This window comes from Cervus canadensis, chromosome 15 (genome assembly GCF_019320065.1).
Source record: "Cervus canadensis isolate Bull #8, Minnesota chromosome 15, ASM1932006v1, whole genome shotgun sequence".
In the NCBI taxonomy this organism is placed as follows: domain Eukaryota; kingdom Metazoa; phylum Chordata; class Mammalia; order Artiodactyla; family Cervidae; genus Cervus; species Cervus canadensis.
Genome location: NC_057400.1, coordinates 56,355,829 through 56,610,781, shown reverse-complemented (window position 1 = coordinate 56,610,781; position 254,953 = coordinate 56,355,829). Strand labels below are relative to the sequence as shown.

The 254,953-nt window shown below is 37.9% G+C and overlaps 2 protein-coding genes, 1 long non-coding RNA gene and 1 pseudogene across 3 annotated transcripts; 1 reads left to right on the top strand and 3 right to left on the bottom strand.

Annotated features, from left to right (window-relative positions):
- Positions 1–58,853: 58,853 nt before the first annotated feature.
- On the top strand, positions 58,854–61,545 carry LOC122453723 (tetratricopeptide repeat protein 30B). The gene has a single exon (XM_043487863.1). The coding sequence runs from the start codon at positions 58,928–58,930 to the stop codon at positions 60,917–60,919; it is 1,992 nt and encodes a 663-aa protein (XP_043343798.1). The 5' UTR covers positions 58,854–58,927; the 3' UTR covers positions 60,920–61,545.
- A 7,065-nt stretch (positions 61,546–68,610) lies between these two features.
- On the bottom strand, positions 68,611–199,953 carry AGPS (alkylglycerone phosphate synthase). The gene is made up of 20 exons (XM_043487640.1): positions 199,508–199,953; positions 161,724–161,813; positions 153,044–153,134; positions 149,671–149,791; positions 149,500–149,574; positions 148,025–148,096; positions 146,551–146,630; positions 145,305–145,385; positions 135,855–135,980; positions 133,262–133,370; positions 124,537–124,664; positions 112,849–112,900; positions 107,863–107,939; positions 105,913–106,025; positions 99,979–100,048; positions 99,075–99,136; positions 95,533–95,622; positions 92,170–92,269; positions 89,751–89,808; positions 68,611–74,190 (listed from the first exon to the last, which is right to left on the bottom strand). Exons 1-20 carry the CDS (start codon positions 199,843–199,845, stop codon positions 74,069–74,071), a joined length of 2,055 nt encoding a protein of 684 aa, XP_043343575.1. The 5' UTR covers positions 199,846–199,953; the 3' UTR covers positions 68,611–74,068.
- Positions 149,834–152,073, bottom strand: LOC122454006 (annotated as a pseudogene).
- A 1,484-nt stretch (positions 199,954–201,437) lies between the features above and the next one.
- Positions 201,438–225,943, bottom strand: LOC122453605. Its single transcript, XR_006273118.1, has 3 exons — positions 225,850–225,943; positions 224,668–224,694; positions 201,438–201,456 (listed from the first exon to the last, which is right to left on the bottom strand). It is a non-coding gene; the product is annotated as an uncharacterized LOC122453605 (long non-coding RNA).
- Between the last annotated feature and the right edge of the window lie 29,010 nt (positions 225,944–254,953).

Genomic DNA, 254,953 nt, shown 5'->3' with positions numbered 1-254,953 from the left:
TTGGGAAAGGAGTACGTCAAGGCTGTATATTGTCACCCTGCTTATTTAACTTATATACAGAGTACATCATGTGAAATGATGGACTGGATGAAGCGCAAGCTGGAATCAAGACTGCTTGGAGAAATATCAATAATCTCAGATATGCAGATGACACCATACTTATGGCAGAAAGTGAAGAGGAACTAAAGGGCCTCTTGATAAAGGTGAAAGAGGAGAGAGAAGAAGCTGGCTTAAAACTCAACATTCAAATACTAAGTCAAATACTAAGATCATGGCGTCTGGTCCCATCACTTCATGGCAAATAGATGGGGAAACAATGGAAACAATGATAGACTATATTTTCTTGGGCTCCAAAATCACTGCAGGTGGTGACTGCAACCATGAAATTAAAAGACGCTTGCTCCTTGGAAGAAAAGCTATAACAAACCGGAACATTGTATTAAACAGCAGAGACATTTACTTTGTCAACAAGGGTCCATATAGTCAAAGCTATGGTTTTTCCAGTAGTCATGTACGGATGTGAGAGTTGGACCATAAAGAAGGCTGAGTGCTGAAGAATTGATGCTTTTGCACTGTGGTGTTGGAGAAGAATCTAAGAGTCCCTTGGACTTTAAGGAGATCAAACCAGTCAATCCTAAAGGAAGTCATTCCTAAATATTCACTGGAAGGACTGATGCTGAAGCTAAAACTTCAATACTTTGGCCATCTGACTCATTGGAAAAGACCCTGATTCTGGAAACGATTGAAGGCAGGAGGAGAAGGGGATGACAGAGGATGAGATGGTTGGATGGCATCACGAACCTGATGGACATGATTTTGAGCAAGCTCCGGGAATTGGTGAAGGACAGGGAAGTCTGGTGTACTGCAGTCCATGGGGTCCCAAAGAGTCAGATACGACTGAGTAACTGAACTGAACTGAACATACTAGTAAGAATCATTCACATCTGTGATTCTAAGTGTACAAAGTTCAAATATAACGACTGCAAAGTTGTTGGGAAAGATTGAAGGCAGAAGTGGGAACGACAGGACGAGATGGTTGGATGGCATTACCAACTCCCTGGACATGTTTGAGCAAGCTCCGGGAGTTGGTGAAGGACAGGGAAGCCTGGCATGCTGCAGTCCATGGGGTCAGAAAGAGTCGGACATGACTGAGCAACTGAACAACAACAACAACGTGAGATTATAGGTTGGATTGTGTAGTAATGCCTGATAATGGCTTCTATTTAATTCTTCATTAGCCCCATTTCACAAATTTTTTAAATCTATATTTATCCTTGACAACTTTTTTGCTGTTCACTCAGTCGTGTCCAACCCCATGGACTGCAGCAGGCCAGGCTTCCCTGTCCTTCACCAACTCCCAGAGCTTGCTCAGACTCAAGTGCATTGAGTCGGTAATGCCATCCAACCATCTCTTCCTCTGCTGTTCCCTTCTTCTCCTGCCTTCAATCTTTCCCAACAACTTTGCAGTTGTTATATTTGAACTTGGTACACTTAGAATTATAATAACAAATATTATTTGATGGACTTTTCCATCTTATTAAGAGTAGGGAGGACTTCCCTGGTGTTACAGTGGATAAGAATCCACCTGCCAATGCAGAGGATATGAGTTCAATCCCTGGTTCAGGAAGCTTCCACATGCTGTGGAGTAATGAAGCCTGTGTGCCACAACTACTGAACCTGTGTGCCTAGAGCCATCCTCTGCAACAAGAGAAGCCACCATAAGGAGAAGCCCACACACCGCAACTGGAGAGTAGCCCCTGCTCACTACAACTACAAAAAGCCTGCATGCAACAATGAAGATCCAGCACAACAAAATTAATTTTTTTAAAAAAGGGAACATGCAGTATAAGCTAAATCACTTTTGCATTCTCTCTGCCAATAATAGTCACCAGGTATTGGCCTCAAGCAACAGTTGCTAGAGTGACATCTTTGTATAAGCAAGTAACCATAAAGAGCAATTTCTTTTCTACTTTAGGCTATAGAAAGGGCTGTGGCATGAGCCAAAGAACTGTTAACAGTGGGTGTGTTTGCTGTGACCAGTATATAATGGTCCATGGCTGGACCATTTCTTTTGGCAGTGCAATGTGGCATGCAGGACCTTAGCTCCCCAGCCCAGGGATCAAACCCAAGCCCCCTGCAGTGGAAGTGCAGAATCTTAACCACTAGACCACCAGGGAAGTCCCTGGACAATTTCTTAATCAGCAAATAAATATAGGTTCATTGTGCTATCTCAGGATAGACTGTGCTGTCCAATAAGACCAATTCTTATTAAAACTTAATGCCTTCACTCTATTTTTTTAGTCCTTCAACTTTGTGGATCTCAGCAATGTTGAGTTTGGACCCTGGGCTAAGTTCTTTGAGAAGTACAAGTACTAAATGAATAAGAACTGTTTTTTTCAGGTATGAAGTTTGGTTCATGACTTCATTTTTCTTCCATAATTTGGTTGCTTGATTGGTCTTAAGTTTTATAATCAAAATTCCCCTTCACATTCCATTTTTTATTTTTTAGAATCGATTGTGCCTCCTTGTGAATACTAACAAATATCAAGTAGAGACTATAATGAGTTCAAGGTAGGAGGAAATGAGCACTAAGTGATAATGAAAAGACTAAGGTATTGAGTTTCAGACTTTCCCCAGTCAAGTTGTAGGCCTTAAGAAACTCACTTACCCCTTGAGGTCCCAGTCATTTGAACTACTAGATGCTCTTCACAGTTACTTGTGGCTACAACATCTGCTTCTGTATAAGTCATACAGAAGAAAGCTGCCTCCTTTTATGACCTGAATATATAGTAATAAACAAGTCACTCAGGAAACACAGTATATATTTGTATTAACAAATGTTTTCTGGTATTTTTACTTATGACAGTAAACATTAACCCCTCAGGTAAATGTTGTTGTTATCTCATTGGATGCATTAACATTTTGACAACTACTAAGAAATTTGGATTTTTATCTTTTGTTCACTTGGAGATTTGCTTATAGCTCTAGCTATGAAAATGTATTATAAGGCAATCCTCGTTCTCTGCCATGGTTGTGCGTAAATTAAGAATTTTGTAAATATTTATAAATTACTTCTCAATTTCTCTATTTATCTACTGATGTCTATTTATTGGAGAAGGGGATATGTGCTTTTAATTATTCCCTAAGATGATATACCAAAAATGGTATATACTTCTGGAGTTTTATTAACACGTTATTATAGTATGTATTTTTAAAATCAGTTATTCTTGAAATAATTAGAGTCTCTCATGCCCCTGAAGTGAGGCCTCCAGCTGCCAGTCTGCCAGAAATTTGGAAAGAAAGGAACATTGAAGTGAAGACGAAACAGAGCTTTAGCTATGTGATTTACTTTATGGCCCACCTTGGATCCCCTTCATGTCCAAATCTCGGTAGTTAATCAAATGTCTGCTGCCATTAACGGAACAGCAGTAATGGATAACAGAGTGGAAGTAACAGATGCCAGAGCTACTTCTGTAACTAACTCACTCAGTCATCAGTCCTCACACCCTTGTGTTAATACAAGGAGGAGAGGTCATGCAGACTTTCAAAAGGACAAAGCCACAATGAACAGGAAGAGAATTTCCAGTTTATAAAGCTTTCTTTTGGAGCCGTTTCTTTTTTTGCATTCAAAGGGTCTATTTAGGAGGTAGTAGTGTTTATTGCTATAAAATGTACCACAAGACAAGAAATGAAAAATATCTCTCCCTTACCACACACCCCCATTTCTTTTTCTTTTATATCCTTTATTTTCTGCCTTTTGTCAATTATAAAAGGGAGTAATTTTCTGATGGCTGGTGGTTGAAACCATAAGCAGGTATTAAACATGCATACCAACGTTTTAGCAATGTGTCAGGTAACCTAGCACTATGATTATCACGATGACTTTAGAACAATTTAACCATGCATTTTTGCAAATTGAAATAACACATCAATAAAAAGTGATTCTTAAATTAGTAAAGCCAGTGGAAAATTTTTAAAGGAATCACTAAAAACACTGGCTCTGTATAATTTGTAGAATAGTGAGCTTTGTTTGTATACTTGCAGGAACTCCTATACGTTTTTTAAAAACTTTCTTTGATCTCAATAGAATAACAGTGACTGATGAAGATGTACAATACTGTTATTACTTAAAATGTTCCATGACATTGGGGATTAATTTGACTCTTGAGTCTAGAGCATACTTGCTTTGCTGTATCATAATCATTTTATATTGAAAAACAGAGCTGGGGATTAGCCATAAGGTAATTAATTCATTAGTTATAGTGCAGTCTTTTTAAAAATTTTGTTTTGTATTAGGCATAATGTCTTCTTTTAAAATATTATCTTGGCTGGAGACTGTATGGGGGCAGTTTGAGGTGATTACTTTGTACTCGAATCCCCCTATTAATTGAGGTTCTTTTGGGTGTTTAAATCAACTCTCTTGGATTTGGGCCAGGTTTGATCTATCACATACTGGACTCTTGTCTACAGCAAAATATGTACATATTACAAAATGAATTGCCTTCATAGAGAAAAACTATTAGAAAGTAGAATTCTATGCATATTTCTAGTATGAAAAATGAGCATTTGTTAAAGTAGGGTCAGTCAATAACTTGACTGTGAATGTTATTCGGTGAACATGTACATTAAGTCCAAGTCCTAGCTCAAAAGTGCAATTTGCACATATTTGTGAAATTAAACATCATTTATCAATGACTGGGTACCCCAACTAGTAACTGGCTAAAAACTAGAAAATGGCTAAACTATAAAATGGCTAAAACTGTACTGTGCTATCAGGACCCAAGCAATCTGTGTGAGCAAGCATTTGTTGTTATTATTTTATTTCCAATTATTTTAGTACAAGAGGCAAATGCCTGAGATAAAAGACATATGATGAAAGGTTTCACCAGCACTCATGGCAGTTGCTCTAAAAAGTTTGTCCACAGAGTATCCAAAGACTCTTGAGGATCCTGTAAACTCTCCAGGAAATTACTGGCTGGTCAGTATTTCTGTCTCTGCTATACATGGTGAGAGCCTATTCTGTGAAGAGTCAACCTCTTGGTCTCAGCTATTCCAAATTTGCCAAAATCATCTCCTATAATTTATGTAGTTCATATACCAGAAAGAAGAATATACACTTTGGAGACTAGAAGACTTTTAAATTCATCTTTAAGTCAGGAAGTACAATATATATATCACAAGAGATGGTTACATCCTAATATTATAAAGTAAAATTGGGACTTCCTGGTGGTCCAGTGGCTAAGACACTGAGCTCCCAATGCAGGGGGCCCAGGTTTGATCCCTGGTCAAGGAACTAGATCCCACATTCTGCAACTATGAGTTTGCATGCTACTACTAAGGATTCTGCATGCTGCAACTAAAAGAGATCCACATGCTGCAACTAAGACCTGGTGCAGACAAGTAAATAGTTTGTTTTTAAAGTTTCAAGAATCAAATCATAACAGGAACAAGTGGGAACTAATCAAAGATAGATGTGTTTCTATAGTAAAGGAAACCATAAACAAATGAAAAGACAACCAATGAAATGGGAGAAAATATTTGCAAATGACGTGACCTATAAGGGCTTAATTTCCAAAATATGCAAACAGCTCATACAACAACAAAAAAAACAGACAACCCAATCAAAACATGGGCAGAAGAAATAAGTAGACATTTCTCCAAAGAAGACAACATACAGACAGCCAGGAGGCACATGAAAAAATGCTCAACATCATTAATTATTATGGGAATGCAGATCAAACTAAAATATCTGAGGCTCACAGATATTACTAGGACTTGTCCAAGAACAAATAGAGGCCATACCAGGATCAGAATACAGAGCTTCTGGCTCAACTCCTGCCCTCTTTCCACTCGACCTCATTCCATTTCTTAGGTATTATTTTTCCCCAAAATTATTCTTACTCTATCAATGTTAAGCATTCCTTTTTCCACAGCCATGACTTTTACTACATCCCTTGTTGCTGATTATTTAATATGATATTTACTATTTATAATATCTTATAAATGGTTTTGATTGGCTTTTAGTTGAGTTCAGTTCAGTCGCTCAGTTGATTCTGACTCTTTGCGACCCCATGAACTACAGCACGCCAGGCCTCCCTGTCCATCACCAACTCCCGGAGTTTACCCAAACTCACGTCCATTGAGTTGGTGATGCCATCCAACCGTCTCATTCCTCTGTCATCCCCTTCTTCTCCCGCCTTCAATCTTTCCCAGCATCAGGGTCCTTTCAAATGAGTCAGCTCTTCACATCAGGTGGCCAAAGTATTGGAGCTTCAGCTTCAACATCAGTCCTTCCAAGGAACACTCAGGATTGATCTCCTTTAGGATGGACTGGTTGGATCTCCTTGCAGTCCAAGGGACTCTCAAGAGTCTTCTCCAACACCACAGTTCAAAAGCATCAATTCTTCAGCGCTCAGCTTCCTTTATAGTCCAACTCTCACATCTATACATGACTACTGGAAAAACCATAGCCTTGACTAGACGGATCTTTGTAAGTAATGTCTCTGCTTTTTAATATGCTGTCTAGGTTGGTCATAACTTTCCTTCCAAGGAGTAAGCATCTTTTCATTTCATGGCTGCAATCACCATCTGCAGTGATTTTGGAGCCCCCCAAAATAAAGTCAGCCACTGTTTCCACTGTTTCCCCATCTATTTGCCATGAAGTGAAGGGCCCGGATGCCATGATCTTAGTTTTCTGAATGTTGAGCTTTAAGCCAACTTTTTCACTCTCCTCTTTCACTTTCATCAAGAGGCTCTTTAGTTCTTCTTCACTTTCTGCCATAAGGGTGGTGTCATCTGCATATCTGAGATTATTGATATTTCTCCCGGCAATCTTGATTCCAGCTTGTGCTTCATCCAGCCCAGCGTTTCTCATGATGTATACTGCATATAAGTTAAATAAGCAGGGTGACAATATACAGCCTTGACATACTCCTTTTCCTATTTGGAACCAGTCTGTTGTTCCATGTCCAGTTCTAACTGTTGCTTCCTGACCTGCATACAGGTTTCTCAAGAGGCAGGTCAGGTGGTCTGGCATTCCCATCTCTTTCAGAATTTTCCACAGTTTATTCTGATCCACACAGTCAAAGGCTTTGGTGTAGTCAATAAAGCAGAAATAGATGTTTTTCTGGAACCCTCTTGCTTTTTTGATGATCCAATGGATGTTGGCAATTTGTTCTCTTGTTCCTCTGCTTTTTCTAAAACCAGCTTGAACATCTGCAAGTTCACGGTTCACATATTGCTGAAGCCTGGCTTGGAGAATTTTGAGCATTACTTTACTAGCATGTGAGATGAGTGCAATTGTGCGGTGGTTAAAGCATTCTTTGGTGTTGCTTTTCTTTGGGATTGGAATGAAAACGGACCTTTTCCAGTCCTATGGCCACTGCTGAGTTTTCTAAATTTGCTGACATATTGAGGGCAGCACTTTCACAGCATCATCTTTTAGGATTTGAAATAGCTCAAGTGGAATTCCATCACCTCTACTAGCTTTGTTCGTAGTGATGCTTCCTAAGGCCCACTTGACTTCACATTTCAGGATGTCTGGCTTTAGGTGAGTGATCACACCATCGTGATTATCTGGGTCATGAAGATCTTTTTTGTATAGTTCTTCTGTGTATTCTTGCCACCTCTTCTTAATATCTTCTGCTTCTGTTGGCTTTGGATGCATCTAATTTGTTCTCCTAGTATGGACCACATTCATCTGGTCTTGCTATAAATATGAATTCCTCCAAACTTGACTCAAATCTCATGTGTGCATTTATATATTAACATTCACCTTTTAAAATTCACATTGCAATAAATAAATAAAAAAAATAAAATTCACATTGCAAATGCAACAATATTTAATGACTACAGTGGTTTATAATTCAGTGTCCATTCCCTACTATTCTGTCCCCACTTCCAGAAGTTTGGTCTAAATTTATGATTCTCAAATGCTTAGCTACAAATTAGAATCACCCACAGAGCTTTTAAAACTCTCAGCGCCCCACACTGCATCCTAGGATCTCTGAGGATAGAACACAGGTATCAGTATTTTTCTCAACTTTCAAAATGCAGTTGAGAACCACTCATCTAAGCCCACTGTTGAAATACCCCTTTTCGTGACTAATTTAGAAAAACCCGTGTGAACGAATATTTTCCAAGGCATGGGAAGGGCTGCTGAGAAAGTTTTCTTCATCTCTTAAAAAAAAAAAAAAAAGGATGTAAGAAGGACTCTTTCTCTGTGTATTATAGATCTGAATCTGCGGCCACCATTGTATGACCATCACAGAAACCAATCTAAAGGGTAAAGGTGACTTTGAAGATATCAAAGAAAAAGAAAGAAACTCGAGTCTTTGATGATATCTTTGAGCCACTGTAACAGCTGTTCTAGAGCCTGACTTACTACTGGGTCTCCTATACAATGGAAAATATAACTGATTAAATTTATTTGAGCCAAATTTCTCTGTTACTTGTGTCTAAAAGCATCCAGACCACATTCACCATATTTAGGTCATACATTTTGAGTGTTGTCCAGGAGGTGATGAATTTTTATCCATATTCCCAACACATTAGTCATCCAGTCGTCCTTGAGATCCAGCACCATTCCTTAGGCACCAGTGATTCAGTTGGCCTTTGTAAAGACATTGCCTGCAACCTTGACTTCATTAGTATTAACTGCTCATCCAGACATTTGAAATTGCAGTGGCTACTTATAAGATTTGGTGTGACTTCGTAATCCTGGGTGAGTGTTCACTTATGTAGAAGTAAATGAGAATTGTTTTGCCCTACCCAAATGAACTGCTGTTAAGTCTAAGCCTTGCTCACGGTTTCTTGGCAGAACCACAAAATAAATATCAATGTGTATAGTGACTCATGTGGAAAATAAATTCCTCAATTTTAGAATTTCCTCCACATTTATATAAGACTGTTTCAGTAAAAGCACAGTTATAACAGAAGAGTAAGGATGAAAATGAAAACAACAGTAGTATTTACTCATAAACAGTAAACCTAAGCATTAAAGAGAGGCAACCTCATCTTTTCTCCAGTGAGAAATGCTAACCTATGTACTGCACGATTTCAGCTTTGGCCCTTTCCAGTCATAAATCTAGTTACAGGGAAAACTTCATAAAAAATAAATACTTTAGTTCTTGATAATCCTCCCAGTACTGCATTCCACCTATCTGTCCCACTTGTTCTGAATTGTTGGCTTATGTCAGTTCTCTACAAGCAAGACAAAAGAAATTCAAATTCAAACTGGATGGTCCATATCACATAGGGGGATTGGGACAGTTGATTTACTAATATAATCTCTTTAAACATCTACTGGGAGAGGTTCTAAGACAGAATTTATTGCCTCCTTCTGCCATCTTTGGGCCTACAAAAAGCAAAGTAAAATCCTTCTATGAAATCTGAAACTCCAGTCACTGATTTCCTGGCTGATGTCATTTCAAAGGCGTAGTATATCCCTGTGATGGCTACAGCAGAAATCTGCCTCTCTATGGGGTCTCCATCTGTTTGCCATCAGAAAGACTCTCTTCAGGGAGCCATGGTACATGCAGAGCACCCACTCCTTGCAGGGGTCCTGGAGTCTTGCACTAGTGTTTTTAAAATCAATTGTTGTTAGGATTGAAGATGCTTAAATTTCCCCTTGAATAAGAAAGTATATAGAATCATATTGCTGTAACTTTAGTTTCAATTTATGTTTGGGCTTATCATAGGCTATTTTGTAAAAATTTTCCACATGTGAAACTACTATGTAAATATTACCAAAAGAAAAATTCAGTCACTGACATGCTTTCCTTTGGGAGAAGAGTTTTCTCTGCACTTCTTATTATAAAATGGCTTCAATTTGGAACAACTGTTTCTGAGCTTAAAAATATAAACATTTCTGTCAAAAGGTTATTTATTCACTTTTCATTAAGGGTCAACAGAGATGAAACAATAGGTTAAACAAAGAAAATAGATGATAATGACAAGAGATTTCAAAACCGATCTTTTTCAGATCAGCTTCAATATAGATAATCCACTGTAAATAATGGGGGTTCATCCTGGCACCAAGTTATAACTAACTGGCAACTGAGTATATTCACCCAGCAATAAATGCATAATGAAGCCCTTTATTGCAGAAGAAACAAAGCTTGGATTAATTCCACAGGAATGTTTAATAAAGGAAAAGATTTCATGAAGATCAAACTTTTTCTCATCTCCATTCTCCCCTATAGGTATTACAGCTTTCACAGTGCCTGAACAAAAACAGACTCTCCAGTATATTCTTCAAGGAATCATTTATTAAATGTGTTTTTATACATTGGACTTTCTGTGTTTATGTGCCATTTCCTCAGAGGAGGCTGACTATAAGGATGAAATAGAAATAACATCACTTTTCAATATTCCTCAAGCCTCAATTCCTAGAAAAAGACAAGAATACAAAGGTCTTTTTATTCATTCTGTCAAATCCCAGTTTGTTTCCATACAGTTTCCTGGAGTTCGATATCAAATGAGGCACAGTCCCCAGTGGGCCATAGAGAGGGAAAGTTTCCCTCACCTCACTGGGGAAAAGGAAATGTGAATACTGAACCAAAAGACTGAAAGAATGGAAACGGGATGAAGGAAGACTTCAAGACAGGGGGTAGGGCAGGAGGGAGAGACCAGGTGAAGAGAAGCAATAAACAACTTGCCGTTAATGGAAAAATGAAATTATGGCCACTATATTTACATGATTTAAACGAGATAAATTTACCTCAGTGTTTTGTAAAGCACTTTATATATGAGAGAGTTAAGAGATGAATTTAATTGGCACACAAAAGGAACATTGTTGGGCTTCCTGGTGGCTTAGCGGTAAAGAACCTGCCTGCCAATGCAGGAGACCTGAGTTCAATCCCTGATCCAGGAAGATCCCACATACCTTGGAGTGATTAATCCCATGTGCCACAACAATTAAGCCTGTGTTCTAGAGCTGGGGAGCGGAGCTGCACCCACGTGCCACGATTACTGAAGGCTGAGCGCCCCGAGCCTGTGCTCCGCAACAAGAGCAGCAGGGCAATGAGAAGCCCGCGCACGGCAACCAGAGAGCGGCCCAGCCCCCAGGAGCTAGAGAGAAGCCCGCACAGCAACAAAGACCCACACAGCCAAGATTTAAATTAATAAAAAATGATTTTTTATAAAAAAAATGGTTTACATCAAAAAATCTTTTAAAAAGAACATTGTTTCACAGATACACACACACAACACAGTGAACTTGAAATTTCATGGATTCTATTGCACAGGAAGAGGCTGAAATTTAAAAATGACGTGATTGAAAGAAAAACATTAAGACAGAGTACTTGGCTACGGCAAAAAGCAGGTCAGTGACTTGAATGACTACAGTTTAGAAAACCTTGGTTTAGCAAATGGAGTACAGAATTTCATGTGAGGGTGAGAGAACCGTACTTCCCTGAGCATAAATGGGGTTTGTATCCATTTTTGAGGGGCTTCCCTGATGGCTCAGCAGTAAAGAATCCACCTGTAATGTAGGAGATACAGGCGTGATCCCTAGGTGGGGAAGATTCCCCTGGAGGAAGAAATGGCTACCCACTCCAGTATTCTTGCCTGAAAAAATCCCATGGACAGAGGAGCCTGGCGGGCCACAGTACAGAGTCACAAAGAGTCAGACACGACTGAACACACAACATTTATTTTTGACTCGGTGAGGACTTGTCAAGAGGCTTCTATTTTCAGAAAGCTAACTTCACATTTTAACAGAGATTTTTGCCACCTATATGAACATTTCCTCAGAAGAATGTTGCTAACAATTTTATGAGCAAAGTTTTAAACTTTCTAGATCCATGTTTCCTTCTCTGAAAAGTTGAGATTCTTAAACTAGCCATTTCTTCGTATTTCTTTGCAATTCTAATCTGTTCTGATCCTATGATGTCTTTTCCTCCCATTTCTCACAAACCTAACAAGTTGATTTTTTCGTGGACGGTAGATCCTACCAGTAGAGGGCACCTTATTCTACTTGAGAAGCATTCTGAAAAGTTGAAGGGATGGTTTACTCCACTAGAAAGAGGAAGGCCCATCCACTTGCGTGCTTAACACCCTCTCACTTTTCTCTGAGTTAGTCATTTTAAAACAAGCCCACTAACTTACAGATCAGTCTGGCAGTGAATGTGCTCTCAAAAATCCAGTTTGAGATCCAGTCTTCAGCTTTCCTAAGGATCTGGTGAGCCAGTGTTCAACGCTGAATGTTCTCATTGCTACCATATTTTTCATTATGTGTGTTCTGGGCTGACTAGGCTGGGGTCAGCTTGTGTCCATTTCAAGTTAGATTCAAATCTATCCCAACGCCCTCAAATCACAAATGAAGGATAGACACTCGAAGATCTGATGTCCCACCAAAAGACACTAGTGTGGAAACAGAACTGCTCAGCTTGTATTTTTAAACAGGCACTTACAGCCTGTTTAATCCTGACTGCCCCCTAGGAGCTGTGTGGCAGGTTATTTAATGTCAGGGCCTCAGTTTCCTTTTCTGCAAAATAAAGGCACAGGACCAGTAACCACTAAGATCACTTCAGCTCCATTTTATTAGACTCTCGGTCTCTAAATGATTATTGCTTCCATTTGCAGGCAATTCTAAGACTTCTTGTTTATTGTTCATTCATCTCCTTTAAGTTTATAAATGTGTTTCACCTTTATGAGTATAGAAGGGATTAAAATTCAACTATACCAAGACAAAAACCTGTAACTCCATTATGAATGCACCAATCAAAAATAAAATCCAGGACAATAACAGAATGTGGAAACAGAGTATTAAGGCTGAAAATGGTATTAAGGCTGAGAATTATAAATTGTCTTCTAAAATAATGTCTAGAATCACTGTGTAATGAACATAATTCAAGAGGATAAAAAAGTCAATCTAAAAGATAAAGTGGAGGTTAACAAGTACCAAACCATGACCAGGTAGAGATCTTAGAAGGGGGAATAAAAGCAATCAACAGACCCACATGCACTCGCCCTCAAGTCCCCCACTCCTGGTATACTTCAGCCTTGCAATAAAGCTTCCCATTTTTCAGGATATTAAATTTGAGTTCAGGGAAAGCCAGACATCATGTAATCACAGTTTGGTATTACAGTGTATATTTAATAAAAGCCACAGAACTTGCAAAAAAAAAAAAAAAAAGTCAGAGTCTTTTAAAGAGCTGTGTGTTTGCTAAGGAGGAAGGTGGGAAAGAAATCATGTGTAAAGGAAGCCTTTTCACAGAACCAGGGGAACTCCAGACCAGGCACAGATACTAGCAGATCATGAAAAATGGGAACACCCACCCCCCAAAAAAAGGAAAGTTCTTCTTTGAAGGAAAGGAAGGAAGAGGAACAGGGAGTCAGTCTCCACTACAGAGTAAAGACTCCTTTGTTCAGAATGGATTCTGGGGAGGCGCACCGCCCATCCTCTTACCCCTCTGATATCACTGCTCTGTCAAGAGGACAAAGTTCTTTCTCTGACTACTAGGTAAGATTTAGGCAGCAACGAGTTTTGATGGTGCATCCTACACATTTGGATTAATTCTGCTGGAGACACAGGGCCAGTGCTATGGATGGCTGTACAGCCACATGAGGCTCTACGCGGAGAAGAGTCCCTGTGCTTGCTTTAACCCTCTGCTGTCACTGTTTTGAAATTCTTAATAATTTATAAACAAGGGACTTCACATCTTCATGTTGCACTGGGCTTCGAAAATGAGGTAGCTGCTTTGGGCTGGGCATTTTTGAGGCCATTCATATTATGGCATGTATTTCTTACCTGGTCGTTCTGTGTTTAGTTAGCCTTTTGAACACACTCAGCTGTGGCTTATGGTGAGTTCAAAAGTCTGTCTTCCTAGAGCTCCAGACAGCAGCCTGGGGGCCTTTTCTGTGAAGATGAGTCATTTCTGGCCTTCTAAACTCTGGATCAGAGCCCATGTCTGTTTACATACCATCCAGAATGCTTTTTGTTTCTGCCCCAGATTCTCTTTATACCGTGGCCACACTAAGGAAGCTCTACCCTCTTAGAACCAACATGAAAAGCAGGTGGGTCCTTTTAAAGCACTGCCTGGGACAAAGGTTAGCGTGCACTCCTGCTGCTGGGGGCTCCACCTTGACCTGAATCAGGCCTGCGTGTGGCAAACAACAAATAGGACCCAGTGTTCTACCGCGTCTGGCTTAAAACTCTGTTAACGCTTAACCTGGTCTTCTGCTGATCAGGGTCTGCTTTAAGGCTGAAAGTGGTTCCTTTTTGAGAGCCTAAAATATAACAATTTAACTATAACTGTTTATTTCTACAGCCAAATCCCACAGGCTAAGGCAAGAACCAGCAACTTTCCCACCCTTTGCTGTGCTTTTCACTCAGTCGCGTCTGACTCTTTGCAACCCCATGGACTGTAGCCCATCAGGCTCCTCTGTCCATGAGATTTTTCAGGCAAGAATCTCAGAGTGGGGTGCCATTGCCTACTCCGGGGGATCTTCCCAATCCAGGGATCGAACCCATGTCTCCTGCATTGGCAGGCAAATTCCTTACCACTAGCACCACCAAAAGATACTGGGCCATTATCATGGTCTAATAGAAAAACCACACTGTTTTTGTTCACCATCCAGAGGAACTCTGTGGAAGCAACATTTTGCATCAAATTGCCATCTAGTTTCTAAAACACAGATGACCAAGATAGCCTTAACATTTCCCTCAGTTTGATTAAATTCTGGATAGGTTTCTTCCTGATTCTGGTCCCTGACTTCCCTTTTCCTAATGCATTTTCTTTATAAAACTTTTAAGTTCTTTTTCTACCCCTTCAAGGTATATGTAAATCTTTTTTTCAAATTCCCTTGACAGTTTGACAACCCAGGAATATACTTCTCAAGGACCTGGGAGCTTAAAATATAATCATTAAAGTAGACAGCACCACCATCTTTCAGTTCTGATGGGATAGTTAACAGCCCAATGTCGGTGGGCACCTCACCTCAAGACACAAGACTACCTCTCATTGTAAAGATATGATCATGGCCCAGGATCTTTCTTTCACCCTCAATGTTTTTTGTTTCAGTGGAGCTAATTTCAGACTGAGTTCTGGCATAGCATCACAATATCCTTGAATAGTCTTCCTCGAATGTTTAACTTTATCCAGGGCAATTTTTGCTTTGACGCCAACAATGTAAATACAGTCAAACAAAATGTGTCATGTTCCCATAGACCGCAATTGCTTTACAGACTGAAAAGATCAGGGGCCAAATTGTGTGAAGCAAAGTGCCTCCTGGTTTGTGCATCTCCATCGGCGATTCTGAGAAGGTACATCTGGGTCAAAGCTGACAAGGAAGGACAGATGTCACCTCTCTCCAAAACTGGGACACCATCAGGGAACAAGAAAGGGCTTGCTGGGGTTGGCCTTTTGCTGCCCAATGTACAGCCTCACTGGATATGACAAAGCCTGATAGAACCCTCACTTTGCACCAGGTACTACCCTAAGCACTTTACAAATGATAATCATTTAATTCTTACAATAATCCATGAAGCAGGTTTTATTAACAGAACACCCTCATCTGTTCAGTAAGGCATACCTCTGACACCAGAGAAAGCTTAAGTGAATTTGCTCAAGCTCACATCACTGGGAAGCATACAGCCCTGGCATTTTGGTCCCAGCACCTATGTTTTAACCACTTAATTCTATTGGCAAACTCTACAGCTAGAACCAAAGAGTACAAAATGCCAGGCCCAGTGAGACCTGACCAAGAAACTAGGCACATGTCCGTGAAGTGTCCAAGTGTCTGCCAGAAAGTGAGCCCCTATTTCAGAACTAACGCAACCTATGATGGGCCACCACCACATCCCCATGATGTCTGCTATCCCACAGGGCAGGGCTCCTCTGCATCAGTGTCCCCCCACTTCCTAAGGTCAGAGGGGATTCCTGGATAAAGGCTCTAGTAGATCCTGTCTGTAAATCTGCTTTTGCAATAGGCACAGGAAGGGCCATTCCCGGGGAAAGGCCTGTTGTCCTGCAAAGGGTTGCACAGAGGCGGCAGTGTCTGAGATTAATTGAACGGTATCCAAGTTCTTTCTTCCCTGCAGTTCTGAAGCTCAGAGTGACTCTTGCTGATCTCCGCAGTACATGCTGAAAATGAAACAGCAGCTCTGGCTGCCTTCAAGGGCAAACCAGAGTCCACATTCAGGGCAAGCACAGAGGACCTTTTCTCCTCTCCCCTTGCTCCCTTCCAACCTACATGCCTCCCTTCCTGCTTCAAAATGTTCAGGAGAAGACCTCTGGCAGAAGGAGCTGATGTTTACACAAAGGGAAACAGTACAACTGGCACTTGGACTACACAAAAACCGCATCCCTTCACCGGGTCCCCCTGCATAGCGCCAGGAAGTCTTTGCGCAGCCGGTTCCGGGCGAGGCACCGGCTCACCATTATTCTCTGAACCCTCCTTACTTCAGCGGTGAACAGCGAATCCCAGAATCTGTGCTTTGTTCTCTCCAAGGCCGTTATGAGGCTCAAATGAGATAATGTATGTAAAGCGCTTTGTAAACTGTAAAATGCTCTACAAATGTAAGGGATTATTATAAACCACAATACAGCGATGTTTTATGCTTTTATAAAATTACTGGCTGGAACTGCAGGAAGGGGAATCCCTCTGGTGATTTTTATTTTGCAAACAGGAGGACGTGGGTTTGCCTCTTTGCCAGGAACTGGATTCCTGGCAGCAGCTGTTTATTCCATTTCGCTGGGCGACGCACATATGGCCGCCGCGCGCCTCCCGCGGAGCTGACAATATGTACTACTTTGTTGGAGCACATCAAGGAAAAGCGTCTTTCGCCTCCCCAGCTATTTCTAATTTGCCAAGTCTAACACCTAGGCAATAGAGACTTTCAAGTCGCACTTCACCATGGCAGCATTTGTTTTTTCAGATGAGATTTTTTTTTCCTCCTCCTTAGCAACCAGAAATTTACAGCCAGACACCCCCATAAAAACAGCCTTCCCTGGAGCAGATTAAAAAAAAAAAAAAAACTCGGGATGCTGCTTTTATAAAGCGTTGCCGTAGTTAAAATGAACATGATAGTAATATTTGTCCTGGGACTAAGTCTGGAACAGCTGGAAAGGATTAAGCGACGAACAGGTTCCTTTTTCCGCGTCTCGGCAGCTCAAGGATAGGCGGGGCGCGCCGATGACAAAGCTCAGGTTTTCCGCGACGGTGCTGAGCGGCCTCAGCATCCTGCATCCGTGCCGCAACCTGCGTTGTTTTGAGATCACTGTACGACGAAGAACTACTACTTGCTTGTAAATGTCAAGAGGAATTATGGACATTTGTAGAAAAGCAACTGTTTGACTAATTTCCGGTCCCGTGGAGCAAATACACTACCCTATGTATTCAATATTTAGACCTGTTGCTGACAGCCAGACCGTGGCAAGCTTCAACGTTATAGAATCGTAAATGGAATTAGATAACCCAGAGCGTGGCTCAGACTCCAGAACTTTAAAAAATATTATTAAAACTCCAGGGGGGCAGGAAAAAAAATTGAAGGGAAAGTAAAATATAACAGACTCCCAAAAAGAAAGAAAAGGAATTCTAGACTACATGCTAGAATAAATAAATATTTTAGAACACAAGACATAAAGAAATAGATGGTGATTAATAGCTCAGAAAGATCTTTTTTTCTATTAGATTTGAGCCATGGCAAAAGAAACAACGAAAAGAAAAGAAAAAGATGAACATTTATTGAGAAGATCAGAATAGGCAGTAAGAATTTGCAATTCCAGATAGCAGAAAGCAGTGCATCACCTGGAAGTCTTTGCATTTTAAATTATCTGTTTCTTTTTAATTGACCAGATTAATTATTTCCACCTTGCCACTTGGCAGGTAGGTCATTGTTCGTTTTCACAGCATTAATGAACCCATTCACTTTTTCTCCATGTAATTAAGACTGTGAGTTACAGATCACATTCTTAAATTGACTTAATGTACAGTCAACTCAGTCTTTATTAAGCAAAATATATGACACATCAGGTATTTCTCATTGACAAAATGTTGACTTTCTAGTGAGTTTTCCTCCAATTGTTGTGAGAGTGGTGACTTTATGGTTTTTTGTTTGGGTTTTTTTTTTTTTAATATAAGAAATAAAGACCTATAAAGGTTATAGCATCTAGGGAGGTGTTTCATTCTTAATGTACTTAAAGTCTGGAGACTTAAAAGGCAGTCAATAGATTCAAGTATTTCTATTGCCACCAAAATTCTGACTGAGGTCTTTCACGAGCTATTTGAAAAGAAATAACTTTGTTAAAGTTAGTTAAGTGAAATGTATTGCTCTCTTCTGTTAGTTTTATTTCCAGGCCATTTAGGAAACCCTAGGAACATTAAGAGTTACTCAGTGCATTGAATACAGTAGCAGAACACAGTAGAGAAAGCTTTATTTGTGGTGTCTACAGCCCTCAGGAGACAAGTTTTAATTTAAGCCAACCCAAGCTGTCCCTCCCAAAGCATTCAGTTTCATTCTAGACTTCTGAATCTCAACTTGCTTCCCAGAAAAACTAAATTTAGAACTAAAGGTTAGGCTGTTTTCATCTTTCAGGACTTGAACTGGGATTTGCTCCATAAAAATGAGTCTGGCGGAGCACCTCATCAAAAAGGAAACTGTTGGATAGAGATCTTAATGGTGGTCATCATCCCGCAGGCAAAAGACTAGCAACACAAATTCACCATAGTAATATGAGTTCATTGTTTTTGCATTCTGAAAGCTTATGAGAAATTCTGTTTGCATTGTCTGAATACAATGGGATTGGGATCAAAGATGTAACAACGGACTTTTTTTTCCCAGTTCTTATTCCATTTCTTCATGGAAATGAAATCTTTTAATCACAGGTAATAACCAAGCTCTACTAATCTCCCTGTTAAAAAAAAAAAAAAAAAAAACTACTCAGGTATGTAAGATAACATAATTTCCTAACTTTTTTAATGGAACTTATATTTTGCAATCTTTTGTCTCGCAGTTGTAAAACTTTATGGTTTTCTCCTTTTGTCTACTGAGATTTCAGGTGGTTAACTGCTGTATTTCCTTCCAACCCAAACACAAAAGCAGTAATGATATCCATGTGCTTCAATAAAGGCACGCTGGCCTGTGGTTATGTTTTAAATAAGTGCCTAAATTCACATTCTCACACAGAGTCAGAGTCAGCTGGAATGGCGTTTTATCTTGGTTCCATGTATAGCAGACTGTGGTAGTGACAAAAAACACACAAAGCCAATTGCAGCATGGCTTAGCATAGCTCTGTCTTTGGCACACAAAGGGATGACTTAAATGTGCTTCACCCCTTGTTGGGGTGGCTTGAAACAGCATGCAGTCTTCATATGAACAGGGCATTTCAAATTCATGTCATAGGCATGTGTGGGAATAGAGGTGATGGGAAAAGAAACATATCAATTTCAGGCACTGGAGTCTTTACACTCTCTGTTGGAGTCCTCTTTGGAGCCTGGACCCAAATGATTTTATGCTGGGTAAGGCTGAAGCCTGGGGCCCTGGAAAGCACAATAATTAAAGGGAAACCTGCTTTCCATTTCCAGGATGCTAACCAAACTAGGGGACCACCTCAACACATTACCAGTTCTGGCTGGCCAGTTTCACCATGGGGACAGTGTCATGCTAAATGATAGCAAGTCTCTCTCTCTGCTCTCTCCTTCAGGAATAGGCTGCCATGGAACAAAAACATCTGTTTGGAGGAAATCTTTGGGCATCATAAAAGCTCCCTGCTCCCTTCTTCAACAGGATTTTACTTCTGTGCTGGCACAAGACGGCTGCCAGACATAGCACTTAGGAAAACCTGCATATTGTAACGGCCAGCTCAGCTGCTCTCACTTCTGGCTTGGCTCTCTGGAGTCACATCTTTAGCAACACCTCCCTCCTCACCTCTCTCCTAGCCTGTCTCCCTCCCAATCCCAGAATATGCTGGAGTCTGGATCAGGACTGAAAGCAGAGAAAATGGGAGCCATGACTAGACTAGGTCTTAAGAATATTGCTCTGTGTAAAATACTGTATAGGCCATTTTAAAATAATAATCATGAGGAATCTATCCAGTAACTGCAGTACTGGCTTTCAGTTTTCTGATGTTTCATGTAAGATGCTATTTTATGTTCAGAAACACTGACATTTTTCTTGGTGTAATAACATTATTTTGGTCATCAGTTAACTGGGCTCTCTCTCCAACACCACTTGTCCCCTACCTCTCTCACCCCATTACTGATACCCTCACCACATGTCCTCCTAGCCCCTCCATACCATGCAGCTTTTCAAACTCTACTGTTCACATCTTCCAATCCAAATTGCCAAGGGCTTAACTGGACTTGGTGGGAGGAGCCAGATCTCCCTACTAGGGACAGGGCAGGGTAAATCCCAAGGGGGCTCATCCATCCTGGTCAGCAGGAGAAAAATCATACTTCTGCAACTGAAATTACTGGCCACATTGAAACACAATGCCTGAGAGCTCCAATTCAAGAAAGCCAAACGTGGTGGAAGGATGATGTCCTACTGAGCCAGTGACCCCAAAGGTGGCAGCTCCAAAGGGGAATGCAGGGTGGAGTGGGGATGGGTACTGAAAGGAAACAGTTAAGCCAGGAGCAGATGGTATTTATATTAGAATGGCAGCATATACTTGTCATTTATATTTCTATGAATTAACATTTTTACTTGATATTTTTCAGTAAGTTAAAAAAAATTATACATGAAATATAGTAAATGTTTGCTTTCACTAAATTTAAACATTTTAAAAATGAATTCTGAACACTTTTTAATAAAATACTTTCCAGGAAGCTATTTACACAAAATAAATTCTCCATCCCCAATCCTTGGTGGTGGTGTTTTGCTTCAGAATTGTGATTGTTTTAGGGAAACTTCCCCTTGCCCCGGGACCCAAGACTATCACATCAGATGCAGTGCTCACATAATTGATCTGCATTATTACAATTAAACCACAGAGTCCAACAGGGCACTTTAGAGCCATTTCTCTCCTGTTATCAATTTCTCTTTCTAAAGGTTCCATTTCAACTGACAATGCCCAGAAAGAAAATTGAGAATCTTGGATCCCCTGAAATAAGGAATTGCATTGCTGATTTATCCGAAAATACCTAATCTTGGTATCTTGATATCTTTGTCTCTTGGCTTCCCCAGTGGCTCAGCAGGTGAAGCATCTGCCTGCCATGCAGGAGACATAGGAGACACAGGTTCAATCCCTAGGTTGGAAAGACCCCCTGGGGAAGGAAATGGCAACCCACTCCAGCATTCCCGCCTGAAGAATTTCACGGACGGAGGAGCCGGGCGGGCTACAGTCCATGGTTGCAAAGAGTCAACACGACTGCGAGACGCAGCACAAGCACCCAACCGGGGCGCTCGGACGGTCTCCCTCTCCCCCTACAGTGCAGCACGGGGAGAGGGGCCAGGCGGGCTTGAGGCTGGGTCTGCTTTGCCACTCACCACCTCCATCACCTTGAGTAAGCTATTTGATCTCTTTGGGTAACAAGCATCTCACCTGGAAAATGGTGATGATGTTATACATTTTTCAGGGCTCATGTGAGGACTGTATAAATCCCAGATCTCCATGTGTGGTATTCATTCCCCAAGTAAATGATAGCTTTTGTTATTATTGACCCAGTAAATTCTTCCTGAACTAAGTTGATAGCCCACAGTACCAAGGAAACTATCATAGTTTCATATACAAGTCTTAGAATCACTGAACCTTCAGCCAAGGCACATAGAGTGTTGAGGATTTTGCTTCAAAAAGAAATGAAATGTTTCCAAAATCTACCTGGAAATAGATGGGCCCATTATTAATCAGGATAGGTTAAGTTTTTTTAGCAGGAAAAAAATTCCCTGCACTTCAGTAGCTTATGACAACTGAAGTTTATTTCTTGCTCAGGCGGGGTCAGCTGCGACAATGCCACACTTTGTCTCCACTTCAGGAGCCAGACTGATGGGACAGCCCTTCTACAGAATATTGACAGCCCCCTGAGACAAGGAGACAGTGAATACTGGGAAGCCACACAATGCCTCTGAAAGCTTCTGCTCACAAGTTGCACATGTGACTTCTGGTTACATTTCATTGGCCAAAGAAAGTCGTATGACCAATTCTGACATCAGTAAGAGGAAGAGTATAATTCTGCCCCAGAATGGTGCAGTAAATATTTTGAACACCATTGCTATCTATCACAGGCCAACTAAACAAAAATATGAAGCTAAAAATCTGGATATTAATGAAAACAAAAAAGGTAAGTTACAGGAAATGAAAGACAAGACATTGGTCAAAGTTGAGGAGCTAAAGAAAACTTGAGGTCTGATCATAATAAGGCCATGCAAGAGTCTAGGTCTCATGACTTACTTGGGATATTTTATAAATGACCTGTACAGAATCTGGCAGGACTGGCTGTCTCTAACTAGGTGCTGTAGTGCTTGAGGTACTTCTAGTAATATGGTTACAGAAAGAGAAAAGTTACTACCATTTGTTAATATTGGGGAGGGGAACTCTTGTCATTTCTTAACAAACAAGAAATGGTTCTCTCTACAAAGAAAGACATCTAAGGTCACATGACTGTGCTCAGCAATTTGGTGATGAACAACAGACTGGTTCCAAATAGGAAAAGGAGTATGTCAAGGCTGTATATTGTCACCCTGCTTATTTAACTTATATGCAGAGTACATCATGAGAAACACTGGGCTGGAAGAAGCACAAGCTGGAATCAAGGCTGCTGGGAGAAATATCAGTAACCTCAGATATGCAGATGACACCACCTTTATGGCAGAAAGTGAAGAAGAACTAAAGAGGCTCTTGATGAAAGTGAAAGGGGAGAGTGAAAAAGTTGGCTTAAAGCTCAACATTTAGAAAACTAGGATCATGGCATCCAGCCCCATCACTTCATGGCAGATAGATGGGAAAACAGTGGAAACAATGGCTGACTTTATTTTTGGGGGCTCCAAAATCACTGCAGATGGTGATTGCAGCCATGAAATTAAAAGACGTTTACTCCTTGGAAGAAAAGTTATGAACAACCTAGACAGCATATTAAAAAGCAAAGACAGTACTTTGCCAACAAAGGTCCATCTAGTCAAGGCTATGGTTTTTCCAGTAGTCATGTATGGATGTGAGAGTTGGACTATAAAGAAAACTGAGCACTGAAGAATTGATGCTTTTGAACTGTGGTGTTGGAGAAGACTCTTGAGAGTCCCTTGGACTGCAAGGAGATCCAACCAGTCCATCCTAAAGGAAATCAGTCCTGAATATTCATTGGAAGGACTGATGTTGAAGCTGAAACTGTAATACTTTGGCTACCTGATGTGAAGAACTGACTTATTGGAAAAGACCTGATGGTGGGAGAGATTGAAAGCAGGAGGAGAAGGGGAATGACACAGGATGAGTTGGATGGCATCACTGACTCAATGGACATGAGTTTGGGTAAACTCCGGGAGCTGGTGATGGATAGGGAGGCCTGGCGTGCTGCGGTCCATGGGGTCACAAGGAGTCGAACTCAGCTGAGCGACTGAACTGAACTGATAATATGGCCCAGAAAGGAGCATGCCACCTGGAATGAGGAAGAAACATTACAGTTGTAATGGGGCCAGTCCCAAGGGGTGGAAGCTCTATGAGCTAGGATATCTTTGACCTCCACCTTCTGTTGGTTACATAATATGCATTATTGACCTCCACATCCACTCATCTGGTGGCCTGGAACAGGACTCCCCTTCTGAGATTCCATGGAAAGGGCCGAAAGGTCCCTTGCCATTTGTTTGAGCCTCACTCAGTCAGCTAACAGCTCTGAGCAGGCTGAATCTCCTCTGTCCACCACTCCTGCCCCTCTGGCAGATCATAAGGCAGATGTTTCCATCTCTGCTTCCACCTCTGCCTGGATTATAGCTGTTCAACCCAGGAACCAGCCTGAATTATTTGTGTCTTCCTCTAAGGTTTTGTCCTTGCCTGGATGTGACTCTGCAGTCTGATACAACCCCACTGAGACCCAACTGAAGGCTTCCCCTGGGTCCTGGAAGGCAACCTGAGTGAGTGGCAAAAGGGCACAGTGGCTCTCAGTTATGACGCTTTGGACTCTCATGCCCAGAAACACTTAACTTAGCTGCATGCTCACTCACAAGGGGGTGGAATATGGTTGAAGGGGATGGGATCTGGTTGCTGCTGCTGCTAAGTCGCTTCAGTCATGTCCGACTGTGTGTGACCCCATAGACAGCAGTCCACCAGGCTCCGCCGTCCTTGGGATTCTCCAGGCAAGAACACTGAAGTGGGTTGCCATTTCCTTCTCCAATGCATGAAAGTGAAAAGTAAAAGTGAAGTCGCTCAGTCATGTCCAACTCTTCACGACCCCATGGACTGCAGCCTACCAGGCTCCTCTGTCCATGGGATTTTCCAGGCAAGAGTACCGGAGTGGGGTGCCCTTGCCTTCTCCGGATCTGGTTGCAGCTGCTCACATAACAGCACCTACTGTTAACTAGAAGTCGTGTAGCAGGCCTGTGCTGACAGGCCCTCACTGGCTTTTTGCCCTCTCCCCATCTGAGAGTGAGGATGATTAATTGGAAACATTCTTGTTAGAAACTCACCCTCGTGCAGTGCCTGGCTATTCCTTTGCATGCATTAATCCCACCTCTGTGTATCCTAGGTCCTTTATGTAACTGAGATAACTGGTTTTGAGGAGGAGGTCTAGAACTGCCCCAAGCAAAGATGAAGCTCACTGAGATGGATGAGTGTGAAATAATTGGATCACATACCAGACCAGGTTCGAAGGTGAAAAATGCCTCTAAGACTAAGTTCAGTGACAGATATGCAGCAATGCCAGCCACGCTTATGCAGTGGGAAATCATAGGAATCCACTACTGTTATTTTTTTAAATGCTTTTCTGCTCAGGACCCTTCTTCCAGAACACACTCATTCTTCTGGAAGGCCACGGGAGTGGGAACATGTAACACAGTTTGGTCTAATCATAGTACTTCATACGCTTGTTTCTAATCCAGCTGTGACTGAACAGAATCTTTCTCCGAGATTTTTAAATAACTTGCTTCTTAGATCAGTGAACTAGGTCTCCACTAGAGGAGGCTAATTAAAGGAGTTTCACTTTATGAGGAGAGAGACTTTGTCTATTTGTCACCACTGTATTCCTTGCTCTTTAATCATTTCTTCCCCACAGTGTCAGCTTTCATGTCCAATCATGTCAGCGTACACAGGTTTCAGCTAACCATGGTTCCAACTCAACCTTAGACCAGCTTTATGTTCCTGGACTGCCTCCATCTCTCCATAGTCTCCAAATCAAATTTCCAGGAGCACAGATCAGATTGACATGACCCATAATTTACCACCAGCTAACTGAATGGCTGGTCTAGGTGAGGTGCCCAGCCCAGGTCCAATCACCCAGGCTGCAGGGGCAGGTCACATGGTATTGCGTTGGGCTATCTTGACAGGAGGACTGTGATCATGGTTATTTTCTTAGAGGATGGGCGGTGGGGGGAGGGGGCACGGTGAGTCAGTGAAGCAGGCACTGGACTGATACACCCTATACAGGTCTGAGGACAGAAAGAAAGAAGAAGTAAGGACCACAGTTTATACTTACTAGCATCCCTAATGCCCATACAGTGCTTTCATATATATTCAATGGATGGATGAAAGAACATATGAGAGAATAAATGAAACTAATGAAGCAGAACAAGTGCTACTCGGAAGACAATTACTCTAACACCAGGACAAGAAGGAATCGGGACACCGCACAGCACCCCCTCCTGAACTGGAGCTGTTCTGGCATGCTCTCATGTTCCCAAACTCCAGACTTCCCCCCTTCACAGGCTGCCCTCTCAGAGGGTAAGCCAGGAAAAACCCTGTCTGCCAGGTGTCTTACCCAGAACCTCCCTCTGGCCCTGAAAATTGCCCCCTGCCAACAACAGGAGTTTGACCCAAGAGGCATCTGGAGAGAGGACTTTATCTGCACTCCCTAATCAATCTCAGGTTTGGCAAGAGTGACCAGGAGTGTCAAAAATCTCTAGGCAAACAGATGCTTCTCCTGAGCGCTCACAACTCACAAAGTTGTCAACTGTGTTAAGGAACAAGAAGCCATAATACTACCTGAGTCCAGTACCCTTGTTAGAGACGTGGAAGGGAAAGCCTTGGGTTTGGACCCCAAAATGGGTAAATTTGATTTCGAGTTTGACTTCGAACAAGTTACTTGATCTCTAAGGCACTCACTTTCTTTGGAAAGAAGGATAATTACATCTACTCTCCCCATACCTCATTGGTTAGAGTGAAGAATAATTTAGACAATATTTGTGAAAAGCATTTGCAAATGGGTGAAATGCTGTACAGATGTGAGACGTTTTACTAGCATGAGCACGCAATTAACAAGTCAATGGACTGGTGGTGGCGAAATCCTTAGATAAAAAGCTAAGTTAAGATGCTGCCGCAGGTCACCAGCTACAGGCAATGCTAACTTGAACCCAGGCAGAAGCAGTGGGAATGGAAGAAAGTGGCAGGGACCCTCTCAATTTTCTGGCCTATATGAGGCATCTAAGTTTTTAAATAAATGAATGAAATATCTCGATTTGTTATAAAGAAATCATCTTTTCAAAACATTACCTGTTACAGTAATTTCTGAAATTCTGAATTTTACTCCTATTTTTGTAACACCAGTGAACTTGGCATATATTTTATTATTGCATTTATCATCTCGATTTAATGTATTTGTTAAATTTTTCATCTCCTCTTCTAGATTCAAATCCCTGCAGGGCAAGGGCCATGTTTTATTAATACTGAAATCTCTCCTGGTGCCTAGCATACTGCTTAATGCATAATAACAAGTAATGTGTGATGCATGCGTGAATAATTAGTCATATCACTATGGATTTATTTATTACTGCAAATCTTCACAATAAGCTTGAAAGGCAGGTATTTTAATTCCCATTTTAAAGATGAAGAAACTAAGACCCAGAGAGGTTAAGAAAATGTTACCTAAGGTCCTATAGCTGGGAAAGTCTAGATTCAAGTAGGCTGTCCCAGAGTCCACATTGCCTCTGCCCATTTCCTCAGGGCTCAGCTACTAGTAACAGCCCTGGAGGGCTAGGCCCTTGCCTTTTTACATGATGCAAAAATTGTTGAACTCATATCCAATCTGGGGCTTGTTCTGGTTGGACACACATTTCACTTTAGGAAGAAGTGAAAGAGCCTCTGGGAGTAAAGCAATACTGTGAAGACCACAGGGAGGATTGAGTATGGCAGACCACTCTCTTCTGAGAATGATTAGCTTTTTCTGGGCCAATCCTCTGGGATAATGTATGATAAAGACTTTTAAACAAAACTAAAGGAATTGTACACTGACCTGAACTTGAGGAAACCTGCCATATCCCTCCTTGTCCTACGGATTCCTTATCATTTCAAGACAAGGACAGCATGGGAAGGGGAGGAAAGGACTCTACATCCTTCTAGCTAGGAAGGCAGCTGGCATCAATTGTCCAGGTAGGAGAGGGGGCTTCTGGCACCACTAGTAGTCCAGAATGTGAATGTGTGGGTTTTTTAAGGCTGCATGTCATTGATGAGGACAACCAAACTGCTATTCTATGCTTGCTATGTCCTTATGTTGTGTTACTGTTTTTTCACACTCTTGAGCACATCCAAGCTGCCTGGTCCAGCTAACACACTGATGCTCAAACATGTCCCTCTAACAGAGAAGCCAGAATTCATTGTGCTCTTTGTAGAACACCATTAGAAACTGCTCCATTAAATTTCACTATGCAAATACATGACAACCTTCTTAAAAGACAAGGTAGCAGGTACTAGAGATTTAATGGTATTTAACTAAACTCAAAGAGTAGGGAAAGGTATAAAATATAAATGTACAAAGTGGTACAAAACGTATAAAAAGTAAGTGTCTTCTTCCTCAACCACCACTCATCTTACTCCTTCCCAGAGAGAACCACTGTTGACAGTTGCTTATGTATCCTTCCAGAAATGTTTCCATGTTTATATAAGCATATATAAGACATGTATATCCTTTAGCAGAAAAACAATAAGGAGTTCACAATACAGATACCCTTTTGTACTTTGGCATATCCATAAACAACATACTATACATAATAAAAGAGTTTATTATTAAATGGTTCTGAAAGAAATCATAAATTAATTATGAATCAGTAAATGAATGAGATATACTGTCTGCCTTCCTGGAGAAGGAAATGGCAACCCACTCCAGTACTCTTGCCTGGACAGTTCTATGGATGGGGGAGCCTGGTAGGCTACAGTTCATGGGGTTGCAAAGAGTTGGACACGACTAAGTGACTTCACTTTCTTTCTTTCTATAGTTCCTTTTGGAGAAGGAAATGGCAACCCACTCCAGTGTTCTTGCCTGGAGAATCCCATGGACAAAGGAGTCTGGTTGGGCTGCAGTCTATGGGGTTGCAAGGAGTCGGACAAGGCTAAGCAACTCACACACACACACACACACACACACACACACACACACACACACACACCTGCCTTGAAATGGCCCTGAAATGATCATTTAGCTGTAAACTATCCACAAATCCTGCTCTTACCTCCCAGTAGGTCCCACTTTCTGGTTTCTGAAAGGCACCCTCCTCTCCTCAGTCAAATAGGAATATTTGTGAGTACTGACCTCCACCTTACTTTCTCATCTAGGAACCCCAAAGAAAAGCACCTGGGAAAGACAGGAGAAGCAGGCTGGGTTTTTCTTTGACAACCTAAACATCCACCTCTAAAATCCCACTAATTTGAAATGAGCCTGAGTAATAGGAAAATTCTGTACATAGATTCTCACTGACACTAAAAGCACTTTTTTTCAAATAACATTCAGGCCAAGCCTGCCTTAATTCAAGAAAGAGCAAGATTCATATACTACTTGTTCAATCCTTTGCTAAACAACTACAGATATTCTAAAGCCCTTACATCAGATTCCTATTAAATACCTTAGCAAACACCTTCTGGGCTGCTGGAACCAAGATCAACTTCATTCCAAATCAGTCAGAGAGAAGGAGTGAAATTTGACCAGATTTCTGGCCGAGCTCAGGAGCTCCTAGGACTGGAACCCCGCAGTGGCTGTTCCACTCCCATCCTTCCACACGGGTTCCCTGGGGCTGGAGTGGGAGGGGGCACTGAAGGCTAACCTCACCTAACCAGCACTACTGAGATGCTGACCTGCAGCTGGTCCCTTACAGGGTGCAGAGAGCCAAGGAAGTTTCTAGAATCTCAACCTGCTTCTGGGACCTTGGAGTCAGAAGCCCAAGCAAGGCTGACATCATGGTCCCACACCCTCGCTCTTCCCACAGGTGAGCTCCTGGCTCCTGGCTGGCTCCCGCCACAGCCCCTATGATTGCATCTGGCTGGCCAAGCAGCCGGGCATGCAGATTTGTTCCCAGCAGCAGTGGCCCTCTCTACTGCCCATTCCAGAGACTCCCTCAAGATGCCCACCTCCACCATCCCATGCCACACAATGAAGAAGATTTGAACCAATCCAAAGGCTCTGAGGGGACAGGGGACCTGGTATCTGGAAGGCTCTCCTCACCTCAGCTGAGATCCATGGGAATGATGATTACAGAGCAGCTCACCTTTCCTCCAGGGAGGAATCAGACACACGGGAATTTATATCCCGACTCCTTCACACAGTAGACTCATAGCTGATGAGGTTACTGGACTTCTCTGAACCTCACTTTCACAATCAACCAAATGGGAAGAACAACACCTCCTTTACAGGACTGTTGTGACAATGACACTAAACAGCATAGTAGTTCCCCACGACAGGGAGCAACACTAATATTAGTTTCCTATGTTTGCTTTCATCTTTAAATTGGGACCTCTCACCTAGGTTAACACAATCTCTCCAACTGATGATAATCACTCTTATCATGTGCATTTATTGAGGAAGGAGGAATACATTGCCTGGACTCTAATTGAGGACAACTGTAGTTCTGAGCTGAATTTGAGTCGAGTTTTAGACCTTGAGGTCAGTTACTTATGATATGGTCTTGCTCCTCCACTAGAGGGGCAATCAAGTTCCTCAAGGGCTTCCCCAATGGCCGCTAGCATAGTGCTTGGAACATAGTAGGTGCTCAGTAAATGATAAAGTAAATTCACACACAGGGGACAGATAACAGCTGCTGACTCAGGGCAATTCTAATGTTATTGTTATTGCATTCCTGCTATTTCCTTGTAGACATATAAGGACACAAACATCTGTGTATGAAGGCTCTTTGACAGCTGACTTTTGGAGGAGGGTGGGGAGGGGAAAGGAAGCAGGAAGCCTCTTTGTTTAAAGGAAGCTCAAAGGGGTAGAGAGAGAGACAGGAGTGAGTCCTGATCCAACTAGTGACAGATGTTCTGCAATCACTCCTGGCTTCAGAGACACAGAGAGTTGCAGCTCCCAGGTGGCTGCAGACCTGCATGAATGTGACAAGGAGGCCCATTTGTTGAAGCCCCCACACCATTGCCAGAGGCTGGATTCAGGGTACTGGGCTGGGTCTGCCTCTCCAGGCACACGATCTGGGCCTTGAGGCCAGGAGGGTTACCGTGATGGCCTCAGCGATATGGCAGAAATGAAAAGGCACTGACATCCTGGGCGAGCTGCTATTAGTGACCATGTCTTAGATCTTCCGGCACTTGGAGCCCAGCCTGGCTGGTTTTGCAGATTGCCCTGGCATGGAAACCTAGCATTTCAGAAAATTCTGACAAATTCTGTCAGAAAATTCTGACATGCAGCAGAACCTAAGAAACAGTACCTTTAAAAAAAGGTGGAGAAAGCTATGTCGTGTAGGCAAAGCTCACCTGGGGCCACCTTCATCCGTCGTCCCCGTTCTATACGGCTCTCTATGTCTCCTCACTCTTTAGTGACCAGTGCCTGTGGTGTCCTCGTCACGCCCTTGCTGGGGGGAGGCCTGTGGATGGTCTTTCACTGCCCACTGGTTTATGACTCTCTACTACTCACGGTTTGACAGCTGGGCCAGCCAGCTGAAGCAAGTCCCATATGGATTGTCAGCAAAGACTGGGGTGGGTGAAAATGGTTTAGACATGCAGCAGACACACCTAACTCCTCACCGCAGATGGGCACAGGGGCTTGGGCAGAGAGAGCAGTGGCCGTCATGAGGTAGTGTGAGTGGTCTCAGGTCTCCTTCTGTAGCCCAAGGCAGCCCAAACAGGGCCAGCTGTGGGATACAGGGCCTTTCCTGCTACCCTCTAGGCATTATTAGCTAGGGTTCCCTTGTTGCAAGCAACAGAAACCAAGTAAATTAAGAAAAGAATTTGCTGAAAGGATACAGGGTAGATCACAAAATCAAAAGAAAGGCTGAATAGCTTAGTCGTAGAAAGGGCAGGAAGGAGGGAAGGTCTTGGGACCCAGGTAACAGCAGAAACACACTTATTAATCTCTTTGAACCATTTTTTGTCCCACTATCCAGCTGTTCAAGATTCCTGGCAAATGAGATTGTCTATATTTGATTGACAGACCGACCAAGACTTCACAGAGCACAGGGAAGGCTGGTTCCCAAAGGGAAATCAGGGTTCTACCAAGAGACAGTCGGACAACAGCTGGGTGGCCAAAATGAATAGGTGTCCACCAACTCAAATCACGGAACCCCTTTCTCTTCACTTGCGTGTTTGATCTAACTTGCTATCAACTAGATTTTGCTATGAGATAAGTGGTGGAAAATTTAAGGCAATCAAGAAAAGGAGGGAACTCGGTTCCTGATGCCAACTCTCTGACAATAGACCTTGAGAGGGGAGTCCTGGAGCTGTTTCCACTTCCTTGAAAAACTGAATAGAGAAATAGTATTCATCCGAGTCAGAAAATGGGAGACACCTAGATGCCTCTCTTTTATTTCCTCTTTCTCCCCCAAGTCAAATTGGGTACCAATTTCTTTCACTTTATCCCCTAAACATTTCTCATCTCTACACAACCCTTCAGGCCTCCAATTTTTCACCTGCCCAGGGGCAGAGCTTCCTAACTAGTCTCTTTTCTTCACCACTTTCACCACTCAAAATTTCACATGAAATTAATGCCTGCTATCTATCTGCTTTGAAGAAGTGGGTAAAAGAACTGTCTTCTCCCGCTGTCTCAATACAGGATGCTGGGTACTGGATTATGTCTCTGAAAATTCAATGTGGAAGCCCTAATCTCCCCTGGGACTGCATTTGGAGAAAGGACATATAAGGCCATAGTAAAGCTTAAGTGAGGTCACAAGGGTAAGACCCTAGCACAGTAAGATATTCTAATAAGATGAGTAAGAGAGACCAGAACTCTCTCTGTGTGTCACATGAGGACAGTGAGGAGGCAGCCATCTGCAAGTCAGGACCTCCCACCAGAAATCAGACCTTTATCTGGGACTTCTAGCCTCTAGAATTGTGAGCATGTATACATACACAGGCACAAGCATGTACAGTCCTCTCAGGAAGTCCATTATACACATGTGTGCACACACAGGCACAGAGACACATAGGCCAGGGAGCGCTAGAATAAAGCAGCACAACATAGGTCTCGGCGACACCACGTCCATATCCATGTCCAGATGGTTGCTCTGGCAGAGTGGGACAGACCCTGCTCAGACCACATAGGATGTGCTTAGACTCTCCTCCACAGCACAAGCCACAACCACCAGCACTTCCCAGTGCTTCCAGCCATTCCTACTGCAATCTGCCAACAGGGGAGAAAGGGAAGCGACTCACAGATACCATCATCACTCGGGCAGCAGTGAGGACTCCTGACGGCTCTTGCCCCGGGACAAAATCAAAGAAGAGAAGGATTTAAGAAAAAAAAAGAATCCTCCTAGACGGTAAGACCCACAATGCTCTGGGGCCACACCTAATTACCTTACAGCCTCTGATGTCAACAACTTCCAAGGCTGGCATGGTGTACTTGCAAACACATTCCAGAAGGGTCAACATGATCTGGTGTTGACACAGGCCCACAACTGTCAAAGGCAGTAGTTTTCGATTTATAGATGCTGTAAAGCTTTGGCAATATGATTGCTACAATGTGTGGTGTGTTTTTTGACAAGAATCAGGAGGTGGGTGTTGGGAAGTATTGGCTCCACATTTGGTCATCAACTTGGGCTTCTGAGGGCAAAACTGTAGTGATTTCTCCTATGGCAAGACAACTGCAACAGTAGTTCCAAATGATGAACCCTAGAATGCTATATGGTTCTTTACTAGCAAACTCTAGACTTATACGTCAGAACAAAGGCACATTATTCATTCAGTAAACATTGATTACCATCTATCACATGCCAGGCACATAGTACAGAATCGGCACCACGAGAGCACAAGCAATGGGGGATAAGTTTACCTCCAGGAGACTCAATAAATGTTAGGTTTCATTGCTTCCAAGGACACTCCTGGAAGGACAATGATGGAAGGAAAATAAAAACAAAGGAGAGGGAGGGGTGGTAATCACAGCTACATCAGCCTTTGCTCCTATTATCTCAAGATGTGAGTGTCCACAGACACAGGTGTGGGACTTGTTTGGTGGGCGGCAATAGGAAGAGTGACTTTTCATTGTCTGAAACCCAAAGATAATACTGGGCCTGATTATTAACCAAAATAAAACATCACCAAAACTATTCCTCATTTATTATCACTTACAGAGCAAGACTGGCATTTGGAGGTACTGAGAGTCCGGGGTTCAAAAGTCCTGACAGTATGGTTCTCGACTGTGCAGAAGAGCGCCTGCTGGTTTTTTGTGTGTGTGCACATACACGTGCATGTGTATGCACAGGCCTACGTGCTGGTCTAAATCTCTCCAGATAGATCCCTTATGGTTTTCAAAGCAGAGGTAGCCAGATCATTGACAGCCATGCTGCCAGTAAATATTTGCTAAATACCTCCAAGGTGCAAGCATGCTGCTGACACAGAGAGGCTAAAGGAGACTGTGTGACTCTCAGAAGTTAGCACTCATCTGCTTAAGAACAGAGAGAATATGACATAATTAGATTCAGATTCGCACACTCATTTTTTCAGGCAATTCCAACCAGGAAAGGCTTTTTATCTTTACCAAAAGAGAAAAGGGCGGGGGGGGGAATGGTTATCTCTGCCAACTAGAATGGCTAAAATTCAAAACAATGACAACATCAAGTGCTGACAAGACATGGAGCAGCAGGAACTCTCATACATTGCTGGTAGGAACAAAAATGGAACAGCCACTTTGAAAGACAGGTTGGCAGTTTCTAACAAAACTAAACACTCTTACCATAAGTTTTGGCAATCAAGCTCCTTGGTATTTATCCAAAGGAGTTGTAAGCTTATTCCCCAACCCCAGAAAACCTGCACATCAATGTTTAAGGCAGCTTTATGCATAACTGCTAAAACTTGAAAGTAAAAATAAACTGTGATTCTATCAAACATTTAGAGATGAGCTAATGCCTATCCTTTTGAAACTCTTTCAAAAAACTACAGAGGAAGGAACACTTCCAAGCTCTTTCTATGAGGCCACCATCACCCTGATAACAAAACCAAGGACAGTACACAAAAAAGAAAACTATAGGCCAGTATCACTGATGAACACACATGCAAAGATCCTCAACAAAATTTTAGCAAACAGAATCCAGCAACACATCAAAAAGCTCATACACCATGATCAAGTTGGGTTTATTCCAGGGATGCAAGGATTCTTCAATATACAGAAATCAATCAATGTGATACACCATATTAACAAATTGAAAGATAAAAACTATATGATCATCTCAATAGATGCAGACAAAGCCTTTGTTTGACAAAATTCAGCAGCTATTTATGATGAAAACTCTTCAAAAAATGGGCATAGAAGGAACCTACTTCAACATAGTAAAGGCCATATATGATAAGCCTACAGCAAACATTATCCTCAATGGTGAAATACTGAAAGCATTCCCCCTAAGATCAGGAAGAAGACAAGGGTGTCCACTTTCACCACCATTATGCAACATAGTTCTGGAAGTCCTAGCTACAGCAATCAGAGAAGAAAAAGAAATAAAAGGAATCCAGATTGGAAGAGAAGAAGTAAAGCTCTCACTGTTTGCAGATAACATGATACTGTAGATAGAAAACCCTAAAGATAGTATCATAAAATTACTAGAGCTAATCAGTGAATTTAGCAAAGTTGCAGGATACAAAATCAATACACAGAAATTACTTGCATGTCTATATACTAACAATGAAAAATTGGAAAGAGCAATTAAGGAATCAATCCCATTCACCACTGTAACAAAAAGAATTAAATTTCTAGGAATAAACTTACCTAAGGAGACAAAAGAACTGTACACAGAAAATTATAAGACACTGATGAAAGAAATCAAAGATAACATAAACAGATGGAGAGATATGCCATGTTCCTGGGTAGGAAGAATCGATATTGTGAAAATGACTATACTACCAAATGCAATCTACAGATTTGATGTGATCCCTATCAAATTACCTATGGCATTTTTCACAGAACTAGAACAAAAAATTTCACAATTCATATGGAAATACAAAAGACCCTGAATAGTCAAAGCAGTCTTGAGAAAGAAGAATGGAGCTGGAGGAATCAAGTTGCCTGACTTCAGGTTATACTACAAAGCTACAATCATCAAGACAGTATGGAACTGGCAGAAAAACAGAAATACAGACCAATGGAACAAGATAGAAAGCCCAGAAATAAACCCATGCACCTCTGGGTACCTTATTTTTTACAAAGGAGGCAAGAATATATAATGGGACAAAGATAACCTCTTCAATAAATGATGCTGGGAAAACTGGACAGCTACATGTAGAAGAATGAAATTAGAACACTTACTCGGAGAAGACACTGGCACCCCACTCCAGTACTCTTGCCTGGAAAACCCCATGGACGGAGGAGCCTGGTGGGCTGCAGTCCATGGGGTCGCTAAGATTTGGACGTGACTGAGTGACTTCACTTTCACTTTTCACTTTCATGCATTGGAGAAGGAAATGGCAACCCACTCCAGTGTTCTTGCCTAGAGAATCCCAGGGACCGGGAAGCCTGGTGGGCTGCCGTCTCTGGGGTCGCACAGAGTCAGACACCACTGAAGTGACTTAGCAGCAGCAGTAGCAGCAGCAGAACACTTCCTAACACCATACACAAAGATAAACTTAAAATGGATTAAAGACCTAAATGTAAGACCAGAAACTATAAAACTCTTAAGAGGAAAACACAGGCAGAACACTTGATGACATAAATCAAAGCAAAATCCTCTATGACCCACCTCATAGAGTAACAGAAATAAAAACAAAAGTAAACAAGTGGGACCTGATTAAACTTAAAAGCTTTGGCACAGCAAAGGAAACTATAAGCAAGGTGAAAAGACAACCCTCAGAATGGGAGAAAATAATAGCAACTGAAACAACTGACAAAGGATTAATTTCCAAAATATACAAGCAACTCATACAACTCAATACCAGAAAAACAAACAACCCAATCAAAAAGTGGGGAAAAGACCTAAACAGACATTTCTCCAAAGAAGGCATACAGATGGCTAACACCTGAAAAGATACTCAACATCACTCATTATTAGAGAAATGTAAATCAAAACTATGATGAGATATCACCTCACACCAGTCAGAATGGCCATCATCAAACCATCTACAAACGATAAATGCTGGAAAGGGTGTGGAGAAAAGGGAACGCTCTTGCACTGTTGGTGGGAATGTAAATTGATACAGCCACTATGGAAGATGGTATGGAGATTCCTTTAGAAATTAGGAATAAAACTACCATATGACCCAGCAATCCCACTCCTAGGCATATACCCTGAGGAAACCAAAATTGAAAGAGACACATGTATCCCATTGTTCATTGCAGCACTATTTACAATAGCTAGAACATGGAAGCAACCTAGATGTCCATAGACAGATGAATGGATAAAGAAGTTTTGGTATATACACACAATGGAATATTACTCAGCCATAAATAGGAATGCATCTGAGTCAGTTCTAACAAGGTGGATGAACCTAGAACCTATTATACAGAGTGAAGTGAGTCAGAAAGAGAACGATAAATACCATATTCTAACACATATATACGGAATCTAGAAAAACGGTATTGAAGAATTTATTTATAGGGCAACAATGGAGAAACAGACATAGAGAATAGACTTACAGACCTGGGGAGAGGGGAGAAGAGGGTGAGATGTATGGGAAGAGTAACATGGAAACTTACATTACCGTATGTAAAATAGAGAGCCAACTGGAATTTGCTGTGTGGCTCAGGAAACTCAAACCGGGGCTCTGTATCAACCTAGAGGGGTGGGGTGGGGAGGGAGATGGGAGGGAGGTTCAAAAGGGAGGAGATATATGTATACCTATGGCTGATTCAACCTATGGTTGAGATTTGACAGAAAATAGCAAAATTCTGTAAAGCAATTATCCTTCAGTAAAAAATAAATTAATTTAAAAAATAAAATAAACTGTGAAACATCCAGACAATATGATATTATTCAGCATTAAAAAGAAATGAGCTATCAAGTCATAAATAGACATGGAAGAACCTTAAATTCATATTGCTAAGTGAAAGAAACCAATTTTAAAAGGTACATATTATATGTTCCAATTATATGACATTTTGGAAAAGGCAAAACTATGGAAACAGTAAAAAGATTCATGGTTTCCATGGGTTTAGGGGGAAGGAGGGATGACTATGTGGAGCACAAGAGATATTTAGAGCAGTGAAAATATCCTGTATGGTACTATAGTGTTGGATACTTACACATTTGTCGAAACTCATAGAAGATACAATATTGAATTCAATTGTTAACTGTGGGCTTTGAGTGACATGTCAGTGCTAGTTCATCAGCTGTAACAAATGTACCATTTGTTTGGTACATTCATTTGGCACATTGGGAGGTTGGTGAAGGGGTAGGTGGTATATGAGAACTCTCTATACTTTCTGATCAATTTTTGTGAAACTAACACTGCTCTGGGCTTCCCTGGTGGCTCAGAGGGTAAACTGTCTGCTTGCAATGCAGAAGACCTGGGTTTGACCCCTGAGTCGGGAAGATCCCCTGGAGAAGGAAATGGCAATCCACTCCAGTACTCTTGCCTGGAAAATCCCATGGACAGAGGAGCCTGGTAGGCTACAGTTCATGGGGTCGCAAAGAGTCGGACACAGCTGAGTGACTTCACTTTCACTTTCTAAAACTGCTCTAAAAATAGTCATAAGTAAATAAATAAGGCATTTCGAGCTGTGAACACTTGTAGAGTGGATATCATAGCTAAGTTTCTCATCTGGGGTCCTCAGCAGATTTCTTAGGTTCTTTTTGACATGAAAATACTTTACATTTTTATACTGGAAACTATTCCTTCTGAGAGCATATAGCCATGTTCAGAAGTGGGATAGTGACTCCAATGAGCCTGTACCCAGCCCTAGGAATTAGGTCATTGCTTCCAACCCAGGAGCCAGACAAGGTCTACACAAAGGAGCTGGTGCAGACAGGAGCTCTTAGTGTTTCATGGCCAGAAAGAATTCTATTGAAGAGTGAGAATCCTTGAGCAGGCACAGTAACATGGGCTGTGATATATTAAGTGAAAACAAGTACTTTGCAAAAGAGCCTAAATGGGATGGTCCCAATTCCATTTGATCTTAGACAAAAGACATACCGATTGTTATCACTAACTGTCTCAGGATGACAAGCTAATGTGACTTTTATGCTCTGCTTTGTGCACCCTTACATTCTAAATTTTTTACAACAGATATGTATTATTTTTTAATCAAGGGCAAGAAAGAGAAAATATGAGAGAGAAAGGCCATCCATCAACAGGGTCCACTGAGGGTTTGGGTTTATCAAGATGAAAAATGACCAGCAAGAAACCCCTCATACATCCAGCTTAGAGCTAGCTTCTGAGGGCTGGGATACACTTGTGTTAAAAGGAAAATGGTACACATGAGAACATAAACCCATATGTATCATTTTTAAGCCAGTTACTTGAGCCACAGCAGTAAGGATCTGCCCAGTTCTTGTCCACATGCAGGAGAAAAGAATCAAAAGACCAAAAAGTATTTGAACATGGCAGGTTTCCCCATCAATGCCCAACCTCTTTGTTTGTGGCAGGAAAAGTCTCTCTCTAAAGCTAAGGGCAAGAATGGTGGTGTCTATAATCCCCAAACAGATACAGATTAGACAACCTTAATTATGGATCTGAGGATTTAAATCTTAATAGATTGAGAGTAGGGAGATGAGAGGAGGGGAGGGGAGAGAAATCAAATAAATCTGAACCACAGCCAGGGATCAAAACCTAATACCTTCTCCTTGATGTGATGTCTCTTCCAGGAGACTGTTAACACCTCGTAACTCAACTGACACCCACAAGGAAAACACAACAATAATCCACACACCCAAAAGTGATCACAGCCTCTGGAGCAGAACAGAGAACTCTTTCAGAAAGTCTCATCAGTGAAGAAGTAAGAGAAAAGGGGGATATTTCTTAAATGTCCCTCAATATTTCTGAGTGTGGCTTGTCCTTTCAAATCCTGTTTCCTGAGTGCGCACATTTTTGTATTTTAGTGAAGGGTTCATGTTTGATGTGTGAGGTAGTGGGTTTCCAGATTCTGTCTAGGGGGCTGGATGAAAAGCCGGGGATGGACTGTGAATTCCAACCAAGAGTTGCCACGTCCACAAAGAGGTGCTGCCAACCCTAGTCTTGACATGGTGAGAAACATCCTGGGTCAACGTCACTGCTGAGGTTGGAGCTCTCAGTTGAAGGCCAGATCTGTGAAGCCAAGCAGGTGTCATTCTATCTTGGGCTTACTTCTTAAAAAAAATAACTAGAGGGACTTTTCTGGTGGTCCAGGGGCTAAGACTCTGTGTTCCCAATGCAAGGGCCCAGGTTCGATCCCTGGACAGGGAACTAGATCCCACACTGCTGCAACTAAGAGTTCGCAAGCCGCAACTAAAGATCCTGTGTGCCGCAACTAAGACCCAGTGCAGCCAAATAAACAAACACATTTTAAAAAATAACTAGAGCTTAAGAATTCTCAGAAGTCATGTGAATTGACAAGACATTAGGGGTTGGAGAAGTAGGGTTAGGGTTAACTATGTGTTTAATAATGGTCTTCTAGATTTTTATGATGTATGAATAACACTGATAGTCACATATCCTTTATCCTCCACAATGAAGTTGTATGGGAAGTAACAGTGTCACTTCCATTTTATGTGAAGAAACTAAGCCTCGGGGAAAATGATCTCCTCAAGTTGGTGAGCTAGTAAGTGCCAGAGCTGGGATATGAACCCAGATCTTCTCACACACAATTCTGTCCGCACTGCCTGCCCTAGGGCAGCTGTCAGAGCACTAAGAGTCTAGAGTTACTTCCAAGCAGGAACTCACAAACAGGGCTTGCAACGGGAGCCTGGACAGCCTGGGAGTCTTTTTCAGGACAGGGATCCTGTCCTGTTTTCCTCGGTCTCAGGGGCTGATATATGGAAGACTCGTGATGAATGGTGGGTGGAGGGAAATGGGTCAGGAACACCTGAGGTACCCAGTGGGACTCAGCACCAGCTCACAGACTGAGTTTTGGTGATTCAGCATCATTCCCACCAGGGGCTCCATTAGGAGGAAAGCAATGAAACCTTCCACAGCAGTTGCAGCACCGTGGCTGAAGCTGTGGGCATATGTTATCTACCCTCCTGACCCTTTGAGGACTTTCAGAAACAACCTTGGGCCACCTCAAAGGTCAGGGCTGGGGCAAGTAGAGAGGGGGGAGGGAGACTTGAGCCACTGAAGACTGAAGTGGTGATGTTTAAATTACTTTTGTGTTTAAAGATAGGATCATAGCTGAACTTACCAATCTATAGTGGGCATCTTTCTAAATCAGTGAAAATATACACCTCTAACACCATGGTAGATATCTATATTGTTCTTCACAATATATAAGAATACAATAATTTATTTATCTGCCACCCTTTTGAGGTGTCACCCTTATATCGCTTCCTCTTTCTTCTTAGCATGTTATAACCATGCTACTGTGAACATCCCTTCAAACACAATTTTCAAACTTAGTAGAAAGGATTGGATAATCAGAAGAGAAAAGGTGACTTTCAGCTTGAAGAGGAGCACTGGGGCAGGCTTCATGGCACACAAGAAGTGTGAGCTGGACCTGATGGCTAGGTACAGAGGCTATGAGACAACAATGAGAAACAGGCAATCCAAGCAAATGGCTGAACTAGGGCAAGGGGACAGAGGCAGGAAAGCACGAGGCGCCCACAGAGAGTGAGAACGTTGTGTGATGAGACTGGCACACACAGCGAATGAAGCAGAGGGGCTGGAAATCAGATTCCCAAGTATGTTCGGACAGAAGTGAGGAGGACTTGGACCACCAGCAAAGGGATTTATTACTGTAGACCAACAAGATCATGTTCATCATCTTATAGGTAATTCAAAGTCAATTCATCATCAATAGGTAATTCAAAGTCAATTCTCCTGTTAATAATCACAATGGAAAAAGAATGCCCTTGATTCCAGGCCGGAAGATTTAAAAGAAAACTCAGACCCCAAAGTTCAGTGAGATGTGCATGAAAGAACTTGGCATGGACTTGTCACACAGTTAAGTGTTTAATAAAAGCTAACTCCGTGAAAAATCATAACAAGAGGTTATTTTTAAATTCTGGGATTCTGAACTTAGAAACTTAACCTTTTTCATGTTGACTTTACTCTGCCTGTTTTGTGATTTTAGTTTCCAATAAAGTCACATGGGGAGAAGACAAACTTGCTTCATGAAGGAAAAGCCCCACATATCCAGGCGGCTCCTGAAATTAGTTTTCAGATTATTTATCTCTTTAGTATTCAAACTCTCACCATCTGATCATCAAATTCACTCCAGTCTAAACTGGCCTATGATTTTTTTTCTGTGTTTGGAGTTTATATTAGAAATTAAGATTTACTGCATTTGCAGACCATTTTTAGCCTTTTTATGAAAAAAGTGGAGGCAATAGAGACCCACTTGTCCAATGTGTCATTTTCAACACGGTGGGCAAGTGGAGGGTGGCAGCTTTATTTATCACTGCCCGCTTGCTGGAGTGCTGGTAAATGGAATTGCTTGCTCTGCCAAGCACATGGGGAATAAGCACAGCAGTGAGGCTGGGTTTTTACAGCAGCTCTGTGATCTTGAATTATGAAAGGATTAGACAAGATTTGAGAGAAGGGAGCCTCTGTTGTTTTTCTTCCCTCTTTTGTAAAGATTTGAGGATGAGGAAAAGCCTAGTATAAAGACAATTTAGAAAGTTCACCAGATGATGTTCTTTGGAAAATGGGTTGGGAGATTTCTGATTTATTTCCTCTGGTTAACTGCCAAGTAAGAAATCACGATGCAAATAATGACTTTTCTCTCTAGCGTGAGGAATTCATTAGTGTTTGACCCAAAGTCCTGCTGTGGCCCTGAAGCACTGCTTTCACCGCCAAGCTTAAGGCCCACATGCTATTCTGTTTTCATGCATCTGAGTTGAAGCCCAGGTCTGCTTAACAATGTTATTAGTAAGTAAACTCTATTTTTTGGAGGTGCTTATCATTTCTAAATTTTATCAAATCCAATGGGTCTGCAAGCTGATAGTATTTGGATATCTCTATTAAGGAAGCTTGGATACCACTAATACCATCTTTGGCCAACCCCCTACCTGCCTAACCTTTAGACCATGCCCACAGGTCCCTCTCTGTGCATCCCATTATCCTCTGGTGCCTCTTCAAGGCAGGCCCAACTGAAGCTGACATCCCAACGTCCCAGGAGCCTTATTCAGGGGCTTTAGTGCAATGAGAAGCTCTTCCTAAAGTTCCAGCCTCCCTCTCCATCCTCTGTGGCAGCCACCAAGCTCCTTGAATAAGTCATGCTCTATCTTATTTCTGGGACAGAAATAAAGGCTGGGTCCCTTGGAAAGAAAAACCCATCTGTCTCGGTCAGTAGGAGCTCTCATAACAAAATACTACAGACTGGGTGGCTTAAACAACAGAAATTCAGTTCCCACGGTTCTGGAGGCTAGAAGTCCAAGGTCAGGGTGCCAGCAGGGTTGGATTCTACTGAGGACTCTCTTCTTGACTTGCAGATGGCTGCCTTCCTGCTGTGTCCTCAGGGGGTGAAGAAGAGAGAAATCACTTTTCCTTTTCTTATGAGGACAGTAATCCCATCATGAAGGTCCCACTCTCATGACCTCATCCAATTCCACCTTCCAAAGGCCCTGTCTCCAAATACCACATTGAAGTAACCTTCAGTAGGCTTCAGCTTATGAACTTGGGGGGCGATAGGAACATTGGGTTCATGACCATTGAATATGGTTTGCTTTAGCACTTAACTTAAATGATACTTCTGTAGGGAGAGTTTCCTATAATGCCCAAGATTATGTTCTCTCACACTACCCCATGTTTATCACGGTACTGACCACATCATATTGTAACTGTTGGTATACCTATTACGTCTTCTCCTACTGGACTGAACTCTTTGACGGCAGAAAGTGTGTGTTATTCACAGTTGTGTCCCTTCTACCCAACATAAAATCATGCATATAGTCAGTATTTAAATGCCTGTTGCCTAATGCATTAGTCAGGGTAATGTTAGTTGTTTCAACAAAATTTAAGACAGAGAAGTTTGGACTTGCCTGGCAGTCTGGTGGTTATCTAAGACTCTGAGCTTCCATTGAAGGGGGCATGGGTCTCATTACTGGTCAGGAAACTAAGATCTCACATGCCGAGTGGCATTGCCAAAAAAAAAAAGACACAAATTTGTTTCTCATGCATGTAACAATCCAGTGCAGTTTTTCAGCAGGCAGCCTTCCACAGGGTGGTTGAGGACTCAGATTCCTTCCACCGGGTAGCTCTGCCATCCCCTAGACCTTTAGAGTACTATTTCAGTCAGCAGACGGGAAGAAAGGATGAAAATGATATACCTGCTTCCTGATTATTTCTGCCTGGAAGTGACATGCTTCTTGTTCAATCATATCACATTGGTATGAAATGGCCCAGCTAGATGAAAGGGGTGAAAGGTCAGTGGAGAGCAGGCTGAGAAATACGAACCCTCACGGGCAGCTGTTTCCAAACAACCACCCTTTACTATGGGATGAATGAATGAATGAAAGAATGAAATAAAAGATATGGTATAGTGGAAAGAATGCAGGAATGTGGTGACCAAGAGGGAAAGCACATTAAATCCCCAAACACCTTGATTTTATAAAAGCAAGAGGTCCAAACTAGATAACTTAAATCCTAATTAAATTATCTGACCCTCAATTACAAAACTATTTAGTCAGAGGCATGGTCCCATGGACAGAAGAGCAGGGCAGGCTACAGTCCATGGGGTCACAAAGAGTCAAACATGACTGAGCCACTAATGCATTCAATGCACAGTGATTAAACTCAGGTGGCTTTGGTTCTTGTCCTAGTTTGTTGAATGGAAAAGTCGCTCTTCTCCACATCTCTATGAAACTGTATTATCATCTGTAAAATTAGAGTTTTGTACCAAAGTTTCCTATGATTCAGACCAGTAAAGGAACCACAACCAAGAACTTAAAGGCTCATTCTGAAAATGAAAGAAAGTGAAAGTCACTCAGTGGTGTCCAATTCTTTGTGACCCCATGGACTATAGTCCATGAATTCTCGAGACCGGAATACTGGAGCAGGGAGCCTTTCCCTTCTCCAGGGAATCTTCCCAGCCCAGGGATGGAACCTAGGTCTCCCACATTGCAGGCAGATTCTTTACCAACTGAGCCACACGGGAAGCCCTATTTTGAAAATGGTACAGTTCAAATCCCTGGAATCACACTGACAACCAGTTTAGAAGAGAAAATGCAATCCACGGATCAGCTGCTTTATCTGCACATCCTCTGTGCTGTGCTGTGCTGTGCTTAGTCACTCAGTTGTGTCCGACTCTTTGTGACCCCATGATTGTAGCCCACCAGTTTCCTCTGTCCATGGGGATTCTCCAGGCAAGAGTATTGGAGCGGGTTGCCATGCCCTCCTCCAGGGGATCTTCCCAACCCAGGGCTTGAACCTACATCTCCCACATTGCAGACAGTTCAATGAAATGAACTACGTGTGAAAGTGTTTAGAATCAGGCAGACAGAACACTGTTTATATATCTTTACTCATTCAAAGCGGTCTGGGTTTGCTCTGAGGTCAGTGAGCATGGCCTGAACGCCTGCGTCATTCCTCAGGCAGACCTTAGACCACCGCACAGTGAGAATGACAGCAACGGTTTCTCAGTTATTGGAGATAAGCATTTGACATCTGATGGTCTTCTGATTGTTAATACCAACTCTGTTCTTTCTCTTTAAACAATTCTAACCAAGCAGTTCACGCTATTCAGATGCACTTTAAGTCTCAAATTTTTAAACAACTGGGTAGAAAAGCTAAAAGAGGGCTGAAGAGCATGCTGACTACATTAGAAGCCTGTTTTAGGAAATTATAAAAAAAAAAAAACTTCTATGATAGTTTTCAAACGGAAATGAACTTACTAGTCATTTTTCAGAAGTTACTGAGAAGCTGCAAGTGTTTTTTAGCTCTAAGACTTTAATAACTTTTCAGAATCTTATATAGCTAAATGACTGAGGCATTAGTCCTCAAGGACTTTCCTGGTGGCTCAGCTGGTAAAGAATCCCCATCTGCAATGTGGGAGACCTGGGTTCAATCCCTGGGTTGGGAAGATCCCCAGCTTGGGAAGATCCCCTGGAGAAGGGAATGGCTACTCGCTCCAGTATTTTTGCCTAGAGAATCCCATGAACAGAGGAGCCTGAGTTGGACATGACTGAGTGACTAACACTTTTACTCTTCACTTAGTTGTCAAAGTACAAATCAGTAAGAATGTGTCCTAGAACTCTTATAAGCTTTTATTTTCAATTAGATCACTATATTTCCTCAAGAGAAAATAAAAGGGATCCCTAGTGTTCTGAAGGCTGTACTTTCTTTCCCATGCATATGTCTCAACAAACATAACCACATAAACAAATATAAGTATCTCTTATATGCCCCGCAAACTGTGGGATTATCTCTTATATACCTCACTGTGACATCTTGTTCTGACTTAAGTGTCTTACTTCCTTGTCCTAGCTCTCTTTTTTCCCCCTCTGTATCCCTTGGGAAGAAAGTCTTCGTCCTGAGGATGGTAAAAGGGTGGCAGAGAAATGACGCTACTTTGGAAATGACTGGCAAAGCACTCCCTAGGTTCCACCTGCCAGGGGAGGCCTCCCTGCCCAACACCGCCATTTCACACAATTTACCTTCCACCCCAAATCTGGAGCACCAGTCTATAAAGAACAAAGGGAAAAGCAAGCTGTCCCTTAAAGAATTAAGGACTCTTAATTCTTTTTCATGGTATAAAGCAACATGTTACTGTGACTTTTGACCTCCAGGGGTTGGATTAGATGATTTTCCACATGGTTTATTGTGAAAGGTTTTATTGCGCATTCACCTCACAGATCCCCCAACAATTTAAATGCCATAAAAATGGCTAACATATGTGGCAGGTTTTAAAAATGTCCATCCGCCAAATGGATTTGCTTCTCATGCGGCCACCCGGAGCTGGCAGCGTTTCCTCCACACACCTAGAGAAGGTTCTAAGTGGGAGGGTAGAGTCACTCTGATGAGCTGTAATGAATGTGGCTCCCAGGGTAGAGGTGACAGACTCCCTGCCTCTATGACCCTCAGAGACACATCTTGGTTGGCTTTTTTTTTTTTCTTTTCCCCAATACTGGTGGGAGTTTTATTTGTCTGCTTGCTTTTCTTCTTTGGGAAGTGGGTTTTTCAAAAACATTTCTCTGTGGGTCACAAAAAATCTGTACTCCTAGATTCCACGAAGGTAGAATGAATTAACATGGCCCACAGCCACTGTCTCAGTGGGCTATTTCAATTCTCATGCTCTCCCAAGTGTTCTCATTTGTAAGCTACCAACATTACTCACCTACCTGTTAAAAAACAGGGAGAGAAATTTACTAGGAGCAATGCAGTCTTTTCCTTAGCAGGAAGTCATTGTCTTTATATCCATTAGCGAGCTACAACAATACTAAAAAAAATTATATACATGGATGCACTTCTCTTATAACAGATGTGACTTCTCAAAACAAGACTGCCTGCTGAGAATTCCTTCAAGGTCTAGTTAATTAATGCCTTCTCCGTAGATCCAATGGTCAGGAATGATTCCTGTCTTGACCTCTTTTTTGGCACTCATCATAGTGTCCCCTAGATATCCCTAGGGACCTAAAAGGAAGCCTCATAAGGGTCTGAGAACCAGTCTGTTAACAGTGGTCCCTGTCTTTCTTCAGCACTGGTTCCCCCTCTGTCTGCCTACAACCCAGCCTGAAGAGGACACTACTCGTCAGAGGGGCACTTTTATCTGTCCCTGGGTGCCAGCCAGACATACCCCAGGCACCAGAAGGAAGCTGGAGGTCAAGGAAGGCCTCCTCCTGTCCCCTCAGAGCCTCGCCCTGTCACTTGGCTTGGGCATCTCCACTGAGGACCAATGAAGTTTCACGTGGGCAGCTTTATCAGCTTCTGATCCTCAGCCCTCATCCCACAGTGGCTTTAAATTAATCCAAAGAACCACTGATGGTCCTTCCATTTTTCATCCTCTTGGTTCAACTGGCATTTATGATTCCCATTTCGCTCCCCTTTAATAACAGTAAGGGGGAGGGAAACATTCTCTTTAGAAGTTAGTAGCAGAATTCACCAGGTGGAGATTTGTCTTTTGTTTACCAAAACATTCCAATACACCATTTTGGTTGAAGCAAGATGGTCCTCAGGACATAGGTGGGATGGAAACAAGAAGTTTACAAAGTGAGAATTTTTTAGTTTCTGGAGCAGTGTTGGGAGGAATGGGGTGCTCAGGAAAGAGGAGAAGCTAGGAGAGATGAGAAGGGATGGCCCAGCAACAGAAGGGAATCTCTGATTCAAGGAAAAGAGAAAGTGAGTGAGAAACTCACAGTGAAGGATATGACAGATGGGCTTTTTAGAATAGTAATGGTTAATGTTTTCAATATAAAGTTGTTTATTCTGTTCTGGACATCAGTCTCATATTAAAAGGAGCAGGATTAAATTTGTTCAGTGAAACAAGCTACAGGTTTAAAAATCATGATCATTATTAACAAATGAAGATCATCTTAAATTAGTTCAAAATAGCAAAATATGTTGCACATATTGTTGTTGTTTAGTCACTAAGTCTTGTCCAACTCTGTCCCATGGGATTTCCCAGGCAAAAATACTAGAGTGGGTTGCCATTTCCTTCTGCAGGGGATCTTCCCAACCCTGGAATCAAACCCAAGTTTCCTGTATTTGCAGGTGGCCTTTACCACTGAGCCGCCAGACAAGCCCGTGCCGTACATACAGGCACCCAAACAAGCTCAATTTCTTTTCCGTGCACACCTATACATTGTCTCTAGGATAAGAGACAGAGTTTTACGGCTTCAATTAACACAATTGTTCTCACATATCCCTCTTCAGTGTTTCTCCTACTCAGTACCTTGCTGGGAATGGAATCTGGGAGAGAGTAAGGAAAATGAGCATATTCCATATTTGTATAAGACCATAAACCTAAAGGCTTCCCTCATAGCTCATAGTTGGTAAAGAATCTGCCTGCAATGCAGGAGACCTAGGTTGGGAAGATACCCTGGAGAAGCAAATGGCAACCCACTCCAGTATTCTTGCCTGGAGAATCCCATGGACAGAGGAGGCTGGCAGGCTACAGTCCATGGGGTTGAAAGAGTTGGACACCACTTAGTGACTAAACCACATAAACCTAAAGAGGGGATATGCAACAAGGAGTAATATATAAGAGAAACCAAGAATTCAGTGGAAGTGAAAAATCTGACTACAAAACATTGGGATGGAGTAGGGTCTCCAGATAAAATAAGGAATGCCTAATTAAATCCGAATTTCAGATAAACAAATTACTTTTTATGTCCCAAATATACTTCTCCTTATACTAGATGCCCTTAGTTGTATTTGAGAAAGTTGGAAGACCTAGAGTAGGAGAATTCTGGACTCCGTCAGAAGTAAAAAACATTTAAAATGCATTAAAACAGTATGGCTTGGATACAGTGAACATCTCGGTCAAATAATATTGTGCATTTTCAGAAGTGCTGTCTTTAGAGTCAGGCTCAAAGCCCTTCACAAACTTGTATAAGTTACATGGTTTTTCAGACTATGAAACACATGATGTGAACATTCGCTCTCAACATCAACACTAACCATGAAAACTTCAAGGAGGTCCTAACACCACTCTTACTGTCAAAAAAAAAAAACACCACTGGCTAGTCTGTCTCTAAAGGGAATTCCTATTTAAATCCTTAAACTTATAGCGAAACTAATTTACTAGAGAGGCAAGTGACTATTTCCTCCCTCAGCTCCTTCCCTATAGGGTAAACAGAATGAAACATAGCCCAGGGACCCTTACCTAACAAAACTAGGCCAGCTTAGTTACCATAGAGTCAAGCAGGGCCCTGTCCACTTTCCTACTACCTGATTTTATCAGGCAATAACAATTGTGCTCTTAAAATGTTCAAATTTCCAAAAGATCCAAGCCATTCTCAGTGCCATGTGAAACAATAGGAAATACTTTTCAATTAAAGAAAAAGGTCATTACAAATGTGCTTAATAAAATACAAGGTAAATGTACTTAATAAAGTTACAGCTTCAAGTGAAATGCGGGAAACCTCTTTCATTTTTATTAAAGCTGGATTTACTGCTTTGGTTTATTGGTTTGCATTCTCAGAACTTAATTTAGACTCTAGACGATTTGCTCAAAGAAAAGTAGATGGGTCAGCTGTGTCTGCCTATCTCAGCCAAGCAGTTGTGATAGAGGTACTAAGTGATCATGGCCTGTGCCACAAGTCCTAAACATACAAAACCCATTCAAAGAAATCTTTCCAACTCACACCACGTTTCAGCAGGATGAACTTTCTACAAATACACCAGGTGAGGTTTTTTATCTTTTCACTTTTGCACTGAAATTCTACCTCTCTCTCAGATCTGCCAGCTTGAATCCTACTGAATCTTTAAGGCTTGTCCACAGGGTCACCCCACTTCTCCAGTATGTCAGTTCTCAGTGGGAACTGCACTATGCTAAGGCGGCACTTTGAATATTTGTGGGGATGCTTTTCTGGTGTTAGTGTGATTAAGCACTTATATATATTACACTATATACTATAAGCCATTTTTCATCTATTTCCTCTTTATATTACAGTAGGGATATTATGTTGATTTTTAAAAATTAAGTATGGAAGGAAAAGTAAAAGACCAAGAAGAATCACGACACTTCACTTCTGAAAAAGGAAAGCATGAGGGGTTTTTCCCCAACCACCTGTAGATCTTTAACGAAGCTACGGAAATTAAGATCATGTTATGTTGGTTGAAAACTTGATAAACTGACAGCGGAAAAGAATAAAGAGCCCCAAAACAGGCCTATAGAACTTTGTCTATTATACAGGAAGCATGCCTAATTGATGTGGACTGAGAGACTTCAATAAATGGAACTGAGAAAACAGGGTTATCTATATGGGAAAAGAACCAAACTGAATTTCTTTCTCACATCATATACAAAAATCAACTCCAGATGGACTAAAAATGTAAGTGCAGAAACAAAACTTTAAAAATATATATGTGAAAAAAATATATATGTGTGAATATAATTTAGCCATAGAATAGGGAAAAATTTTTGAAACAAAACATAAAAAGCACTGACTATAAAAGGAAAAGGAATAAATTTGACTACATTAAACTTAAGTTCTTTATCTTAAAGAAAGTGAAACATTACAAACTAGCAGAAGATGTTTGTAATTCACATAACTGATAAAGGATTAGTATCAAAGTACATAAAGAACTCCTAGATATCAATTAAAAAACACACACTAACATGCATTGAAGAATTGATGCTTTTGAACCATGGTGTTGGAGAAGACTCTTGAGAGTCCCTTGGGCTTCAAGGAGATCAAACCAGTCAATCCCAAAGGAAATCAGTCCTGAGTGTTCATTGGAAGGACTGATGCTGAAGCTGAAACTCCAACACTTTGGCCACCTGATGTGAAGAACTGACTCATTGGTAAAGACCCTGATGCTGGGAAAGGTTGAGGGCAGGAGAAGAAGGGGGCAACAGAGGATGAGATGGTTGGATGGCATCACTGACTCAATGGACATGAGTTTGGGTAAACTCTGGGAGTTGGTGAAAGACAGGGAAGCCTGGCGAGCTGCAGTCTAGGGGGTCCCAAAGATTCAGACACAACTGAGTGACTGAACTGGACTGACTGTTGAACTTTGCAGTTTGATATTGGAATACCTTCTTAAATAAATGTGGTTATGTAATACACCATTTTAATGTGCATTTCTCACTTTATGTTTTTCTGCCAATGATTTATTACTTGCTGTTTATTTTATATTTATTTATACTGTAGAAATGATGTTAGACAAGAAGCAAATTCAACCGATTTTCTTATTCGAGTTCAAAATGGGTCACAAAGCAGTTGGACACAACTTGCAACATCAACAATGCATTTGGCCCAGGAATCGCTAATGACCATGCAGCGCAGCAGTGGTTCAAGAAATTTTGCAAAGGAGACAAGAGCCTTGAAGATGAGGTACATAGTAGCCAGCAGTTGGAAGCTGACCACAACCAACTGAGAGCATCATCTATGCCGATCCTCTTATAACTACACAAGAAGTTGCCCAAGAACTCAACATCGACCATTCTGTGGTTGACTGGCATTTGAAGCAAACAGGAAAGGTGAAAAAACTCATGCCTCATGAGCTGACCAAACATGAAAAAAATCATCTTTCTGAAATGTTGTCTTCTCTTATTCTACACAACAACGATGAACCATGTCTCAATCGGACTCTGATGTGCGACAAAAAGGTGGATTTTATACAATAACCAGCAATGACCAGCTTAGCAGTTGGACCAAGAAATTCCAAAGCATGTTCCAAAGCCAAACTTGCACCAAAAGAGGTTATGGTCTCTGTTTGGTGGTCCGCTGCCAGTCTGATCCACTACAACTTTCTGAATCCCAGGTGAAACCATTACAGCTGAGAAGTATGCTTGGCAGATTGATGAGATGCACCAAAAACTGCAATGCCTGCAGCTGGCACTGGTCAACAGAAAGAGCCCAATTCTTCTCCATGACAATACCCGACCCCACTTTGCACAACCAACACTTCAAAAGTTGAACAAATTGGCCTAGGAATTGTTGCCTTATCTTCCATATTTGCTTGGTCTTTTGCTAACAAACTACCATTTCTTCAAATATCCCGACAACCTTTTCCACAACCAGCAGGAGGCAGAAAATACTTTCCAAGAATACCGACTCCCGAAGTATGGAATTCTATGCCACGGGAATAAACACACTTACTTTGTTGGCAAAAATGTGTTGACTGTAATGGCTCCTATTTTGATTAATAAAGATGTATTTGAACCTAGTTGTAATGATTTAAAATTTCCTGTTCAAAATAGCAATTACTTTTATACCAACCTAATATACACTCCTAGTGGAAATTAAATTAGAGCAGCTATTGTGGAAAACAGTTGATTTTACCTACTAAAGTTAAAACATATCAGTACTCTAATGACACAATAATTCCACTTCTAGGTTTATATACAGGAAAACTCCTAGACATACATGCCAAAAGGCGTGTACAAAAATTTCCACAGCAACACTTTCCAAATAATAACTATTGTATTTAGAAAAACTGAAATGCCCACTGACAGAAGAGTGAGTAAATCATGGAATATTCACATGATGTTATACAGCAGAGCAGTTGAAACCACTGAACCACACTGCCACATGCAACAATATGGATGAATGTTAGAATTATAATATTAACTGAAAAGAGAACATGCTATGCAAACTTTTTTCTTAAGGCTGAAACAATTAAAATGAGAATGTTTAACAAATTCATACAGATTCAATGAAGTTATATAAAAAAGGAAGCAAGACATGACCAATATGGAATTCAGGGTAATGGTTACCTAAAACAAGGAGACAAAAAGATAGCAGGGAGGGATCTGCATCTCCAGGGTCAGATGGAGGTTACAGTAAAGGTCCTATCTTTTCTGTTGGGTGGTGTTTCAATGGTGATTATCACATTATTTAAAATACCTAGCTAAACAAACAGCAGACTAGAAGAGGACCACACACAGACCAACAATGGAGAGTGTGTCAATGACCAAGGATTATGATTAGTTACTTCATACACCTACAATTTAAGAGAAATAAGGAAAGAAAAATGAGACAAGAGAGAAAATAAATTATGCATGTACAATGTTACATATTATATATAAACTTCATTTCAAAACAGTAAAGAGGGCCTTGGACAATATTTGTTATAAAAGGGAGGAGGAAGGTATTTGATAGGGTTGCAAATCACTGCTCCAGCCAAATGAGGTTCAATGTTACTATAAACTCTGAACCTCCATGTCATGTCATATCATTCTTGCATGCATGCGTGCTAAGTCACTTCAGTCGTGTCCAACTCTTTGTGACCCTATGGATGGTAGCCTGCCAAGCTCCCCTGTCCATGTGGTTCTCCAGGCAAGAATCCTGGAGTGGGTTGCCATGCCCTCCTCCAGGGGATCTTCCCCACCCAGGAATTGAACCCACATCTGTTTGGCAGATTCTGCATCTGTTGGGCAGATTCTGCATTAGCAGGAGGGTTCTTTACCACTAGTACCATCTGGGTAGCCCTATATCATTCTTAAAGCACTGCATATGTTGCCTGGCTTATGATTTTTTTTTAATGTATTTATAGTATCTCCCCTGGACTATATGTATGCTCCTTGAAGATTCTGGACTCTCCACAATATGCAGTACCTTGGGTAGAGTAAGCACTCATTAATTTGTTGAATGAACAAAATATAATTAATTTGGTGCTTTAATTTATGCCAGATAACAGCCCTTCACATTCTGGAGTTTATCAGAATTCAGGAATACAACATCTGAAGTATCAGTAGAACATCTACTTCTGGATGGCAGATGTTTAACTCAGTAAATTTGTCCCATACTTGTTTAAGCCAAAAATACTCTAATATGACTCCAAAGAAATCTCAATAGCTCCATATATGTAATAATAATAAAGTGCATTAAGTATTTACCATAGGCCAGCGTGTGTGTGTGCTAATTCACTTCAGTCTTGTCCGGCTCTTTGCGACCCTATAGACTATAGCCTGCCAGACTCCCCTGTCCACGGGATTCTCCAAACAAGAATGCTGCAGTGCGTTGCCATGCCCTCCTCCAGGGGCTCTTCCCAAACCAGGGATCAAACCTGTGTCTCTTACATCTCCTGCTTTGGCAGGCAGGTTCTTTACCACTAGTGCCTGGGAAGCCCACTATGGGCCAGACGCTTTGTATTATCTTGAACAAAGAAATGATTTTGGTCTCTTTTACCAATAAGGAAGCCATGATTCAGTGAGGCTAAGAACCTTTTCCATGTCTACATTGTTGGTTTGGCAGAACAGTGATTGGACTTCAGGTGGCTTTATACCAAATTAGCCTCTTTCAAATATGTTATGCCACCTATGGACATCTTCATGTCTTACTCAATTTTTTCTTTATTTCTTTGCTTTTTTGTTATTATAAGTCTTTTGCATATAGAAGGGAAAGTCTCCAGGGTTCCATTTGCCAAGGCCAGAGAAGGACAGAAGTTAAAGGCTTCATGAGGTTCCCACAGGAAAACTCTTAAATAAGAAGGGAGATAAAATGCCTTAAAATCTTTGTAAGAGTTCCAGTAAGAGATGAGGGAAAGCCATATAGGCACGTTGCAAATCTAGAAGAGAGATGGTGGTGGCAGAAACCAGAGCAACGGCAGTAGAAATTGGAGAGAAACATAGAGATATTTCAGGGGCAAAATTGTCAGAACTTGATTCTCTGGACGTGAGGAATGTGGGGGCAGGAGGCTTGAAGGACACACTTGACTTCTGAGTTGGTCTCTTAGTTCACCAGCACAGACCTTGGGCATGTATTCCATAACTCTCCACAGAGAAATCCTTAAAAAGGAGTATACTACTTTTCAACAGGATAGCTGGTTATCAACACCATCATGGATGGCTCTCTGATGGAAAAACATTTTGGAGGCTTCGCATGTCAGAAAATGTGTTCAGAGGCTGATGATATTTTTCTTTTAGGAATATAATCTTTTAACCATATATTCAAAGACCTTTCCCATCAAATTTATTATTTTCATAGCTGTATTACAGAAATGAAAACAAGCATAGATAGGATATATGTGACTATGAAGGGTACCAGTCTTGGAAGAAAGAAATGATACCATGAATCATTGCCTATTGGAACTAAGAGCAGTGAAAAAAATGCTCAAATGAACTGATTTAGGTAGCAGCCCCAGCAGTGCATTCCACAGCACACTCTAACTGCAGGGAATGAATATTTCAATGGCAGTACACAAAGTTGTGTGTTCTCTGCTAATTCCTTTTTGTAAAGTTATTGTGTTCTGCCTAATAAATTAGTTTGGATAATAACATCATAAACCTTAAAATAGAAATCATTTGATCAAAAGCAAAATATACCAAGGAAATACATTACCATCTAAAATATTAATAGAGCTAGAACTATTGGGGAAAAAAAAGATTAAGCTCTCAATGAGGTTCAATTTCTCACCATCTGAGCATAAATATTCTCAAGTGCTGATTCAGCACACAGTCTTTTCCAAAAGTCTTAAAAGATTGAACAGATGCTCCTAAAGGTCAGCAAACTTCATTACAAATTGACACTAATTCTTTCTTTTCTCCCCTGTTTTCGGGGTGGAGGGGTAAGAGGCAAGAGGCGGTGAAAGGACGATCAGTTCTATCATTATCAATGGACACACAGGACCAAAAAAATCAAGCTGGCCTCCAGAGGAAGCCAGGAAATTGAGCCTCTCCATCTTCCACCCAGCATAAAAACGGTCTAAAATAAATGGGAGACAGAAATAACAACTTGGAAAATGATTTTGCTGAATGTCTTCCTTTCTCAAGATGTCTGACCACAGCTATGCTTGAAATACTCATAGATGAACAATATTTGCCCAAAAGATGTGGTTATTTTTACAAGGCAAATAAGAAACAATCATTTCCAATTATTTTTAAAAAGAAATACCAAATAGAATATACATGGGATTTGATCACCTCAATTTTGACAGGCAGAAAGATAAGCATGTTAGGAACCAAACGTCATGCTTTTAGCTCCTATACATTTTGCCCAAATGAAATTCCTATGTGGTAAATATGCCTCCCTTTATGCAGTAAAATCCACCCTGAGTCCAACACCATTTTCCTAAAGTCTAATTCCTTTCAACAAGGCACTAAATCTTTTTATTGCAACCACCAAATGTTTTCTTATTGCTAGAAATGGTACAATACACTAACTTTTTGATACATGCCCCAGCTTTCCAAGGTTCTGTTGGAAAGAAAGTGATCCTTTATGACATTTTGTAATATCCCACCCCATTTATTACTTTCCAGAATTTCTATCATTAATTAAAGGGCCTTCTTTCACCATCCCCTGCCACCACCACCCCCCAAAAAACCTAATCTATTCCCCAATTGCCTATCATAGACTAAATAAAAGTCGGTCTATCACAGCAGCAGGCATGGTCATGCCAATTTCACAGTGTGATTTGTGCACTCATTTCATTTTGAAAATGACCCTGCCCTCCATCTGTCTAAGCCGAATGTCCTGCTTTTTTCAAGCCAGGCCTCAGGAGCAGCAGCACATGAAATAAGGAAGAAGACAGAATGGCCTCCCTCCTGCCCACTTTAGCAGCCACACTCACAGACAGGGGAAGCAGCACAAAGAGGGGAACCTCAACTGATGCCTGTAGGGATGGGAGAAATCCAGGGGAGAGCAGAGGCCTTCTATTTTGGTTCCATTCCCAAGAGGCCATTTGAAGGTGAATGCTTTCATGATGCAATACAACCCTGAAAATTGGACTGATAGACTAAAGATACAAAACACAATTTCCCATTTCCATGTTCTGTCTTGTTACCTTGATTTATAATAGCATCTTACCCAAAGTATCAGGTCATACATAAGTATTTTAAAAGACTGAGCCTTTTGGATAATTTTTTTTCTCCAAGAGCTAAGTATCAATCAAGCAGGCATGAAGGAGAAGGCATCCTATTCCTTTACTACTGAGCAGCACTAGACAGCATCCCTCAAACCATGTACCTCTTTGGGCTGAAGACCGGAAAGGATTTCAGCAGAGATTGGGTTGGAAGAAGTCTCGGAGTCAGGTTACTGAGTTATGACCAAAGAAAGTCTTTCTCAGCAGCTTTCTCTGGGCATCCTGGGTGGCCCACTCAAACCCACTGGAAGGAGTGCAGTGTGTCTCTTACTTGGTATTCACGCAGTGGACAGTACCTTGTCCAGTTTCATGCTTCAGTAGAACACAACTCTGGCAAACTTTGCAGCAAGGGAGAGGAATGGATGAGAATATGAAGTCAATTTCTTGATAGCATATCATTCAGATGTCCTACTGAAGTCTCTTCTTAGCTATAATAGATGATTAGGAAATTCACCACCTCTCACTTATCACCTCCTTAACATCTGCTCACAGCTGCAACTCAGGGAAGAAAGTTCAAAGTCTACCAGCTAAAGTTGCTTGTTTGTTTTAATAGAAAAAATAACAACCAAGAAAGCAAGACACTGTATTCCCTCAAAGCTGGGCCCTTATGTGATACATGTGTGCGTGCTCAGTCGCTTCAGTCTGCCCTACTCATTGCGATCCTATGGACTGTAGTGTGCCAGGCTCCTCTGTCCATGGGACTCTCCAGGCAAGAATACTGGAGTGGGTTACCACTTCCTTCTCCAAGAGATCTTCCCAACCCAGGGATTGAACCTGCATCTCTGATGTTGCCTGCATTGTCAGCTGAGTTCTTTACCATTAGCGCCACTTGGGAAGCCCCATACTGAGCACTATTAAATTCCAAAGAATTTATACACAAATAGACCTTAAGGTAGTAACACAGAATCTAGGGCATCTATTCCAAATACATAAGAAAGGAACAAAAGAAAATCCAGCCACAGATTCAGTAGGTTGGAAAGTTAAAAGAGGTAACGGTGCACAGAAAAGGGAAAACTTGGAATGTGCTTCCTCCTCGCCTCCACCCTTCTTGGAAAACACGAGGTTGTAGATTTCTGCAAGGTTTTTCCACTTCGTGGTGAAATCTGGAGAGTCAAGGCAGACCACAGAGCCAAGTTTAAACGCTAAAATGAACTCGGTAATATTTGTAGTTACGGAAAAACGGGGGGAGCGGGAGGGGTAGTGGGAGCAGGAGCTGAGGCTCTTGAAACTAAAGCCAAACCTAAGTATCACATAAACTCCAAGCACTCTTTCCTGCTATCAACCTCTGAAACGACAAAATAAGAACTCCTGATCGCTGCACTATTTTGTTCTTAGAAAGTGCGCCCACGGGACGACCCAAAGACAGAAAGTCCACTGTAATTCGGGGAGAATACCAAACTGACATTCCTTTTTCCATTCCCGTTTCATTCACCAAAACAATGTGAAACAACACCATGTATATGCACTGCACAGTGTCTAAAGGATCAAAAACGGAAGGGACTTCGAACCGTAAACCTTCCACCTCCGCGCCAGAGACACAACAGGCAGTCAACAATCCTCATTTACCACAGAACGGAGGGTGACCACGACCTCATCTCCCCTCACCCCAGGGTCCGCCCCGAGGGGACTACGCCTCCCAGGATGCAGCGGGGCTACGTCCGCTGGCGGCGCGAACCGGTGCATGCCGGGAAGTAGAGTTTCCGTCTTCGAACGGCCAGGAGGTCTTTCCTCTCGCGTCTAACGCCGCTCACACTCTGGAGTCTTCAGGCACCAGGCCAATAATTGAGATACACACATTAATGACTCTTTCCAATCTCAGGTTGATCGTTCCGCTGCAAAATACTTTAGAAGCAACCCCCCCACCCCCAAAGCCCATTAAAAACACCAACCTTCTTCGCAGCCTTCCGTTTCCGGTTGTCTTGTTGCCCTGGTAACGAGCGTAAGCAACCTCGGAGGCGGTTATGGCGGGCCTGGGAGGTTCGCAGATCCCCGACGGGGAATTCACCGCGGTTGTGTACCGGCTCATCCGGGATGCCCGGTACGCCGAGGCCGTGCAGCTGCTGGGCGGAGAGCTCCAGCGGAGCCCGAGAAGCCGCGCCGGGCTGTCGCTGCTGGGCTACTGCTACTACCGCCTACAGGAGTTCGCGCAGGCGGCCGAATGCTATGAGCAGCTGGGCCAGCTGCACCCGGAGCTGGAGCAGTACCGCCTGTACCAGGCCCAGGCCCTGTACAAGGCCTGCCTCTACCCAGAGGCCACCCGCGTGTCCTTCCTCCTCCTGGACAACCCCGCCTACCACAACCGGGTCCTCCGTCTCCAAGCCGCGATCAAGTACAGCGAGGCAGACCTGCCCGGGGCCAGGAGCCTGGTGGAGCAGCTGCTGAGTGAAGGAGAAGACAGCGGGGGCGAGAACGAGCTGGATGGCCAGGTCAATCTGGGTTGTTTGCTGTACAAGGAGGGACATTATGAAGCCGCGTGTTCCAAGTTCTCTGCGGCCCTGCAGGCTTCGGGCTACCGGCCTGATCTTTCCTACAACCTGGCTTTGGCCTATTACAGCAGCCGGCACTATGCCCCAGCTCTGAAGCATATCGCGGACATTATTGAGCGTGGCATCCGGCAGCACCCAGAGCTGGGTGTGGGCGTGACCACTGAGGGCATTGATGTTCGAAGTGTTGGCAACACCTTAGTCCTTCACCAGACTGCTCTGGTGGAAGCCTTCAACCTCAGGGCCGCCATAGAATACCAACTGAGAAACTATGAGGCGGCCCAGGAAGCCCTCACTGACATGCCACCAAGGGCAGAGGAAGAGTTAGACCCCGTGACCCTGCACAATCAGGCACTAATGAACATGGATGTCAGGCCCACAGAAGGGTTTGAAAAACTACAATTTTTGCTCCAACAGAACCCCTTTCCCCCAGAGACCTTTGGCAACCTGTTGCTGCTCTATTGTGAATATGAGTATTTTGACCTGGCAGCAGATGTCCTGGCAGAGAATGCCCATTTGACTTACAAGTTCCTCACACCCTATCTCTATGACTTCTTGGATGCCATGGTCACTTGCCAGACAGCCCCTGAAGAGGCTTTCCTTAAGCTTGAGGGCCTAGCAGGGATGCTGACTGAACAGCTCCGGAAACTTACCATACAAGTGCAGGAAGCAAGACACAATAAAGATGATGAAGCTGTCAAAAAGGCAGTGAATGAATATGATGACACCCTTGAGAAGTACATTCCTGTGTTGATGGCCCAGGCCAAAATCTACTGGAACCTTGAAAATTACCCAATGGTGGAAAAACTCTTCCGCAAATCTGTGGAATTCTGTAATGACCACCATGTGTGGAAGCTGAATGTGGCTCATGTTCTGTTCATGCAGGAAAACAAATACAAAGAAGCCATAGGTTTTTATGAGCCCATAGTCAAGAAGCATTATGACAACATCCTGAATGTCAGTGCTGTTGTGCTGGCCAACCTGTGTGTTTCATATATTATGACAAGTCAAAATGAAGAAGCTGAGGAGTTGATGAGGAAGATTGGAAAGGAGGAAGATCAGCTCTCCTATGATGATCCAGATAAGAAAATGTACCATCTCTGCATTGTGAATTTGGTGATAGGGACGCTTTACTGTGCCAAAGGAAATTATGACTTTGGTATTTCCCGGGTTATCAAAAGCTTGGAACCTTATAATAAAAAACTAGGAACTGATACGTGGTATTATGCCAAAAGATGCTTCCTGTCATTATTAGAAAACATGTCAAAACACACCATCATGCTTCGTGACAGTGTCATTCAAGAATGTGTTCAGTTTTTAGAACACTGCGAACTTTATGGGAGGGACATACCTGCAGTTATTGAAGAAACCCTGGAAGAAGAAAGAACGCATATTGGAAAGAATACAGTCACATATGAATCCAGAGAGTTAAAAGCTTTGATTTATGATATTATAGGATGGAATATGTAGTAGTGTCTGATAGTGGCCTTATCATAATGGTTTTATATCTGTTTTTCACTCTTGCTTTTTATCTCCAGTTAGCTAGTGGCATATTTACATTTGTTACATGTTGGACTTTGTACAGTTCAAAATTATAATAAAAATAATTAGTATTTTTAAAAAATCTTCACAAAGTGAAATGTAAGAACATCTAGAAACATTTATGAAAATTCAGAACTGCCTGGGGACACTATTTCTATTAGAACTTGTTAGAACCCATGTTCCCTCTCTGTTACCATTTGTGCTTTGTATTTTGAGTGACCTGCATAAAGGTTATATTATCCAGGGACTTGGTACTAGTCCTATCAGGCCCAGAACTCTGTAGTTAATGTATAGGATTTCTAGGCTTTTAATAATCTCAGGGATTGTGTGTTCTAATTCATAGTTTGTAATGAATACATATTATATAGCATTAGGATGTTTTTCAGAGTTTTCAATATAAAATATAATGCTTTATGTAAACAAAATACCTTACATTATAAATGTTTTTTTGTTGCTGTTTTTTTTTTTTTTAATGTGCAAGTCAGTGGGAGACCTTGTGCCCTTAACAAAATTATGGTGCTGTGGTTTAGAGACAATAAACAGTTGTCAAAGAATTTTACATAGTTTTCTTTTGTTCCACTTGTTAGTAATCTGAGTACATAAGCAACATATAGTGTTTTTCGTAACTCTGTTCTCCTTTATCTTTAACAGGAATAGCAGAGGTCCCATGAGAACTGGGTGCTTAACTTCCCACGTTTGTATTTGTAACTTAGGATATGTTAATGCTGGCGTTGTTTGTGTGTAGTAACCTCTCAGGAAAAGAAAAATCTAAGCTATTTCCATGACCCCACCAAACTTCTCTCCCACCTCCATCACAGATGAAAAGGTCAATTCTGAAACCTCCTCTGGTAGATTCATAATGCTGTGTTATGGCCACAACCCTTCCAATGAAAACCCCACTCATTCTGCTTAGGCATTTTTATTTTCTGAACCATACAAGAGCCTTACCTTGTTTCCCCACCCCTTTTCTTTCCATAAATCTGTCAACCCCAACTCTTGACCTGGCTTAGAGAAAAACAAAGTAGCTTGAATTATATGAAATTGCTGGTTTTGGAAGTTTTTAAACTATAAAACTAGCAATTTTTTATGGTCCAACCTAATAGTGTTCTACTGAAAGATAGTGAACCCTGCTGTGATGTTCAGTTCAGTCGCTCAGTCAAGTCCGACTCTTTGTGACCCCATGGATTGCAGCATGTTAAGGTTTCCCTGTCCTTCACCATCTCCCGAGCTTGCTCAAACTCACATCCATTGACTCGATGATGCCCTCCAACCATCTCATCCTCTGTCGTCCTTCTCCTGTCTTCAATCTTTCCTAGCATCAGGGTCTTTTACAATGAGGCAGTTCTTCGCATCTGGTGGCCAAAGTATTGGAGTTTCAGCTTCAGCACCAGTCCTTCCAATGAATATTCAGGATTCATTTCCTTTAGGATGGACTGGTTTGATCTCCTTGCAGTCCAAAGGACTCTCAAGAGTCTTCTCTAACACCACAGTTCAAAAGCATCAATTCTTCGGCACTCAGCTTTCTTTATAGTTCAACACTCACATCCATACTGGAAAAACCATAGTTTGACAGACCTTTGTCAGCAAAGTAATGTCTCTGCTTTTTAATATGCTGTCTAGATTGGTCACAGCTTTTCTTTTAAGGAGCAAGTGTCTTTTAATTTCATGGCTGCAGTCACCATCTGCAGTGATTTTGGAGCCCACCAAAATAAAGTCTCTCATTGTTTCCACCGTTTCCCCATCTATTTGCCATGAAGTGATGGGACTGGATGCCATGATCTTAGTTTTTTGAATGCTGAGTTGAGATGATGATTTTTTTTTTTCCCTTCAAGGAGAAATCACTTAGCCACATAGGTACCCACACAGGGACACACATAGGTTCTCAGCATAAATCCTCTGTAGCATGACCTTCTGGGTGCTCAAATTCTACTAGAGCTATCAGAAAATGGCTTATTATGAAGTCCAACGATTTTGAATTTATAGCAATTTTAATCTTAATTACATAAGCTGATACCATTTACCACTGATGTTTGAACCCACACTGGGAGGACAATCAGTGTTTAATGACCCCTTTAGTGCACCCCTTAGTGCAATTCCATCACTGGGAAATGTTCTTTAACAACCTCTGTGCTAAAAGTGTTGTTGCTTCATTGTGCAGTAGCTCTGTGCCCTCTCAATCTTCATAGCCCCTTAGCATTTGGAAAGTAAATCAATTGAAATCTTATTTTTAACAGCCATGTTTTAAAAAAATAGGGGTTTTTTTTTCATATTTCCTCAACTTTTCTCTTAAAAAAAAAAAAAAAGCAGAAAGTGTAAGTAATGTTAACCACCCAAAGTAAATGTTTTCCAGATTCCCTTTTGCAAATAGCTCAGTCTTTATTCAACCACACTTTATTTACCCAGGTGCTGTGTGTTTCTGGTTTGCATGTATGTGTAATTTAGCCTTTCAGAACATAAAAAGCTTTTCAGAACAGTTTTTAACCCCTTGCCACTAGGCAGTTGGGATTTCCTGGTTAGTAATGCATCAGGAAATCCTGACTGGTCCTACTACTAAGGGAAGGAATAAAGGTCAATTATGGCATTTGTCCCCTTCCTTACACAAGCTCTCCAGAGAGATACCCACCAGAATTGATAGATCCTGTTGCTACCTGGCAACAGCCAAGCCTCCTGAATCAAGCCTACAAAACTGGCCAGCCCTCAGAGCCCTGGAGGAGACTGTGAAGACTAACTCCCCAGGCACTTACTGTCCTCTAGTTTTAGGATATATTTATTTTAAACTCGCCTTCAAAGTACTCACCTCTGTTTATTGATTTCAGTAGGCAAATAACTTTATGATGACTCTATATTGCCATTTGAACAAAGGCATTCATCCCTAAAGCTTTTTTCTATGCTCTTAGAACTTCATGGACTCAGTGCTAAAAGCACTTTTCTCAACCAAAAAAAAAAAAAAAAAATTCCCTTTATTTCTTCAGTGTTTTACTCCTTTAAGATTTTTTCATAATTCCCGCACAGTATATTTTAAAGGACTACATCCATTATTTCATAGTCTCAGTCAACCCACCTCCTCACACATTCAGAATATAAGCATGTTGTACCCTAGTGGTTATTTCCATTTTCTCAGACATGAACAAAACCTTGCTCTGTGCAGAACCACCAGCTAGACTCGTTTGATCAGTGACAACACGCCTACAAAAGGATTCACATTCCTATGACGGCCCCTCTTTGAATTTGGCCTTAGCTGTGGCCAAGATATTCGCATCAGTGTTATTTGTGAAGGTCAGGTGTGTAGTGGCTAACTCTGACCCACTGGTGAGCAGCAGACAACGGGGAACAGGGAAAACTGCCGTGATGTTTGGCAGAGAGCTCCGAGCACCGAGACGGCTGTAGTCACAGACACTCCCCGCCCCCGAGGGGTGACACAGGAACGTATAGGCATGGCCCCCAAGACCTCAGAGGAGCACCTCAGATGGAATCCTAGCAGAACTGTCAGAGGTTTGGCCTGAGGTTATTAGAACAAATTGTGTGTAGAAGGCTATGGGGTAGTTGCCCAGATAAATAAGCTTACAAGGAAAAGTGAGACAAGAAAGGGCAAAAGAAAAAAAAAATTTTTAAGAAAGGGCAAACGGCTTGGAGAAGCTTTATAGGAGTAACTTTTTGAGCCTTCTGCCATATAACTATAGCTCGCACTCATTTCCACACTGGCATTTGGAGGGTTAGCAGTGCTCGAAGTCTAACCTAGGTAAGCGGTGTATGGCTGTCTGCACTACCTGATTTTAAAAAGATAACATCACCAAAAACAAATCTTCCATTTCTAGTGAATAGCAGCATTTTTAAATACAACCTTTTGTCTTAGGTTCTTTTTTTTTTTTGTCTCAGTCTTTTTTTTTTAATGACTACCAGCGATCTGGAAACATCTGGGAGATTGTGCTTTCCTGAAAGTGCCTTCTCCCACACTGAGCAGCTTCCTAGCAATGGTGTAACTTGCAGCTCACTACCCACCATTCACTAACTGCCTCTCATCCCGTGTTGATCTACAGCCAGGACTAATGTGACATTTGGAGCTTTTGTTTTCATTTACTGGGCTATACCCTTAGTATTAGTCAAACAACACATTTTGTAACTCTGGGTTCTTGGTTGTCCAACCACATAATCACCATGGCTATAGCCACCAGATTCTAAATTTATACCTTCCTTCTAACTGTAAAATATATGCAACTTTTTGAGTTCCTTAATGTTGCTCAAATCCTTCAGCAGCAACCTTAATTCTTAAATTAGGAGTTTTAAGGAACTGTGAATTTCCCAAGAACCTAGATTGGTTTTAGATCATAAAAAAACATGTCTTTAATCTTAGTTTTCAATTTCTAGTCTCCCTATAGGAAAATATATAACTTACGGTAACAGGTTATTCTTACATTTTTAAGTACAGCTCAAAGGAATACAATATAAAAATTATAAAAATGCAAATTTATTAAATTCCTCAAACACAGCACTTCCTTTTATGAGTCTCATATTAAACCTATAAAGGCATCATCACAGGACCTTGTGGATTAAACATTTACAGAGCATGACAGCACCTGGGACAAAAGGCTTCCTGGTATTTCTATGGCACGTAGTCATGAAGATAGCAGTCTTTCCTCTCTACTTAGGAGACTCTGTTTCCTTACTTGTGGTCTTCAGTGGAAGGCAATGACTAATAATCTACTTTAAAAGGCGGAAATTCTGTATACATCTGACTTCTGACTGACTACAGGGCACAAACAGCCTCGAGCAGTGAAGAAGCCAGCAGAGGCACTTGATTTTGTCAGACCTGGCTCCATCTTCTGGCAATGCCACTTCCTGGCTACTAACAGTGGGTGTCAGTCATCGTCACTAAACCTCAGTTGGGCTCCTCAGGTGGCACAGTGGTGAAGTATCCACCTGCCAATGCAGGAAATGCAGGTTTGATCCCTTGGAGAAGCAAACGGCAGAACACTCCATTATTCTTGCCTGAAAATTCCATGGACAGAGGAGCCTAACGGGCTAGTCCATGGAGTCGCAAAGAGTCAGACATGACTGAGCGACTGAGCAAACCTCAATTATTTCACTGGTAAAAGGGGGACAATACCACCCACTTTACAGGGCTGTTGTGATTACAATCAGAACTTCTTGTCTAGGGTTAAGTGCCCAGCAGTGTCTGGCTAATAGGGGGAAATTAGAAAGTTATTAATGCAATAATCAATTCTAGGGTAGTGCATCCTAAGTCGCTTTAGTCACGTCTGACTCTTTGTCACTATGGACCATAGTAGTCCATCAGGCTCTCCTGTCCATGGGATTCTCCAGGCAAGAATACTGGAATGGGTTGCCATGCCCTCCGTCAGGGGATCTTCCCGACCCAGGGATTGAACTCATGTCTTTTATGTCTCCTGCACAGATAGGCGGGTTCTTCACCACTAAAGACATCTAGTGTTAGGCAAAAATACAGAGACTCAATTAGAATCTGGAGAAGGCAATGGCACCCCATTGCAGTACTCTTACCTGGAAAATCCCATGGACGGAGGAGCCTGGTAGGCTGCAGTCCATGGGGTCGCGAAGAGTCGGACACGACTGAGCGACTTCACTTTCACTTTTCAGTTTCATGCATTGGAGAAGGAAATGGCAACCCACTGCAGTGTTCTTGCCTGGAGAACCCCAGGGATGGGGGAGCCTGGTGGGCTGCCGTCTTTGGGGGTGCACAGAGTCGGACATGACTGAAGCAACTTAGCAGCAGCAGCAATTAGAATCACTCAGACTCAGTCAGAAGGGACATCAGAGATTTTTATTTTACAAAAGATATTAGGCCCAAATAGGAAAAGTGACTTGTGGTTGGCAGATAAAAATTGAGCATCCACATAATTTCCAGACTAGAACACTTTCCACCGTGTTCTTAAACTTAGAACTCTAACTTCTCCTAAGTTATTTTATAGCTTATAGCGACACATTTCAGTCATTTAAAAAAAATTATCTTTTCAGCTCTAATGTGGGCACAATACGGTACAAAGGATGTAGTAGAACTTAGCAAGAATGGATTTAGAGGTTTCCATCAGGCAATACTACACCCAATCAACAGACATCAGAAAATGCAGCACAAGTTGACTTTACAAGTATATTGAAAAAGAAAGAGGCCCCTGAGGGCAAACACAGGCAAAAGTAAATGTGATAGCAGTTAAGATCCCATTTGTTTTTCTGATAGGGTAGCACAGGAAACTGGAGCAGTATGGTTTATCAAAGGATTTCAGTCTGGCACCTGGTTAAATCAAGTAGATGTAATTGCATGTTTAGTGTCTGTCTGGCGTAAGCGTTGATTCATTGAAAGAAAGCCTATTTGTTGACAAAATGCAAAAATAGAGGTGAACAATAAATAGCATGCTAAGTGGAAATGCTTAGTGCCCTGACCCTTGAATGCTCTTTCCTGGATGTGTTATTGGGCAGGCCCTGGCTGTGAGTTCCAGAGACCTGCCATTACTTGGATAAGAATCCAGAACTGTACATGTCTGGATTCTATTGCTGTCCCAAAGCTGGATGGGGCAAACAATATTCCTTGTAAGAGCCAAGAATCTAAAGTTTTGAAAAATCTGCAACTAAATAGAGTAAGACACAAATTTTAGTAAGAATAAATATAAGTAATGAGGCTTTATATATATATATATATATATATATTTTTTTTTTTTTTTTTTTTTTAATCAGCCTCCATGGAGATGTGGCGAAAATGGAACATGCAGAAAAGACAAACTGTTCAATTCAAGGTCAGTGTGAGGTGCCAGTGCAAGGTCCAGCAAAGATGCATGAGTGACTAAAAAATATTGGAACAAGGAATGAGGAAATCATTGGAACTATTCTGGAACACGTAGGCCCTGACAACTCATTTTAAGAACATCAAGTAGGCATATATGGAGACAGATGAGGATGGTGAAGGGTCTAGAAGTGACAGGAGCAACAGCTGATTGGAAAAATCTAGGGGAACATGAGCTGTCTTTAAATATCTGAAGAGCTGCCCTGCAACAGAGCAACGGCACAGTCTTTATGACTAGATGAGACAGAAGTCACATTAATGGACAGGACACAGATTTTGGTCTAACAGGCAAAAACCTATGAATTCTGGAAGATTTCAGAAACGGGGAAAAGGCTTGCTAGAAAGGCAATAAATTCCCATGTGGTCACAGCAAATGTTCAGGAGGACTAGGTTATCTGTTTGTGGCCTGGGGGGATGGAAAGATTCGGTAGCAATTATATTTGACCAAAAGTAAGATGAGATGATTTCTAAGGTTCATTCAGACTGAGCCTTATATGAGCCAAGTAGAAAACTGCTTTAACTAACTATAACTAACTTATTATATAGGGCTATAATCTTGAAATGTATCGAGTAAGACTGGGTTTAACAGGTTCAATCCCTAGTTATTTCAGAGTCCACACAGCTCCAACCTTCCCTCCAGTGGGGGAACCACAGGCAGGGCCAAATCAGCATCTGCTCACTGGTCATTCACTCCTGGAGAAGACTGCTTACAGGAAGAGACTGTGTCGTTATTCTCTTGAGGATAGCATGAAGCTGTCAACAAAGATTAAATGAAATCAACAAGAACAAAGCAACAATTTCTGTAACAATGCGTGGTTTGGGTATTGTTTTATTATTTTTTCCCCAGCACATCTTAAAAATCACACATGGGCATTTACTTATAGAACAGTACAGTCTAGGAAAAGCAGTAAAAGGAGAATCCAAACATGCACTGGAAGTACAGTACACAGACTGTGTGTTGAGCCCTTTGGAAAACAGTATGGCTCAGTCTGAACTGACAGAGCTACGCTGGAATCCCTAAGCAATTTTCCTTCCCACTACATACCCACTTTGAAGACTATTAGTGTGAAGAACGGTTTGTATGCATTAGTTACAGCAGTATAATGGCTTACACACAAGTGCTCACCCACGTGTAGTTCCCAAAAGGTGACTACAGTCCTGGCAGGAAAGATGCACTGCCTTGGAGGAAGACTCGGGATAAGATATTATTCAAGTCAAGTTGTCTCAGAGCCAAAGTATTTCACAGGCTTAGCAAAAAAAGGACAAAAATGAAGGAACATGACCTACACATATTTCTCATAAGATTTATCATTGTTCAGAAACAGAAATATTTATTACTCTGAAGGCACCATCACACAAAAAACGACTGACGCACAACATAAGGAGTACGAACCCCACCCCCTCCCCGACTCCAGGCTCTGCTCCTCAGGGAGCTGTGTGAGCAAACAGCTAGGATGTGCAGTGGGTGTCTTCATGACACAGTGAGTATGCCACGTCCGCCGAGCCACATCTTAGGGCTACTAAGCTGCGACAGTAGGAGTGAAAATGCAAGAAAGTACATGTAAGTTCCACTGACTGAATAGGTGTACGTAAGAGTACAGGTCTACCACACGATTAGTTCAACAGGCAAGAACACGTGATTGAAACCAACACTGTGGAAGGATCTTCCATGTTTCTACACACAACTACTTAATTCCTGATGTGTTCTCGAAGAGGAATCGCTTTGAACTGCTACACAAGCTCTGTCTTTAAAGACTTATCCTCTCCCACTCATTTTAAATAATGGCTATTTCATGGGAGGGGAAAAAAAAAAATCCCAACAAGGCACTGTATGCTTTGGGGGAATATTCTTTAAATAGCTCAAAAAATAATTATTTATAGAAACTGTATACCAGCACAAGTGTTTCATGTCCTTTTTGATATGTGAACAAGACTGCTTTAGTGGTTAAACAACACGTTTCATCATAGGGTGCTCACAAAAAACACTACCAACAATAAGATGCCTTAAAAACATGTACATATACTACTTAGAAACCCACACTAAAACATTTGTTTCCTTTCTCTCTCTCTCTCTCTCATTTGGAAGTTCAGACTATTTGAAAAATGTTCTTAATGATACTTAATGTATTATCTTGTTCCTTGTGGGGAAGAAAAAGTATAAAGTAAACTCCTTAGGGAAGCAAAACAAAATCTTTTCATGCTCACAGAATTAAAGTTACTTAATTCTGTGATGGTTCTTTGGCTTCAGTGGTCCTTACTCACGTTTCTTAAGGAATTGTTGTGGTTAGAAGAGCACAAAAGTGCTCATTCTTTGAGGATCTTCCAAAGTTCAAATGGGAATGCTTCAGGTTCACAGGAAACTAAACACCTCCTAGGAATATAACATTGATTTAAAATAATTAGAGAGTAATTAAACCTAGCTAACAATATACTCAGCTATAAATCCAAAAAGATTTAGTTATATTTAGGTTGTACTTGATTATGCTTCATTAATAAAATCACAAAAATTTTGTTTTCAAATTAGTGGAAATATGAAGATGAAGAACTAAAATTGAAAGACAAACCCAGATGCAAACAGAAGAACAAACACCTTCATACTCCCCTTGAAGAAAAAAATCTCTTAGACCCAGGTCCATTTTATTAATAATATAAGTTTCTATAATCTGGTGACATTACAGGTAGCTTTTACAGTTAAATTTCATACTAAAGACAAACAGTTGGCTTAGGGAGAAGAAAGCTGAGTAACTTACATACTTTATGTCACACACTGTATTTCAATAGTTTAAAACAACCTTTTACACCTCCTGGATTTCAGCATCAATGTATATGAAATTAGTAAGGATTGAACACATATATTGACAGGTGGCTCATCTGGGAATGTGAAGACTTCAAGCTTCCAGAACTCGTTAAGCCAAAGGTGGTTCTGGATTCTTCAGTCCTAACCTGGCACTTCTTATTTTTGGCTTTTCACACACCATGAGCTAAACCCTAATTAAAATTAAAGTTGCTAAAGATTAGTTATTAAAGCTATCTTTATCTCCTGTCTCAGTGCTTCTTAAAATGTAGATATGCTTTCCACAGAATTCCACCTTGGTTGCTTCAAGCACCTGCATGTGCAGTTTATGCATCGATGCATAATAAATATTTGTGTCCTATGTTTACATAGAATAAATGCTCAACCAAACTCAGCCCATTGGAGCAGCTGAGGTTACAGGCTTCAGCTTGGGACCACAGGGCTTTTCTGATCAACTATAGTTAGGAAGTAGAAAATACAAAAGAATATGACAGCAGAAAAATCACTGGAGCCAACAGGCAAAAGTCATTTTCAAAAATGCAAGCTAGGACTTACTTAGCAGTTACTAAAGGGATATTCTGAAAGAGGTTTGCTTGTAACCACCTGCATCTAGTTTAATACACACACTGATAGAAGCTCATCCTTCACTGCATTTTTGTTTTCCAAAATACATCAACACAGCTATGTATACCAGAAGGCTTCCAGCTTCATAATTAGCTTTTAGGTAAGAGTACTATTTAGGAAGAAAACTCCCAATTCCTCAACATAGGAAAGAATGTAATCCTTCTTTGTGGTAAAATGCTGGGCACAGTAAACATGTGGCTTTTGCAATTCTAACTAAAACTAAAAAAGCTCATGTTACTTAGTATAAGACTAATAAACTCACTTATACATTGTAAAGTGCACCAAACATTAAGGCAACCATTTCTCTAAGGGTCAATAAAGCTTGTTCATACTGAGTCCTTAGTATTCAACGCCATTTCTCACTAGCAGCAATTCCTATTCCCACTAAAATGCCAACTCAAATGTGACATCATCAAATAAAATATAGCTAATTTTAGAAAGACAAATCAATGTTATACAGTCCTGAAAACCAAATAGGCTACATAAATAAACTTATTCAAGCCTCACATAAGCAACATCCCTGGCTTTAACTTTTATGAAGCCATTTTCAGATATTTCAGAAACAGGAGGCAAGGTTTTAAGTGCTTCTGTGGGTATACAAGAAGTCAACTCTCTGCAGACACTAAGTATATGCTCAGGCACCTCTCAGTAGCAGGAGTGTGGAAGCAGGGAAGTGCTTTCTGATTTACTAAATCAGAACGAAACAGTACTGACAAGTGTTCATATGTTTCAAAATCATCCCTGTAGAAATGATTCAAACTGCAAAATGTAGTCGTCACTATAAAATCAAGGTTGGGGAGTCAGGCATGCATCGGAGAAGAAAAACAAAAGCATAAATCACTAATTTCCATAAGGTTCATGTAGAATAATGAACCAACAATTTCAGGTGTTACATTTCCTAATCCTGAGGTTGCTGAAACCTGAACTCCCTGGGAAAGAATGTTATAACAATCACGTGCAAAGGAATGGATCTGCTTATGAATCTATGTTTTATTGTAAAAATATTACTCAGAAACATGTATACACGTCAGTGAGATATTAGTACTGTATTAAATTTTACATTTTGATCACCAATTAGAGAAATTAGTTTCATGAATAGATGCATTTTATAAAGCTGAGATTCTTATAACCCTAGAAGCAAGTGTTAATTTCCTCATCAGGTATCCAACTATTTCAAATATCAAGGGCTTGAAGCAAAGATCTGCTGGAAATTTTCTAATTAAAAATAAATCACCAGTGAAGAGAGGCAGCATCTAATAAATAATTATTTTGTTTTTGTTAAACTAGTATTTCAATTTTATTTGCTTCAGATTTTAAGTTTATTAGTTTGAGGCCAATTTTGTTAAAAATTATTTATCATTTTGAAGTCTTAAAAATATTACTTTGTCAATTTTAGATTTTCACTTTTCTGGTTAAGGCTACATCAGATATAAAAGGTATCAAACTGCCCAAAAATACTTTGGAGCTGTTGCTACATAAACAGACAGTGTGTCCTTTTAAAGGATCGTCTGCATTTTGACTTACATTAGTTGATCAAATATTAATTTTTAAAAAATTATCAAAAGTTAGATATTGCATTAAGAAAAGAATCCATCTCAAAATGTGAATCATGAACCTTGACAGTGATTCAACGTAACTATTTAATATGCAGGTTTGAATGTAAAAATGTTTGCTATGTGTGGTTAATGTTCTATTATTTAAGAAATATGATATTTCAAACTTTTGATTATGGCATGTGTATTAATAACTACTGTTTTAAAAATTTAGGTTAAACCAGTAATTCAAAAAAGGCATTAAACCATTGTTAAAAACTAAATTGAAACTCTACTTTTATATGGAAATTTTTCATGTTGTTTGGGCTAATTTTTTTTACAAAAAGGCTTTTTCTCATTGAAACTATTGAGGTTTTCCCATTTCAGTAGCTGAATGATGACTGCGTTTCTTCAGCCAAGCAATTCTTTGAACTGGAGACATTCAATGTAAGGAGTCTTCCTTCTGGCAGCTTCTCCTGCATCTCAGCAACAAGAATGTGAAATGAGAAACATCGGTACTCTAAATTGAATAAAGGCATTTCTTTCATGGTAAACCTTTTCTTCACATACAATGAAAGAGACATCAGCTTTCCTTATAAAACATATAAAAAATGAATTAGGATATAACCATATGTTATCTCAGTGATACAAATTCAACTCATACCTCAGCAGAAACAGAAATATGGAGAACAAAAGATGTCCCCTGACAGAATAAATCATCCTAATGATTTAAGGTTTCATAACTGGATACTAATTTCAAAGAAAAATGTAGGCCACGCATCTTACAGAACTGGAGGAGTCCTAAGTAAGAGGTTGCCTATACTCTTTCACAGGTATTTTCCCTTAATGGCCTACTCACACTAGTAACGCACTCTTAAAAAAACATACATGTATATAACTCCTCAGTGGAATCCTTCCCCACATAGCTGCTTCTCAGAAACATTCTTTTAAAAAGCGGGCAGGCGAAACAATAGATGACACCAAAATCTGCCTTTGTTCCCCAAGAAGAAACATCAATACAAAACAGCTGGCAGCATCCTCCTCTGAAATAACAACTGGTAGCCAGCCTTGTGCTGCCTGACTGAAATTTGAAATGACAACCAGTTGGCTGTAAACTAATGCACCTACAATGAGAGAGATTTAGGAATACCATCTGTCAATCCATAGATGCAGAAACAAAACAAACTACAGAATGAAACAAACTTATTTTAAACCAACAAACAAATGCAGCTGAAATAAAGTCCATGATATATTTGATTACTGGTATAACCATAGTTAAAGACTTAAAAGTGACATTTTTCTTAGCAATAGTAATGGATTTATAAAAGGTTTCTGTTTCCAAAGATGTTATTGGGGTCCACATATTCCTTGACAGACTTCAGCATCCCAAAGCCGACATCAGAGATACTTTCCTTTAGCCACTGCTTCCGTAACTTGCCCACTGAAAAAACAAAATCAAAAATGCTTCAATATACACTACGATGGTGGAAACCAATCAATCTTGCGACCATGAATGAACAAACACTGTGTGATAAATGCTTTTATTCAAAAATGAGAAATGTTTTGCTTTATTTGATTTATTGAGCCCACCAGACTATCAAGCTCATTAAGCCCAATGTATTCCCAAGGGAAGCCCGTGCTCCACAGTGTCTCCTTTCTCTGCAGACTATAAAATGGAGATGGAGGAAGCTTGGACTGAGATTATGGCCCATTTTACAAATAACAAAATGAGGAAAACATGCATTTCAAAAGAACCCACCTCTGTCTGGTCTTTACCAAAACATGCCAAAGTTTCAGAGAAAATAAAATTAACTAAAGAAAACACACCCAGATGATTTTTTTGGGTATACTAGAGCAAAAATGACAAGATATACATATCCATAAAATAGTCTGAGAAGAACAAAATCTTTTTAAAAATTGAAAAAATCTGAACTTTGGGCTTAAGAAAAAAAATCTGGTTATGAAGCTTTCCATTTACATTTTCTTTCCATGTAACTTTACAATAAATTTGCATGTTCAAATAATGGTTATTTTTCTTCCTATTGTTTTTCCAGAATTAAGAGATTTTTTTAATCACTGAATAAATCAAATACCTAAACCATCTTAAATATAATTATCAGATTTTACATACTATATGTTTCCCTTCTTGTTTTCTAAGTCCTGCTAATTTATTCTGAGAATAACGAATACAATAGTTAGCAGCATAAATTATATTTTAAAAGGCATTCAATGAAAAACATAATCTTTTCTAAGTAGAACTTTTGTAAGAAAGGATATGTACTTAATCCATAAAAGAATTCTGAAACATCAACTTGCTGTGGCATTAAAAGGCAAAGTAAGAAAAAAGAAAAAAAAAGGCAAAGCAAGATACTGACTTATCTGTGGCAAAATGGATAAACCTTATTTATGGCTAGAATTATTTGTGGTCAGTACTTGTCAAATGTATTATTGCAATAATTGAATTCAAATGGTCATTTTCCACAAATGTTCATTAATGATCTAAGTCATCAACAATGATTTAATTGGCCAACTAGAATGGGAAAGCTTCTTTCATTAAAGCATTCAGCCTGTCATTCTAAAATGCACTCCCATTTATCAGGCTGCAGTGATACACCATAGTATCTGCATTTTGGAAATCTTAAATACCATTTTAAGCTCAAATCAAACCATCTTTTCTGTCTAGTTTCCCAGGAAACCATCAATTGTCATTAAAATAATAAATAGCATGACATTTTCAGAAAGCAAAATATTCTGCTTAGCTTCTGGAAATAAAAAAGTACTGCTGGTATTCAGAAGAGGGAAAATGCTCTATAGCAGGAGAAAAAAATCTTAAATTCAAAAGAAAAATTCTGTTTAAAAAAGAGTTTTAAAACCAGAAGCTGAACGTACAAATTCCTATTCATGCAGTCTCTACCACCGAAAGATGTTCTACCAGGCCCTCCTACTATCTCCCTAAGGGACAACTCACCACAAGCCCTCAGCCTGAGTTTTCTCATCTGCAAAGGGATTAGAATCTACAGGATCTTTTCACCTCAAATATCCGATGATTTTAACACTTAAAGTTACAAATCAGTTATTTCCAGATTTGCTCCAGGGTATTAAAAAGAAAACAAACCTACTCTGTGAGTGGTAAAAGTGTCATCATTTTAAGCCACGAACACTGAGGCAACTCAGGAGAGTGGGGTGAAAAGCAGTCAATGCCAGTCTCCACTGTTATCTGTAATATAGTTTCACTGAATGTGTCCTGTGGTTATGGATGTAATTGTCCTGAAAAGACTGCAAACAACTGCTCCAACAAGATGGAGCACATTAGAACCTCAGCAGGATGCCCAACAGCTAGCTTGTCTGCCTGGTTTTACACCTCCAGTAATAATGCAATTCCACAAGGAACTGAACCATCGTCTGAGAAGCCACCCAACAGTCATTGCATATTTAATGAAGTCACTCACCAAGCGCTGGAAAACAGAAGGTGCTTGGAGTGCATCATTAGTTCTGTCAGAAGGATAATTTACACATCTATCTTGTCAAATTTTCTATGGTTTATACTTTTACAATAATCAATCTAACATACATTTGATTAGTGAACTAGAAAGTAAAAAAAAAAAAAAAAAAAGAAAGAAAGGCAGTTCAGGCAGCATAGCTGTGGCCCCTCATAAACATATCTGATAAAAGAATTTAAGCCCCTGATGATTTGATGGCAGAGGTCTGTGTGTTTCTTCTGTTAGTGATAAGAAAATTTAAACTGAAGTTAAAATCACAATTTATGCAATTAACGGAATGAGAAATCTTTTTGGTTTTGCTTAACAATTTAAGTCAACTACACTACAGGATAAATGTACAAACAGAAAATAGAGCTTAAGCAGAAATGCTTAATGAGCATTTATAATGAGAGATTATTAGAAATAGTCTTCATAAAATTCTAGAGAACCTTCTTCTCTGGCTGCCTCAGATGAATTAATAAATTAAAAGACAACAATGAAATATCAAAGGCCCTAATCCCGAAGGGGAGATCACACTTGAAAGTAGAAGACTTTTATTTTTTAGAGCTAAACAACAGCAATAATAATGCCCTTTGTACAGTCTTTATTTTCATTGCTAGGAATTTTAGAAATTAGCTGGTTAGACTGATCTGGACATATGTAACACATTTGTGTGCATTAACTATACAGTAGCTGCTTAAACATTTACAGACTCATTTTCAGAAAAGGTAGAAACAACATTCTGTCCTTTATGCAACATGCCATACTAAAGGGGAGAACAGATGAATGAAAACAGCAAATAACAGATGGTCAAGACTATTGCAACATTTCTTGTATGAATAGCTATCTATGAAAGGGCTTGTGTACATTCATACTGCATGAAGCTTACTCCTCTTTCCAGACCTAGATTATCTGATGTGTGGGGGGTGTTCATGACTACTGATTCAAACACATCCCTCTGACTTCTGATTCTCTAGAAGTATAAACCTAGCTTGAGAGCCAACAGTAGAGCTAGAAAAGCCAAGTCCACCATTTCTCAACATAAGAAAAAGACCCTGTATTCCACAATTCACATTTTTTCTATATATTCAATGTTCAAAATGTTCAAGTCAGGTATTTAAGAGTCTTAAATATATTTTTAAAGATACAAAAATCATAAGCCAGTCAAATAATAAACATTACAGAAAAATAATGGGAGGAAATTCTTTTTCTGCTTAATTAAGAGTGGAGTTCACTTTTTTTTAGAATTTCTCATAAATACAGACAGAATAAAATAAATATTTTGTGTTTTTTCCACAATATACAGTACATATTAAAAATTATACTTTTGGAACAGAGAAAATAGAAGCTTTTGGAACAGAGAAAATAGAAGCTTTTGGAACACAGAAATAGAAGCTTTGAAATCATAGGCTCAACAGTCCTCTCTGGATGTTAACAGCTCCAAGAAAGAACACACTTAGTGTGGAAATCAACAGAAAAGCATGAACTGACCTGCGTACAGGGGGACAGGTAATGGGAGTCATGTATGGAATATGTGGACACAGTGGCCAGTCTAGCCACCAAAAACTATTTGGAAGGGACATAAGAATTAGCAGAAACTACCAAATAATCTCATCTTAAAAGGGACACATCTAGTGTCTGCTAGCCAGAATTCTTTTCAGCTAAATTAAAAACTTTTGAATTATGGAGTTGATTATAAGGTTGAAAAAATCTATTATACATTAAAATTATGAAATGGGCTGGACTTTTAGAAGATTACTGAAGCTAAAGCCTAGAATCAGAATTTAGCCAAAGATAAAAGCACCTGACCATTATTTTAACTGTATTTTGAAAGCTCTAGTTTAAGTATCTTTTTAACACTATTCTATAGGTCATTTAAAAAAGAAACTCTAGATTTAGCTGCTTGTATGAGTGATCTAAGCACTGACTTTGTATAAGATTTCATTAATCCAACCATTCTACCAGTGGATTATGTAAGAAACTAGTGCTAAAGGGACACCGACCCCTTGTCAGATGAGGTTCTGGCCCCAAGAAACTTCCGGCTCTTTGGAGAATCTGGTGATCCAATGATGAGGATATTTCTTTGGGAGGGAGTGATGTGGGGTAGAAAAGAGGAGTTAGTTGTCCATTTGTATGTGTGTGTGTTGGATTTTTGTACATGCTGAAAGTAAGTAACAGACCTCCAACTGAGGGATACTAACACCCAGCTTTTAAAGACACATGAGATGAGACAATGACTATCCACGAGTCTAATTTAATGCTTATGCTCAGTCATGTCTGACTCTGCAACCCCATGGCTGTAGCCTACCAAGTTCCTCTGGACTGTAGCTCACCAGGATCCTCTGTCCATGGGATTTTTCAGGAAGGAAAAATGATGAAATGGGCTCTTCGTTTAGAAATGGGTTACCATTTCCTCCTCCAGGAAGCTTCCCAACCCGAAGACAGAATCTGCATCTCCTGCAATGGCAGGTGGATTCTCTACCACTGAGCCACCTGGGAAGCCCCAATTTAATGTTTAGTGGATACTTAAAGTCATGTTTGATTTCTTTATTAAAGTCATCTGATACTACTAATGACAGTTCTAATATCAAGATGAAAAATTCATAGATACCATGGACTTTTAACAAAGCAATTAAAAAATCTGGTATAAGATTCTTTTCTTATTAAATATTTTTAAATGTCATTTTTCTCTATGCTAAGGTTTTACCTGTGCAGTTTACAGAGCATCTCTAAGATCTTACAGATCCTTGAATAGGTCTTTAGAGATTATGAAACAGGAAGAAAATCTGAATGACCAAGATGATAGCAGAACACACGAGCTGGATTCAATCGGTCTTCAGAACACAATCAAGTGTTAATTCTGCTCTGTGTCCCCAGAAGATGGACTGACAAGCTCAAAATTTAAACTAAGTGGCAGTTAATGCCTATACAACCGAGCTGAAAGCAAGTAAGCAGACCAAATAACATGGTAAGGGCAGAAAAGGATAGAAAACATCACATGCTCCTTGAAGGGTCACGTTTTATTCACTTTTGTAGTCCTGTTCCATAATACAGGGCTTCTCTGGTGGGTGAGACAGTAAACAATCTGCCTGCAATGTGGAAGACCCAGCTTCGATCCCTGGGTCAGAAAGATCCCCTGGAGAAGGGACTCCAGGACTCTTACCTGGAGAATTCCATGGACAGAGGAGCCTGGTGGACTACAGTCCACGGGGCAGCAAAGAGTCGGACACAACTGAAGGAATACCACTTTCACTTTCCACAATTCAGGGTATCGACACAGTAAGAATAAAAAAATGTCAGTTAAACTGTAATGAACCACAGTTATCTATAAGCCACTTTAGATAAAGAGTAGGTATGCAAATATCCAATCTGGGTTTCTTTACTTTCCTTTGGTTTTATCTGCCTTGCATTCTCTATATTCTGACATTATTTCTTAGATATACTCAAGAGTTCTTCTATGTTAGCTAAGACTGGAGAAGGAATGTCACAGAACCTCACTCGCTTCCTTCAAATGTCTAGGAGCCTTTGGACTATATCAACAGTTCTCAATAGAGAAAATTTTGCAACACAAGGGACATTTACCAATGTCGAGAGACATTTTTGGTTGTCATAATTTGGACAACGTTACCAGAATCTGGTGGGTAGAGGCCAGGGATGCTGCTAAACATACTACAATGCGTAGGACAGCCCCACAACAAATTATTTAGCCAAAATGTCAACAGTGCCAAGATCAGGAAATCTTGGACCATATATTTCCAAAGGTCCATCTCCCAGGAGCCCAAATAATTTCCATAAAAGCAAACATATCTTCACTGCTACAATCAACTGAATTAGAAGAAATGGCTCCTGCTATTGTAAAGTGACCTTGTTTTAAATTTGAGGCTACTAACCAAACTGAGGCTACCCACTCCAGTATTCTGGCCTGGAGAATTTCATGGACTTAGTCCATGGGGTCACAAAGAGTCAGACACAACTGAGTGACTTTCACTTTACCAAACTGAAAGAAATTCTGGAAAAAGTGGTAGAGCAGACATAAATTATACCCAGAAAACCTGCCATTAACGACAAATGCTAGTTTATTTTAGAACTTAACTCCTAAAGACCTGAATCTAATTTCTACTGAAAAAAATTTTAAGTCATATTTTTGGGCCATTTTCCCAGCCAATGTGTGAAAATATATAGCTGCTCGATAGAATTTTCTGTGATGACAGAAATGTTCTGCATCCTCAGTGCTTACCTCAGTGGCTCCTAGCCATATGTGGATATTAAGCACTTGAAAGGTGGCTATTGCAAATGAGGAAATAAATTTTTAATTTTATTTCTTTTCAATTTAAATTTAAATAGCCACAAATAAGTGGTTTCTGTGTTGACAACACAGATTATTAAAAATTAAATTTATCTAAAGTCACTTTTAACAGATCTTACACTTGAAAATACCTATCAGGATTCATTCCTAATCACCTGAAAAAATAGCTACGAAAAGTTAATGAGTCTATAACAATATAATAATATAGTAGAGGTATTCTGAGATTAACAAACATTTAATACTTAAAAGAGTGCTGTGTTGTGTGCTGTATTTAGTCGCTCAGTCGTGTCTGACTCTTAGCAACCGCACAGACTGTAGTCCGCCAGGTTCCTCTGTCCATGGGAATTCTCCAGGCAAGAATACTGGAGTGGATTGCCATGCCCTCCTCCAGGAGATCTTCCCAACCCAGGTATCGAACCCAGGTCCCCTGCATTGCAGGCAGATTCTTTACCTTCTGTACCACCAGCGAAGACCACTTAAAAGAGTCTTGGTCATAAAATTGCTAGGGAGAAAGAATTCTCTTTAGAGGTCCAAAGAGAAATGGTTATTATCCAAGCTACCTATTCTTTCCCTAGTGGCTGAGAAAATACATCTAAAGCTGGAAGCTACTACAGGTATATATATAGGACAAGGTAAGAGGTGGCAAACACAATGTTGTCCCTGCCCTCTGTCTGGGACTGTGCCTCTTTAGCTTGCATGGGGAGGAAATGTAAGGATCAATACATTCTTATAATAGATTTTGTCAGCTCTCAAATCTGTCTGTACTGTGACATAGTTGAAATAGTTAAGTGGTTAAACGTTCAACTACATCATGAATTAAATTGTCTTTTACAGTCTGGTCTCAGAATCTCACTATTTACAACACTGCTTCAGTGGAAAAATATTATATTCAACTTTTAAGTTTTGTGAGAAAAAGCCAATCACAAAAAAGAAAGGGCAAAACAAACTTGTGCTATCTTATGGTAATCTGATAAAGATTCGATACTGGAAAGGCTATACTCATCTGATAGCTGTTAAAAGACCAAAATCATAACAAGCATATTGACACTGATATAGTCGAGACCCAAAACATTTCCATCCCTACAAGGAGCCCTGTGTTGCCTATTTATAGTCACCCCTGTCCTAGACCAACTCATGGAAACCACTAATGTGTTCTCTATTTCTCTAATTTCACTATTTCAAAAATGTTATAGAAATACTATCACAGAGTATGCAGTTTTGGAGGACTGGCTTTTTTTCAGTCAGGGTAATTTCCTGGCACTTCATCCAAGTTGTTGCATGTGTTTATGGTTCGTTTTCTCTTACTGCTGAGTAGTATTCCATGGTAGAGATGTACCACAGTCTGATTAGCCATTTAATCACTGAAGGACATCTGAGCTGATTCTAGTTTGGGACTACCATGAGTAAATCTGCTGTAAACGTACACGTACAGGTTTATGTACGAACATAAGTTTTCAATTCCGTGGTATAAGCGTCCAAGAGCGTAACTGTTGGGTTGAATGGTAGTTACAAGTTTGATTTTTACAAGAAACTGCAAACTGTTTTTATGAATGATGGTACTACCCTACATTCCAAACAGTAATGCATGATTTATCTAGTTTCTTTATGTCCTTGCCAGCATTTGACATTGCCACTATTTTCTAATTTTAGCTTTCTAAAATTTCTAATCAGTGTATAGTGGTTTCTCTTGTGGTTTTAATTTGCATTTCCACAATAGTTATTGTTTCCCTGGTGGCTCAGTGGTAAAGAATCCGTCTGCCCATGCAGGAGATGTGGGTTTGGTCCCTGGGTCAGGAAGATTCCCTGAAGAAGGAAATGGCAACCCATTCTAGTATTCTTGCCTGGAAAATTCCACAGAGAGGAGGAGCCTGTCAGGTTTCAGGGAGTTGCAAAGAGTTGAACATGATTTAGCAACTAAACAACAACAATGGTTACTGATGTTGAACATCTATTCATGTAATTATTTGTCATCTGTGCATCCTCTTCAGGGAATTGATTCTTCATATCTTCTGCCCCATTTTCTAATTGAATTGTTTGCATTTTACTATTGAGTTTTGAGAGTTCTTTATATTTTATAGACATAGATCTTTTGTTTGATATGTGGTTTGCACATATGAAAAGCCTAACTTTTCACCCACTTAACAGAGTCCTTCACAGAGCAAACTTTTTTAATTTTGACGAGATCCAATTTGTCAAATTTTCTTTCAATGGACTGTACTATTCGTGAACAGTCTAAGAACTCTTTGCCCAACTTTAGATCTTGAATGGTTTCTCTTGGTTTTTGTTTTTTCTAGAAGTTTTGTTATTTTATGTTTTACATTTAAGTCTATTACCTATTAAGTCAATTTTGGTATAAAGTGTGAGGTTCAGGTCAGGGTTTTTTTTTTAACCTATGAATTTCCATCCAATTGTTCCAGCACTATTTGTTGAAAAAGCTATATACTTCCTCCACTGGTTGCTTTATATGTTTGTCAAAACTGGTCGGACATATTCATGTGGGTCTACTTCTTAGTTCTCTACTTTGTTCTATGGATCAATACTCCTCCAATACCACAGTCTTGATGACTGTATTATTATAAGTCTTGAAATCTGATAAATTGATTCCTATGACTTTGCTGTTCTTTTTTCATCTACTTATTTCCTTTACCTTAACATATAAATTTCAAAATAATCTCTTCCATATCTACTAAAAATATTTCCAAAATTTTGATAGGAATTGGTATTAAATAGGTAGATCACTCTAGGGAGAACTGACATGTTTATACCAGGTCCAGTATTGCACCAGTCCATGAACATCTCTATTTATTTAGGCCTTTAATTTTTTCATCAGCATTCTGTAATTTTCAGAACATAGATCCAGTATATATATTGTTAGATTTATGCATAAGCGTGTACATATTTTATTAGATTTAAATGCCTTCTTTGGAGCAAATGTAAATGATACTACATTCTAAATTGCAGCTTCTATATGCCTATTGTTAATATACAGAAATGTAATTGATCTCGGTGTGTGCTCTTATAAATCTTGTTGATCTTGTTTTTGTGTATTTTTTTTTTGCATTTTCTACAAAGACAATCATGTCATCTATAAATAGTGATAATCACCTTGTCAATCTGCATGTCTTTTATTTCACAGTATAGGTTTTTAACAAAGCTGATCTTTTGCTCATTACTTTGAGTAGTCTCTTTTTACTTTTAAAGTTCCCAACACTACTGGATTATGTCAAGACCACAAAAACAGCTATGAGCAGCTACACCATAATTACTCTCTGAATAATAGGAAATAATTTTGGTTAGGTAAAGACATCAATATTTAAACTAAGACTGGTTATATTTAATCAAGATTTTTTTTGTTTCCTGACAAGGACTTAGGTATAATTTTAGCAAATGAACAACTTAAAAACTTAAGTCATAAATTGAAATTAAATATATGACTGACATAAATGCTGTTGTTTAAACTGACCAGCTCGTCAGTTACAAAAACAAGCACTATGAAGATTAAGTTAAGCAGGCTTTGTATTTCCTATAGCCTCCAGTTCCAGACTACATCTGTTTTCTTTGATACACAAAACCAGAGTTAAAATAGCTCCATTTATCACAGCATGATTGTAGGCAGACAAACCAGCCTGTCTGTTTCCAGATAGTGAAAGCGACTGTTATTAATCACAATTACAGGCCAAACTCTCTAAAAGAAATTGCATCAATATTCTCCCAACCCTCAGCCCTTCTACTCTTGAACTCAAAAATGGTACTGAGAATGTCAAGACACTGCCTGAAGGTCAGTAACTAAAGATGCTACTATGAGGCTGCCTTGAGTTTTAAGTTCAGGATACATATTAAGGAAAACCTTTTCTACACATAAAAAGAAATCTTTCAAGAACTCTATTATTGATTATCTTTAGAAGGATAATTAAACCCACTCTATTTAAAATTTATATGGAAAGATTTCTGCTTGAAATGAAACTAGGAAACTACACTGAATAGCATGGGATATTTGAAATTTACAAATTAGATGACTAACTTTAAGCACAGAAGCATTTATGAAAATAGACATTTTTATAGCAAATTTTGCAGCCAATAGGGTGAAGAAAATTTATTGCTTTCATACAGATGGTAACAGAACCTCCTATAGAGTGAGACTAATCACAGGTTATAGATGAAAATGTTAAAATAACTGTTCAATCTTAGTCCTTGATAAGGGTCTTTTTCATACTGTAACCCTGTTTTCAATGGTTACAGTAGAGGTTTAAGTATACAAACCAGTTTCACTTGGTGCTGTCTACTTCTTTATTGTTTTTAAAAGGCTTATTGATTTTAAGCACCTACTATATATGCAAGACACTTTTGATGTTTACATATATTATCACACTTAAGTCTTACAATAATCCGAGGCAGGTACTATTCCCATTTTGCAGATGAGAAAATTGCAGTTCAGAGAATTAATTTCTCTAAGGTGATATTGCTAGCTAAGGACAGAGCCAAGAGTCAAATATAGATTTGATTCTGAAGTCTTGTGTTCTTTCTCCTCTGTCTGTAAGCCTCTCAAACTTATATTTGCTTTAAGACAAAGCTTAAATGGAATCTTACATACATAATGCATCTAAGAAAGGAAACTAAAATGGCTGGTTGGGGAGTTATAGAGAAATGCATATTATTTTACCCTACTTTTCCACTAAATAACTGACTCTACTAATATACTTTCTCAGAAATAATGTTATGGAATAAACTGAGACTTTCCGTGATTAGGCATGACCCTTTATTCAAATAAGGCCTGCTTATTAAGCATTTGAAGCTAAATTAGCAAGGAGACTAATGGCATTCATGTTAATGAGAAATTCAAGAATCTGCAAAACTGCCCAAAATTCTTTGAGCGCTTAGACACTTAACTAGTCACATAACATATTCATTGATTACGTACTTCTTTTTTTTTGTTTGTTTGTTTTTTATTTTTTTCTTTTCTTTTTTTTTTTTGATTACGTACTTCTATGTAGAATAGTCAGACACTTTTCTAGGGACTGGGGAACACAGTGACAGACAAGATACAGTCAGTAACCCCACTGAACTTACTCAAACGGGAAACACATAAACTATACAAGAGAATAGGGAAGATGCCTCTAAGAAAGTGACATTTTAATCAGAGATCTAAATGATGGGGAAAGTGAACATGCAAATATCTGGGGGAGGGGGCACAAGAGGAAGACCATCAGAAAGAGATGGAACAAACAGCAAAGCACTTTGAAGAGGAAGGGGTTGACAGGTCTGAGAAACAGCAAGAAAGCCACTACTGCTATAGGGGGAAAGGAAGAGATGAAGAGGCAGAGATAAACACATACTGTATACCCTTGAAGAACCTGATACGGACATTGGATTTTATTTTGAACATGAGAAGAAAACCCTGAGTTTTAAAAAGACTACCCGGACAGCAAGAGAAAGAACAGCAGAGCAACAGGCGTGGAGGTAGACAGACTAGCAAAGAGCCTACTGCGGTTGTCCCAGAAAGAAAAAAACAGTGATTTAATGAGGGTGGTTTTGGTGACGCCTTCTGGTACTGGAGTCATCAGCATTAAGGACAGTGTTTTCAGTCCTGGGACTGAAGTAATCACTGAGAGAGTGAGGGGAACGTGGAGGAAGAAACTGGCTCTGGGCTGAACACTGGAGCATGCCCATGTTTAAAAAGTATAAAAAAGGCAAGGTAGCAAAGGGAAAGCAACTTTTTATCAGAACATGTGAGAGACATTTTGTGTTCAGGCTTACTTAGTTTCTTTTTCTAAGCCATGGAGGAATCAAAGTGGTTTAGCATTTGTTTCCACACAGTCATATTTCTGACTGCATGAAAAAAAAAGAGAGAGAGAGAGAAACGTGATAGAAATAAAAGATCCCTTATTTAAATGAAGCAGAACCTATCGATAAATATGCAATCAAACCTTGCTACATTCAAGTTCAAGATAATAATTTCTATAATTAAACTATTTCATTGACCTTTGAGTCTTCAACAAATAAAGGCTTATAAACCTAGAACCTGAAAATGCACATAAATTATACAAGGAGCTTTATTGTAACACGATCTGACCTGCATTTGTTTTATTGCGTGCCACTGACAACATGTTAGAAACCTATAATCAGGAAGTACAAAAACAACCGGAAAGTCAAACTGACTTATGTGCAAGAACTTAGAAAACAATGAAATATTTATGATAAGGAAATTAAAATGTTAATTCATTTCTGTTTTAACATCTAAAGCAGGACAAGCAACTAAACTTAGGGTCAAAATTAAACAGAGCTATTATTTTATTTTAAAAGAGAAACAGTAATGTTTAGTATTTCTTCTCATATACTTTTAAAATCATGTACCTCTTTTCAAAGGTGTTCAATTTAAATTTTTTTTAGCTTTTGACCTATTTTCACTATTTTGGGTTCTTAAGTCAGAGGACAAGGACACTGACATAGGAGGCCCTGAAGTCAAATTCAAATTCTAACAACTATTGCTCATACTTTGGAGTAAGCTACTGTACTCTCAGGGCCTTAATACTTAATTATCTTCATCTGAAAGAAAAGAACAGTATCTTTCCACAGCATTCTGATCAGGATTAAAGGAGACTGTCAAGCAGAGCACCTAGCAAATGCTTTATAAACGTTAATTCCTTTCCCTATTTTATCTCCCTCCTCTTTGATGTTTTAACATCTACAGTATTTACATGTTTATTAAAGTCACCTTCTAAGTGCTTTTCAAAGAAGAGGGGGACTCTTATCTTGGTTTAAATATGATGATATCATAATCCTACCAGTTTTGATCAGCGGCTTTTTGAAATGCTATCATATTTTACTTTATGGAACTGTAAGATCCTTCAAGAGAAGGATTACCACTCTTTGAAATGCTACCGTCTCATGGACAAGTAATATTTATAATGTGGAAAACATATTATACAACAATGTTAAAAAGCATTAGGCATATCTGGTATCAAAAATATCCCAGGAGCTATTATTTATATTTTTTGCTCTGGAATCAAGAATTGAATGATCATGACCTTTTGGTTAGTTAATGTTTACATCTTTCCAACTATTTTTAAATTAATTTCTATTTGTGTTCATTGACTAAATAATGGGTTATCAATAATAAATCAATAATAAATACAATAAACTAATAATAAAATATTGTTAGCCATAGCTTTAGACAAATAATAAAGTCTGTCTCAAATAAATTTGTACTAGAATTACTTAACTCTTTATTATTTTAAATTTGTGTGTATTTTCTTTTTCTGTAATGACACCTTTGCCCATGTTATTTCAAGTATGTTTACACAGGTTCTGTTAAAGCCTACTAAGAAACACTCAGTGTCTAGGGGGTATCTGAGTAAGCACTGATGGCCGTTCGCAGAAACACCAGTGGCTGGACCTGAATACCCTCATAGATCCCAGAGGCATAAAGTGTCATTGGTGAGAGAAAAAAAATATTGGTTGCAGGTCATTTGGTCACTGCTAACTTCTGTAGAATTTATCACACTGTAAAACCTGAGTAAACAGAGACCATCCTCTCACAATTAAGGAAATTAGTTCACCTAACCTGATTATCTAACAATTAAGCCCTGATTTCTTTCTATTCAGTACAAGATCTGGCTATTTTTACCCTCTTGTAGAATTACATGTCCTCTCATATTTACTATCACAAACAAGGATCCTACAGTTTCTTATCTCAAAGGAAAAAGTACACTTGTTGGCTGCTGACATCTACCAAAAGGCAAAATTGTCGGTTCTGGAAAGGAAAAAAATTTTTTTAAGTAAGTAATTATAGCTAAATTATTTTGCTTCCTCCCTCTATCCAATTTAGAATTAAGAACATATTACTTCATGATATACTATGTAAAATTACTATGTAATTTCCTTGCATAGTAGTAATATAGTGGCATCCTAAAAATATAAAAAAAATTTAAGTACTGTATATAGATTTCTGAACATTTTAAAGGAAGGTACAAAAAAATCTAAGCACCTTTATGAAATACCTCATGTTTACATTTCCAAAATTAGGTTTAGACCTTTAGATTAATCAAAAGCTTTTAATGCCATTTAAGAGGTTTCTAATATCCAGTTTCTTCCCGTCTCCATTTCCATCATTCTACCATTCACTAGCATCTCCATCAAAAGGCAACAAATAGGAAGAGAAGGGAAAGGACAATTCATTCCCTGTAATGCTTATCAGTCAGCTAAGTTAGAAATTTATTTGTGAAGAGTAAGAAAAACTAGGGGGAATATAATAGAGTAAATCGATACGGTGATGCTGGGAACTATTTTTCTAATTCATTCATCCATATTAGCAATCTTCTTCAGGCCTGGCTGAATACAGATTCTCCACAGCTCACTATGTTTTCTACAAAAATTCTTTCAATGTTCTTATACACATGTATGGAGAGCTGGCTGGGGCCAATACTATTCTGGTGCTGGGAGAAATGAAACAGAAGTCCCTATTAAGGATCCTACTTTCCAGTAGAAGGAGATAGCTAACTATAATGTTAGATAATGCTAAATGCTACGATGGAAAATCAAATAGGAAAAGAGGGATACGGAGAATCCAGAATAGGAGTTGAATTTTTCAAATCAGTGGTCATTTATCTTCATGCACTTCCCTAAAAAAAACTACACATAGCTATTTTTCTAGGCACCAATTTATATATTAAAACCACTGCTAGTAACATAGATAGATATATGATAATTTTTATTGGTGATATGATCAACTCTCCAGTAACTATAATGATCAAAGAGGAACACTATAACAGCATTAAAATCTTGAAAAAAGATTTTTTTCATATCCTGTCTTGATTAATCTGCTGAATTTTGAGTGGGCAGAGCAGCTCTTCAATATAGGGCACAACTGACTTTCAGCTACATTCCAGTAGTGGCTGAAAAACAGTTATGTAGGTTTCTTCCCCCTTTAAGAGCTTTTACTATAATGGTCAAATACCTCCCAGGTTGGCTGGGCTATCTTGGGTAACATGAAGTTCCCAAGAACTCAGAAGAAAGACCAGGTCCTGTTATACAGACAGGCTTGTCAAATCAAGCTTCAGCTGGTTACTACCACAACACACGTGAACTCAGCGACAGACACAAAAACTTCCAAGATAAGATCTCTAGTGCTATCAAATTCCTCATAGTCCCAGCATTTTATCAAACCAAATATTTTAAACAGTAGGAATATCAGAAATTCTACCCCTCAAAAAAGAATACCTCCATGGTGATGCGACAGGCTCCCTCCATTAGCGAGGATTTCTTCTCTAGCAGCTGTCTGTATTTGGAAACAAAACAACAAACAGATCACTTTGAAGTGAAAGAGTAAGACTCAGCTCTCAAAGGAAGCACAAACTTTCTGGGTTAAATAATAAACGGGAAGTCTAATTTTCTTTTCTGTTAGGTTAACTGTATTTTAAAAAGCAACTAAAATATGCAGCCTAGCTTTATAAGTTTTTTCCTAGTGAACAGTCACAAATTCTACAATTGTTACTTTATGATTCTAGAAAAGAAAAAGAAGGAAAATAATGAATTCAGCAGCTTAACTAAATGATTAAAAACAATTTTAAAAAGTTTTGTAAGGAGTCACGTCCTACTCTGAAGTAAACATCTCACGATACCAACAAACATTTATTGACTGCTTATGGTATGTCCAGAAAAGTAAAAAGTAATTTACCTGCAATAATTCATTTATTTTCACTAAAGCCATATGGAATAATTACTTTTATTCCTATTTCACAGATAAAGAAAACAAAGTTTAGGTGGTTAAATTACTCACCTAACATCATACAGTGTACACAGACTCAAGATTACTTACAAAACTATCAGGGATTAATGATAAAAGAAACTCTGATGGAGAACATTTGTTAGGTCAGTGTGTGCTCAGTGGCTCAGTTGTCTCCGACTCTTTGAGACCCCATGGACTGTAGCCCACCAGGCTACTCTATCCATGGGATTCTCTAGGCAAGAATACTGGAGTGGGCTACCATGTCCTCCTCCAAGGCATCTTCCCAACCCAGGGATTGAACCCACACCTCCTGCGTCTCCTGCACTGGCAGGCAGATTCTTTACCACTAGTACCACCTGGGAAGTCCTTGCTTTGGGATAAATAACTTGTCAGGCTTCTGGATATCTAAATATGTGTGTGTGTTTAGCGGGGTGGAGGGGGGTGGGGGCAGACCCTTGTTTTATCCTCGTAACATGTTAGGCTCTAATTAGTCTCTTTATAAAGCAGGAAGGTTAGAAAGATAAAGAATGGCTGAAGTACAGGGTGAAAAAAGGGTTACATTAACTGGAATTACACTCAATTACTCATGAATGTGTAGCAGATATGAGGTAAAATCCCTACAGTGCCTTGTAACTCTCAGAATTACTTGGATGTGTATAAACCATCAGTTAGGCCACAGTAGAGGAGGCCCTCCCTTCAGGACTGACATCTCATTGCGAAGCAACTTATAAGACCCCTCATCACTTAGTATTTAGGGTTTTTCAAATGAATCATATGTATGCTCACCCTATTCTAAGAGACTGTATCTTCTAACAAATTATTTTAAGTAAAGCAATAATTACTTGAAACCAGGAGCACTTATAGAGAATGACTGTTTGGCTCGTGAAAGAAGGAATACTTTCACTTCTGTAGTATTAATACTGTGGGGAAGGGGCCTCTGAGTAGCCAGAGGGCAATACGAAGACACTAAAAGGCTAAAGGGATAGGAGAGGATTCGATCTTTTCAGGATGACAGATTTGCTCATTATTTTGATTGGGGTGATTTCATAGGTGCATACATATGTCAAAACCCATGAAATTGTACACCTCATAGGCTGTTTACTATATTTCAATTATACCTCAGAAAAACTGGGTTTTGTTTCGGTTTTTAAAAAAGGAGGCCTCAGAGGGAGCCAACCAAACCCTGTCTGTGGTCTGCATCTAAAAGTGTGCCACTGAAAATCATCCTGTGGTACTATCTCTGGCAGGCAGGATACAGAGTTAATATGAGGACACCTGAGGCTTTAACAAACCCAGGCTCCTCCCACTTCCTCCATACTCTAGTCTGTTTCTTCAACTCTAGGCATTCTTGTCATGAGAAACACTGATTATCAAACAGAGGGCTTGATAACAATTAGAAGCTTGAGGTTATTTAAGAAATGTAATAGAAACTACTAGCAAATGAACCTCAAAGCCTGACATATAACTTTAATTTTTTAATTAAAATCAATCAAAATATAAACTGAAATTACAGCAACATCGACAAAGAGTTTTAGAGTTGCTGACCTCTAAAACTGCTCAGTTTTAGAGCAGTCACCATCTAGAGCTGCGTGGGCTGCCACAGTGCCATCAATGATCCCTATAGTCTTTATCATTTAATTTAATCAGGTATTATATAAGTAATAATGAATCACAGGCCACAGAATATTAATTATAGAATATTAATTATAGTATGTGTAGGGAATATACATTTTAGACTTCTAAGTCAGCATTCAATCCAGTGCAAAAATTATGTTTTTCATTTCTGTGGGCTGTCACCAAGGTAAACCACAAGTTATTAAAGAGAGTCAAACTAAAATCTGTAAGTTGACAGTAAAGTTTATTTAAATTAATAAAAGAATATAAGAGCTATATTCATTTATGCAAAATTACCTCAGTTTGTTCAAACACAGCCAGTGGGTCACTGATTCCCCTGTAGTTAAAGGCAAAGTAGAAATAGATACATGCACCTGCATCATAAGTCTGTGTCACCCTAAAAAACAAACAGACAAAAATCCCCCACAAGGCTTTAAGTGAAATCAGATTCAATATCTAGAAACTTAAAGGCAGTATTGTCTGAATGATTTGCTTAATACATAATCTCATTCTCTATCAACCCTCCTACTCCATAGAAGGCAAACAGATTTGCTAGATAAAGGATACCAACAAACTATTTGTATTATTTTCATAACTTTTTTGGTGAGTCTGGACTGTTATCCCAAAAAGTTTTAAAATTTTAAGATGATGTAAATATTTCTCCAATTGGCCTGAAATAAACAAAAATTCCACTTCCTCAGAAAGGAATTTTTTTTTTTTTACAAAGTATATTGCAGTTACAGACAGCTCCAAAACAGACCTCGTGGAACTTGGTGATCCCTTACAAGCCTTCTAAACTTCCTCAAAGTTAAGAGAAATAAATAGGACAACTTAAAACTAAGAAACAAGAAAAATGTTCAAATACCAAAAGTGATTGGGTAAAATACAACATCTTCACCAAGTTCACATGAATAAGCTAGTAATGACTTTGAAAACAAAGTGAAAGACACAAAGCCCTAAGACAGCGTCTCTGAAGGGTTTACGCTCTAGACCCCACATGTGAGGATGCTGTACGTGTGTTTGCAAAAGATATCAAGAAGGTTAGATTAACAAATCATATACATGATATATATTTGGGCTTTGAAAATGCAATTAGGTGAAGCAGTTAAAAGGGAGCTAAGGTAATCACAGTCAGATCTCTGAAAACAATTTACAGAGTTCCCACAAAGAATTTAATTCAACAGAAGGAGCAAATATAGAGGAAATACTCTTTTTTACTACACAATACAAATAGGATCTAATCTAAAATTTTAATGGCCTTTTAGGCCAAATGTTAGGTGCCTGAGAACAGAAGAAATGTACTGTTTAACAATGCTACTGTCAATTTGCCAGCTGTGTGTTTCTCCTAGTGTTAATTCACACCCATAAAAAAGACCCCTTGAATGTTTACATTTTAAGTACCAGATTTACAAACTTTAAGACAAATTGGAGAACTATGTTAACTACAAGGGCACTATCACTACAAATGACCACGTTTAAAGAATATAGAATGAAATGAGTTTACAGCAATTAGAAAATATGTATCACTCACATGAGAATCATCAATATCAATAAACAGAAAATATAATTAATATTAGTAGAACACTGCCACCTTCCCACAAACCCAGGATCTATATTACACAATTCAGTTTTCAATAGAGAGGTAGACTTCTAAAATTACACTAAAGCTTGATTGATCAGTATCTCAAACAAAGTAGAAATAACATTTTTTGAAAAACCTTAATTTGGGACCATTTCAGAAAATGACTTAGAACTAAAACCTATTAACAGCTCAATTCTATCACTTAAGACACTTAAATACCAATGTCTTCCAAAATCATCTGAACAAGAGATAGTGTTGCTGCCAAAGTTGTTATATTATTCTTTAATTTCTAAAAAAACAACAAAAAAGTGCGCTATATACTTTTCGAAGTACTGTACTTATGTTAGACTCACTGGCTAGTAATCTCTTCCCACAAAATTTGTTCAGAAAATTTCGGGTTAGAATTCCAATACACAAAATAATTTTTAAAAGACAGAAATGAAGTAAAATCAGTAAATGCACACTACAGCTGAATTCTTTCCCTTAGAATCTTTGATTTCAATGAAATCTACAACTATTTTAAATTAATTTCAGAATAGCTTTTTAAAAAATGATTTAAAAAGTCCATCTCACACATTCAAATGTTTACACTCAACACAGAATAATCTCGTTAGCCCTTATTAATCAGCCCAAATCAAACTCAACTAAAATTAAACTCTACTTAAATGTTAGTTTAATCAAGTATGTGCTATTAAAACTATATTTAAAATTCCTATTTAGCAAAACACTCAATTAACTTAGACTTTGCACATTCTAAATTTTGGTTTTATAAGATAATCATAGAAGCTAAAGCATTAGGCTTTTATCAGAAAATCCTTAAAAAAAAACAGCCACAGAATAAATTACATATGATCAATTCAGAATATATATATAACAATTCTGTCCACCTGCAGTACAATACATAATGAAGATCCTTAGGCCTTATAAGTACCATTTAAAGAACCTAGATTTAAGTGTTATTACAGAAGATGTCCTAAAGACAGAATATTTTACTTCCCAGTCACTTTCAGTAAGTAGTAGTTTATCACATGTCTCATAATGGAAGGGGAGATCTCAAGAGATGCTGAACAGGGAAGAAGGGTAAAAGAAGGAAGAAAGGATATCTGTTAAGCTGAGGTTTGACATAACAAAAGAATAAAAAATCCTCAACTCGACAAGAATACACCCTTTTATTTTAAATGCTTTAACTTTTACTATTAATAAATGACTTTTGGATTAGTGGGCCTGGTTTGTTCTCAGTTTTATAATACGCGGCCTGACAGACTAGACAGGTAGGCCTCTTATTCTGTGAGTTCACAGAGAAAATTAGTATCAAAAGACTGGACACAAAGTGCCCCTTCTCAAGAAAACATCCTTTGGGTCTGCTGCTATTTAAGAGGACAAGATTATTAGTTAACTGTGATCCAATATGGATCATAACTGTCCCATGTGGAAGACATTAGCCATATGGTCACTGTAAATTTAAATTATTTGAATTAATGAAGTTTAAAATTCAGGTCCACAGTCACACTAGCCACATTGCAAGAGCTCAACAGCCACATGTGGCTTGTGGCTACCATACTGGATAGGACAGATACAGAACATTTCCATCATCACAGAAAGACCTATTAGAGAGCAATGAGTTAATCTTCATTTGGGTCTTCTGGCTCCACTCATTCCTACATTCCATACCCAATGATTTAATCAACAATTGACAAAGTGGTTAAAATGCTTTTTCTCTATCAGAGAAAGAGCTATATTGAATGTGTTTGTAATTTACAGTTTCTTGACTACCTATGAAATGTATAGTTGCAATGAATGAAGAAGTCCAGGAGTTCAGACATTTGACTACCATTGTGCTGTCCGACAGGGCGGAAGGCTCACCTGTGGAAGGGAGTTCTACTTCTGCTGGGCTCAGGACCACTATAAAAATCCTAGTTGCATAGTCCTAATAAGTCACTAACATGGCAAGTGAAGTTTAGGAAAGCCTGCTAAGTGGAACAGACTGAAGCTTTTCCTCGGCTCACAAATTACACTTTTCCATTAATTTTAAAAAGTTTTTTCAGAAGAAGTAGTATAAGAACAACAAAAAAACTCACCTGCATGTAGAAAGAGGAGCAAACTGAACACCTTTCTCTTTGCATTCCCTTGTTATTCTTTCTTTTACATTTCTACAGAGATCTACAACCCTAGAAAACAAGAATGGAATACAATATTAAGTTTTCATGTAAGTTTCAAAAATTCTAATAATTGCTGGTTTATCAGCACATTTCAAGTCAAAAATTCTCTTAAAGTTTTATGTTTATTCCTTCAAGAATGAACAAAAGTCATGATCATTCAAACTGAGCCTTCCATTCAAAAATTCAAGGGAGCAAAGTCCTTCCCCTTTTTGTCACAAGAAAGACAGAAGTCATAAGAGCATACTCAGGTCTCCTGAAGATAAGTTTCCTACTCCAAGGAAAATCCAATTTTGAAATAAATTTAACTGTAAGATTTTAAAAACTTTTTAAAAAGTTCTAGAGAAAATGTTAATGAAAATTCAATTTGGGTTATGGGAATATCCCAGTTGGTGCTAGAGGTAAAAATTCTACCCACCAATGCAGGAGACTCGGGTTTGATCCCTGGGTTGGGAAGAACCCCTGGAGGAGGAAATGTCAACCCACTCCAATATTCTTGCCTGGAAAATTCCATGGAAATAGGAGCCTGATGGGCTACAGTCCATGGGGTCACAAAGAGTCTAACATGACTGACCATGTGCATCCACATGCAAGCACAACCCCCTCGCCCCACATACACACAATCTATTCCCATGTCTAAGAAGTCTTCCTTAATTTAAAGAGAATTTCATTAGTAATCACACTATTATACCAAATGTTCAATAGATTATTTTCAAGCACTAGGCTAAAATCCAGCTCAACAAAGACTTACTGAATACAAACTATGTGTAAAGTTATGCCAGACTATTTAATATTAGAAGTCAATGAAAACAGAAAAGCGAGGCTCAGTTCTTAAAGGGGAGGGAAGACTGGCAATATTTAACAATATTAATCTATTTTTTAATGTGAGTTGTAACATATTTTTATAACCATATATTTTGTTTCATCTGGAAAATAAGACTCAAAGTATACATAAGGCATTTTATCCTCCAATAAATATGGTGGCTACATATTGATGATGATTCTGTGTTTTAAACCTTGGTCTTTAGAACAGAAAAGATGACCAAAAGTTACCTATATTTCCAATAAGAATGAAGAATAAATAATTAAAATATAAATATGAAAAAGGTTGTAGTGTTTTATTAGCATGTCAATTTTATAAATATAGTGTGTAAAAATTCTATAAATTCTGACTTTACAAAACAACACTGAAGTTAAATTCTGCTTTATTTTGTGAGAGCTGAAGGCAGATAAGTAAAATCTGCTTAACCTTAATATCTATAGGAGTTAATGTGCATTACAAATTTATAAAGGTAATAAGTTCTTTATTATGACTCTAGAAAATGGAATTTATGTACTACTTGAATGAGATACTTTCTAGAAATTATTTGTATGGAAGGAGTTCTGAAAGTATCTTCTCACAAAGCTCATGCAGAGGTCAATACAGTCCATCTGGACCAATCACTACTTATGAGGCAAACATAACTGTGTATACTTTTAAATTCTTACCTGACCTTATTAGCTAATTTAACACTACTGACCATTTCTTCCTTGAAAAAAACTTCCCTTGGCTCCTCTCACAGCACTGGTTTTCCTCCAGATCTTCTAGACTGTATTCCTCAATTTCTTTTGTTAACTCTTATTTGGATGACTTAAATGAATCCTTTGTTTGTACCCCTTAAATGTTGGGGTTCCCTGGAGTTCTTTCTCAGGCCTTCTTTTTTCCTTCATTCATTTATCTGAAAATGTATCTGCTCCTTTGGTTTTAATCACAAATCTCAAACTGGTATCTCTAAAGTCTTCTAATCTCCAACTTGGATCTCTTAAGCAGCTATTTTTATAGGCTACATTCTAACACTATACCAGAGTTCATTCACCGGACTTTATACAGAATATACACTGAGCACCTAACAGGTGCAGTCACTGTGCTAAGGCCACAGAGGAACACATAAAAACTAGTAAGACCAATAATCCCTTAAGAGATTTATGCACAAAAAGGCCAAGCAATCTAATAACGTGTGAGGGTTGAAGACTCCAATCCCATGGTTTGATGCTAAATATGGTCTCTACCTAGCTAAAGGTTTAAGAGAAAGAAAGTTACTAAATGGTAACAAGTAAATTTTATGTCAGGAATACAGCTGCTTTCTCTTAGTTTTATTTATTAATACTTTAACTGAAGACATTGTTTTAAATGAAAACTAATCAAGTATGTAGCCCTGTATAAAAGAGATATAGTCAGTGAGTTGAAAAAATATGTCAGAATATACAAGGAAAGGATAAAGAAAAATGAAGAAAGTGCATGATCAGTTTCCACAGTTGGAAGAGTTTAAAGACAAAAGGGAAATCATCAGTTAGCAGGAATTGATGACAAAGAAACTCATAATACTGAAGAAGTAATACTACACTAACCCATTTTCCCCAGTAAGGAAAAGTATTAAAGACTAAAGTGGTCTCTGAGACAACTATGAACAGCTCCCAAACTATATCTGCTGTTCAAAAGTGTCAGATATGGATGAGGTGATGATTCTTTTTATTTATAAGATTTACTCCCCCTATCGAAATTTAGCATCCAAAACTGAATGCTATGAATAACAGACTGATACTCTAAATTTGACTACTATCTTTCAGTGCATGGAGTATTAGCACCAATACACTGAAGTCAAAACTCATAGTAGATGAAGACAATGTAGGAAAGTAAAAAGTTTTCTGGGGGAGGAGAAAAAATGAGGTTAAGGTCGAACAAAGATGTTAAGGTAGGTAACACTTAACAGGTGTGTTCAGTGGGATTTGTTGTATCTTATATGCTTTATTACAGATTTAAAATAATAAATTTTATAAAGAAAAAGTAAAATATACTTAGAATAAAAATGAACTAACAATTTCAAGAATTTCCTATTACTGAATGAGTTAACTCACAGGTCCATTTTTAATAAGACCATTTCACATTTCCCAATCAGCTTTTATTATATTTCCCTAACCAATATTTGTATGTATACATGTATATAATTTTAAAACAGAAATTATACATAGCTTCCTAAAACTGGATTTCTTTCAGAAATCACTTAAATTCAAGCTAAGATCTTGCTTAATAGTACACATACAAATATCAAAAGCTAAATGATATATTATAATAGGAGGTTATATTTTGGGGAGACTTTCTAGAGAACATTTAAGCATATTAACCATTTAAGAATTTAAATCAAAGCTAAGTCAAACCACATCATGACATTTAGTGTTCAATAAAATTCTTTAAAATGTAAATTTTAGTAATACCATCCTTCTATGGGGCAGGACAAATCTAAAATTTTTTAAATGGCTTGCAAATATGATTCTGATGAAGACACTAATTTAAATAAAAGTGACTACCTTCTTTTAATGCTTCTTTACAAAATTTTAGAAATTTACATATTCACACACAAAGATAAATTACTCCAGCAATTTGTATAGCATATCTTAATAATATCAGGCATTTTGTTTCATTTTACCTGTCCCAAGGAGCAGAAGTCTCAAACGATTCTCCTAATACATAGTATTCCAAACCCAAATCCTGTTAAGACATATACACAAAAATCAAGGAATTATAAAAGATGCAGAAGTCCATGATATTAGTAGTATTTCTTGTTCATTGTTAGTACTTCATGTTTCTAATTTAACCTTCTGGACTCTTTACAATCTACCTCAAAAGAGTATGGGTAAGTGGTCCCAAGTCCGAGATACAACGTCCAGGAGGACAGAAACTCTGTCTTGTTTTCCTCTGTGCCCTTGGCACCAGGTGGAGTGCCTGAAACACGGTAGGAATGCAAACGTTTGTCTAGTGAATGCAGCTCTATCCAGGAACTGCCTATGTACACGCAGAGAACACTAGCAGGATAGATTTTAGTGGCCTAAATAAATAGCGAATTGACCAATACCAAAAAGTGATCATTAGGATCAAAGGAGCAGGGAGATAGGGAAGTCATGGGCAGAGGGGACTAGAGAAAGGAAAAGATATCTTCTTCAAATCAACTTTTCTTTAAAAATAAACTCAAGAATAGAGTGTTTCTCTTTGTAGTGACTAAATAGATAAAACACCTGGACCCATCTTGGCTAGGAAAATATGTTTTATAGCATATAAAATATATTGCTTATATAATAAGTAACTTATAATACTAAATTTTTTACCCAGAGTACAATTCTGTTCTAATATCAAAACTGGAAAGAGTCATAAGCCACCACAGAAGTGCAAAGGTATGAAAGAAAACTTCATAAAGTAGAAAAATCATAGACTCATGTCCATGTTAAATTACAACAGGTTAAAATTTAAGAAAATAAAGAAAATTTTATTCACTTAAAATAAGAAAATGTATTGTTTGCAAGATAAATTGACAAGGGAAATATGAGATAACTTACTCGAAGGTATGCAATGACATAGGTCAACAAATAACCTCTCTGTCCATTATCTTCTCCAGCTGCCAATCCCCTGTAGTTAAAAAACAAACTGTCAATATATCTCAGATGAACTATTAAAAATAAATAATACTAACCAAACTGATCAATACCTCAAGATAACTGCTTATAAGATTAACAAAGATTACATTACATCTCATTTTAATTTCAATCTCATTTATCATAAAGTTATAAAGTGTGCTATCAAGAAAATAGGCTTGGACAACAAAGGTATTTTTAATATTCAGTTTAGTAATTAATTTCAAACTTTTATAGCCACCAAACTAGTAAACCTGAGTGATATAAACTCAGCCAATTCTATTCAGACTGTAAAAAGAACAGAGACTTAGCCATGAGAAATAAGCTTAAATAATCTTCACAAGGACAAGATACTTAAAATATTATTTTACTAATATTCTAATCTGTATATTCATGTATTATAGTCTTATTCATATATAAAGATTTGTAATGAATGACTACTATCTTCGAACACCAAGAAGTTTCTTGAATACTTGACATAAAGCATCTGGAATATTAGACATGGTATTTACTTTATGGGACTTATCATTTAAAAGACAGACAAAACATACTTATACAGATATATTAAAATTTAAGAAGCATCATACAGATCCATTTCAACTGGAAAGTAATTTTATACATAGAAGATGTATTTGGTGATCTAGTTAGAATTAATCCCATATAATGTATATTTCAGTCCAAGTATTCTATTTTGTTAAAGTCATTCTAATTTTAAAAGACTAGGAATGACTGATTTCCACTACCTTCAATAGAGAGTCTTTGATTTTGCTTTTTTCCACCACCAGGCAGAAGTTAAAATTTAAGTAGTTTTAGTCAACTAAATAAAACTTACCCCAAACTCTCAAAGCACCCACTAAAAATCCCTCAATAAAAATAAACGGAAAAATATCTTTTCTTGTGGCTTTCTTGGGCCATGATTGAGGGTTAACTTTTATGTCTCTCTTCTCAATACACTAGGAGATTCCCTGATAGCTCAGACGATCAAGAATCCACCTGCAATGCAGGAGACCTGGATTCGATCCCTGGGTTGGGAAGACACCCTGGAGAAGGAATGGCTTTGCCTTGAGAATTCCATGGACAGAGGAGCCTGGAGAGCTATAGTCCATGGGGTCATAAAGAGTCCGACATGACTGAGCGATCAAGCACATATGCCTCCAGGACATCTTCCCGACCTAGGGATCAAACCCACATCTCCTGAGGAAATACTGCAAGGCAACTTTAAGCTAGGATATATTGCCTAGATCAGATACGCCAGTATTATAACTGGATACACATAAATTAGTATCATCCAGAAGGAGTAGTAAAGACTTAATAGGAACACCTCTAGTCTAGAACTACATGGGAACAGGGTATAATGAAATGAAGGGGAGGTGTTTATTAGTAGAATGTTGATGAGCAAGGAAAACAACTTACATCAAGCAGCTGAGATTGAAAAGTAAGGAGAAACAGAAGACTGTTCTGGGTTAGATGTGTATGGATATGAGGTTGGGGTAGGGTGTCAAATAAAGTTCCAAAACAAAAAGGAAATTAGTCAGAAAATTGCTGGGCAAGTGCTTGGAAAAAAACAGATGAACCCAAAGAAGGAAATGGCAACCCACTCCAGTATTCTTGGCTGGAAAACCCCACGGAAAGAGGAGCCGGGCAGGCTACAGTCCATGGAGTTACAAAGAGCTGGACATGATTGAGCAACTAACACTTGAACAGTGTAGCATATGTAACCAGGATCAAAAGAAATACAGAAGTAGATACCAATACATCTGTAAACTTACTACATGATAGTTTCGACAACAAAAATCATTGGCAAAGAGAAAGATTAAGTGCTCCTTGGAAATTCACTCATTGAAATGATAATGATGGTAGCCTTTAAAGAGCAGATTTTTAAGTGATTACTACTTTTTCTCTGCAATTTTCTCTGTTCATTTTTTAAACAATAAGCATATTTAAAATATCATGAAGTTATCAAAATTGTGGGGAAAATAACAGGATAAACAATATTCAAAATGTATATATATTTAATAAAATCATGACAAATTAAATTAAAAAAATAAAATAAAAACAGACGAACCCATACCTCAGGTAGATATGAATTGGAGTCAGACACTGACTCCAGGAGAGGAAAAACCCTATTGACAGAAGAAACAGACACAGTTCACGTAGAGGAGAGTGAAGACTAGGAAAGGGTGTAAGAGACCGTTGCTGGGAATCTTTGAGAAGCTGCATTCTGAGTATGTACTTGGTGAGAAGTAAGAGGTGTAAATAGTTAGCAGACCTGTCTATCATTTTAATATCCGGCCTACTGATGTACAATATAGCATCTATATATATTAGGATGAGAAAGAGTTCAACTTTGCAGTCCCAGGTCAAAGCTATTTTTCTTTAGATTCTCTTCTAAATCTGATAAAGGGAAAAAAGAATCTGCTTCACTTGGAATCTAGTACAACAAACTACAGAAATAGGCATTTTTTTTTGTTAATCTAAAGCAGGAAAAAACTAGATATCCATTCTAAACCCATAAACCCCTGCAAAGAAAAGCTGTTCTGGCTTTGCTTTTCTGAATCACAGGTTTCCCTGCAAATTTAGCTTTTTGGAAGCTCTATTTTTTTTTAAAGGCTTTCAGAATTACTTTAAGGTACTTAAAGTATCTTACCAGCCAGAATTACTTTAAGATACAATATGTAAATCATAGTAGGGCTTAGATTAAATGCCTATAACTTGCAACTTTTGCAGCCATTTCAAGAAACTATACTTAATTTCAACTGCCTTATGTTATCCGTCCCCTATTTCTTACCCTTCTATCACAAATTTTAAATATCAATTAACACGATCTTAAACAAATTTAAAGCTGTTTCATGAAGAAGGACTAGGAAGACTATTGAAAGAGGAGTGAGACAATTTTTTAATATAAAAGAGCCATCTGGTGAACCTAATCACTCACGTTAAATTACGTCAAACAACTTAAGCACTTTAAAAGTAACAATTTAAGTATAACCCCTTAAAAACAGTAATATATTACCTTAAGTTCTATGCTAAATATCAACACATCTGTCACGGTTGGTGACAGGCAATGTTTATTCTGCTTAGTTCTTAGAGAATTTAAAATATGTCACCAGCAAACATAGATAAACAACCAGAGTATGATTATTCAACATTTGCTATTATATTCTGTTGGATCATATGTGTTCAAAGGTATTTAACAGTGTTTGGGTGGGAGTGGAAAGCAAAAAGGTAAACTGCTAAGATAATACACAAGAAAAGTTCTCAACTGTGGTGGAGACAGAAGATAAGACAAAAGAACAGAAAACAAAGTATAGATTAACAAAGCCCTAATTCAAAATAAAATACATAAGCTAAACTAACTTATTAAAACTTCATTAGAAAGAAACTTAGTGATGCTTTCCTTCAACTAATCATGTAGGAGAAATGATTGAGGAATAAGAGTTGCCAGGGTAGCATCTTAAATAAAAATATCCTTGAATCTTCAGTGGCTGAAACAAAGAACTAGTGCCTAGAGAAAACTAGGGAAAAACCAGGACTTCTACTAGAAAACCACATGAAGATATAAATATCAAAAAATCAAAAGAGCCCTAAGTCATCTGCCTAGAGATAGCATGGAGTCGTTCAACACAGACTTCTTCATCTAAATGAAGGGCACCAGATGAAAGTATACTACAAAACTAATTACAAAACATAATTAAGAAGTCACAAATAATAGCAAAGAAAAAACTACACTCCAAGCAGGGTCTAAGTTTTTAATGCTTTACCATTGCTTTAAATAGATATCTCATTTTCTATAATCTATTTTTAATGGATGAATCTGATACAAATTTTTTTTAGTATAAACAAATTGCTGGAATTAAATCAGTAGTCCTGGGTCTCACTATCAGTATCTAAAGAAAGCTGAATCATCTTAAGATTCACTCTTACTTTTAAGTTGTAAGTTGGCTGATGTTATATGAGAAAAACAAAACTGGCATTACATGAAAAGCCAGTTCACCACAGCTGGTAGTTCAAATTAAATAAAACTGACAAAACGGTTTAGATAAATACCTAAAGATTAAAACACACTGTTTTAAAAACAGGGCAACATAGTAATCAGGCATAAATAAAGTAGAATAAAAGATGTCAGGGGAAAATAAAGTATTCTGGTTTCACTAATCCTTTCAGCAAATATTTAATCAAGCATATAGTATATATACCAGGCATCAATGGTGATGCCCCAAGAGACAGGTCATGCCCTATAAAAATTATGTGTGCATTAGGACGAAAAGGTCTTTTGTCACCATCCTATACCCAGTCTAACAGGAAATGTGCCACATAACTAGTAATGATTTGCTGGCTACTCTGAACTGAGATTATAATTATAGATTCTACAAAGTGCAATTTGTGTGTGTCCGCACAGAGGTGGGGGTGGGAAATAGCAAGGTGAATGTAAGCAAATTTAACCTTACAAACAATGATTAAAACATTAAAGCATCCATTTCCCTAAAAATGACTCTGGAAATTTTTTGAAATCCCAAATAAATATTTAAATATATAAAGAAATAAATTTTTAAAGTTTCAATGTCTAATATTTAAGACTAAGTAGATATATAATATTTAATTTATAAATAAAAGGTTTTCATTTGAATCTCCTTAATTGTTTCTCGCTAATATCATGGGTTTAAAGAAAAAAGTTTTCAAATCAAATTGCATATGTACTCCACATAACTTGGAAACTAAAAAAATATGTACACGTACATTTCAAAAAAATTTCAGAGTTAACCTGATGTCCAAGCCAACCAATCATTAAATGAATCTTTATAGTACTCTTAATTAATTTGGTTAAAACATCAATAGTTCCCAAAAAGTACTAAGGAGAAGAAAAAGTGAAAGATTAATGAATTTCAGCTTTTACTAAAAAAAGTATAATTCCACTAGCCAATTTTAGAAGAGGACAAAAATAAAACTGGAAGATTATTTTGTAATAATCAAGCACAACTCAAAGGTAAACTAAAAATTAAGCCCGAGATCTTTTTCTCTCTAAGAATACTACACTTTAATATTAAGTTCAGAAAACCCTAAAGACAAAGGACTGAATATTATACATGAGGAAAGCACATAAAAGCGGAGCATTCTAAGACACATGGCTCCAAATTAAGTGTTCATTTGTTCTCATAAAGAACAGCAAAAAAAAAGGCGGGGGGGGGGGGGAGTAAATATTTACACAGAACCCAGATTAAAGATAATGTATATGATATATTTTAACCTCTGAAATTAGGAAGAAAAAAAAAGACTGGTATCCAGAAAACTGTCAGTTTATTATGTACTTAAAAATGAAAGGAAGAAAATGTAGTCCTGATAAATGGCATTTTCACTATAGTTCTCATCCATCAATCTTATAATCCATCAAACAGACAGACAGAAACCACCCAATCATTATTCAGTTGGTTATAAATGTGAGATGTTTTCTGTTTCTTTATATTAGCACAAAACAGTAAGTGACAGGGGGTGGAGTATAGATAATTTATCAAACAGTTTTGATTAAACACAATTTCCTTTTAAAAACATACCATGTTTTATACATATACTATTACCACTAAATAGCAACATGACTGAGCTTTTTTCTACTTCACTTAGCACAACAAACAATTATAAAATTATTATTAATGAGAAAATACAATAAAAGATTCACTATGTCATGTATATGATTAGAATAGTAAGAGCAAGATACCAATTGAGCTTCCTACAAACCAACACATTTTAAGTTGACTGTCATTTTTGAACACAAATTTAATATTTAAAAGAGTACATTAACAATTGCTTGGAGATACCAGAATTTCAGTTTAACTTTCTCTTGACATTATGAACTTAAAGCCATACCCAAATTTTGCAGCAATGTCATACACTTGTTTTTCATGTTGAAGAACCTTCTCACGATCCCCCTCAAACAGTAATGTAGCGACACTTAGCTGATTTGGATCAAATCCTTTAAACTACAAAAGAATATTATTATTACTGATAAGTTTCAGCCTACAAAACAATAAATCAAAATACATTTTGCTCTTTTTTTCTTCTGATCTCAGCTCAAACATACCAGCTCTTCAAAATTTGAGCTCTGGAATTTTATACATCAATCAAAAAGAAAGCTTAATGTACCTATTTAGGTTATCACAATAGAACAGTACTATGGAAAACCGCTTCATTTCAAAGTATGCCAAGGTGTCAATTACAACGATATATTGGTAAGGAAATATAAGAAATAACTTGCAAGAATTATAACTGTACCAAAGAATCAAATAAAACTACCAAAATGACAGAACATAATAAAGTAGCATTTGTTGAGGATGTTTGGTGGTAGGGAAGTAAAAAACCAACGGCATCCTTAAATACCAGCAACTTCTTTCTAAGTAATATTTTCAAAGAAGATCTTACATCTTCAATTAAAAATACAAAATATCTAAGAATAATCTTAACAGTAAATACATAACTTTGTTAGGAAAACATGTCTAAAAAGGTGAGAGAAACATACATTCCGAAGCACATAAACTAAGTATTATAAATCAGTCAGTTCTTGCTCAAATTAATATACAAACTGCTGCTGCTGCAATTTTAATAAAAATATAAATAAGCTTTCTAAAATAATGAAGAGTTTCTAAAATTTTTCTAGTATTATGAACAGGTAGATAATGGTGATAACAAGGAAAATTCTGAAAAGTAAGAGGGAAAATTAGATCTACAAAATTAAATTCACTTAATTTTTCAAGAACAAAAACTCATTAAAAATAATCTAATACATTAGAATGTCATTTTCTTAGATAAGTATGTAATAAAATGTCTTAGACATGGCAAATCAACATAAGAACAGCAGGGATAGGTTAGTTAATGGTGTTATCACAACTAGTTAACAATCAGGTGAGCAGGAGATGAAGGTTAATTTAGTTATCTCATACCATAAACCTGAAATAAATTTAAACAGTAATAAAGATATTATTTCTTAAAATTCCTAATATAAAAATGTGAGAGAGAGAAGGAAATGGCCTTTATCATAGTTCTGGAGGAAGGCAGGTTTTTTTCTCAGCTTAAGAGTCATTAAACAATCACAGGAAAGATAAAAATTAGAAAATTTTGCACCAAAAAATAAAACGAAACCTTATTGAAAAGAAGTCATCTGACTGGAAAAACTACTTATAACATTTATGAAAAAGGCATCTAATAATTTCATTATTCAAAAGGCACAGAGCAAAGCGTTAAGCCATCCCCACCCCTAAACAAATAAAAACTCCACAAATCTGCTACCTCCGGCAAAATAACCATATTCAACTAATTCACACAAAAAAATTATGTCTAGGAAATACAGGGAAATGGTCAGTTTCAAGAAATGCTGTTTCAAGAAACAGCAACTAAAGTACTATCTTCCCCTTGGATTTACTAAATTTAAAACAAAAGAAAAAATTCCACATGTAACAGCAAGGATGCAACCAAAAAATGGCACATGGGCATTTCCACTGTCAAAAGTTTTAAAAAAACTGCTACTTTTATTTCACTTCTAGATATCTACCATTAAGGAAAAAATTCAAACTATAAAAAATACTGTATGCATAAAATATTCAATGCAATGTTATTTTCAGGAACTTCAAATCTGAGAAAGATTTTATATTTCCTGAAATTGAATGTGTAATTGAGTTGCTTGATTCAATATTTATTACAACATAAAAAATAACAATTATGAAATGCACACAGCAACATGGAGAAGCATAAAAGGTGTACGTAAGGAAGAGAATGCAAGAAACAAAATTAATCAATATCCTAAGCATTAAAAAAAACCCTTACCTTTGTAATATAAAACTTTTTTAATCCATCCAAAAATGATGTAAAAATAGAGGAAACCTGAGGTTTAAGCGCATAACCTAATAAGAAAAAAGTTCATATTTTAAATTAATAGTAAATTAATTTACCTATGTTTTTCATAACTACAAGAGGCTACTTTAACTTAGTATCCTAAAAGAAAGTGAACATTTTCATGACTTTAGGTTTTAAAATTTCACATGATATATATATAACATTGGTATTAAGATCTACATCTTTTATCTTTGTCATTTCTTTCAAAAGTCACAAAGAACTTTTTGTTTACCAAACTCCTTCCTGGGTTTTTTAAAACTCAAATACTACATGTACTTAATACTACACATAGTTTATCTTTCAATGGTATAGTTTATACATAGTAAAATCACTTCATTAATTTTTATTTCATTAGGAACACCCAATAGTGGCTAGTACTACTTTTGGTTTTTTTAATTATGCAGAAACCATTCAGAACTATAACCAAATATGGAGACAATGCCAAGTTTAAGGTTGTTTCCTAATTAATTCTTAATTCATCCAGAATTCTTGCATATAACTAGTAATTGCTTCCTTAATTACACCCAGAGAGCTAAAATTCCCCCCAAAACATAAATGGTGTCTCAGAGTCTGTTAAATTAACATCGTTTGCCTCCGCATTGAGCTTAATGGAGTGAAAGTCTTTTACTGTTTTCTCATTGTTTTCAAAGTAGCAACTTCTTAACTCTGTGACAGTTACATTTAAGAGTCATGCATCTGGCCTTGGTACTACTATGAGCTCAATTCAGAAAAATTTGGCATACCATTCACATAAAATTTTTATAAAGAATTTTAAAGCCTCTAGTAAATCTAAAATTATTTCCAATTAAAAAGCTTACTTTTAAAAAAAGGCTTTAAGATTTTGGGATTTTGTTTATTTTTAAAGTGTGGATACCTTCTTTTAAAATAAGTGTAAACAACAAACTACCTTCTTTGAAGGAAAAAAGAGGGAGAGGTGGAGAAATATTTCTGGAGGAAAAACTATCACTTGCTATCTTTGTTTTCCCATTCATCTATTTTTTTAAAAGTGAGAATCTGAACTTGTAATACTTCTTACATTTTTATACATTATAATAAGAATTTATATTACATAAAAGACCAAGTAACATAAGTCTTAACCAGAAGCTAAGAATTATATATTAATGCTGTAACTGAACAAAGCAAAAAACAAAAAATGAAGGGCAGATTAGATACAGATCAACCTAGCAATCTTTTTGAGATACTGGATCACAAGAGGTTTGTTTGGGGATTTTGTTTTCTTTTATTGTAACCTACCAGAGATATTCTCTAGTATAACCAGCACTTTTAAAAGATACCATTTCTAGCATGTATAAAGTTAAAGATATCAACAAAATGTGTCCCAAGTGAAATTTATCCTACTTTAACAGCAACTGGAAATAAATATGTAAACATAAATGAGTGAGCATGTGTATCTCCTCCTCACAAAAGACTTCTGGTCCACATACCTTTACATAATGTATGAAGATTCCAAACATTACTACTCTGATATAGAATAATCCTTACGGGTATATGCTCATCTTATCACACTGCAACTTAAATGTGTAACTTCTATTCGTTAACACTACTGTGAATTAGTCCCATATATCTCTAACAATGAATTGACATGATAGCTTTGAAGCATAATTATTATAAAAGTGATACTAACTTTTAAGTGGGTCAAGTATTACTATTAATTAAGAGGATATTATCTTTTACTTAAATTAATTTTGCCTATCAAATTAATTATATCCTAAATATATTCCAGCTATTTTATTTTATAGTAAACAAATGAACTAGTTGCTAAATTTACTAGCTGGACAGATTTGATTAATGAATTTTGTTATTGTTACAGTGTTAATTAAATAGTTTTAAAGGATTCAATAAATCCCTGTTTCAAAGAAGTGCTCTGAAACATTAGAAAAAGTCACGGGCTTTGGAGTCAGACAGATTTGGGTTCAACCCCAGGCTCTACCACATGTAACTTGTGGACTATACTCAAAATATTTAGCTTTTGAATTGTTTATAAATTGAAAATACAGCTTTGAGGGATGGTTGTGTGCTACGGATAATGTGCTTAGTTAAAGTGAAAGTGTTAAGTCACTCAGTCATGTGTGACTCTTTATGACCCCATGGACTGTAGCCCTCTGTCCATGGAATTTTCCAGGCAAGAATACTGGAGTAGGTTGCCATTCCCTTCTCTAGGGATCTTCCTGACTCAAGATTGACCCAGGGATCAAACCAGGGGTCGCCTGCATTGCGGGCAGATTCTTTACCCTCTGGGCCACCACAGAAGCCCTCGATAACGGCTTGCGTGTGTGCGTGCTAAGTCACTTCAACCATGTCCGACTCTGTGTGACCCTGTAGACTGCAGCCTGCCAGGCTCCTCTGTCCATGGGATTCTCCAGGCAAGAATATTGGAGTGGGTTGCCATTTCCTCCTCCAGGGGATCTTCCCAACCCAGGGATCGAACCTGCATCTTTACATCTCCTACAATGGCTGGCAGGTCCTTTACCAGCGAGTCACCAGGGAAGCCCCAACAATGTGCTTAGCACTACACTATATGCTAGTTAAGATTTGTTTACCTTCTTTAGCTAATTTGATGATTAAGTCAATCAACATGTAAGTGCCTGTTATGTGATAGATACAGGACACATATAAATGAACAAGAAACAGCTCCTAAATGTGACAAAGGTTAGTTCACAGGGAAAATTTGTAGATCATTTCAGTGTACTCGATGATATGTATCATTTCAATATACTGGAAACATATTATTTCAATATATTAAGAGTCGTGTCAGGAGAAGGGGTGATAATAAAAATGTTAACAATTAATAGTAAGGTTTGTGTTCTGTTAACAACCAATATGGTACAAATATTGACCAGTCAGCCATATGGATGGTATAAGGTCTTGGACACCCCTTGCTGTGCTAAGAGTTTTTCTTTAATTGATTGATCATGAATCCATGGCAAGATATATAGGTGGGAAGGCTTCAGTGAATACTGAGAAATCAGCAAGCTTACAGACAACAAAGACACAGGATCAAATCTGTATTGGTGGCCAAGTAAAGGGCGGCGGGAGAGGAGACACACTGTGGACTAGAGAGGGTAGAGCCAATCTGAGAGCAGGCTCCCAGGTACAGTTAGAGAACGTGCAACAGGGATGGCAGATGGCCAGAAGGGTCTTTTCTTTGAAACTGCTTAAAAATTGTTATAGGTCCCAGTTATAAATAAAATCTGGCCACATAATTAATTTTACTAAGGTCAATGTCCAAGACAGTTTACTACAATGCTAGCATATAAATGGATAATATAGTTTTATCAATCAGACAGATACATGGTTCTCTTAATACCTAGGATTCCAAATGCAAGCCAGACACACAAGTGGCTTAGTTTTCATTTAATTATTATATTAAATTTCATCATTTATAGGACACATTTATCTTAAACTGTTATCAGTAGTACAGTTATTCTGAAAGAAATTTACTTAAAGAAATGAAAGCTGTGACTTAGGAAAAGGGACATACTTATAGCTATGGCTGACTCATGTTGATACATGGCAGAACCAACAAAATATTGTAAAGCAATTATCCTCCAATTTAAAGAAAAAAAAAATGAAAGCTGTGACTTATAATTTTAAAACAAATATTTTATATGTTATCAATCTGAATTCCTTAGTTCAATTTCTATATAATTACAATAATCATTCTTCCCTAAATAAAAATTTAAGCTACCCTTAGACCAAACAAAAGAATGCCTAACAGTCTCTAGTAATTATTATTGAGCAACTGTTATGGGACTATTCTGAGGGTACTTAAATTCTATAAACTTAAATCCCAAACTAAATTTCATAAATAAATACATTTTATAAACTAAATTAGATAAAAATAAATTTCAGCATATAGAAAAACTCAAAAGCAATAAAACTAAAATTGGTAAGATGATAAATTGTGTTAGAAAGTTTAAGACTTCAAGCAAAATAGGAAAAAAGAGAAACATGGTTAACTGTTACTGAATTCTCCACCCAAATATTCCATGGGCACCTTAAACACAACTCATTGTAATGTCTTTTCCCCAAAATCATCATTTCTTCTTCTAGACTATTATTCAATGCATCCAATTAATCAATCAATCAGATACCAGGAGTTGCCCTAAATGCTTCCCTTTATTTAACGTTCCACATCCAGTTGGCAAACTGTTCTTTGGAAAATCTATTCCTTACTCTCCATCTCCATTGCTACTGCCTTAAACAAGGCCCAGACCTCAATATTTACCTCTTTAAACCTTTAAACTCCTCCTCCACACTTGAACCATTCTAATCCATTCTGCATAATGTTAACAGAATGAGCTTTCTAAGATGTAAAGCTGATTTATTCTATTCCCTCTACAAAGATATCCCTCTGTGGACAAGAGAAAACCCAAATCCATCCTGCAAAGCCCTAGTCGACCCATTCAGCTTCATCTCCTGTAACCACGCTCACATTAGCCTCTTTTTGAGTCACACAGAATGATCTGAAGTTCAGCACTGAGGTTTATGATTTCATATTTTTAGTTGACAAGTGAACAAAAATTTGTAAGAAAGAAGAGATGATCTCAGGCAAACTTCTATTCACCTTTTAAGATTTAGTTTAAGCATGACTCCTTCAAGAAGGCTTTCCCCACTCTCTGCCCGAATCTTATGTAAAATCAAGTAGGATCAACCTACTTCATTTGCACCCCAGGGTATTCAGTGCAGTCTTCTTTCATATCATCTCTGATACTCCTGCACTTACTCATTTATATAATTATCTGTCCTCATTAGACTGAGAGCTTCCTGAAGGCTAGGAGCTATGACATTTATTTTTCCAGCTCTGCACTCAGTCTTCTTTCTGGCACATAACTGGTATTTCATAAATTTTTGTGGCTTAGTGAGCAGATTTTATGAGCACCATTCCTTACTTACCAAACTGAAACTGCTGGTTGTCCATTAGGCGAATAGATGCAGGAGCACATCTCTGTTTTAAAAAGAAAAAAATGTGATACAAAGTTAATATGGTAAAGAACCTAAACAGTTAGAAAATGAAGGTCACCTTTTTGTATTTGAGATTAAGAACTTAATTCCTAAGGAAACATGAGGAAAAAATCTTAACTTTTTATATAATTTTATGACAATAAAAAAAACATCAAATGCTTCTATAAAACATGTGGAGAGGAGAAATCTATGTATATAATGCATACATACATACATATGTTGCCAGATCTTGATTTGCAACAACATCTGCTAAATGCTGAGCAAAGACCTGTGGAAATAGCTATACCTAACAGAAGTATTAGGCTTCAGAGTAGATTATTTTAAAACAAAGTAGAAAATTTACAAGACTAAAATCAAGCCTAGAGTATTATGCCATTTATGAACTATAATGTGTCATTAGACTCATATACTCTGTTAAAATGAGGAAGATGGTGGTGTTTATGTGAGGCAAACCACTTTAAAAATTTAACCGTGATGTCTTCATAGATAACTCTAGGATTTGTTTCTATTCATTTTAAATAGAAAAATGATCAATGTCCAGAATTCTTTCAAGGTTACCTGGATGAAAACAGCAACAAAATCTGAAGCATAATATTATGTATCTAAGATAGCTACACTAGTGTTATGTTAATCTAGACACACAGTGAAAGCTGCAGGAAAGAAAAACTACAAAAGGAAATATTCATATTAATTCTGTGATGCTACGCTACCATACAAACACTAACAGGGTTTAAATTAGCTACAGTTTTCCCACAGAATTAAAGTGAGCTTCACTCTAAACATGATTTTTATATTCTATGCAACTTTTTAATATGGTTAAACTTCCACCAAGAAGCTGATTTCAGGGACTTCCCTGGTAGTCCACTGGCTAAGATTCAATGCTCCCAATGCCTGGGGCCTGGGTTCGATCCCTGGTCAGGGAACTAGATCCTGCATGCCACATCTAAGACCCAGTGCAGACAAACAAATAGACACAAGTAAATAAAAATTTTAAAAATGAAGCTGCTTTCAGACCACAAAATTTTGACTGACAATTTAAACATTTATCTCCTGAATAACATTTATCTATAAAATTTGTATTAACACAATGTTAAAATTTATGAGAATCACTCAAAAGAACAAAACTTTTATACCTTAACTGTGTTGTAACACTTTTGCTATTATGTGCTTTTAACTGAACGAATACTTAATTTTATAAAACCATTCATAATATATATTTTATTTTACCCAACAAAATGATAAGATTCTTATTTTGGACATTGAATAATTTATTTGGACTTCCCTGGTGGCTCAGATGGTGAAGAATCCGCCTACCAATGCATGAAACTTCCCCTATGGCTCAAGCAGTAAAGAATTTGCCAGCAATGCAGGAAAAACAGGAGATGCAGGTTCGATCCCCGGGTTGGGAAGATCTCCTGGAGGAAGAAATGGCAACCAACTCCAGTATTCTTGCCTGGAAAATCCAATGGATTGAGGAGCCTGGAAATCTACAGCCCATGGGTCCCAAAGAGTTGGACACGACTGAGCATGCACGCATACATAATTTATTTCCTCATCCTTGACAGTAAAGGGATAATACAATCTATATTTTTAAAAAGTCACTGCCAAATCTAACGAACAATACCAGGTAATTTTATATACTTGCATAACAATAACCTGTTGCCTTACATTTTATAGAATCCTATTGTGTACCAGCCACTTTCATGTCTTTATTTGATATAAGAAACAAAGAAACAACCTTGTCAAAGTAGCAGAACTTGTATTACCCCCATTTTACAGATGAGAACACAAGAACCACAGGGATTAAAGACTTGCCTGAGGTTAGATGATTGTAGAACAGATATGGAGAACTAGGACCAAGATATTCTGACTGCTAGATGAATAATATTTCAAATAAACTACATAGCCTCAAAAAATAAAAAATCACAGGTACACATACTTTCACACACAGAGCTTTAAAGTCATATTTGAAACAAAACTTACATGAAAACCTATTTATTTGCTATTTTGCAGTGTTATTAAAAGTATAATGTTTATAAAATAAAATAAAAATCTACAATCTGAGTACTTTCAAATCTTGGTATAAAGGTATCTTTGTAGTTGAGATAATGCTTCTAAAAACATTACCAGTTTCCAAACTACTGAAGGAAAATCAATTTTTTTGAAATGTTTTTATTAAAATAGACACATCAACTTTGAATAAAACATACAAAGCCTGAGGAGATAAAATTTCTTTCCTTCATAAAAGAAAGAGAATATCATTTAACATACATATTTATACATTTGGGCTTAAGTACACCAGTAAGTAAAATGTAAAAAAGAATTCGTTTTATCAGAAAAAAAAACTTTTAAATTCCTACCACTGACCTGTAAGTTCTACCTCTTACTGCCACCCAGATTCTATTCCACCTGTATCTATAGCAGGTGTTATTAATGAAAACACCCCACATATATCAGAAAATGAAAAAAAGTATTAATATATTACATTTATCATAAACTTCTAGTAGAATTCAATCTCAAACAATTAAAATATGATATGTAGGCCTTGATGAAATCTTTGTTTGAAAAGACTAACCACAAAATGCATTTTGGGACAACTGGAATAATTAGTTATAGAATTAATACTAGATGGGATTAAGAAATTACTGCTGGACTCACAGATAATAGAGAACAAATTAGTGGTTATCGGCTGGGAGGAGGTAAAACAGAGGTGGAGAAGTGGGAGGTACAAACTACTGGGTAAGATAGGTTCAAGGATGCATTGTATAACATGGGAAATATAGCCAATGCTTTGTAATAGCTATAATGGAAAGTAATCTTTAAAAATTATATAGAAATTTAAAAATTAAAAAATACAAGGGAAAAATTACTGCTGATTTCTTAGACATGACAAAAGAACACCTTTATTTTCAGAAGACGTATGCTAAAGTATCTAGAAGCCAAATGTCATAATGCAACTTAATTTCAAATGGTCAGGGAAAAATACACAAGTATATAAAACAGAGCAAAAAGCTAGTAATTTTTGCATATATTAGATGAATATACAGGCGATCACTGTACTATTCTTTCAAAGTTTCTGTATGCTTAAAATTTTCAAATTAAAAAGTTGAAAAAAATAGTACGAAACTTGCTTCAGGGTACTTGCTACATATAGCAACTGTTATTCAATTATACTAAAGTGAAGTCGCTCAGTTGTGTCCAACTCTTTGCGACCCCATGGACTGTAGCCCACCAGGCTCCTCCATTCATGGAATTTTCTAGGCAGGAGTACTGGAGTGGGTTGCCATTTCCGATCATGATTTTAACTTGACAGCTGAGTCATATAAACTAGCCAGTCATCCACTGTTCCTATTCATACTGAAGCAACGTGAATGGTTATAGACTAATACTATCCAAAAGAATAAAAAGCTAAAGAAAGCTTTTTGAATCTAGATGATAAATACTAAATTCAATTTCAACACTGTTTTTAATTATCAAAATCAAACCAATAGCTTTATTAAATCTCATGTTTTAACAGTGGCACATTTTTTAAAAAGTCAGTGAATAGAGTTTTTCAGTTATTATTACAAGTAAATTCTCATAAGCAAAGACTACTCAGATTAAAACATAGCAAGACTACTTTAGATTCTCTGGCAATTGATAATTTGTAAATCACTGTCCAGCATTCTAAAACTACAAAGGAGGAAAAGTTTCTTATAATTTTAAATCAAAACATTTAAAATCATGACATCCTAATTAAATAAGAGTCCCTGTAATCAAAAGAGCAAAACAGTATTACTATGCTTAAAGAACAACATGCAAGCTGAGTTACTATATCTATAGTTAAGACTGGATTATGTTTCAATTGCTATACAACTACTTTGGTAAGTTAAGAAAAACTCAAAACATCTCCTTTAAAAGTTAAAGACATCATAAATTCTGAGAATTTGAGCTCTAAGTTCACACTCATGCTATTCAATTACACTCTGCTAGAATATTCCATATACGAGGAAAGAAGAAACGGGGTCCTTGAGTTAAAGTGACCCCTGGTGGTAGGTGATCAGAACTAACCAGAGAGGGAATATTTTCACCAAGTAACTTTAATGATGGGTTAATGATACATTCAGGGCATTTAAGGAACACTCAAACAAAAACTGTTTACTTGAAGTGGAGTTAATGAAATAACTGATTTCATGTTTATTATGACAAACGTGCTCTGACTAAAATCTCTCATGACACCTGCTGCTGTTGTCCAGGCACTAAGTCGTGTTCGACCCTGTTTGACCCCACAGACTGCAGCACGCCAGGCTCCCCTGTCCTTCACCATCTCCCGGAGTTTACGCAAACTCATGTCTATGACACCTGATCTGTACTTTATACTCAGTGAATAGTCTAAAAAGATACAAGAAACCCAGTATGGACTAACAAAGAAATATCAATATCTTTGTTGTATCTAAGTAAAGAAGAAATAAATAACCTGACTTCAAAGCATGGGTATAAGATTGACTAAATTCAATTGCTGGCAACTTCTTCCCTTTAATGCTACAACCAGGAATTTACTTGAATATATAACTTGAAAAATAAAAAAAAACCACTCTAATCTTATTTAACAGAATTCCCAACAACTTAAAAAAGCAACCTCTTTCTCAATCTAACCATTTTTTTCTGAAAAATAGTCCCTATAAGAAATGAATCAAGTTTTCTGCAAATTTTGTTTTCAAGGAACTAAGTCCTATTTCTTCCTTGTCACAGGGGAAAACAGAACTTGCACTTTAGATGAGACATTCTGTTAGAAGAGGTATCTTAGTTTACTAGTTACCAGCTAACGAAATTCAGTATTAACATGTTTCATTTGTCTACATGATTTCTTAAAACTTCATAAACTATAAAATAAAGCACTGGTATCTGGGTTAAAAAATGAATCCTTTGAACTGAAAAGGTTTTTTCCTCGAAGGAGTAAATCAAATGTTCAGTATGAACTCTAGAATGGCCCAAGTTCCTGAGCCTTAAACTATTCTGGAGATAGTCTACTAATCCACACTGTATCAGAAGTTAATGCTTCAATACCAAACCCCTTGGACACAGCTATAGAAAAATTTAAGCACAGAAAATTTTATCAAATACAGAAAATTTTACCTTTGGTGACAATTACAAGACAGGAACTATGTCTGTTTAATTTACATAATATCAACTGTACTGTGTTAGATATAAAGTTAAAAGCATACTCTCTCACAGAAAAACTCACAATAAAATAATTAATATTAATTTAAATAATATATTGGGAAGATCCCCTGGAGAAGGAAATGGCAATCTACTCCAGTATTCTTGCCTGGAGAATCCCATGGACAGAAGAGCCTGGCGGGCTACAGTCTATGGGTCACATAGTCGGATATGACTGAAGTGACTTCGTATGCACATAATCAATACATTAATTTTTATAAGTTCAAACAAGGATATATAAAGAAGAGAATTCTCTTAAATACAAATTCCTAGGTATAAAAGCTTAAAATGTAGACAAAATTATTTCTTCCTCTGACTAATTTATCAGAATCAACACCACAGATGAAACCATGCAATATTTAAGGCTACTGGTAAACTGCTTAGTCCTGTTGGAAATTATATACAGGCTTATAGCTAGGAGTCTACATTGTAAACAAGAACTCTTTTAACAAGAGAATTATCTCTTGGTTTTAAAGAATGAAACAAATACATAATGCAAGATAGATATTTCCTTCCACTTAATTAAGGGAAAGGACAAAAGTTTATGCCAAACAGTCTCCTAGTGGTAACTTTACATTTGCAGTTTAGCAACAGTGTAGTGATTACAGCATGTCTCATAACTATCCTCAAGTTTGATACATTTTGCTGGATCACACAGTAAAGACTTCAGTTAACCAAGCATTTTGCTAGGTTATTCTCTCTGCTTCAGAAGGACAAAAACATGACATAAAAAAAAAAAAAAAGGATTTAAAATAACAATCCCATTTTCTTTTTGTAACTATCTTCCAAGAATTATCACTGAATATAGATAAGCTTTAAATGTTTTACAATGTTAAGTGTTAAACCTAACTCCTTTCGATTTATTTGAACCCCTACAGGATAAATCAAGTTGAAAACAGAACAATTCAGAATTTAACAGTCTGAAGTGTTAGAAATGAATGATGTATATCTTATGAAATTACAGTATAAATTCACTAGAAAAAAATGCTATCAGTTTAAAATTGTTTAAAATAAAAGTGATGGTAGGTAGAAAACACCACTCATCCTCAAAAGAAAAAAAAAGCTGCCTTTTAATCTATAATTCTAAAAACCTAGTTCTGATACTGAGAAATACAGTTTTCAGAGGAATTCGTACTAAGCCATGCACACATACACAATGTTCCCTCCTAACGAAACAAACCGGTCCTCTCTCAATATCATGAGGTATGCTTAAGTTTTTTTTTTTTTTTTCAATTTGATTGTTTTTATTTTTTTAATTTTTTTTAAAATTTTTTTTTTTATTATTATTTTTTTTTTCCCGTGGGTTTTGTCATACACTGATATGAATCAGCCATGGGTTTACATGTATTCCCAATCCCGATCCCCCCTCCCACCTCCCTCTCCACCCGATTCCTCTGGGTCTTCCCAGTGCACCAGGCCCGAGCACTTGTCTCATGCATCCCACCTGGGCTGGTGATCTGTTTCACCATAGATAGTATACATGCTGTTCTTTTGAAATATCCCACCCTCACATTCTCCCACAGAGTTCAAAAGTCTGTTCTGTATTTCTGTGTCTCTTTTTCTGTTTTGCATATAGGGTTATCGTTATCACCTTTCTAAATTCCATATATATGTGTTAGTATGCTGTAATGTTCTTTATCTTTCTGGCTTACTTCACTCTGTATAATGGGCTCCAGCTTCATCCATCTCATTAGGACTGGTTCAAATGAATTCTTTTTAATGGCTGAGTAATATTCCATGGTGTATATGTACCACAGCTTCCTTATCCATTCATCTGCTGATGGGCATCTAGGTTGCTTCCATGTCCTGGCTATTATAAACAGTGCTGCGATGAATATTGGGGTGCATGTGTCTCTTTCAGATCTGGTTTCCTCGGTGTGTATGCCCAGAAGTGGTATTGCTGGGTCATATGGCAGTTCTATTTCCAGTTTTTTAAGAAATCTCCACACTGTTTTCCATAGCGGCTGTACTAGCTTGCATTCCCACCAACAGTGTAAGAGGGTTCCCTTTTCTCCACACCCTCTCCAGCATTTATTGCTTGTAGACTTTTGGATAGCAGCCATCCTGACTGGCGTGTAATGGTACCTCATTGTGGTTTTGATTTGCATTTCTCTAATAATGAGTGATGTTGAGCATCTTTTCATGTGTTTGTTAGCCATCTGTATGTCTTCTTTGGAGAAATGTCTATTTAGTTCTTTGGCCCATTTTTTGATTGGGTCATTTATTTTTCTGGAATTGAGCTTCAGGAGTTGCTTGTATATTTTTGAGATTAATCCTTTGTCTGTTTCTTCATTTGCTATTATTTTCTCCCAATCTGAGGGCTGTCTTTTCACCTTACTTATAGTTTCCTTTGTAGTGCAAAAGCTTTTAAGTTTCATTAGGTCCCATTTGTTTATTTTTGCTTTTATTTCCAATATTCTGGGAGGTGGGATGGGGGGGAAGATCCCAAACTTCAAAAGCTGCTTTTGAACTTGTTTCAACACTCAGTGTTCCCTTCACATCTTGTAAAAAGATACTTGTCATTTTAAAACAAAACAGAAAAATATCACACGGCATTAATATTCTGATTAAAAACCACAACTTTCCCCCCTTGAGAGGCTACTGTAGGAAATCTACTCTCTGAGAAAATGGTAAAAGCCATTAACCATCTACTGAGTAAAGCTGGAGATTCCACTGGACTGCCACTTATGAGGCAGCATCACATTAATCTCACACTAAATCTTCCTTTCTAGCTCCTCACAAGGCACTCAAGTACTGCAAGAGGGCAAGTCCTCCCATGGACAGAGATCAGATGAGCGACCTTAATAGAATCCTTCTGCTGTCAGTATAAAGTTGCTTAATTCATTTCCTTCAGTAAGAATAGTGATAAAAAATATACACAGAGCCCACTTTGCTATTTGTGAACAATCATGTCCACTCCTTTCCAAAAGATACTCATCCAAAATACAGTTTCCCATTTCAAATGCAACTTGAGTCTGCAAACAGTGCAAAAATGGAAACAGTATGAAATGACAGTGAGGAATTACAAGCAACCAACTCATTATTCAATCAAGAATTTGGCACAATCGTAAACCATGTACCATCTATTTTAATGGATCTTAGTTCTCTTGCTATCAACCGAACTTCCCAATCACAAATTGAACAACGACTAGTGCCAAAACCTGATAATTTTCTCACTTTTTCTGTGTGAAAATACTGTTACAAAGCAGGGCAGCATACAGTACTATTCTTGACACATGCAGTTTGCATACTCTATAAACTAATATAAAATGTGTGTAAACCATAATACATTTACTCATTTCCAGGAAAGGCAGATAGATATTAATGTCCCTCTATATGTGCAGTATAACAAGAATAAAAATGCAGTTTCCCGAAATAGTGGAATATCTCCAAATCCCATTGACTACTCTTGGCCACTGTTTCATTCATAAGAGCAATATTTGAGAATGAAATACCTATCTAGGCTTTTCAATCAGTTTCAAGGAAGGGAAGCTTCCCAGTTACATAGTATTTTTGTCTCTAAAAATTGTCTATTACTAATTATACAGAACAAAATTATTAAAACTTTAGAGTGGAAAGAACATTTCAATCAACCATCACCTTTATTTATATCAAGACAGATATATGCACATATACCCAATATAGTTTTCTGTAGTGAATTTAGATTATGGTCATATTGTGAATATCCAAGCAATTTTTTTTTTTAAAAAAAGAGCAATTTTTATTGACTTACTCAATGATGAAGAAAAACCTCACCACATGCCTTTTATTAGCACAAGTGGCTCTTATCTGTTACTTTCTATCAGGAGCATATTAAATTGTAACAAAAACTGCATCAAATTGCACCAACTATTTATGTTTAATTAACTTCCAATTTTAGTGAAATTAGAAATTCAGGATTTTGACAAATTTGTACACCATTTCTCATTAGTGAAACCTAAGACAGAATTACATTTGAGTATTTGTAATATGGAAAAGCAATAGAGCACTCAAGCATAACATATGTCTACTTCTATCCCAAAGGTCATATGACAACACTTCTAGTCTATTAAATCTGTGTTCTGCAGGGTGGAGACATTGTGAGGGGTGGAGCTGGCCAACACAGGCGGAGTGCAACCTCATTAAAATCTTTTATTGAAAATACAAACAAACATGACTAGTTTCACAAATTCTATAATTATTTTTAAAAATCTAATTTGGCATTCATAGTTATTTTACCAGAAAAAAATGGAGGCAACAGGCAACAATGGTCAGTTAAAAACGTATCACTGAAAATCTGAATGAGAGAGACAATATATACTGTATCTTTAATAATAAAGCTCTTCTTGAAGGGGATATAGTCAAGCCTGAGTAAGATGAAAACAAAATATAAATAAAAGTGCTTAACACAAAGAATAAACTACAGTACAAAGTAAAAATATTAGAATAAAAAAAAATCTCACTAAGGAAGATGTGAAGTTAATCAGAAAATATAATCTATTTATGGAAAACATTTTATTTTGATTTTAAATGGTGAATTTATGGTTATTTTCTTAAAAATAAAGAAAAACAAAAAACCCTAGTTTCCCATTCTTCTAGGTATGAATTCACAAGCAAAAAACCATAAGGCTCTTCAAGTACTCCTTTTGCTTCTTAATACCTGCGGTATCTTAAATTTAAAGATGGCCTTGGCCTTTAAGTGATGGAAGGTTTCAGCAACAAGTTACCAGAATACAGAACTTGACTGCTCAGTGCTCAAATATTTATTCTTAAATTTATTTCCACTCCTCCCCTCGATAATTCCACTTATAATAAATATTATTGCCATCTCATTATTTTAGTAAACATAGCATAATACTTATATATTTTAGCTCTCTAACCATAACATAATACCCTTGAAGTCTGAATCAATTAGGAGCTCTTATGTAAGCATTTCAACAACATTCACCTCTGTGTTAACACCACCAAAGTAACCTGCTACAAGTTCAACAATGTTCACTCCAGGACTATACATACTTCTTTTAAAACTCTCCCTTCACCTAAGGGTAAGACAACCAAGATTAAGGGGCCTATGGCTAAATCAATGAGAGAAGAAGCAATCCAATGACAAGCAACTGAAGATACCTGGGATCATAAAAATTACCCTTGTCAACTGTTAGATTAGGTGATCATACAGTTGGACTTTTTAAAGTGGGAAACTCTAAGAATGACTGTCTCAGAAGGCAAGATTGAGTGAATGGAAAAAGAACACTGGCAATGGTAAATATATAGGGAAATATAACATTTTTTTAACTTATTTCTTTTTTTTTTTTTTCCTGGGCATATATGTATATTTTAAATTTTACAGAAAACAAACATACTTCTAAGTGAAGACTTCACCATAACTTATTTCTTTAAAACATTAATAGTGGTTTGGTTCTCTTGGGATGGTAGGAAGGTAAGGCCCAGTACCTTATGAAGTACATAATGAATATGGAGCACTTGCCAGATACCATTTCTTTACCTCATCAGATCCTCCCTCCATCCTATTCTGGATACCAGGAAGCTGACCTATATATATGGTTCACATAAGAGAGCTCCCTTGCACTCAAAATTCAAGTGGGTATAGCTGATGGGAAGTATTAAAGAAATTCTACGGGTTCAGAGAAAGCAAGAAGAGGCTGGACCTTCTCCCTGCTGGGAAATGTTGAAATAAAATTTTTCATTATAGCTCAAACCATTAACCAAATATCTAAAGAAATGCAAGAATTTCAAAAATGATACACACAACTAAACACAGAAATAAAATTACTTGGCATCACTTACTCTTTTTAAAACCCTTGACAATATATTCCTTTTTTCAAAAAAGGAGAAAGTGGGAATTCTTCTTAGGTTATATCTAAATATGTTATATTCCTATATACTCTACTATATTATGGTACTTAATTTAAGATACAGCTTAGCTAATATTATAAACAAGTAAGGCCTAGTAGCAGTACATTCTAAGAACCGATGAAGTTTGATTACTTATATTTAATTTCTATATTTTGGGGCCATTGACATTCAGCCATTTATTTTAATTTCAATAAATATCTTAATTTAAGAAAAATGCAACATTACTTCAATTAATCACAAAATAACTTACCCAAAAATAACCTGAGAAAACATTCAATAAAAGGCAGAATCCTTTGAAGCCATCAACGCAGGTACATATCTTACCTTGGCTTAAAATCAAATAGCATTCTTTAAATCAAGAAATAGGTATATAATTATTGAAAGAAATAGCAACTGAACTGAAAGGAATGATTTTACAACATTACCTTTCCATACAGAACTGGGTTAAAAAACCACAAATATAACACAACTAAATATGAAGATTATATGTGACATATCAAAATCAATTATGCAACAGAATTTTAAAAATATAAATGTATACGGGTGGGGTTTTGTTTTTGTTTTTACCTGTTTTGCAATTTCTCTTAAACAGGCTACTCCTTGTTCAAAATTAGGGAAAGCTACTGAGCCATACTTTTGGTATTCAGGGATTGGTCTGATTTTTATTGTAGCTTCTGTTATCACACCAAGAGTTCCTGAAAAAGAAGGGGGAATATCCAATATATCACATGCCAATTTTCTAAATCATATTTAAAATTATTTTATCTATTTATTCTAATAATTTATTCTATTACTTGTATTTAAATCTATTTAATCTATTCTATGTGGGGAAAAATGGCTACTCAAGTCTTCCTAGAAAAACAACTAAGCAAATTTTATAATTTCTTAACTCTGGAATACATTTTTCTTAGTTATATATAAATATTTTAAAACATTTTAAGGTAACCTTTCTCCAAGAAGGTTAATTTTAAATAGTTTTTAAAGTATAACAACCTGTTAAAATTTTTAAAAAAATCTTAGAAGCCAACAGGTTTGCATAGCTCATATGCATTCAAACAAAGGTATATTTTGATATTTGAGCCTATTTTTATTACGACAATTTACTGGGGCAAAAAGAACCTAATTTTCTATGAGAATTTAAGATGACATTTTCTATGTCATTTAAGATGACAGAAGAAATTAGACTATCACTTTGCCTTTTTTCCTAAGAATTCATAGAAAGAAAAGACTAAGACAGTATTCAGATGTCCTAAGAAGAAACAAACAAAAACCCCAAATATTTCAGAGACAAAAGAGTTATCAGTTATCATAAATAGCTAGCACAAGAGGACCATTAATGAAACAGATGTCCTTTTCTTTATCACACAGAGGGGTGGAGGACAAATCAGAGAGGAAAAAAACAAGTTAAATGTAACTAATATGATTTAAACATCTATGCTAAAATATTTGAAGAACCATGGTTAAAAATAATGTGTTAAAAAAGCCAAGCTTTTCAAATCAGTGCTTTCTAGTGTACAAATGATATAAATTATTCCTAATAAAATTAAGTAAATTTTCTGAGAATCATGAAACACAGAACAAAAGGGAAATCTGAAGTTGTAGAACTTAATTATAACACTAGAAATGTTAAAAATACCACAAAAACCAATAAATTTATAATATACCTAAAATATCAATACATAATACAAGATTAAAAACTACTATGAATCCACAAAAAATAAGCTATATTATACCACATTATGCTTGTCACACATACAAATTATTTCCTACTCAGCAAATACAAACCTATTTTGATTTGTAAATCACAACAGCTCTGCAAGATTGGCCTGTTTAATACCTGAATTAAAAATAGATATGATCTCATTTTTATGTGGAATCTAATAAAAATAATCAATAAACATACAGCAAACTTATAGAAAAAGACATCAGATTTGTGGTTACCGAGGGCAGGGGAAGGAAGAATTGAAGTGGTCAAAAGGTACAAAGTTCCAGTTATAAGATAAATAAGTATCAGGGATGTAAAGTACAACAAAAGAACCACAATTAGCACTGCTGCATGATATACAGGAAAGTTGTTAAGAAAGTACATCCTCAGAGTTATCACAAGGACAAGTTTTTTTTCCTTTTCATTTTATCTACATGAGATGATGGATGTTAACTAAACCTACTGTGGTAATCATTTCACAATACATGTAAATCAAACCATCATGCTGTACACTTTAAACTTATACAGTGATATATGTCAATTATTGTTCAGTAAAACCAGGGGGAACAGTGGGAAGAACCTCTCCCAAGTGCAGAAAAAAATCTCAAACACTAACCCTAGGAACTATCCCTTCTAAGGGATACATTTTAAATGGGTAAATTTTGTAAAATTTAAACAGGTAAAGTATGTAAATTCTATCTCAGTAAAACAAAGGAAACTTCAGTTACCTTTTTAAACAAGGAACCATACATTTTACAAATAGGGTTACTTTTAAATAGATACCTTAGACCATAGAAAGAATCTAAAAGAACTTCTAAACCTACGCCAGAATGGAGGCAAGAGGCTGACAGGCAGATTATTAGTGCTATGCTGTCTCCTCACCCAGCAACACAGAATTATCTACTACATCTATTCTTTCTTACGAAGACAAGTAGTATTACTTTAACTTTTAAAGTTGCTAATTTTCTACCACTATTCTGACACCATCCCTAAGCTTATTTGTAATTCTTTCTACTCTTTCCAACTTTTAGAAGTTCTTGGTAGTCTTAAAATTAATACCTCATGCTGAAAGTTATTTCTACAAATAAACTGAAATTTTTCAGACATAAGCTCCTAAAGACATGAATCATCTTTTCTATTTATTCTAACCTATCCACAGACTACATAAAACTTTAATCAATACTTGCTCAAACTCAAAAGTGACCAGGTTAAAATTCATTAAGGAAAAGGTCAGTATAAGCCTTGATTTCAGACAGGTAAATTTCTCCATTTAAAACTAAAGTTGAAACTCCCAACTTTTTACAAAGTATTTCTTTACATTTCAGAAATAAATCTCTTTGAAAATATTTCTATAAATTACTGCATATGATATAACCTAAATATAATCCAAAGGAAAAATTCAAACCATTTAAAAGCCAATCAATAAGGATCTGCTTAAATAGAACAGAGTACATTCCAGGAATGATGTATCACGTAGCTGATGAAAAGACTGCTGCTGCTGCTGCTGCTAAGTCACTTCAGTCGTGTCCGACTCTGTGCGACCCCATAGACGGCAGCCCACCAGGCTCCCCCGTCCCTGGGGTTCTCCAGGCAAGAACACTGGAGTGGGTTGCCATTTCCTTCTCCAATGCATGAAAGTGAAAAGTGAAAGTGGAGTCGCTCAGTTGTGTCTGACTCTTAGCAACCCCATGGACTGCAGCCCACCAGGCTCCTCCGTCCATGGGATTTTCCAGGCAAGAGTCCTGGAGTGGGGTGCCAGTGCCTTCTCTGGATGAAAAGAACGAAGTGCTTCTAAATGTGATGGTTTGGAGTGAGCTCTACAAAATTCAGCACAAAGCAAAGAGTAGTAAACTCCCATTTGTGCTTTTAAAAACATATATATACATGCTTATATATAGCAAAAGTGTTTACTCTGGGCAAGGGAGATGCCTAAAAGACAAGGATAGAAGGCTGATTTTTCCCTATACATCATTTAGTACCTTTTGAATTCTGTACATATCTTAACTTTGTACATGTAATTACTTGCTCAAAAAGTTTACACACACACATATAAAACATTAGCAAACTCTCTTTAAAATTCTAATTTTATATCAAAATTCTAAGGTATTAGGTAAGGAGTGACCATGCCCTAAATTTCTGCACAGCCGTATTGCCTCGTATGTATAGTAGGTACTCTAAAGCAGTAAAACCCACTGTAACACTAAGTAATATTAAAAAGTAAAAATTGGTAAAATGAGACTTTACACTGTTGCAAGATTAATGAAATAACCAAGGCACATCTTTGCAACTATCTAGCTATGAGTTCTGCAGCAGGAGGTGGGGTTGAGGGGGTCCCCACTTTAAAAGGAAACTCCATCCAAGTCCCAAATGTACTCTGACTCAGGGCAGTTCTTCCACACAGATTTATATTCAAATTAATCCAATCACAAGAGTTTATATCTAAATTCACTTCATCAAAAGGCTCATTTCTGTTAGGCTTATTGATTATTTTTATTGAGGTTTATTATTTATTGATTCTTTTGCTCTGGGAATTTTATGTCAGTGGAGTGATACAAAACTACTTAAGATTACCTATCACTTGACTATTTGCACATTATACTAATATTTTATACCCACTTTATATAGTCGTAAACAACTCCACAGAAAAGTGACATCATAGATGTCATTCACTTTTCTTTTTCAATAAAAATATGCTGCCATAAATTTAAGAATTTTCTGTTTTACAGTTTCAAATATAATGTTCTTAAGAAAACTGAAAGCTTCAACTACTATCTAATAAAAATGCAAGTATTTGCTTGAAGTAAATAAAATCTTTCATAATTCGAAAATATACCTTCAGATGACTTCAGGACTGAGAAGAATGTTAGTCATTCGATTCTGAATCTACTCCTCCCCAACCCCCAACATGAAAATCAATAGGGAAAACAAAGAAAACCACACAGGACACACACTTTAGTATTAAAAGGAGACAAAATATACTATGACCTTCAAATTATTCATAAGTAGATATAAAAAGTAAAAATTCCAACAGACGTTTTACAATCTTCCAGCTTCTATAAGTAGAAAGTAAGGGGTGAGGAGTGGGCGTGGAGGAGGGTTAGAAGACTCAAGAAAGACTCCTTAAGAAAGACTCTTTAAGACTCCTTGAGAAAGAATGAAAGCAGCAGAGGACTTAAACGAGGCAGACACGAAATCAACCCCAGAAAGAAAAAGTGCAGCAATAAACTCGAAATACTATATAAACCTTGGTAATCTAATCCATAACCCTGGCTCTCCATAACCCTGGAGGGGTTTGAAGATGGAGCCAGAAATGACACCCTTGGAGAAGTAGGGGAAGTATTTTCAAAGAAGCATCAACTTAGAGTAGTGTAGTACTCCTTGGAGACAAGGTAGTGAAGGGAAAGACTAAAATTAGGAGAAAAATTAAAGATCTGAAAGAAATACAAAACACAAGATATGTCATGGCTTCCGCCACCAAAAACACCACCATTCATGAAGCAAACAGCACAAAAGAGAGTATGTGACAGAACAGAACACTCTCAGACTAGGAACTCTTTCCAAGCAATAAACAGGAACAGAACAAAAGCAAACCAAATCCAAATAAAACTACTTTAAAAAGGTCAGAAAATGCAAATAAAAGCTTTTCCACTGATGAAAAGCTCCCCTGACAGAACAAACAATGATCCTGGAGAAAACCATAATACAACTTTTCAAACTCCATTCAATATTGTCAAATAAGCATTTGAGGATATGAAAAAAACACTTGAATTCGAAATATAAACACTAAAAATGTAAATGGACAAAAAACAAGAAGAAATGAAATAAAAGATGACCCAACTCAGGGAAGAAACAGAACAATAACAAAAATGAAGACTAGGCTACAAGGAGGAGAAACAAGAGATTCAAATGAAAGCTTAACAGGGGGCACTGAAGAAAAGCAAGAAAATAACCAAGTGAATGAAAATGATATTAAGAAAGAAGTTGAAGGAAAAAGTTTGAGAAATCATGGCTGAAATGGCAAACAAGCAAAGAAAGTCAGACAAACATACAATTGGTATCCCTGCAAAAGAAAAATCAAAACAGTGCAGGGAAGGGGGAAATGTGCTCCAAAATCCTACTACTCAACACTACAATCCCCAAAAAACCTTTACAGAAATAAAAGACCAGCATATACACACAGAAAGGGTCCCTGGATACCAGAGGAAAAGTAAAATAAACTTTAATGGAAAAAAAAAAACACCATTCTCAGTGCCTCCAGGCAAAAAGGCAAGAAAATTGGCATCAGACTCCTCAAAACAGCACAGAAAACCAAAGCAACAGTGGTACAGTATTTAAACAAGGAAACAATATGTGACACATGAAAGTCAATGAAGCTGTCATGCAAGTATCAAGGCCATAGAAAACAGTTTAGAACATTCCAGAACTCATGGGATATACAAATATGTCTTTCCTGAGGAAATTTAAAAGATGAGCTTTATTTAACCAAAAGATGAAGTAAAGTGACACAGAAGGACCGACAGTAGGCATTTCATCCATTTCATTTTAGAGCAAAGACTAAAACAAGGGTGGGCAATGAGTTAAAAAATAAAAAAATGTGCTTTTAAGCCAGTTTTCAAATAAAAGAGCAAGTCATTATAAATTACTAGTAAATTCCATATATAGGGAAAGAATGAAAAACGTTTCAAATGCTTTATTATATTTTTAATTATATTGATCAATTTATATAATATATAAAGTGGGAGGAAGTTGCTTATCCAAAAAATCATTATGAAAAATTCATAACACAAATAAGACAAAAACATTAAACTTAACTTGGTTATTCACATGTGGAACTTAGTAGGATAGGGGGAAATAGGTTTTTTATAATAGTAATGCTTTCAAGGTTGTCATCAAATGACTTCCTTCATGGCTCAGACTGTAAAGAATCTGCCTACAATGTAGGAGACCAGGTTTGATCCCTGGGTTGGGAAGATCTGGAGAAGGGAATGACAACCCACTCCAGAATTCCTGCTTGGAGAATTCCATGGACAGAGGAGCCTGGCGGGTCACAGTCCATGAGGTCGGAAAGAGTCAGGATACAACTGAGCCACTAACACAAACATAATGCTTTCAAGGCTGTCATCAAATGATTTAACTACAGCAAAAGAAAATACTTTCTAAAGCTCAAGGAAAAGTGTATGATTCAAATTTAAGGCAGGAGGTTATTAGATAGTTCAAAATAGCAGAAAAAAACAGTATTACTATTAAAGAGTATGATTTCACACAAGTTTACCTTCTCAATCAAGCTGTTTCCTGGCCTATAGTAAGATGACTCTATATTCACATTTATACAGAAATGGCAACCAGGGACCACAAATATACTTACAAAGATCACTGATACAAAAATAATAAACAGTCACAATAGTAATAAATTTAACGTTTTCTGAGTACTTACTATCTGCTTATAAACTGTGTGGCATAATCTCATCTGACCCTCCCAAAAGGCTTATGAATACTTATGATACTTTTATTATCCCCATTTTACAGCTGAGGACATTGGGCATAGAGAACCACCTAATTTACACAGTCACAGAAATATAAGTGGTGAAACCAGGACTAAAATCCAAGTCTGAAAGATTTCATGGTTCATGCTCTTAAATCAGTATGGCATTCTGCATGGATCTTTATAATAAAATCCATTTAAATACAGTAATGTACCCTAGTACATATGTTTTTTAAAAAGTAAGCAAAGATATACAGTTTATTATAAGAAGTTTGCTTTCCTTAAATTCACACAATAATTTACTATTGAGGTACGAGGCAACCCAGCTTTTTGGATAAAGTTCAAACTATTTTAAAAGGGATAAAAGACCAGATTATCTCTTCAGCCACCCTGTAATCCTTACCACTCCACCCCAACCTACAGTCTACTCCAGCCTACAATGAAATCTTCCAGTCCTACTGAAAAGCTGGCACCTCACAAGGCAGACAGAGCACTTGCTCACTTGTAAGTCTGCTCACACCAGTTATCTCTGCAGGGCAACTCCTTCCCCGCCTATATTTCTGCAACTCTGTCTAGAATTATTTTCTCCTTATCGCCCTTGAAGGACCATTTTAGGCAAGACCCCCCCTAAGGAAATCTGCCTAAGCATGCATCTACATGACCTTTGTCTGTGTATCTCTTCTGTTTATGTCTATCATAAAATTTATCTTATTCTGTTAATAATTGTCAATTATTCCCTGTGCCCTTGAGTGTTCCAGCACAATACCTAGCAATCAGAATTTTTAAAATGCTAACTAATGGGAGAAAAAAATGTCTGATGTGGTTACTTGAAAAGATAATTTATAGGGTTGACTCCAACTATCTATATACCAACAGTAAAACTAATGATTATCAGTTTTAATACCTATTATTCAATTTGAGATTTAATGAGAGAAAATTATATTTTTTTCAGTTAACTCTTAGATGATAATATGAGAAGTTCCAAAATTATACTTTTTAGAGAACTCTATTATTTTAAAGGAACTTAACATTTTGTTTTTCTCGTCAAAAAGAGAGTAAATTGGTGAAATACCTTGACAGAGGTTTGTCACTAATTATCATGAAAAATATCTAGGCTATTACCACTGGTCATCATAACTTAATAGATGACTTTCAGTACATTACTAAGACACATAATTTGTAATTTTTTCCTTGATGCTACCATCAAAAGTTAGAATTATGCCCTAAAATCCTAGCTTATTATAAGTGCTCTTTTATCCATGAATATAGCTATATGTTTTGAAAATCTTTTATCTTTTTAACAACTTGTACTACCTTCTGACTTTACTAATGAGTTCCTCTGGTAATGTAGAAAAACTTTATTTCTCTAAATTTAAAGGATAACTATCCCTCTCTACCATCCTAAGAACTGAAAAATATGCCTACCTTCACCTTATCCATAAAATTCACAGTGTCTACGTAACAGTTTGCAAACCAGAAGGAAGGCTAGTTTTTGGTCCTTTTTCTGATAGATACAGAAATTAAATGTTTTGCATAAAGTGAAAAACTATATTCTAACCTACCCAGTAGTAAGTAACCAAGCAAAGGACATGACTTAAGCGAAAAAAATAAAAGACCAAGAAGTTTGAAAAGATGAGAATTTTAAATTTCACTTCTTAAAACACCAAGTAGCAAATAACAAAAGATAAAATTATAGAAAGACAAAAGACAATAAGATAATACTTTATTAACCCTTTCCTCTTGATAATTCAGAGATTACAAAATATCACACCATAAAATATTAAAGCAAACCATTTTAAACCCTAACAACTACTCCTGCTAAAATTGATTCAAATCTCTAAAAGAAAAATAAAATAACACCAAAAGGACTAAGCTGGCTCTAAAACCATAAAAAAGCAAAATGCAGGAGAAAGTTTAATAAGATGTTCTCATAATAAAAATTTATGAAGTACTAAATTAAAGTAATAAAACTTGAAAAAACACCATTCTTTAAATACACAAAACATGTCTTTCTTTCAAAAATATGATATCACAATATCACAAATTTTTACAAAGTTGAATCACTAACCTGTATTTTTTCATAATAAATTTGCAGTTATATTTACCTTCAGATCCCATGATGAAGTGATGGATATCAGGGCCTGTTGACATTCGAGGTCCTTGACAGCTTTTTTCTATTATACCTCTAGGTGTTACCATTTTTATATGAACCACCTGTTTAATACAATGCATGATGTAAATTCTAGGTATCTGTCAGTGAATGTTGTTTGTGTGGGTACACACACCCTATATATTTATATAAAACAATTTTAAAATATTGGTTTAAGTGACAAATGGTGATTCCCTTCAGAATTCTAATATCTTTCAGTAATTATTAGACTAAAAATAAATTTTACATAAGTTTAAAAGAGGGAAAAAATATTCTAAGATTGTTATTGGTCTAGGAACATTCAGTCTTAAAAATTGAAAAACAATTTCTTTAAACCAAAGTTACTCTAGGGTTGTCCATGTGGTAAAGAACTAAAGGACAGGAAAAATATGCAATGATCATATTTTAATGGGTTCATTCTTTCACTCATTTAACATTTATGAAGCACCATTATGCATGTCAAGCACTATTTAGATGCTTAGAATTCTAAGAAAAGATTTATTCTTGTCTTATTCCCACCTTCAACTTATCTACTTTACCCACTCAGTAGAAAAGAATGAAGTATTAATTTTGATCATATCAAAACTGGGATGAAGAGGGAGATGTGGTGATTGAGTTAAAAAGAGGAGGAGAGAGAGACATGTCTCACACATGTGAGAAAATCATTGTCAGGAGAGGGTCAATCAAAAAATGTTCCTTAGATCTGACTCAGAAATGGTTAGGTAAAACCCAACACATTCTTAGGATGGTTTTTTGATGGATAAATAAAAATAAAGCATATATTGTTGAAGGAAATGAACAAAGGATGTAAATAAACAATTTACAAAATAAAAAGAAAAATTGCCAATAGGACATTTTAAAAGTTTACTTTTACTAACAAAGAAATACAAAATTATATGACAAAAACATAAATAAAAGGTCTAGTAAAATAAACATTCTCATAGTGCTAGTAAGAATGTCAAATGGCACAAGATTTCTAAAGAGCAACTTGGTTATAAGGGTCCAAAGACATAAAAACATGCTTGATCCAACAATTCAAACTCTAGGAGCTTACCCAAAGAAAACGATCAAAGATGTATGCTAAAGAAATTACTACAAAGGATATGTTTCCCTTTATTTATTTCCATAATTTTTAAATAAAAAGTAACTTAAATATTCTTTTATAGGGAATTACTTTACTAAATCACAAATTATCAATGAAAGAGAATTATATGCAGTATTTAAAACTAGTGGTGCAAATCTATGTTCATATACATGGTAATGTATTGATAATATAGTTTAAAGAGCAGATTAAACACAGTATGATGCTTTTTTATAATTAAAACTAGATATAAACATGCAAATAAATATATTAAGATGTGTACTTATAATTTGTGGCCCTTAAGTAACTGTAAAAAGGATTAAAATAAATTGCATGCTTTAGCAGTACTAAAGGTAGCAGTCTATCAAATATGCTTAACTTTGATAACACTTTTAATAATTCAATAGCAAAAGGATCAAATTCTCTCCTCTGAAACTGAATTTGTTATCTTAACTGCAAAATGAAAAATGTGATTTCTAAAATATCTTCAATTAAAAAAAGATAATGTAAATATTTTTAAAGTGTTCATTATATAGACAAAGTCTTAAATTGTTGGGTGTTAACTACAAAGAACCAATATATTTTATCAATAATTCGATATTTCTATCAACAAAGACACAATGAAAATATTGTAATGCTAGAGTTGAAAAACAAAGTTAAACAGCTCTAAGAATAATGTTAGGAATACCACATTAATAGTCTCAAAAACTATCTTTCAAATTGTTATCAAAATATTGATGATAAAGGGAACATGCATGAAGTACCTATTACATACCAGGGATTCCACTAAGAGTTTTCATTTTATGTCCTTTATTCCTCATAGCAATTCTACACAACAAATAACATCATTCTATTTTATACTGTAGGAAATTAATGTTTAGAAAGATGAAACAATTTGCACAAGGTCACACAATTAATCACTGTAAAAACTACAAATGGAACAAATGATACTGAATTCCTAGCCAGGATGCCAATCACACTAACTCTCAAGAGCAATGACACCAGGTCAGTGAAAACAAAGTGATGTGTACATAAAACATTACACTAGCTAGAACATTTTCAATTGGGCTCTTTAATTCTACACAGAAACTTTTTTTCAGAAAAATAAATATAATACCTCATAAGGCCAAAGAATAGTAATGACAGACCACCTAACTAAATAGACTAAAATCTTGATAGAGTTGAAGACTAAGGCTCCAAGTCTTACAAAATAAAATTCATATGTATTTATAAGTCAGATAAAACATCTACAAAACTTAGATATCATTCACTCAAAAAGAAGAATTCTTCAATGACCACAGCTGTGTCTTTTAACTGTTTGGATTATAATGCACAGCCAATGTTATTATAATCAAATGGGGTACACTTTTGAGGGGACTCTTCAACTCAAATTTTAATGGCTTAACAACCTTTAATAATAATCTCTATTGACCAATCAATTATTATATAGTAACTAGAAAAAATTTACCAAGTCCTCAATATTGCCATAGATATTCTTCTTCATGCCTGATGCTCGAGTAGATACCCATCCTCCCACAGTGCTGAATTCCAGGGAATCTGGTTCATGACCTGTACAATAACCACTTTCTTTAAGCTGAAAAACAAAAATGTAATATTTTACCAGTGAAAATGGCCCCATTTCACACAGCACTCAACACATTAACTCTTTCCACATTAGAATTTCCATATGTCTTTTCTATCTGGACTCATTACAACCTAAATAGATAAAGAAATACTTTCATCATACTTGTCCAAAAATATTTTTAGCTTTTGCCTAGTGGAAAACTTCACAAAACTGAAAACAATGAACCAAGAGGCAGCTGTATTTTCCATAGGCTCACCAGGCAATCATACTCCTTACATTCTTTCATTTAAAAGACTACCTTTCTTAGTATTTATTCCAACAAAGAGACAATTTAAATACTTATAGAAATCAGATTATACTTAAATAAGTGCCAACTTCACCTGAACACTTTCAATAAATAAAGCACTTAATCTCTTATTTTCCCTATCCTAATATAATCTGCAGCAGGCCTGCAGCAAATCTGAGCAAATTGCCTGTACTTAAATCTCTCAAGGAGTCATGTGTTTTAATGTACAGCCATCTGGCTAGGTTTCCTGCATGTAATACCGTCATTTATTTGTGATGCAGATCATGCATTCCTGTACATTAAATAGTCACTTGTTTCTCATTTTTCTGTATTAGCTTAGCTCTGCCATCTGCACAGCACCTGAGGTTGAATGGATGCCCTTTACTGCAACACCACCAAAGCCATTCCACTAAAATCATTTTAAAGGCTCAGCCAGCTCATGTCAAATGGTACAGACACCACCATCTGCATACCCACTGTCTACTGCACTCAAGCCCATCAATCTGTGTTGACCATTTTGATAGTCATCCAATTAAGCAACTGTTTCTATTTTTCAAGTAAGCCATGCAGAGATGTAGAATATGTCAGTTGTGTTTATAATATGTATGTGTGTATTTAAGTATCATATGCAAGTTGCAATCCAAAATTTGAAAGTCGAGTAGGCTAAATAGAATTTGTTAGCTTCTGCAGATATGCAATGCAAATTATTTATCATGTCTTATTTTGTTGCTAGAAAACAAGATTGAAAAACACATTATTACATAATAGAATTTTTCACTAAACATTCAATATGTTTATTTAATTTTAAGAGGTAAATAATCACTCATAAATGAGTAGCTTAAATACAAAACTGAACATTAAAATAAAGATTATCAAACCAATATACTTCCCTAACTCCCCAACAATCTTTACTCATATCCCAACAATCTATATTCATACTATGCTGTGCTCAGTCACGTCTTGACTCTTTGTGACCCCACAGACTGTAGCCTGCCAGTCTCCTCTACCCATGGAATTTTTTATGCAAGAACACTGGAGTGGGATACTATTTCCTACTCCATATTATTTACTCTCAAAAGACTACTGTCTTTCAACTTTTCTGAAGGTAACAAATACACACACACACACATACACACACATAGAACTCTTGAAACTAAACAAGAAAAAATCCAATTAAACAATAGACCAAAGATCTGAATAGACATTTCACTGAAAATAGCAAATAATCATATGAAAAGATGTTCCACATCATATGTCATCAGTTCAGTTCAGTCGCTCAGTCGTGTCCGACTCTTTGCGACCCCATGAATCGGAGCACGCCAGGCCTCCCTGTCCATCACAAACTCCCGAAGTTTACTCAAACCCATGTCCATCGAGTTGGTGATGCCATCCAGCCATCTCCTCCTCTATCGTCCCCTTCTCCTGCTGCCCCCAATCCCTCCCAGCATCAGGGTCCTTTCCAGTGAGTCAACTCTTCACATGAGATGGCCAAAGTATTGGAGTTTCAGCTTCAGCATCAGACCTTGCAATGAACACCCAGGACCTATCTCCTTCAGGATGGACTGGTTGGATCTCCTTGCAGTCCAAGGGACTCTCAAGAGTCTTCTCCAACACCACAGTTCAAAAGCATCAATTTTTCGGCGCTCAGCTTTCTTCACAGTCCAACTCTCACATCCATACATGACCACTGGAAAAACCATAGCCTTGACTAGACGGACCTTTGTTGGCAAAGTAATGTCTCTGCTTTTTAATATGCTAAGTTGGTCATAAATACCAATTAAAACAACAAAATACCACTACACCTCCAAATGAATGGCTCCAAACCAGAATACTGACAATATCAAATGCTGGAGAGGATATGTGGCAGCAGAAACTCTCAGTGCTGGTGGGAATGCAAAATGGCACAGCTACTTTGGAAGACTGACACTTTCTTACAAAACTAAATACACTCTAGCAATCCTACTCCCTCTATTCAGTCAAAGGAGTTGAAAACTTAAGTCCTCATAAAAACCTGCACACAAATGTTTAAAGCAGCTTTATTCGTAAGTGCCAAAACCTGGAAGCAATCAAGATATCTTTCAGTAGCTTAATGGATAAACTATGGAACATTCAAATAACTGAATATTATTTAGTGCTGAGAAGAAAAAAGCTATCAAACCATGAAAAGACATGGAGGAAACTTAAACATATGATACTAAGTGAAAGAAGCCAATCTGAAAAGGCCACACATTCTATGATTCCAACTGTATGACATTCTGAAAAAGGCAAAACTATGGAAACAAGAAAATTAGTGGACAACTTCCCTGGTGGTCCAGTGGCTAAGACTCTGGGCTCCCAACACAGGGGGGATTGGGTTCGATTCCTGGTCAGGGAACTAGATCCCACATGCTGCATCCAAGAGTTCACATGCCACAGCTAAAGAAGCCACACGGCTGTAACAAATGAATACTGAAGATCCCACATGCTACAACTAAGTCCCGGCACAGCCAAAGAATTAAGTAAATAAATATTTAAAAAAAAAAAAAAATAGATCAGTGGTTGCCAGAGGTGAGGGGTTGGAGGTGGAAAATAAATAGGAAGAGTACAGAGAACGCAGGGCAGTGAAGATACTGAGTGATATTATAATGATGGGTACTCAACAATTATTTAAACATTTGTCCAACCCATAAATGGACAGCACCGTGTGAGCACCCTAACATAAACTAAGGACTTTCTGTAATTATGATGTTCCAATGTAGGGTGTCACTGTTATCATTTATATGTGGAATCTAAAAAAGCTGAACTCAAAGAAACAGAGCATAGACTGGTGGTTATCATGGGATGACAGGGTGGGGGAAATGTGACGATGTTGGTCAAAAGGTACAAACTTCCAGTTACAACATGAATAAATTCTGAGAATTCAAAAAAAAGAAATCTACCAATCTTGTGAGTGATGTTGATATTGGGGGAGGCTAGGCATGCATGGGGACACAGGCATATAGGAAATTTCTGTACCTCCCTCTCAATTTTGTTTTAAACCTAAAACTGCTCTAAAAAAATATGACAGATATTTTCAGACAAAAGCAGAAAAAGTCATAAACAGCTGACCCACACTAAAGATATAAATATTTAAAACAAGTTTTTCAAGCAGAAAGTATCACCAGATTGAATTAAAGGCATCAAAGGGTAACTAGGGACTTCCCTGGTGGCTCAGTGGTAAAGAACCCGCCTGCCAATGAAGGAGATGTGGGTTCGATACCTGGATTGAGAAGATCCCCTGGAAAAGGAAATGGCAACTCCAATGAGTTGACTGGGAAAACCCACGGACAGAGCAGCCTGAGAGGCTACAGTCCATGGGGTTGCAAGGGTTGGACATGACTAAGCGACAAAAAACAAAACAACAAAGGGTAACTAGACGGGTAAATATAAAAGATGCTTTCTTATTGTTTAAACATCTCTAGATGATGACTCACTATTTCAGTAAAAATTATAAAAGCAGAACACGTGACAATAGCATAGAGATAAGAAACATAATATTCTATGGTTTTTATGCTAAACTCTAAGTATTATATCACACCTTAAAGTAGACTGTTTCAAGTTAAAGATATATACTATAAAACCTGAAACAATCCTTAAAAATAACAAAAAAGATAAAATGGTATCATTAAACAAGATTCAATCCAAAAAAAGGCTGTAAAAAGTGGAAAAGGAGAAAAAACAGGTAGGTAAGATAAAAAACAAATGGCAAGATGACAGACTTAAACTGAACCATATCAATAAACCACAATGACAGTAAATAGTCTAACCACTGCAATTAAAAGATAGAGACTGTCAGGTTAGATAAAAAGGAAAAACCCAATTGCTTGCTATTTACAAGAAAAGCACTTTAAATATAAAAACATAAATAAGTAGAAAGTTTAAAAATGGAAAAAGGAAAAATATATACCATGCCAACAACAGTGAAAACTGGAATAGCTGTTTTAACATCAGATAAAGTAGACTTCAGAGCAAAAAATACCATCAGAAAGAAGGAAAGTAATTTCATAACAACAAAACTGTTCACTAGTCAAGAAGCTATAACAATCCCAAGCATTTATTCTCCCAATAACAAAGCTTTAAAATATATGAAGTGAAACTGACAGAACTGCAAGAAAAAATAGATCTACAATAATAACTGGAAGTTTTAATTTCCTCTGTCAATAATTGATATAACAAGTAGACAAAAGAAAAAACTTTTAATACAGAAGACCTAAACAACACTATAAATCAATTTGACTTAATAGAATTTACAGACTACTCCAACCAACAGCAGAAGACAAATTCTTTTCAAGTGTCCATGGAACATTTACAAGGTAGACCATGTTGTAGACCATAAAACAAGTATCAATTAATTTGATATGCTTTAAGTCATATAAAGAATGTTTTCTGAACACAAGAGAATTAACAGAGAAATGAGTAACAGAAAGATGTTTGAAAAAATCCCCCAATAATTGGAAACTAAACAACAACACGTAAGTACCAATGGGTCAAGGAAAAAATCAAAAGGGAAGTAGAAAATATTTTGAAATGAATGAAAACGAGAAGACATCAAAATTTGTGGAATGCCACTAAAGCAGTAGTTGGGAGAAATTTATAGTACTGAAAACCTATATTAAAAAGAAAGGCCAAAAAAAAAAAAAAAGAAGAAAGGCCTCAGACTTCCCTGGTGGCCCAGGGGATAAGAAGCTGCCTGCCAATGCAGGGAACATAGGTTCCATCTCTGGTCTGGGAAGATTCTATATGCCGTGAGGCAATTAAGCCCAAGAGCCACAACTACTGAGCCCATGGTCCAGAACTGAGTCACAACTACAAAACCCACGTGCTGCAACTACTTAAGTTCGCTAGGCTCTAGGGCCTGCGAGCTGCAACTACTGAGCCTGTGCACTGAAACTACTGAAGTCCACACACCTGGAACCTTTGCTCTGCAACAAGAAAAGTCACCACAAAAAGAAGCAGGCACACCCCAACAAACAGTAACCCCTGCCTGCCGTTAACTAGAGAAAGCTCATGCAAAGCAACAAAGACCCAGCACAGTCAAAAATAAATAAATAAAATAAATTTTAAAAATCATATTTAAAAATAGAAAGGCCTCAAATCACCTCATCTTCCACCTCAAGACATAAAAAAAGCCTTTGATAAAATCCAAAATTCACTCCTAATATAAAACACTCTATTTTCTGTTCTAGGTTCTTTGTATTTTCACATGGAATTTATAATCACCTTATCAATTTCTTTAAAAAAAAAAAAGTCTCCTGGGATTTTGATTGGGATTGCATCAATTCTATACATCAGTTTGGGGAGAACCAATAATAATACTAAATCTTCTGACCCACGAACATGGTATAGCTTTAGGTTTATTTTAGGTCTGTTTATTTCTCTCAGCTGGGTCTTGCAGTTTTTAGTGTTCAAGTATTTCATATCTTTTCAAAAATTTTTAATATATTTATTTGACTGCTCTGGGTCTTAGTTGCATGATGCAAGGTCTTTTATTGCAGCATGTGGAATCTACTTCTGTGACCAGGGATCGAATCCCAGCTCCCTGTATTGGGAGCATGGAGTTTTAACCACTGGACCACCAGAGAAGTCCCAGTATTTCATATTTTTAATAGATTTGTCCTTAAGTATTATATGTATATTTTACAATATAAGTGGTATTTTAAAAGTTTCCAATTTCTGATTTTTTATTAGTATACAGAAATAAAATTGATTTGTGTGTATAGCTTTTATATCTAGCAATCTTACTAAATTTACTAACTAGTTCTTAAAGTTTTAGCTCCCATTAGATTTACCACATACAAGATCATGTCCTTTGTGAATAAAGACAATTTTACTTCTTCCTTTCCAATCTGTATGCCTTTATTTCTTACTTTAAAAAATGTAAGCAGTTTTGTTGAGGTTTTTACACCCCACCCCTATAAAAAAATAGGATATGTGCTTTGATTTTAATAAAATTATAGGATTTTTAAACAAACTTACAGTGACAAAAAGCTTATCAGAGATTGACAGGGATATAGTAAAGATGAGATGGGGAGAAATATAAAGAGATCAAGAGGAAACTTTTGGGGTTGGTTGGTGCATGTGTTCTACATCTTGACTGCAGTAATGGTTTCATGCTTGTAGTCATATACCAAACCTTATCAAGTTGCACATTTTAAATAACTGTAATTTACTATGTGACAATTATATCTCAATGAAACTATTATGAAACAAAACAAAAGAAAATGACTCAAGATTTTAGCTCAAGCTGCCCAAAGAATTGAACTATCACCAACTAGGATTGAGAAGGCTACAGAATAAGCAAATTGTGGAGTGAAAACTGAAATTCAATTTTTAAAATATTGAGTTTAAAATGTCTATTACATATACAAGTGGAGATATCAACTAAGCAAGTGGATGTACAAGTCTAGAATTCAAGAAAGAAGTCTGAGGTGATACAAATATTGGAGTCTGGCATATAGAAGGAATATTTAAAATCAGCTATGCTTGAATGAATTGAATGAAGCAAACAGTACCCAGTAAAAATTAGTGAAATAAATAAAAGTTCTAAGCACTTTACATTATTAACTTATTTCATCTCAACAAAAACTTTATGAAACAGGAATCATTATTTCCATTTTATAGATAAAGAAATTGAGGCATAGAGAAATGCATCCAGAGGTGGGGAAAATAGTAAGTCATATATCCCCAGACTACTAACTAGTAAAATTAAGTAGCCAAAGAATTAATAAATGTAGAAACAAATTCCCAAAACCCATAACTGACATTTAGTGACCTCCCTTAAATTTCACACATATTAAAATCAATGTAATTTACAAGTTAAAAAGATGAAAATCTGTGCTACCCAACTACTATATTTGTGTCATTTAAAAACCTTTAGAATGAAAAAGCAGCAAGTTTTAAGTCAGTTACCTCAGCTGAAGAAGAAACTGAAGGATACAGAAGCATAAGTGATGAAGAACCTGAACTAGGATCAATACAGCCATAGAAACTATATTAAAGTCTACCAGAGGCAAAAAGAAATGTTCTATGTTGGCATTTAAGGAAATGAACTAGTAAGTAAAATATTAAAAGTTCCCAGTCTAGTAAAATGTCATTTAAATTTCAAGGAAATATGTTCCTTGAATTTTAATTTTAACCTTTAAAAAAAATCTTGGAAAGGTTAAAATACTACATCAAATGCTGAAATAAAGGATATAAAATTACAGACATGAAAGGCCATTCTTTGTCATAAAAAAAAAAAAAACTGCTGTGTTGACAATGCCTCTCAGAGTAACAGAAGACTAAACAGGTCTTTTTACAGTGTTTTTCATTAAATGCTATTATTTAACCCATGAAGTTAATTATAAAGTATAATAATTAACAAATCTAATTACCTTGAATTTATAAAATCTTGACTTACTGAGGATCTTTAATGCCTCAATGAATATGTTCAATTTTATCTAGTTCTCTGTACCTTAGTGCATTACATTAAAAAAAAGAAAAGTTTAATAATTTTTTTCAAAGCCTTTCATCCATAACTGATCACTGGACAACCCACTCCAGTATTCTTACTGGGATAATCCCATGGACAGAGGAGCCTGGCAGGCTACAGTCGATAGGGTTGCAGAGTCAAACATGACTGAACGACCGAGCCTGCACACACACACACAGGCCAACTGCCTTCAACTCTTTACCATGAAATAAGGGAAAAGATAGTAAAGAGAAGATCAACAAGCATGTCACATCTCTATGTTCTGTTAAAAGGAAGGAGGGGGTCTCTGTAATCCAAACTGAACAAAACATTCAGCTCATCATTAGCAAACTGGACTTTCTAATTCTGTTTGCAAAAGCTGAGTTACAATTATCTTGGCCATATTTTAAAGGGCTGAAGGAACCAATACATTTTAATAATGATCTGCTTAGAATCCAGGAGGAGAACCTCAAGTTTCCTAAAATTCATTAGGATCCTAAAAGTATATAAGGAGTTTCACTTATTCATGAGATAAGCAGTTTTCAGTAAAATTATTCACTGAAAATTTCAATGAACAGCGAATGCCAACCAACTGATCAAATTTATTAATTTCTGAAAATTCTATGTCCAACTTACTCTATTTTGCTCCATTTTTACTACTTTATTTCAGGTCTCTATCAGCCCTTGCCCAAATTAGTGCAGCAGCCACTTTATCTGCCTTTATGTGTCCATCCATCCTCCACACAGTAGCATAAAAGAACTATCTAAGTACAAAGGTAAAGTTCAAACTTTATGATTTAACCTCTTCATGTTGTCCTGGCTTCATCCTCTACCACTACTAAATGTATGAAAGAAAGTGAAAGTCGCTCAGTCGTGTCCAACTCTTTGAGACCCCATGGACTGTATAGCCCATGGAATTCTCCAGGCCAGAATACTGGAGTGGGTAGCCTTTCCCTTCTCCAGGGGATCTTCCCAACCCAGGGATCAAACCCAGGTCTCCTGCATTGCAGGCAGATTCTCTACCAGCTGAACCACAAGGGAAGCCCAACTATATACATATACTCATCCAGAATACAAACACCAAGAAATGTGTGTTCTCCGATATACACAGCCTAGATCCCAGCCGTACTCAGCTACCTGCAGATCCCCTCAAGCAACAGCTGCCTATAAAGCTTCCACACGTGCTGCTTCCTCCGACTGGATTGTTCTCCCCACACCCATATTTCCTTTTCACTCTGATTTATCCTGAAGTTTCATTTTAAATGCCAAGCTCTCTATGATACCGTCTTCAACTCCTCCCCTTTGAACCTCATTTGATGAGCCTTAACATCCCATATTTAGCCTTCTTCTAGCAATTCTCATTGAGTTATATTGTCTATTTACCGAATTTTCTGTCATAATATAATACAAGCTTTCCAAGGGTAAGAGATGGGTGTCTTATTCACTATGGAGTTCACAGCATCTAGTTCAATACCTGACCCACAACAAAAACGGAAAAATCTCAGTCAGTGAACATACTGTGAAAGGTACTTTTTTCAGAGGGCACACATAGCGGTTTTGAAAATCTTAAATAACATACCTGTCTTTCCAATTCTTGTCCTGTTATGCCAGCCTCTACATGAGCTGTCAGATTGTTTTCATCAACCCAGAGGATACGATTCTGTTGCAAAAGAAGAAAGAAGTCTCATCTCCATGAATAGACACTTTCTCAGGAAATACAACTTCCTAACTCCAAGCAGCAAGTGACAAGATGGAAATGAAGTAGCAGCATCCACACTAGAAAGCCCCACTCGTCCCTGCCTACACATCACAGAGCTGGTAACACAGGCAGTATAATGCACAGGAGCTGGTTTAAAACATGGACACTCATAAAAGGAGGAAGAAGGTTTCAGATTAAATGAGACTAAAAGAAACCACCAAAATCTAACGTGAATCCCTATTCATACAATGAACTATAAAATAAAGACAGTTTTGAGATAACTGGAAAATGAATGTGGACTGGATACTAAATGACATAAGGATTTACTTTTAATTTTGTCAGAAGGGATAACATAGTGAGAAGAACTCCTTTTAAAAAGAAATACACAGAAATATTTGGTATAAAGTAGTATGCCATCAGGATTTCCTTTAAAAATATTAGAGGAAAAAAGATAAAGTCAGTATGACAAAATGTAAATAATTATTTAGAGACTAGAAATATTCTCTCAACTTTGACGCTTAAAAATTTCAATAAAATCATAAATATTAAAGTTTTTTTTATAATAAAGGATTATAGAAGCAGGAGTACTGTTGACTATATGAAGATCAAGTTCATACCCAAACTAAAACTTTAAAATAGCACAAAGGCCAACTCTTAGACCATAATGAACCAAAATTTCAAAAAATAATCCTAAAATTTATTAGTTCCTTTACTAATTTTAAGTTAATCTTAAAATTAATTAGCCCCTCTGTTCTTCCAAAAGCAAAGTGCAATAGCATCAGTAAAAATTTGGGAAACAAGTAAGTTCTGATGACTCAAATTAACATTAACTAATATTATTTGTTTTTTAATAATACAAATCAGGTCATCTATTGTATCACAATTCAATCCATGCTTCTCAAATCGTCAATTTCATATGTTAATTTGGTAGAATTCATCAAGGTATATGACTAAGTAAGAGTGACCTTAGCTTTTAGAGATCTGAAAACAAAGATAAAATATAATGATGAAAAAAAATTTAAACAAAATGGACAATATACCTTTTTAAAAACAACTAAGATTGAGCCATAAAGAAAACTTTTAAAACCAAACACTATCTTCAAACACATCTTAAGTTATCACATACCATTTGTGAAGTGTCTAAAGAAATAATTGTTCTTGTCTCATCTGCAGGACACATCAGGCCATATGAAACACTTGTTCCTCCTGCCAAAATAGAAAACAATAACTATGTTTAAATATTATTTTTTAGCTACATATCTAGGCAAATCCCTAATACAAAGTATACAAATAGGCCCACTAGGAAAAATACCTATTTCTACTTTGCAAAATGTAATTGGCAAATACTAACACACTAAAAGTAAACTCACCTTTATTTTATGGTGCGTGCCAAAATGAAGAAATATTATGGAGCTGAAAGCAATGGGACATGGCTCCATCCCTTGGGCACACTCAAATGAAGCCCCTAACAATTTGTGGAACTCCAAAAACATAATTAGAGAAGTTCTAAGCTAATGATTACTGTGGAGAGACAGCATAAAAGAAAAAAATACCCATCCTATACAACTAGAGACACCATTTTCTATCATATTTATGAGATTCACTTATCATTTAAAATACTATCTTATATTTCCATACAAAAAGACCTCAATAAATTAGAATATATTCCTTAACATTTGTTGTCAAAGGAAAAATGCTTTCTTGATATATAGAACAATATAGTATTCTCAATTCTTAACCAGATCTGTATAATCATATAGCAGAATAAAATTCTAATTGGTACTTTCATATGTTTTGGACAGAATACACATGGAAATCATCTTGGTAAGTCACAAGGTAAGAATTATAGGGGGTATTTACCTACAAGGTTCAGCTTAATTTTTCAAGGTATGATAATATTAAGAACATGGCTATGACCAGTGACCACTATTTCTTGTCAAAGTCATTTGAAATCAGAAAACTATTTCATTAAAAGTGGCACTGTAATGCCTTTTGTACATGATTTCAACAGGAAGTATCAGCTGAAGAAGGTGTCTGGAACTTATGATGTGTAGGGGTCCCATTTCCATTCCATTAATGCCAATTCAGTCAGTGAAGGCAACCTCCTTTGGCTTGTGGAAGTTGTTAAAACAACATGGTTGACGAATGATCAAAAGAGATTAAATTTGCCTTAAAATGTAAAATAATGTTAATTTTCAGTATTAAAAGATACTATTCATTTGGTCATCACTGTCCTGGTTGATCTTTTACATATGCATATCCCTCCTCAAAGATTTATGTTGGGTATAGTTAGTCTTTGAAAAAATAATACTCTCTCCATTAAGATAAAGGTTAGAAAGTAATTACTAAAGAAGGAACTCTTATTTAGGCAGTAAGTCAGAGCTTCAGTTAGAATCCATATGGGAAAGAAGCCATGAGCTAGGGTAAATCATATCTCAAACAGTTTAGGTAGATCTACTGAGAACAGAAATGAACAGCATAAGCCAATTTTTCAGGATAACCATAGCACAACTATAAGAATGCTTGTTTTCAGTGGGAATGCACAAATATTTAAAATAGAACTTTACATCACATTAAAATTCAAAAGGCACAATACCTACCACCAATTGGTATGATACAAAGGTTATATTTGCACGCTAGATTCACAATCTTAACTACATCATCATGACATGCTGTTGAAAAAAGGGAAAATAAATTAATCCCGAACATGAAAAAAATCTGGATAATACTGCAATACAAGGGTCTAAAGTGCAATACAACTTCTCCTTCATTTATTCACTCATGAACACATTAAATCACTATCCTAAAACTATTTTTATCTTTAACTTTTCATTTTTTAATAGTTTTACACATTTTTCAGTTTAAATATCTACACAGCATACACACATACACAATATATGGTGCGTAGATATTCAAACTGCAAGATGAGAAAGCCACCTCCACTGTATGGAATACTACATTGTCTCAAATTGCCTTACTGTCTCAAAACTTGCCCTCATGCAAAGAAAAACTTGAACTTTTATTACCCAATGGAAATTTACATTAAAGTTTAACAAAGACCTCAGTGAAATGAAAACATGTTGTGAAACAAACTATTCCCAAGAAGTTCTTATATTGAAAGAGTCAACAGAACAAAATTTTGATTTAGGCACCAATACACTACTCAAACAGATTATTTTCTTCCTGGGTATGTCAACCTCCTTCCTATCACAAAATTAAAGCAGGACTTTTCCCTCAGATACTCCCTGAAAAGGAAAAAGATCACATCTAAGAACTAAAAGTCCATATACGAGGTAATTTTTTGAAAAATAAAACACTCTATATACTCCTTTTATGGAGTCTGAAGAGAAAAATGGATGAGAAGATTAGCAGAACTTCTTACAAGGTAATTATGGACAGTAAGGAGCAATATACTTATTCTGCTTTAAATTTTCTGCTACAAGAGATGGATATAAAGATCATACATAAAAATATATGGCCTAGTCATCAGTAAGAGCAAAATAACAGCAGAAAGCTCATCCACCTTCCATCTCAAGGCAAATCCCTAAATGAAATTATTTTCTCAAAATTTAATTATTTATATCAAAGACAGTATCTATATTAAACAACTTGCTTCATTATTTGAACACCATTAGTTTTTAGCCTACAAGTTGCATAAACAAAGTACTCTTATTAGTTTGCAGTAATCAATTATCTTAACTAAAAGTTTCTAGGCATCTGAATATATCATTGATTGATAATAATTTTATTAAGCTTTCAAATTAGCCAAAAATATATTTTTCTACTGACTTCTTAAAAGGATATGTACATATTAAATGAAGATTTAGTCATCAACAACAAAATTAATCATTAAAACCATTCAAGATGATCATATTAAGAATTATATGATCTTCAGTAAACCCTAAAAATATAGCTATATAGCTATACTTGTATATATATATCTATCTAGCTATCTAAAATATAGCTTTCTATATTTTTTACAGCTCTTATGTTTAAAAGTACATATTTCCAACACTAAATTTACTTAAAATTTAACAATACTAAATTAATAATACAAAGAAAAACAGGAACTTACTTGGCCATAAAACTATATCAGGAATTCTCTGAAACATTCCTTCCCTGAGCAAAAATATCTCATGAAGACAATGACCTGTTTTGTGGTTTAAAAAAGAAAATGTAAAAATATCTTAAAATTAAAGGAAATTTAAAACTTAGAACTAAATAGGATTTATATGAAGTTGCTTACCATGAGCTCTAAATACTCGATCATCTGCTTCTTGTGAATATGAAATATTAGTTTCTTTAAGGTCATGAAGAAAATCTTCATTTACAATAGAAGGAGGTGTATCACTAGGATTTAAGGATGCCTAGAAAATGAAATTGTTTTTTTTGACTTATTTCTAGAAAATAAAAATTTGAAATGTTACAGAGAAGTGACTATAAAACATGGATTTTTTTTTTTACATCTGAACTAGGACAGAAGCATAGAAAAATAATAAATAATATATATGGAAACCAACTCTGTGACAGTAAGCAATTACAAATGGTCTGAAAAACCACTTTCTGTAACATAAGTTGTAAGACTCTTACGTTTTCTCTTTTACTTCTAAGTCCCACCTTTTCATTATTTCTAAAGTCTACAATTAAGGGGACTTCCCTGGCAGTCCAGTGGTTAAGACTTCATGCTTTCACTGCAAGGGGCATAGGTTCAATCCTTGATCAGAGAACTAATAAGTAAGATCCCCTATGCCACATGGTGTGGCCAAAAACAAATATAATAAAAACAAAGATCACAATTAAGATAGCAAAGTCTCAAATCTTCAATTTTAAACTAGGGAGACTGGGATATAGATAGTTAACTTCTGCATTATCTATATTTCATCTGTAGATAAAATTTATCTTTTCAGAATGATCAGCAAAAAGCCTCCCAATAAGAAGTAAACCCATTTTTATAGGCTCTCTTTAAAACTCACAACATAAACTTGATACTTAATTTCAACTAACAAGTATTCAACTTTAAAGCTATGTGACATTGGCTCACCCAACTTCTTTGAGCCTTGGTATCTTCAACTATTAAATGACATTATCGCCATCAAATTTATACAACTGCCATAAGGAAGGAGAGTTAAATATGGTAATTTTTGTGAAAAGCACCTATTATCATGACTAGCATATAGGAAGAGTTCTATAAATGGCTAACCAAATCTGTTATGTTAAAAAAGCTATGGTATAGTATTTGGAAAAAATAAAATATAAGAATATGTAAAGAAAAATATTTACATAGCCTTTAAATATCTTATTAATGCTCTATATTTAATGTTCAATTATATAATAAATATTTCTTGCACGTGTGCTATAGGGCCCTGGTGATACAGCAGGGAGTTAAACCCCAAAAATTTTAAAACTCTTATCCTCATGGGATTAACCTGTACTGAAAAGAAATGACCAAAAGAACCCTGATGAAACATACAGATTACTAATTTTGTTAAGTTACTGAAAACTGAAATGGCTTAAAACAGAAAAAAAGAAGTGCATGTAAAACTAGTAAAATTTCTGAATATGACATATAGATCATATCAGTGTCAAAAAAAAAAAAGTAAAACAAATAGTCAAAACACAGAAAGAGAAGATGGTTATTTTGAGACATTAGTCTGCCATCAGTTAGCTCTCTTAATAAAGTCACATTCATTGCCTCAAAAAAAAAGGAAATAGAAGAGATTTTTTTTTTCAGTGTCTACAATCAATTTTCTTTTAATATAATCTAAACACATACCATTTAGAAAATACCAAGAAAAATTTATGTACAAGAGTTGATGCTATTGCATTTGGATAAAGCTGGCAAGTTCTTGCTACTAGCATAGCCCAGGAAACACCACAGAGGAAACCTAATATATTGGAATAGATGTTGTGGCGTTTGGCCCACAGTTTGATAGCTCTCAGGGTTAACCTGAAGTTGTCAATGTTTGGTACTAGATGTAAAATATCATCGGTTACCCTGCAACTGTTAGGACTTCTTATACATCTTATATCTAAATTTTTAAGCAGACTATCATCTCTTAAGTTCAAGTCTTCTGGAATAGTCTGCAGTGCTAATCTTGCAAACAAAATATCAATCTCTATCCCATCAAAACACAGTTTGATAACTGGTACAAATGCCTCTTCAACAGCTCTTAAATCTTTTACTTCTTCCTGTAATTTCAACTTATCACAGAATGAGGTGAAAAAATCACTTCAATCAACATGTCTTTGTGCAACACACAATGCATCAGTATCAGCACCTTTTGTATGTAAACATTTTCTTGCTTTCACTGATTTCTCGTATCCACTCTTTTACCAGATTATTTAATTTTCCCAAAATTAAAATCCTGCGCTGCAGTTCCTTCCTCAAAGGAACCCCAAAGGGCTTCAGAGTCTCAACTAGCTTCTTTGTGAGTAGGCATTCAGTCTCCTCGGGGGCTGCTAAGCTGATGGGAGAAGTAATGCCATAGTGCTTCTGTGGCAGCTGTGTTTGCTGTGATCCTTGTGTTGTAACTGGGGCACCGCCCCGGTCACTCCCTCCCGCAACCTCCCGGGCTGCCTGGGCTGCCGCAGCCCGGGGCAGGATCCACTGAGGCGGGAGGGAGGGGCCGGGGGCCTGCCGCAGCCCTGAGGCCTACCCCACTCCCTCCGCTGTAAGCGCTTCTCCTCCTTCCCCTTCTTCCTGACATGGTGCCGAGTAACCACAGCAAGTTAGAAGAGATTTTTTAAAGGAAGGTTAAAAGAATTTGGTTTGGGAGAGGTAGGAATTAGATGTTTAGTTTAATTAAGTACAAGAATAAAATGTAACTGTGGACTTATAAATAAAACAAGCACTCACTGAATACCTACAGTCCTCAATAATATGTTGAATATAGTGGATAATATACTATAAATCATAGCCTCTGCACTTACGGAAGTTATACACAAAGGGATATACAGAATACTATACCATAGTAAGTAATAAATAATAAATATTATAATTATATAAAGAAATGCTATTTCATCAGCTTAATATAGTTTAAAGGTTTTTAACTCCCCTGTCAGAAAAGTGATACTACAAGAGCAAACTAAAATTCTCTATCACTCATATCTTAATCAAAATTCTATTTTCAATCTTTGAATATTCTAAATGTTTTGATAGTAATATAATATTACATTTTTATTTTAAATTATTCTATATAAATCCTAGATTACTGTCAGTTCATTACAAAATGTAAAAATAACAGCAACTTATTTTTTGGTAACAAAGTGCTCTCACAGAATTAATTCATTTGAACTTCACTACTACTTGTGACACATAGAACTGACACTTATGACTCTCATTTCTCCTATTAAGATAACTGAGGCTCACAGAGTTTAAAAGTTTGAGATAAATCTCAAGATAAATGCTGAGATTAGGCTCTACACCCGTGATGCTAAAAAACAACAACAAAAAAACACCCCTAGAAAGTCTAACAAGGCCAATCAAACTAACAAAAAGAAGGACAAATATATTAAAGCAACTGTAACAAATTATAAAGATAAGTTTAATTAATTTAGGATTAACCACACATATATATACACTCAACTAAGAATATTATTAGTTGTTTTTATTTGCTTACTTTAGAGGTAGTTTTATGCTCCACATTTATTCCAAGGGTATTTTGGATCCACTCTCTAAAAGTTGGCAATGCCATGCCACTAAGAGGGTACCTAAGGTAAAAAGAAGCAAAATATTAGAGAAAAGTATCTTCATGTCAATTCAAATCTTAGATTCTGTTTCTAGCAGAGGTCAAGTGGTTGCTATCAAACCAACCCTCCCACATATAATGATAAGCTCCGGACAAAAAAAAAAAAAAAACCCTAATTATTTGAGGACAGTATAGATAACCCAATGATAGGCAAAAATAGGGGGTAAGAAGAAAACAGCACCACATAAGTTTCCAGTTTCAACAGGTTTCAGCCTAAGGGAAAGTTCCAGTACACACAGTACCATAGAAAGAATAAAGAATGCGAGAATGCAAAAACCCTATAGTATTCCTGGCTTTAAGAAACATTGGATGATGTTTGCAGTGAACACAGCATCTGGGAAGAGCACAGGAAAATCACACAAATCCAGGAGTTAGAGAGGGACTTGTATATAAACTCTGTCCAAATGTCCTGCTGACCTTGAATAACAAGTGTATGGAGCACACTCTAAGCAGCCCAGTTAAGCTTAAAAGAACTGAATACATAATTCAGCTGCACACCATCACAGAAGTAAACCTGAGGTAACTCAAGTTAATTGCTTGGTTTAAAAACAACAACAAAAAAAGCCTTTTCAGACATGTAACAGAATACAGACTTTCCTCAACATATCAGTAACAATGTCCAAGATATACTTTCAAAATTATTAGACATAAACAACCAACAAAGTGTTATCCATAATTAAGAGAAAAGGCAATCAATAAGAAACCCCAAGATGATCCAAAATATTGGAAATAGCACACAAGGATTTGAAAACAGTTATAACCACATTAAAGGACAAAAGGGAAAATATGTTAGCAGTGAATAAGAGAAAATAAATCTCAGCAGAGAAATAGAAATTATTTTAAAAAACAGAAATTCTATAATTAAATTGAAATAAAAATTCATTGGAGGAACTCAAGAACAGACCAGAGATGTCAGTGAACTTATAGTTAGAGCAATAAAACATATATAATCTAAACAACAAAGAAAATAGAAAAAAATAAATGGAGCTGCAGGGACCTGTGGAACAATAGAAAAATACTAACATATATATATAAATGGAGACCCAAGAACAAGAGGAAAAGGAATAAAAAAAAAAAAGTATTTGAAGAAATAATAACAGAAAGTTTCCAAATCTGATGAAGGATATAAGTTTAGAAATTAAAGAAAGTCAGAGAACTCTAGAAGATAAATGCAGAGGCACATCACAGTCAAATTGCAACTTAAAAAACAAACAGAAAAAGAGAAAGACATCTTAAAAGTATCTAGAGAAAAATGACATACTACACATAATGTAATAATAACATTATTGCAGTGAACACAGCATCTGGGAATTTTATAAAAACACTGCCTTCTCATCAGAAAGTCCAGGAAAAAAAAAAAAAGAAAATCCAGAAAATTACTGAACAACATTTTTCAAGTGCTGAAAGGAAAAGAATGCCAACTTAGAATTTTATATCTGGTAAAAGGTATCCTTCAAGAACAAAAGTAAAACAAAGAGCTCTTCAGATGAAAACTAAGAGAACTAAGAGCCAGCACACTTACACTACAAGAAATGCCAGAGGAACCTGTACAGGCTGAAGGGAAGTGTAACACTAAATGTACTGTCTTCACAATGGAATAAGTAATGATGGAAAGAGTAAAAATGCGAGCAAATATAATTGACTATTCTTGATTTCTTTAAAATGTGTATTACTTTTAAAAATTACAATACTGTATGATGAAGTGATAGAACTATAAATCATATCATGATGTGATAACCACAAACAGAACAGGGAATAGTAAATAAAGCATATTTGCAAGGTGCTGGTATTTTACATAAAGTGCTACAAAACATTTAAAACACAAAAGAACTCTACAGAGCAGGAAAGGTATGAAAAAAAATAGATCTGCTACTCAAATTTTGTTTCCTCTTATCTTCTAACCCAAATTCTATTTAAATAAGTTTATATGAATCATGAACATTATTTCACATACACAAGAAGTCCTAAACTGTATATATATGAGACTGATGCAGAAAACTCAAGTGCTTAGAGGGGTAACTTTTCAGTTTTAGAAATATTTATCAGAGATAACAAAATATTAAGTGCTAGAAATAAAGAGATAAATACCCACCATCCAGTCTCAGGGTTAGGATTAGGTTTAGGGGTTAGTGGTTGGGGTTAGGATTAGGGTAGTAAAGAAGGCTGATGTGCAAACATAATATTCCAATGTGTTATAAAGCAGTAATAAAATAACCCTCAGAACAAACCAAAGCAAATTTTAAAACGTTTACTTTAAAATGGTCAAATTTTCATTTTAGTAAACAGGTATTATCATGTGCCAGGTATTGTTTTAAGTTTGTTACGTATATTAACTTATGATAATGTTATGAAGTTGATATTACTCCATTTTATAAAAAGAAGACACTAAGGCACAGAGACGTTACATAACTTAAGAGCTTAGGTAAAGTTAATTAACTTACTTAAGGTCACACAGCTAGTAAGCTACAAAACCAGGATATGAACCAGGTAATAAACAAGGGCAAATAAGTAATAAATAAGCCTGTGCTCTTCACTGCTACATGGTACTGCCTCTAGTTTGATTCTTTCTTACCATCATTCCAAGTGAGATCATTGGGATGATCTCATAAAATTCTTTTTTAATGAATATTTAGAAAAATCACAGTAGTTATATTTAGTAATTGTTTTCACTATAATGTTCTTACAACTTCTCCACTTCTAATATCCACTCCATGATGATGGGGCAGCCAAATAAAACTATACCATAGCTGTTTTATCTTTAATTTTATAAATATTTTACTTATAAAATATTGAAGTGTAACATATATACAAAAAATAACTATATAGCTTTCAGCAACTAGCCTCAGAAGTTTACTCTGACTTCACAAAGATGACCAAAAAGCAGGGAGGGAAGGAGTCAGTGGGTAATACATAAACTCTGTACTGAATATATGTTTATAATGCAGAACTCAATATTGAAAAAGCCAGGGGTAGGTCCTATCAAAAAGAATTTTCACTTGGAAGTGACAAAAAAAAACACTTATTCTGTCACATAATTTTAAAAGTTACACATTGGCTGAGTGAATGTCACTTATGATAATGTCATATTATATAACAAAAATATCTAAAATTCTCAAATAAATCTTATATAAAGGTTAGCAAATTACAACCTAGTTTAATCAACCCTACAAAGACATTTAATTTGAAAGCTGAACACATGAGCAGGAAAGATGCAACTTCTACCAGAAAGCCAAAAGTTCGTATCAATTGTTGAAACAAGGTGATTCTTTAATAGATCTTTCAGTTCAGTTCAATAGCTCAGTCGTGTCCGACTTTTTGCGACCCCATGGACTGCAGCACGTCAGGCTTCCCTGTCCATCACCAACTCCTGGATCTTGCTAAAACTCATGTCCATCAAGTTAAGTGATGCCATCCAACCTTTTCATCCTGTTTTCTTCTTCTCCTCCTGCCTTTAATCTTTCCCAGCATCAGGGTCTTTTCAAACGAGTCAGTTCTTCGCATCAGGTAGCTAAAGTACTGAAGTCTCAGCTTCAGCATCAGTCCTTCCAATGAATATTCAGGATTAATTCCCTTTAGGATGGACTGGTTGGATCTCCTTGCAGTCCAAGGGACTCTCAGGAGTCTTCTCCAACACCACAGTTCAAAAGCATCAATTCTTCAGTGCTCAGCTTTCTTTATAGTCCAACTCTCACATCCATACATGGCCACTGGAAAATCCACAGCTTTAACTACATGGATCTTTTTCGGCAAAGCAATGTCTCTGGTTTTTAATATGCTGTCTAGTTGGTCATAGCTTTTCTCCCAAGGAGCAGGCATCTCTTAATTTCATGGCTACAGTCTCCATCAGCAGTGATTTTGGAGCCCAAGAATAAAGCCTGTCACTGTTTCCATTGTTTCCCCATCTATTTGCCATGAAGTGATGGGACCGAATGCCATGATCTTCATTTTTTGGATGTTGAGTTTTATGCCAGATTTTTCACTCTCCTCTTTCACCTTCATCAAGAGGCTCTTTATTTAGTACCTCTTCACTTTCTGTCATAAGGGTGGTGTCATCTGCATATCTGAAGTTATTAATATTTTTCCTGGCAATCTTGATTCCAGCTTGTGCTTCATCCAGACTGGCATTTCACATGACATACTCTGCATATAAGTTAAATACACAGGGTGACAATATACAGCCTTGACAGACTCCTTTCTCAATTTAGAACCAGTCCATTGTTCCATGTCTGGTTCTAACTGTTGCTTCTTGACCTTCATACAGGTTTCTCAGGAAGTGGGCAAGGCTGTCTGGTATTCCCATTTCTTTAAGAATTTTCCACAGTTTGTTATGATCCACACAGTCAAAGGCTTTAGTGTAGTCAATGAAGCAGAAATAGATGTTTTTCTAATTCTCTTGCTTTTTTTATGATCCAACAGATGTTGACAATTTGATCCCTGGTTCCTCTGCCTTTTCTAAATACAGCTTGAACACCTGGAAGTTCTCAGTTCATATACTGTTGAAGCCTAGCTTGGAGAATTTTGAGCATTACTTTGCTAGCATGTGAGATGAGTGCAATTGTGTGGTAGTTTGAACATTTTTTGGCATTGCCTTTCTTTGGGATTGGAATGAAAACTGACCTTTTCCATTCCTGTGGCCACTGCTCAGTTTTCCAAATTTGCTGGCATATTGAGTGCAGCACTTTCACAGCATCATCTTTCAGGATTTGAAATAGCTCAACTGGAATTCCATCACTGCCACTAGCTTTGTTCATAGTCATGTTTCCTAAGGTCCACTTGATTTCACACTCCAGGATATCTGGCTCTAGGTGAGTGATCACACCAACATGGTTATCTGGGTCATTATCTTTTTTGTATAGTTCTTCTGTGTATTCTTGTCACCTCTTCTTAATATCTTCTGCTTCTGTTAGGTCCATACCATTTCTGTCGTTCACTGTGCCCATCTTTGCATGAAATATTCCCGTGGTATCTCTAATTCTCTTGAAGAGATCTCTAGTCTTTCCCATTCCATTATTTTCCTCTATTTCTTTGCACTGATCACTTGGGAAGGCTTTCTTATCTCTTGTTGCTACTCTTTGAAACTCTGCATTCAGAATAGATCTTTACCATGACTGAAAATTGGTTTGAAAACTTTAAGAAATGGTTTTTGTTGTAAAATATAAGGGGAGATCAATTTACCACCTTTTCTTAAGACCAAAGTAGACTATATTATAGAAGATACAGAACCAGAGCAAACTTTCAAGACTAATGAAATCATTCTATAATGGAAAGAAAACCCTATGGACATAAATATCCAAGAAGGAAGTGCACATCAAGATTTAATGTGACTACAGTGGCTTGAGACTTCATAATTCTCTATACTATTTGACTTTCCCTCTGAGGCCTCTCACATGTGAATATTGAGCCCACAAACAACAGTGTTTTTTTTTTTTTCTTCTACTCAAAGTTAAAACTGACCAACGTTATTGGCTTTTTACTTTGCTAGAACAAACTACCTTATGTTTATATACTGGTTTAAATTGTTATTTATGTGCAAATTGTCAAAATGTAAATTAAATATAAATGTTCATGCTTTAGAAAAAACAAAAGATTTAATGTGACTAAAGACAAAGTAACTCTCACTCTGGGGCAGTGCAGAAAGGCAGCAGAATATTAGTAGATGCAACCATCTATCCTGAGACTTAGAGTTCCACAACTGCTAACTAATTTTAAAACTTTTTATAATGAAATAAAACTTTAAAAATTATGCTACTGAAAATACAAAGTGCAGGAAACCCAAACAAATTCTCTCTATTTAATCACTAACTTATGCTTTGAAAGCTCCAATTAATGTATAAACCACCTTTAAAGTCAAAGAATAATGACACCTTTCAAAATTTTTAGTTTACAGAAATCTATAGCATTAGCTCTGAAGTATTGCCTTCTGCTACTTAGGAGGACTCAATTCATCTACATCTAGAAATAATAAGAATGGCAAGATTATAAATCTACAGGATTATAAACTGTCAAATTACAAATCTGTTCAGAAAATAGACTGTGTTCAGGGAAAATCTTCTTTTCCCTTGACATCTACGAAAGCTTGTAATTGCTTCTAAATTAATGGCTGGGTTTGAAATGCCAAAGTTAACCTCCCCAAAATATATACAGACAACCAACCACGTTAACTCATAAAATTTTTCTACCTTTTTAATGTTCTTTGGATCAAAAATAGGGGAACCCCTATAAATTTTCATTGGGAGTCACTCAGTTTCTGGCACCTATGGATTCCCCTTTCTTTCTTTCCAGCTCTGTTATCTTTCTTTCCTGTGGTATTTTATCCATGTTTTCTATGTGGTTACAGAAGGCAACCCTGGAGAAAGAAATGGCAACCCACTCCAGTACTCTTGCCTGGAAAATTCCATGGACGGAGAGCCTGGTAGGCTACAATCCATGGGGTCGCAGAGTTGGATACAACTGAGCGACTTCAGTTACTTACTTACAGAAGACAAAGGGTCAGTCCACTACAGTGCCAGAATAAAAGTCTTCACAAAGAATTTTAAAAACTGGCCTTACAATCTAATATTATTAATACAAAATGGTGAATTGATACTGTTGATACTCAACCTTTCCAGTCAGAAATTTCGTTTTCTCTTTTAGGTATATCACAACCTTCTTATGCTAACGCCCTTTACCCCCTCTCTGGAACAACAGGAACTTTAGTCATAGAATATCTTTTTACAATATGACTAACTCTACTGTAGCAGTGTATAGAGCGTAGAAGGCTCCTGTAAAGTGATTCCAGAGACTGTTAAGAGAATAAAATCAATACAATGGAGAGTATGATACCTCATTAGAACAGTATAACAGAAACAGCACAAGAATGAACCTTAAAAGCACTTCAGTTTTAGTCACAATTTCCCACTGCACAGGTGACCTCAAGTAAAGTGTTTAACCTCCCTGATCCTCAATCTCCTAATTATTTCTAAGACTACATCACTACCAACTTAGGGTTATTTTAAGATAACTCAATAGGAACTCAATCAACAATAGCTATTACTATCTTAAAGAACATTTGTAAGTGTTTTCTAATAAAAAAAAAAATTAACCATTATCCCAAAGAGACTAGACTAGAGAAAGCTATGATTCAATTCAATCCAGTTTATTATTCTGTCTGTGCTAAAGTAACGGTACACCAAAATGGGAATTGAGTATTATTCAGTTATTTGGTTTTAGCTACTAAATAACTTAGATGGTACATATTTAACCCTAGAGCATTTAATTCCATCTTCATGTTCACAGAATTACCCTTTGGACAGCGGGTAACTCAGTGAGAAGCAAAGGTTACCTGTGCAGGCTCTGCCAGTCAGATGTACCTTGTTTTCTTCCCTTTTCCCTCAATGGACTTGGACTCAGGAGCCAACAGTGCAAAAGAAATGAAGCCTTTAGGGAATGCATTCTGGTTGGAAGGGCAGCAGCACTCTTCCAAAATCCAAAGTCAACAGAAGAATTCTCTAATTCTACTACAACCTGGACAAAAATTTCTCTCATGACGATTGAATTCCCTCTGCTTTGAATTTATGCTCTCCAAACAATATATAAATTACAAATTTTGCTTTCTATATATCTTAATATCAGAAAGGGCAATAACAAGCATTCTACACCACGAAAAAGAAATAATCCAATCATAAATGAATACACCAGGGTTCTAATATTTTTTCTAATATCTTATGAGTGTTGCACATATGCCGGCCACCCACAATCTGATTCTTTCTGGAAAAACTGGCAAGTCAAGTGTCAGAACGCCCAAAATAAAAGCCAGATTCCAAACCGTGGGTACAAGGGTTCATACTGTAAGGTATAAATAGTTGTGACACTTTCTGTGATTAATCATTCACTTAACATACATACACTGCTAACATAAACCACTACAAAGCCACACTACTCCACAGAAGACAGTAGGTTTATGCTTTCAGTGGCGCTGGGCACAAAGTTCCTATCTGCCCCTCACATAGAGCGAAGATGATATGCCTTCAACATCCAAAGAGAGAGAAATGAAGGTAGTATCTGAGAAGAGAGGAAGTTGGTATTTCTAAGTTGAAAAGATTCACTTTTCCCCCCTGAAGATTTTGTAAAGCCATCTCTACATGACGAGTTTTTACTGTGTTAGGCATTATTCTACTGAAAATATAAACACCTGATCTTTAGATCCTGATTCAAAATACCTATAAAATGACACATTTGAGACAGTTAAGAGAAAGGGAATGTGAAATGGATAACCAGATATTGTAAAATTTCTGTTATATTGAGGAGTATGATAATAGTATTATATAATTGGTTTTAAGGGATATATATACAAATATATAGAAGGGACATGACAATGTCAGAATTTGATACACAAAAGAAAAAGAAAAGCACTTATTACAAAATATTAGTGACTTTTAATCTAGGAATAAGCCATTTTATTACCCTCTCTATTTTTATGTATGTCTATTATTTAATGTTATATTTGTTATTTATGTTTAAAATTTTTCATAGATAAATAAAAGGAACAAAACAAAGAATAAACCAAAGTTACCTTTTCCCAGTCAACTCAATTTGTCCTTTCTTATTGAAGATGAACTTGGAATCATTATATCCCCATCCATTCCATTTCATAACTTCTTGCCTAGTAAGCAGAAAAATATATGAGATCTATGCTAAACATCTCAAAACTGAACAGTGCATCACTGACTATTAACTTTCACAATCATTTAACAGAAGACCTTATTCTACTAATATTATGTTGCCTTAAACAAAACAAATATACTAAAAATGTTGTGCATGAATATTTCTAAATATAGAATCACTGATGGGCAGCACCTGCTTCCTAAAGAGCTACAGCCACTAAATGTAATGCATAAAAAGCAAAAAGGAAGAAAGAACAATGGAAAAAAATTTTTAAGAGTACACATATGCTTCATTTTGTACATGTTATTGAGTTTGCATCATATAATGGCCTGTATGTAACTTCCCGTTCAAATTTCACTTCAACAGGAAACAAATTTCTGCATAAATTAGAAAAATCACTATTATTAATCTTCTGTTAGAATAAAAAATGCCAATTTACAAAGTCATTTTCATCAAAACCAATTACTCACCCATCCAATTTTACACATTACAAAAGAATTAGACAGGCCTGGACCCATGTAGGACACAATAAGCAAACACACTGAAGTACTACATCAGCATTTAATACATATTGTAGCATGGTACCGTAGTATACTTGGGTCACTGAAATAAACTAATGGTGAATCTTCTTATTGCAAGTTCAGTGATGCAGTTTATGATGAAAATAGCTGAAGAAAACTCTTGTCTATGAATAAAGTTACTTGCTTCATTAAAATTTCAAAATACATCACGGGAAAAAACCTATGTGTGGTGATGAATGTTAACTAGATTTATTATGGTGATAAATTCACAACATACACAAATACTGAAACACTATGCTGTGCACCTAAAACCAGTATAATGTTACATATCAGTTTCACTTCAATTTTTTTAAAATTTCAAAATAAACAAAGATGTACTATTAAAGAGTATCCTAATTCTCCATAATTCTCAAGGAAGAAAATGACAGCTGACAAGCAAATCTTTTATTATAATCATAATTCTTTTCCTAATTCAAAGGCTTTTCAAACAAGTAGAATGCTAACACAATACAACTGAACAAAATACAGTCATTAATAGTGTAATGAAATTCCTGTCTATAGATAAAATTAGGAAAAGAAGCTAGGAATGCTGTCTTTAAAATTATAACTGTTATCAATAAAAACTATAGTCACTATACAAAAACAAACTGTTCAAAAACATGTTTTGATTTTCAAAAACATCTTAAAAAGTATCAAATCCAGAAATTAGATTTGCAGATGTGCCTGTTAAGAAACTATCACTCAATATTTTCTTCTGGGAGGAGCCAAGATGGCAGAGGAATAGGACAGGGAGACCACTTTCTCCCCTACAAATTTATCGAGAGAACAATTCAACGCAGAGCAAACTTCACAAAACAGCTTCTGATCGCTACCTGAGGACATCAGGCACCCAGAAAAGCAGCCCACTGTCTTCGAAAAGAGGTAGGCAAAATATAAAAGACAAAAAGAGAGACAAAAGAGCTAGGGCGGAGACCCCTCCCCGGAAGGGAGTCTTAATAGAGGAAGTTTCCAAACACCAGGAAACCCTCGCACTGGCGGGTCTGGGGGAAGTTTTCAAATCTGAGGGCAACCTAACTGGGAGGAAAAATAAATAAAACCCACAGATTACATGCCTAAAAGCAACTCCCAGCAGAAAAGTACCCCAGATGCCCGCATCCGCCACCAGCAAGTGGGGGCAGAACAGAGAGGAGCGGGCGGCATTGCTTAGGGTAAGGACCGGGCCTGAGTGCCCTGAGGGCAATCGGAGGGAGCTTTTGTGAGATACCAACTTAAACTGTGGGATAGCAAAAGAGAGAGAGAAAATTAACCGGCCGAACACACTGCCGGCCATTCGCAGAACAAAGGGTCTGAGCAAGGCCAGAGGAGCTAGCCTGCGGTGCACCGGCCCAGCCCCGCCGGAGGCAGGAGGCAGGGGGGAGGGGAAAGGGGCAAACTCGGGCCCCAAAGGCGGCATCCCCTGCCACACAGCAAACAGGCCTCCAGTTTCTAACCAAAGACTTCCTGAGATTCTGGATGGTCGACATCCACCGGGAGGGTCGCGGCTAAACACAGGGGCGCACACACCGGACCTGCGCGGGCGGGGACTGAGGCTGGAACCGCGGAGGGGAGAAGGCTCCCCGCACCCGGGGAGAGTGCGCCCGTCAAGCTCCCGGCTGCCTGAGCTGCTCGGGCTGGGGAAGGCACAAAACGCAGGCGCAACCGAGTCCGCGCTTTTGTGGAACACCCGAGGGCTGGAACAGCACGCAGCGCAGGGCCCTATCCATATAGAGCAGTCAGGAGCCTGAGCAGTGTAGACGGGGAAAGCAGCGCCCCCCCCCCCCCCCGCAGCGCGACGGCACTAGCAACCTGAATAAGAGACCACCTCCGCCCGCCTGTGTCAGGGCGGAAATGAGGCTCTGAAGAGACCGGCAAACAGAAGCCAAATAAACAAAGGGAACCGCTTCAGAAGGGACCGGGGCAACAGATTAAAACCCCTGTAGAGAATACCGACTACACCGGAAGGGGCCTGTAGATATCGAGAAGTGTAAGCTGGAACGAGGAGCTATCTGAAACTGAACCGAACCCACACTGACTGCAACAGCTCCAGAGAACTTCCTAGATATATTTTTACCTCTTTTTTTTTTTAATTAAAAAAAATTTTTTTTCCTTTTCTTTTCTATTTTTTCTCTTTTATTTTCTTTTAAAATTCCCTATTACTCCCCCATTACTCCTTAACTCTCATTTTCATATATTTTTACAATTTTCTTAATTAGGAAACAAAATTTTGTTTTTTTTTCTTTTTTTTTCTTTTTCTATTATTTTCTTTTAAAGTCCTCTATTACTCCTCTACTGCTTCTTAATTTTCATTTTCATTTCACTATAACCTTGCAAAGAAAAAAAGAGAGAAGCCCTATTTTTAAACTGAACTTCATATATATTTCTAAAATTTTTTGTTTTTGTTTTTGTTTTTAATATTGTATTTTTAAGAGTCTAACCTCTACTCTAGATTTTTAATCTTTGTTTTTGAGTATGTGATATAAACTTTGGACATTTAAGAATCCAATATTCAGTTCCCATTTTTACTCCGGAGTATGTTGATTACTCTCTCCCAACTTTTGACTCTCGGTTTTCTACCTCAGAACACCTCTATTTCCTCCTTTCCCCTTCTCTTCCCAATCCAATTCTGTGAATCTTTGTGGGTGTCTGGGCTACAGAGAACACTATGGGAACAGACAACTGTGTAGATCTGTCTCTCTCCTCTTGAGTCCCCCTTTTTCTCCTCCTGCTCATCTCTATCTCCCTCCTCCCTCTCCTCTTCTTCATGTAACTCTCTGAACCTCTCTGGGTGTCCCTCATGGCAGAGAATCTTTTCACCATTAACCTAGAAGTTTTATTATCAGTGCTGTATATAGTTGGAGAAGTCTTGAGACTACTGGAAGAATAAAACTGAAATCCAAAGGCAGGAGACTTAAGCCCCAAACCTGAGAACACCAGAAAACTCCTGACTACATGGAACATTAGGTAATAAGAGACCATTCAAAAGCCTCCATACCTACACTGAAACCAACCACCACCCAAGAGCCAATACCATATCAGATCAAGCCAATACCAACCCAGACCAAGACATACCACACAAATTCTCCAGCAACGTAGGAACATAGCCCTGAGCGTCAACATACAGGCTGCCCAAAGTCACACCTAACACATAGACCCATCTCAAAACTTATTACTGGACACTCCATTGCACTCCAGAGAGAAGAAATCCAGTTCCACACACCAGAACACCAACACAAGCTTCCCTAACCAGGATACCTTGACAAGCCAATCATCCAACCCCACCCACTGGGTGAAACCTCCACAATAAAAAGGAACCACAGACCTCCAGAATACAGAAAGCCCATTCCAGACACAGCAATCTAAACAAGATGAAAAGGCAGAGAAATACCCAACAGGTAAAGGATCATGAAAAATGCCCACCAAGTCAAACAAAAGAGGAGGAGATAGGGAATCTTCCTGAAAAAGAATTTAGAATAATGATAATAAAAATGATCCAAAATCTTGAAAACAAAATGGAGTTACAGATAAATAGCCTGTAGACAAAGATAGAGAAGATGCAAGAAATGTTTAATAAAGACCTAGAAGAAATAAAGAAGAGTCAATTAAAAATGAATAATGCAATAAATGAGATCAAAAACACTCTGGAGGGAACCAAGAGTAGAATAACAGAGACATAAGATAGGATAAGTGAGGTAGAAGATAAAATGGTGGAAATAAATGAAGCAGAGAGGAAAAAAGAAAAAAGAATCAAAAGAAATGAGGACAACCTCAGGGACCTCTGGGACAATGTGAAATGCCCCAACATTCGAATCATAGGAGTCCCAGAAGAAGAAGACAAAAAGAAAGGCCATGAGAAAATACTCGAGGAGATAATAGCTGAAAACTTCCCTAAAATGGGGAAGGAAATAGCCACCCAAGTCCAAGAAACCCAGAGAGTCCCAAACAGGATAAATCCAAGGCGAAACACCCCAAGACACATATTAATCAAATTAACAAAGATCAAACACAAAGAACAAATATTAAAAGCAGCAAGGGAGAAACAACAAATAACACACAAAGGGATTCCCATAAGGATAACAGCTGATCTATCAATAGAAACCCTCCAGGCCAGAAGGGAATGGCAGGACATACTGAAAGTAATGAAAGAGAATAACCTACAACCTAGATTACTGTACCCAGCAAGGATCTCATTCAGATATGAAGGAGAATTCAAAAGCTTTACAGACAAGCAAAAGCTGAGAGAATTCAGCACCACCAAACCAGCTCTTCAACAAATTCTAAAGGATCTTCTCTAGATAGGAAATGCAGAAAGGTTGTATAAACGTGAACCCAAAACAGCAAAGTAAATGGCAATGGGACCACACCTATCAATAATTACCTTAAATGTAAATGGGTTGAATGCCCCAACCAAAAGACAAAGATTGGCTGAATGGATACAAAAACAAGACCCCTATATATGCTGTCTACAAGAGACCCATCTCAAAACAAGAGACACATACAGACTAAAAGTGAAGGGCTGGAAAAAAATATTTCATGCAAACGGAGAACAAAAGAAAGCAGGAGTCGCAATACTCATATCAGATAAAATAGACTTTCAAATAAAGGCTGTGAAAAGAGACAAAGAAGGACACTACATAATGATCAAAGGATCAATCCAAGAAGAAGATATAAAAATTATAAATATATATGCACCCAACATAGGAGCACCGCAATATGTACGGCAAACACTAACGAGTATGAAAGAGGAAATTAATAGTAACACAATAATAGTGGGAGACTTTAATACCCCACTCACAACTATGGATAGATCAACTAAACAGAAAATTAACAAGGAAACATAACAACGTAAAACTTTAAAAATGACACAGTGGACCAGTAAGACCTAAATTTGATATTATAGGAACATTTCATTCCAAAACAATCAACCTCACCTTTTTTCATAAAGTGCACATTGGACCTTTCCAGAAATAAGATAACATCCTGGCATAAAATCTAGTCCTTGGTAAATTCAAAAATTGAAATCATTCCAGTTCCCTTTTCTGACCATCAGTGCAGTAAGATTAGAATCTCATTACAGGAAAAAAAATTGTTAAAAATTCAAACATATGGGAAGCTAAAATAACAACGCTTCTGAATAACCAACAAGTCATAGAAGAAATCAAAACAGAAATCAAAATATGCATAGAAATGAATGAAAATGAAAACACAACAACCCAAAACCTATGGGACACTGTAAAAGCAGTGCTAAGGGGAAGGTTCATAGCATTACAGGCTTACCTCAAGAAACAAGAAAAAAGTCAAATAAATAACCTAACTCTACACCTAAAGCAACTAGAGAAGGAAGAAATGAAGAACCCCAGGGTTAGTAGAAGGAAGGAAATCTTAAAAATTAGGGTAGAAATAAATGCAAAAGAAACTAAAGAGACCATAGCAAAAATCAACAAAGCTAAAAGCTGGTTTTTGAAAAAATAAACAAAATTGACAAACCATTAGCAAAACTCATTAAGAAACAAAGGGAGAAGAACCAAATTAACAAAATTAGAAATGAAAATGGAGAGATCACAACAGTCAACACTGAAATACAAAGGATCATAAGAGACTACTACCAGCAGCTCTATGCCAATAAAATGGACAACTTGGAAGAAATGGACAAACTCTTAACAAAAGCCCAGGACCAGATGGCTTCACAGCTGAATTCTACCAAAAATTTAGAGAAGAGCAAACACCTATCTTACTCAAACTCTTCCAGAAAATTGCAGAAGAAGGTAAACTTCCAAACTCATTCTATGAGGCCACCATCATCCTAATTCCAAAACCAGACAAAGATGCCACAAAAAAAGAAAACTACAGGCCAATATCACTGATGAACATAGATGCAAAAATCCTTAACAAAATTCTAGCAAACAGAACCCAACAACATATTAAAAAAATCATACACCACGACCAAGTGGGCTTTATCCCAGGAATGCAAGGATTCTTCAATATCCGCAAATCAATCAATGTAATACACCACATTAACAAATTGAAAGATAAAAACCATATGATTATCTCAATAGATGCAGAGAAAGCCTTTGACAAAATTCAACACTCATTTATGATTAAAACTCTCCAGAAAGCAGGAAAAGAAGGAAACATACCTCACATAATAAAAGCTATATATGACAAACCCCACAGCAGCATTACCCTCAAGTGGTGAAAAATTGAAAAGCATTTCCCCTAAAATCAGGAACAAGACAAGGGTGCCACTCTCACCACTACTCTTCACCATAGTTTTTGGCCACAGCAATCAGAGCAGAAAAAGAAGTAAAAGGAATCCAGATAGGAAAAGAAGAAGTGAAACTCTCACTGTTTGCAGATGACATGATCCTCTACATAGAAAACCCTAAAGACTCTTCCAGAAAATTACTAGAGCTAATCAATGAATATAGTAAAGTTGCAGGATATAAAATTAACACACAGAAATCCCTTGCATTCCTATATACTAACAATGAAAAAACAGAAAGAGAAATTAAGGAAACAATACCATTCACCATTGCAACAAAAAGAATAAAATACTTAGGAGTATATCTACCTAAAGAAACAAAAGACCTATACATAGAAAACTATAAAACACTGATGAAAGAAATCAAAGAGGACACAAACAGATGGAGAAACATACCGTGTTCATGGATTGGAAGAATCAATATTGTCAAAATGGCTATTCTACCCAAAGCAATCTATAGATTCAATGCAATCCCTATCAAGCTACCAACGGTATTTTTCACAGAACTAGAACAAATAATTTCACAATTTGTATGGAAATACAAAAAACCTCGAATAGCCAAAGTAATCTTGAGAAAGAAGAATGGAACTGGAGGAATCAACCTGCCTGACTTCAGACTCTACTACAAAGCCACAGTCATCAAGACAGTATGGTACTGGCACAAAGACAGAAATATAGATCAATGGAACAGAATAGAAAGCCCAGAGATAAATCCACGAACCTATGGACACCTTATCTTTGACAAAGGAGGCAAGGATATACAATGGAAAAAAGACAACCTCTTTAACAAGTGGTGCTGGGAAAACTGGTCAACCACTTGTAAAAGAATGAAACTAGAACACTTTCTAACACCATACACAAAAATAAACTCAAAATGGATTAAAGATCTAAATGTAAGACCAGAAACTATAAAACTCCTAGAGGAGAACATAGGCAAAACACTCTCCGACATAAATCACAGCAGGATCCTCTATGACCCACCTCCCAGAATGTTGGAAATAAAAGCAAAAATAAACAAATGGGACCTAATGAAACTTAAAAGCTTTTGCACAACAAAGGAAACTACAATCAAGGTGAAAAGACAGCCCTCAGACTGGGAGAAAATAATAGCAAATGAAGCAACAGACAAAGGATTAATCTCAAAAATATACAAGCAACTCCTGCAGCTCAATTCCAGAAAAATAAATGACCCAATCAAAAAATGGGCCAAAGAACTAAACAGACATTTCTCCAAAGAAGACATACAGATGGCTAACAAACACATGAAAAGATGCTCAACATCATTCATCATCAGAGAAATGCAAATCAAAACCACAATGAGGTACCATTACATGCCAGTCAGGATGGCTGCTATCCAAAAGTCTACAAGCAATAAATGCTGGAGAGGGTGTGGAGAAAAGGGAACCCTCTTACACTGTTGGTGGGAATACAAACTAGAACAGCCGCTATGGAGAACAGTGTGGAGATTTCTTAAAAAACTGGAAATAGAACTGCCATATGACCCAGCAATACCACTCCTGGGCATACACACCGAGGAAACCAGATATGAAAGAGACACATGCACCCCAATATTCATCGCAGCACTGTTTATAATAGCCAGGACATGGAAGCAACCTAGATGCCCATCAGCAGACGAATGGATAAGGAAGCTGTGGTACATATACCATGGAATATTACTCAGCCATTAAAAAGAATTCAGTTGAATCAGTTCTATGAGATGGATGAAATTGGAGCCCATTATACAGAGTGAAGTAAGCCAGAAATATAAAGAACATTACAGCATACTAACACATATATATGGAAGTTAGAAAGATGGTAATGATAACCCTATATGCAAAACAGAAAAAGAGACACAGACGTACAGAACAGACTTTTGGACTCTGTGGGAGAAGGCGAGGGTGGGATGTTTTGAGAGAACAGCATCAAAACATGTATATTATCTAGGGTGAAACAGATCACCAGCCCAGGTGGGATGCATGAGACAAGTGCTCGGGCCTGGTGCACTGGGAAGACCCAGAGGGATTGGGTAGAGAGGGAGGTGGGAGGGGGCTTGGGATGGGGAATACATGTAAATCCATGGCTGATTCATGTCAATGTATGACAAGACCCACTGCGGTATTGTAAAGTGATTAGCCTCCAACTAATAAAAATAAAGGAAAAAAATTTTTTTTCTTCTTATTTCACAATTCTACCCCACTGTAAAGAGAAGTTTTGCAAGAGAGCTTTTAGAAAAAAATCTCTACAGAAAGATCTCATGACTACCATCATATGAGTAATACATACTGGTTCTCTTAAGTTTATACAATGTATACAATGTAAAAACAGATTAGGTAATCATCCACTTTGCCTTTTTTAATGATTGCATTCTCTTCACTTTTATGAATATAACTTAGCTAGTATTTTTGTATTTCCATAAGAGAATATGGAGATTTTAGCTAACATCTTTACTTAATATTTTATAATGTATGCATAAATTTTTATATATGAAATGATTATTTTATTAGTGAATTTAAACATTTGTCAGGAAGTCTTCATGCTATAAAATAGTAGTTTGGTATTACACAAAATAAATGCAAAAAGAGCAATATAGTCATTTTGCCTTGATATTATGATCACTAGCCATGGGAAATTATTTCACTACAGATGATGGATTTGGCATGTTTACACAGCTTAACAGTAAACATCATTTTCCTTAAAAATTATACTTTGAATTTTAAAAAATTATCCCCAGATGGCCTCAAAGTAAAAAGCTAAATGTGATTACATGTGTTCACTCTTAATACTTCACAAGAAAAACTAATCAAGGTAAGCAGGAAATATCTGCTGCTGTATACTGAAAAATGAAGACATACTCAAGATTCTAGAAATGAAATTTTCAGTTGGATAATATCCTAAAGAACTTCCAAGGTTTCAACTATAGGCTAAGGTAACTTTTTCTCTTTTTTCATTTCAATCAGAAATTCTACCTATGTTATAGGCCTACCATATTCATACCAATTTTTGGAGGCTTCCCGGAAGTTGAAATAAAGGCATTTGTAATGCATTTGTGCCTTAAAAAAAAATAAATAAATACAAGCCTATGTTGCTTAAATACTATATAATTAAAATCTATGTTAGCTCAAAACCAATTTCTATTATTTTCAAAGTATCCCACATGTTAAATAAAAAGTAGGCAAATTTCCTAGGCTTCTGGTTTAAAACTTTTATACATATGTCCTTTCAAATGATTAATATTTCCTAAGACACTTACACACAACTACGTGATTACCTTAAACTTTAAACTAACTTCTTATATAGAAGAATGTAATGAGTACACTGAAGGGCATTACAGTATTAACACTTTAAAAATTAAAGTAAAACTTTACATAGTCATAGAATTCAAAAACTAAAAAGGCCCTTAGAAACTATCGAGTTCAACTGCCTATTTTTCAAATAAAGAAATGTGAGCCCCATGGAACATTCGCCAAGACAGACCACATCTTGGGTCACAAATCAAACCTCAGTAAATTTAAGAAAATTGAAATCGTATCAAGCATCTTCCTCTTGACCACAACACTATGCAACTAGATATCAATTACAAGAAAAAAACTGTAAAAAACACAAACACATGAAGATTACACAACACGTTTCTAAATAACCAACAGGTTACTGAAGAGATCAAAAGGGAAATCAAAACATTTCTAGAAACAAAATGACAATGAAGACACGACAATTCAAAACCTATGGGATGTAGCAAAAGCAGTTCTAAGAAGGAAGTTTATAGCAATACAATCCTACCTCAAGAAACAAGAAAAACATCAAATAGACAACCTAACTTTACACCTAAAACAACTGGAAAAAGAAGAACAACAACAACAAAAAAATTAGTAGAAGGAAACAAATCATAAAGATCTGAGCAGAAATAAATGAAAAAGATATGAAAGAAACAATAGTAAAGATTAATAAAACTAAAAGCTGGTTCTTTGAGGAGATAAACAAAATTGACAAGCCTTTAGCCAAACTCATCAAGAAAAAAAGAGAGAAGAATCAAATCAACAAAATTAGAAATGAAAAAGGAGAGGTTACAATGGACAATGGAGAAATACAAAGGATTATAAGAGACTATTATGAACAACTATATGGCAATAAAATGGATAACCTGGAAGAAATGGACAGATTCTTAGAAAAGTTAGAACTTGAATTTAGAACTTGAACTTAGAAAAGTTTAAGACTGAACCAGGAAGAAACAGAAATTATGAACAACCCAACAAAAGCATTGAAATTGAAGCCGTGATCAAAAAATCTCCCAAAAAACAAAAGCCCGGGACCAGATGGCTTCACAGGAGAATTCTATCAAACATTTAGAGAGAGCTAATACCTATCCTTCTAAAACTCTTTCAAAAAATTGCAGAGAAAGGAACACTTCCAAACTCATTCTCCAAGGCCATCATCACTCTGATACCAAAACCTGACAAAGACAACACAAAGAAAGAAAACTACAGGCCAATATCACTGATGAACACAGATGCAAAAATCCTCAACAAAACGTTAGCAAATAGAATTCAGCAACTCATCAAAAAGCTCATACACCATGATCAAGTTGCATTTACTCCAGGAATGCAAGGATTCTTCAATATATGCAAATCAACCAACATGGTACACTATATTAACAAATTGAAAGATAAAAACTATATGATCATCTCACCAGGTGCAGAGAAAGCCTTTGACAAAATTCAGCACCCATTTATGATTAAAATTCTTCAAAAAATGGGCATAGAAGGAACCTACTTCAACACAGTAAAGGCCTACAGCATGATAAGCCTACAGCAAACATTATTCTCAATGGTGAAACACTGAAAGCATTCCCTCTAAGATTAGGAACAAGACAAGGGTGTCCACTTTCACCACTATTATTCAACATAGTTCTGGAAGTCCTAGCTATAGCAATCAGAGAAGAAAAAGAAATAAAAGGAATCCAGATCAGAAAAGAAGAAGTAAAGTTCTCACTGTTTGCAGATGACATGATACTGTACATAGAAAACTCTAAAGACAGTATCAGAAAATTACTAGAGCTAATCAGTGAATTTAGCAAAGTTGCAGGATACAAAATCAATATACAGAAATCACTTGCATGTCTATATACTAACAATGAAAAATCAGAAAAAGAAATTAAGGAATCAATCCCATTCACCATTGCAACAAAAAGAATTAAATATCTAAGAATAAACATACCTAAGGAGACAAAAGAACTGTACACAGAAAATTATAAGACATTAACGAAAGAAATCAAAGATGACATAAACAGATGGAGAGATATGCCATGTTCCTGGGTAGGAAGAATCAATATTGTGAAAATGACTATACTACCAAATGCAATCTACAGATTTGATGTGATCCCTATCAAATTACCAATGGCATATTTCACAGAACTAGAACAAAAATTTTCGCAATTCATATGGAAACACAAAAGACCCCGAAGAGCCAAAGCAGTCTTGAGAAAGAAGAATGGAGCTGGAGGAATCAACCTTCCTGACTTCAGGTTATACTACAAAGCTACAGTCATCAAGACAGTATGGTACTGGCACAAAAACAGAAATATAGACCAATGGAACAGGATAGAAAGACCAGAAATAAACCCATGCACTTCTGGGTACCTTATTTTTTACAAAGGAGGCAGGAATATACAATGGGGCAAAGATAGCCTCTTCAATAAATGATAGTGGGAAAAATGGACAGCTACATGTAAAAGAATGAAATTAGAACACTCCCTGCTGCTGCTGCTAAGTCACTTCAGTCGTGTCCGACTCCGTGTGATCCCATAGATGGAAGCCCACCAGGCTCCCCCATCCCTGGGATTCTCCAGGCAAGAACACTGGAGTGGGTTGCCATTTCCTTCTCCAATGTGTGAAAGTGAAAAGTGAAAGTGACGCTGCTCATCGTGTCCGACTCTTAGAGACCCCATGGACCACAGCCCACCAGGCTCCTCCATCCATGGGATTTTCCAGGCAAGAGTACTGGAGTAAGAACACTTCCTAACACCACACAGAAAGATAAACTCAAAATGGATTAAAGACCTAAATGTAAGACCAGAAACTATAAAACTCTTAAGAGGAAAGCAGAGGCAGAACACTCGATGACATAAATCAAAGCAAGATCCTCTACGGCCCACCTCCTAGAGTAACAAATAAAAACAAAAGTAAAGAAATGGGACCTGATTAAACTTAAAAGCCTTTTGCACAGCAAAAGAAACTATAAGCAAGATGAAAAGACAACCCTCAGAATGGGAGAAAATAATAGCAACTGAAACAACTGACAAAGGATTAATTTCCAAAATATACAAGCAGCGCAAACAACTCAATGCCAGAAAATCAAACAACCCAATCAAAAAATGGGAAAAAGACTTAGACCTTTTCCCAAAGACATACAGACAGCTAACAAACACATAAAAAGATGCTCAAGATCGCTCATTATTAGAGAAATGCAAATCAAAACTACAATGCGATATCACCTCACAATGGTCAGAATGACTCTCATTAAAAAAATCTACAAACAATAAATGCTGGAAAGGGTGTGGAGGAAAGGGAATGCTCTTGCACTGTTGGTGGGAATGTAAATTGATACAGCCACTATGGAAGACAGTATGGAGATTCCTTAAAAAAATTAGGAATAAAATCACCACATGACCCAGCCATCCCACTCCTAGGCATACCCTGAGGAAACCAAAACTGAAAAAGACATATGTATCCCATTGCTCACTGCAGCTCTATTTACAATAGTTAGAACATGGAAGCAACCTAGATGTCCACTGACAGATGAATGGATAAAGTTGTGGTACATAAACACAATGGAATATTACTCAGCCATAATAAGGAACACATTTGAGTCAGTTCTGATGAGGTGGATGAACCTAGGACTTATTATACAGAGTGAAGAGAATCAGAAACAGAAAGATAAATATCATATTCTAACATATATATGGAATCTAGAAAAATGGTACTGAAGAATTTATTTACAGGGCAGCAACGGAGAAACAGATATAGAGAACAGATTTATGGACATGGGGAGAGGGGAGGAGAGGGTGAGATATATGGAAAGAGCAAGGTAGGAACTTACATTACCATATGTAAAATAGAAAGCCAACAGGAATTTGCTTTATGGCTTGGGAAACTCAAACAGGGGCTCTGTATCAATCTAGAGGAGTGGGATGGGGCAGGAGATGGGAGGGAGGTTCAAAAGGGAGGGACTATATGTATGCCTATGGTTGATTCATGTTGAGGTTTGACAGAAAACAACAAAATTCTGTAAAGCAATTATCCTTCAATAAAAAAATAAATTAAAAAAAAAAACGCATGCTCAGAGAAGAGCTCATGATTACACAGCTAAGTTAACTGTGAGCATCAGAAAGGGAACTCTCACTCTTATTCTTCCTCTTTCGGCACGTAATATTTGAAAACTACTAAGTCATGCTCTCAGGTAGCCAAAATGGTTTAAAGGAACCTCTTCTTCATCACATTAACATTTTTCTAAATACTATTACATTATAGTCATTCTTCTGCATTTGACCTAAAGGAAAACATTTAAAAAATCAAGGAATCTGGATGTATTAGAACACCCAATGACTTATACTCTCTTTATATACTGGATAATGAATTCTGCCATTCAGAATGATGACTCCAAAGCACTAAAAAACTGAAATGGAGAATGATCAAAGAATCTTCAACTTTCCATAAGATTCAAATAAAAGAATTCAATTCTCAACTGACCACAGAGATCAATTAATCAGACTGATCTCTCAGACTTGCCAATTTTTAGAGCTAACTACAAATTTAATGTCTTCAAAATATAAGACCTCCCTCTTTCTGCCAAGAAAAAGCTGGATCGATTTTACTACACACACACACACACACACACACACACACACAAATCCAGTGTTTTACACATTGATATATTGGATCATAGTACTTCCCAGATGGCGCAGTGGTAAAAAGCCTGCCTGCTAATGCAAGAGATGTCAGAGACGTGGGTTTGATTCCTGGGTTGAGAAGATCCCCTGGAGGAGGAAATGGCAACCCACTTCAATATTCTTGCCTGGAAAATTGCATGGACAGAGAAGCCTAGTGGGCTACAGTCCACGGGGTTGCACACAGTCGAAGATGACGGAGCACAAACACACACATCTGACCACAGTATCAAACAGTGAAGAAGCACCTTATATTAGCTAGCGTAACAAAAGAAAAAGGAGACATTAAAATACCACCACATGTACACAAGGTGGCAGCATTCTCCCATGCTGCACATACTCAGTGGTCCGCATTTCCTAATGCTGCTTCTGCAAAATTTTTAACTGAAATTTAGGGTTAGCATTATCTTTGTCAAAACCATACAATTCCTTCTTCATTCTCAAAATGGGAAGTTTTCATTTTTAAGTCTCTGTATAAACATAGATTAATATTAACAGTCAGATTACTATTTCTCTATTAGTGATAAATTGCAACAATCTTGATATAAATATATAGTTCCTATCATTAGTATTTCTAATCATGATAGTTTTCATTGGAAAATATGCTTTGAGCTATTTTTATTACGTGTAAGCAACAACAAAAAAAAAGTTCAGCTAGCTTGATAACTAAAATATATACATATATATATTCCCAATATAACTCCAATAATCAAAATTCTAATACAAGATTCTTCACTGCTCGGTTCAGATAAAAACCAAATTTTCCCTATATTTCCTAACTTAAACAATGAGAAAAAGATCATATGATCTCAGCTTTTGAAAAATAAAAACTAAAGTACCAAACTTAAGCCCCAATGCTGAATTTCTAACTAACCAAGCTCAGGATCAGTTAAATTCAAATTAATTCCACCTGTATTATAACATGAAGAAGTTAAAAAAAATTTTTTAATCTTTCAAGGGTTTTTCTAGTACTAGTTAAAATCCTTATCTGGTAATGTGTTTAATTATTTTAAAACCCAAATAATCTAAAGAAAATCATGAAAGTGAAGTAAAAAATAAGTGTTGAGAAAGACATCATTTCCTTCTCCATGTAGCTAAGCTACTTAGATTAATAACTACTTGAACGGTGTGAGAAGGAAATGGCAACCCACTCCAGTGTTCTTGCCTGGAGAATCCCAGGGATGGGGGAGCCTGGTGGGCTGCCATCTATGGGGTCGCACAGAGTCGGGCACGACTGAAGTGACTCAGCAGCAGCAGCAGTAGCAGCTTAGCTATAAATGTAATAATTTATGTACTATAAAAGGAAAGCCCCTTTACAAAAAAGAGCTGTTAATTCACTAAGTTATATCGACTCTTTTTGACCCCATGGACTGTAGACCCGAGGCTCCTCTGTCCATGGGATTTCCCAGGCAAGAATATTGGAGTGGGTTGCCATTTCTTTCTCCAGGGGATCTACCTCACCCAGATATCGAACCCAGGTCTCCTGCATTAGCAGGAGGATTCTTTACTGCTGAGCCACCAGGAAAGTCCCCACAAAAAAGAACAGAAAAATCAAATAGAAGACATAGGTAACCACCACTTAATTTACACTGCTACAAATCTCCCAGTTCTAAGACTGTTAAAAAAAACTTGACTTAAAAAAAAAAAAAAGATAAATGCCATCAGGCTTTGAAAGCCTAACACTGTCAAATATCTGACTCATAGAATATTTCCTCTTGCCCCGATATAAAACTCATTAACTCTTCTAACTATACTTCTATTTCCTACAGAGAAAAACTGGCCTACTGAAGTGGTCAAGACACTTGACAATTTTTTCATCGTTGAGTTATCTATCTAGACTGGCACTTTGTAACTTTTGGTCACTAGTGAAGGCAGTTAACACAAGTCAAACTATCTAAGTACAATTAATTCTGGGACCCTAAGAAGATCAAGTTTCTGAACAGGTCAACAAGATAACAGTGCATTCTCCTTGCAAAGCCCGGATACTATCATGCAACCCTTTGAACTTCAATGTGAATTTCAATCTTCCCACAACATCCCCTAAATTAAAACTCCACCTGCCATAATAAAAATCTGGCCCTTCCATGTAATAAGTCAGTTTTCTAACTTTAGCCTGTGTGATAGTGTAAATGGGATTATACATATGATTCTGGACACAGGAAGTTGTCAGCAAGAACATGGAAAAGAGGAACTGGTAAGCATCACTGGTAAACCACTCCACACAGCAACGGCGTGCTAACTTTTCGTATGTAATGTCATTTCCATGGCTTAGCTATATAACTCCTGGATATACTTTTGGGAGGAATTCACACATAGTTCCACCAGGAAACATGTGTGATATAGTCTCCAGAGTATTTTTTCTAAGAATAGCTGAAGGCAACCACTGGCAAAATGAGTGAGTAGTAAGTAAATACCCTGAAACATTGAGTTGGCCAGAAAGTCTGTTCAGTTTTCCCTGTAAGATACTAACGGAAAAATCTGAACAAATCTTTTGGCCAACCCGATACTATGCAGCAATCAGAAGCAGAGAGGTAGATAGCTACACTCAATATACACAGAAATATGAAGGTTTTTTTAACAGCAGTGAATGCAAAAGGGGAAACAATATGATCTATAGCATAACACCATTTAGGCAAATTTAAAATACAAACACTAAATAATGCTGCATATTTTATAAAACACATATACACATATTTAAGAATATTCACGGGCACCCATGGGAAGGGGAGATGGGATTAGAAATCAGAGACTGAGGAAATAAAAATAAGAGTCCTCACATTTGTTCATAGGCAAATGCCATGAACTAAAAAAGTGTGATTACCACAACTGTGAACCTGAAGCAAATACGTAGCTCAACCCTTTGAGTCTCAGTGCAGTTCTCTATGTTCCAAGAAAACAATCCTTTCTTTGACATACACACAGAGATTCCATGACGTTTCACTATAAAACCCACTGCTGGTTTACTTAGCAATCTCTACAAGTTGCTGTTTTCTTTTTAAATGACAGGATTCCATTATGAATGAGTCAGCATCAAATATACAGCAAATCAAATACATATTTAATTTCCTACAGTCAACTCTTTATAGTTTGCAAGACTCTGGTACTGTGAAGAAATTTTTTAAAACCTGAATTCAAAGGCCAAAACTTATGTCCCTAATGTCCAATTCCTATTAAACTCGATATAAATTAATGAATGGAGGAAAAAGGAATATACAGATGTGGGGGAATTCTTTAGAGGCACAAAGAGGCCTGGGGTAAATAAAGCACGGCCAGCGTCACCCCTTGAGAGAACAACCTGGACTCACTCATTGCAGTCTCCTTGGGTATATTTCCTTACCCTCACACTTGTCTTGCACCCTACCATATTCTACCAACTGGAAATTCTTTATTGTTTGAATTGAATTGTTTCAATCTGTTTTGACTTGTTTCAGTGTTGTTTGAACTGTTTTAATTTCCATATTGAAAATGGAAACACAGAGTATTAGTCATTCATACCGATGGTAGTATATATTCCAAGTATTTTGTGCTAGGGTGGAGGAGGGCCTGGCAACCCACTCCAGTGTTCTTGTCTGGAGAATCCCATTGACAGGAGCCTGGTGGGCTACAGTCTGTAGGGCTGCAAAGAGTCAAGACAAGATTGAAGCGACTTAGCAGCAGCAGCAGCACACACACACACACACACACATGCATGCACGCGCACGCAAAACTGCTATCTGCCATTCTGAAGACCTGGAAAAGCACAATCATTCTACTGTTCACTCTCATGTATAGGTCTATGTAACTGAGAAAAACAGTCCAAATCTGTATCAGAAAATTGTCTCAGCAAAAGACAAAGAACAAGGATATACTTCCCTCGACTATGTGTGCTCCCTGAACTATACTTCAAACTTGTTTTCTCCACTGTCCACTTGTGATATAATCAATGTGGCAATTTAGGTAATCAATTCCAGAATTTCCCTACAACGAGCTAGGAAAATGTCACTTAACTTTCATTGCTCTCTCCGCCTTGCCGGAAAATAGAGGAGGAACTTTATCACAAGCTTATACTGACCAACCTATAAGGGACCAAAGGCCATTTATGCTACAGCCTTTCATTTTTGCAAAAACTATAAAACCAAACAAGACAGTAAGAATGTCTCTAAAAATCTGTATGTCATTTTACCATGAAAACCAAGCCTCTGAGTTTCCTTTCTTAGCTCTCCTCGAGGGGACAACTCAATACCTTGACAAGACCCTAAAAAGGCCAAGACTGGAGTCCACATCTGCTTGATATACATGGTATTCTAGCTGTAATAAGTGTTTTTTTCTTTAACTTAAAATAGTAACAATAACAAGCAGCAGCCCCTTCTACTTTAAATGACAAGTAGTTGGGATTGTTATCTTTGCTTCTGGCAAACCCACAGAAAAAAGTGAACCCCACAAAGTTTAATGGGAGAGAAAAGGAAATACTAAAATCAGGACCCAATCACAACCACAGAGATTCTCGAACTTCTTGGGAGTATAAATACTACCTTGGGTGTTTATTTTAAAATCAGAGTCCTGATGTGGAGAAAAGGGAACCCTCATGCAATGTTGGTGGGAATATAAATGGTGTGGCCATTTGCAAAACAGTGTGGAAGTTCCCAAAAAAATTAAAAATAGAATTACCATATGCTCCTGGAATTCTACTCCTAAGTATTCATCCAAAGAAAATAGAAACACTAATTTGAAAAGAGATATGAGTCCCTATGTTCACTGCATTATTATCTACAATAGCCAAAATTGTAGCCAACACCTAGAGACGTGACTGACATACATATAATGGAATCTAATTCAGCCACAAAATAGAATGAAATCTTGCTATCTGCAACAACATGTATGGACCTAGAGGGTATTATCTTAAGTGAAATAAGTCAGAGAAAGACAAACACGGCAGATTTCACTTATATGTGGGAATCTGAAAGACAAAACAAATGAACAAAGTCACACCAACAGACTCATGGGCACAGAGAACAGGTGGTTGTCAGAGGGGAGATGGATGGAGGGATGAGAAGTAGGTGAGGGAGATTAAGAGGTACAAACTTCTAGTTACAAGATAAATCAGTCACAGGTATGAAATGTACAGTATGGGGAATATAGCCAGTAATAATACAAATGATTTAAAACCAAGTTGCTCTCACCCAAACTATCAAAATCAGAAGGGACTGGAATTGAAGGAAAGGAGCAAAAAAGAAAAACCTTTAACTCACTGCATTATAGGAGAGGATTGACCTGAGGAGAGTTTTGTAACAAAATAGGGCAGCAAGAGGACAAAGTGGAGGCACTCACCCTGTGGAAGACAGGAGAAGGGATAACAGGAAACGAAGATTTGGTTACATGACAGAGGAGGCTGACCGATTTATATCCAAATTTTATAGTGGATTATGCTGGAAGGGGGAATGAAAGCTATAGAGAGACAATATTTACTGATGCAAATTCTGGAAAGTTGATCTCTCATGGAAATTTTCCTGGTTAATACATATTTAAAGGATTATAAAGCATAAAAATTAAGAATGATTTATCAGATAATTTGTCTTCAGGATAGTAATATCTTTGTTCACATTCCAATATATGTGGTCACCGTGGCCACATACCAAGTAGAAGCAGCAGTGGGCCATGACTCCTAAGAGCAATGGAAAAGAGCTGCGAAGTGGGAAAGAGTACAGGGTGACCAACATGTGCATGACGCTGACCAGCAGCTCCCATGTAGCATGAGATGCTGCCGATGCTCTCCACGCTTCGGCTGCTTCCTTTCCTCTCTGATGCACCAGTCAGTCCCATCGCTCAGTCGTGTCCCACTCTTTGCACCCCCATGAATAACAACACGCCAGGCTTCCTTGTCCATCACCAACTCCCAGAGCCTACTCAAACTCACGTCCATCGAGTCGGTGATGCAATCCAACCATCTCATCCTCTATCATCCCCTTCTCCTCCCGCCTTCAATCTTTCCCAGCATCAGGGTCTTTTCTCGTAAGTCAGTTCTTCGCATCAGGTGGCCAAAGTATTGGAGTTTCAGCTTCAACATCAGTCCTTCCAATGAACACCCAGGACTGATCTCCCCTAGGATGGACTGGTTGGATTTCCTTGCAGTCCAAGGGACTCTCAAGAGTCTTCTCCAACACCACAGTTCAAAAGCATCAATTCTTCGATGCTCAGCTTTCTTTATAGTCCAACTCTCTCTTCTATACATGACCACTGAAAAAACCATGGCTTTGACTAGATGGACCTTTGTCAGCAAAGTAATGTCTCTGCTTTTTATATGCTGTCTAGACTGGTCATAGCTTTTCTTCCAAGGAGCAGTCATCTTTTAATTTCATGGCTGCAGTCACCATCTGCAGTGATTTTGGAGCCCAACAAAATAAAATGTCACTGTTTCCACCTCTAATGCATAAAGTGACATTTATTAGAAATTTATTCTTGCTGTTAAAATACCATGGTCTCCACTGAGGACTTCCTACTGCTTGCTGTGCTTCCACCTTCAGAAACTATTTCAGCACAAGGTCCTATTACTCCTTTCTATACAATTCACCTCAGTAGTAATAGTATTGCATAATGCTGGGAAAGCTAAACTTTCCCAATGATTATCTCACTTCCTTCTCACCTCAATCCAATGATGTAGGTGTTATTATCTCTATTTAAGTCATGAGAAAACAGGTTGAGAGTCAGTAAATTTTCCAGGGCATAAACAGGACACTTCACAGTGAGGATTTAAATCTCAGTCTTCTAGCTCCAACACTCCTTAACTATCAAGCTATGATTTCCACTTCACAGTATGTTTAAATTTTTTCAAAATAATGTATTGGAAGAAAAAGGAAACTGCTGACAGTATAATCCTTAAAGTGTATCTCCTCATATAGAGGGATTTGCCCAAAGAGTAAGTATGAGCCAACTAAGTACTGACTGAGCGACTAACACTTTCCCTTTTTTTCATACAGTATTTACTGATAACAATAAGCAGTTTAAATTTGCACATCTAAGCCAGTTGCCTCACATCTCTCTCCTTCTCATTACCTCAGAGAACCAGAGTTAAGAAAAGTTTCCTAGGCTTCCTATGGTCATGTTTTGGTTTCTCCTTAGCAACCCAGGACAAAACATATAATTTCTTTTTATCTGAATTTCTAGAAAGTTGCTTTCTTAAATTATAACACTGAAATCAGCTCAAACATGACAGGAGTCATTCTCCTCAGCTCAGTTCAGTCGCTCAGTCATGTCCAACTCTTTGCAACGCCATGAATTGCAGCACGCCAGGCCTCCCTGTTCATCACCAATTCCCAGAGTTTACTCAAATTCAAGTTCATCGAGACAGCGATGCCATCCAGCCATCTCATCCTCTGTCGTCCCCTTCTCCTCCTGCCCTCAGTCTTTCCCAGCATCAAGGTCTTTTCCAATGAGTCAGTTCTTCACATGAGGTAGCCAAAGTACTGGAGTTTCAGCTTCAGCATCAGTCCTTCCAATGAACACCCAGGACTGATCTTCTTTAGGATGGACTGGTTGGATCTCCTTGCAGTCCAAGGGACTCTCAAGAGTCTTCTCTAACACTACAGCTCAAGAGCATCAATTTTTCAGCGTTCAGCTTTCTTTACAGTCCAACTCTCACATCCATACATGACCACTGGAAAAATCATAGCCTTGACTAGATGGACCTTTGTTGGCAAAGTGATGTCTCTGCTTTTTAATATGCTGTCTAGGTTGGTCATAGCTTTTCTTCCAAGGAGCATTTGTCTTTTAATTCCATGGCTGCAGTCACCATCTGCAGTGATTTCGGAGCCCAAAAAAATAAAGTCTGACACTGTTTCCACTGTTTCCCCATCTATTTGCCATGAAGTGATGGGACCAGATGCCATGATCTTAGTTTTCTGAATGTTGAGCTTTAAGCCAACTTTTTCACTCTCCTCTTTCACTTTCATCAAGAGGCTTTTTAGTTACTCTTCACTTTCTGCCATAAGGGTGGTGTCATCTGCATATCTGAGGTTATTGATATTTCTCCCGGCAATCTTCATTCCAGCTTGTGCTTCTTCCCGCCCAGCGTTTCTCATGGTGTACTCTGCATATAAGTTAAATAAGCAGGGTGACGATATACAGCCTTGATGTACTCCTTTTCCTATTTGGAACCAGTCTGTTGTTCCAAGTCAAGTTCTAACTGTTGCTTCCTGACCTGCATACAGGTTTCTCAAGAGGCAGGTCAGGTGGTCTGGTATTCCCATCTCTTTCAGAATTTTCCACAGTTTATTGTGATCCACACAGTCAAAGGTTTTGGCATAGTCAATAAAGCAGAAATAGATGTTTCTCTGGAACTCTCTTGCTTTTTTGATGATCCAGCGGATGTTGGCAATTTGATCTCTGGTTCCTCTGCCTTTTCTAAAACCAGCTTGAACATGGTTCAAGGTTCATGGTTCACGTATTGCTGAAGCCTGGCTTGGAGAATTTTGAGCATTACTTTAGTAGCATGCGAGATGAGTGCAATTGTGCGGTAGTTTGAGTATTCTTTGGCACTGCCTTTCTTTGGGACTGGAATGAAAACGGACCTTTTCCAGTCCTGTGGCCACTGCTGAGTTTTCCAAATTTGCTGGCATACTGAGTGCAGCACTTTCACAGCATCGTCTTTTAGGATCTGAAATAGCTCAACTGGAATTCCATCACCTCCACTAGCTTTGTTCATAGTGATTCTTTCTAAGGCCCACTTGACTTCACATTCCACGATGTCTGGCTCTAGGTGAGTGATCACACCATCATGATTATCTGGGTCATGAAGATCTTTTTTGTATTCTTGCCACCTCTTCTTAATATCTTCTGCTTCTGTTAGGTCCCTACCACTTCTGTCCTTTATTGAGGCCATCTTTGCATGAAATGTTCCCTTGGTATCTCTAATTTTCTTGAAGAGATCTCTAGTCTTTCCCATTCAGTTGTTTTCCTCTATTTCTTTGCGCTGATCGCTGAGGAAGGCTTTCTTATCTCTCCTTGTTATCCTTTGGAACTCTGCATTCAAATGGGAATATCTTTCCTTTTCTCCTTTGCTTTTCAGTTCTCTTCTTTTCACAGCTATTTGTAAGGCCTCCTTAGACAACCATTTTGCCTTTTTCCATTTCTTTTCCATGGGGATGGTCTTGATCCCTGTCTCCTGTACAATGTCACGAACTCCCATCCATAGTTCATCAGGCACTCTGTCTATCAGATCTAGTCCCTAAATCTATTTCTCACTTCCACTGTATAGTCATAAGTGATTTGATTTAGGTCATACCTGAATGGTCTAGTGGGTTTCCCTACTTTCTTCGATTTAAGTCTGAATTTGGCAATAAGGAGTTCATAATCTGAGCCACAGTCAGCTCCTGGTCTTGTTTTTGCTGACTGTATAGAGCTTCTCCATCTTTGGCTGCAAAGAATATAATCAATCTGATTTCGGTGTTGATCATCTGGTGATGTCCAAGTGGAGAGTCTTCTCTTGTGTTGTTGGAAGAGGGTGTTTCCTATGACCAGTGCGTTCTCTTGGCAGAACTCTATTAGCCTTTGCCCTGCTTCATTCCATCCTCCAAGGCCAAATTTGCCTGTTACTCCACGTGTTTCTTGACTTCCTACTTTTGTTGTTCTCCTAGAATTCCCATAATGTCCAATTCTTCATTTTTGGTCAAAGTAAAAGCTCCAGGACTACATGTTACATTGCATGATACTTAATAGTATTTTTTTAGAGTTACTGTTCATATGAGAAACCATGGGGAAGAGGTAACAAACCCAGTGTGCCCTTTCCTCAATTCTCAAAAACAAAAAGAAAAGATCCCCAAAACAATAATCCTGAAGCCTAGTGTCAAATACACAAAGGTTTTCCAGAGAATGGTACAAGATGTGGAAGTCAGAAACTATAATGTGAGTAAGAGACCTTGCCTAAAACAAGAGACAGGAAAATCAGAAGTCACGACTTTACAGGTACAGACTTTCAACAGTGGTTGCAGGTAGGATGTTACTTCTGACGTGACTTTAGCCACACTAGTCTTAGTTTACTCTCCAAATGATGCACGTGCGCCTCCCCATAGGGTGTCTGCACACACTGTTCTTCTGCCTGGAATGCTCATCTGCCTAGATATGAATGCAGCTAAATTCTGTCATCTCAAATATCTGTTCAAATGCCATCTTCTCCAATAACTACCTCTTTAAACTCTGAACCCTACCTCTAACTCTGCTCCACTTTTTTTCCCACAGCAGTTATCTTCTACAAGACTTTGTAGCTTAACTAAACATAATTACCCATTTCACTCATTAAAATGTAAACTCCATGAGGGCAAAAATTTTTGTCCATTTTGTTAACAGATGCAGCCCAAGGACCTAGAACACAAATGACTGATAAATACTTGCTTAATCTGCAAAATGAGCGTGAGGAAGATTGTGAAGAAAAAATGAGTACAACTTGGTAATATCAGTACAGAATCAAGAAAAAAGCTCTAGATTCAAGAGAAAAGATCTGGACTCAAATCTACGCTCTACTCTTACTAGCTAACAAGTGACTATTTTCTGGCAAGTGTCTATGAGCTTCAGTTACTAATCTATAAAATGTGTGATTGTGAGGATCAGATGAGATAAACATGTACAAAAGCAGCAGACGGACCAGAGAAGTATTAATTTGAATAAATTAATTCAAAAGAGAGTTCAATCTTAAAAGAGCGAAAAGAGGGGCATGGCCAAGAGTAGAAAGATCCTGAGCTAATCTTCTTCCACAGGAATACCAAAATTACAACTATTTACAGAGCAACTATCTATGATGCAGAAAAGGTTTCCTATAACTTTGGATATAAAGAAGGAACCACAAGATAGGTAAGCAGGGCAGAGACATGTTATACTCAAGACCCACAAGCCCAGACAGGCAATCCACAATCAGAACGATAATGGCATCCACGGAGAGGTTCTCCTCAAGGACTGAGGGGTTTGAGGCCCACACTGGACTTCCCAGCCTGGGGTCCTGCACTGGGAAGACAAGCCCCCAGGATGGCTGGCTTTGAAAGCCAGTGGGACTTGCACATGGGACAGCTGGAGGGCTATTGGAACAGAGACTCCACTCTTGAGGGGTGCATGCAAAATCTCACACACTCTTAGTCCCAGCACACAGGCAGAAATTTGAAAGGAGACTTGGGTTAGACCTGCTTGCTAATCTTGGCAAGCTTCCTGGGAGAGGCAGGAGGCAACTGGGACTCGCCCTGGACACAGACACTGGTGCAGACAAGCTCATTCTACCATGATAACAACAGCACTGCAAAGTGTCATTCTGGATTCCTCCCTCTAGCATATTAGCACTTGGAGCTCACTTATCAACCAGTGGACAGACACTCACAGGCCCCAGGATTTCCCAGGCCCATACACAGCCAGCCACACAGGAATGAGGCAGAAAAAGGAAACAGAGAATATATTCAAACAAAGTAACAAGTCCCCAGAAGAACTAAACAAAGTGGAGATAAGCAATCTACTCAATAAGGTTCAAGGTAATGAGCATATAAATGCTCAACAAACTTAGGAGAAGAATGAACACAGTGAAAAGTTTAACAAAGAGAAAACAAAGAAGAACCAGAAATAAAAACATACAATAACTAAAATTTTCAAGTACACTAGAATCAATGCAGACGAACAGATCAACAAACTAGAAGACAGAGCAGTGGAAATCACCTAAGCTGAACAGAAAGAAGAAAAAAGAATTGGAAAAAAAAAAAAAGAGTGCAGTTTAAGAGATCTCTAGAACTATATCAAGTGTACTAATATCTCATTATAGCTGTCTCTGAAGACTGAAAGGGGCACAGAACATATTCAAAACTTCCCTAACCTGGGAAAGGAAACAAACATTCAGGTTTAGGAAGCACACACAGTCCCAAACACAATCAAACCAAAAAGGACTATGCCAAGGCACACTGTAATTAAAATGGCAAAAATTAAAACTAAAGAAGAGAGAATATTTTAAAAAAACAGCAAGGGGAAAGCAACAAGTTACAGACAGAGGAACTCCCATAAAGCTATCAGCTGACTTTTCAGTAGAAGCTCTACAGGCCAGAAGGGAGTGGTATGATATATATTTAAAGTGATAAAAGGGAAAAACCTAGACCAAGAATACTCTCCCTGAAAAACCTTTCATTCAGATTTGAAAGAGAGACTAAGAATTTTGCAAACAAGCAAAAAGGTACAAGAGTTTAGCTCCATGAAATCAGCTTTGTAAGAAATGTTAAAGGAACTTCTCTAAGCAGACAATTAAAGGCCACAACTAGGAATATGAAAAGCACTGGGCCTTCTCTGGCAGTCTCAGCCGTTAAGATTCTGTGTTTCCATTGCAAGGTGATGGGCTCAACTCCTGGTTGGGGAACTAAGATCCTTCATGCCATGCGGCATGGCCAGGAAAAAAAAAAAAAAAAGCAAAGTGTTCAATGCAAAAGGAAAAATCTCATTGGTAAAGGGAATTATACAGTAAAGATAGTAGATCAACCACTTATAAAGCTAACCAGAAGGTTAAAAGACAAAAGTAGCAAAAATCATCTATATCTACAATTATTGTGTATCCACAAAACGAATATTAACATACGATGTCAAAATTAAAAATGGGGGAGGTGGTAAAATCGCAGAACTGTTAAAATACTTTTGAAATTCAGAGACCAACAGTTTAAAATAACCAAGTATAAATGATCGCTATACATTTGTCTCACGGGGGATTTCCCTGGTGGTCCAGTGATTAAGAATCTGCCTTCCAATAAGAGGGCGGAGGTTCAGTCTCTTGTTGGGGAACTAAGATTCCACATGCCACAGGGTAACTAAGCCCATGCACCGCAACCAGAGACGCCCACGCTAACTGCTGACCGTGTACAGTTCAGAGCCCACGTGCCACAACTACTGAGGCCTGGTGCCCTAAGTAGAGAGGCTGAGTGACCGACTAGAAAAGCCTGTGTGCAGCAGCTAGGGAAGCCTGCCCACACAAAGAGGAGCCCGTGCTGCAACAAAGACCCAGTACAACCAAAAACCAACGCAAATAAATCTCACAGGAACCTCAAACCAAAACTCTGTAATAGATACACACACAAAAGAGGAAGGAATCTGAAATAACACTACAGATAATCATCAAATCACAAGAGAGGAGAGCAAAAAGAAGAAAGGAAAAACAAACTACCAAAAACACCCCCAAAGCAATTAACAAAATGGTAGTCAGTACACCGCTGTTGTTGTTCAGTCACTAAGTTGTCTTTGGCTCCTTGGTGACATCCGAGACTGTAGCCACCAGACTCTGCTGTCCATGGGATTCTCCAGGCAAGAACACTGGAGCAGACTGCATGTCCTTCTCCAGAGGGTCTTCCCGTAGCATTATTTACAAAACCCAAGATATGGAAGTGTCTACCAATAGGTGAGGAGGTGATAAAGAAAATATACGAGGACTTCCCTGGTGGTCCAGTGGTTAAGAAGCCACCTTGTAACGCAGGGGATTCGGGTTCAATCTCTGGCTGGGGAACTAAGATCCCATGTGCCCCTGAGCAACCAAGACCACGCCCTGCAACACTCAGCCTGCCACTCCAGGGTCGGTGCGCTACGAAAGAAATCCAAGGTGCGGAATCTAAGACGTGATACACCAAATAAGTAAATAAAATACATATTTTTCTAAAAAAAGGAGAAAGGAAAATATATGGCATACATGCAATGGAACATTACTGGTATACTTGGCCATTAAAAAAGGAATGAAGTCTTGCCATTTGTGACAACATGAATGGCCCTAGAGGGAATTATGCTAAATGAAAAAGTCAGACTGAGAAAGACAAATACTGTATGATTTCACTTATATGTGGGATCTAAAAACAAAACAAATGAACAAACATAAGATAGAAAAAATGAGACTCATGTATACAGAGAACAAACTAGTAATGGCTGCCAAGGGGAGGGGGGTTGGGGAGATAAGTGAAATAGGTGAGGGAGATTAGAAGTAAAAACTTCCAGTTATAAAAAAAATAAGTTATAGAGATGTAATGTACAGTTAAGGATTATAAGTCAATAACATTATAATAACTTTCCATGGTAACAGAGGGCTTCCCTGGTGGCTCAGTACTAAAGAATCCGCCTGCCTATGTAGGAGGGAGTAGTTCGATCACTGGGTCAGGAAGATCCCCTGGAGAAGGGAATGACAACCCACACCAGTATTCTTGCCTGGAAAATCTCATGGAGAGAGGAGCCTGGCGGGTTACAGTCCATGGGATCGCAAAGAATCAGACAAGACTTAGTGGCTAACCAACAACGGTAACAAGTAGACTTACGATGGTGGAACATTTTGTAATGTATAAAAATATCAAATCACTATGTTGTACACCTGAAGCTAATTTAACATTGTTAAATCAATCATCCTTCAAGTTTTAAAAGTTGGGGGGTGGCGAGGAGAAATGGGAAGAAGTTCAAGAGTAAGGGTTGAAGGCTGTGGCTATAGGACTGGGGCTAACACTTAGAGAAATAAGAGAACTCAGAACAGTAACTTCATCTGGGAACCAGAAAGGACAGGTAATGTGTTAAGTTTCAAAATATAGCTATGCTAATGTATCACTAGCCATATGTGCCTATTTAAATTTAAATTAATTAAAAGTATACGAAATTTAAAACTCGGCTCCTCAGTCACCTTAGCTGCATTTCAAGTGCTTAATGGCAACGTGCGCTTAGCGGCTACCATATTGAACAGTGCAGACCACAGAACATCTGCATCATCACAGAAAGCTCTAGTGGAGAGTAATTTACAAAATTTCAGTTGACAACAGAATAGAATCCAAGTGCATGTCATTTTAATATCCCTGATGCTGGATTTAATATCCCTGATGCTATAAAGTTCAAACATCTTCAGAAGAAATTCAAAATTCAACCACATAATCAATCTGAGTGGGAGTCACAAGCTGTGAATATAAAAATTAAATAATTTGTATTACTTGGTTACAAGATCCTGAGATATATGAATACTCCCCACTTGATGGCATGAGGTGGCTGGCATGGCAATCATAAATAGTTTGGAGAGTCCCACCAAAGTTACTAACAAGAACCTGGTCAGTATCCTGGCCCAAATATCTGGTTAGTAACTTCAGATAGGCTGGCAAGGCCAAATATGATATACAATACAGTATGTTTCTTAGTCAGCATGAAGATGATCTCACTCAAGAAGTAACACTCCCTTGTCAAAAGTCACTGCAGGTACCTAGAACTGTAACAGCTTTCCTTAATGAGTAAGCATAATTCAACTACAGAAAGACCTAGAATTAAATATACAGATGCTTAAGAGAATCAAAGTCAGATGTTAATAATTGTAAGAAAGCTGAACAAAAATCGATCTTTTACATACTTAACAAAATTTAACAGCATCTGGCCTGTAAGAATGACTGACTTGTAACAAATTTAAAATGTGTACCTGAGTCACAGACTTAGACTTATAGTTTTAAGTGGAAATCTTTTAAGTTCATAATTAAGTTTATTTGAACACTGCAAAGACTTTAAGGTCACTGTGTTAACAAATTCAATTTAATATGTTTATAAGAATGATTTAGTACCTAGGATCATTTTGTTTATTACCACAGACAATTGATATACTTAAGAAAATTGAATATATTAAATATTAAATACTATGTTAATTACTTTAGCCTGTTTTTATACAGTAACAGCAATAAAAACACTAGTTTGACATATACTTCATATTGCAAATAAATAAATAACCACTCAAACCTAAAAGTAGCAAGCACTTAAACGTCCATCGATAACAGAGCAAATAACCTATGGCATGTCTCCACTCAGTGAAATACTATTCAGTAAAGTAGATGAACAAAATACAAGCAGAAGCATCAACATGTGTGAATGTATTAAACATAATACTGAGAGGAAAAAGCCAGACACAAAGGAGTACATATGTGATTCCATTATATTATTAATACTTCATTAACATTAAGTCCAAAACAAGCAAACTCAAGCCACTGTGTTAAACGTCAAGGTAGTGGTTATCCTGGGGGGAGGTGGCACTGGAAACAAACATGAAGAGGGCTTCTGGGGTACTGGTAATACTGTTTCTTAATCTAAATACTATTAAGATAGATGTGTTCACTTTGTAAAAAGTAAGCTATAAACTAAGATTCATGCATTTACTTTTAGAATAAATTTGTAATAATTCAATAAAGTTTAACAAAAATAATAAGTACATATACAAATATTTATAACTATCCAGATAAGTTTATACTACCCCCAAATTATCCCAGGACCATCAGTGCTATGTGTACTATACTTGGAGACACACCAACATATCAAAGAAAGAAAAGGGGAAGGGAAGACCACATTCTGGGAACATCAATAATTCCAGTATGCAGCTAGAATACACAGTAGGTATCAGGAAATAAAAGATAGCCTGGAAAGGCTGATTTAGACAGATCCTCCTGGAGGACCCAAACCTACCAAGGACACTATAACATATTCAAGAGGCAATGCGGATAACACAAGCAAGTGATGCAGATGGAAGACTTTTATTTTCCAAAAAGTTTTCAGCCCTTTCCCTCAATTTCTCCAAAAACATTCCAGCAAAATCTCCATTCTCCAGCCTCCAGCTTCCAATGTGGAGGAACTTCAGAAAGGTAACAGTCCTGTCCTCTTCCTAGCCCTCATATATTCACTCTTTCCCATGGTAAGAATGACTTTCATGGTTAGTTGCTTCTGAGAGGAGGCATTAAGAACCTGGGGTCAGCCCTTTCTCTGTCTCTCCAATCTATCCGCCATGGAGAGGTTATATGCGAGTCTTTCAGTGCCCTGTACGAGGCTCACCAGAGCTGGCTCTGCCCTTGCAGAGGAAACTTTCTGTGGTCCAGCATGACCTGTGACCAAGCACAACTAATGCAGGGCAAGTATCAGGCAGCCCTGATCTAAGCCATATACTCCAGCCAGCTTTATTGGTAATAAAGCTGACATTTTCATTCCATCTGTCTATATTCTGAATCTCACTTCTCAATTCATTCTGAACTCAGATGTGGGATAGAGGTATAACTAAATATTACTCCAAAGCTCAACAAATAGAGAGAGCAAACTCTACTCAGAATCCTTTGGTTTGGATTTGAAACTAACATACCAATCTGATAAAGATTAGTTTATTACTAATATCTTATTTCAAGAGTAAGAAAATAAAACCAAAAGGAGTTGCTTAGCACTTGCTTTTAAAGTATTCCATGAAGTATCTCATCTGACTAGGACAGAACTCCATTTTTCTGCAGCCTAAAAAAAAATCACTTAATTTACTACTATATATGTTTATTAAGTGACTGGAAGTGATAGCTCTATAGTAGAAACTTCCTGACATAAGAGGAAGTCTATTTACAGAAGATGTGGTCTATCTCAAAATGATACTTCCAATCTAAGAGAAGTATCATACCAAATAACCATGGAGGTTAAGTATTCAGGGTTTCTTATTCACTTATAGTAGAGAAGGAAATGGCAACCCACTCCAGTATCCTTGCCTGGAGAATACCATGGACAGAAGAGGCTGGAGGGCTATAGACCATGGGGTCACAGAGAGTCGGACACGACTGAGTGACTAGCACACATACACACACATTCACTTATAGTCCAAAGATAGTTAATTTACACCCAGGCAGTAAATTCCCTATTACTCTTCTCTTCTCCCTTCTCCTCCAATCTGGGGTCATCCACAGTCCTCCTCTCCCTTTTATTCTCGACACCATCTTCTTTCACAATAAAACAACAAAATTCACTTGCAAAAGGAAACAGGTTGGTCTACGTTTTTAGACAATGTATTACATTTTCTTAAATTATGAATTTCATTTTGACAGGATCAAAATGAAAATTTATATAAAAATATATAAAACTTATATTTTATAATATGCAAGTACAATATAAACTAATGCTCTCTTAATTATGACACTGGCTATGATCATGATCTATTCAATCACAAAAGATTTGAAACTTAGATGACAAAGAAAGTAACTTGATGATTACCAAGTAGGTAGCTTCCCCCTAGAGAACAAAGTCAAGTGCAGTAATACTGCATAGGTGAGAAATGCAGCCTATGGAGTAAGACAGATCGGAGTTGAATTGCTGTCTCTTTTATTTTGCAGTTGTGTGACTTTAGACAAGTCAACTACTCTAAGTCTCTACTTCTTCATTTGTAACATACATATAGTATCACCTCCTTTTCAGAGCTATTGTGAAAATTAAATGAGATAATGTACACACCTCAGCAGGATACCTGGTACATTAGGACTTAAGCAAATTAAAACTTCTATTACTACTATTACTAGAATTCCTAGTTAGGAACTCAAAGTAGGCTAAGTATAAAATTCAGCATAACTACTAAAGTAAGCTCTAAGTTTGTCAAATGACAGTAAATTGTAAGTCAGGTCACTTGTGCAAATAACCTTGTTGCAGAAATGCATCAGCTCTTACAGGCTTCAGGATGCCCTCCTGGGAAATATTTACGAGAGCTTAACTCACATTTTTCCTTCTGGAAAACATCTACCAAGGTTCTTGTAGATGCTAAATAATACACTATTTTTTAAAGAATGGTGTATATAAATGACACTATGAGCAAGTAAATTACATAATTAACAGCTTTCTTAATCAGATATTCTTTTGATCTGAACTATAAAAGTTTACAACTGCTATAAAAATTGCCACAGAACAGTTTTGACTAATGCAAACTGCAAAGAGGTTGGAGTCAAAATTATAACTGGGCAAGTGGTTATTGGCAATGGAGGGACAGATGCGAACAAGGGTTCTTTTCCTTCTTTTTCATAACACTATAATAACTTTTAAAAAATTGAAAAAAATTCAAAACCAAGGCATAAAAATGTCACATATTTGGCTGACATTTACTATGATTTTTAGGAATCTAAAACTGCATTCAGAACCAAGAGCAGAAAGAAATTGTTCATGGAGTAACAGGCACTTACAGGGAAACAGAAATCCAAAAGTAAACCATCATCCCCCAAAACTCTACTCCACAACTTCAAATAAAGAAAATATACGTTCTTGGATAGAAGTAGTTAAAATCTACTCATAAGAGATCATGTGACAAGTGTAACAGGTTTTAAATATCAACTAATGCACAAACTTTCAAAATGCAAATCCATCCTCTTCTCTATTCTCATTGCCATCATCTGGAATTAATCCTTCATTATTTCCTTCATTATTATTCTGCTTTAACAATCTCCCTGAATGGATCTTCCCATATCCATCCTCATCCTTCTCCAATCCATTCTTAACCTTGCAGCTACAGTGATTGCTCTCCAACCCAAATCCAATCTGATCACATCCCTTCTCAGCTTAATTCCTTTAAGGGCTCTCCATCACCAAGCCTCCTATGCTGCTTTGTTTCTTTTCATTCTATGTCACATGATGGTCTGACATACTGTATTTACTTGTCTGTTACATTATCTCCATTCCAAATAGAATTTAAGTCTACAAGGGTAGAGTTTTTGTTCACTGTTATATGCTGCATAGTAAGCACTCAAACATTCACACATAAATGAGTGAAAGAATGAAAGGACTGATGACCTACAGGCCAAAGGCCTCCATGACCACCTGCTCATGCCCTCCTTTTAACTTACTCCCACCTCTACCAATACTGAATCATCTAATTACCAAAATACAAGGTGCACTTTCCCGCCCTCCTGCTTTGCCATATGCTATGACTTCTGTCTGGAATACCAACGCTCCTCACCACCAAATCAACCTGCCACACTATCATCCATATTTTAAAACCGTCTTCAGAAAGCTTCTTCTGAAGCCCTAGACAGAATATATCACTCTTTCCTCTGTGCTACATCTGTATCTACATTGGCTCTATTCAAAATGTGCTGGAATGTGCACCTCCCTTGCTAGACTGAATTTTTTGAGGCCAAGGACTATTATCTCTTTACTTCCAGTACCTAAGACAACATCTATCATAAAGCAACTACTCAATAAATAAATAAATAAAGCAACTACTCTATAAATGTTAAGTAAATTGACATATACATGACTACCCTGTAAGAGGAATGAAAGCATGAAGTTTCAAGAAGTTACTCCTCTAATTCCAAGATGATAACCAGCCATGAGATAAAAGAATTTCAACCAATGACATCATCCCAGGTAATAAAAGGAGTTATACAAATAACATACATGACCAAATCCTTCCAAAATAACGATATACAGTCACATTCACACTTCACTAGAAATACACACTGGCTCCTTCCTGCTCCATCACTTGCCTTCCCTTTCGGCTCTGCTCTGGTGCTGGTAAACTGAGATCCAGCTGCTGCTGCTGCTGCTAAGTCGCTTCAGTCGTGTCCGACTCTGTGCGACACCACAGACAGCAGCCCACCAGGCTCCCCCGTCCCTGGGATTCTCCAGGCAAGAACACTGGAGTGGGTTGCCATTTCCTTCTCCAATGCGTGAAAGTGAAAAAGTGAAGTCACTCAGTTGTGTCCGACTCTTCCCGACCCCATGGACTGCAGCCCACCAGGCTCCTCCATCCACGGGATTTTCCAGGCAAGAGTACTGGAGCGGGATGCCATTGCCTTCTCCAGAGATCCAGCTAAGCAGTAGGAAGTAGAAGGGACACCTGGGTCCCCATGAAAAACACATTAAGCAGACCACTCTTGTGAAGGAGCTTTTGATGCTTCATGTAATACAAGTTTTGTGTTCCCTCATACTATTATTAAAACTTTAACACAGTTGTACAAGATTAGATTTTCCCACGTCTAATCCTGAAGGAAACACCAGGGCCTTTAGTGGCATAGATTACATGCAGTTGGGCCGTCAGTCCATGGAGCAGCTACAGAAGGCCTCCCAGACCAGGCACCCTCAGCTGTGGGAAGCCTCATCCATTATCCCATTGTGCCTTCCAAACATTACTATTTTTCTCTAAATGCCGGAAATAAAGGCCCTAAATCCAACTCTAAGGAACACTTGTCCTCTCTACTTAGTTCAAGAGTGTGAACCTGCATATAAATATACAATCATACACATGCACACAAAAGAATGGACATAAATGTATATTAAACCATTAGAAAACTTCAAAGTTTTCAATTCAATCACAGCTAATATAACTTCAAATGAAGCCAGAGGCCAGAATGTGACCCTTGATTCCTTCCTCCCCCACCATTCAGTAATGAAGTTATGGAAAATTTGCCTCCTAATACTTTTTCAAATAGACTGCCCACTCCCAGCATTATGCCTGAGTTCAGAATCACAGCATTTCTCATTGGGATATTAGTCTTCTAAATAAATGGTTTAGTCTTTTAAATCTCTTGGACCCAAGCAAAACTGCATCTCCCATTTGTTGAGGGGTTATGAAATCAGCACTGCACTGAGCATTTGATCACTTTCTCACAGCAACAACGCAAAGCAAGACTTACTGTCCTCATTTTCACAGATGAGGGGTCTAAAGCTCTGAGAGAGGCTAAGTAACTTGCCCAAGGTCACGCAGCTGGAACTGTGGAGTGGAAATTCAAACTCAAATCTATGTTCCCCAAAACCATATGCTCAACTGCTTAAACCTTCAACTCAATCCCCAGTGTGACCTTTCTAAAGGTAAATGTAATCATGTTTTACTGTACATAAAATCTTGTAAACAAGACAGCCTATCTGCTCCTCATCCCAAGCTATCCTCACCTCTTCCTGCAACATTTAACTCTTAGCAGTTCAACCTCTCATTGCTTTACTTGTGAACACAGCTTTTTCACCAAGAATGTTTTTCTCCTTTGGCAGGCTACTTCCAGAACAACCTTCAAGATTTACTCAGGCAATCCCTACCCCGGAAAGCCTTCGCCCTAATAAATAAATACCCAAAACTGGGTTAAGTGACTATTTGCTAAGGTTATCAGCTAACTTTCTTATCATACTGTATTATAACTTTATCTTCTTGGGTTATCAGTTCCTTAGGAGTAAATACTGCATTTTTAAATCTCTACATTCTTAGTACAGTGAGTATGCAGTAGGACTCATGAATATTGAATTAATGAATGAATTCATCAGAAACAGTACAGTTTAACAATTTGGCCCTAAAGTCAACTTAGCGAGCCTTGGAAAACTAACCAGGCACACAGTGAACCTGCCTAAATCTTGTTTATTTCCTCATCTATAAAACGAAAGATAACTGCACCTTCCTCACAGTTTGGAGAGGAGTAAAAGAAATTAGATTTAGCACAGTCTCTGACATTGAAAGTACACATTAAACATTAGCAACTTTTTTTTCACTTTCAAAGTTTATCCGTGCTGACAAAGCCACATCTCAAATAAATAAGAGCTTTTCCTAGTAGTTTGCATCAGAGCTTAACAGTTCTCCAAAAAGTCTTAAGATATCTTACAAACAACCTTACCCTCAAACAAGGATCTTTCAGCTTTTGGTTACAGCAGAGCTCAGTAGCTACCACCACACCCTAAATCACTAGCAGTGTCTTCTATTTATTGCTTCTTCCCATCCCTCGATTTCCTCCTCCCTCAAAGACCATGCCCCTAAGCAGGCAGAAATCCACCCCAGAAACCAGCAGCAGCACCTTCTTCCAGGAACTGCCACCTCACACCCAAGCTAGAGCGAATTTGAAGAGATCCATCATTTGGTACAAACTTCCTTGGAGGATCATAATTAAACCCCTTCTATTTATTCGAAGACGCTAGCTTCCTAAGTATTAAGACAGACAATGAATTTCTGGCATTATGAATCCAAGAAAAAAGGTCCCCTGAAAGCCTTCCCCAATAAGAGTTCTTCAGGTTTATCACTCTCAAATAGTGACCAAAACCCATTTCATCCTGCTTGTCATCTACGCTCTCTTAAGAGAGATGGTCCGCACTTTCAGGGACCGGAATGCCTTCCCCCATCCCATGTCACCTCCCTTCCCACCTCGCCCGTGCCCTCCCGCAGCACAGGCCCGGCCTGGTCCTTCACCAGCGGCTGGCTCAACAGAGACGTCACTCACCGCTTCTTGGGGATGATGCCCGACTCCTGAGCGGCGGGAGTGGCAGTGGGCGCCGCCGTGGCGGTCGCCGCGGCTCTCCGCGCTTTGCAATCATTGGTACTCAGAGCTTCCTGCGGCCGGCCCAGCAGATGGCCTGAAAGAACCCGCAGCCTCCGCCCGGCGCGGTCCCGCTCCGGATCCCGGTCCCGGTCCGCTGCGGACCCGGAGCCCGCGCCCGCGCCCGCGGCCGTCCCGCCCGCCGCAGCCGCCGCCTCCGCCATGGCGTTCGCCTTGTGCCGCCGCCCGAGGCAGCTGGGCTCGGGTGAAAGGTCACTCAGAGCGGCGCCCGGCGCGACCATTCGCTGCGGCGCATCCCGGCAGCCACCGCGGCGACTGGGCGGCGGGCTCCGTGCGCCTGGAGCTTCTTATTTTCAGCTCCCGCCCACCGCAGCCGCCCGCCTGCACGGTCACGCCCCAGACCGCTGACACCTGTCAGGAAGGTGAGTTCGAGCGGTCCCGGGATTGGCCCGGCCCGAGTCAGGCTACATCTGGAGCCAAACCGCAAGCGCTCCCCGAGGTGACCTAGTGCGCTGGGTGGTCTTCTCGGGTGTGGCCTGAACCTCCGGAGTAGCAGGAGCAGACGCCTCGGACCATCTGGGGACCTGACGAGCGAACCAGCGCCATCATTTCCTGGTCTCCGCTTCTGCTCTCCCTCTCTGCGGGGGTCACTAAAAAAGTAACTCAAAACTGATTGGTTGCCTATAACCATCAAAGCAAATTCCTGTCATTTTCTCATCACCTGCTTCGAGCCTGGCATTGTGCTCAATGCTAGATCTCAAGTAAGTAAGCTTTGAAAAAACTGAAATGAGAAAACAGACTCGGAGACACTTAGGTTGCCCAAAGGCGTGCACCTAGCAAATACTAATGCTGAGTTGCAACCTAGGTTCCCTTTCTGTGGCTACTGGGTGTTTCATCCTTCTTTTTCTTCCTTTTGCTAATAGTGCGAAAGTTTTCTATTGCTAGAGATAAAATTGTTATTGTTTGGTCGCTAACTCTGGTCTAACTCTTTCGCAGCTCCACGGACTGTAGCCCTCCAGGCTCCGCTGTCCATGGGATTTCCCTGGCAAAAATACTTAGTGAATTGCCATTTCTTTCTCCAGAGGATCTTCCTGACCCAGGGATCAACCCTGTATCTCCTGCATTTGCAGGTGGATTCTCTACCACTGAGCCACCTGGGAAACCCAAAGATAAAATTACCCAACAACTATTCTTAAGACGTCTCAGTCATCTACAAATTGACTTCATTTCTGGAGAGTGGCACTTTGTGAAATTGGAGATGTGTCAGTAGGACTGTACTCCACAACCGTTTTCAGCCAGTTAATCAGATAGACTTTTATAAGCCACCTTGCAGACCTCAGCCATCAGAATAAAGTTCCTTTTTGCCTAAGGTGCAATTTAAAAGTAAGTCTTGGGAATGGTAAGAGAAGGCATTGCCATAAGCTTTCTGAGTCCATTGAGTTCACCTCCTTTCTGAATGCTAACACATTCTTCTGCAAAAGAGTTAAGATATTCCAGAAGTTATTTAACCAATACGAAAGAACCGTTTAATAATCTGGAGAAAATTCAGGTAAACAGTGAAGAGGACTTGATTTGTATGCCTGATCACCAAATCTTAGAGAGTTCAGCATTAAACATCCAGTCTAGCTACAGAATCACTGAGCCCCAGTCCTGTTTAGCTGCTGCTTCTAACCACTGTCTTTTTGAGATAGACTAGGAGTGGGAAAAGGGAGCAACAGAAGTAAATTGCTGAATACTCTAAGGAAAAAGACTCCTTAAATTTGAGAATTCAGCAACTCTAGTCTTTGAGCTTCTCACACCCTTCTAGATGTTTCTAGAACAGTATTGAAACATCAAGTAGCATGTTTGCTTGCAATCATGTAGAAGTCTTAGTGAAAGTGAAAGTGAAGTCACTCAGTCGTGTCTGACTCTGCCACCGGTAGCTCGCCAGGCTTCTCTGTCCATGGGATTTTCCAGGCAGGAGTACTGGAGTGGGTTGCCATTTCCTTCTCCAAAAGTCTCAGATTTCTTGCCAGAATGCTGTATAAGCAACAACTGCCTCAGAATCTTTTTGGAATAGGACAGGTCTATTAATTTTTGCTTGAGTCCCAGAGAGCTCAGTCTAATACTAATTGTCATGCCTTAAATGTAAATGTAGTTAACTGACTCCCACAGTCTTTTCCATATTGAGGTTGAACATCCTTCTTGCCAACTCTCAGAAGACAAAATTTATAAATTTTGCCAATATCAACAATAATAAAAATCTTACTTCCTGGGTGATGGAAAATTTGATATAAACCAAAATTATAGTTTTGGTGTAAACTATTATAGCATTGGAAAAACTGATTATATATATTTCAAATATGTGCACAGTAATGAAACACATGTAGGCAGTAAAAACACTTGGTGAGAGCCTATTACATAACTAAATAATGTGGTATGAGATGCAAAAGCGTTTAAGCCTGTGCTTCATCTACATGATAAAATTAGTTAGTTAGGAATTGGGATATATGTGGGGAAGAAACTGTGATACTAAGTGAAATAAGTGTGATGTAGGTTACGTTGGTGAAGGATTTCCTAACCCCTCCCCTTACAAGAGCAAAGCTCAAGCAGAGTGCCTTGTTACTTATTTCATCCTTCCTAAGAGAAACAGATATTTCACTTGAGGCATGGTCCATTGAGTTTGAGCAAACTCTGAGAGATAGTGAAGGACAGGGAAGCATGGCATGTTGTAGTCCATGGGGTCACAAAGAGTCGGAAGCGACTGAGCAACTGAACAACAATGGTCCGTTGAGAGTCCCTCCAAAGGCAAAACCTCAGTGATAATCACATGCAGCAGGGCCATCTCCACAAACTTATTCCTTCTGAGTCCTGGAACTTGGCCCTTAATAACTTAGATCCCCATGGAGAGTGCCCTTTATTTGCATTTACAACATTTCTTCTAATATGAAGCACAAAAAAGTGAAATTAACTCCTGAAACATGCCCCAAATTTCTTTACTGCACTGACTTTCATTGCTTATCTTCAGAGTTAATTAGTGATCCTTGAGTGAAGGAATTCTTGAATTTTATACATTTTTATTAGGAAATGAGAAAAAGTAAACCAAAGTATAATTTATCATAGATCAAAAACCCGTGTAACTTTCACCTAGACTGAAAAATAGAGGGTTGCCAGCACCCCAGAAGTCCCTCTTATGCCCTCTCCCAGTCGGTTCACCCTTTGTACCTGTCAAAGGTAACCACTGTCCTGAGTTTTATGATATACATTTCCTTGGTTTTTTATGTTTATCAATAAAGCATGTATATGTTTCCTGTTTTTTGCATTTATATGAATAGTATGATATAGTATATTCTTTTGTGTCTGCTTTGATTCACTCAACATTATGAGATTCATTCATATTGTTGCATGTATTTGCAGTATGTTCATTTTCCTTGCTGTATAGTATTCCGTTGAATGTGTGTACCAGGGTTTTTTCTACAATTAATGGAGTTGTTTCCAGTTTGTTTTTTGTTGTGGATATGGTTGCTATAAATATTCTTACATGTGTCTCTAGGTGGACATATAGATGAATTTCTGTAACATACCCATCTAAGGGTGGAATTTCTAGGTCATCAAAGATGCATACATTTAATAGATAATGAAATACCAGACTTTTCCAAAGGGATTGTACAAATTCTATTCCAGCTTCATAGGATACTTCCCATATTTATTTATTTAAAACTAAATGGACTGACAATAACATGTCAGAACTCTGGTATGGGAACATTCCTAAGCTGCTGGAATAGATTTTGAACAATTCCTTTGGCTTTCCTGGTGGCACAGTGGTGAAGAATCTGCCTGCAATGCAGAAGACCCAGGTTTGATCCTGGGTTGGGAATATCCCTTGGAGGAGGGAATGGCTGCCTACTCCAGTATTCTTGCCTGGAAAATCCCATGGACAGAGGAGTCTGGCAGGCTGCAGTCCATGATGTCACAAAGAGTAGGACACAAATGAGCAACGAACACTTTAACTTTTCATAATACCTTTGGAAAAGCCTGGCATTTCATTATCTATTAAATATATGCATACTTGAGGACTTAGAAATTCCACTCTTAGATGAGTACGTTACAGAAATTCATCTACATGTCCGCCTAGAGACATTTTATAGCAATCTTACCCAAAACAGTCCCAAACTGGAAACAACTCTACTAATTGTAGAATAAACTCTGGTATACAATTATATACTGTTGGACTTCCCTGGTGACTCAGTGGTAGAGAATCCACCTGCAGCGTGGAAGACACAGGTTCAGTCCCTGGGTTGGGAAGATACCCTGGAAAAGGAAATGGCAACCCACTCCAGTATTTTTGCCTGGGAAATCCCATGGACAGAGAAGCCAGGTGGGCTACAGTCCATGGGGTCATGAGAGTCAGACATGACTTAGTGACTAAACAACAACAATAAAGATAGATCTCCTGTATTATCGTCTAGAAGCCTTAGAGTTTTTCCATTCAGATTTATAACTACAGGTTACCTGGGATTGATTTTTACTTATGGTGTGGAGATCAGGTTTCTTTTTTTTCTCCCAGTATGAGTATTCAGTTGTTTCAGCACTACTTGTTGAAAATACCTTGTTCTACATGACCACCTTTGTCATAAATCAACTGTTGACATAGCATTAGTCTGTTTCTAGGCTCTGTATTATATATTCCATTGGTCTGTTTATCTACCTTATGCCAGTATCACACTGGCTTAGCTACTCTTTATTTTTTTCCATCTTCTACATAGAATTATATCATTTGTGAATAGTAACAGTTGATTTTTCCTCTCCATCCTTCTTTTTCTTGTTTTAGTCAACTGGCTAGAACCTCCAATACAATGTTGAAGACAAGTTGTAGTAGTGGCACCTTTATCTTGTTCCTGATTTCAAAGGGAAATCTTTCAACACTTCACCAGTGTTTCAACAGGGTTGCTGAGTTTTTGTTTCTTTTTTTTTTTTTTTTTAACAAATCTTTTAGCAGATTAAGGAATTCCGTTTCTCATCCTAGTTTGCTGAGTTTTTATCATGATTGGAAATGAGTTTTATCAGATTTTTTCCTGTACCTGTTGAGATGATCGTAGGATTTTTCTCTTTTATTCTGTTCATATGGTAAATTACAGGAATTGGTTTTCCACTCTTCAGCCAACCTTGCAATGCTGGCATGAACCCAACCTGATCATGACATACTGGCCTTTTTATATATCATTGAATATAGAGTAGTATTAAATTTTTGTTTAACATTTTGTGTTATGTTTACAAGTAAGGTTGGTCTGTTATTTTCCTTTTAATAGAAACATGTCAGATTTTGCTGGTCTCATGAAACAAGCTAGTGAGTACTTCTTTGTTTTCTAGGCTCAAGAAGAGTTTATGTAAGATTGATCATTATTTCTTCCTTAAATGTTTGCTACAATTTACCAAAGAAACAATCTGAACCTAGAGTTTTCTTTATGGGAAGATCTTTTTATTAAAAGATTAAATAGTTTAATGCTACTCAGATTTTTTGTATCTGCTTGTTTTGGTTTTTAAGTTTTTTTTAGCACGTTGTCTGCTTCATTTACATTTTCAAGTTTAATGACATAGAGTTTTTCCTAGTATCTTCTATTATCACTTAATGTCTATTGAATCTTTGGTAATGTCCTACTTTTTTATTCCCAATACTGGTTATTTTGCTATCTCTCTTTTTTTAAATCAATTTACCAGGCATTTAGCAATTTTATTACTTTTTTAAAAGACCAACTTTTGACTTTGTTGATCCAATTATATGTATGCTTTTTTAAAATTAATTTCTACTAATATTATTTCCTATCTTCCAGTTTTTTCCTAATTTTTTTAAATGAATGCTTAGCTCATTGGTTTCTCAGTCTTTTGCTGTGTTTCTTTTCTGATATTTACATTTAGGGCTATAAATTTCTCTATAAGCAATTAACTTCAAGTTTTGATAACATTATTTGCATGGTTATTCAATTCCAAATAGTTTCCACTTGTACTTGAAATTTGTATTTGTATTGAGATTTGTATTCTCTCTTGTTTAGGAGTATAGCGTTACGCCGATACAAATTTGATCTAATGATTGTATTGTTCAAGTATTGTTCTATATTCAAGTATTATATTCAAGTATTCAAGTTCAAGTATTGTTTTATATATTGTATTGTTTTATATCCCAATGGATATTTTTTTACTTATTTTATCAGTTATTGAAGTATGTTAAGATCTCCCACTATCATTATGGATTTATCTCTTTTTCCTTCTACTGCTAATCTTTGCTTTCAGTACTTTGAACCTGTATATTAAATGTCAAAATTATTATATTTTCTTGATGAATTGAGCCTTTTATAATTATCAAATATCCCTCTTGCTTTCTAATAATGATTTTTGCCTTAAAGTTTAACTATGGCAGCTTGTATGTGAGTGTGGAGAGTAAGCGGGTGGCCTTATCCTATGACTTACAATCTTATTGTATTCATATGTTTTAGATGTGGCTCTTGTAAATAGCATTTAGTTGTTTTCTTTAGAAAGTATTAGCACAAAATCTTGGATCACTTAACCTATTTAAATTTAATTCATTTACTGATATATATGGTGTAATGGCTAACAGCATTAGCCTCATTCCCAGACAGACATAGGTTTGAATATTGGCCCCACTATTGATCAGAAAGATGTGTTGTCTCAAGCTTGTCACATTAATATCTTTGGGCTCAGCCCCTTGTCTATAAAGTTGGGATAGTAATAACAACTTCCCAGGGTTATTAAAGGATTAATGAGCAAGAATATAGTAAATTCCAACTGCTATTATGGAAGTCAGAGTGAGGTTGGTATAAGGATGACAGCCCTCCTACATAAGATAAGGCACCCTAGTGGGAAGAGAAATGAGGTTGAATGAGAAATGTGAAACCAAATCTGAGGAGCACTGAAAACTTAGCAGAAGAATAAACATTGATCTGGTGGAAGTTATTTTAAGTTCTTGAGCAGAGAATCAGCATGACAATCCGGAAAGCCCAGTACTCTGGAATTCATTCTTGAGTAGAAGTTTCCGATCAGGTATACCTGCGAAGCTGTCCATAGTTGTAAAAAGAAGCTCTACCAGCAAATGGTGAAGACATAAAAAACTCCTACAAAAAAGTTTGTAGGAGTTAGCAATGTTTTTGAATGACAGGAAAGCATTTAACCATGGTTAGCTGTCTGCTTCAGTAAAGGGCACTGAGTTAGCTCGAGAAGTGAAGATGTTTAATGGGAAAGTGCCTACAGGTGGTTCTATGTTCTGTCGCAATACTATTTTAATATTTTATATGTCACAATCACCCTATATAGAGAAAGTAGGAGGAACTGCACTAATTAGCCAAATTATTTGGTTAGAGTTGAAAGTACTTTATGTTTTATAGCTGCTCTGCTACTAACTTATTATGCAATCTAAAACTGTTTCTTGATTTCTTCATGTTTTAGATGAGAATAATTTCTGACCTGCCTACCTCTCAGATTTATTGAAAAATGATAAATATACAAGGACTTTGGAAACCAAAGTCAAAAATTATTTTAATTATTTTCTTTAGACCAGATTAAAATTAAGATTTGCTATTTATCAGTCAGTATTTTAAGCCAGTAAACATTTAAAGTTTTGCTTTTAGGTAAACTTAAGCTCTTTGGACTCTAAGATTTCTTTATAAATCTTAAAAATCAAGAACCACCCCCAAAGAGCTTTTGTTTATGTTTATATCTACCTACATATCTACCTATACCATATAAGAAATTAAAATTTTAAAATATTTAAAATACTTCTTTATCAATTTATTTTAAAATAATGATGATCAACCAATACATATTTATATAAATAAAATATTTTACTAAAATAACTATATTTGGGGGGGAACATGAGAAAAATGGCTTTCCTTCACATTTTTTCAAACTGATATTTTACTTAATAGAAGACAGTTTAATTCTCATGTCTGCTTCTGAATTCAATCAGTTGAAATACCACATGCTACGTAACTACCAAAAATCTCCATATTGTACCTATGAGAGAATCAGAGTGAAAAAGATAAATAATGCCTTGGTCTGTTTTGAAAATAGTTTTGACCTTAATCACTCCCTGAAAGGGTTTGGAAGACCCAACAAAGATTCGCAGATCACATTTAAGAACTGCTACTCTAAAGTATCTCTATAGATATATACTAAAACATTTTCTGGGTAAGCTCTAAACAACAGAATGCTAAAAGTAATTAACACTCTTGCCACAAAGTGGTATGAAATGCCCACTATTCATAAACCAAAGGTGTTAAAAATATTTAAAGAATAATTTCACATTTTTATACATTCTAAATGAAATACATATTTTTAAATTTCATACAATCACATTTTGAAAGTGATTCCTGCACTTCAAAAACAGATTTCCAAGTCCAGTTCACATATGAATAGAAATTTAATTCTTATAAATGGGGTAGCTAAATTTAGTGTGACTTTTGTGTTGTAACATGATAGCTTAAGCTATCTTATAAAATCAGGTTCACTCCTATGTTAGTCTTAGAATATTATTTATATCGGTGCATTTAAATCAGTGGTAAAGAGTTAAAAGGATGTTCCCAAGGTCATTTTTTAATGCTGAGGAGATGATAGCTTGGCAAAATTCTTTATTCACAAATCCTAGCATTTGAACTTTTCATATCTCCAGGTTTCTTAGCCCTCCTCATCAGTGCTTTCATGTGTGTGGCCAACAATGATGGAGCACCCAGGAACAAGTGATATTCTCACAGGCAAGTCTTTTCTGTGCTAATTCATTCCCATCAGAATTGTTTTGTTTTTTTCCCATAGATCAGAAGTGTTATTTGGAGGGTAGGGAAAGGGTGGCTTTGAGTGCACTGAGACTCTCCAGAGCACCAGAGAGAGCCAGGTTTGAGGATATTGTAGCATAAATCAGGGGCCTAGACTCAGCTCTGGCAAATCTGCTTTAGGACAACAGACACTTTTAGGAATTTCTACTAGAACTTACTGAGGAAGTAATTTGCTGCTTAACCCTCCCAGGTGGCATACTCTCTACTCACCATTTCCCATTATTTTTTTTGAAAGAATTGACTTCTGGATGGGGACACTACTGATTTGGGTTGTAGGATTATAGTATGAGAAGCTATTGTGAGTATATTTGGAGTACACACACCTCTAATGGTCACTCTGTCATTATGCTTTTACAGAGAATCAAATTTTCTCCTTAGTCTAACTGAACCATGGCACTACCTCTCACTACCCCACCAATCACATCTTGATGCCTGAGGAAGTATATAAGCTACTTTAAACTGGGTGATTTGTGTTTGTTTTGTTTTTTTCATGCCATGCGGCATATGATCTTAGTTCCCAGACTGGGGATCAAACCCATGACCCCCCTGAAGTGGAGGTGCAGAATCTCACCCACTGAACCACCAGGAAAGTCCCTGAATTAGGTTTTTAAAATGATCTATTAACCACCAATGAGCTTCCTGGGCTCAATGGTAGTAAAGAATCCACCTGTCAAGCAGGAGAGGCAGGTTTGATCTCTGGGTCGGGAAGATCCCCTGAAGAAGGAAATGGCAACCCACTGCAGTATTCTTGCCTGGGAAATTACATGAACAGGAGCCTGTTAAGCCACAGTTCATGGGATTGCAAAGAGGCAGACACCATTTAGCAACTAAACAACAGCATTAACCACCAATGCAGTGTTTCTACTGCAGCCCTATAGCTACCATTTAAAGTAGCAATATCTGGTTTTGCAATCTACTTTTTAAATGTTGACATATTAAATGACTTTTTCATGCAAGATATATGGTAGCTTTTTCATGTTCTTCTTACTCTTTTTCCTTATTTTTAACACCCCTCCTTCTTATTTTTTCTTTCTTTTAAGCCTTTTTCTCTTCTGTTTTTTCTACATGGGTCAGTATAATGCAGGACTAGAGAAAGGTGAAGAAATAAAGTATTCAGGGTCATAAAGTGAGCAATAAAATTGATTCATGAGCCAAGAGACAAAGTCACGGGAAGACAGCCAAGGCTAATGCCAGGAGGTCCCTGCAGAGGAAGACAAAGCAGGAAACACATCCCAAAATAAAGGCCTATGTAGAACAACTGATAGCCAGACCAGAAGGCAGGCATGCAAGGAGGGTCTAAATGGAAGCCAACTAATTCTGTTAAAGGGGTCATTTTCTAAAATACGCTCTTTAAAGACATTGTCTGACCCTCTCTAAAGGCAGTCTTCAAAATAGATCCTTGATCCAGCTTACTTTAAACTTGTGTGCAAAATAGTTGTGTGTTTAAAGTGTTAGACAATTTTTCATTTCTGTTTCGAAGGCATTCAAACACCAGGTACTAACAGCACATTCATTTCTTTTTAAAAAATGCCAAAGCTACTGGATCTAAAGTAATATTCTAATTTGCTTGTATGTGGTAGGAGGAGGACAGTGTTGAAATTCACATAACTGGAATTTTAATTATAGTCAGTTCTAACACTATTTTTGTGGTGAGCTATCATCAATTTTTAAACCCATCCATTTAATCACAATTCAGGTTAGAAGCAGACATTGTCTATATAGAGTAGGGTCAGAGGATGATTCCCCAGAGAGCAGGCAGGAGGCTCGTAGAGGGGTCAACACCAAGAAGCCTCCCACAGGGAAGCAGTGCACCAGCTGGAAGAACGTGACACTAGATGCAGTAATAATCATGGAGAGATCTAGGCCCTGCTGCAGCCAGGGCTTCTACAAAGGTGTGGGGGGGGGGGGGATGTTTGAGTGAATGAGCCACTTTTCATGCTAGTTCTGAGTGTTCCTTATAAAGCACTGGGGGTCAGGAAAATCATCCTTCGTTGACTATGCACTGTCCTACCCTTTGTGCCTTAACTGCAAGTACATTTGAAGTCATGGTAAGTACCATCCCAAGTTCTAACGAGTTTCCTAAAACTCCATCACTGAAGGAGTATATTTATTATAACTAAACTACAGATCTTCCAGGTTCCCAGCAAATCTTAAAATGTCAGAGAAAAAATCGCATAAATTCAGAATTCAGCATGTGAATATGTGAAGTCCCCACAAAAATGTGTAAAAATTAAGTTTTATTAATACCTTTGAATAAATAATACAGTGCAGGATGATGACCAGTTGTGCAAATTGCCTACAATAAAAACATATTTCTGCTAAATAACATTTTCTTTAGAACCAATCCGTGAGAACAACAGGTAAACTTCTGCTTCCCAGATTTGAGATAAGATTATTAAAATTACCTTGTCTTGTGGGAGAAGACATATCAATGGGAGAAGACAATGTTTTCAATTTGCATCCAAATAATCCAATGCAGATGATAAACAAAGGAGACATTAAGGATTAAGGTGTTTGGAGAATAGGTCAGACAAAACTGGTCATGTTAAAGCTGGGTGATGGCACATATATACTCCCTACTTTTGTATAATGTTTCAAATTTTCCATAATTAAAATTTTATATTTAAAATTTTTTAACTTTTATCTTTTAAATTACTATTTCAAATATAGTAAATGGGATTGCAAAAAATCTAGACAGGATAGTAGTGTGAAGGAAAAGGGGAAAGACATTTTAGCATGCATAACCTTTCCCAGTATTCAAATATCAAATAAGATGAGAATTGTTGTTCAGTTGCTCAGTCGGGTCCGACTTTTTTGCGACCCCATGGACTGTAGCACGCCAGGCTTTCCTGTGCTTCACCATCTCCCAGAGCTTGCTCAAACTCATGTCCATTGAGTCGGTGATGCCATCCAACCATCTCATCTTCTGTCATTCCCTTCTCTTCCTGCCGTCAGTCTTTCCCAGCATCAGGATCTTTTCTAATGAGTCGGCCCTTTGCATCAGGTGGCCAAAGTATTGGAGCTTTAGCATCAGCATCAGTCCTTCCAATGAATATTCAGAACTGATTTCCTTTAGGATTGACTGGTTTGACCTTGCAGTCCAAGGGATTCTCAAGAGTCTTCTCCAACACCACAGTTCAAAAGCATCAATTCTTTGGCTCTCAGCCTTCTTCATGGTCCTGCTCTCACATCCATACGTGACCACTGGAAAAACCATAACTCTGACTATACAGACCTTTGTCAGCAAAGTAATGTCTCTGCTTTTTAATATGCTCTCTAGGTTTGTCATAGCTTTTCTTCCAAGGATCAAGTGTCTCTTAATTTCATGGCTGCAGTCACCATCTGCAGTGATTTTGGAGCCCAAGAGAATAAAGCCTGTCACTGTTTCCACTGTGTCCCCATCTATTTGTTATGAAGTGATGAGACTGGATGCCATGATCTTCATTTTTTGAAGGCTGAGTTTTAAGCCAGCCTTTCACTCTCCTCTTTCACTTTCATCAAGAGGCTCTTTAGTTCCTCTTCACTTTCTGCCATAAGGATGGTGTCATCTGCATATCTGAGGTTATTGATGTTTCTCCCGGCTGTCTTGATCCAGCTTGTGCTTCATCCAGCCCAGCATTTCACAAGGTTTATTCTGTATATAAGTTAAATAAGCAAGGTGACAATATACAGCCTTGATGTACTCCTTTCCTGATTTGGAACCAGCCTGTGGTTCCATGTCCGGTTCTAACTGTTGCAAGTAACGCACCATCATTTCTGCCTCCTTCAGCTGGTCAGACAGACCACCCCAGTACTAAGTGGGAGAGGAAACACGGGAGACAAGGATCACTGAGAACCATTTTGGAGGCTGGCTACTACCTGGAAATAGAAATACCCTTAAATATTAGAGATAAGGTATATAAAAATGGACTTGCAGGGGTTGTCTTTAAGTGAAATATATTTGGACCGCAATCCATCTGGGATGGTTATATTACCAAAGAGGGAGCCAAACAATAACTTCCAGTTATTTAAAACTTTCAAGATACCTAATGCTATAAATCCCCATGTACAAAAGCAAACTACCCTATGAAGAAATCTAGAGGATTGCTGATTTTATCTTCCTTCAAAACTGAAGAGAACACCAATGGCAAGTTCGTTAAAGTCTTTTTATCGCCACCTTTCCTTGTGGCTCAGCTGGTAAAGAATCTGCCTGCAATGCGGGAGACCTGGGTTCGATCCCTGGGTTGGGAAGATCCCCTGGAGAAGGGAAAGGCTACCTAGTCCAGTATTCTGACCTGTAGAATTCCATGGACCATATAGTCAATGGGATCACGAAGAGTGGGACACAACTGAGCAACTTTCTCATATACACATTCCCGAATAGGGTTATGCATGCCTCTGCCAAAGGTCAGTTCCTAATTTCTAGCTGCGTTCCTGGTAGACTTTTGTCTGACTTGGCATAAGTGTTCTAACCTGGCTTTTTGTTCTTATTCTTAACAATTCCAACCAAAGAATCATGATGGAAGGGAGAGAAAATACAGCAATGGGTTTTGCCCTTAACTTAAAATCTCAACAAGAGAAGAAAATAATCACCATATTCACAACTAGAAGTCTTGAAGAAAACATGGGAAACTTTTTAAACTGACAGTCCTAACTATCCTTAGGCCTCAGTTTATATATATCAAATTAAAGTTATACTTCAGTCTCTTTCTCTGTATTCATCTCTAAATCCACACTTACATATTGATTTCTAGCACCAGTAGTTTTTAAAAATAGTAGTTTTAGGGTTTCCTACCATACTTTCATGGTGTGATCACTCACACCATGATCTTGGATTGCAAAGTCAAGTGGACCTTAGGAAGCATCACTACAAATAAAGCTAGTGGAGGTGATGGAATTCCAGTTGAGCTATTTCAAATCCTAAAAGATGATGCTGTGAAAGTGCTGCACTCAATATACCAGCAAATTTGGAAAATTCAGCAGTGGCCACAGAAATGGAAAAGGTCAGTTTTCATTCCAATCCCAAAGAAGGGGGATATCAAAGAATGTTCAAATTACTTTGAATATTTGCACTCATTTCACATCCTAGCAAAGTAATGCTCAAAATTCTCCAAGCTAGGCTTCAACAATATATGAACCTAGAACTTCCAGATGTTCAAGCTGGATTTAGAAAAGGCAGAGGAAACAGAGATCAAGAAAGTGGAAGAGGAGAGTGAAAAATCTGGCTTAAAACTCAACCTTCAAAAAATGAAGATCATGGCATTCGGTCCCATCACTTCATGGCAAATAGATGAGGAAACAATGGAAACAGTGACAGGCTTTATTTTCTTGGGCTCCAAAATCACTGCAGATGGTGACTGCAGCCATGAAATTAAAAGACACTTGCTTCTTGGAAGAAAAGCTATGACAAATTTAGACAGCGTATTAAAAAGTAGAGACATTACTTTGCTACATTTATCAAGGCTCCTTCAACATGGTTACTATGCATAAAGGGAAATTATATTGTTCATGAATTCTCATAGTAGTTCAGTTTGGTTCAGTCACTCGGTCGCATCTGACTCTTTATGACCCCATGGACTGCAGCCTGCCAGGCCTCCCTGTAGCTCATTACTTTGGGCTTCCCTGGTAGCTCAGCTGGTAAAGAATCCACCTGCAATGCAGGAGACCTCAGTTTGATTCCTGGGTTGAGAAGAGCCACTGAAGAAGGGATAGGCTAGCCACTCCAGTGTTCATGGGCTTCCCTGGTGGCTTACCTGGTAAAGAATCTTCCTGTAATGCGGGAGACCTGGCTTCAGTCCCTGGGTTGAGAAGATTCCCTGGAGAAGGGAACAGCAACCCACTCCAGCATTCTTGCCTGGAGAATTCCATGGACTGTCGCAAAGTGTCAGACACGACCGAGCAACTTTCGGTTTCTTACTATGCCAACAAAGGTCGGTATAGTCAGTTACGGTTTTTCCATTCATCATATATGGATGTGAGAGTTGGACCATAAAGAAGGCTGAGAGCCAAAGAATTGATGCTTTTGAACTGTGGTATTGGAGAAGATCTTGAGAGTCCCTTGGACTCCAAGGAGATCAAACCAGTCAATCCTAAAGGAAATCAATCCTGAATATTTATTGGAAGGACTGATGCTGAAGCTGAAGTTCCAATACTTTGGCCACCTGATGTGAAGGGCTGACTCATTAGAAAAGACCCTCATGGTGGGAAAGATTGAGGGCAGGAGGAGAAGGGAATGACAGAGGATGAGATGGTTGGATGACATCACTGACTCAATGGACATGAGTTTGAACAAGTTCCGGGAGATGATGAAGGACAGGGTAGCCTGGCGTGCTGCAGTCCATGGGGTCGCAAAGAGTCAGACACTACTGAGCGACTGCACACCAACAGCAAGCATACTTTCAGAATGCAAACCATCAGTGCAAATAACTCAACCCAGTAACTTAATAACAGTTGAAGTAGATAAGTTCCATAGTCCTCCAGAGAGTCACATTTTCTCAACTGTGATAGTGATCAGATTATAAGGTGTGTCATCTATTGACAAGTAAGTATCTTCTCATCAAAAATAGAGACTAATGACATACTCCAAAGTAACTCTGTAGTTGGTAAACTCTGAAAACTAGAGAGTGTTATTTAGGTATAGTATAAGGGAAAAGGAAAGACTGAGTGATACATTTTCACTTTCATAAAGCTATCATGGAAGAAATAAGCTTTCTAATAGTTTTACTCTTTGGTAAAAGTGAGATTTCATCAATTTTATAATTAGTTTAAAAAATAAGCTTTTGAGTGAAAAGAGTTTGATGCAATGATCATTCATTCTAATAATCACTATTAATAATTATCTCTTTCCAACCCAATAGTACTATAGTACCCTGTAACTCTAAGATGGAGATTTCTTTTTGAGTCCTCTCTTGATGTGATCAGAACATGTAGAATTATTTTGTTGTCATATATTTTCTCCTTGTGAAGATAATTCATTGGTATCTCTTCAAAGGATGCTTTTTGGATTTCACTTGAAAGAATAAAGCACCTATACTACATTCATCCCACAAAAATTAAAACATTTTGTTCTATAACAGAGAATTAAATAAGATGAAGAGGCTGTCCTCTCTGGTTCACTCTCTATGAGTTATTTATCAGCCAAATAGTGTGGGTTTTGTTTTTAGGTTCACTTTAACAGACACTTTCTCCTCAGTAAAAACCACGTTGTGGAACACAGCAGTACATATAACTCTTTTCTCATGTCTTTATTTTTTAAGAATTCTCACAGACTGATTATCAGCCATAGATAGAAATTTATTCTGTATACTTTGCATGTGTGTATGAAGTAAGGGGCAAAAAAGGGTACTGTAGAAAACAAATCTTGTTTTATGCAAACATGTAGAGAACCCTCAAATACTCTATTTAATATTTCACCAAAGAATAATTAATGTCAGATTCTTTCCTAAGAGCAAGTTTTGATGGCCCTTCCCTGGGTTGGGAATATCCCCTGGAGAAGGAAATGGCAACCCACTCCAGTATTCTTGCCTAGAGAATCCCATGGACAGAGGAGCCTGGTGGGTTACAGTCCACAGGGTCACAGTCAGACACTACTGAGCGACTACACACACACAGGGTCGCAGTCAGACACTACTGAGCGACTACACACACACACACACACACACACACACACACAGGGTCGCAGTCAGACACTACTGAGCGACTACACACACACACACACACGGCAGCTTGTGGGATCTTATTTCCCCAACCAGGGATCAAACTCAGGCCTAGAAGTGGAAGCTCCAAATCCTAAGCACTAGACTGCCAGAGAATTCCCTGTCATTCTATTTTTTACCTTGGAAGAGAAACAAAACCTCTTAAAAAGTAGCAAAAGGTTAAATGGAATTCCTAATACTAGAAAGGAGAGAAACTGAAAGTCACTCAGTTGTGTCTGACTCTGTGACCCAATGGACTATACAGTCCATGGAATTCTCCAGGCCAGAATGCTGGAGTGGGTAGCCGTTCCCTCCTCCAGGGGATGTTCCCAACCCAGGGATCAAACCCAGGTCTCCCACATTGCAGGGGAATTCTTTACCAGCTGAGCCAGCAGGGAAGCCCAAGAATACTAGAGTGGGTAGCCTATCCCTTCTCCAGCGGATCTTCCCGGCCCAGGAATCAAACCAGGGTCTCCTGCATTGCAGGTGGATTCTTTACCAGCTGAGCTACCAGGGAGGACAACCCTGATTTACTCTAATTTTCATATATATAAAAGTACTAAAATCAACAAAATAATAATATCAGTTCTTTAGGAAAGTACCAATCCCTGGCTCAGATTAATATGGTTCATACGGTTTCTTAGAATCAATGCTAAATACACTTATTTTATAACATAATAGCAGACAATCCACATAAGGAAAAAATAACAGGTAAGTCTGCTTCAGGCCACAATTAAAATGCCCACAAATATTTAATATGATTGGAGAAAAACTACTAAAACTTTCACTCTGTTTCACTTTCCATTTCTCATTCTGTGACTAATAATTGCTTATTGGTTTAGGTAAAACTTATGGCTTTAGCCTTGAACTGGAATGTTGGGATATCTAGAGTAATAAATGGGAAATTAAATATAAAATATTTTTTAAATTGATGTTTTAGTACAGTTGTAAAGTATGTACACACACATACTCTCTCCTTCTCCCTCTCTCTCTCACACAAACACACCAAAAACAAATGTACCATGACAGGAGGAACTGTTTACATCAGGGTCGGGATTCTTACACTCTACCCTAGAGTTTGTCTGGTGACCACATGTCAGGTCGGCATCTGTACACCTGGCCCTGATACTCTGTCTAGAGCTGGTCTGACCCCAAAGCTCGATTGGGCACTTTCCAGAAAATGGGATATTCTGCAATTTTCCCTTGGGAAGGAGAGAAAAGAAGAATATGGATTGCAGGAATCTGCCACTTTGGAAATTAACTAGTCCGGGGTTCTCCAACGTCAATTCTGTATGGTGCTAGTTCTTCTGGGTACAGGGAACATTTCGGTGGTTCTTCCATCATAAATTTGGAAAACATTTCCCACTATAACTCTGCCCCGTTGAAGTCACATTACCTATTAGCTTTATAAAGGATCTGAAAATTCTTTGTAATAGTATGTTTACCCACAGAATGGTTTTCCCCCTAACACCTATTTATATCTTTTTGGGATGCATTGGCTTAAATTATAAGGTCCTACAGAGCAAGAGCTCAATATGAATAGCCAAGGCCAGTGTCCAAAGGATTATGATCATTGATCAGTCATTTTGTGAATGGTGGGCCAAAGCTGTCAGTCCAAAATTTAAATTACAGATGTCCAGAATGATAGTGATGGAAGCATATTTTTAACATTTGAAGATGATACTAAAGTCTAAATCTATGTAATGAATGTTTTTTTTCTTAGCTATAAGGTTAAGTTCAGCCAATAGGGCAGAACTGAGCCTTTTAGACAAACCTGAAAAGTTTATTGCACACACAGATACTCACATGTACACATATAAATACAATGTTTTTGTACATGGAAGCCATAATCAAGATGGGTGACCAAGGTCTGTGACATTGCTAATTTCCTGGGTGTAAAAATAAGAATTCAAGATAATATTGAAATATTCAACAAATGGTAGTGTAGAAGAAACAAGGAGTGTATTTCTTAGTTACAATGAAGGGAGAGGTGCAGGTTTAGAAAAATATTGTAAAAAGAATAGAAAGGTATTTAACAGTATCTCAACACAGAATCATAAGCCTTCCAAATGTATTCCTGTGTTTCTTACTTGAGAGGATGATGTTTGCTGTGATAGAGTTGTATATGGGGGGGATGGGATTAGCAGCTCTGTCTTTGGTATTCAAGTTGAATTAGCAGCAATATTATAGACAGAAGGGGGTTCAGAAAAAGTTTCGTGTTTGTATGAAATGGACAGATTATCTCCTACCCTAAATCCCATGAATAATCCTCATTATCCTCTTTCAGCTTTTTATCCAGAAAAAGGAAAGAATCATCTTTGTGCATTTATCCATTTGTTTAGAAAGTGACCTTCTAGGACTGCATCTTTGGCATGTTTTGGGTGGGTGTAAGCATCCTGGGGGTGTTCAACAAATGATGATAAAGAACTTTAGATGAAGAGCACCAAGTCAGACAGTTAATAAGGTCCAATTCAGGATTCTTAATGCCCAAGTTTCTAGCAAAACCAACTGTCACTTACATCACTTTCAAACTGTGTCTGGGTTTTAAAGCATATTGATTTTGTTTCCTTAAGGAAATTTACTCAAGTAGTTCTGTTAAGTGTTGATTTGCAATGCCAGCAAATCTCATGCTGCATTATCATGGAAATAGCAAATATTTTGAAGACATGTACAGTCAAAGACATGTTTTGTTCTATTATCTTTCCCTTGGCTGGGGAAAAAGAGGACTTGCTATAGAATAGCAGGATTAGTGGATTGCAAAACGAATTACTCTTCATTCATGTGAAATCATGAACTTCTAGTTACTGTTTTCATATTCTGTCATGCATAACATTTTTACCAAACCTAGCCTGAAATTTATGCAAGTTATTAGTCATTATCACCTACAGTACAGGCCTCAAGTCAATGACATCAGCTCTCTTATTGGATATATTCTTTAAATTTCCAATCAAAGTGTCTGTATAGTCTATAACTCACAAGGTGATTAGTTCACAGTCTTCCCAATATATTTTAGAGTTGCAGCTTCCAAGAGCTGATATTGGTGGCACCGCTAATAACTGTTATTGTCGTTCTGTCCCCAAGGCATGTCTGACTCTTTTGCAGCCCCATGGACTGTAGCCCAATGGGCTCCTCTGTCCATATGATTTCCCAGGCCAGAATACTGGAGTGGGTTGCCATTTCCTTCCCCAGGGCATCTTCCTGACCTAGGGATAAAAACTGAGTCTCCTGCATTGGCAAGGCGGGTTCTTTACCACTGAACCACCAGAGAAGCCCATTAATAACTAATTTTTTCAAATTGACTGGTGCTACCACTTTTTCTAATCTCTAAAGAAATCCAAAAGCTCTCCCTGACTTGTCTGCTGTCTTTCCCCTTCTATCCCAACCATCACCAAGTTAAGTTACACCAGAAGAGGAATTGCCTTTTCCTCACTATTCTTAATACCATAGCCTATGCCAGGCCACTTCTCCTGACTCCTGACCAATCTAACTTCTCCAGGTTCCCACTTTTGAAGTTTTCTTACATACATTTCTGCCAGAATAGTCTCAGTAAAGTACCATTTATATTACCCTGTAGTAAATCTGACTACTACAGACCATGGTAACTTCAAAGTACCCATAGTACTTATTTATAGCTCAATGCTTAATTAAGTATTCCCAGGTGATTTCATCTGAATTCATTTTATCTTCCTTGCTGCTGCTGCTGCTAAGTTGCTTCTGTCGTGTCCGACTCTGTGCGACCCCATAGACAGCAGCCCACCAGGCTCCCCCATCCCTGGGATTCTCCAGGCAAGAACACTGGAGTGTGTTGCCATTTCCTTCTCCAATGCATGAAAGTGAAAAGTGAAAGTGAGGTCCCTCAGTCGTGTCCGACTCTTGGCAACCCCATGGACTGCAGCCCACCAGGCTCCTCCGTCCATGGGATTTTCCAGGCAAGAGTACTGGAGTGGGGCGCCATCGCCTTCTCGAGGAGAGTGTGTTTCATGTTTTTGTCTTTTTTTTTGTTTCTTTTTTTTTCATTCAGCTGCTGTAGCCCTAACATAAGACTTGTTCATGATCAACCCTCACAGTCAAGTCCTAGCCAATTATTAACTTAAATGTGCCATAGGATATTCTGTGCTATGCTAAGAAGAGGTCAGTTCCCATACCTTTCTGTAGTCATTCACTCATCAGATATTACCAAGCAATCTCTGTATATCAAGTATCATGCAATTACATATAATCTTTGCCTTGAAGGAACTTGTAGGAGAGTCAAACAGTGCGCTGAGGACTTGGAATTGAAGTATGTATGGGTGGGTGCTTTGGGGCAACCAGAGGAAACAAAACTAAATTAGAATAGTAAGGAGTGGAACATCATTGTCCAAATTGTGTTTCCCAGCTCACTAGTCCTGAAAAATTCTCTGTGAAAAAACAAACAAGATGCTATGGTCAAATAAATGTGGGAAAGGCTGGCCAGTGTTACTTCTTTTCCCAAAGAGTCAGTCACAAAGCCCATTAGCACACTAACTGTCTAAAGAAACCTGTGGGAAACCCCAGGCATGAAATACAGATTCCCCAGTTATTGAGAGAGAAGTGGTGATTGGAACCTTCGGAATGGGTAAGGTCACTGAGGGACTGAAGCTGAACAGAGGCCTGGGGCCAAGGACAAGGAGAAAACCAACATTGAAGTGCGGTGTGGCCCACTGGGAGGCTCAGGTGAGCTGGCCAGGGATGTGGGGATATCCCAAAGCAAAGTGGGAAACCAGGGGCAGAGGGAGGGGAGAGAACTTCGAGGGAGAGTTGACCAGAAACATCAGAGGACTACATGAAGACATTAGAGTGTCCCCTGGGTTTAGCAATCAAGTGTTTATTAGGGACCTTGGCAAGAATGTCATCAAGGGAATGTTGGACAGAAGGGGATTGCAGTGGATTGGGGCTGTGCGGAAAGAGAGACAGTAAGTATGGATTAGACTTCTGAGAAATTTGGCTGTAAAGGGTTGGGATTAGTACAGGAAGAGAATAAGAATGTTGAACAAGGGTTATTTTACAATGAGGAAACTTGAACCCTTTTATATGCCAAGGGAAAAGAGCCCAGTAGGAAAGGTTAAGATACAGAGGAGTTGGCGTGAAAGGTGCTTGGTAAGGCTAGATAACTGAGAAATGGAGAAGGAGGCGGATCACAGGTGAGGCAGAAGTAGCCACTACAGAAAAGAGCTACCTTTTCTGCTGGGCGAAAAAGACAGGCTGAAAGAGAAAGTTATTAATAATGTTAATATTCTTTGAGGACCTACTCTGTGTCAGGTGTAAGTGGCTTACATAAGTTGCCTCATTTAATTCTTATAATAACCCTTCAGCATGAGCACTAGTGTTTTGCAGATGAAGAAAATGCAATGTTGAAGAGAGTTGTCTCTTGTCATGTAGTGGAGTCAGGATGCAAAGTCAGGTTAAAAAAAAAAAGGGTCTCTTGCCTAATGAAAACTTTCTAGGAAGGAAATTCTCCCTTAAATGTTCTCAACTTTTCAGAATTAAGTAGAAGACATGGCTATTTCCTGACAGTAAGCCAGAGTAGTGGCAAGGTAAGGGAGATGAGGAATGGGACACCCATTGAAGTAGCTGTGGAGAAGAATGGGAAAGAGAGTCAATTAGGGACAAGTCAGTGAGTGACGCTAAAGCTGAGGCGCATGCTGTATTAGACTTCAGTTCCTGTGGTTTGTGACACCCCATCCCCCGCCTGCTACGCCATATCTATAGGAGGTGGTTTCTCTCCTATAGATATGAGCCAAAGGCTGACGGGGTACAGAAGGAGTTGCTCTGATGGAGGAAACCAGAGATATCTGAGGGCATGGGGGAAATTTAAACTAGATCTTGCTGTATAAAACTGAATAAATTTCAAGCCTAGTCTAGCAAGAAATGAATTGACATAGCACAAAAAGAGGAGCAAGCTTGGGGAAAAACTACATTCAGTTTTCAAGTGTGTTGATTTTGTGATGCCTACAGTTTCACCACTTGGGAATATCTGGACTTGGGGGTTATCACCTAGAGGTAACAGTTCAAGATTTCACACACCAAGTTGCTGGCTCACAGAGACAGTGAAAAGGTATCACAAAGACATCCCAATTTCATCATTAAAAAGGACAGAAAGATAATATGGCCTCCTAATTATGATCAGAGTAATAGAATGATACTGCCAAGCACCAGAGCAGAGTTCTCTGGCAATAAGACCAAGATGGAAGAGGAGATAAGGTATCACAAAGACATCCCAATTTCATCATTAAAAAGGACAGAAAGATAATATGGCCTCCTAATTATGATCAGAGTAATAGAATGATACTGCCAAGCACCAGAGCAGAGTTCTCTGGCAATAAGACCAAGATGGAAGAGGAGATAAAAAACCTTGGTTATTCTCTCGAAACATCCCACCCTCACCTTCTCCCACAGAGTCCAAAATTCTGTTCTGTACATCTGTGTCTCTTTTTCTGTTTTGCATATAGGGTTATCGTTACCATCTTTCTAAATTCCATATATATGCATTAGTATACTGTATTGGTCTTTATCTTTCTGGCTTACTTCACTCTGTATAATGGGCTCCAGTTTCATCCATCTCATTAGAACTGATTCAAATTCTTTTTAATGGCTGAGTAATATTCCATGGTGTATATGTACCCACAGCTTCCTTATCCATTCGTCTGCTGATGGGCATCTAGGCTGCTTCCATGTCCTGGCTATTATAAATAGTGCTGCGATGAACATTGGGGTGCATGTGTCTCTTTCAGATCTGGTTTCCTCGGTGTGTATGCCCAGAAGTGGGATTGCTGGGTCATATGACAAAAACCACTACAATATTGTAAAGTAATTAGCCTCCATCTAATAAAAATAAATGAAGAAAAAAAAAAACCTTGGTTACTTGTAGGACATGGAGTTGGGTAGAATCATTGACAGAGCCATTTAAAGTGAATAAGAGATTGCATAAGGCGTGTATGAACGGTTTAAAGTTATGCAGAGGGAAGTAGCACCTGGAGCAATTGCAAAAGCAATTGCAAAAACAAAGTTCACGTCTTTCTCAAGTTTGCCTGGATCCAGCCTTGCAGGAAATTAGAGCAAAAGTATTCTGCGTTTGATGGCTAGGTTAAGATGATTGGGCAAGGCCCCGCAGCACCAATGCTGTTTTCTTTTTTTCATGATGTGTTCTGCTACTCTCTTTGTATTTCACGTACAGTGCTCTCCCAGTCTCACTGACACACTGCCTCACATACCCCTCTTGACCCTGAAAGTCTATTTTAAATGTAAAGAAAGCTAAAAGTAACAAATTTGTAAAAGGAAATAATTTCACTATTTTGTAATAAGTTCCAAACCCTGTCTGTTTGTTCTGACCAAATCTTGAGCTTGCAACTTTAAATTCAGATGTGTGGCAGCAACCACCAAGAATGCTTTAGGAATAGTCCCTGGAGGTCAGACTCGATAAAAGCCCCCCTCAGTCACATCTGCTAAGTGCGCTGTAACACATTGCTGGTTCAGTTCAGTTCAGTCACTCAGTTGTGTTCAACTCTTTGCGACCCCATGGACTGCAGCACACCAGGCTTCCCTGTCCATCACCAACTCCCAGAGCTTGCTCAAACTCATGTCCATCAAGTTGGTGATGCCATCCTTTGCTGGTTAGGCGCCTTTATCTTACGTTTGCACTTATCCTTGAGCACAAACCTTTTTTCTTGGACCCTGCTTGCTGTAACTTAAAATTAGCTACCATAATCCAATTTCAACTCCATCTAAAAGAACAAAGACCCCAGAATTTTTAAATTCTAGTCTCAAGCTCACTACTAGCTACTTACGCTATCAAAGGCAAGTCAGTCTCTTGGAGCCTTCCTTATTTCTTCACCTAAAAAAATAGAAGTAATATACCTGCTCCCCTTCTTCATGTGGTAACACTGAGAATCAAACCAGATCAGTATTAGATAGAAACATTATTTTATAAGATGACTATCATGATACAAAAAGAAGGTATCATTAAAGTTATAATTTATTAGTTGTGGTAATAATTGTTAATAATAGTAGGAAATATGAGAAAAAATTTATTTGCACACAGTCTCATGACATAATCCCCAAGGGTTATGAACTAGGATCTTAATGAGTATTAAAAGGCCCATCCATCTGGTACATCACTAAGTTCAGTAATGGGCAAGGAGAGAGAAAGGGAGAAAAAGTGGTAAAAAGAAAAGGAGGGATTGGGGAGGGAAAGGATGAGGAGGAAGAAGAGAGAGAAGAAAGATGAAAGACAGAGCAGATGGAGAGAAAGGGGCAAAGAGAAGCCAGAGAAATAGGGAGAATGAGGAGGAAGGCCTTCCTTTGACCTCTTAGGAATCAGAGTTACTTAGAGGTGGTTTTCAGAAGGGATTTTTCCATAAGAAGTCTTTGAAGTCATGACCTACTAATCTGTTGTGTTTTGGATACATTCTGATCTTCTACATGGCCCTGGAGAAAGAAATACCAAAGAGGGCAGTTTTGATGGCAAGAAATAAAAATTTTTTAAATGAGCAAGGAAATAATCTGGCTCAGTGTGAGTCCCTATCTTGCCCGAGACCCAGTTTGGGGGAAAATATTTATGGTTGCATTTTTTCAGACTGTAAATGAAATCAGTCACTCAGTCATGTCCGACTCTTTGCGACCCCTTGGACTGTAGCACGGCAGGCTTCCCCGTCCATCACCAACTCCCAAAGCTTGCTCAAACTCATGGGGCAAACATGTGTTTTACAGTATGTATTACCTATCTATTAAATTTTAAAATGTCAGTGAGCAAATTGGCACAGCTTCTTGGGACTTTAATTGCTAATATCTGGGCAAAGTTGAAAAGTAACAAAGCAGATGCTATTGTTGGATTTCTTATTTTAATTAGCAGCATAGAACTGATATGGTGAGGGAGGTTGGGGTTCAGAAAAGGGCAAGAGGGGAAAGAGACGTATGCATCAAGTAGGTATTGAAAGATTAAAAATTTCCATATTTCCTCTGTTTGGAAGAAACTCGGAGTTTAAGTTTTCTGATATTTCATAGATTTTTTTTTAGGGGTGGTGGTGGGTCTGAAAAACACCTTAAAATATATATATCCAGGCTGACTCATAGAGGAAAAAGATCCCATTCCTTCTGTCTCTCTCTCTCACAAACACACACACACACACACACTCACATCATTAATAGTTTCTGAAGCAAGGAAATAATCTGGCTGAGTGTGAGCCCCTATCTTGCATGAGACTCAGGATGCGGGGAAAATGTTTACAGTTGCATTTTTCTTGTCTCTCACATACAAAAGGCTTATATTTCTCCTTTTTTGTGTGTTATGAAAAAAGGATTAGGTACAATATTAAGAAAGTTAAATTAATAACCTTTTATCTGTCAAGTGAAGTAAAAAATCTACCCCTAGGATTAATAATTTACACATTTTTCTTAGCTTAAATTATGTAAGTGAGCAAAAAAAACTCTATATATATATGGAAATTAATAGATTGGTAAGAATGAAGCAAGGCTACCCTTTATAGAGAACTAAGACACCTGGAAAAAAATAAAAAGGGGACTGAGCTGGTTTCAGCTAAAAGATTAGCAGTCATTTTGGATAGCAGCTGAAAATATGGAAAATGAAGTGGCACAAATAAGTGTCTTCCTTGATGGTCCCAAATATCTGGAGAATAATTAATGTGCCCCTCACCGTGATTCATGGGAGCCCACTGCTCCACTCTGTTTAAATGAAGGCAGGATCCTTTCATGCAGTGGAAACAGGGTGAGAAAGAGGTGCATGCTCAGATGCTCACTTGTGTCTGGGTCTTTGCGCCACCATGCACTGCAGCCCTCCGGGCTCCTCCGTCCCTGGGATTCTCCAGGCAGGAATACTGGAGTGGGTCGCCATTTCCTCCTCCAGGGGATCTTCCAGGAGTTGAACCTGCAGCTCCTGCAGCTCCTGCATTGGCAGATAGATTCTTTACTACTGAGCCACCTGGGAAACCCATTTATATATGTGTGTGTGTTTGTATAGTGTTCTTTTCTGATTATAAAGTAATTATGAGAAATTTTTAATTAAAAAATTTAATTAATGCTTATTGTAGAAAAATTGAAATGTACTGAAAGAGATAAGGCAAAATTAAATAGTAGTTTCCAACTCCGCATCCAGAAAGATATGCTGATAGTTTTTTCTTATGTAATTTCTTCCTAGTGTGTTTTTTGTTTTTCTTTAATGCTAGACTGTCTTTGCTTAGTACAAGAAAAATACTTCCATTTGATGCTTTCAGCACTGGTGGACAAGAAATGAATAAAAAACACAAAAATAGAGGCAAAACAATAATGGCATCTAGTTGAACTGTGGGAAGCTGTACCAGCCTCCAGAACTAAGTATTCAAGAAAGAAGACAGTTGTGAGAAATCAGCAGAGTGCAGTGGAAAGAGCACACAGAAGTTCTGTCCTAGTCCTGTCTGACTGTTACCTCACTCTGTGACCCTGGGAAAAGCATTTTCCTTCTCTAGCCTTTATTTCCTTCATCTTTAAAGTCAGGACTTGTAGTTCAGCAGTTCTGGAAAATTTGTAAGGTGTTTTGCCCTATGCTGCAGACCGAGACAGCAGACAGGAAGCTTTTAATCTAATCTAGTGCAGTTTGCAACATTCAATGAAATTCAAGTAAATTTTCACTATATCCCTGACATGCACTCATGAAATTTAAAGGAAAATAGTTTGCAAATTCTCAATTTAGTGGAATGGACCAGATGCTCCTCAAAGTTCCTCAGGCTCTGAAATTCTGTAATATAGCATCACCAAAAGTCAAGTGCATCTTTAAAATCCCAGCCTAAACCATTTCTGACCATTCTCACACTAAGAACAATCAGTAAATTTATTGAGAGTCTAGAGGAACCCTACTTTCTAAGTAAATGGAAACCAGAGCTGAATAGTTTGTCAATTTGATTGTTATTACATATTCCCTAAATATCAAAGGCCAAGCTTTCACAAAATAGGGTAGTAAAAATCTACCTTTATTCCAAACCTGTCTTCTCTGATCCTTGTCTCCTCAATCAATTCCACCTCAGTCTAGGAATTCAGCAACCTGAAATTTTCATTTCCTATGAAAACTTATTGGAAAGTGGTAAATATGAGTCATTTACAGCTTAGCATGTTTCTTCCAAGGATATTTGTACTAAATCTTTGTATGTACTTGCTTAATAAAAGGTTTTTCTTTCTGTTGAAGGAATTTCATATATCAATGAGTAGGTGGAGAAGGTATATTTAGAGGCAAGCCAGAAGGACCTTCTTCAGTTCCCTAAATTCATACTAAATATGGGAAGGCTTTGTCCAAAAGTCTTTCAAATTTGGGAAAAATGTGGTTATGTCTTTAATATGATCAGTCCTCCAAATTCACTAATAAGGACCTTTTCTTCACCCAGCCCCACTTGAAGCTGCATTTAAACATAGTGTTAACTTTTTAACAACTTATAGAAAGATTACCCAATTATGACAAGCCTTAAAAGAAATATAATATCAAATATTTTTTTCAAGTGGTAGAAAGAAGACTGGTCACTTTTTTCTCCTTTTGCAGTGAGGCTAAAAGAATTTAGGGAGGTGTCTCAATTTAAATGAATTAGAAATTGAATTAGTAATTGATATATTTATAAATAAATGACTCTTCTAAATTAGTGTTTTCCAAGAGAACTTCTATGATAATGGAAATGCTGTATAATTGTACTGTCTAATAGGTAGCTGTTGGCCCAGTGTGGTTATTGAATGCTTGAAATATGGCACTTGAGATTCAGAAACTGAACTTTTAATTTTTATTAAATTTTTATTCATTTAAATTTAAATAGCCTCATGTGGCTAGTGGGTATCATTTTAGGCAGAACAGCTCTAAATGATTCTTTATGGAAGCTGTTTGGTGCCAAATACCCTATTCTGAACCTGACAAGGGAATTTCATCCAAATAAAGTGAATGTCTTTAGAACTTCAGGTTTATTCTAATTACATTGGTTGCCAAGGCAAAGGCGGTGGTAAGTGAGAAACAAGACCATCTACAGGACTGCCATGGAAATGCTATTAGAGAAACACAGGACAAGCTCATATATTGCAGTTTAACTAGACCCAGATAGGCCTGAACCAGTCCCTGAGGGTGACCCAAGTAATGCCAACTCAATGCTTTTTTAAAATTTTCTTAAATTTGTGTCTACTGGAAGTTGTTTATGTTTCTGTGTTGATCCTTGTAACAGGATACCTTGAAAAGATCTATGACCAATGCCTTAAATCACAATTTTTTCTGACCAATGGAATTAAATTTTGATAGGATGTTACCATCAGTCTTTAATTTCTATCCTGATTAAAACATTAAGGGAGTCCAGCCATTGCCTCTACACCTTTTGGAACAATTAAGCTTGGCAGGGTCTCAGTTACCTGTGACTTGTAGCAACAAAGACAGTGAGCTCCACAGGCTGCAGAGGTCACTGTTTGCAAAGAGTACGTAGGCATGGAGATCCTAGGCAGGCTCACCATACCGACCCCCACTGCTGCAGGGATAGAACCGAATTCATTAGAAGTTACAAAATTACATTTATTTCTAGGGTTTAAAAAATAACTTTTTCCTTAGCTATGAAAGGTTAAGGATCCTGGAAAGGAAACCTGAGGCTTAGCCACCCTAAGTAAGAGTCCTAGGAGTCTGGGCTGAAGAATCTTAGATGAAACCAAGACTTTGGCAAGGCTGCAGGGCTTCCTATGTTGTAAAGAAAGTTAAGGGGAAACTGAGGACCTTAGTGAATGGAGAATACTTGTTTTAGACAATAATAGCTGCTGGTGTGAATAAAAACAGATGACAGGAATCACTTCCTACTCAGAAGCCCAGAGAGAAGAATACACATTTGGATCCTGTCTTAATTTAAAATTGAAACGGAGCAGAGAAGCCTCTGTAGTTGCCCTCAGTAATTGACTTGGTCTCTTTTCTTTCTCCCCCCAGATCTATATAAGATTCTGGGCTTTATTGCCCATACAATTAGACTAAAAATTACACTTGGAGCCCATGTTAAATTATCCCCTTACTTTAAAACAAAACCAAAACAGATGTATCAAGGGTCTACCAGTTACTACTAGAACTCTTGGCCCAGAACTTACTTCACATGCCACAAAGTTCCTGTTTCCACAGCAGTAACCAAGCCTCTATCTGTTCCCTATTTCCTTCTCTTGTCCATAATGAAAGCACAGGAGTTGGAGACTAAATTATGCTGAGAATATATAGTCCTCAGCATCTTGGGACAACCTGTTTTAACTTTGTTAACGCTTCAATTCAACAACAATTAACTGAGTGACTGAAAGCCTCAAGTCCTAGTAATAAGTGTTGTTACCGCAGTTAAGAGCTTCAAACTAAAGAGTGATTTTATTGTCACCCAAAACAGGAAGGTCTGGGGAACTTAGGTCTAATATATTTTTCTGACTCAGTACAGTTCACTCATAATTACTCATCTTCCTTTTCTTTCTAGCTGATTACCGATTTCCTCTTTCCCTTTAGAGCGTCCTAGCATCCTTCCCTGTAATCTTTGTTTAGAGTTGAGCACAAGGTTCTAGAAAGGGAGTGTGGAAGCTGAGGGTGTAACCCCACAAGCCGAATCTTGACAAGTTTCTGTGTATGGGGATTAGGAAAAGAATGACTGATTCTTGAAGTTCTGGTCTGACTTTGGGCCCAGCTTGGGAATGTGGGGATTCTGGCATGAAGGAAAAAAGAGTGTAACTGAAAACTGTGCAGAATTGTTGATATAACATCCAGTTCCTGCTTACAGGAATAATCTGATCCCTCTCACTGCTATGGAACACACGCATGTAGGCGCACATGTGATCTTGTGAACCCATTGCTCTCTTCAAAGTGCGCCCTCCTCCTCCCAGCATTTTTCCTGGACTCTCTCCAGTCCTACTGTCTCCACCCTAGTGCAAGTCACCCTCATTTCTTTGCCCAGACTCTAGGCAGGCCTATAGCCTGCTGACTGGCCTTTCCACACCTATATTTGTCTCACTTTGATCCTTTCTCCATTGTGCCTTCAGAATGACCCTTCAACAATATGTTGCTTCCTGGCATGCAAGGGTAATGACCCAAATTATGAATAAGGCCTACAAGGTCACGCATGAGAGGCTTTCGCTCAGCCTTTTCACTCTTTGTGGGCCACCTACACTGGTGCTACCCCCAGCCTTGTTACCTCTGCCTTCAGTCCTAACCCCAGACTCTGCACCCCTGCTTTTCCTTCAGAACTCAACTCAAATATCACTCTGTTTAGGGCCAGTTTACCTAATGTGCCAGACTAAGCCAGGGTCCCTGTCAGAAGTCCCCTAACATCTCACACTTCTCTTTCACAATGCTTATTACCATTGCAGTTGTATAGTTGGTTATTGTTTAAAGGACCATGGCTGCCTTGTCCACTGTTTTATCCCCCAGCATCTATCACCATGCCCAGCACAAAGCAGTGGCGGTAGGGGGCGGGAGTTGTTAAATATTTGTTGAGTGGCAATACCTGTGTCCTAAAGACCACACGGCCACTTCCCTGACACTGGTGTCTGCAGCACAGAGAAGCCATCCTGTTCTTATTGTACCCTGTACTGTTATTCTTTTCACTTTCATCTGGCTTGATTATTTTTGTCCTCTATGCTTTTACACTTTATTTCCAAAAGATGAGAAGGAACTCTTAGGTAGAATTGCAGCTGGCAGTTACAGCCACACCAGTGTTTTCAGAATACATAATATCCTTTCCCATTTCCTTTATAAACTGAAACCACCAACAGTTTCGTGTGCCATGTCTTCAATTCTTACTCTCGTCAGCTGAAGTAATGTCCTTCAGGGCCTAATCGCATGCCACTTTCCCTGTGAATGCCTGCCTGTTCTTAGAGTTTCTCTCCTCTTTCCAAAGCATTTTTCTTTTACCCATTTGGCATTTGTTTTGGCTTTCTATAATAGTTGTTGATACTCAGCTATCTAACCTAAACTCTCTCAAGACACAGACTGCACTGATCTATTATCTGAGTCATCTTTATATCTCAGCACCTAACACAATGTTAGACACTCATTAAATTAGATTTTTTTTTTCCCCTATAGATATAGTGCCAGAGTGACTAGAGCAAAGTCCTTTAGTCCTGTCAGATCCAGGGTTTGATCCTCAGGAAGATCTCCTGGAGGAAGAAGCCATGGCAACCCACTCCAGTATTCTTGCCTGGAGAATCCCATGGACAGAGGAATGTGGTGGGTTACAGTCCAGGGGTTCACAAAGAGTTGGACATGACTGAAGTGACTTAGCATGCATGCATGCATTGTCTCCTACTTCCATGAAGAAGTACAGAGGATAGAAACACCCTGGCTTCTTCTCCCTTCCTGTGAAAGTTTTCCAAAATTCCGGAAGAAGAAGAATTTACGTTATATATATATACATATGTGTATGTATATATATATAATAAAAATATATACAGGACTTCCCTGGTGGCCAATGCAGAAGACATGGGTTCGATCCCAATCTGGGAAGATCCCACATGCTGTGGGGCAACTAAGGCCTTGCACCACAAGTATCGAGCCTGTGCTCTAGAGCCCAGGAGCCACAACCACTGAAGCTGCATCCCTAGAGCCTGTGCTCTGCAATAAGAGAAGCCACTGCTAAGAAACACGCACACCTCAACTAGAGAGCAGCCCCCACTCACCACAACTAGAGAAAAGCTTGTACAGCAACCAAGACCCAGCACAGAGAAGGAATAAAAAAATAAATAATCTTAAATATATATATATACACAAACTAATGCCAATAAATTCATATAAGGGTATCAGTTCAGTTGCTCAGTCATGTCTGACTCTTTGCGCCCCCATGGACTGTAGCACGCCAGGCTTCCCTGCCCATCACCAACTCTTAGAGCTTACTCAAATTCATGTCCATCAATTTGGTGATGCCATCCAGCCATCTCATCCTCTGTCGTCCCCTTCTCCTCCTGCCCTTAATCTTTCCCAGCATCAGGGTCTTTTCTAAGGAGTCAGTTCTTCGAATCAGGTGACCAAAGTGTTGGAGTTTTGGCTTCATATATAAGGGTATAGTGTATGTTTAAAACCTCACTGCTCTTCCTCAATCAGTGATTCACATAAGAAGTTTAAAATGCCAGGGGCATGGAACTGATATCTCAAAAAAAAAAAAAAGGAAAAAAAAAAGCAGTCTGCTGATAAATCAAACATGCTGAGTTGTTGATTCTGTTGGAGGAAGAAAAAATTCCCTCTACCCTTTCTAGGTTTTTCTGACTGGTCTAAGAATTAAATTGAAATGAGACAGATTAACAAGGGAAAATCAAATGCAATTACATATGTATGGGGGCCCCATGAGAAAAATGAGACCCCCGCCCGGGACAAGTTAGACAATTGAGGCTTATATGCCATCTAAGAAAAGGAGAAGAGGGTAGGTAGGGGTTTGGGACTTCGGAGGGAAGGAAGAAAATTCACAGAAAAATAGAAAAACAAACATTTGGTAAACAATTGCCCTTATAGGCTCTTTTCATCTCCGTTGTTGGAGATTTTTAATGAATTTCAGATTGAACTTTTAAAGGTCTCCTAAGGCGAAAAAAAAAAACTAACCAAGAACATGTCATCAGGCTTGTTTACAATACTTACAGATTTGAGCAATTTCTTTCTTCTCAAGGTCACCCAAATAAACCTGAGGTTTCTTATACCTGCTAGGAAGTGACCTTCATTACTTCATTAAGGTTGTTGGGAACCCTGTAAACAACATATCAGGTGTTTGTTGTAGTTGTTGTTTAAGGGGCTTTATTGGCTCCATAAAGTCAACCTCTTTAAGTTCCTTAAAGCCATCTGATCAAATGTGAGACTATACATGACTTTCTCAAACATGGTGTTCCAATCCAGAGCCTTGGTAATACAAAGTTAGTCGCTCAGCCGTGTCTGACTCTTTTCGAGCCCATGGACTGTAGCCCACCAGGCTCCTCTGTCACGGGATTCTCCAGGCAAGAATACTGGAGTGGGTTGCCATTTCCTTCTCCAGCAGCTCTTACCTACCCAGGGATCAAACCTGGGTCTCCTGCATTTCAGGCAGATTCTTTACTGTCTGAGCCACCTGGGAAACCCTTGGTAATATAACCAGTTTCCAAATGTATTCTGCTGCAAGGAGAATAGATTCCTATTGAACTTGTGCAGATAGCTAAATTGCCGTGAAAATAATACTACTTACTGAGAGTTTCTGAATCCTGAAGGGCTCAAGTTGAGAGAAAAAATAAAAGTCTCATCTTTGATCACAAAAGCATCTTACAAATTGTTGATAGATTTAGAGAAAAGAGACAATGATTTCCTTATATCTGAAAAGTCAAAACATTTTTTTTAAAAATCAGTAATTGTTCAAACAAAAAAAGTCATAAAGAATTATAATCATCTTTATCAGTTTATTCATTCCATGTAATTAATTCTTGTGACTCTTCATCTTTTGTTAGAAGTTTATGAAGCCATCAGTTTCTGCATTAGGGTTCTGTAAATTCTTGTATAAGTCATTTCCGACTCTTTTGTGACCCCATGGACTGTAGCCTGGTCAAGCTCCTCTGTTCATGGGATTTCCCAGGCAAGAATACTGGAGTGGGTTGCCATTTCCTTCTCCAAGTGATCTTCTTGACCCAGGGATTGAAACTGCATCTCCTCCATCGGCAGATGGATTCTTTACCACTGAACCACGAGTGAAGTCCCAATTGTCAGTAAATACAGAAAGTTAAATTGTTGTAAGTAAAACTCAATTCTTGTGATACTAATAAGATTCAATTTTAAACAGTCAAAGACCTGAGGGAGATAGTGTGAAGCACAGTTGATAAGACCTAAAGTCTCTGCTTTCTAGACAAAAAATTTTCATAAAATCTTACCAAGAGCAGACCAGTAGACCAAAAAACTTTTCGCTTTTTGGACGGAAAGAAATTAGGTTTTACTCAACATCACTCATTATCAGAGAAATGCAAATCAAAGCCACAGTGAGGTACCATCTCACGCTGGTCAGAATGGCTGCTATCAAAAAGTCTACAATCAATAAACGCTGGAGAGGATGTAGGGAAAAGGGAATCCTCTTACACTGTTGGTGGGAATGCAAACTAGTACAGCCACTATGGAGAACAGTGTGGAGATTCCTTAAAAAACTGGGAATAGAACTGCCATACGACCCAGCAATCCCACTGCTGGGCATACACACAGAGGAAACCAGAATTGAAAGAGACACGTGTATCCCAATGTTCATCACAGCACTATTTACAATAGCTAGAACATGGAAGCAACCTAGATGTCCATTGACAGACGAATGGATAAGAAAGCTGTGGTACATATACACGATGGAGTATTACTCAGCTATTTAAAAGAATGCATTTGAATCAGTTCTAGTGAGGTGGATGAAATTGGAGCCTATTATACAGAGTGAAGTAAGTCTGAAAGGAAAACACCAATACAGTATATTAACGCAAGTATATGGAATTTAGAAAGATGGTAACAACCCCATACATGAGACAGCAAAAGAGACACAGATATAAAGAACAGACTTTTGGACTCTGTGGGAGAAGTCGAGGGTGGGATGATTTGAGACAATAGCATTGAAACATGTATATTACCACATGTGAAATAGATGACCAGTCCAAGTTCGATGCATGAAACAGGGCACTCAAAGCCAGTGCACTGGGACAACCCAGAGGGATGGGATGGGGAGGGAGGGGAGAGGGGGATTCGGGATTGGGGACACATGTATACCCGTGGCTGATTCATGTCAATGTATGGCAAAACCCACCACAAAATTGTAATTAGGACTCCAATCAGAATAAATGAATAAATTTTAAAAAAAATTAGCTTTTAGTTTTACATAAATACACTATTGATGTTAAACCTTATTTCTGAAATCCTTACAATAAATCCACTCAATCTTATCCAGCACAAACATACACAAAATTCCTTTCCCAAGATTTCTTTTTCATAAAACTTTTACAATTTTCTATGTCTAGAGCTTGTCTTTTATTTTCCTCTTTTTCATTCTGGAATATTGGCTATATTTTAGGACACTTTGTTTTCCCTTAATAAAAATTCATCTCCTTACTTTATAACTTTTCTTACCCAAAAGTGCATTTCATTTTCCTTACATGCAGAATTGTTTCCCTTATATTTAGTGATTTTAATTACATATATTAACTAGAATTTTTAATCTTAGAAACTTTAATTTTTAATGAAAACTAAGTAAGCAATTATGAACTTTTATATTAGCATTTTTGTGAATTGGCAGGCTAATAAATATTTTTTATAATTTCCATAACATGTGTTTCTTATACTGTTTTTCAAAGCACAAGACTTGCTTACTAACAAACACAAATTTTTTCTTTTAGTTCCTTTATAATAAGAAGTCAGAAGGAGATAAACCTATGTTCAATAATTAATGAAAAATATTTTATCTTATTTGGAAATGATCTAGTTATTCAATAAATTTGCATCATTTAATTTAACTTAGCAAAACTCTATAGTTTCAAGTTACCAAAAGATTTTGGAAGCTCTTTTTAAGTATACCTACAATAAAACAGAATTATTATATCTATTTAATGTGCTTGTTTTCAACAATTGTGATATGAAAATTTTGTCATGCCACATTTTTTTTTGCTAGCAAATTTTGTAGTAAGGATAAATTTGGTGCTGAAAACTCAGACTCTGTGACCAGTGCCAAATTGAATCTCAGAGATAGAGTTTCGGGTGAAGCAGAAAAGAATAGCATTATTTCTTTGTCAGTCAAAGAGGGACAGAGTGGCCTCCTGCCCCAAACAACTGTGGGTCCCAACCTGGGAGGAACTGGTGAGGAGTTTTTATAGCAACGGCTCAAGGGTGGATTGCTGATAAGATTAAAATGTGTGCAGGAATACTTAATTTATGTGTTTAATTCTTAATCAGTTGAACAGAGCTCTTTTTAAATTAATTTTGGCAACAAAATTAATTGGGTAAAATTTTGTTACCCAAAAACTGGATTTGCCTCTTGGTGGGTGTTAAACTAAAAGACAACCAAGTCAAAGATCAGAAGAATGAAGAACCTATTACTTGCAACAAGTAAAGGGAAGACCAGGATCTTTCCCAAAGTGGCATCTCCCCAAAGAACAAAACTGGGGAAGTTTTAAGGGAAGGATATATGCATATTCATGAAGAGGCTGAAACAGAGGATAATTCAGCATAGAATTGGGGCAAAGGTTGACAGAGTCCCAGTTTTAGTTGACTGAAGTCATGAATGTTAAAAAAAGTTCAACATCATCCTTCTGTCTTCCACCTGGATCGAACCCTTAGTTCCTACAGAACTCAAAGATGCATATCAGATTGTTATCTATATCCCTTGTGGAGGAACTATAACTCTGTCTCATCACTGTACTATTGTTTCTTGAGTGCTTTTCCTTTGTTCCTGCATTCCCTCATTTCCCATAAGATCATTAGTTACTGAGACCTTCTTCAACTGCAAACATTGTGGCCAGGCTTAGATCACAAAATGGCATAGGCCAAAATGGCTTCCTTTAAATATATATATATATAAAATTTCATTCTTTTTTATGGCCAAATAGTATTCCATTGTATATATGTACCATATCCTCTTTATCCATTCATCTGCTGATGGACTTTTAGGTCGTCCTCATGTCTTGGTTATTGTGAATAGTGCTGCTGTGAACATAGGAGGAGACGCAGGTTCAATCCCCTGGGTTGAGATCCCCTGGAGGAGGAATTGGCACCCCACTCCAGTATTCTTGCCTGGGAAATCCCATGGACAGAGGAGCCTGGCAGGCGACAGTCTGTGGGGTCGCAAAAAGTCAGATACGACTGAGTAACTAACAAGGCAAAAAAGCCTTTTTTACTAATATTTGTAGACAAGATTTTTAAGCCACATATATATATATATATATAATTTAATTATTTGTTTATTTATTTAGCTGTGCTGGGTCTTGACTTGCTGCATGGGCTATTCTCTAGTTGCAGTGCACAGGCTTCTCGTTGCAGTCGTTTTCCTTGTTGTGGAGCACAAGCTGCAGGGTGTGTGGTCTCAGTAGTTGTGGTTTCCGAGCTCCAGAGCATTAGATTAGCAGGTGGATTCTCTACGACTGCGCCACCAGGGAGGTGCTCCCGCCCAGCATTTTTAAGTGAAGTATAGTTGATGCTCTACATATTATACATATATCTACACATTCTCTGTTTATGTTCTTTTTCATTACGGTTTATCACAGGATATTGAATATAGGTCCCTGTGCTATACAGTAGAACCTTGTTGTTCGTCCATTCTCTGTATGATAGTTTGCATCTACTCACCCAAGACTCTCACTCCATCCCTCCCCCACCTACCCTCTGCCTTGGCAACCACAAGTCTGTTCTCTGTGTCTGTGAGTCTTTTCCTTTTTCATAGATAAGTTCATTTGTATCACTGTGTTTTAGATCTCACATATGTGACATTATGTGGTGTTTGTTTTTTTCTTTCTGAATTACTTCATTTAGTATGATCATCTCTAGTTCCATCTATGTTGTTGCAAATGGCATTAATTCATTCTTTTTCATGGCTGAATAGTATGCCACTGTATGTATGTATCACATCTTTTTTATCCATTGACTGTTGATGGATTTTTAGGTCATTTTCTGTCTTGGTTATTGTGAATAGTGCTGCTGTGAACAGAGGAGTACATGTTTCTTTTGAATTATAGTTTTGTCTGGAGTGGGCTTGCTGAGTAATATGGCAACTCTAGTTTTAGTTTTTTTGAGAAACCTCCATAGAGCTTTCCGTAGTGACTGCACCAATTTATTTTCCCACCAACAGTATTGGAAGGTTCCAATGAGGATGTTTCTCGACATCCTCTGCAGCGTTTGTTATTTTGTAGACTTTTTTTAATGATGGCCCTTCTGGCCTGTGTGAAATGGTACCTCAGTGTAGTTTTGATTTGCATTTCTCTAATAGCAATGTTGAGCTTCTTTTCATGTGCCTGTTTGCCATCTGTCTGTCTTCTCTGGCAAAATGTCTACTTAGTTCTTCTGCCCATTTTTTGATAGGGTTGTTTGGGGTTTTTTTTTTTTATTGTTGAGTTGTATAAGCTGTTTGTATATTTTGGAAATTAAACCTTCGTAGGTTGTATCACTTGCAAATGTTTTCTGCCATTCCGTAAGTTGTCTTTTTGTTTGTTTATGGTTTCCTTTGCTGTGCAAAAGCTTGTAAGCTTGATTAGGTTCTATTTGTTTATTTTTGCTTTTATCTCTATTGCCTTGAGAGACTGACCTAAGGAAACACTGGTGTAATTTATGTCAGAGAATGTTTTTCCTATGCTTGCTTCTAGGAGTGTTATGGGGTCATGCCTTATGTTTAAGTCTTTAAGCCACAAAATGGTTTCTCTTATGTCAAGATATCCATGCTTGGTTCTCTTTCTCTGGAAATCCCATACACTATCTGTTTACAATGCCATCTGAAGGTAGAAAAATATCACACATCTACAACGTATATATACAGACACACACAAACATATGCACAGATGCAGAGATCTTATAGCTTTCGTTTTTAGAAAATTTGTGAGAGAGGTACAGTAATACAAAACTCACTAGTTTATAAAAAAATGGTTTATGAAAGAATGTTTTGAAACAGCTCCCTAAAGTTTGCATTTCAAAGAATGGCTCTTAGGCCCTAAAGAAGATGCGGGTAGAAAATCTGTATCACAAAGGCACAATTTTGTGTCCTAGTAACAATAAACAGTTTGAGATGAATAAGGGAGGCTTGAAAGTGAAACTCTTAGTCTCTCAGTCTTCCTGATCCAGGGATGGAACCTAGATCTCCTGCATTGCAAGTAGATTCTTTACCACCTGAGCCACCAAAGGGACTCAAAGGGAGGTTTGGGGTTTGCCAAAAGGACAGGTGAACTTCGAACCACTTTCTAGAGACACACCTCTGGCCCTGTAGTGATTTCCAAGGCAAAGGCAGTTGTTTCTGGTTTTCCAAAGAACTGGGTTGCAGGCTGAATGATGGAGATTGACCTGCCCTTCTGACTATATTTTTTCCAATTTGCTTCTTTCCTCTGTCCTTTCCTCTAAAGTACATAGTTTCACTTTAGCTGAGGGGAGAAAGCCTAAAAAGTGTTCCCATCAGGCTCTGAGTGTCAGCTGGGGTCATTCATTCTAAAGCGTTTTCCACATCTGGATTTGATTGCATTCCTGTGGCATTGGTTAACATGTTTTTCTGTTTTTTTTTTTTTAATCACCTACAAGCTTCTAGTTAGATCTAGAGATTTGATCTGATTCAGGTTTGATTCTTTTTCCTTTTGCAAAAATATTTCATAAGTTGTAATAAGCTATTCCATTAGGAGATAGTGATGTCTAGTGTCTTTCTTTTTATGTTAACAGTCCTCAATGGTAATTGCTATTTCCATTAGGGGTTTGCAAAATGGTGATATTCTCATTATATTTTTTCTTCTTACTTTATTATCTTCACTATTTCTATAATATCTATTTCAATAATTTCCCTGACCTCAATTATTTAACTCCCAGAGGTAAAGCTCATAAGAGAAAGGCAAGCTAAATGCTTGATTCTTACCCTTTACTTACCAATTTTCAGAATAATGAGTTGGTTTACCATCATTCTCCAAAGGTGACGAAATTCTTTTAAAAATGTCATTGTGATTTCATGGATTTTAACACACCTGATGTGTTTAATCAATTGCAGTTATTCTTACTGATGCTCAAACTGTGGGAACCTTTTCAAGCTGGTTCCTCAGTCTTTTCCACAATCTAGGCTGGCATAGTATTTATTTCTCTGAGGTTGTTCACTGTTTCTGGGCCTTTTCAGTGACTAGAACTAGGAAACAGAAATTTAAAGGTAAAAATGCATTACAAGTTCACACTCATATTTTCAATACAAACTTAAAAAGTACAGAGTTTTACTTCTTTGGTTTTGTAGTTGTATTTCTTTTTGCTAAAAATCTTGGTCCCTTCTTTTAGGATACTTTAATACTTATAAAATATTTACTGACAGTTCAGTGATCAAAGATGGTATAAGACTTTTTTGTAGGTTTGTTTTTTTTTTTTTGTCCTGAGGGTGTATCCCACTAGGAATCAAACTACATAAATTGTTGTTTTAATGTCACTGATACTCAAAATATTAACCAGTTGGAACTGTAATCTCCTTGATTCTGTCTCACCACAACAAAAATTTGAAGTGACGGACAGGTTGGTGTTACAGCTCAGTTTTATCTGGCAAGCAAAGGAAAATGTATCCTCAAGGCGTGAGGGAGGTCAGACCCAAAAGAAGCAAAGAGAAGAGAAGCCAGGGACCAAATTTTGGCTCCTCTTTTTATACATTTTTTCTCCTCCCCCTGAACCTGCCCTATGTAAATTGGGCTCGCCAGGAGGGCTGTTTGTTTTACCTGAGATTCTCACTCTGGTCTTCCGACTTTCCTTTGTTCTATTTTTCACGGGCTTTTTCCGTTCTTTGTCTTTTAGCCACCGCCATTCCGGACGCCTTTTCGCTATTCTAACTACCTAACAGAACCAATCAACCCCTCTATGCCATGGTTTAACAACTTTAGGTGTTTAACTGTGGAGACGAGGAGGAAGGGTAGTATCTCAGGGCAGCCCCCGTTCACCAACCCATTTACCATTGCTCCAAGTAATTAGCCTCCAACTAATTAAAATAAATGAAAAAAAATTTTTTTCAAAAAAATAAATAAAGCAATAAATAAATAAAAACTGGGAATGCCACACTCTGTTATAAGCCTCTGTTATAAGCTTGTTATAAGCCTTTCTATCGTTGAGTTCTCATCTAGCTTCAACAGGAACCTAGACAGATACCCTTTTCCTACTTCCTTACCCTGCTAGGTTTTATTTATACAGTTATCCAAAAATTTCACAATAATACAAATGATTATTTTATATGATTCTTGAAGTTCTGGCCAGTAAATTAAGCAAATACAGAAATATGAGTTATGACTATTAGGAAATTAAGTTAACAATACTTAGAGCCAATTATCATTAGACAAAACAAAATGAGCAAGAAAACCTTATGTAGAATAAGCAAAGTATGAGCAGACATTTATAGGCCACACAAGGCTAAAAATCTGTTATAGTGTCACCAGCTATTGTGTTAGCAGGCCTGGATCAATTAGTAATTAAAATTAAAGTTAAATATAATTAATTACACCATTTTCTGATGTTTTTATTTAATATCACTAAAATTATTTTTAATAATTACTAGAGTGATTGTCTGTGATACTGCCTTCCCCAAAAGCTCTCTTTCCTAAGAACTGGTGTTCCCCTCCCTCTCTACCATCCATGTGGTTGTAGGCAGAACTTTTCGGCTTACATGACCCCACTCCCCTAAAGATTAAATCCCTAAGGATTTAAATTGCTCTTATCCACCTGATTTCCAAAGCAAAATTACCAAATGCTGTCAATATAACTTGTTCTGTGCTAAAAGCAGAATTAGACAGTCCTGACTTGCTCACTGCCATTCCAGTGTTTTCTGAAAAATGCAAAATTTCAATTTGTGGATGGTGATTTTGTCAAAAGTAAAAGTTCATCAGCTTATAGACTTGTGAAATAATTCATGTCTTTAAAATTTTGACAGTACTAATAAGCTGCAGGGAATTTTGGCCAAATTCCTTTCAATTTGATTTAGTTTTCTTACATCAGCACGGATTCAGGAAAATAGAAAGCAAACTACAAATGTAATTTTACACTTTCTGTTAGCCGCACTAAGAAAAGAGTTTAAAAAAAATGTGAAATTAATTTTAATAATGTTTTATTTAACTAAAATTTTCCAGAATGTTATCACTTTAACATACAGTCAATATTTTTAAATTTCTGATGAAATATGTTACATTATTTTTTCAAAGTCTAATGTGTATTTTATACTTACAACACATCTTAATTTAGAATAGCCAGATTTCAAGTGCTCAAAAGCCTCATGGGGACAATGCAGCCTTAGATAAAAGTCACAGGTGGAGACAGTAACATTTTTTAGATACTTACGCTGCCTTCCCTTTAAATTACACGATGAATACAACATTCTTAACACAATGTTTACCACCTATAACTAGAACACCATTCCAAGTCTGCGGGGAAAATGTTGCAGATTATAAAGATGCGTTCAAATATTTAAAATTTTTATTCTAGTGTCTATCCTTCAACTCTCTTTTCCACATTTTGAAGAACAGAAAATGGTGTCACTTTTGTGTCATTATGAGTTTTGGATTAGATAACAAGGAAGAGTGGATTGCCATTAAATGGCATTTATTCCCACTTTCAGAAGTAATATGCTATTTTGGACAGGGCGCTAGCTCAAGAGTCTGACATGAGTTTTCATCCTGGCTATGCCATTAACAGGATGGCTTGCAACAGGTCAAGTCAATTCTTTGAACATCGTCTCATCTCTAAAATGAGGTTGGACTACATTATTAACTTTAATCATACTCTTAGTCACCTAGGGATTTGTAAGGGAAGAGTAAGATGGAAATAGGTGAAATTTTTGCCACACATACACACACTCCACCAGAATCAAGCACTGCAGGATCAAGTTTGTTTGTTTTATAAATTAATCTTCAGTGTAAACCCCCAAACTAATTAAATATTATAACCAGGGAATTTAATCATCTCCACTCTTCAACAGTATATAAAATATGGTATTTGCATCTTCTGGCCCATACCTAAAGGTCCTTTCACATACCTAGGTATTTTATCTTTCTTGATGTGATTTTGAATGGGATTTCTTTCTTTCTGTTTGTGATAATTCATTATTAGTGTATAGAAAAGTCAAGATTTCTGTATATGGATCTTGTATCCTGCAACTTTACTGAATTCATATATTGGTTCCAATAGTTTTTTGGTGGAGATGTTAGGCTTTTTTGTATACAGTATCATGTCATCTGCAAATAATGACAGTTTTACTTCCCCTCTTCCAATTTGAATGCCTTTTATTTTTTTCTTCTCTGATGCCTATGATTAGTACTTCTAATAATATATTAAATAGAAATGGTAAAAAGTAGGCATTCTTGTCTTGTTCCTGATTTTAGAGAAAAAGCTTCAGCTTTTCACTGTTAAGTATGATGTTAGCTATGAGTTTCTCTGGTATGGTCTTAATTATGTTGAGATATGTTCCCTCTATACCAACTTTGATGAGAGTTTTTATCATGAATGGATGCTAAATTTTGTCAGATGATTTTTCTGCATCTATTGAAATGATAGTATAATTTGTATCCTTCCTTTTGTTAATGTGGTGTATCACATTTGATTGATTTGCAGATACTGAAGCATCCTTGCTTCCCTGGAATAAATCCCACTTGATCATAGTGTATGGTCCTTTTTAATATACTGTTGAATTTGGTTTGCTATTATTTTATTGAGGATTTTGCATCTATATTCATCAAAGATATTGTAACTTTCTTTTTTTGCATTGTCTTTGGTTTGGGTATCAGGGTAATAATGGCGGCCTCATGGAATAAATTTAGGAATGTTCCTTCCTCTTCAATTTTTTGGAGTTTGAGAAGGATGAATATTAGCTCTTCATTATATATTTGGTAGAATTCCCTGGTGAAGCCACCCAGTCCTGGACTTTTGTTTGATGGAAATTTTTGGTTACTGATTCAATTTCACTACTAGTGATCGGACTGTTCAGATTATCTATTTTCTCCTGATTCAGCATTTGAAGACTGTATTTTTCGACAAATCTATTGTTTCTTCTAGGTTGTCCAGTTTACAGGCACATAGCTGTTCATAGCAGGTCCCAAGGTGCTGTGCAGAAGCCCGGAGGTTAACGTCTGAACTGCTTCTGTTCACTGTAAGTGTGAACTCTCACCCCTTCCAGCATTGTCACCTTTGCCCCAAAGGAGAGCAGCACTGAAGCAGGAGGAGCTGGAGCCGGTGCCCAGTATGGGCCGAGGTGCTGGCTGGGTGAGGCCAGTCACTAGTCAGTGAGGCCCAGACTGCTCTAAATGCTGTCTCTGTGGGTGCCGGCAGTGGCTTTCCATACCCTGCTCAGATTCAGTGCCAGGTTTAAGTTGACTCTGTCCCCACCAGTGCACACTCTCCTTGGCAATGGCAATGGCAACCTTCCCTCTAGAGGGGAGATGCCCCAGAACAAGAGGGGACAGTGTGGGTGCTTGATGTGGGCCAGAATGTGAACTGGGACGGTCTTGGCACACCAAGCAAGAATTTCAGATGGCTCCCAATCTGCTGACTTTGTGAGCGGCAGTAATGGCAGCCGTCATCTCGTTCAGAGGCAGTGCCAGGTCTGAGCTGGCTCTGTTCCCCACTGCTGCACAGGCTCCTTGGCAGTGGCAGTCTTTGCCTAGTAGGGAGCTGCACTGGAGCTAGAGGACCCAGGCTGCGTGCTTGGCATGGGCTTGGGGCATATGCTGGGGCAGTCACGGGAAATCAGCCTGAATTCCAGAATGTTTTGATCTGTTTCCTCCGCCTTGTTCCCAAGAGTAAACAAGTTTGTGTAGCTCCTCCTAGTGGAGTCTAGGTTTCTTACTACCCTCCTGTTAGTCCCCCTGGTTCAGATCAGCTAAGGGGACTCATCTTCCCAGTGTTGGGCTTCAGAGCTAGGGTGCTTAATATGTGGTTCAAACCACTCACTCTTCTAGAAGGATCTCTGAGCCCATGATACTCCTGTCCTCCTCCATGTCCCCTCCTAGTGTTACAGATCCTGACCTGATCACTTGTCTTCCTTTCCTACCTGACTCGTGTGGATCTTTTTTTTAACAGCTGTGGTTATAGAAGTCTTTCTGCCAGTCTCCAATTGGTTTTCAGTGAGAATTACTCCACATATGGATGTATTTTTTATGTGTTCATTGATGGGAGGTGAGGGCCACATCCTCCTTCTCCACCATCTTGATCTCTGTAACTGTCTGGATTAGCATCTCAACATATGTTCATGTAAGATCCCAAATAAGGAGGTGAATTTAACTGGTTTGCAAGTCAGCAATCAACAAAAACAAGTGCTGGTTTATAGCTACCTCAATCCTAGGGCTAAAAGAGTTTCTTTTAACAATGTCACAGTTTGGGTTTCAGTTCATGTTTTAAAATGATAATCTAGAGATTTCTTCTTGTTGATCTCATCAACTGAAGCAGCCAACCCCAGCACACAGCTCTTGATTCCTCATACCCTTCATATTGTTCTATGGCAATGACAGTTAGGTCCTCCAGGGGCTTGTCCTTAATGCCCACCATAGTCCTGATGTTCAGAGGCATTAATTTCTTTAGCTGTTTCACCGTAACAGGCCATGGGCTTCCAGTATCCCATCTTTGAATATTAATTGGGTTTTTATTATCTTCAAGTATAATGAGTCTCCAGGACTTCCCTGGTGGTCCAGTGATTAAGACTTTGCCTTCCAAGCAGTTTCAGTCCCTGGTCAGGGAGCTATGACCCCACACGCCTCACATCCAGACAATCAAAACATAAACAACAGAAGCAATATTGTAACAGATTCAATAAAGACTTTAAAAAAACATAGTGAAAAAAAAAACATAGTGAATCTGGATAATTATAGTTTCCTCATTTCTATAAGAGTCTATTGTCTATAATCAACTCCTCATTAACAACTTCTCTACATGTCAGGAGTCACAACTGCAAGCTGCCAATGCTAGGTAGCTTAAACAGACTGAAATTTGTTGGAAGGATGCCAGGTAGCTCCCAAGATAAGGTTAAAAACCAAGCTCAAGCAACAGATAACTCAGCCAAGGTAGCTACCTGATACCACCAGGTATTCTCTTCTCCCGGGTTATTGACATCACCACAGTCTCTGTATCACTCCCTCTGAATTCAATGGCAGAATCTCCCTGGGTAAACTTCAGTCATGTGCTGATGCCCTTGACATTTAGAAGAAGGAAGATCTGCCCTTCATCATTCATATGCTAAGTGATACACTCGCATACCCAAACACACACGCGTGCATACACACATCGAGGCCACCATACTTAACCTTTATTTCTGGACTTCATATTTATTTTACTGGTCTGTTAGTGGTCTGTTGCTACCATGATATTGTTTCAATTTCAGTCATTTATATTTCTTTTAAAGTCTGATAACTCAAATTCCCTTCCTTCTGAAAAGATTAAAATTTTTTTGCTTGGTTCTTCTCAGCTTCATTTTTCTTGGTGAATTTCAGAACTCTTTTATCAAGAGTCTAAGAATATGTAATTAGAATTTTGATTGGAATTTTATTGTATTTATGAACACTTTGAGGGAATAATTTTAAAGTTTACAATGTTGATTCTTCTTATCCAAGAACATGGTATACCTCTCTATTTAAGCCTTCTTTTATTCTCTTCATTAGTTATATAGTTGTCTTCATATAGATTTGACACATTTCTTAAGTTTATGTTTTTGTTGTTAGGGTAGATGGGATTGGTTCCATCTTGTTTTCCTTTAAAAGAATGTCAAATCCCTCTTTTTGCCCAACTAAAATCTTAACATCTTATAACTTTACTATGCAAATAGTTCTATGATTCTGATTCTCTACTAAGCTGTATTAACCATTGAGCTAAATTCTTGTTATGTTTATCCAGCTTCCACTACAGAATTAAATCTTATACTTTGTAGTATAAGTTTGAGTTTGAAAGTTAAAAGTTTGGAATGCTTTTTAGAGCAGTAAATTAAGGAAAACAAAATCAGAATTGGATAAATTTGAAGACAGTTGTCACTGGACTAGTACTACAGTACCCCCTAGTGGACACAAAGAAACTTGGCTTTGTTTATACCAAGAATGACCCAGTCTCTTCCACAGGCATTTAGAATCTGGAGGGGCCTTTGTGATCAAGTTGGTCAACATCCCTAGCTCCAGATAAGGAAACTGAGGAACAAAAAATAAATGATTGGTCCAAGTTTACATAACCAACCTAAGGCTAAAGTCCAAGATTCTTAACTCTCATTTCTCTTCCTTTCCCCTCCCTTTTCTTTCTTTCTTCCTTCTTTTCAGCATGTACCATGCACCTATTATGAAGCAGAGTACTAAGAATACAAACATACAAAATAGTCTTTACCTTCAAGTTTTCTTTCAAGCCTAATTTCTTTTAACACATTTCAGGGAATGAATTTGCAGAATGACCAAACTACTGTGTAAGCAAAGGTTCTCAATAATCCACAAGTTGACTCACAATGTGATTAATTCTTGAACCTGACCTGGAAAATACATTTGCAAATGTAGAAAATGACCTTGACCAAGTTCAGACCATTTCATTAAGAGAGAAGATTTTACAGATTTATAATTGAATTCTATTGCAAAAAAAAATAATGGCAGTAGACTATTGAAGACGTTTAAGTGTGCCCACCACCTAATCACAAACACGATCATTTGAATATACTTGAACATATCCTTATTGAGGACCTACATGCAGGGCATATACTAAACACTGGGATTAGTATAATAAAGAAAACAGATGTGGTCCCGTGGTTTCTGTTCTCATAAAGCTCACAGTCACCTGTGTGTGTGTGTGTGCATGGGTAATTCTCAACATCCCAGGAAAACCGTTTTCCCCATTTCACTTTGGAAAGTCTTATTTTGATATTATGGAAATCAGGTAGTATGCAAATATTTTCTAAGATTACTCTGTCCCCACTGTAAGGGAAATGAATAATAAAAGTCTGGAATTAGACAGAACTGGAATTGAAACCCAGTTCCACCATTTACAACTACTAGACAAACTGATTCACTCCCCTAGGTCCCAGTTGCTTCTATAAAATGAAAATAATACGTATCCTTTGTGAGGGATGATGTTTTATCATTATCCTTATTAATTTCTAAATAGAGACATTACTTCTTGAGTCAAAAGCATGAATTATATATTCTTTTTCCTAAAGAACAGATTAAAAAATCAAAAGAGAAACATCTCTATAATTCACACAGTTTCACAAAGAATGTCATTTTCCAGAATTAATATAGAAGATATTTATGACCACTGACATTTTCATTTTTTTTTAAAAATAAGGTAAAATCCTCCAACAATGGATGCTTCTACAAAAGCATTTCTTTAAGGCGATTTTCTTCCATGGATGAACATGGCCTTGTTCCACAGGAGCAAAGCTTATTATTTAAGTTATGATGAATAAAACTAGTATGATTATTGTTTAAGGGATCTTTTCATGAGTTCAGTTCAGTTGCTAAGTCATGTCTGACTCTTTGCAACCCCATGAACCACAGCACACCAAGCCTCCCTGTCCATCACCAACTCCTAGAGTTTACCCAAACTCATGTCCATTGAGTCGGTGATGCCATCCAACCATCTCATCCTCTGTCGTCCCCTTCTCCTCCTTCCCTCAGTCTTTCCCAGCATCTACTGGTTTTTCCGGTAGTCATGTATGGATGTGAGAATTGGACTATAAAGAAAGCTGAATGCAGAAGAATTGATGCTTTTAAACTGTGGTGTTGGAGAAGACTCTTGAGAGTCCCTTGGACTGCAAGGAGATCCAACCAGTCCATCCTAAAGGAAATCAGTCCTGGGTGTTCATTGGAAGGACTGATGTTGAAGCTGAAACTCCAATATTTTGGCCACCTGATGCGAAGAGCTGACTCATTTGAAAAGACCCTGATGCTGGGAAAGACTGAGGGCAGGAGGAGAAGTTTTCCTTTCCTTGAAGGAGGACCCTTTGATATTCCTCGGTTGAAATTAGTTAACCCTGTGATGACTCACGGTGTTTTTTCCAAAACATCTCCTGGTGCTCTAAGGTTGCTGAATGCTTTCCCCTGGGCTCTAAGTTTAGAAACAAAAGCAAGCCGTAAAGTGAACAGGCAGAGAGGCACTGAGATAGCGCAGGATATGAGGGAATGAAGGAAGCTGGGATGTTGAGAATCACCCAGCCACCAGCTTACATATGCCACAAGGGTCATACAGCCTCACACTATCCTGCCGATCAGCAGCCCTCAATTATAGCCTTTTCCTGGAGTCAACACCCAACTCATTTCTTCCTGAGGTGTGACACATCCAGGACAAAGCTGAGTCCTGAGAGGCCTGACTATTAATGCTCCTGCCTCAAGGCAGCTGCCGGCCCACCATCCCTCAGTCCCCTGATATCCCTGATATGTGCCGAGAGAGGCTCTTCCAATGAGTTATCCTGTTAGGAACGGTCATCCTCATACCTGACTCAGTGTCCCACTTCTCCGTCTTCTCCTACGTTTTCCCTCTGTGACCCCAGGAATCCCATTCCTTTGTCGACAAAGCTCCTGATACCCCCAGCCTCTCCCCTGAGAAACCTGGTTTTTTCCCCAGACACACTGCTTTCTCTGCAGCCCTGGGCAGGTGGAAGCTGCCGGGTCAGGTTCTTTCTGTCATACGCTATCATTTCCATGGTCTTTAGTTCGGTCCCCTCTGAGACCCAGGCACCATAGCCGTTATGTCACACTGTCTTCTCCAGTGGTCATCTACTGACCGCCTGGTCTTGCCCTTTATTTATGGAAGTTGCTGGCAACAGACCCAGAGTGTTCCTTTTCATTCCAAATTCTGCCAACAAGCTGGCCCGTTTGGTATGTCTGTGAGATTTTCTTGACCTCTCAGTTCCTTGAGTCCATCTCCAATTACCTTTACCATTCTGCTTCAATCTCTCAACCCCATGGTCACTCTCTGACTTCGTCACCAGGAAACCACAGCACTGGGAATACCCTGGCAATCCAGTGGTTAGGACCCGAACTTGCACGGCTGTGGCCTAAGTTTGATCCCTGGCTGGGAAACTAAGATCCCCTAAGCCATGTGGCAGCGTGAACAAAACAAAGAAAGAAAGAAAAAAAAAACAAACATAGCACCTCTGAACCCATGACTTTCTATTCCTCCAATCCTTCTCACTTGGTTATTTTCACTTTATCAGTTTTCCAAACTGATCATCTTTCTGTTTTCTTCTATCTCCTTATTTATCATCTACTTTCTGTCTCCTTTTCCTTCCCACCTGGGAAGGATTTCATACTTCATACATAAGCCTTTGACTAGAGTCCTCAACTCCATTGCAGCATTACACTTCAGTTTCATCTGCCTGACAAGACTTAGAACACATACCTCAAATCCAGTTGTCTGCTTTGACCATTCTTTTACCTGAGCTGCTGGACACTGCTAGAGAAAGCCACATGGTCACATGGACACTCATGGTCGGCAACATTAAGAAGGCCTTCATTGTGGCCTGCGGTCCTGTCACATTCCCCTTGTCTGCATGTTTTCTGAGTCCCCAGAGGGGATATTTCAAGAATTCTCCTCTCTCTCCAAAACTCCTTACCTGCCCTCTCTACCTTCTCTGTTTGTGATTTTATTTCCCAGTCACTAAGGGAAGGGGAAATAAAAGTTATGAGATGTGAGCAGCCTCAGTTTTCCATGGCAACCTTTACATTACTTGCATTTTTACCCATCTTGCCCCTTACTATAAAAAAGGTTCTCCTTGCCCATCTTAAGGCCAATCTCTTGACCTGTGCTCTGGATTCTGTCTCCTCCTGACATCTCATTGACCTCACTCTGAGTTATTCTTTCTCACTCTTGTCTTTATAGTCTACCTCTTCTTTTGTACTGGCTCCTTATTTCTCAGGTTAAAACAAAGCCACATTCATCTCCACCCACAGCCCTGTCTTCCTCTTGCCAGTTAAACTTCTTATAGAAGCTGTCTCTATTAACTTTATTTTTTTTTTAATATTTACTTATTTATTTGGTTGGTTGCACCTGGTCTTAGTTGCAGCAGGCAGGATCTTCAGTCTTCATTGCGGCAAGTGGGCTCTTTACACAAGCGAGCTCTTAGTTGCAGCATGGAGGATCAAGTTCCCTCTCCAGGGATCAAACCCAGCCCCCCAAAACCCCACATTGGGAGTGCAGAGTCTTAGCCATTGGACCACCGGGGAAGCCCCCTCAGGCATCTTCAGTTCAGTTCAGTTTAGTTGCTCAGTCATGTCTGATTCTTTGTGACCCCATGGACTGCAGTACACCAGGCTTCCCTGTCCATCACCAACTCCCAGAGCTTACTCAAACTCCTGTCCATCAAGTCACTGATGCCATCCAACCATCTCATCCTCTGTCGTCCCCTTCTCCTTCTCCCTTTAATCTTTTCCAGCATCAGGGTCTTTTCAAATGAGTCAGTTCTTTGCATCAGGTGGCCAAAGTATTGAAGTTTCAGCTTCAACATCAGTCCTTCCAATGAACACCCAGAACTGATTTCCTTTAGGATGGACTGGTTGGATATCCTTGCAGTCCAAAGGACTCTCAAGAGTCTTCTCCAACACCACAGTTCAAAAGCATCAATTCTTTGACACTCAGCTTTCTTTATAATCCAACTCTCACATCCGTACATGACTACTGGAAAAACCATAGCCTTGACTAGACAGACCTTTGTTGGCAAAGTAATGTCTCTGCTTTTTAATATGCTGTCTAGGTTGGTCATAACTTTCCTTCCAAGGAGTAAGAATCTTTTAATTTCATGGCTGCAATCACCATCTTCAGTGATTTTGGAGCCCCCCAAAATAAAGTCTGACACTGTTTCCATTGTTTCTGCATCTATTTGCCATGAAGTGATGGGACCGGATGCCATGATCTTAGTTTTCTGAATGTTGAGTTTTCAGCCAACTTTTTCACTCTCCTCTTTCACTTTCATCAAGAAGCTCTTTAGTTCTTCACTTTCTGCCATAAGAGTGGTGTCATCTGCATATCTGAGGTTTATTGATGTTTCTCCCAGCAATCTTGATTCCAGCTTTGTGCTTCATCCAGCCCAGCGTTTCTCATGATGTACTCTGCATATAAGTTAAATAAGCAGGGTGACAATATACAGCCTTGATGTACTCCTTTCCCGATTTGGAACCAGTCTGTTGTTCCATGTCCAGTTCTAACTGTTGCTTCTTGAACCTGCATACAGATTTCTTAAGAGGCAGGTAAGATTCCCATCTCTTTAAGAATTTTCCACACCTTAAACTGAACTAATTTCCTCTTCAAACTGGTATCTCTTCGATTTCCCCTTTGAGTGACAAGTACTACTGTGTGCTCATTGATGCAGCCAGAAATTTGTGTTTGGTTCCTGACTGCTTTCTTTCCATCTTCTCTCTTGTCCATCTGCATTGCCATGAACTCTTGATTCTGTTTCTCTAATCATTTTGCTTATCTCCTTCCTCTCTACCACCATCACACCTCACCTAACCCTGGTCTCTCTTTTTTCTTTTTTTTTTGATGTGGACCATTTAAAAAATCTTTATTGGATTTGTTACAGTATTGCTTCTGTTGTTTATGTTCTGGTTTTTGTTAGAATCTTAGCTCCCCAACCAGGGATTGAACCCTGCATTGGAAGGCGAAGTCTTAGCTACTGGGTGGCCAGGGAAGTCTCTCTGTTTCTGTTCTTCCTCTCAGATCATTCCCCACACAGTAAACATGTGCTTGTTGTAAGCAAAGAATTTCAAAGATACAAAGTATGCAAAAACAAAACATTGTTTCCTATAGTAAATTTAATATCTGAATCTGAACCTCCAGTCTTCTTCCTGGCAGACAACTTAATCTCAATTCTCTCAAGTAGATTCAGTGATTTGACAGAATCTGAGATTATTTAAGTATTTTGTTTTAGAATTATTTCAGAGTTTCTTTCCCTTCTTCCTGCCCCTTACTCTGGAGTCCCCTTGGGCTGACTACCCAAGGGAAGTGGAGAAGGGGATGGTGGTTTATGCCTGACTGGCTGCATCTGGCAGTGGAGTGAGAACTACCCATTTCATCTCTTCTGGGGCTGATCCTCACGCTAGCACCAGCCAGCTGCTGATACTGCCATCATCTGACCTCTTCACACAGCAGGGCCCAGTGGCTTCTCTAGGTTTTGGACCCTCCTGGCTCTGATGGTGGTGATAGGCTGGCATGCACATCCACTTCCCATGTAGCTTCACCTCTCAAAGGGGCAGCCACATTCCTGCAACCCCAAAGAGCAATCCAGGGACATTTTTTCCTTTGGTTCATCATATCCCCTTTCCAGGTCAGGTCATTTCTTCTCCCCTTCCAGCACAGAGGGGGGAAAAAAATCAATTCACATTTATGCATTTGTGTGAATTGTTTAATCTCATTAGTTTAATCTCTGAGTTAAAGTGCAGAACCCTTTGAATTATGTAGCACAGTCTGGGTCTCTCTCAGCAGTAGACTGCCTCCTCAATAATCAATGTGGTTTTCACTCTACTAACAAAGAAGTCTGATGGAGTGTGTGTGCACGTGCGTCTATGTGTCCCTGTGTGTCTTGGTGCGCTGGCAGGGTGCAGGTTAGTAGCTCAGAGCCCAAGGAGAGAGATGAACAGACAAAGTACATTCCATTAATACTTCACATATCAACCTGTCACATGTTCTCTCAAAATCATAAATCTGATCAAGTCATTCACCCACTAAAAGACCATCTGTAGCTTCCCATTACCTTTAGGATAAAGTGTAAACTTTTAAACTTGACTTACAAGTTAAGATCTGTCCCCAGTTTACCTCTACCATCTTATTTCCCACAATTTTCCCCCTACTTTCAGTTCCTTTGGCTCACCATCCCCTCCTTTGCCTCTGAACTTTCTTCACCTTCCTAGATTTTCTCCATCTTTTCCCTACACCTGGCTAATACCTGCACATTCCTGTGATCTCCAGTTAAATGCCAACTCCCCCGGGAAGTCCCCTTTGACTCCCTCCTACCCTTGACTTTGATGTGTCCCTTCCAGGCACTCCCATAAACTTCTCATGTCATTGCACTTACCACATCTTAGTTTGTTTTATTTGTCTGCTCTTCCACTAGACTATAAATTCTTTTAAGGCAAGATTGTCTGTCTGGATTACCCTCCAGCACCTAGCATGTGCCTGACATGTGGTAGGAGCTCAATAAATGTTTGTTAAGTAAGAAATAAGTGAATGAATGAAGAATAATTGAACACACAGGCCAGATGTTAGCTGGCTTCCTGTGTGCAGTCTTTGCCTTATGGCAGGACTCAGTACTTGATTGCATTTCTCTAAAAGCAAGTCAACTCCACAAAGAAGAGGTAAGCAACGTAGATTTGACTGAAATTTTTATGAAGAGACAGAAAAGAGGGTTTAAATGCAAGCATTTCTATTCTCCCTTCAGTGTCCTTTGACTTCCAAACTTTGGGTCTCTCTCTCCTTTGAGTCTTCCTTCCCCCCGCCCCCCAAGTCATCCTTCCTTTCTCTAAGAAACTATCCCTCTGAGAAGACTGTTCAATAGGAATTGGAGAGAGATGCGGCTAGAATCAGTGAATGCCGTTTAGGAGACAGTTGGAAAAGGCCAGGTAGAGACAGTTGGAAAAGGCCAGGTAGAGACAGTGAAAGCCTGAATTAAGAAAAATGACAAAATAAAGAGGAGAGGATGAGTTTAGGAAATGTTTTAGAGGGAAGATCAACGGGATGTGGTTACTGGTTAGACTGGGGTAGGAGAGAAAAGAAAGAAGAATATAAGGCACATCCAAGGTATTAATGAATATAAAAGAAAGAGGAAGGAAGGAAGGAAATGATTGGAAAATAGGAAGATAATGAGTGAAAGGGTAGAAATGAAAATGCCAAAGATTAGATTTATTACCAAGAGAAGTAAGAGAGGGGCTTAAACAAGGGAGGACAACTATAAGAATTACTACCTCTTGAGAGTATAAGTGAAGTAAGAGACCAAAGTTGCAGTTGGCACTAGTCCACATAACTGCATGATTTTCTTTAACAGTTTGGGTTGTTAATAGTAAGAGCTGAGAAAATTGGTGGTAGACTGAATCAAGACTTGGAATTTTCCGGGATGATCTGCTGGAGCAGAAAGACCAAGGGGCAAAGGGATTGATTATGCTATGAAAAAAATGTTCAAAGTGAAAAACAATGGCTCAACAGTGATAAAAGTGAGCCAGAGCCAGGAAGGCACTGATAGACCGGGGAGGGGGGATGGCGGAGAAGAGGTGGAAGAGGAGCCAAGGCATTGGATGTTTTGATGTAGTGAAGAGTAAGTGAGAAAACCGGCGTGCTGAGAAAC

Coding starts and splice junctions, on each gene's coding strand:
- LOC122453723 (XM_043487863.1), top strand. CDS start 58,928: ATGGCGGGCCTGGGAGGTTCGCAGATCCCCGACGGGGAATTCACCGCG.
- AGPS (XM_043487640.1), bottom strand. CDS start 199,845: ATGGTCGCGCCGGGCGCCGCTCTGAGTGACCTTTCACCCGAGCCCAGC. Junction 149,792..153,043: donor AGCATAAAACTACCTCTAAA/GTAAGCAAATAA, acceptor TTCATTTTCTAG/GCATCCTTAAATCCTAGTGA. Junction 92,270..95,532: donor GCTCCTCTTTCTACATGCAG/GTGAGTTTTTTT, acceptor TTTGTTTTTTAG/GGTGACACAGACTTATGATG.